This window comes from Fistularia commersonii, chromosome 11 (genome assembly GCF_037954325.1).
Source record: "Fistularia commersonii isolate RoL2024-O1a breed Wild chromosome 11, RoL_Fcom_v1.0, whole genome shotgun sequence".
Taxonomy (NCBI): Eukaryota; Metazoa; Chordata; class Actinopteri; order Syngnathiformes; family Fistulariidae; genus Fistularia; species Fistularia commersonii.
The window spans coordinates 12,146,648-12,391,766 of NC_141294.1; the positions used below are offsets into that span (position 1 = coordinate 12,146,648).

At 40.4% G+C, this 245,119-nt stretch overlaps 7 protein-coding genes across 9 annotated transcripts in view; 5 read left to right on the forward strand and 2 right to left on the reverse strand.

The window, feature by feature from the left end:
• Positions 1–9,173, reverse strand: part of nr1d1 (nuclear receptor subfamily 1, group d, member 1) — a 13,982-nt gene extending 4,809 nt beyond the window's left edge. Inside the window, exons 1-3 of the mRNA XM_086154970.1 lie at positions 8,926–9,173; positions 1,078–1,335; positions 37–125 (exon numbers count right to left, since the gene is read on the reverse strand). Coding sequence (XP_086011096.1) covers positions 37–125; positions 1,078–1,335; positions 8,926–8,980 — 402 coding nt within the window. The 5' untranslated portion in view covers positions 8,981–9,173. The remainder of the gene's footprint in view (positions 1–36; positions 126–1,077; positions 1,336–8,925) is intronic.
• Positions 9,174–20,242: 11,069 nt separating this feature from the next.
• med15 (mediator complex subunit 15) lies at positions 20,243–33,104 on the forward strand. Of its 2 annotated transcripts, XM_086154971.1 has the most exons (18): positions 20,243–20,387; positions 21,102–21,189; positions 21,270–21,321; positions 21,776–21,799; positions 21,901–22,065; positions 23,226–23,488; positions 23,820–24,359; positions 24,675–24,791; positions 25,395–25,538; positions 26,144–26,265; positions 26,357–26,484; positions 28,703–28,837; positions 31,267–31,330; positions 31,579–31,645; positions 31,716–31,873; positions 31,945–32,111; positions 32,460–32,558; positions 32,738–33,104. In XM_086154971.1, the coding sequence occupies exons 1-18, from the start codon at positions 20,320–20,322 to the stop codon at positions 32,872–32,874; spliced, it is 2,538 nt and encodes an 845-aa protein (XP_086011097.1). In that variant the 5' UTR covers positions 20,243–20,319; the 3' UTR covers positions 32,875–33,104. The 2 variants fall into 2 exon arrangements, with proteins under 2 accessions (XP_086011097.1, XP_086011098.1); XM_086154972.1 differs by lacking the exon at positions 21,901–22,065.
• A 13,884-nt stretch (positions 33,105–46,988) lies between these two features.
• Positions 46,989–59,598, forward strand: thoc6 (THO complex 6). The gene is made up of 13 exons (XM_086154973.1): positions 46,989–47,127; positions 47,891–47,982; positions 48,130–48,194; positions 48,335–48,438; positions 48,857–48,894; positions 49,617–49,665; positions 51,067–51,138; positions 51,726–51,828; positions 51,907–51,956; positions 52,675–52,737; positions 57,306–57,416; positions 58,674–58,802; positions 59,429–59,598. Exons 1-13 carry the CDS (start codon positions 47,113–47,115, stop codon positions 59,507–59,509), a joined length of 972 nt encoding a protein of 323 aa, XP_086011099.1. The 5' UTR covers positions 46,989–47,112; the 3' UTR covers positions 59,510–59,598.
• A 1,581-nt stretch (positions 59,599–61,179) lies between these two features.
• Positions 61,180–89,753, forward strand: LOC147229503 (zinc finger protein 646). Its single transcript, XM_086154974.1, has 5 exons — positions 61,180–61,354; positions 71,224–73,946; positions 77,963–79,072; positions 80,106–80,968; positions 88,494–89,753. Exons 2-5 carry the CDS (start codon positions 71,419–71,421, stop codon positions 88,919–88,921), a joined length of 4,929 nt encoding a protein of 1,642 aa, XP_086011100.1. The 5' UTR covers positions 61,180–61,354; positions 71,224–71,418; the 3' UTR covers positions 88,922–89,753.
• Positions 89,754–98,140: 8,387 nt separating this feature from the next.
• Positions 98,141–154,108, reverse strand: LOC147229504 (syntaxin-1B). Its single transcript, XM_086154979.1, has 10 exons — positions 153,612–154,108; positions 125,200–125,274; positions 124,039–124,138; positions 120,417–120,491; positions 114,834–114,907; positions 114,015–114,123; positions 108,963–109,036; positions 108,040–108,177; positions 107,852–107,962; positions 98,141–107,209 (listed from the first exon to the last, which is right to left on the reverse strand). Exons 1-10 carry the CDS (start codon positions 153,639–153,641, stop codon positions 107,129–107,131), a joined length of 867 nt encoding a protein of 288 aa, XP_086011105.1. The 5' UTR covers positions 153,642–154,108; the 3' UTR covers positions 98,141–107,128.
• Positions 154,109–170,074: 15,966 nt separating this feature from the next.
• On the forward strand, positions 170,075–198,858 carry LOC147229505 (uncharacterized). Its single transcript, XM_086154978.1, has 5 exons — positions 170,075–170,601; positions 184,179–184,457; positions 184,762–185,097; positions 191,216–191,466; positions 192,123–198,858. The coding sequence occupies exons 1-5, from the start codon at positions 170,196–170,198 to the stop codon at positions 192,345–192,347; spliced, it is 1,497 nt and encodes a 498-aa protein (XP_086011104.1). The 5' UTR covers positions 170,075–170,195; the 3' UTR covers positions 192,348–198,858.
• An 8,123-nt stretch (positions 198,859–206,981) lies between these two features.
• Positions 206,982–216,830, forward strand: LOC147229506 (uncharacterized). Of its 2 annotated transcripts, XM_086154976.1 has the most exons (4): positions 206,982–207,107; positions 208,595–209,198; positions 210,231–210,281; positions 211,749–216,830. In XM_086154976.1, exons 2-4 carry the CDS (start codon positions 208,755–208,757, stop codon positions 212,868–212,870), a joined length of 1,617 nt encoding a protein of 538 aa, XP_086011102.1. In that variant the 5' UTR covers positions 206,982–207,107; positions 208,595–208,754; the 3' UTR covers positions 212,871–216,830. The 2 variants fall into 2 exon arrangements, with proteins under 2 accessions (XP_086011102.1, XP_086011103.1); XM_086154977.1 differs by lacking the exon at positions 210,231–210,281.
• The last annotated feature ends 28,289 nt before the right edge of the window (positions 216,831–245,119 follow it).

Genomic DNA, 245,119 nt, shown 5'->3' on the forward strand with positions numbered 1-245,119 from the left:
ATGAAGAGTCATAATGATCATCTTAGCACGCCTCACCTTGCATCCCTCACAGGCATGTACACCATAGTGAAACCCGGAGGCCACATCACCACAAACCTTACATAGCAGGACCATACCATTCAGCTCTGCAACACACACATCAGCAAATGTCAAATTGTATGTAAATATGTGAGGCCATGACATACAAGGGAAATTTAAATATGATAAATTTGGATTTTGAGGCTTATCAATGCTCAGGGGCTCCAAATTTGATTGAAATTGGAGGACAAATCCAGGATAACTAATTTGACCTGAATTTTATTAATAGGAAGCAAGCACTTTCTTTTTCCAGTTTTTGGTTGTCCTCTCATGGAAAGATTGCATTTGTATATACTTTATAAAATGAAGTAGTTTGAGACAAACTGCATGCATAGACAGGGGAGTTATCCACGATGTGATCAGATAATGTACCAGAGGTTGAATAATTAATATGACTACAAGAATTGCATACTTTAGAACTAAGTTCCTCATGCTAGGATTGAGTGATGTATACTTTCCCCATCAGCTTACTGTAGCTTAAACTCCAACATCAGACCAACAATGATTTGAGACCTGACTGGCCATAATACATCTTCACTTGATTCACCTTGATTCTTTTATTGAATGGATTGAATGGATTCTACAAGACTTTAAGCCTGCAAATCAGACTTAACCTTCAACTGGATCAGCCTCAATGCAAATGGCCTCAAATAAACTTCATTTAAAACAACCTGGTTTGACTTGACTTTACACTACAGAAATGTCACTTAAGTGAGTTGTTTGACTTGAAATAAAGGTGTCTAAAATTAGGTTGGATCAACTTGAATCTGTTTGAGGCGATTTAATTGACTGGGATGATCTTGACTGAACTCACCTCCTTCTGATTTACGAATACAAACAACCGAACAGATGTGAGTCAGATGTAGTTCATTCAATTTAACTTTTCCATTCCAAAAACTCACTCACCAACCTAACATAACCTCTGTGGGTGTGAACTTGAGATGACTCAAGTAAGACTGCCAGATATGACAAAACTGGGGAGGTGTTCGATTCTCTTACTCGTCAGACTGGCTACAGACTTGCTGGGAGACGATCTTTGAGAGGCACCATCGTCTCGGCCTCGTGGTGAGCCGCCGGCTGGGGAGGAGGCCGATGACGACCCGTCCTCCGCCGCTGAACCTGAACTGGAGCCTCCGCAGCTTAGAAAGGAGGGGGGCAGCAGGGAGGACTGGGAGTCGGAGTTGTCGCTGTACATTGAGACTGGACTGGTGCGAGTTGGAGAACCTCCGCAGGAACCCACGTATGAGATCACCCCTCCTGCAAGAGAAGATTTTTGAACAACCTGTTATAACAGTGCCCGCTGCTTCAGTGGAGACCATGCTCTAACCAACAGAGGTTTAAATAGCCGACTGTGAAACATCTATTTGTCAGTCACTGCAACGTTTTTTGAAGTTTGTTGTTTGGTTCGAAAGGCGGCGCGGTGGCGCAGTTAGCACTTCTGCCTCACATGGTTCAACTACCACAGGGGGCCTTTTTGTGTGGAGTTTGCATGTTCTATGTGGGTTTCCTCTGGGCTCTCTGGTTTCCTCCCAGTCCAAAAAAATGAAGAATGTTAATTGGGAAAAAGTTGGGAAAATTGCCTTGGTGTGTGAATGAGTGAAGGGTTGTCTGTCTAAGCATGTGGCCCTTGCGTTCAACTGGCAATCAGTACAGGATAAACCCCATCTCACACCCAATGGGATATGCTCCCCCATGAGCCTAAGGGTAGGATAATGAATGAGCGAATGCTTGGTTTGGGGGGGGTTTACTTAAACACACAATCTCTTTCGCCATCAAGGACAGTCAACTTTCATTGCCGACTCATGTTTCAGGTACTTGGGGTCAACAGTCCAGAGCAACGGACGGGTTCAAGCAGGTTGGAATGGGTAGGGAAAAGTGTCAGGGGTACTATGCGGTAGAAGACTATCAGCCAGAGTGAAAGAAAAGATGTACAAGACAGTGGTGTGGCCAGAGATGCTGTATGGCCTAGAAACAGTTCCAATGACAAAAAGACAGGAGGCAGAGCTTGAGGTCGCAGAGATGAAGATGTTGAGGTTCTCTTTGGGAGTGACCAGGATGGATAGGATCAGGAATGAGTCTATCAGAGGAACAGCACATGTTAATGTTTTGGAGGGAAGGTCAGAGAAGCCAGACTGAGATGGTTCGGTCATGTACAGAGGAGGGAGAGTGATTATATTGGTAGACGAATGCTGGAATTGGAGCTGCCAGGCAGGAGGTCTGGAGGAAGACCAAAGAGAAGATTTATGGACAATGTGCAAGAGGATTAGAAGGTAGTTGGTGTGAGAGAGGAGGATACACAGAACAGGGTTAGATGGAGAAGGCTGATTCGCTGTGGTGACCCCTGAAGGAAAAAGCCGAAAGGGGAAGAAGAAGGTGATTGCTGGCCAAATCCAGCTCCTGTGAGAATAGAAACTGCTGTCATCCAGGGCCTGAACTAGCTTCTGATGTGACATGAATGTGGTTTGAACATCTCACTCACAACTAATTAACTCACAATAACTAAAATAAACAAATTAATATAAATTAATTTTTAAAATTCCCAGGCAATAACTTAGAATAACTAGAATCAACGATCATTCAAATAATTGAATTCACAAAGCAAATAATTGACAGGTAAAACTAGTAACACAGCAGCTACTTGCCTATATACATTAAGTTGCAAATACGTTGTTGTGTTGTGTGTGTTAGGAATCATGGTTTTAATCCTTTGTGGAGTAAACTTTAAATGTTAGTAGTGCACTCATAAACTTCTCTTTTCCAGCTGGCAAAGCAGTGATTTAATTAATGCAATTGTAAACATAATATACAGGTTTCGGATGTCTCTTTTGACTTGATATTTGTTAGGAGTGTGGTGTTCCATTGCTTTCCTGTAAGCAGTGGATGGTAGTTGAGAACTTTGTTACCCTTCCTCCTCACACTCCTTATCACCACATAAAGTGAATAAAGTCACTTGGTTTCAGTGCTGCGTATGGTTTTTAAACTTCTGGAATGAGTTTCATAGTTTATCTGAGCATTAATGTATTGTTGGTCTTTAAATTTATGTCACTGGTGTGGGAAATAAGCGGTTCAAAACCAAGTTATGTGTGGTGTTTGAATTTAAGTATGAATCCACAGTTGCCTTCAGTGCTAACCTTACCTTGGCAGGAAAATAATCTAGGCAGTTAAACTCACTCATACTAGGAAGGCCAAAAATCTCAATTCCATTGGCTTACTACGGTACATGTGCTAATGTAAAACTTCTGAATTCACAATGTTTGTCCTCTTGTAATCCTGCCATAGCCTCAGCAATGATGACTTCCAAGGAGCGTTTCTTCATGTAAGTATGTTTCATAAAAATGTGTTTTGTTTAACATGCTTGATATGAGGTATTGTTACTGCCCAGATTCCTGAGGCTAAAACTACTTTTATACAACTAAAATATTTGATTGTCTGTTTGCATGCTAATGTTGACACCTGTTTGAAATAGACTTTTGTACCAAATATAGATGGCATTAAATGTGAAATAATTTTGATTTGATATTAAGGAATAAATGTTTAAGTTGAGCAGAACATGTGAAAAAAACTGTCAACAGCCACTCGGTCCTTGGCAACATGATTCATTATAGTTTCAGTGGTCCCGGTATTATAATTTTACCAACATTAAATACACTTATACACATCAAGAGAAAAATTTTCAGCTCAAACTGCAGTAATCATAATGTGTTCCTGCTGCACATTCTGCACACGTATGCATATACAACATATACGTGTTTATCAGTCTGTGTTCTTTGAAGGACAAGACACTGGAATTGATTCCTGGAGATAATCATTTGCTATGTTTGCATGTTTGCTTTAACATATAGTCAGATTATGAGAACTTATCTTTTGGCAGCAGGGAAGCGAGTCAATGCAATGCAACTGTTTAAACGTGACTAATGCCTGGCATTAAGGCTATGCACTTACGCGCACGTGTGCGCGCACACACACACACACACACACACACACACACACACTCACACTTTGAATGAATCTGAAGCATGCGCATGGCCACCTGTTTGCACTTTCGGAAACCTGCTGTAGATTCTTGAACAGGCTCAGACAGCAAGACATTTTAACATTTCACACATTTTTCTGGTAAAACTGCCACCCATGTGCCATGATGCCTGAAGAGGATGGTTCATTTGAAGAAATATCTTTAAAGTCACATTCACTTATAAATACAGCACAAAATAATCAAAATTTGACCCGCCATGGATGAACCGTAAGCAGAAGGCAGCTAATGAGCAGCGCCAGGGGAGAAGTTAGAGGTTCAGTATCTTGCTCAGCATAACTTCAACTAGCCAGGAGGAGCGTGGGAATTGAACCAGAAATGCTGGGCCCCCCTGAAACCATGCAACAGCAAAATTTCAGTGTAATTTCAACAGAAGAATTACAGTGTTTACTCACAAATCTCATGTATATGAATCAACGATTTTCAATTTTGACTCCTGTGCTGTAACTTAAATACACAGCTTGTTTATTTGATTAAATTTCAATATTTATCACAAGACAGATTCATCGAACACAAATATGAAAACGTTTAGAAGTTAAAACAAAGGTTTGATTTCAACCATTGAAAAACATTAACATTATTACACCTGTGTATTTATGATAGTAAGATGTAATGTGATAAAGGCACACTCGATTCTATCCTAACTATAACGATAAAATTATGACAGTCTTTTCAACTTCTTGAACATGATGTACATCAGTAGATCACATTACCAGGTACATTTAGTTCCAATATAGAAGTGAAAGTACAAATAAAAAAATTATAGCTTTATGTTGTGAAAGCAGTTACTGCCATTTTTCACTAAACTTCTAAAGCAACTGTTACAGTTTGATTAAATGCCATCTCTAGCTGAGGGATGGGCAATCCCACGTGTCATAAAGCTGATTGAAATACAACCTTTTCACGGACTATAACTGAAGAAAAGCTGATTAAACTGCATTAAGAATGAACAGGAAGAATGGATCACTGCTGTTACATAACTGTCAGCCTCTCAGTCTGCAGAGCAGAAGGTCACAGGGTAATGGTGTCAGGTGCGCCCATGGTAACGCACCATGTGCTGCTGGAACCACCCCAGCCACTCCCTCTCACATGTCCACACCTCCAGGAGGTTTAGTGCCCCTACCCACCCTTTCCTACATTTCTGGCCTTGAACTTTTCCTTATTTTCATTTGAAGTTGAAGATTTGTACAATCAACCAAGACCAAAATTAGCTACTTTTTACATTTTATTAATAAAATATTTTTAGTGGAGATGATAAGGCGGGCAGTGTCGCTCAGGGGATTATTGTGGTTGTCTTTGGAACCGAACATACCTAAAATTAACAAAAACACTTGAAACAGAAATTAGGACAGCTATTTTCCATGATGCATGAAATGGTTCACGAATAGCAAAACTCTACAAAAACTTTTGTTCAGGTTTGAAGGAAAAAAAGCCAAAGTTACAGATTCACCAGCAAAAAAAAAAAGTTTATCTTTGTCAAATTTATCACAATGGTGATAAATTTACAATTGCAATTCATATTTATATTCATTGTGATAAATGTTTGATTCACCATAATATTCTTGATTTTTTGGTTGGTGTTGCTAGTGTTGTAAAAATATGAGATTTTCTCACTTTATGGTTGTAGTATGGTGCTTCTACAGGACATCAACTTTAACAGAAGGTACATGATTTTAGATAGCTGACACATGTTTAAAAATCAAGATGTTTCCTAACAACAGAAGAGACTCGAGAGGATGATGCCAGATACATTTGCAACAATGAAAAAGAAAAAAAAAAAACAATCAAAAGAAACTCAGCAAAGCCACCAGAGGACACAAATTCATAAAACTAAGTCGACTGGTGCTTCATCTAAAAACAGCACGTGTGTTCCCTCGCTCCCCCTTATTCCCCCTCCTCCCACATGGCTGCAGTCACGCCCAAGCGCCACGTGCCCCCTCCTTTCCGTGGGCTCGAAGACAAGACTGGCTCCAGCTGGGCCCACCCACACATATGCACTGCCAGTCCCGCCTCCACACGTTCTCACGTTCCCACCATTCATCAGCAACACATGAATTTGCACAGGTATCCTTTTCAGGACATTGTACTGACTACTATTTAGTACAGGCAGCCTGAATCTCACCTCAGCTGGGAACTAAGAGATGACATCATATATAAAACATTTTGGTGCAATGCACCCGCAGTATCCCACAAAGCATTATGAAAAGGAGCCTCAATCAGTTGCTTGCAATATACACTGTGCTAGTCCTAGACCAGTCTATGACCATCATGATAATTGCAGAAACTTGTTTTGTTTTGCCCTTAGGTCTCGCTAGTAAACCTCAAACACATTTCTCCTTAATTACCAAATCATTTTTTTCCCAGTTTTCCGACTGCATTTTCTGACTTTTTTGTGACTATTCTTTTTTATCCTCTTTCAGTTCTATAAGTTACTTGCAAACGATCAGGCTCTTTGTTTCAAATATTTGGGCAACTTCATGTTTATTTTGTTATAACTTGTTGCTAATTTAAGCAAAAATTATTGACTGATTTAAGGCAATGTTGGAAAAATTTAAGGAAATGTCAACAGCCACCAATAAAAACCAGAGAACAGACCTGCTTGCTATGCGGTGAGGCTTCAAAATTCAAACTAACTAACATCAGATGATCATCAGCTTAATCCTCTAATATCAATATCCAGTGTATTCACATTATCAAAACAAAAGATGTTTTCTTTCTTTTCTGCTTCAATTTGCTACAAGGGTACCAAGGAGTAACTGTCATGGCAATAAAAGGCGCATTCTGTTTTATACTATTCTAGAGCAGACGAATTCTATTCAATGCCACATTACTGGACTGAATCAAAATTGCTGATAGATAAAATTACATTAGGAGTCAATATTCAGTTCATGAAGTTTTGCTTTTCACAAGTTCAACTCTGTGAATAATGAGCTAAACAGTTTGATTTTTCAATGAGGTCTCTGATTGTATGGAATTGAGATGGCTCTAGCAGCTCAGCGAGTCACTGCATTTTGGAGGTGATGATGCTGCTGCTGCTGCCCTTTGTTTGATCATGTTTATCACGAAAATATACATGCATTCTAACACTAGAAAATTGCTGAAACGTGCCAGGTTAATTTTTCTACTAATATTTGGGAAATTCACAAATAGCTATATTTATACATGCGGATCAATAAAAATAAAAATAAAAACATGAAGCGAAAAATGGGCAACAAGCAAACCTGAAATTTTAAGGAAATTCCGAATTTGCAGAGGAATAATCACCATAAGAAATTTTCTGAGCGTTTAAGAAGACATCAGAATAACTGACATTAAAAGTGGAATATTGTGCAATTGGACAATCTGGTACTTGCGTACCCTTTTGTGAAAAAGTATAATTTATAAATGCGATTTTTCAGAGCTTATAAATAATAATGGAGGGTACTATTTTAACAATTATCACATCTACAATTATCTCACATCTCCTTTTTTTTTAAAAAAAAAAAAAAGGGTTGCCAATGCATTCTAACAGCAACACAAGAGGATGAACTGACTTTATTGACAGCAATTCAATGATGGGCTAAACTTTACTGATTTTTCTCTGAATTTCATGAAAGTCTAAATATTTGACTTATATAAAAAAAGGACAATTTAAAAGGTATATTTCTTTAACAATTATCAAACAAACTTTGTGAGCAATAACAGATGTGTGTTACATATATTCCCATTAAAACACTCAATAAATTAGCAGCTTAGACATAGGTTAAAAAACTGTCAATAAAAATTGAAACCACGAATAGAAATTATGATCATAAGTTTCTTTTATAACAATCACACATAAAAAATATCAAGCGCCGTCGTGAGTGGTTTTGAGATTTAGATTTAAGTGCATTACAATATCAGCAATGTCGACCCTGCAGCGCTATTTTTAAACTCATTCTTTTAACATTTTGGTGAAATCTGAATATTTTTAGTTTGAATTTAGCATCAACTAAACATGAGATTATCTTCGTTACATCACTAACACGCTCATCTTCCGTCTCCTTGATCACCGATCGAAGAATAAACATGAATCAATAAGCGGACGCCGACCGCCTCTATAGGTCCCGTCGTAGGCTTTGCAGTAAAAAAAAAAAGGGGGGGGGGAATTACGCAATCAGATGGAGTTGATCGGAAGCCAATCAGAGCGCGCGTTGCTCAGTGAAAACAATGCGCACATGGCTCGGTGCGCGGCGCCATGTGAACCGGGCGCGCTCAGACACACGCGTCCACCTGACACCGGACGCCCGCGCTCGCGCTCGCGCTGTCGTCGTGACCCAGTTCCCCGAAGCCGACCGGAATCACGGTGACAGTCCCCGTGATGACACGTGACGCCTCTCGGAAAGTTACCGCTCCACCGGTTGCTTTTATGCCAACCTCATAAAAAAAACGGCAAAACGCCGCTTTTGCAGGATGCTAACTAATGCTTAAAGGATAAATTGATGGCGTTCCAACAACCGACGAACCATCACATACAGTGCAGAGAATTTTTGCCAATGAGTTGCTGGTTCTGTCGGACATCATAAGAATAAATAGAAAGAGATTAATTATTTCCTTTTGAGTGTGTTTTTTCATGCCCGCCCACCACCTAAGAAGTGCTTCCATGCAGTGTCCCACCTGTAGAGACGCCAACACAAACCAACTCCGGACAACACCGTGGAACTGGAGTCAAGTCCCAAAATGCTGCAACGCATCACACCCGATTCGAACATTACACACACGCGTGGACCGCTTGGTCATCAACGCTACCTTGGAGTACTCTTGAGAGTGTGTGTGTTTGTGTGTGTGTGGAAAGATACCTGTATTGTTGTTGTTGTTGTTGTTGTTGCTACTATCCACGCCGGTAGTTGCCATCGTCTAAAGAGTCGCTCCCGGCCCGGGAAATCTGTTTTACAATCCCAGGTGTTTTCCGCTCCACTCACCGCATGCCGCAAAGAAGTGTGGAAGATTTAATGTCGCAAAAGAATTAGCATCTGAATCGTTTCTACTTTGTCTCTTGTTTGTCTTTTCTGTCTAAGTCTCCTTCATGGGCCCGAGTCACAGTGCCTGGTTATCCTGCGTGTGTCTGCCACGGGAGGCGCCTGTCATGGGCTGCACGCTTTCCTTGTTTCTTTTTTCAAACCTGGACGCGTGCGCCGTTCGCCCGCCAGCCGCCCAATGACGTGAACGCGCGCGGGGGCCTGCCGTGGCCGCACGCGGCAGACAACGAGACCATGTGACCGCGGGGAGAGCCTCGTGCCCCAGTGACACACTTTCACGCCCCTAGTCGCTCGCGCGCACAGTGGTGGAGGCTCGTTTAAATCCCCGAGCACGTGGAGCCCGCCTTGCCAAATCGTGGAGGGATTATGGGAAGTGTAGGCTGGAAATCATCTGCGAAAAGGTTCATCTATCAACAATTAGGCGGTGTGTTGTGAACGAAGATGTCATACGTGAGGGTTACTTATTATTTCAAATCGCTTTGTGAACCTTTTCTTTTAATATTATAAAATTTTCCCACCGATTTGACTTCTTTCTCGGGGAAAGTATGCGACGGATAATGTATTATCAATTGATTTAAATGTAGGCAGTGCATTGGAGCGGCGATGAGCTCTGTCTCCTCGCAGCAAGTAATTAGGGTCTCAAAAAAATAGGAATCGGGGTCTCTAGACCAAAAAATGACTTATGCACGGACAGAAAATAGAAATATTTTGTAAATTGCAGTTAGCTGGGTGAAGTGTCCGAGGAAAGGGAAGTCTTGGCTTCTGTGCTCAGGCAGATGCCCCCTAAGACCCAACTAGTACTATGGATGGATGAATGTTTCTTGCACTTTTCAATAAAAAAATCTATATTGTTCAATCAAATTTAAGATGGCAGTTGTTTTAAATTTTCATAACACTGATATCTTACAAATGTGTACGATTTTTTCGGAGGGGGGAGTCAGTTCTTGCTAGTTTACTTATGTTATTTTCTCATAATTGAAAAAAAGGAACAACAAAAACAAACATAATCAAAAGCAACTCAATCACTTGGGTAAAGCAAACGTAAATACAAATAAGTAATTAAAAAAATAAGCCTCGGGGAGGGACCAGGCGAATTCTTGCCTGCAGCTTCTTCCGTTTTCTTGACGAGTACTTGCTATCCAAGCTCCTTTCTGATGGCTGGTGATTTCTAGTGTCCTCTGCTGGTCAGATGGATAACTTTCAGATCCTGCTCTGTCGAATGTAAATAAACACAACACGATGCAGCTGTTTTCTACAAACTGCACTGTTGTACTGAATAACTGTTGACCCGGACAATATCATCCCATGCGATTACAGTTTAAGAGCATGTGTATGGCTCACCACCTCACAAATAAAACAAGAATATATGCCCCAAACAAGAAATTAAGTGCATGATCAGAAATCCTTGAACTCCTTGAAAGTGATCTTCTGAAAGTTAGTTATGTAAAGTCATTTACCAGCAGATAAAAACAAATGAAACCCCCATGGTTTAAAAAAACTACAAAGCCAGCATTCGACATTAAAATAGTTTGGTATCTAACTATCCAGACATCAAACATCAAATAGGAAAGACTCGATACAGCATTTGTATTCGCTAATATGTAGCTCACTGTTAGAATACACATATCTACATGTCCCTCAGTGTGGCCTATTTTAAGCTATACTGTATGTATAAGGTGGCACAACCAGCACTTCCACCTCACTGCAAGAAGGTCCCTGATTCAGGTCAAACAGGGGGGCTTTCTGTGTGACGGTAGCATGTTCTTCCTGTATCTGTGTGGGTTTCTTCTAGGTTCACTGGTTTCCACAGGAGGTTTACTCTTCTTTTCCTTTTTGCTTTCCCCTTCAGGGGTTGCCACAGTGAATCAACCAACTCCATCTAACCCTATTCTCTTTATCCTCTTCTCTCATATAAACTAACTTCATATCCTCTTTCAATCTATCCGTACATCTTCTCACTTCCTCTATGCCTCTTATCTGCCAGTTCTAGCACCAGAAACCTTCTACCAATATGTTCATCTTCCCTCCTCTGTGCATGACCAAATCATCTCAGCCTGGCCTCTTTGACCTTCTCTCCAAAAAATTGAACATGTACTATCCCTCTGGTAGACTCTTTCTAGATCTTATCCATCCCCATCACTCACCTCTCCTCACCTTTCTGCTCCCTCAAACTTTTCCTCAATGCCACTGTCTCTAAACCATACAAGATTGCTGGCCTCACCACTATCTTGTTCACGTTTCCTTTCATCCTGGCTGATAATGAGGTGGACATGAAGGGGCGTGGCCTGTCACCCCACAGGACTGGGGGCTCAGGGGCATGGTTAAGCCGAAGATATATTATTGGCCCCGGTTAGTTGTTGGTGTTTGATAAATAAAGTCACCTTTGTCTCCGCAGTCCTTCCTTCTCACATCACATTGGTGATTCCGTTCCGTTTTGGACATGTCTAACTCGGACCGCGTGTGCGACCGTACTTCAGCCACATAGCCCCAACTCCTGCAGCTGACCATTCTCACTGCAACTATGGCATTACCGGAGTTTTGGAAGACCGGCATGGCTTCCAGGTTCCAGCATGTCGAGGTGCTTTTCCACCTGTGCGGAAATGTCTTGGATGACGACAGGTACTTGACACAGTCAAGCCAGCAACTGCTAAAGAGAAGTCCGCAACCATGGAGTGTTGGGGTATCGTGAGGCAGTCCAACAGCCCGTGGGCCTTCTCATGGTGCTCAAGGCCGACGGGTTGTTGCCCCCTTGTGGCAACTTTTGCAGGTTGAACAATGTCACCACTACCCAATCCTCCACATTCAGGATTTCTCCATGTGGCTGTCGGACGGCACCATCTTTTCCAAGATGGACCTGGTGCACGGTTACCTCCAAGGTGCCTTTGCACGCGGAGAATGTGGCCAAGACCGCGGTGATTACCCTATTTGGGTTTCTTGAGTTTCCCCACATGCCTTTCAGTTTGAAAGGAGCCGCTCAAACCCTCTAGAGGCTCAGTGACTCAGTACCGCATGATCTTGTTTTTGTATTCATCTACCTCAACGACATTCTGGTGGCCAGCCCGTAGGCTGATGAGCACCTGTAGCACCTGACACAGTTTTTCCATCGCTGAGAACAGTGGTCCCCAACCTTTTTATTGCCACGGACCGGTCAATGTTTGCCAATTTTACCGCGCACCGGGAGTGCACACGGAGATTGTTTATATTGCGAATATAATAATAAACGTGAAACCACTGTGTACTCGTATGCAACTTTATTAGCGGTTTCCTCGTAACATTGCGTCAACAACATAACATGAGTATAACATCTGACTCTCTGTTAACATCCTCTTTGCCCCCCTACATAAATTATCAAAATATACATTTGGAAAAATAAATGAAGAACAAGAGCCAGAAAATCATTTGAGAGCTGGCTGCTGCATATTACGCAGACCAGGTTTGGTCTGTGGGAATCACCTGTTGTGATAAATCCTTATTTGAAGCAGAACTCGTGGTGTTGTCTGTTAAAAGCTTTCTTTTTCTTAGAAGTTGTAGGCTCTCATTTCTCACTGGGCCTTTTCCCCCACATGTTAAAGTGGCTGAGCCGCGGTTCGCCTGCCAGCAGCGACACCCCGTGGCCATTACAGAATTCAACATGAACATTAGGTATGTGGCTGAGAAATCCAACCCAGTTACGGATTATCTGTCGCAGGTATTTGTGTGCCCTGTGCATGTCAAGATGGACCAAGCCAGCAACACGGATGTCCTCACCCTGAAGTCGAGCTGTGGTTGTGCATGTAGGTGGCATAGAAGCATATACTGTATGTAGGTTCTCTGTACTTCTCTACTAGCATTCTTAAAGCAAATACCGCATCTGTAGTACTCTTTTTGGCATGAAATCATACTGCTGCTTACACGTGCTGACTCCTCTGTCTACCCTTACACCACTTTTTCTATAACTTCATTGTATAACCCATAAGCTTTATTCCTCTATAGGTACTGCAATTCTGCACATCTTCTGTATTCTTAAAAATGGGCACCATCACACTTCTTCTTCATTCCTCAGCATCCCCTCTCTCTCCAATATCGTGTTGAATAATCTAACCATAAACTCTTCATTCATTCACTAAAGACCCTTAATTTCCAAGATGTGCGAGTAGAAGAGTAATTGTTTGTTTGTCTCTATGGGTATATGTGTCTCTATGATCAAAGGGTGAAGAAGCCCCCTGAACTTCTTCTTCTTCTTCTTTCGGTTTTACCCGTCAGGGGTCGCCACAGCGAGTCAACTTTCTCCATCTAACCCTATTCTCTGTATCCTCCTCTCTCACACCAACTACCTTCATATCCTCTCTCACAAATCTTCTCTTTGGTCTTCCTCGAGACCTCTTGCCTGGCAGCTCCAATTCCAGCATCCGTCTACCAATATATTCACTATCTCTTCTCTGTACATGACCGAACCATCTCAGTCTGGCTTCTCTGACCTTCTCTCAAAACATCTAGCATGTGCTGTTCCTCTGATAGACTCATTCCTGATCCTATCCATCCTGGTCACTCCCAAAGAGAACCTCAACATCTTCATCTCTGCAACCTCTAGTTCTGCCTGCTGTCTTTTGGTCATTGTAATCTGTTGTGTAGGACTAGGTGTTGGTATCCCTTGATGAAATCATGCCTAAGGCACCGATGAGACTCTGTGGGGTTTCAAGTGAGCGCCCTCCTTCATAGATGTTTCGCTGATTGGCCCACGACATCTCCAGAGGGTTCAGCAGTGAATCCCACCGTCCCAGGTTCACTCCCTAGATGCCATCAGCTCATCTGAAGGCCCACGTTGGATCTCTTCTCTTCAGCCACAGCCACTGGCTCCCGTTCTCAGCAGCCCTGGAGAGGTCCTTGACTGCCTGTCTGTGGGCACGTCCTTTAACTCCCATCTCCCTGAGTAGCCTCGATGTTGACATGGCTATGAAACCTCTGCAGCCCACTTCCACTGGACGAACCTTTGCTTTCCAGCCTTGTCGCTGAGCATCTGTGACCAGTTCAGCATATCTCAGCTTCTTTCGTTCATAGGCCTCCTCCACTGCACCCTCCCAGGGCACCGTGAGCTCTATGATGTAGACAAGCCTGAGAGAGGATGACCACAGAACGAGGTCTGGTCGCAGGTTGGTGGATGCGATCTCAACTGGGAAGCAAAGTCTCTTGTCCAGGTCCGCTAGCAGCTTCCAGTCCCGTGCACTGGCCAGTGGCCCAAGGTCAGTTCTCGTGGGGGGGAGGTTGGCTTGCCCCTCCCGCACGAATGGAGTTGTGTGCCAACGGGATGACGGAGGAGGAAGGGCGTTTACGCTCGTCCGGCGAGTTTCCAGCACCGCTGCAAGACATTTTAGTACCTGGTTGTGTCGCCAGGTATAACAGCCTTGGGAGAGGCTGGTCTTGCATCCCACTAGGATGTGCTTCAGTGTTGCTGGGCTTGAGCATAGAGGGCATGTAGGGTCTTTGCCATACCACTGGTTTAGATTTGCAGGAGAAGGCAGAACATCATAGGCTGCCCTGATGGTAAAGCTCGCCCTGAAGGCCTCCATCTCCCACAGATCTTTCCAGGAGATCTTCCGCTTCTCGACTCCCTCCCATGTCATCCACTGCCCTTGCTTTGCCTGTGACACAGCTTGTGCACGCCTTCCTGCTTCCTCTTCCCGGCGAACTTCCTGGACCACCAGCTTGCGTCTCTGGGCTGGATCGGCCTTGCTCTAGGCTAGTGTACTGGCACCAAGCCCAAGTCCACTCCTCCCCTCCTGAACCCGGCCCACGATGTCCCTGTGTCTGAGGGCTGCCTTTGCCTGTTCAGCTGCAGCCAGCGGGGTCCACTTCCTCCCAGTTGCCAGGATGGGGGGTGCTTGGGCTATGAATGGGTTGCTTGAACCCAATAGCATCATCTCTAATCTGACTTTGGCACACTTGTACTCCTCTGCCAGACTGGAAATGGGCAGGTGTAGCATCCCTTTGCTGTAGAGCCCAATCCTGCTGAAGTACCTGGGAAGGCCAAGCCACTTCCTTGCATATGAGTTGACCATTCTCTCCAGCTTTTCTATCTTTGAGAGTGGAACCTCATGGAGGGTTAGTGGCCACAGGAGGCGTGGGAGTAAGCCATACTGCAAGCACCAGAGCTTTAGCTTGCCCGGAAGCAGGGTTCTGTCAATGTTCTCCAGGCCGCTGGCAACCTCCTTCCTGAGCTGCTCTATTTGTTCTTTGTTCTTGAGGGAGGCGTAATACCAGCGACCTAGGCTCTTAACAGGCTTCTCCGAAACCATTGGAATTGGTTCCTCACCAATGTAGAAGCGGTGGTCTAACAGTTTCCCCTTCACAATGGAAATGCTTCTGGACTTGCTCGGCTTGATCTTCATGCGAGCCAGCTTGATGTTGTCTTGGAGCTTGCCTATTAGCCGTACTGTGCAAGCCTTGGTTGTGGTGAGTGTTGTGAGGTCATCCATGTAGGCTCTGACTGGTGGCAGCCTCAGTCCGGGTCTTATTCGCTGACCGCCAACCACCCATTGTGAAGCCCGTATGATGACCTCCATGGCCAAGGTGAAGGCCAAGGGGGAGATGGTGCAGCCGGCCATGATCCCCACCTCTAGCTGCTGCCATGCTGTGGTGTACTCTGCAGTTGTTGCAGTTGTCAGAACTGAATGTCTTGGAAGTAGACCTTGATAAGGGTTGTGAGAGCTGGTGGGACGCTGAAGTAGTTGAAGGCTGTCCACAGGAGGTTGTGAGGGATTGAGCCAAAGGCGTTTGCAAGATCCAGGAACACCACATGAAGATCTGTTCCTTCTTTCTTGGCAGCCTGGATCTGATGCCAGATGACGCTAGCGTGTTCCACACAGCTGGAGAAGCCGGAGATGCCTGCTTTCTGAATTGATGTATCAATCAGGTTGTTTTCTTTCAGGAATCCTGCCAGTCTTTGAGCGACCACGCTGAAGAAGATTTTCACCTCCACATTTAGAAGGCTGATCTGACGAAACTGGCTGATTTTTGACGAATCCTTCTCCTTGGGGATAAGGATCCCTCCAGCTCTCCGCCAGGACGTCGGTATTTCCTTCTTTTGCCACACCACTCTCATCAGCCTCCAGAGAAATCGCAGGACATCTGGTGCGTTTTTATAGAGCCTGTATGGTATTCCGTTGGGGCCTGGGGCCGACGCGGCTCTTGCTCTACGCACAATTTTGTCCACCTCACTCCATCTGGGTGGGCTAATGTCTAGCTCGTGCTGTGGTAGGTTGACTGGTGGCATGTCAGTTGGGAGGGGAACCTCTTCATGGTGACGGTCATCTGTGCAGGTCTTTTCCAGATGTTTTTCCAGGTCAGCCTTTGACACTGAGAGACTTCCACTCTTCTCCTTTGTGAAGAGAGTCTTCACAAAGTGGAAGGGGTCTTTGTAGAGGCGTGATCTTGTTTGCTCCTTCCTCCTGCGCTTCTTGTGGAGGTTTTCAGCTCTCCTCAGTGTTGTAAGCCTACTCTGAATTTCTTCCTGCAGCAGGTTTATTCCCTCCTTCTCCTCCTCTGTGGCTTTCCGCCATTGCTTCTTCAGCTGCCTCCTCTCCTTGACTAGGTGGTCTATTTCTGGTTGCCTTCTGGACTTGGTAGGAACTGTTGTGTTCGGTCGCTTACTTTCGACCACACCAAACCGTTCTGCTCCATAGGCATAGATCAGCCCGCCCATTCTCTCCAACTTCTTCATGGTGGTGCTTTTGATCCCCTCTAGGATGTTGCAGAGATCAGTGTTGATTTCCTTCCACAGCGACTTGTCATAGGACTTTGGCCATTTGACTAATGGCCTTCGCCCCGGGAGTTTCTTCTCTGCTGATGGACGTGCTGTGTTGGATTCCGATTCCTCTCTTGTGCTTAGCTCTTCCTCCCCTGGGACAGGGGCATTGATGTCCTGCAGACTGTGGTGTGTGTCCTGCTGCTGGACTTCAGTCGACTGACTTGGCCTGCTTCTCAAAAAGTAGCTGTCGAAGCGACATCCCTGTTGACCCTTCTTTAGGCACCCTTTCTTGCCCTGGTGTATCTTCAGGCCGAGGGTGGAGGTAACCTTTGTCCAACCACATACACAGTTCTGGAGCCTGTGTCCTGCTGTAGCTGGCGGAGCCTCCAGCATGCTGATCATCAAACTCGTAGTCTGTTCCGTTCCTGTGTCCGTTACCGTGTTATCTGCCGATGAGCCATCTTCTGCCCCCGCTCTCGCAGGCTCAGGGGGTATTTTCTTCGTATTACTTTTCACAGCAAGTTATGGGTGGGACCCATACACCAGTTGTGCTGGGTCCCGCCAACCACGGGTAGCTAGCCCATGATGGCCCCGTTGGAGTCTGTTCCCTCCTGTCAGCTGTCTTTCCATGCTTCCATGCTTCTAGTCCATACATCATCGCTGGTCTCACCACTGTCTTGTACACCTTTCCTTTTATTCTGACTGAAAGTCTTCTGTCACATAGTACCCCTGACACTTTTCTCCACCCATTCCAACCTGCTTGGGCCCGTCTCTTCACCTCTTTTCCACACTCTCCGTTGCTCTGGACTGTTGACCCTAAGTACCTGAAATCCTCCAGCTTCTTGATCTCCACTCCCTGTAGCCTCACCGTTCCACCTGAGTTCCTCTCATTCACACACATATATTCTGTCTTGCTGCAACTAACTTTCATTCCTCTCCTTTCCAGAGCATACCTCCACCTCTCTAGATTTTCTTCTACCTGTTTTCTGCTCTCACTACAGATCACAATGTCATCCGCAAACATCATGGTCCATGGGGATTCCTGCCTAACCTCATCTGTCAGCAGATCCATCACCATTGCGAACAAGAAGGGGCTCAGAGCTGATCCCTGATGGAGTCCCACCTCCACCTTGAACTTCTCTGTTACCCCTACAGCACACCGTACCAGTGTCTCACAGCTAGCATACATGTCCTGCACCAGTCTAACATACTTCTCTGTCACTCCAGACTTCCTCATACAATACCAGAGCTCCTCTCTTGGCACCCTGTCATATGCCTTTTCTAGGTCTACAAAACACAATGCAGCGCCTTCTCTGTACTTTTCTATTAGCATTCTCAACGCAAATACTGCATCTGTAGTACTCTTCCTAGGCATGAAGCCATACTGCTGTTCACAAATGCTGACTTCTGCTCTCAGTCTGGTTTCCACTACCCTTTCCCATAGCTTCATTGTATGGCTCATCAACTTTATCCCTCTATAGTTGCCACAATTCTGCACATCCCCTTTATTCTTAAAAATAGGCTCTTCATCAGCTCTTCAAAGTACTCTTTCCATCTTCTCATCACTCCTCTAGCATCTGTCAATAAATTTCCCTCTCTGTCCTTAATCACCCGGACCTGTTCTACATCCTTTCCATCTTTATCTCTGTTTCGCCAAATAGTTTTCGCCATAGATCATTCTCACCTTCTTTACTATCCAACCGAGCATACAAGTCATCATAAGCCCTTTGTTTTGCCTTTGCTACCTCTATCTTTACCTTTCGCCACATCTCCCTGAACTCCTGTCTGTTCTCTTCAGTCCTCTCAGTATCCCACTTCTTCTTCACTAACCGCTTTCTCTGTATACACTCCTGCACTTCCTCATTCCACCACCAAGTCTCCTTATCTACTTTCCTTCCAGATGACACACCAAGTACTCTTCTACCTGTCTCTCTGATAACACTAGCTGTAGTTGTCCAATCATCTGGAAGCTCACCCTGACCACCCAGACCCTTTCTCAACTCCTCCCTGAAAACCATGCAAAACTCCTCACTACAGCCAATTCCATCCTTTTTGCAAAATCTACCACCATCTGTCCCTCTGCATTCCTATCCTGGATGCCAAATCTGCCCATCACTTCTTCATCCCCTCTATTGCCTTCACCAACATGTCCATTGAAGTCTGCACCAATTACCACTCTCTCATTTCTGGGAATATTCTGCATCACTTCGTCTAACTCATTCCAGAATTTCTCCTTCTCTTCAGATTCACATCCCACCTGCGGGGCATAGCCACTAACAACATTGAGCATCACACCTTCAATTTCCAGTTTCAGACTCATAAGTCTATCTGACATTCCTTCCACCTCTAGGACGTTCCTAACAAACTCCTCCTTCAAGATAACTCCTACTCCATTTCTCTTCTTGTCAGTACCATAATAGTACAACTTAAAGCCTGCTCCTAAGCTTCTAGCCTTACTACCTTTCCACTTGGTCTCCTGGACACAGAGTATATCCACCTTCCTTCTCTGCATCATGTCGACCAACTCTCTACCTTTTCCTGTCATGGTCCCAATATTCAAAGTCCCTACTCTCAGTCCCAGGCTCTTTCCTTTCCTCCTCTCTCTCTGCTTCTGAACACGCACTCCTCCTCTTCTTCTTGTTCTTGTTCTTCGACCCACAGTTGCCCAATTTCCATTAGTACCCTGTAGGTCATCAGTACCAATGGCGGTCGTTGTTAACCCGGTCCGCGACCGATCCGGTATGGTATAGTTTTGGTTGACTCGCATGTTTGGTTTTGGCAAAAGTTTTAAGCCGGATGCCCTTCCTGACGCAACCCTCTGCATTCATCCGGGCTTGGGACCGGTACAGGGAGACACTGCTCTGTGCCCCCCCAAGGCAGGCTTGGAGAGACATAGGCCAGTGCCGCCCTGTGGCTGCATTAAGAAGCCCCCTGAACTGTCACTGCAAAATGTCACTGTGCCTGCACAATGACAATTAAAAATCTGGAATCTTGAGTGCGTCAATGAATGGGTGTATATGTTTCCCTTTTCTCATCTATTCTTTCATGTAAAGCTTTTTTAGTATAAAGCGGGGTCAGCAAAGTGAAGATTGAAGCAAGCTTTGATTGGAAATGGCATGGTGTTGTATGGATTGCGTAGAATAAGAGGCTTTGCTTGTGAAGTGGCACTTTTGTACACCTCATATTTGTTATAACCTCAGTCTTTTCAGTTATTTCGTACAATCTATCCCCCTACACTTTAAAGGCCAGGGTTTATAGCAATCTATCTTTCATGAAACCGTTTCAGAAAAGGTAAGGGACCACGGTCAACCGAAGAAGAAACCCTTTCTGCATTTTCTGTAGTGTGACCTCCTGGCCAGTAGATGGCAGTAGCGGCCATTAAGCAAACCTGCAGATTTGCTGTTTTTACTCAAAGCGGAAAACGGAAAGGAAGACGGAAAACATTGCGCATTTCTAGTGAGAAGTCTCACATTAAAACGTAATATTTTGCAATGGAAGTTCCCGGACCGGACAGTGACTGGAGGAGCCCACAGTTCCGTCAAAAAGTTGTCGCTCAGATGTGAGACAATTCGTCCCCATTATATTTATAATGTTGTGTTTGTTTTGTTCGGTCAGTTTCTACCAGCCTTGTGGGCCAAAGCTAATGTTAGCTTAACCGAACGGCCCGTTAGGACCGAATAAACGGACTAAGTTGTAACTTTGATTTGTTAAAACAGTATATGCTCTCTGATCTTGGCAAATGGTCTGCTTAAACCATTCATGTCCAAATCTTATCTCCATGCTAAATTATGAAACGGAGAGTAATATGGTTATTCTATCTCTCCCTTGATTGCAACGACGGATAGGGTTGCATCAATAAATCACATCAATTAGCTAAAACTTAAATAGCATTCTCCTCTAGACAGTCAAATACTGGTTTGTTTAAACGTTCTACTGCTAATTTTCTTTGTGACATTTTCCGTTTGTATTTATTTTCCAATTCAGTTTAAAAGGCTAAATAATTTCACCATCAGAACTAACCTGGGTCAGGAAAACCATAGGTAATGTGTAATATCGTGATAATTAAATAGGACAGCTTTGCATTGATGAATTATACTTAAGATATCTTATGATACCTTTGAATTGATACCATATACATAGGCATATCCTCACATTGGGTCACATTTGTATGTTTTCACATGAATTTTGTTATTTTTATATCATATGATTCAAGGTTTCTCTGTAGAAATGTGGGAAAATGGGAAACAAAAGCAATCTCTCTCTTTCCCCTCAGTGAAGATGCAATGAGGAAGGCCGGAACTGGACATAACAAGTCCTGCAATGACATGGAAAATCACGTGTATGTCAAAGCCAAGTCCAGGGTTAGTAATGATGACAGTCTTGACCGTAGGAAACAATTGCATCCATTGTGGTGCCTTGAATGGGTCTGTCTGTCCTGCAGGAGGAGTATTTGTCTCTAGTGGCAAGACTGATCATCCACTTCAGAGATATTCGTGAGTAAACCTTTCTGCTTCTTTTCTGTCTGTTGTTGCTTTGATAATAAAGTGCCCTAAAATGATAATAAATCACAAGCACAAATGACCTGAAAAGTAACTGGAAATTACCTGACAATTTAAAATAAATTAGGTAAGTGCTGTCAAGTGATCTGAACAGCTGTAAATATGAAAATTGAAAGTTAATTTACTAACAAATGCAAAATGTTGATTATGTATTGACAACTTAAGAATAAAACAGCATGATGTTTTCCAAAAAATTCAAAGAATAACTTCGAAATTAGATTCTATGAATGTGTATGATATATCTGGAGTGTTGGCATTGACTGGCAAAATTAGTAACAAGACATTGCCTGTACATTAGTAACTAATTAGTTAAGGACTCTTTTAAATGCTTAAACGCGTGAACGACAGTTAAAAAGTTGACATTGTTTTCTCTATGTCTTGCTGATAGACAAAAAGACATTGGGTGGTCCAGGTAAGTGGACACTGCATCTTTCTGTGGTATTCTCTCCTTCTCTAGACGATTTCTTCTGCATGTTGGAGTTGCATAATATTGTCTGTTGTCCTTTCTGCTAGATCCCATGAATGCCCTGACTAACTTGACAGGGGTTGGAGGGGGCCCAGGCGCCATCGGCATGGGGCCTCGCCCCACCGGGGCTCCTGTAGGGGGCATGGGGGCCATGGGGCCGATGCAGATAGGCCAGCATGCCATGGCAGGGGTGGCTGGAAACCCGCAGGCCAGTGAGTGTTTCCTCTGTGCCTCTGTTTGCTATAACATGCACTCAGTGGATGCTGGCTGTACCTGAATATATCAAAGCTGCTTGGAGGGGCTCTTCATACCTGTAGTTTTATTTGTTGTAATACAAATTCATAATGACTTTGTGAACATCAAGGACTTTCACAGTACTTTGTGGGAAATATTTTGGAACTGACTGTGTGAGAGTACCAAACAATTACAGCCACTGCATTTTGTGAGAATTTGTTTGAAAATGTATCTCAGTGTTTCCCTTTTGGCAAAAAGGGAAACACAGCTAAATATGTCAAGGGTGTCACAGCATACTGTCAACTGGTATGACAGATATTGTAAGCCTGAGTCAAAGTACTTTAGAATAGGTTATCAAGACCACACGATGCCCTCGGTGTTAATACACAAATCCCCAAACTATCTGATTCTCCAAATCAAAATACTCAATATCTTACAGAAAATTTAAAAGAATATTCTGACGTGGTGAGCCATCAGCAGATACGTGGGTGGAATACCAGTGATGTAACATGGAAGAGGCGTTTTGCTTTATGAACTTTGTAAGCTGTCTAAGCGTCTCATCTTTCATCATAAAAGCTACAACATCATTCAGGAAGGAAAAAAAATGCTCTCAAAAATCATAATGGTGTATTTTATACTCTTCTTCTGAAATTAAAACCTTTAGGAGCAAATAGCATCTCTTTGAGATCATTTAAATTTTTTTCAAGGTTACATTGGCAGACAGAGGATGTAAAGACAAACATACATGAACAGCAGTGTGTCCAAGGTATCGAAGTAGCTTATCCTCATCCAGCCATCTGTAATTGTAGATGAAGGTAAGCCAAGGTAAGGGGGGGGGTCTGCGATTTGCCTTATTTTTCCTTCAGTTTATCTTGTATTGGAAGCTTGATGGCACCTGTTATTGGTGTTACTGAGCTGCTGTACAGTGGCTGTTTTTGTACAGACTTTGTGGAAGTTGTAAGGGTTTTTCTGATTTAATGAGACTAAACTGAAAATTGAGCTGAATTGTTTGATTTGACCGACAACCACAGGTGTTGAAACCTTCATACTCTTAGCCTGCACTCTGGCATGCTGTGTGTTTGAGACACAATTCAGACTGTGGCGTCTGGCGAACCCTTCATCTCTTTTCTCTCTGCAGTTGGTGGTCCGGGCCAGATGCCAATGCAGCAGATGGTGCCACAACAACAACAGCAGCAGTCTCACCAGTTCCAGCAGTTTCAACAAGCGCAGCAGCAAAATGCCATGCAACAGCAGCAACAACAGTTCCAGGTGCAGCAGCAGCTGAGGGTGCAACAGCAGCAGCAGCAGCTGCAGCAGCAGCAGCATCACCAAAACCAACAGCTGCAGCAACAGCACCAGAATCAGCAGCAACAGGCCCAAAGCCAGCAGCAGCAGAATCAGGTTCTGATTTGGATGACAACACTTGTATCCCACCTTAAAACAAGCGCTCATAATGATGATGAAATGAACTAGGAACACACAACCTGCAACATAATTTTACAAACCTGGCAAATGTAATTCATTTTCACCCCCTTATACAATAACCCATACAGTTAGTTATAGCAACTTGTCATAAAAGCCTGACTTTTTTGTTTTATTTTAATTAACAGACTTTTGAAGAGTTATTACAGTGTCATTGACAAACAACTCATAAGCCTTGTGTGGTAAAAAATCTGTAAAACATGAATAGATTAAAATCATATGTCTTTAATTTACTGTATTTGATCTGCAGATCCACCAGTCTAGGATGCAGCAACAACAGATTGTGCAAATGCAGCTCCAGCAACAGCATGCTCAGGCCCAGGCTCAGGCTCAGGCTCAGGCTCAGGCTCAGGCTCAGGCTCAGGCTCAAGCTCAGGCTCAGGCTCAGGCTCAGGCCCAGGCTCAGGCTCAGGCTCAGGCTCAGGCTCAGGCTCAGGCTCAGGCTCAAGCCCAGGCTCAGGCCCAAGCCCAGGCTCAAGCCCAGGCTCAGGCCCAGGCCCAGGCCCAGGCTCAGGCTCAGGCTCAGGCTCAGGCTCAGGCTCAGGCTCAGGCCCAGGCCCAAGCTCAGGCACAAGCACAAGCACAGGCCCAGGCTCAGTCCATCCAGCACATGGTACAGCAGCAACAGCAGGTTCAGGCACAGCCTGGTCAGATGCCCCCACAGTCCCAGCAGCAGCAGGTCGGGATGGTGCCTCAGTCTTTAGCCGGACAGATGGCGTCTGGTCAGCATGTCCCTATCAACTCGCTGAATCAGCAGCAGCAGCACCAGCTGAAGATCCAGGCCTTTCAGGTAAGACCTGGATAATTGCTAAATGGTCCCTTGGCTCTTTCCTTCTCAGCTACATAGGAACTCAGAGAAAAGCTTTGAGGTAAGTTAAGGCTTGTTTAAGTCACAAAAAAAACACATTCTTCTTGTTTGCTTGTCTGTTTGAAGATTTGTAATCCTATCTTAGCTTGCTTTAAAACTATTTTTCATCCAGAAAATACTACATAATTTATAAGGTGTGTTTTTAGGTTCAATTTGTTTCGAAATGTATGAACATATATTTTAGGTTCCTTTTGTCTGACTAACACACTAGTCACGTTTTGAACTCTGTGTGTGCAGGTGCAGGCCCGCGCTGCTTTACAGCAACAGCAGCAAATGCAGCAGGCTCAACAAGCAGCACAGCAAGCCCAACAAGCCCAGCAAGCAGCAGCGCAAGCTGCTGCTGTGCCTGGACAGGTGAGACCACAGATCCGATTTTAACCGCAAGACTCGTGACAAAGACAATAAGTCTTCAAGTTTTTAAAAAATCATTTAAGTTATTGTTCAAAGATGTCCTATTTTAAACATAAATGGATATTAATGTGGTTCATTCTATTAAAGTGTGAAGGAATTGACAATGCAATTATAAGAACTCTCAGTTGTGGTCCTATGTTGGAAAGAAATTCACTGATTGCCAATCCATTGCATTTGATTCATTTAAAAACTTTTAAGACGAAAGAGCAGGGTTATATTATTTTCCCTCTACTTTCATTAACCTTCAGTTTTCATTTGTTTAAGCTAAGCCCTTGACACCTAAGAAACTTAATAATTTGAATAGATCTATGAATAGAATAACAATCTCATTTTCTGGGACCAGGACTTTTTTGTCAGAGGCGGTTCAGACTCTAATGAGTAAAATTTTGAATCTAATGTCCAGACAACCATGGCATCTAATGTAATTTCAAAACTGAGATTAGGACCTTGACTGCAAATTATGAATACTGAAGCTTGGCTTCAAAATAGGATATTTTCTGATGTCATAGTAATCTGTTCTCTTCCCCCATTTTGTGTTTTGCTTAGTTGGTTCGTCCTGGAATGCCAATGCCGGCCCGATTACCCCGACCCCCCTTAAATTCCTCTATACCCCCAAACCAAGTGGCTGCTGCTGCTGCCCCGGCAGCGGCTACTGCCACAGTAGTAGGCGGGCAGCCTATGACCCAGCAGGTATGACCTTTGACATTTGAGTCATGTCCATTAAGCAAGACCACAGTATGACAGAAGGGACATTTGCTTCATGAAGGGCTAGATAGGTTTGTCATGGGAACATGGGCTGGCTGAATAAATGTTGAGCAGTGCTAATAAATGTGCCCTTAGTCAAAGGGTATTACCCAGAATTCATGTGATGCTTCATGCAGGAAAGCAATTTAAAATGGATACAGAACAGCTAATAGACTGAAAGTGACTCCTGGCATTTGAAAGAAATTATAGAAAAGTATCAAAAGTAAAAGGTCCAAACGTTTCTTAATTTGCTTTTGAAAGGATTATCATTTCATCTCAGTTTTGAATGAAGAGCAATTGGAATGATTATTTATGTCATAAGTGGGGAAAGTTATACTTGCCCCCACTACACTAAAAATGAGACGTTAACAATGCAAACAACTTTATTGACACACTGACGCTTAAAGATCAAGAACAAGGAGAAAGGGCTATATAAACCAAAAACACCTCTCTGTCTCTGTTTTACATTTCCTGTGAAATCCATTTGTCCACACTTAGATGATGGGATAAGTTCCAAGTTTTTCTTTAACTTTTTCCTTGTCTAATTGCAGGTACAACAGCAGCACACAATGATGTCATCACCCTCACCCGTGCAGGTCCAGACCCCACAGTCCATGCCTCCACCCCCACAACCATCTCCACAACCTCCTACCTCTCAGCCCAACTCCGCTAGGTATGGAAGGAATCTTAATATGTTTTCAGACTGGAGCTAGCAGTCCCAGACTTCCTCCCTGAGTTACCTATGTCCTGCCTCCTGTTGACAGCTCTGGACCCACACCATCTCCTGGGGGATTCCAGCCCAGCCCCTCCCCACAGTCATCTCAGAGCCCAGCCAATGCGAGAACTCCACAGAACTATGGAGTCCCCTCCCCAGGACCACTGAACACACCAGGTATATATAAGCAAAGCGAATGTCACCCTGAACAACTTGTGTGTATCTGACCAGTCAGCCTTAAGGGGTTTTGGTGAGTGCTTACATTTTGGTGAGTTTGCATTTGTAATACACCCAGTGTCCAAAGAGGATTTCCTTTCAACGATGTTGGCTGTAAAGATGGATCTCTCTTGCCAACTGGTTCAAAAGAGCATGTACTTTAAACTTATAAGCTGTCTGCTGGGGTCTACATGTATGGGTGCAATAATTCTAGGATGTAATTGTTAAGTGTCAGCAAGTACATAATTGAAAGGAGGTTTGCTGCTACTGTATTCACTGAATTGTCCGTGACAATTTTTGATCTTTATAGCTGGCTGTAACCCTAATGATGAAAACTATTCACGTGGACAAAAATTATTGTATGGAATTTTCAGAAGATCTTGGTAATCCATTTTTTGATGAAATATTACACTCACCGGCCACTTTATTAGGTACACCTGTCCAACTGCTCGTTAACACTTAATTTCTAATCAGCCAATCACATGGCGGCAACTCAGTGCATTTAGGCATGTAGACATGGTCAAGACAATCTCCTGCAGTTCAAACCGAGCATCAATATGGGGAAGAAAGGTGATTTGAGTGACTTTGAACGTGGCATGGTTGTTGGTGCCAGAAGGGCTGGTCTGAGTATTTCAGAAACTGCTGATCTACTGGGATTTTCACGCACAATCATGTCTCGGGTTTATAGAGAATGGTCCGAAAAAGAAAAAATATCCAGTGAGCGGCAGTCCTGTGGGCGGAAATGCCTTGTTGATGGCAGAGGTCAGAGGAGAATGGCCGGACTGGTTCGAGCTGATAGAAAGGCAACAGTGACTCAAATAACCACCTGTTACAACCAAGGTAGGCAGAAGAGCATCTCTGAACGCACAGTACATCGAACTTTGAGACAGATGGGCTACAGCAGCACAAGACCACGCCGGGTGCCACTCCTTTCAGCGAAGAACAGAAAACTGAGGCTACAATTTGCACAAGCTCATCGAAATTGGACAATAGAAGATTGGAAAAACGTTGCCTGGTCTGATGAGTCTCGATTTCTGCTGCGACATTCGGATGGTAGGGTCAGAATTTGGTGTCAACAATATGAAAGCATGGATCCATCCTGCCTTGTATCAACGGTTCAGGCTGGTGGTGGTGGTGTAATGGTGTGGGGAATATTTTCTTGGCACTCTTTGGGCCCCTTGGTACCAATTGAGCATCGTTGCAAAGCCACAGCCTACCTGAGTATTGTTGCTGACCATGTCCATCCCTTTATGACCACAATGTACCCAACTTCTGATGGTTACTTCCAGCAGGATAATGCGCCATGTCATAAAGCTGGAATCATCTCAGACTGGTTTCTTGAACATGACAATGAGTTCACTGTACTGAAATGGCCTCCATAGTCACCAGATATCAGTCCAATAGAGCATCTTTGGGATGTGGTGGAACGGGAGATTCGCATCATGGATGTGCAGCTTACAAATCTGCACCAGCTGTGTGATGCCATCATGTCATTATGGACCAAACTCTGAGGAATGCTTCCAGCACCTTGTTGAATCTATGCCACGAAGAATTGAGACAGTTCTGATGGCAAAAGGGGGTCCAACCCGTTACTAGCATGGTGTACCTAATAAAGTGGCCGGTGAGTGTATGTGAGGCAAATAGTATGACAGGAGTTCAAAAGTATAGATTAAAAGAAAGCAGAAAAATATACAGTATTACATTAGGTATCACTATTATGCAGTGTCCATTTGAACAGTGAAGTGTAATTTTTTCAATTTTAATGTTAAATAATCACTTCTGTAATGTAGTATGAAGATTCCAATTTTGATAATTGTTGAAGTTCCGATGAGAGGATTTTTTTGTAGCAATTTCGTAGGAACACATGAGCATCCAGTTCAACCGCAGAGCTGAATTTCCAAAAGGACTTCCCAAAGATCACCCACTGCTGGTCTGACATTTCCGTCTTGCATTGTAGCATCCAGACAGTACCCTCACTATCTAATAGTTTAAATTAAATGTATTTGTTAGTTAATTGCAGAAATAAGATGAACAATTACCCTAAATGTGATATATCAAGAGTTTTTGAAGAAGAACTTGACACACTCTCTTTTTTCCTGTTTTCTTTACCTCGTCTGTGGGCTCTGATAACATTGTGTATGTTCAATTTGGGTTAAAGCAACTGACTGATGTGCTACAGGTAACCCAAGCTCTGTGATGAGTCCAGCTGGAGCCACATCTCTGGAAGACCAACAGTACATGGAGAAGCTCAAACAGCTCTCCAAATACATTGAACCACTGCGCCGCATGATCAACAAGATTGACAAGAATGAAGGTGAGGCACATTTAAGAGCGCTGAAGTAAACAAAAGGATTTCACATTTTAGAAGCAACAATGGGGACAAAAACATTGAATGCACCAGTTCGAATCTTAATGCTTGACAACAATGGGAGCAACATAAAATTAACGAATAAAAAAATCAACAAAATGATTGTCTTACATTTAATCTTAATATTAATACTTCCGAGACCTCCTCAACCCTGTTGAAATGCCTCCCAATGAGGAAGCAGAGCCAGGGGACTCTGGAGCGGACACACCTATTTATAGCTGGGGGCTGAAGTTGCTGAAGCAGTCGAAAAGCTCTTCGGCAGCAGGGCCCTGGGGGTGGATGAGGTCCGCCCTGTGTCCCTTAAGGCTCTGGCTGCTGTAGGGCTGTACTGGCTGACACGCCTCTGCCGCGTTGCGTGGATGTTGGGGACAGTGCTGCTGGACTGGCAGACCACGGTGGTAATCTCCCTTTTTAAAAAGGGGGATCGGGGAGTGTGCTCCAGCTACAGGGGAATCGTACTCCTCAGCCTTCCTGGTAAGGTCTATTTGGTGGTGCTGGCGAAGAGGGTCTGCTGGGTCGTTGAGCTCCAGGAGGAGCAGTGTGGTTTTCGTCCTGGCCATGGAACAGTGGACCAGCTCTATACTCTTGGCAGAGTCCTCAAAGGGCCATGGGAGTTTGCCCAACCAGTCAACATGTATTTTGTGAATCTGAAGAAGGCATTGGACTTTGTCCCATGGGCAATTCTGTTGGGGCTGCTCCTGGAGTGTGGGGTACCGAACCCCGTTATACGGGCTGTCCGGCCCCTGTATGATCAGTGTCGGAGCTTGGTCCACATTGCCGGTTGTAAGTTGGGCCCATTTCCAGTGAGAGTTGGACTCTGCCAGGGCTGCCCTTTGTCACCGATTCTGTTCATGACTTTTATGGACAGAATTTCTAGGCACAACCAGGGCATTTACAGGATCCACTTTGGGTTAGGGTTAGGCCGCAGGATTGAATCTCTTCTTTTGCAGAAGATGCTGGTCTGTTGGCTTTATCAGGCCATGATCTCCAGCTCCCACTTGAGTGGCTGAGTATGAAGCGGCCGGGATGAGGATCAGCACCTCCAAATCTGAGACCATGATGCTCAACTGGAAATGGGGGGAGTGCCCACTCCGGGTCAGGGAAGAGGTCCTGCCCCAAGTGGAGAAGTTCGGGTATTTGGGGTCTTGTTAATGAGTGAGGGGAGGATAGAGCGGGAGCTCGACAGGCGGATCGGTGCGGTGTCTGCAGCGATTCGGACTCTGTACTGGTCTGTTGTGCTGTCAATTTACCAGTCGATCTATGTTTCCCACCCTCAAGGTCACAAGCTGTGGGTAGTGACCAAAAGAATGAGATTGCGTGTACAAGAGGCTGAAATTAGTTTTCTCCGTTGGGTGGCCAGGCTCTCACTTAAGAGATAGGGTGAGAAGTTCGGACATCGGGGAGGAGCTCAGAGTTGAGCTGCTGGGCCTCTGCATAGAGAGGAGTCAGATGAGGTGGCTCGGGCATCTGCTCAGGATGCCACCTGGACGCCTCCCGGGGGAGGTATTCTGGGCATGTCCATCTGGGAGGAGACTGTGGGTAAGGCCCACCACACGCTGGAGATACTGTGTCTCCAGGCTGGGTGGGGAACACCTTGGGGTCTACCCAGAAGAGCTTGAACATGTTGCGGGGGGAAAGGGATGTCTGGGCCTCACTGCATCATCCATCTGGGAGGGGGGCCTCTATGCAGAGGCGCAGCGGTTCTACTCTGAACTCCTCCCGGATGTCCTAACTTCTCACCCTATCTCTAAAGGAGTGTCCTGCCACCCTGCGGAGGAACTCATTTTGGTTGCTTATAACCGTGATCTTGTTCTTTCGGTCAATACCCAGAGCTCGTGACCATAGGTGAGGGTGGGAACCTAGATCAACCGGTCAATTAAGAACTTCGCCTTCTGGCTCAGCTCCCTTATCACCACGACAGACCGATACGGAGTCCACATGGCTGCAGACGCTGCACCGAACAGCATGTCGATCTCTTGCTCACTTGTGAGCAACACGCCGAGATAATTCCAACCCCTCCACTTGGAGCAGACTCGCTTCCCCGACCTGGACTGGGCATTCCACCCGGGTCTGGTTGAGCACTATGGTCTCGGATTTGGAGTTGCTGATTCTGATCCCAGCTGCTTCACACTCAGCTGCAAACCGTTCCAGTGAGAGCTGGGGATCATGGCCTGATGAAGCCAACAGACCCACATCATCAGTAAAAAGCAGCTGACAATGTCTTGGAAAATAATTTCAAGTGGAACCCTGATCCACTATTCATTTATTTCCTCACCCTGTATGCCTATTATAGATTTATAAGGGATCATTTAAGTCTTTGAAATATTAGCTTGCATTTAAGATTAACATGATTTTCTTTTGTGTGTTTGGAGCAGACAGAAAGAAGGATCTGAGTAAGATGAAGAGTTTGCTGAACATTCTGACAGACCCAAACACTAGGTAACAGTTCATCCTCTGTTGTTGCCAATTCTCCTTTTATTTTCCCCCTAAGGTGGTATTTTATCTTTCAGCTAGTATTTCAGAAATAATCTCTCTTAATAATTCAAATATCTGAATGATAAAGGTTGATTTTCACCTTTTTTAGATCCTGTGATAAAGAAATGCAACATGGAATCCATATAAAATCAACAACTCTTGGCCACAAGAAATGTTCTTGTTTTGTTTGTTAATGAGCTGTTTACATCCAGGTGTCCTCTGAAGACACTGCAGAAGTGTGAAATCGCTTTGGAGAAGCTGAAGAATGACATGGCTGTGGTAAGACTCTTCAGTTTTCTGTAATCTGCCCTTACTGCTCAAATTCTCTAACTTGCGTCTGTCTCCACAGCCGACTCCCCCACCACCTCCTGTGCCCACCAAGCAGCAATACTTGTGTCAACCATTGCTCGATGCCGTCATGGCCAACATCCGCTCGCCAGTCTTCAACCACTCACTGCACCGTACCTTTGCCCCTGCCATGACGGCTATTCATGGCCCACCCATTGCGTAGGTGACTTTCAGACCCTTAAGTTGAGCTTACAGGCACAGTGAGGTCACATCTCTTGTCTGTCCTCCAGCGGTCCTAATGTAACAGGGCGCAAGAGAAAGCATGAAGATGATGAGCGGCAAACCATTCCCAACATCCTGCAGGGAGAGGTTGCACGACTCGACATCAAGTTTCTGGTCAACCTGGATCCATCACACTGCAGCAACAATGGCATGGTGCACCTCGTTTGCAAACTGGGTGAGATGCCACAGTTCTATCCGGGGGTCCGCTTTAGACATTTTTGTGCTATAACCCCCCGCTCCCCTCCCCCATGTGGTACTTCTCAATTAATGGGCAACAGCCATCTTCCTTTCTTTCCTTTTGGCTACACCCATCAGGGGTAGCCCCAGCTCATCAACTTCCTCCATGTAACCCCATTCTCTGTTTTTTTCATCCATTTCAACTTCAACCTCCCTCCTTCACCATGTGGCACTGTAGGTGACTGCCTGTTTGGCCTATACTAAGAGTACAAGCAGTACTGTTACCAATGGGATGTTTGAATGTAAGAACACAGACAATTTAAGCTGTGTTCCCTTTCCTTCTTAGATGACAAGAATCTTCCCAGTGTTCCTCCCCTGCAGCTCAGTGTTCCAGCTGATTATCCAGATCAGAGTCCCTACTGGGCAAACGACGGGGAAGAGTATGGTGAGATAATGCATTCCTAAAATATTTTACTGAAAGATTGTGTCTAGTGACTAAGCAGACAATAGTATGTCTAGAAGCTAATGTCAATACATAAAATCTGATAAATCTGCCTTTTCTTTATCCTATGACTTTTTGGATATTTGTTTTTTTTTCACCTGATGTAATGTCCTTGCCACCAGGTGCCAACAGCTTTTTGCAGACAGTCCACAAGAACATGACATCCAAATTGCTGCAACTGCCAGACAAACACTCTGTGACAGAGCTGCTCAACACATGGGCTCAGAGCGTTCGCCAGGCATGCTTGTCTGCTGCCTGAAGCTAGACTTGCCTGCTGCAGCTGCAATAAAATTATTTAAAGCTCCATGTTTACTACAAACATCATGTATCCCAACCTGTGTTCTGCCCCTTGAATGAGTTATTTTTTCAGTTTAGTGGTTTTACTTTCATACAGCTTTCAAGTGATGGGTTGATACTCTAGAAAATGGTTCGGTTATGTAAATGTCTATTTTTTTCTATCATGAATTAAAAAAAGTTTAAAAAATGGAATTGGTTACTTCGCCTTCTTGACCACCCATTTTAAGTGTGTACATACATACAGTGGGGTAAAAAAGTATTTAGTCAGCCAACAACTGTGCAATTTCTCCCACTTAAAAAGATGAGAGAGGTCTGTAATTTCCATCATAGGTACACTTCAACTATGAGAGACAATATGCAAAAAAAAACAAAAGTTAATCTTGATACTTTCTTATATACCCTTTGTTGGCAATGACAGGTCCAATGTTTTCTGTTACTCTTCACAAGGTTTTCACACACTTGCTGGTATTTTGACCCATTCCACCATGTAGATCTCCTCTAGAGCAGTGATGTTTTGGGGATGTCGCCGGGTAACAGGGGTTTTCAGTTCCCTCCAAAGATTTTCTATGGGGTTCAGATCTGGAGACTGGCTCGGCCATTCCAGGACCTTGAAATGCCTCGAGTGAAGCCACTCCTTTGTTTCCCGGGTGATGTGTTTGGGATCATTGTCATGCTGAAAGACCCAGCGACGATTCATCTAAGCTGCCCTTGCTGATGGAAGGAGGTTTTCACTCAAAATCTCATGGTACACGGCCCCATTCATTCTTTCCTTTGCATGGATCAGTCATCTTGGTCTCAAAGCATGATGTTTCCACCCCCATGCTTCACAGTTGGTATAGTGGTATTTGAATGCAACTCCGCATTCTTTCTCCTCCAAACACAGCACGTTGAGTTTTTACCACAAAGTTCTACTTTGGTTTCATCTGACCACAGGACATTCTTCAAGTCTGCTTCTGAATCATCCGAATGGTCTCTAGCAAACTTCAGATGGGCCTGGACATGTCCTGTCTTAAGCAGTCTTCCCAGCCTGGTGCAGGTCTAGAATTTGGATGCCAACAGCATTTCCTGAATTCTTCTTGTTATAAATTCAACAAGGAGTTCAAAATCTTCCACACAAATCTTGGTCAAACCAGACATGATAGCTCTACAATGGCTAATTTCCATGGCTGCATGTCCATGATATGAAATGAACTAAAGAGAACATGACCGTCGTTGGTGTGAGAGAGGAGGATACAGAGAATAGGGTTAGATGGAGAAGGTTGATTCGCTGTGGCAACCCCTGAAGGGAAAAGCCGAAAGAAGAAGTCTGTCAATTTACCACTGACGCCGGGCATCAGCAAGGCATTCTCTGCCATAGACCTGCTGATCATTGGATATTGTTTCAAATGGTTGTAATTGAAAATCCCACATCTCTCTCTCTCTCTTGCACTCTTTCATCTTTTTATATACACTGCTCAAAAAAATAAAGGGAACACTTAAAAAACACATCCTAGATCTAAATGAATGAAATATTCTAATGAAATACTTTGCTCTTTACACAGTTGAATGTGCTGACAACAAAATCACACAAAAATGATCAATGGAAATAAATTGTATCAACCCTTGGAGGTCTGGATAAGAATCACACTCAAAATTAAAGTGTAAAAACAAACTCCAGGCTGATCCAACTTTGATGTAATGTCCTTAAAACAAGTCAAAATGAATCTGTATTGCTTCCTGAGTGGACACTATGATTTCACAGAAGTGTGATTGACTTGGAGTTACATTGTGTTGTTCAAGTGTTCCCTTTATTTTTTTGAGCAGTATATATATATATATATATATGTTTATATGTGTGAAATTAACATCAGCAAAGTATTTCATCTTAACTCAAAGTTGTATTTGACATGTAATCCAAAACGTGTTGGAAAAACATAAAAGATATAATATGACTGACCTTAAAAGACAAACACACACACACACACACACGGATAAAGTAGTCTTCAACATTAACGCAAACATTTTTACTCTGTTTTAAGTTTTCATCAATTTATACAGATGAACCTTCATTTTCATTCATTCAAGAAAACTTAAAATTTAACACTTGTCTAAGTAATTGAATAATTTTTATGACTTGATTTTTTGTCACTTTTGAGAAAAAAAAACTTTTTTAACCTTTATTGAATTAAAAATCTAACAAACAAAACATATAACAAACAAACATGGCTATATTCAATTGTACATAAGTGACATTTAACAAGCATGAGGAAACGTAAAGACACGCACTTATACAATCAGTCAATAGTAGGATTAAAAAAGAGAATAGAGAATGGAGAGTAACAATGTAGAAAAAAAAGGGAAAAAAATGTTGCAAGGGGAATACAATATGTATTTAGCCCAATGGCTTTAAGGGAATGTCATTCAGAAATGTGTATACTTTTTGGTTTTTCCAAAAGTTTTAAAGATTTTTTATATAATTCAAAATGGTTTTTAAAGAAGGTAAATTGGGGGACAGTTTTGCATTCTGTTTTTATCTAAGAAGAACTTGGCCAAACCTAAAATAACACTGACACAGGGTTCATCTCTTTCGTTTCCTAAAAGTAAACCAAATGTTATATCATCTCTTGAGAGAGAAATTCGAGATGATTTAATTTCTTTTTTTTCAATTATGAGTTGTAGCCCAAAAATGGTGTTTATTCACATGAGAAAAATGTATGGTCTGTGGTTTCAATATTGTCCTCACTAAATGTACAAATATTATCTCCAACATTAAAGTATAACCTCAATAATTCTTTATATTGGTAGATATTATTCATAATTTTAAAGCGCATCCTTTTGCCTTCGGGGGTATAGGTAAAGTGAGATACATAGTTCTCAGTTTGGCAATCGATTCCTTATCAAATATATTTAAATTGTCATTTTTGTTTTGATGTCCAGGGAATAGATTATGTGTCAAACACTTTCTAATAAAACAGTTGCTGGATTTTCTGTTCAGGATTGAAATACGCTGGAGAGATAGTGAAGGTAATTGTGGTTGTATGGTTTGGTGCCTCATTATGTTTCAGTAAGGAATACAAATTCTCAGGGGAAGCGCATTACGTAACCTTAAAAGCCCTAAAATATGAGAGGGTTAAAGGGTTAAAGCTGTGTTTAGTACAGAATTGTTCATAGTCTAAAAAAAACAAAAAACTGCCATTGTCATCCATCAAGTTTATTATTGACCACAGTATATACCTTTCTCAAGCCCTTCCATGTTGCACTGTCGTTGCCCACTTGAGCGTTGAAGTGTCCCTGTAGAACGAGGTAGTCCCCAGTAGGAGCTCTCTATAGCAGCCCCACTAGGGACCCCAAGAAGGGTGGGTAAACTGAACTGTTGTTGGGTATTTAGCCTCAAACAACAGTCAGAACCCGTCCACCCACCTGATGGCGGAGGGAGACTACCCTCTCGTCCACTGGGTTGAACCCCAACGTGCAGGCACAGAGACGGGTGCAGTCAATATGCCCACACCTGCCCGACACCTCTCACTGGGGGCAACTCCAGAATAGAAGAGCACAGCCACTCTCGAGAGGCCTGGTTCCAGACCACATGCTGTGCGTCGAGGTGAGTCCAACTATATCTAATCAGAATCTCTCAGTCTCGCGCACTAGCTCAGGCTCCTTCCCCGCCAGAGAGGTGACATTCCTTGTTCCAAGAGCCAGCTTCTATAGCCGGGGATCGAACCGCAAAGGTCCCCCGTTCCGGCTACTGCCCGGCTCACACTGAGCCCAACCCCCTTGGCCCTTCCGGTGGGTGACGCGCCCAGGGAAAGAGGGACCGATGACGTTCCCCGGCTGAGCCCCATGGGTAAAGATCCGGCTATTAGGATCTCGCTGATGAACTCTATCCCCGGGTCTGGCTCAAGTGGGGGGCCCCGGTGACCTGCATCCCGGCAAGCAAAAACTGGGTGCAATTACTTCTTCATGGGAGGCGTTCTGAGCCACATTTTGTCTGGTTCCTCACCTGGGACCTGTTTGCCTTGGGTGACCCTTCCAGGGGGATAAAGCTAATGACAACATCGCTCCCAGGATCACCCCCTCCACCACGGTGAGGTCGCAGGTTACGGAGGGACAAATATAAATAGATAGGGTGAAATAGGGCAACCTTGGGGGATTCACATATCAATATGACAGCTTGGAGTGGTACTGCTTGAGAGGCTAACACAGCTATTAATATTCTCATACATTTCCGTGGATCGTGTTTCTAAATTTTAATCCAAATCCAAAATGTTCGTTCGACAGAACGAAAGGCTTTATAGAAGCCCAAGAAGAATATGAAGCCATTATCCTCAATGAGGTCTCTGTATTCAATGATGTCCATGACAAGCCTTATATTATTGTATATTGACCTTTCTTTTAGAAAGCCTGATTGTATCTCTGCAATAATGTTGAGATTCCTGATTAGAGACGAGAAGCAAGGATGTAGGTCAACAATTTATAGTCTGAATTTCTGAGTGATGGGTCTTCTGTTTTCAATAGACAAGTGTCCTTATTAGGTTTTGGGATGGAAATTATAACCCCGTGTCTCAATGTTTTTGGGAGTGTACAAGTTTCAAAGATTTCTAAGAAAACCTGATAGAGTAGTTTTTATGCCATTACTTTTTCTGTGCCATACAGCATCGCTGGTCCCACCACTGTCTTGTGCACCTTTCCTTTCATTCTGGCTGATAGTCTTCTATACCCCTGACACTTCTCTCCAACCATTCCAACCCGCTTGAACCCGTATCTTCACCTCTTTTTCACACTCTCTGGTGCTCTGGACTGTTGAGCGCAAGTACCTGAAATCCTCCAACTTCTTGATCTCCACTCCCTGTCGCCTCAATGTTCCAACCAAGTTTCTTTCATTCACACATATATTCTGTCTTGCTGCGACTAACCTACATTCCTGTCCTTTCCAGCACATACCTCCACCTCTCTCGATTTTCCTCAACCTGTTCCCTGCTCGCACTACAGATCACAATGTCGTATGCAAACATCATGGTCCATGGAGATTCCTGTCTAACCTCATCTGTCAGCCTGTCCATCACCACTGCAAGCCAGAAGGGGCTCAGAGCCAGTCTCTGATGGAGTCCCACCTCCACCTTGAACTTCTTTGTCACACCAACAGCACACAGCACCACTGTCTCATAGCTAGCATACATGTCATGTCCTGCACCAGTCTAACATACTTCTCGGCCACTCCAGATTTCCTCATACAATACCAGAGTTCTTCTCTTGGCACCCTGTCATATGCTTTTTCTAGGTCTACAAAAACACAAAGCAGCTCCCTCTGGCCTTCTCTGTACTTTTCTACTAGCATTCTCAACGCAAATACTGCATCTGTAGTACTCTTCCTAGGCATGAAGCCATACTGCTGTTCACAAATGCTGACTTCTGCTCTCAGTCTAGTTTCCACTACTCTTTCCCATAACTTCATTGTATGGCTCATCAACTTTATCCCTCTATCTTCTTCTTCTTCTTCTTCTTCTTCTTCTTTCGGCTTTTCCCGTTAGGGGTCGCCACAGCGAGTCAACTTTCTCCATCTAACCCTATTCTCTGTATCTTCCTCTCTCACACCAACTACCTTCATATCCTCTCTCACTACATCCATAAATCTTCTCTTTGGTCTTCCTCGAGACCTCTTGCCTGGCAGCTCCAATTCCAGCATCCGTCTACCAATATATTCACTATCCCTCCTCTGTACATGACCGAACCATCTCAGTCTGGCTTCTCTGACCTTCTCTCCAAAGCATCGAACATGTGCCGTCCCTCTGATAGACTCATTCCTGATCCTATCCATCCTGGTCACTCCCAAAGAGAACCTCAACATCTTCATCTCTGCAACCTCTAGTTCTGCCTGCTGTCTTTTGGTCATTGTAACAGTTTCTAGTCCATACATCATCGCTGGTCTCACCACTGTCTTGTACACCTTTCCTTTTATTCTGGCCGATAGTCTTCTATCACATAGTACCCCTGACACTTTTCTCCACCCATTCCAACCTGCTTGGACCCGTCTCTTCACCTCTTTTCCGCACTCTCCGTTGCTCTGGACTGTTGACCCTAAGTACCTGAAATCCTCCAGCTTCTTGATCTCCACTCCCTGTAGCCTCACCGCTCCACCCGAGTTCCTCTCGTTCACACACATATATTCTGTCTTGCTGCGACTAACTTTCATTCCTCTCCTTTCCAGAGCATACCTCCACCTCTCTAGATTTTCCTCTACCTGTTGTCTGCTCTCACTACAGATCACAATGTCATCCGCAAACATCATGGTCCATGGGGATTCCTGTCTAACCTCATCTATCAGCCTATCCATCACCATTGCGAACAAGAAGGGGCTCAGAGCTGATCCCTGATGGAGTCCCACCTCCACCTTGAACTTCTCTGTTACCCCTACAGCACACCGTACCAGTGTCTCACAGCTAGCATACATGTCCTGCACCAGTCTAACATACTTCTCTGCCACTCCAGACTTCCTCATACAATACCAGAGCTCCTCTCTTGGCACCCTGTCATATGCTTTTTCTAGGTCTACAAAAACGCAATGTAACTCCCTCTGGCCTTCTCTGTACTTTTCTATTAGCATTCTCAACGCAAGTACTGCATCTGTAGTACTCTTCCTAGGCATGAAGCCATACTGCTGTTCACAAATGCTGACTTCTGCTCTCAGTCTAGTTTCCACTACTCTTTCCCATAACTTCATTGTATGGCTCATCAACTTTATCCCTCTGTAGTTGCCACAATTCTGCACATCCCCTTTATTCTTAAAAATAGGCACCATCACACCTGGTCTCTATTCTTCAGGCATCTTCTTGCTCTCAACGTCCTGCTGAATAATCTAGTCAGTAACTCTACCACTGCCTCTCCTCGACACTTCCACAACTCCAGAGGTATATCATCACGACCAACTGCCTTTCCACTCTTTATCTTCTTCAATTCCTTCCTCACTTCACTTTTACAAATCTCTGCTACTTTGTGGTCTACAATAGTCACCTCTTCTACCCTTGCCTCTCTTGCCTTGGTTTCTCTCTTCAAAGTACTCTTTCCATCTTCCCATCACTCTTCTAGCATCTGTCAATACATTTCCCTCTCCATCCTTAATCGCCCGGACCTGTTCTACATCCTTTCCATCTTTATCTCTCTGTCTCGCCAACCTGTATGGATCATTCTCTCTTTCTTATCTGTCCAACCAAGTATACAAGTAATTGTGTGCCCTTTGTTTTGCCTTTGCTACCTCTATCTTTACCCTACGTTGTATCTCCCTGTACTCCTGTCTGTTCTCTTCAGTCCTCTCAGTGTCCCATTTCTTCTTTGCTAACCACTTTCTCTGTATATACTCCTGCACTTCCTCATTCCACCACCAAGTCTCTTTATCTACTTTTCTTCCAGATGACACACCAAGTACTCTCCTACCTGTCTCCCTGATAACACTAGCTGTAGCAATCATCTGGAGGCTCTCTCTGACCACCCAGAGCCTTTCTCAACTCCTACCTGGAAGCCATACAACACTCCTCTCTTTTCGACTTCCACCCCTTTGTTCTCTTGATCTTCCTTGTCACCAGAGTCATCCTACAAACTACCATCCTATGTTGACTGGTCACACTCTCACAACAACTACTTTCATTGTCAACCCGGGCCTCGACTGATCCGGTTTGATTATGGCTGCACATATAAAAAAGGATCATTTAATGTCATAAGGGTGATAGGGAGAGAATTTAAGTTATCACAACGTGCAGATTTTTAGCAAATATGCATGAGGTTGGTAAGGCAGTCAAATGCTTTGAACCATTCTCAAAGGTATCCGGGGCAAAAATGAACTTATTCAAGTTGGTATTATTCCCACTGAAGGAATGCAACCTGTTGGAGATAATATTCCTGTTAAGGATACGGTCATATATCTGGGGATCGACATAAAGAAAAATGAAAAATCCCGTAATAATTTAATTCGGACCCTATAATTGACCATATTGAGAAAAAGTTTAATATGTGGTTGATGAGGGATCTCTCACTGAACGGTTGGGTACTACTGTCCATAGTGGAAGGAATATCGCGAGCTGTTTATATGTCCTTGACTTTAGGAATGTGGAGTGTAATATACAAAAAAACTGGATAAGGTCTTATTCAATTTCTAATGGAAGAATAAATGCCACTATCTTAGAACAGAGGTCTTATGTAATACGAGACAAAATAGGGGTGTGGAGGCTCTAAGCTTTGAAACATTGAATAATACCTTTAAAATTAAATGGTGAACAAAACTAATGAATGAAGAAGTTAATATTTGGAATGCTTTCCCGAATTTCGTTTTTAACTCACTTGGAGGACTCAAATTCCTGTTAAAATGTGACTATAATCCTGATAAAATTCCTGTGAAAATGGCAAATTTTCACAAGCAGGCATGTGCTGGCATGGAAGATGTTGTACAAACTTAATTTTTCACTGATGAATTGTTACCTCTGGAGTAACAGGAGTATTCAGTATAAAAAGAAATTGTTATTATAAAAGCTGGGTCGACAACAGTATTGTTTTGGTTGCACAACTTCTAAAGGTTTATGGTCAGTTTTTATTATATGAGGAACTTATTGCCAAATTTGGTTTTGCTGTTCCGCCAAAGGAACATGACACACTCTGCAAGGCTACCCCAAGAAGTGTTATGCAACTGGTTACTGCCTCCACGGCAGGGCGTCATGTTGATTCTGAACAAGATCTTTCTGGGAAGGGTGGATGTTACAAAGGACAAATGTCCAAATAAATATATTAGGACTCTTTTGGCGGGTAAAACTGTTCCTATGGCTACAGTTTTTTGGCCTTCTTTAAATAAGGGTTTAAATTGGAATAAAATATGGCTGACCAGTAATAGATTTTGTCTCAACAGTAAAGGAGGTTTCTTATAAAATTGCACAAAACATATAACCCGCAAAAAAAGTTGCAAAATTTAGGATTGATATTGATGACTCCTGTGATTTATGTGGTATACACGTAGAATCTATTTTACATTTTTTTACTATTGCTTGTATTCACAACTATTTTGGTTAGATGTAAAAGCCTTTATTGAGAGGAGAACTGGATTTTTACTGTAACTCCGGGATAAGGACATTTTTCTGTCCCATGAAGAAAAGGACTCTGTTTCTTTTGTACAACTTGTGTTGCTCTAGGGAAAATTTCATATTGATAAAAGGAAATGGATGAGCAGCAGACCAAACTTCATAGTCTTTCTTCAGAGAGTGGATCACTACAGCACCACCGCCGGAAGGCAGTACGAACGAATTTTATTTTGGAAACAATTGTTTGAATATTTGGGTGTATGTCTATCAGTATAGAAAGTATTTTAGTTACTCTTTATATGGGTGTCTGATTTTTGTATCTATGTATATTTTTCTGTTTCCCTGGCTAAACAGATTTGTTGTGTGTATAGATTTGTTAAAATAAATAAATAAATAAATTACGAAAAAAAAAAATCTGCCCCTTGGAAGTTTTTGCCTAACCCTGCTGACCTTGAAGTGCCAAGACTAAAGTAAGCATTGTCTCCCTATTGAGACCAAAAAAACAATGTCTTCTTCCTTAGGATGAGTTTCTTGCAAGAAAATAACCTCGGACATTTTCCCCTTTACAAAACAAAAAAAGGCATTTTACTTTTGTTAAGTTGCTCAGGCCCTTTGCATTAACAGACAAAAAAGACATGTCATTTTTAGGTTGAAATGTAGAACAAAAATCAAAACTAAGTAATGAGGAAAAAGCAGATTAACAGAGTTGTCCTGAATAAATTACCAATAAGAACATGTCATCGCAGAACCCTGAGTATGAAATAGATTTTAAACATGTGTTTGTAGAGCCAGTAGTATCATGGTGTGACTGACCATTGATGAAGATATAGGGACCTCTGAACATAGTTTTATAATCTTCTTCCCTAGCTTGATCCACCTTTCCTTGCCTCCCTGTCTTCCTTGGTGATGTCTTCAGCAAAACAGATAAGAATAAGAATAAGAATAAGAATAAGAACAACTTTATTAATCCCGAAAGAAATTGCTGTGCCAGAGTTACAGAAAATATAACAGTAATAAATAATAAAAGAAAGGCAGAATTAGAAATAAAAATAAACTATAAACTATAAAGTGTATCAGTGAAACTATAAAGTGTCTTAGTAAGCAGTGATAAAACTATAAGTGTCTTAGTAACAAGTGAGGTAAGGAGTGCACAATAGTATGATAGAAGGGAACATTGTAGTGTAGCTGTTATGAGATGAGATGAAATATTGCACAGTTTCTGAATATTGCACAGAAATGAGATATTGCACATTTTTGTTTGTTTTTAGGTTAAAGATAGGTTTTTATGGTTGCCGGCGGCTGAATGGAGAGGAATTAAAAAGTCTGATCGCCTCAGGAAGGAAAGACCTCCTGTGGCGTTCAGTGGAGCTCCTCGGTGGTATCAGTCTACGGCTGAAAGAGCTCTGACAGGACGTCAGTGTGGCATGCAGGGGGTGATGGATGTTGTCCATGATCCTGAGGAGCTTCTTCAGCATCCTCCTCTCTGCACCACAGACTCCAGCTCCACGCCCAGGACAGATCCAGCTCTCCTGATGAGCTTGTTGAGTCTGTTAGCGTCAGCTGTCTTGAGCCTGCTGCCCCAGCACACAACAGCGTAGAAGATGATGCTGGACACCACCGAGTGGTAGAACATCTGCAGCATGGTCCTGCAGACATTGAAAGATCTGAGCCTCCTGAGGAAGAACAGGCGGCTCTGACCCTTCTTGAAGATGGCGTTGGTGTTAATAGTCCAGTCCAGTTTATTGTCCAAGTGGACACCCAGGTACTTATAACTGTCCACAATGTCCACCTCTGTACCCCTGATGGTGACTGGGGTCGGATGGGTCCTCTGTTTCCTGAAATCCACCACCAGCTCCTTTGTCTTTGTGACATTGAGCTGGAGGTGGTTCAGTCCACACCACTCCACAAACCTGTCCACCACGCTCCTGTACTCCTCCTCCTGGCCTCTGTTGATGCAGCCCACGATGGCAGAGTCATCTGAGAATTTCTGCAGGTGGCAGGACTGCGAGGAGAACCTGAAGTCTGAGGTGTAGAGCGTGAACAGGAAGGGAGACAGGACCGTCCCCTGTGGAGCCCCCGTGCGGCTCACAATGGTGTCCGATGCGATGTTCCCCAGCCTCACGTACTGCGGCCGGCCTGTGAGGTAGTTGTTGATCCAGGCCGCGAGTGGAGCATCTACCTGCATGTCCAGAAGCTTCCTGTTCAGCAGGGCAGGTCGAATGGTGTTAAAAGCACTGGAGAAGTCAAAGAACATGACTCTCACAGTGCTTCCTGCCTCCTCCAGGTGTGTGTAGATTCTGTGCAGCAGGAAGATGATGGCGTCTGTAACGTGGCTGGTATGCGAACTGCAGGGGGTCCAGCGAAGGTCCGACGACTGTGCGAAGGTGCCTCAGGGCGACCCTCTCCAGCGACTTCATGACGTGTGATGTCAGGGCCACTGGTCTGTAGTCGCTGTGTGTCCTGGGATGCTTCCCCTTGGGCACTGGAACCAGGCATGAGGTTTTCCACCGGTCGGGAACAACCATCTGGATCAGGCTCAGGTTGAAGAGATGTGAGAAGATCCCACACAGCTGAGAGGCACATCCTTGATGTTTAAGATGTTGAGGTGACTGCAGCTGGCGTGATGTGTTAATGGTCTTGACAGTTCATCTCTGTAGATGTTTCCTATGAACTGCAGAACAACTTGTCGGGGATGGTCAGTGATGTTTGGTGCGATCTGATGTCCAGAATCTAAGATGAAGTCCATCTAGCTCGTCCATTGTGGAACAATTTATTTAATGATGTTAGCAATGAGCTCACAGATGTTTTCACCATTTTCCTCCTTAAGACCATTTTTTCTAAAATCCTGTCTTCTTAGGTACCATTCCGAATCAGCTACTTTGCTTTCCACTTCTGCTATTCTCCTACCCAGCTCTATGTTTGTTTCTGTGATGTGGCTCATGTCAACTTCCATTGCCTTAAAATGACTTTTGCATTCTCTTATAGCTGCAGAGTTGATCTCCATCGCTTTAGCGAGGTTAGTTATGGCAAGCGTGTTTTGTCCCGTTTCAGCTTTGAGGTGTAGAATTAGCTAATATTGTAGCATATGGGAAGATAGAAAGAGTACTTTGAAGAGCTGATGAATGTGGAAAATGAAAGAGAAGCAAGGGTAGAAGAGGTGACTATTGTGACCACAAAGTAGCAGAGATTTGTAGTGAAGTGAGGATGGCACTGAAGAAGATGAAGAGTGGAAAGGCAGTTGGTCCTGATGATATACAGGTACCTGTGGAGGTGTGGAAGTGTCTAGGAGATACAGCGTTAGAGTTTCTGACGAGGTTATTCAACAGGATCTTGAGGAGAGTGAGAAGATGCCTGAAGAATGGAGATGAAGTGTGATGGTGCCCATTTTTTAGAATAAAGGGGATGTGCAGAATTGCAGCAACTATAGAGGAGTAAAGTTGATGAGCCATACAATGAAGTTATGGGAAAGAGTAGTGGAAACTAGACTGAGAGCAGAAGTCAGCATTTGTGAACAGCAGTATGGCTTCTTGTCTAGAAAGAGCACTATACCTGTAGATGCAGTATTTGCGTTGAGAATGCTAGTAGAAAAGTACAGAGAAGGCCAGAGGGAGCTGCTTTGTGTTTTTGTAGACCTAGAAAAGCACATGACAGGGTGCCAAGAGAGGAACTCTGGTATTGTATGAGGTAATATGGAATGGCAGATGTATGTTATACTGGTGCAGGACGCGTATGCTCGCTGTGAGAAAGTGGTGCAGTGTGCTGTAGGGGTAACGGAGAAGTTCAAGGTGGAGGTGGGACTCCTTCAGGAATCAGCTCTGAGCCCCTTCTTGTTTGCAATGGTGATGGACAGGCTGACAGATGAGGTTAGACAGGAATCTCCATGGACCATGATGTTTGCATACGACATTGTTATCTGTAGTGCGAGCAGGGAACAGGTTGAGGAAAATCTAGAGGTGGAGGTATGTGCTGGAAAGGAGAGGAATGAAGGTTAGTCACAGCAAGACAGAATATATATGTGTGAATGAGAGAAACTTGGTTGGAACATTGAGGCTACAGGGAGTGGAGATCAAGAAGTTGGAGGATTTCAGATACTCAACAGTCCAGAGCACCAGTGTGAAAAAGAATTGAAGATACGGTTTCAAGTGGGTTGGAATGGGTGGAGAAAAGTGTCAGGGGTACTATGTGATAGAAGACTATCAGCCAGAATGAAAGGAAAGGTGTACATGACAGTGGTGAGACCAGGAGGCAGAGCTACAGGTCGCAGGGATGAAGATGCTAAAGTTCTCTTTGGGAGTGACCAGGATGGATAAGATCAGGAAAGAGTCTATCAGAGGAACAACACATGTTAGATGTTCTGGAGAGAAGGTCAGAGAAGCCAGACTGAGATGATTTGGTCATATACAAAGGCGGGATACTGAATATATTGGTAGACGGATGCTGGAATTGGAGCTGCCAGGCAGGAGGTCTCGAGGAAGACCAAAGAGAAGACTTACGGACGTAGTGAGAGAGGATATGAAGGTAGTTGGTGTCAGAGAGGAGGATAGAGAATAGGGTAAGATGGAGAAGAGTGATTCACTGTGGTGACCCCTGAGGGGAATATCCGAAAGAAGAGATTTCTTCTGTACCAATTGTGACATCTTTGCTTGCGTCTGGTGTGTTCTTTTTTAAGGGTGCTGGAGTTTTCATATGTGATGTTTGAATGTTTTAATGCCTCTGACGTTAGTTTCCGGGTTTTCTGGAGGACAATAATCATGAGAAGACTGCGCTTTAACTTTAGTATTAGCGGTAACTTTGATAGTAGCTTTGATGGGTGTTGGGACTATAACGAGGTCCCGCAGTTTGTGACCTGTTTTAATTAACTCAGCAACATTTATTTGTTATTGAGTTTGGTCCACACTGGATTCTATCTCAAGTTTGGCCGGACAGAGCGGTTGTACGACATTACCTGACTCCCCCACTTTTAAGAATGCAACTCCGAATCCCTGCTATCGTATAGTTATAGTCCCAGAATGCCTTGCGTCATGATGACGTAAAATTCCCTCGCCGTCACTTATCAATTTCCCTCCTCATCTTGAGCGAATGTCTCTATTGAACTAAAAGAAGAGTGTTTGAGGAGAAACATCCGCTGTTTGGTCACCAAGTCTTTCCGTTTTTGTTTGAGCACAATGGGTCCCATCGAGGTAAGCTCAGTGACGCATATTAAAAGTCAGAATTTGAGGAAAACACAGACATTTTATATTCAAATCTATTGCTAGTTCCTGTGTCAGGCTTTGTCTTGTTTGGAGCTGCAGCTAATGTTTCCTGTCGCAGGTTGCCATCATACGCATTTCAATGATTTCATCTACATTCTTTTATTAGATTGAGAAATATTTGAGTAAAGCATTTATTGTTTTTGCGTACACTGAGGAGCATCTCTTGTTTTCTTTGTACTGTCAGGACCGGAGTCAATTGAAAGGATTAACTATCTGACAAAAGTCCGTTGTTGTTTCAAAGAAACTACCCTCCCTTGACGTTGGTTTGTTTATTTAGATTTAGGATGACGATGTTTTTAGATAGTTGCCAGATTTGTTGTTTAAATATGACACCGTGAAATATGTCTCAGTGAAATCACTATGATACGAAAATATGTTTGCTGTGATTTTCTTGACGTACGGATGACTGCAGTTTTTACTGGTTCTCCTGGTAAAAATACCTGGGATTATCCCATCATCTCTTTAGAGATTCTCACAGCCATTAGTTGCATGGAGAAGTGCAAAATTGTATATTGGATCTGTTTCCATAACTTGCTTAAGTAGGCGATATTAAAATCTAAAAGAAGGCGATTTTTGTAAAAATACCTGTCTTTTTCTGATAAATATTTAATGTGACTGATCATTTCTGAAATTGTCAAGGCTATCACCAATACTTTCTTTTATAAGCAAGAATGGTGTGTTTGTGTTGCAGCTTCTCCACATGTCGATTTTCTCCCAGAGTTTCTCCCCGTGTGGTCGATTTCTTGCAGCTGGAAACAACTACGGAGAGATTGCCATCTTCAGGTAAAAAACGGTACTACACAGATCTCGCCTGCTGCGGTGCAAAATCCATAGTGGTCTCGGTGATGTCATCAGCCATGATGGCGTCAATGGGTAATACAGTATCATGAAATGGTTATGACAGTGATGTTGCAAACCATGTCACTTTAGCCTCTCAGCAGCTTTGAGTCCTGATGCATCCGGTCCAAGTCAGAAACCAGTTCTGACCTTTACAGGCAAGTTAATTTGCCCTTGCAACACATATGATGAAAACAAAAAAAAAAACAAAGACAAATAATTCTAAGATTTGAAACCCTAAAAGCGACATTTCAGACATGAAAAATGAAGTGTTTGCGACACATGTTCTCTGTTGCAGCCCATGAAGGTCCCGTGTTCTCTCTCCTGTCCAATGACTCTCAGCTGTTGAGTGCCGGGAATGGTGAGATTAGCGCTTGGAACTGGAATGAGCTCATCAAGAAGGTGCATCCCATATTCTAACGCTGAAAAGTCTAGATAAAATTTGACTTGACTAGACTGAACATATATGGGAAAAAGTCTATATGTTTTTATTTTTGTAGTATTTCAGAAAATTGTTTCAAATCAAGAGAAAAACAGTGTTGTTGTGTTATTAATTTTTGTTCATATTTTGATGACAACAATCCTAATATTTTGGCCAGAATGGGGAAAAGGCAGGCATACAATTAATAATAAATTGAAAAACTTTTGGGAAAGTGGTGGTGTTTTCATACAAACCTGCAATGTTCTGAAACAATGTGGAACTTTATTTCTGAAATGTATTTATTTATTTATTCATTTATTTTTTTTAATTTTTTTTTTTTTTACCTATGTCAACAGGTTGATTTTCTTTTTGTCTTATATTTCCTTTTAATTACCTCAGAATGTGAAACCTGTTTGGACCAAAAGGCCCAACTACAAGTGAGTAGTTGAAGAATTTGTTGAAAAATTTATCCTATTTTAAAAAAAATAATGGGGCCCTTAACTGTTCCTGTTCCCATGAGATCTCAATTGCAAAATAAGTGATATAGACAATAATTGAATGAGTAAAGTTGTGAGGCACATCTATGTCAGCAGTTAATGAATAATGAAAAATGATTCTATTGGACACAAAATAGCATACGGATTAAGTCGCGTCAGTATTAATGTTTGCATACAAAAAAAGCATCGGCTAAAAATGAAATGACCTGACTTCACATTCACAGTATCTAACATCAGAGCCAGAACTTGGAGGCCGAGCCCTTGCCATCTTGATTGCTTGTGAAGAATTCGACCTTGTCTGTGATTGTAACTTCATCCTCCAGTGCCAAAAAAGGAAGCAGCAACTCAATAGACTGGGAACATTACAGCCAAGTGTGAGGAGAGTCAGAGTGACAGTATTCTCTCAAAGTCTTAACATAAAGATGTAATTTCCTCCCACTTTCTTTTGGGAGGAGTAAAAGTGCAAGCATGTGTACAAATGGGCATATTCAATTTTACAATTGACCCATATTTATTTAGATGTTGGTGTTTTAGAGTTTGGGAATTCTAGCAAATGTAGTGGTTGGAAGTGTTAGTTTTTGCCTGTTTGTTTTAGATTTGCCTGGTGATTCATTGAAAACATCATCCTTATACACTTACACTTTTGGTGTGTTCATGTTCAGATCTAGCCTGGAGATCCCAGAGATCAACGCGATGATCATCAACCCCCGTGTGAGTCTACAAACACACATCGAATGACAACTTCCATTATGTCAAGTTGCGTGTTTTACCCACATTCCTCTTAGTCTGACAGAAAGCCACTGAAATCCATGGGCCTTATTTCATAAAGGAAAATTATCAAATTTTTGTTCTCTGAAAAACATCAAGTTTGACTAAAATAAACAACTAAAGTAGAGAAGCAGCGTCATGAAGGTGGCTCTCACCTAATTTTGTAAAGCTTTTTTTCGCAGGGGTTGCATTTGTTTTCTCATTTAATTCTTCTACATGGAGAAAAGTTGATATAGAAATCAAATACAGACTGACAGAACCAGCCTGTTGCAGCAAATCCCAGGAAGGTAAAATCCTGTGAAACGATTTTTGTAATTGGGTCTGCTGTCACATTTGACTGATAATACATCTTTATTAGTATCACATCTTGATTACTATAAAAGGAATTGGAGCTGACTATAAGCACAACCTAATTCAAGCATAAATGAGTTACTGGTAGTTTGTTTTAATATTTGAGCCTTTTTTTAATGTAAAAATATCATTGCAGGAAGTGAAGGGAAAACACTCAACAGTTCAAAATGTTTTTTTTTTTGTAATTGGTGTTAATTAAAAAAAAAGATTTAGTTTAATTCAATACTGCTTTAAAAGCCCTAAAATTGCATAAACGGTAATTTTCAGCCACAGAAAAAAAATTGTAATCCAAGAAGACAGGGAAGGATGGGGGATTTTCCCACCCTAAGATCTTCTAGGATTAGAATTTCCCAAGCTCTAGTTGTTGACAAGGCCATTGATTTCTTACATTTTTGTTGCGTCGATAGAACTCAACTTTATTCAGGGCACATTGGGACCCCAGCATCTGTTACAATGATGACATGTGCCATTGTAAATTGAACCACCCTATGAAGTAGAACATCTGTGGGTGAAAACTGATGTCAACCCACAAATACACCAATTTTGCTTTAGGCTACAGAGCCCAGAGCAGCAGAAACTAAATGGATGTTACAATCGAAATATGATACAATGAAAATGATGACACTTTAGAAAAATATGAGAAAACCTACATTTTAGAGTTTATGGCAAAGATAGCTACGTAAGAATTTTTTGGAAAAAAGAAAGTTGCAACATAGGAACTTAATCATAATTTTGTATATTTTTAGAACATGTAATACATTTTGAGTTGGCTGACTAGCTACAATGTCCTTGTTTGTTTTTTTAAAACACACTAATGACTGATTATTTGACGAGGATATGATCAGTTGATCATGATATGATTTTGTCCTGCATTTTGAGATTATATTAGGGATTTTTTGATTGTCACTTAGATCTGAATAATCCTGTTGCAATTTCAAAGGGTTAAACTTAAACAAATGTAATAATGTGTGTGTGTTTGTGTATGTGTAATAGGATAACAGTCTGGTAGTTGGTGGAGGAGACAATAACATCCACATCATGGATCTGGAACATGGAGTTTTCAAGGTCCGTTTAGAAATCCTATAAATTAGATTTTTGTAGGAAGAGGAACATTCTAATGTGGTAAAGTTGTCAGTGACACTCTGATTTACTTTGTGCAAAATCTCAAAATATTTCAAACTTGACTTGGCAGGATATATTTATGATAAAGTGATATTATTTAGATATAATTTCCCTCCTGTACTATTGCTTGACTTGCCCTCTTGATATCTTATTAAGATAAAATTCACCTTTGCATGAGATAGGTATTGTAAGATTTGTTGTCATGTATAATCCAGTACATACTCTCACACTGCCCTAGGAAATGTAATTTTTTAGGTATTAGTCTTAATGTTTTGAATAAAATATCAAGAGTAATACCTGATAACATTAAACTCATCTTCCATGATCTAAAGACTGATAGCATTTAAGTCTCAATGTCTTTCTTTAGATTTGCATAATTTTGAGTAAAAGTCACAATGTTTTGTAGAATACATATCACATTATTTTAAGGAGAATGTCTGAACACGGTCAGGTAACAGTAGCCGAGAATTTAAGTCATGAGAGATGGTCCTGTCCTCTGGTCTCCCAACTGTCACCTGCTGTGTCTGTAGTCTGTCCTCCAGGGACACACTGAGTATGTTCACTGCTTGAGTGTGAGGGAGCGGGAAGGGGAGATCCTATCAGGGGGGGAGGATGGCGCTGTAAGGATGTGGGGTGAGTCATGGCAGCCGTTTTGGTTTGAAAATTGGTGTGTTAATGTGAAGGGTGTTTGAAATGTAACATTGTCTTCAGACAGCAGGACGGGTCAGAGTGTTCATTGCATTGAGGTCTACAAGTATGAGGTAAGGCATTTACTAACATGGAAATAAAATACATAATGAAATTACATAAGACCGAAGGAAAGAACAAAATGATGATTTTCAAGATCATTTTTAACTGGAAACACCACCAACACCACCTACGTATCAAAAGAAAACTCCCAACTTTAAAAAAAAAGAATGAAAGTGAATAGAGATTATCCAGAAGTATCTACGGTTAACCTGCATCTTCCAGACCATCAAAGCGAAATATGCTGACATGTATCATATGCAATCCTATTGCATATCAACTCAAAAAGAAATCCAAAATTGTAAAATAAAATCTCTACTTTCAACCTCAATTATTTTCTGTTGCTTTTAGTGAGAATTCAGAGAGTATAGCAGAGTAATACCAATGTGTTTTAAATATATTCTCTGTTTTCCACCTCTGAGCTCAGGATCATGATTAGTAACAAAGTAAACAAAGAAGATTTGTTGGATCAAAGTTAGTAACTGATAACTGGTGTCAAAACATCATGGTATATGATGGTTATATGATACAGGAGATTTACTGTTTAGGAACATCGTTTTAAATAAAAGTTTGATCCTTCAATTCAATAAGGTGTTGCCCATAATTGAATGCAACAGGTAGTCTTTTCTGTTGATGTTAGCCATTAGCTCAGAGCGTGATAAAATATGCATTCTGGTATTCTGATGTCATCCGATATTCTCTCGTGGCTTATCATTTCTTTGTGCCTTTCAGAGTTGTGCCCGGCCACAATTTGGAAAGTGGATAAGCTGTTTGACCACTGATTCAGATTGGATGGTAAGACAACAGTTTTACTCAACACAGAGACGCCCCCTGTCAGAATTGAACAAGGGATCATCTTGCTGTAAGGTGGAAGTGTTAACCACCAGAATTTGCCAGGAAAATGTTGGGAAAGACAACCGTTTTGGGATATTGATAAAAAACAAATTGGAACTTTGAACAAATTGATCAGCATTTGACATGCAAAAGGCCAAGCTTATGACCAGAAAGTTACCATCCAAGCGTAAAGTTGTGTCACTGATGATGTGGAACTGTTTTTCTGCTGAAGTAATAGAAAATCTTGATTGTGGACCTTACATTATGGTTTCCCAGACATACCAGGTCATTTTAAAGAGGACCATAATATCTTCTGTTTACATATTAAAAGAAAATGACACTTTCCACCAAAGAAATGATCCCAACCACACCTCCAAGTCAAGCCAAGCTTGGTTGAGATTTACGCTCTGTAATGTCCCTGAGTTCCCTCCTGGTCACCACTTTGAAATCCAATTGAAAGTCTCTTGCGGGACTTAAAGAAAGCTGTTGCAGCATGGAAGCCCTCAAACATCACTGACCTACAGGCTTTTGTATGTGAAGAAGATTCTGATCGAGAAGAGCAAAAAATGTGGGAAATCGTGACGCAGAGGGTTAGAGTGATCGTCCTTGAAACCGAACATTCCTGGTTTGATTCCCGGCTCCTCCTAGCCTGTCAGTGTTATTGAGTATTGATTGAATCCCTAGCTGCTCCCTCGGTGCTGTTCAGTAGCTGGCTTCTGCTCATTGTTCATGGTCAACTTCTTTTTGCAAATTAAGTGGAATATTCATTAATTCATATCTTTGGAAGTGAGGGGTTATATATTGGATTTAAACTTTATGTGCATGTGTGTGTGTGTGTGTGTGTGTGTGTGGGGTGGGGGGGTGTGGGGGGGTCATCCCAAACATAGGTGTTCCAAAGCTAGTTGGGAGATGTAGTCCCTGTAGTGGGGTCTGAGGCCTACCCTGTGAATTTTGCTCAGTCAAATGGCCTGGGAAGATTTCCTTTGGCAGGCACCAAGGGCACACCCCAACAAGATGCAATAACTACCTCAGCTGGGTCCTACACAAAGGAGCAGCGTCTCTTCTCTAAGTTCCTCACCCCATCTCTTTGACTTAGCTTAGCCCCCACTATACAGAGGAAACCATCTTGTCTGCTTGTATACTTGGTAGTATCCTGCCAAGTCACTACCCAAAGCTCGTGACCGTAGGTGAGTGTTGGAACATAGATCAACTGGTAAATTGGGAGCTTTACCCTCTGGCTTCCTCTGTATAGCTGTCTCAGGTGCGCACGGACCCGTCTCACCTTGAGCCAGCCTTGGGGAGGCACAGGTCAGTGCCTCCCCGAGCCCAGATAAGTGCAGAGGGTTGCGTTAGCAAGGACATCTGGTGTAAAACTTGTGCCAAAACCAAACATGCGAATTGAACCTAAGAATCTTGGTCTAGGCAGGGGTAAACAATGACTATTGGTGCTGATAACCTACAGGGTACCAATGGAAATTAGGCTGCTATTGGTCGAAGGAGAGGAGGAAGACATGTTCGTATGCAGAGAGAAGAGGAAAGGCAGGAGTCTGAATCTGTGAGGAGGGACTTTGAATGTTGGGACTATGACAGGAAAAGGTGGAGAGTTGGTCGACATGATGCAGAGAAGGAAGGTGGATATATTGTGTGTCCAGGAGACCAGGTGGAAAGGTAGTAAGGCTAGAAGCTTATGAGCAGGTTCTAATTTGTACTATCATGGTACTGACAGCAAGAGAAATGGAGTAGGAGTTTTCTTGAAGGAGGAGTTAGTGAGGAATACTCTGGAGGTGAAAAGAATGTCAGACAGACTTATGAGTCTGAAATTGAAGGTGTGATGCTCAGTGCTGTTAGTGGCTATGTCCCGCAGGTGGAATATGAGTTAGGAGAAGTTCTGGAATGAGTGAGACAAAGTGATGCAGAATATCCCCAAAGATGATAGAGTCGTAATTGGTGCAGACTTCAATGGGCATGATGGTGCAGATAATAGAGGCAATGAAGAAGTGATGGGCAAGTTTAGCATCCAGGATAGGAATGCAGAGGGACAGATGGTGGTAGACTTTGCAAAAAGGATGGGACATAGAGTAACCTGTAAGAACAGAGGTAGTAGCATGTGGATAGACTACATTCTGTATAGATGAGGTAATCTGAAAGGATCAGTGAGTGCAAAGTAGTTGTAGGTGAGAGTGTAGCTGGACAGCAAAGGATGGTGGTTTGTAGGATGACTGGTGACAAGAAACATCAAGAAGACAAAGGCAGAAAAGAGAACAAAGTGGTAGAAGCTGAAAAGAGAGGAGTTGCAAAAGGCTCTGACAGACATACAATGAAGTTATGGGAAAGAGTAGTTGAAACTAAAATGAGAGCAGAAGTCAGTATTTGTGAGCAGCAGTATGGCTTCATGCCTAGAAAGAGTACTACAGATGCAGTATTTGCTTTGAGAATGTTAATAGTGAAGTACTGAAAAGGTCTGAGGGAGCTGCATTGTGTTTTTGTAGACCTAGAAAAAGCATATGACAGGGTGCCAAGAGAGAAACTCTGGTATTGAATCAGATTCAAGATTCAAAGCGTTTATTATTACATGTACAGTTTTTAAATGCTTTTCCTTGTACAGTGAAATTCCTATTTTGCTGTTCGCAGTGCATTGGTATACGTGTTGTTAGAAGAGTGTAAACATTGTTACAATGTGAATATTGCAATAGAACAGTGAGAATACAGTGTAATAAGATTTTTGAGTGCAGCTTGATGCGAGTGCAAATTAAGCAGCAGTAGACACTATATGTGCAAGGAGAAGAATGAATGTCAGCTGTTTAAGTGTCTAATGGAAGGAAGTCTGGAGTGACAGAGAAGTATGTAAGACTGCAGCAGGACATGTATGCTAGCTGTGAGACAGTGGTAAGTTGTGCTGTAGGTTAACAGAGAAGTTTAAGGTGGAGATGGGTTCATCAGGGATCAGCTGAGCCCCTTGTTTGCAGTGGTGATGGACAGGTCGACAGATGAGGTTAGAGAGGGATCTCCATGGACCATGATGTTTGCAGTATCATTGTGATCTGTTGTGAGAGCAGAGAACAGGTCCACCTCCAGAGACGTGGAGGGATGCGCTGGAAAGGAGAGGAATGAAGGTTAGTGGCCGTAAGACAGAATAAATGTGTGAATAAGAGGAACCTGGGTGAAACGGTGAGGCTACAAGGAGTGAAGAAGAAATTGGAGAATTTCAAGTACGTAGGTTCAACAATCCAGAGCAACAGAGAGAGTGGAAAAGAGGTAAAGAAATGGGTCCAAGGAGGTTGCAGTTGCTGGAAAAAAGTGTCAGGGATACAATGCAATAGAAGACCTGCCACCTGATCCAATACACCAGCCAGTTCAGTCATTGATTGATCCCACAACAGGGAAATTCAGTTGTCACAGCAGATCTGTTGTTTAGGACTAGGTGTTAAATATCCCTCGATAAGCATTACAGTTTAAAATGTGTGCAAATAGTAATAATAGAAAAAATATGCCAGTAAGGATATAGACACAAATGAACAAGACTACAATATAAAAAACTGGAAAAAAAAAAACAAAATTTGCAAGACAAACCAAAAAAAATGCCTTGTGCAGAGAAAGGTCAGAAATAGTACGCTCACAGTTGGGTATGTGGGTAGTAGAAAAGAATGGATAGTGAGTAAGGTGTCCTGGAGGGTATATAAATATAATATAAATATGAATATTGTATGGATAATAGTGGTAAGTAGAGGTAGTGCAAAAAGAGGAGCGTTTTGGGATGCTTGTGAACGTCATCGGCTCTGTGCTAGATGCAGAAGTGTTAATGTGCTTGTTTTGAACAGTCTGACAGCCAATGGAATGAAGGACCTGCAGTAGCGTTCTTTTTTGCAGCAAGGATGTAACAGTCTTTGGCTACATAAAATTTAAATATTTTACACTTTTCAATTCAGTATGTGATTACACCAATCAGAAAACCAAACAAATACTCAAATAAATCTAAAGTGATGGCTATGTGTTTTTTTAATTATGGGTGGCAGTGGCTCAGTCTGTTGGGACTAAATTCCAGCTTGAGCTGTTCTCTTTCCTTGAAGAGTTTCACCTCTTCAAGGAAAGAAATTAAGGTCCTGTTGCCACAAATAGATTTCAACAAGAAGCTAGTAATTTTTATCAGGCAACATCTGTTAAAAAAAACGACAAATTAACATTCACATAAGCCTCTGTGAAATTACTGAATACTTCTCAGCTTTAAGATTCAAAGTGTTTATTGTCATGTGTACAGTGTGGAAACATGTTTCCCTGTACAATGAAATTCTTTGCTGTTAAGTTAATGATGGTCCACTTCTGTGAAATTAATATTTTTTGTCTTGAGTATTCAAACCGACAAATATGTACTAATTGTAAATCTCTATTGTCATAGTGCAGTCATACTGAATATAATTATACAACAAGATTGAAGTCCCTCATTGGGAAAGACCATAACTCCCACAGTGAGCACTGCCAGAAATGTTATATTGTCGCTTCCTTTAAGAGTAAGAGTTGTTTGTTTTCCACAGCTCTGTGGCGGTGGTCCATCTCTGTCTCTGTGGCATCTTCGATCATTGTCACCCACCTCAATCTTCCCTCTGAGTGGCTGCCAAAGGCAAGCCAGCTTCTACCAGGATATGGTGAGAAGTGTCTCCTAAAACACCCTGTTTAACTGGACTATAAGGAAAATATGAATATCACAATGGTACAGATCAGCCTCTGTGACTGGTTACATATTTTTTACTGTGTATTTAGCGAAACTCAAGTTAAGGAAAATGCAATATTTTTAGGTTCCCCTGTTCAACTACTAGTTAATGAAAATATCTAATGAACCAACCCATTGGCAGCAACGCAGTGTGTATGGGCACGTAAACATGGTAACGATAACCAGTTGCAATTAAATTCAAATGTTATAATTGGGAAGGAAGGTGATTTGACTCATGAAAATGTGACATGGTCATTGGTTTCAGATGGGCTGGTCTCAGCAATTTGGGAAATGTTGATCATCTGGGTTGCACATGCACAAAAGACTAGAGGGGAACCATATTAATTGGAGATGGTGAAAAGGCAGCAGTCACTCAGTTAACCAAGGTATTCAAAAGACTTCTCTGAAATAAACAACTTTTGAAGATATAAAGCAAATGGGTCTATAAAGCAAATAGCTGTAGAGACCAGGCTGGTCACCACATCTGACAGCTTAGAACATGAAACTAAGGCTAAAATTCCCCATATTAACCACAATTAAACAAAGGAAGATTTGGAAAACAGTGTCTGGTCTGATTATTTATAGATTTATACTGTGTTATTAAGATCGTTTGCTTCGAGTTTTATGTAAATAATATGTAAGCACAACAGATTCTGCCTTTTACCTGCAATTCAGGCAAGTGGTGGTGGTGGTAGTGTAATGTAAAGTAGGGGATATTTTCTTGGTGCACTTTTAGCACCATCATTACAAAGAGCATAATTTAAACATGATAGTCTTCCTGAATATTGGTGGTGACCATGTCGATCCTTTTATGACCACAGTCTGCAATCTTGTGATGACTACTTCATCAAGAATAACTTGACATGTAGCAATAGACAAATGATCTGAAACTGGTTTCTTCAACAAGACAATGAGGTGACTGCAGTCAAACGTCCCTTAAAATAACCAGCCCAATTAAGTACCTTTGGAAAGGGGTGCATTTGGAGATCTACATTATAGTTTTACAGACAGTTATTCTGCAGCAACTAGGGGATACTGTCACATCAAGGTGGACCAACATCTGTGACACAGGCTTGCAATCCTTCATGGCATGAAAAGATTCTGTTTCATTCTATTTCAACAAAAAAAAAAAGCTTTTTTTTTATATCTCTACTCCATGTGTTTGTCTGTGTGTGTACATTTGTGGATGCAGATCCTTGCGGTTGGTGAGGGTCCCTTTGTGTCCCACTGTCTCCTGGGGGGATCTGTTAAGGCCCAGATCCCCTGCACCTCTCAGAGCCTCAACACTCTGCAGCTCAACATGAATAGCTCAGAGCACAGAGTAAGTACCCGAATGAACCATGGTCTGCTGCTTGCTGTCATGGCGTATCAACAACAAATTGAATCCACACTTAGCTTCCTGATTGGTCACAGTGGCTCCATTTACAATACAATTATTTTTAAGATGTTAACCTGTCATCTCTAGACAGATCTGACAAAGCATACAAATCACAACCATTTTGATCTATTTATTTAAGTTAATTTGCTTCCCTGCTTGCTGCTAAACTGCTTTCAAGAACTGAACATGAAGTCAGTTTTGTCACATGAGATGCGTAACACCAAGATGTGGCTAAAATGGTACAAAACCTAGTATTGTCATTACTTTCATATTACCCCTGTCAAAAAAAGATTACCCCAGTGGAAAAAATCATGTGGTGCTCATTCAAACTTCCTGTATCCAATGTGATTTACACTCCCTTAGGAAAACAAGCATGAGAACACTTGTTAGCTTGTCATCTTTTAAAAATGATTATTAGAGTACTTTTGGGATTGTGTAAGTCTCTTTATGTTAGATTGTTAAATCAGTGATTTGTAAGCACAGTGAATATAAAACCTTAAACCATGATATGACAGTATTATGACTATCTTGAAATGTTGTCATACCTAGATGTGTGTGTTTCTTTGCAGGTTTTGACAATTGGAGGAAGTAGTGACCACATTGATGTGTTCACCAACATGTCCTATAGAGCCTTTTCATTGCATTTCTGACACACATAAACACTCATCCCATCACCTTGACTTTTTTTTGTAAAATTTTGTATTGTAATAATAAATGTTTGTAATCATTTTATAGTCATTGTTTATTTTTTTCTGATGGTAAAGTCTTGTGTCAGGTAAAAATCCTGATAATTTTAAACAGTCTATTGTAGTAACAATATAGAAAAGACTATTACTACTTTCAAGTCTATTACATAGGACCCAGATAATCTTCTCAAAAAAACATCCACAGGAGAGAGATTCAATGAAATCTGTAAGTTATGCATTGACATAAGTTTCATACAGTAACCATACACAGAAAGATTGTAGCTTCTTATCCATCTCATCATATCAGTGAAGTCTGCCATGTAGACAAAATTCTGGAAGCCTTGCCATCAGAAATACAATTTTTTTTGGTCTAAAAAATTACATTCAATTTTGAAAATGCAAACTTTGTTATGGGGTCCATCCTGTGGGTGTTCATGCAGAGAAAACAATTTGGATGGACCTCTACTTCAGTGAATTTTTTACAAGCAGATAGCTGATGAAACCTTAGCTTACCATGGTAATATCCATATTATGAATTTGAAAAGGGCATTTATTCAACAATACAGATATTTCAGACCATACCCAAATTTTGTTGTTGCTGTATGCCAAATGCTGGTTTTCCCTATTTTCAAAATCGTATTTGCTGAGGAGCTGATGTTTCTATACCTTGTTAAAAAACTTTTTTCTTAATTGGATTTGGATTAAAGTTCCCTGGTACAGGAAAAGCAGTTAAAACCTCAATGAAATAAAATGGTCAGATTTAAAGAATTTGTTCTCGAATGTATCAAAAGTATACAGGAACACGGACAAGTTTACCTCCAGTGTTTAACCATCCCCCCTCCTCAGAGTTGCAAAATGCCATCCTGAAAATTTTTTTTTATCAATTGAAAGTGTTCTCAGGAATACTTGGATTTAATTTCAGGATGTGTAATATTTCTGAATTCATGGTCACTTAAGTAGATAAATTCCCTATAATCTACAGAAGTTTCTTGTCACTGAAGTGTTTTTTTCCACAAATTTACAGGTAATTACTAATTGGATGGGTAATTCTTTGGTTAGGTAATGCATTTTAAGGTGATTTCGGATCAGTTTACAAATGGCTGACCATTTTGATGAGGCAAAGCCAGAGAAGGAAAAAAGGATAGTGAAAGGTATAAATAAATAAAAGCAACACAAAACAAAAAAACGTTTAGAGCACTATAACAAGGTCTACTTACGTTGACTTCCAAACCTGTAAATGATACTGTGCCAGATAAGTGAGGCTGGATCAGAGTTTTGTGTTAAAATGGATTTTTTTTTTTATTGACCCTTTGCCATGCGTTTAGTGTTGCCTCCTACATCGATGCAAGCTGAGCATGTGGCGAATCCGAAAACAACAACAAAAGAATCAATAAATACTAATTGACAAAAACAAACAAGATATTTATGGAACAATTAGCGAAGACGAAACAAGCATTCAACCTTTCTTCAAATAAAAACAATCCTACGCCCACCTAACTAAAAAGGAAGTTGGGAGAATTACAGGGGAATAAATTGAGCAGCACGTGAAAAGTGTCTTTTTCAAGCGGATGGATTTCCATTGTGCGCATGATGACGCGCCGTGTGCACTGAGGCGCCGCGCGGGTCGCAGCGGCCGCGGCAGGAAGTATGTTGTCGAAGCGGCAGCGGGGTAGCCAACCGAGCGCCTGAAGTCGGTTGTTGAATAGGAAGGGGAAAGTCCTCTAATTATGTCGAACCCGTGAAATTAGCGCATCTTGCATCTTCACGAGACCATTGTTCGGCGTGCGGGAGGCGGAGGCCGATTGAGGGGTAAGTTTAACGTGAACATGGTCTGAAAAGCAGGGGCTTTCCTTCAATGGAGGCCGCGCTGTATTTGTCGAGATCTTTGTGTAGCTCGCGGCTAGCTCTGGGTTTGTGGCAGGCAAGTTAACAGCTGCAGGCCCACAGTCACATCCAGTGCTGCATGAACTCACCGTTAAATAATCGTGGGAAGTTTTCCGGCTTGTTGTCGATACGTTTTGTTTATCGTTTTGCTCTTTCCATCGTGCTCATTTACCATCATCGCAGGGGGTTGCTAACTGGGTGCTAATGCTAACGTTAGCTGCCTGCGCCCCCCCCCCCCCCCCCCGCATCAACACACTGCAATTTGGGAGAAAGTAACAATCGGCACGACTGTTTGTTCTGTTTGCTCGCATCGTGTTTCCTGCAATTAATTTAATCGGAACCTTGGTGTCAGTTGCTGCATTTGCAATTCAAGTGTTCGCGGCTTTATAAAAGCCAGGCTAGTCTACTAGCGGAGGCAAAATGGCTCGCTGCTCGAAAGCCATTTTCCGATGGAAATGGGGTCTCAGTGAAAGTGGGTTGATGGCTGAAGGTGTTGGCTACCCTGTTGGTTGCACCATATTCTTTTACACACCGATTTGATCGCGCCAATTATCTAACGCTCAGCTCCGCGCTTGCCTGTACGGTCGGTCTCGGGCATCAGACCCCCAAAACAAGCGGATAGCCTTTGCAGGAAATGTCGGCAGTGGAGATGCCCCGCTTTGTCGCGCATTGCTCCTGCTGGAGCTGAACCGACCGAGAGGAGACAGGCCAAGGTCAGGGAGCCTGCGGTGGCCGGCGAGGTTCGTTCTGGGCCAGACTCCTCTCCGTGTCCACATCGCGATCTGGAGATTTATGTCAACGGCGAAAGATGGTTTTAGGGATAATTGCTCAAATGGTCTGATTGACTCCGTTAATTTCTGACGACCGGCGGTGAAATGTCTAATCTCGTAGCATCTGACTCTAGCTATTATTTTTGAAACAGTGATTTGAAGAGCGGATCTTTCTCGTTACCTACATGTTGCTGGCTTCGGATTCGGGAGGAAAAAGTTGGAAGGAGTGAAACTGGAGTTTGATGCGATTGAAATGGATTAAAACATCAGGTCATTTTTGCCGACTTAGAAATGTGGAGGGAAAAGGTACAGAGATTATAATAGAAACAAGAGTATGAAAGCTGCCTTTTTTATGTCTGAACCTGTTGAACGCGTTTCGGGCAAATTACCATTGTATTGTCTGTCAATTTAATGCTTGGGGATATTAACTTTGCTTTGGCAAACGAGTGAATGCAGTATAAAAGTGTAATCTGTGAAAATCTCTTGTTACTTCAATCTAAATGAAAGACTAAAATAGAAGTTTAGTAAAATGGCTTGGAAAACCACTGTCGTTCGAAAGATACTCATTGTCAACTTGATCACAGTTTAATGATATTAATGAATTAATTTATTTATTAATCCTTGTGGGGAAATGCGTTCTCTGCAATTAAACCACCATGGATGAACCATGAGCAGTCGGCTGCTGTCTGCCAGCCCAGCAGTTAGGGGTTCAGTGCCTTGTTCGAATACACTTCCGACACACCAGGATGAGCATGGAATCCAACCAGTTGGGCTCCAAAGACCTCCTGCACCATGTTGCCCCCTAAATTAAAATTATCTCTTTGAAAATGTAACTTTGCACATCTGTGGATGTACAATGTTACTCATTGTAAACCTTTATCTTAATATTTAACTGTACCTATTTAACTGTATATAAGCGTTGATCTCCGTGTTCCCTCTAGTCACACATTACAAACAATGATACAAAAACACCATCATCAAAGGCTATTACAAACAAAACTGATCAAAAATAGACATTTTTAGAATGCTGTAGAAGCCTTGAATTTGTGATGTCAATATTATAGTTTTTAAGAGGATTTTCTATAAGATCAAGGATCTCGTTTTGCCAGTGCTTTTCATAGAAAAACCCTTACTTGAAACATTCTATTATTTTCTTTCCCCTGGGGACACTAAGAGCTTTTTTTTAAATGAGCACATTTAAAAAGGATGCAGTATAACTACTATTGTTTGGTTGGACATCAGTAGATAAAGTGACGTCCGCTGATAGTTGTTTTGAAATGTCAATTAGCACGTAGAATTCAATTTAATTTGAAAGAACATTATACCAGTGGAGTGATAACAATAATGGTTTCATAAAGGGTAATAAATAACCACAAGTCTGTAGTTATGGTCAGATTTTGACTATGTTGTGGTCTATTTGTCTCAGAAGGTGAGCAAACTTGCTTTTACATTTTTTGTGTTATACATGCCCTTTAGGAAGGTAGAATTGATTTGTCTATGAGTAGAGGTTTCACTCAGTTTATAAACAATCGTCAAAAATAGTAAATGATTTTTGTCTTCCCTCAAAGTAAAGAGTAGAAACTGAAAATGGTCATTTGATTGACTGAATATTAAAACTTGTTTGTAGTCCTGAGCATTGGTAGTTCCTCCTTGATGCATGTAACATGTGATACAGTTGATATTTAACAACATGTAAATTAATTCGCTAAATATTGTGGTAACTCAGCGCAGATACATATTTTTATAAACTTGTTTTTAGAATAAATATTGCTGTAATGAAATAGCATGAAAATAGAGATTCTCACAACAGCAGATTCTCTAACAAGAAAACAAATTTTTATCAGAAGACTTGTTTATCATGAGGCCAATGTAGTTCTTTTTCAAATGCTTAATGTGTCATGCATAGAACTTATTTGTATCTAATAATGAATATAAATGTATGATTTTCGTAGCATTCATCATACGCTACTGAAGGATCTTTTCAATGTATAAAAATGTATCGGTGTGCCTAATTACAGAAGTCTTAAAGCTGATACATATTATTTCTTATGTCTTTTTCTTGACCATTCATTCAAAATTATGAACTCTTGGGAAAACATAATATGTAATGTTGAAGAAACAGACAATAATCTTATGTTAAATAGATGCAAGAAACTTTGCAGTTTGACACCTTGTTGTTATGTATGTAGTCTATACTTATGAGCCACTTCATAATGTACACCTGCAACTGCAGGAAATATCAAATCAGACCATCAAATGAGAGCAACTCAATGCATTCAGACAGGTAGACATGGTCAAGGTAACCTGCTGAAGTTTCAATGAAGCATAAGAATTGGGGAAAAAATGGAATTTGACTTTGGATATGGCTTGGTTGTATGTTTCGGGCCTTATTTATGAGGTGGTACACATGCAACCATCTGGGGGTTTACAAAGAACAGTTCAGAAAGAAAGTATCCAGTGAGAGGCAGCTCTTTCAGTGAAATTCCATATTGATGTCAAATGAGAATGACCAGATTGGTTGGAGATGATAGAAAAGCAACAGTTACTCATTACCCCTGGTTTAAACAAAGGTATGTAGAGGACCATCTCGGAACGCACAACTCGCCAGGACTTAAGCAGATGGGCCACAGCCACAGATGACCACACTGGTTGCCACACCTGTCAGCTAGGAACAAAAAACAGTCTACCGTATTTTCACGACCACAAGGCGCACCATACTAAAAGGCGCAGTCTCAGTTAGGTGTGCCATATTTAACACACACATAAGGCGCACCTGATTAAAGGGCGTGGGTTTTATATACGATCCACGCCCACACTTCCCCCTTTAACATTCTCATTGTGTCTTCTATTACGTCCGCCTTACAACAACAATACACTCACATTTTTTACCAGTAATTGTCATCAGTCAAACCCATCAAAGTCCTCATCCTCTGTTTCTGATTTGAACAGCTGCGCTAAATCTCCATCAATCATGCCAGGTTCACTTTCTTCACTGTCAGTCACTTTCTATGCTGTGCTGCTCCTCGGAAATTATGCCGGCTTTTGCGAAAGCTTGAACGACAGTGCCAGCACACACGTTAGCCTAAGCATCTACAATCCATTCGCAAATTGTGGCGTAACTTGCCCGGCGCTGCCTTCCTCTCTTAAACTGTGGTCTCAGTCGGTCATCCATCACTCCTATGCTGCTCACAGCCTTACTTTGAACGGCCGGTTCACACCGTTCTTTGCTCGATGATCCACTGCTCGAGTCTTTCCTCCAATCCGGGCCACTTCGCCTTATGTCCGGAGAAACTCAGCTTCGTCTTCTTGACCTGTTGGAGCTCATTTTCCAGCTTCCTCCACTTGCGAACCATCGATTCATTAATCTTAAATTCTCTCGTGGCTGCTTGATTTCCATGTTCCTTCGCGTAGCTGATGGCCTTCAGTTTAAACTGTGCTTCATAAGCGTGTCTGCCTTTTTCAGGGTTGAAAATCTAAGACTTTTATGTGTGCCTTATAGCCTTGAAAATACGGTACTTTTTTGAGTTGATCAAAATTGAACAAAAGGAAGATTGAAAAAATTGTTACTTTGTGTGATAAATTTCAGTTGCTGCTTTGAAAGTCAAGGTGGTTTGGTCAGACTGGTTTCAATGATTTGAAAGCAAGGATACAACCTGTCGTCTGTCAACAGTTGAGGCAGGTGGTCGTATAACAATTTTGGATATATGTTCTTTGCACACTTTGAGCTCCTTTTTATCATCAATTAACAATGGTTAAACATCCTACAGTATTGTTGCTACCATATCTTTCTTTGAACATGGCATACCATCTACTGATGGCTATCTACACCCAGAAAATGTGCCATGCAACAAAGCTCAAATCATATCAGCTGTTTTTTTTTTGAACCCAACAGTGAGGCTGCTATGTTCAAGCAGCCTAAACAGTCATTAATCTACTAAACCAGTCCAGTAAACCCCCTTTCGAATTTGGTTTATTTGCAACTGTGTGACCCTATCATGACCAGTATCTCTGAGGACTGTTTCAATGACTTTTGTTGAATCTATCCAAGGATTAATGCTGGGCTTACATCTAAGGAATTTTACAGTAGCAGACTAAAAACTGAAAGTCAGGGGAAATTTGAGGAGTTTTACTGGAGCCATGTCTATCTCTTGTCATCTAGGTCGTTAAGTATAAATTGGTAATCGGAGCAGTTTTAGATCAGTCTTTTCTCAGTCTTGGGCTTACGACAGTATCAAACATTTGATCTTATTGCAGGTCTTTTATTCTTTACAGTGATGTTACACAATCAGCAACCAATAGGTTAGCCCTGACAAAAATCGGAAAGAGGAAACCTGGTGAAACAATCACCAGAGTGGAACTGGTGGTAGAGAAGATATTTTTTTGCAGTATGGATGAATGGTAACGGAGTTGGATGCCCCGATCAATATGTCCAGAAAGAGGAGCGGATGGTACGGCTGTGGGCAGAACAGCCCAGCTTGTACAGCCACAACTCTGATGTATCATGGCCTAGTGGGGAACGAAAAGAGATAGTCTAAAATAGCAGAGGCTCTGCAAATACCCAGTGAAAACATTGCAAAAAATTGCTGAAAGAATCTAGTTGTAGTCTTGTGAATAGTGACCCACAGTGTTTTATAAAATCTCAAACTAAAAATAGTCTTAAGATGGGAACAGGTGTGAGATAGTTTTTCACAAACCTTTTCTAAAGCTTTTCAGTCTTCTGATGTATGTCTAGGCCAGAGTTGGATCAACTGGTTAGAAGGAATGAGTACCTCACAAAATTGGCGAGTGAATGTATGCTCTGCTGTATGTATGCACACACATAAAAAACACATTTTGACAATTTTCTTTCTTAATTAGTTACTTTAATAACTCAAAGTGTCCACATTTTTTTTCCCCTGATGAGAAAAGGTTACTTAACCATGATATTTTGAACAAATGATTTCACTCCAAAAACAACACCAGATGTTAAGTTATTATGGGTGACAAAAAGTCTGCAGAGAAAGATAAAAACAGATTATAATGGCCAAGTGAAAAATCTGTTCTTTTTTTTTTCTCAATTTTTATCCATCAAATATATCAACATCAGTCTTGTTTTTTCAGCTTTGTCACCATTTCCCTCGCTCTGCATTTTAATACATATTCTGCTCTACTTAACATTTTATTGAGTATATACCTTTGATTTATTTTTTTGCGCAAACCTTTTTAACACTGCAATTAAATTTCAGCCATATGATTTGATGATAGCATCCAATTTAAATACATAAATAACCATTCATTTTTAGTGGCCATAACAGCTTTTGTCATGAGCAGTATCATAAGTGTATGGTTAAAATGAAATATTACAAAAAATTATTTAAAAAATTAAAAGGAACGTTTATAAAATCCTGCAAAAATGCACAAATTGAAATAACAAGTGAAGGAAATGTGACTGTTAATGACTTAACCTCAGTCTACTCAAAATACTGGAAAGTTATAACATCCTCCTTTTAAAATAACAAGAAATAGGTATTTTATTATTTAAATTATTACATATAATGTTCGTCAACAATTTGTGAGTCAAGCATAATGGTGAAACCCTCTGTGCTTCCGTAGGAGTTTGATCACGTTCATTCTCAAAATTGTGATTTTCAGATACTTGTGTGCTGCTATATTTTGTCACAGGTACTTGCCATCTTAACCCTTGTAGGATGTTACTTCTAATGTGTAATATAGCACATTCGTATTATTAATAGGATTAGTTAAAACATGCCAGATCTGCACATGGTGCCTTGCTTGATTGAAAATGAATAAATGCCTTGTCCGATAATTATTTTTAAGCCAGTTGTGCACTTGTCTTCAAGTTAATAGTGATCTGATTTGTTTTACTGCAGAAAACCCTTGAAGTTCATCAAACGGATTTCTTATTGACTTATTCTGATTTATTCAGAATATTCGACTAGTTATTCGACTAGTAAAAATGCACCCAACTTGAACATATTCCTACTGTTCCTTCAGTCCATGTTGTTTATATTCAGTAGATGTTTCATCCACCTTTAGAGGAATTTTATAACCCCTAAGAGTTTTTAACCAACGGCCATGTGCGCGTGCATGTGTGCAAGCATGTATTTTGACAGGCAATTTTTTTTCACATCCTTAAAAAACTATTAGTTTTTCATGTGGACACTATTGTATTGTAACTGTAGCAGCCAGGCTCACGGAATAAATACATTGAGGTCTCGGGTTTTTGTTATATAAAAAAATCAGTCTGTAAGTCTGAAATATCTCCATGAAAAGGATGAGCAACAAATCTGTAATGCAAAAATCTGTGATGCAAATCTGTAATGCAATGATCTAGCAAAAGTAATTCTGCAAACAGGTGTGTCCAATCAGATTAAGATAGTTTGATCTCACACAAAGAGATTATCTTGTTAAGTGTTACAAGCCTTGACTGAGTGTAATGACCGCTGATCTTTAAGTCGTGATTGATCCGATTATTGACCAGTGTGCTTGTTTTGGTTTTTCAGTTTTCACTCTTGATTAATCAACTCAACAATTTTTCCAGCAATATATTTCCCTATTGATGAAAATTTCCAAAAATGCCCTAAAGACCACACAAAAGCAACATATTTTTTGTTTCACTGTCAGTTTTTTGTTTTCATATGAAATAAACCATTATTGTTAAATAACTGATTCTCTTTTTTCTGACTTTGTTTTGTCACATTGCCATCTATCCACTCTCTTCAAGCCAGGGTTATTGTGTTTCATAGGGGAGTAGGACATAATTTTGACCTGAACAACATAATCTCTTGTTGACTTGTAATATGCCTTTGCCGTATTGGATTTCTCAAAGCTATCTTGCCCAATACGGCAAGTCTTTTACTAAAATGATATGAATGAATGTAATCAGTCTGTGTCTGTGTTAGCTAGTTGTAGTCTGGATCTGAGCTGATATTTAGGTTGTGTTGTCGCACTAGTTGATTGAGCTGGCTGTGCGACGTCAGATAGTCTGGGGGGTGGAGGGGGGGCTTGTTGACGCTGCAGTGGTTTTCAGTGTGGGATCAACAAAGGTGTGTCCTGCAAGCTGCAGCACCAGCAGCCCTGCATGCACCAAGATCATCTATACACAAGCGTACACTACAACAATGTGGATTCTTTAAATACTGCGCCTCTATTGTCTTATTTTAAATATATTATGGTATTAATCTGGCATGGTCAGCTCTTTAGAAGCATCACAGAAAGTGCTCTTTATCTCAAATAAATTCATACTTTGATAGCTTTAGCAATAAATATTTGGTAGTTGGTGCAGTAGATAATATTGTATAAAATAATTTAAGCAGCTAGGTATATTGTATATCTATAATGAATATACATATTATTTAAATTTATGTGGAAATAATTATTTTTGTATGAAAAAAAATATGCCAAAGGTGCAAGTGAGCAAAATATTTGTCCAGTTGGATAATATGATAAATGATACATTTGCAAACAAATTGAAATCATATTATGTACTCGGGTTCAAATTGTTATTCTCCTTCAAATTCATTCAGCTCATAAAGGCACACTCAAATTGTGCTTTCCTTCATTTTTTTTACCCATATATACTAATTGAGTAATACATTGAAAAATAGCTCAGAGAAAATTGCAATTTCATTATTTATGCTCACACTTTAACACACACCAAGAAATGTGTAACTTGTATTTCAACTGACTTTTGTATGTGATGTAACTTCATGCACTCAGTGGCAGGCTGTTTTTGTAGTATCTTTTACTTTGAAAGGGAAAATGGTCAATAATGCAATAATGTAACAGTACGTAAAAGATTTGCTTCTTTTTGATGACTTGTCGTCCAAGTTGCTGTTCTTATAGACAGTGAATGATCAGACAGTGAATGATCATTCAGTTTATATGTTTTTCAATGAAGAGCCATTGTGTCAGTCAAACCCAACTTTTAAATTTTTGCAGTTAAGGAAGATGTGATAACCTTTGTTGTGATTTTGTTATTATTGTAAAACCTCAGAATTGATGACCCCTGGGAGACTTAAGGATCCCTTTTCCAAATGTGATTACAACCCAGATAGGTACTGTTTCTGAGTTAAGGAGTAAAATTTCTTTGCCAGGTTACTTTTTCTTTTCTATTTTCCCTAGATCGTATTTTTTCCCAATTCCCTTTTCTAGTGTTTTGAGCCTGGAAATCAAATTTCTTTTCAAAAAGAACAATTTTGTTTGGCATCTTAGAATGTGCATAAATGTATTGTTACGATACAGAGATACCACGATACTTACTTTATAGAAGTGAACACACGTCTTTACGTCATTGTTTATTTTGAAAGATTGTGCAGATGAAACTAAATCAGAAAATTTAACTAAAATGGCAGCATATAATGTAAACATTTCAAAATAAACTTGGTTCTGTTAACAGACTACTGTAGAAAAGTTTTTGATAAACAAATACTCATGAATTTAGTTAGGGTGCAACAGTTGTGGTCTAAAACCTTTCAAACTTGTCAAGATTGTTCATACCTAAGTTAGAAACTATATCAGGATAATAATAAAAGATTAAACTAATTCTCATTCTTTGTCCTTTTCGTTTTTTTTTACTTAAGAATGAAACAGTGATCAATAGGCTTTTCTCTCAATGTAATGATGGACCACCTTAAGAAATACCTCTGCTATAGATTATTTGGATTCCATTTGAATCATAAATATCTGGTTTAAAAAATGCTTGACAATTGGCAAATCTACAAAATTGCTAGAATGCAGATGTCGCCTTTTTTATTTATACTCTTTTTGTACTGTAAATGGGCCTATATTTGCCCTCAAAAAAGTCTGTCTCCATATGAACTAATTTACAATTTTATACTGTCTTTGTTTACAGTGACTTTTCAATATGAAGCTGAAGACTAACCCAATACCAACTGATACACACTAGTTGTGATGATATAAATAAATTTTTAAATTACAAAACTATATGACATGCAGGTGGATTCATCTTGATTCATGCTCTGAAGACTCTTTGTCTTTTTGTTCTGCTCCTTGTCTCTGCAGTAAAACCTCATCGGCTCGTGTGACCCCTGCAGGCCCACCACCTGCAAGGGTGGGCCTTGATTGGCCGGACCTGAACTGAAAAATGGCCATGGCCAGCTGAAATACTAAGCCCCCCTTCCCTCCCTCCCCCAACATCACTGTTCATTGCTCTGTTGTGAACTGTGATTCCTCCCTAACAATTCACGCTGGAGTACTATGGCAATGCATGATATGAGCCGAGCCAAGGGTTTCCCCTGTAAAGAGTGTGATATGGTTTGCCCGAGTACTCCAAGTCTTCTAGAGCATATGAAAGCACATTACCAGCAAGAGGAAACTGGACGTTTTGAGTGTGAACAGTGTGGCCGAATTTACAAACACGCAACCAGCCTCGCTAATCATAAGAAGTCTCATGAAGTAGGTTCTTTCCAGTGTCCTGTTTGTACCCGCACCCTCCCCAATGCTGTATCTTTAAAGAACCACCTCAGAATTCATACGTTGTCTCCGAGTAGTGCTCACACAGAAGAAGAGAGTGAAGAAGTTACTGAAGAAGGGGGTCACGACGAGAGGGACTACGGTCTCGCCCAGGACCTCTCTGACGGGTTTGGGCGTTCTCATTTGAACAATAGTGGTATGGGACATAGTGTCCTGCAAAGCCACGAATCAGACGACCACGCAAAAAAAGGCTCTCCTGAATCCGACGACGCTTGGGACAGACCGTTTAAGTGTGACCAGTGTGACAGAACGTACCGCCACCACGGTAGCTTGGTAAATCACAAAAAGTGTCACCAGCAAGGGACTTTTAAGTGCTCTGTGTGTTTTAAACAATTCAGCAACCTGGCTGCCTTAAACAGCCACGAAAGAACTCATTCGAAGTTCAAAACCCCTGGCACCTCCATGGTGAGTAGCAGCAGCAGTAGCAGCAGCAGCAGTGGCGCCCAGTCGTCCCAGAGTGACGACACTGCCTCCTGCTTCTGCCACTTGTGCCAGGTGGCGCTGCCTAGTAAGTCAGATTTCCAGGAACACATTCTCCTACACAATACGGCGTCGCCTTCCCTTGGCCTACCAAGAAGTTTTCCTGGCATCATGCCTCACAATCTGAGTGCTGTCCGTTCCCCTGCATACACCCCAGCCCTTGGGGATCCTCTTCCCCTTCCGCCCCTTCCCAGCGAGAAGAGAGGGCCCTATGACCCCATTATGGGCCCCCCTGTCAACAACCCCATTTATACTTGTGCTTATTGTGGCGCTGGACACCCAGACTTGGAGACATTAAAGGTACACTATCTGACCCATGACCCCCACCCTGCATCGCATGGGCAGGACAACTCTATCCTCAACTCAGACACACTCAGCTCTGGATCACAGGGCTCTTCTGCCGGGGGCCGTGTGCCCCAGCCCAATTCTCCAGATGATGCCGAGCGGCGCTTCAAGTGTGGTGAGTGTGGCAAGAGCTACCGACATGCGGGCAGCCTGGTTAACCACAAACGCTGTCACCAGACAGGCCACTATCAGTGCACCATCTGCTGTAAGCAATATCCCCACCTGGCAGCACTGCACAGCCACCTCAGGAGTCACAAGGGTCGCCCCTCCAACCAGCCTATCAATGATACTAATGACTGGCTTTCCCCAGAGCCTCTGACTTTGGACTCTCAGCAGAGCTATGTCCAGGAGGGTAGTGGCACAACCACACCCATCTCACTGCCAGGAAATCTAGGTGATGCTGCCCACTTTGTGCCAGATGGAGGCCACAGTAGCGGCTTGGATTCTTTGGAGTTCCATGACCGTTTCGATGGGAGCTCACTCACCCAGAACAATTCAGCCCACCGGCAGGCTGATAGACATGTGTGTGCAGACTGTGGGGAGATGTATGGGGATGTATCTGGCATCAAGTCACACATGTGTCCGCGCCGTGGGCAGCCACAGGGCAGCATGTCCAATGGCTTTATTGGGAACATAAACTATCACAGCTCAAATACAACCTCACTGCCTGCTGGCAGTTCCAGCAGTTTGAAGGAGAGTGGCAGTCAGAGGCAGTACTCCCAGAGTGGAGGCAAAAGAATGGGCAACAATGACAAGGATGATGATGATGATGGGGAAGTATATCAATGCTCTGTATGTGGTAACCATTATGCCAGCCTACGAGCTCTCCGCAGTCACCTGCGGAGTCACGCCAACAACCCAACTGGGCCTGGACCATCCAGTCTGGAACAGGATTGGAGGATGATATGCTCAACATGTGGACAAAGTTTCTCCAGGAAGCAAGATCTTCTCAATCACCAGTTAGTCCATGGTCCGCAACGACCAGACGGACAGGGTATCGGAGGCACCTCTGCCAATGGGAACGACAAGATGGATGGGCGCAACCACATCTGTGTCGACTGCGGAATGTTCTTTGCTGACCGTCACCATCTGATCACACACCTGTGTCCTGGAAAGAACCGGGCTGGTTCACTTAGCAAACAGGGCCTGAATGGAGCCAAGGGGATGTCTGGAGGGGATGGACTTGCTGGTGGGGTTGCCGGGGGAAGCCGTGATGTTGGTGGTGACGGACGTAGACCAATGGTTGACCAAAGTGATAAGCCCCATAAGTGTGACCAATGTGGACGGGGATACAGACACCCCTGCTCCCTCTTGAACCACAAAAAGTCTCACAAGACTGGTGTTTTCCGCTGCTTGGTGTGTCAGAAACGCTACTACAATCTACTGGCTCTCAAGAATCACCAAAGGACTCACTTTGACCTCAAGAGGTAAGCCTGCTCCCTTTAATTTTTGTTTAAAAAAAAATCTTTGTAAAAATTTAAGCGAGAAACCTAGTTAAAAGTTTTGGTTCTTTGTGTTTTTTTTTTTTTTTTTTTTCTTCAAGCAATGTAACAATCTTATTCAACCAAAATATAAGTTGTTGAGTAATTCTGATGGCTATAGGACAATTTCTGTTTTCCAGAAATTAAATATAGTAATGAATAATACCAGTGCCTGAAGTGAAATTGCTACAATTTTGTACTTACATGGCCCGTTCAATCATAAAAACATTATTTTCTCTCAATTTGAGTGCAGTAATTGAAATAGAAAAAAAACATTATTTTATAAAACAATGAGAGAAGTGATAAGGAGTGAGGATGTATTTGATGTCTACGGTTGGAAACTGTTGTCTTTTGATATACACCATGTTAACATTTCTGCAATTAATTTTGAGGCTTTTGAAATATTATGTAAATATTAATATTTCATCAAACGTGTTGGTGGGCTAAATGTGAAGATTGTTTTACCATGTTATCGAGACAGCTAACACACTTTACTCCTCTAGTGTCACCTCACACACTCAGGGCTGATATAAACGAGTAGATATTGAGTAGTTGAATTTTCTAATTTTGTTTTTTTTTTTCTTTTGGCACTAATAACACTGAGATTCATGTGTGATATGATTCATATCAGTCTATAAGTGCAGAACATAACCAGCAAATCCTGGCCTGTAACTTAGCTCTACAAGGTAAATTAGTCAACCATACTAGACTTTTGCAAAAATGCCAGACCACATACTGAACTATTATAATACCTTTCCATGATTTAGTTTACTACTCAAACACATGCATATGCTTTGTATTTGTAATGTTTACAACTTAATGACAAATAGGAGTTCTTGTTGAATTCTTGTCTAGGCAACTGGACTTGAGTTTTTTCTCTTGAAGACTTTTCACCCATCTTCCAAGAGGCTGCTTTAGTTCTCATAGGTCATTAGAACAAAAGAAGCCTCAAGGATGATGGGTGAAACATCTTCAAGTGAAGAAACTCAAGTTAAGGTCCCAAGAAAAGAAGATTTTGACAAGAATTCACCATGACCTGGATGACTGAGAACCTCCTCGGACAAATGCGAGTCCGTACTCTTGCTATTGGAAAGCATAACTTGATTAGTGTACATTTCTTTCGTACCCAAATGCAAATTGTAAAATTGTTTCATTTACAGATTGCACATAAACTTGTCAGAAACTGCTGCGTAGTAAAGGTGTTTTAATGCGGGTGGTGATGATATTTCTCAGCAGCATGCATGGGTTTAGCTTTCAAACAGGATGCGTTTTTAGTGAGATCATTACATTTGATATGTTTGTTAAATAGCTTGCCAGTCAGCTGAAACATCCTCTTTATTTTCTGTTGAAAACTTCAAAATGAAATGTAGCTTTCAAAGCTAGCTTGAATCCTGCTGGAGGTTGATCTTTTTCCTTTGTACCAACATGTAGCAAGACTGAGCGCCACGGTGGTTAATACTTCTGTCTCACAGCAAGAACTGGTTCACTTCCCACAGGGGGCCTTTTTTGTGGAGTCTGCATGTTCTTTCTGCGCGTGTTCGGGTTTCCTCCGGGTTCTCCGTTTTCCTCCCAGGTTCCAGATATATTCAGAAGGTTAATCGGAGAACCCAAATTACCCAGATACGTTAATGGTTGTTTGTCTCTGTATTTGGCCCTTGGAGTGACTGGCAACTGGACCAGGGTGTACCATCCCCCTCAGCCAATGATAGCTGGGATAGGCTCCAGCACACCTGCACCCCTGGGTACTGAATAAGCGAAAATGATTGAACGAATGAATGAATGAATGTAGCAAGACTGAACTTTCTGTTTCTGGTCTATAAAACATCACATCTCTCCACTGAATTTTGCTGTTGGTGGAGCAGAAAAACCCAAATGATGCTCTTAGTGTCACTGTTATACATGTATGCAGTGATACACAGCAAAACACTTAGCAGCATTTGTTGATTCTTGTAAGCTTGCTGATTTGATCACTGATGCTGAAGAGATTAATTCCCTAAATGTAGAGCCTAAAGAATTGGCATCTGTAGTACCACAGTAATTTGCTGCAATAGATTAAATTAAGACAAGCTCTGTATAATTTCTCAATATTTTCCTTTTGTACGGTGAGAAATCTGCTTGAATTGTCCTCTGCTGTTTAAGATGCCACTTGAAAATGGGGCAAAATAAATCTTGTGGTATCAGCCTATACTCAGACCTGAATCAGCATCTTTGGCAATATTGCAGATATTTTCAAAATACTATGTACTGTAATCAGTTCAATTGCTGATATAGAGGTGAAGAGACTAGTTTATATGTGCCTGTGTCGACATACTTATTGTAGCTTTGTCTTTGCAAAATAACAATTGTGACTTAAAGTGTTACCAAAGTGGTTCTTACAGAGCTGTGTTCCTCACTTCATATTTTGCCGCTGTGATATAACGTCATTTATGAAACTACACTGTCCTGAATGTGAAATTGCAGCTCTAGAGATGGGGTGCAATGTATCACAAGTAACATTGAGTAAGATCATTTCATTTGTTGATAGTTACATAATTTTCTTCAGACTGATAGAAAGTGGTCAGAAATTGCCAAAGAATAGCTCTGGAAAAGGCCAGACAATGATAATGACAGATCGTATTTGAATAAAAGAAATTCCTAGTTACTGTTATGAGGATATTTAATACACAAGCCATTTTGTTTTATAGATTGATAAACATTTAAGTGTAAGAGGTTTCAGAGGGTCCGAGTAAAAAAAAAATACAATACAGGGCAACAGTGGTCCCTTAATATATGAATTTAATTCGTTTCAGAAGCAGGATCATATGTTTTCTTTTTTCCCATATCTTAAATTTAAATAACAGTATACAAATTAATTGCCCCTGCAACTCACAAAATGGTACATATTGTGGATGCATTGCGATCATAGTCACGTGCGATATCAGTAACACACCACGTTCGTGCTTCACTGTTATTTTGCATCTTCTTTCTGGGCTCACCACATGCCTTACCACTTGCTTTCTTAGGGCCCATGATGATTATAAAAAAAAATCAATACACCAAATAAGCTCAAAGATATAAAATTTATGCCACACGAGATAGGAACACGATGCTAGATATGCGTATTGTACGAACTGCACATGCGAAGTGGCCGAGGGATTCTGGCAGCCTTGAGGCATTCTTCAAGGTGAGAGCAGCGAGGAGTGCGAATTCAGAAGATGCGGCGGCGTCATGAAGCGTATTTGATTTGTGGGAGTTCGAAACTGAATTTTGATTTTCTTGTATTCGTATCGTGAATTATTATTTTTTATTTTTTTTTGTATTTCAAGGATAGCGCTTCATATCTTAAAAAAAATCATATAAAGTGATTGGTATCTTAAGGAGCTACCTTTATTTCAGTATTTTGGTATGTGTCTGTTGTGTGCTGTGTCTAAATTTTAAAAATACTATTGTGACCTCATGAAGCAGTCATTCAGTTTCAAACAAGACATGCATTGATTTTAAAGAACTGAAAGTTATTTTCCCCCACCTTATTTAAGTCCGTGTGTGTGTGTGTGTGTGTGTGTGTGTGTGTGTGTGTGTGTGTGTGTGTGTGTGTGTGTGTGTGTGTGTGTGTGTGTGTGTGTGTGTGTGTGTGTGTGTGTGTGTGTGTGTGTGTGTGTGTGTGTGTGTGTGTGTGTGTGTGTGTGTGTGTGTGTGTGTGTGTGTGTGTGCGCGCTGCATATTATATTAACCGGACTTAGTGCTGTAGTGTTAGCTTTAAGTGTCTGTCTTTTGGTGAAAGTTAAACAATTAGTCTTTGAAATTAGGCTGGGGCATGCTCTACTCAATTTCCTCGGGGGTCAAAAAATTAGGTATTTCCGATCCCAATTCTGTTGTTAGACCAGCATTCAAAAACTCATGTGTTGACATTCTGTAGCTGATCAAATTTTTGTTTTAAGGTCATTGTTTTGTGTTTTCTTCATCTCTGTTCATTCCTGCTGCAGGCACAAGTGTGAAGAATGTGGCAAGGCCTTCAAGATCCAAAAACAGCTGATTAACCACCTCCGGCTCCACGAAGAGCACCGGGCAAAAGGCTTGGTCCGGACTGGCCCAAACGGTTCCCGCTTTCAGCAGCCTGGCCCATCTCAGATGCAAACAATGAGAGGAGAGTCTTCGAAAGGCCCAATGATGGGTGTTAAATATGGCCATCAGGGGTTCAAAAAGCCCTATTCTTCAGCTGGAACCTCTCGGCCTCAGAAGTTTGACCCAGCAGAGAGTGGACGGCGACCATTTGCTTGTGAGGAATGTGGAAAGACATACCGGCATGCAGGCAGCCTTGCCAATCACAAGAATCTCCACAAGATCGGGGAGTATCATTGTAATGTTTGCAATTCTACCTACCCAAACAGACTGGCTATGAAAAATCACCTGCGCCTTCATTTTGCCCAAAAGAAGCACAACTGCCAGGAGTGCGGCAAAGGTTTTCGCACCCAGAGACAGCTTGCCACTCACACTACAGCTGGCCTCTGCAAAGGCCCACAGGGCCCTGGGGCTCAGATGGATTTCGAATGTGATGGTTGCTGTGAAGGCTTCGCCACAGCAGATGAGCTCGCGGCCCATGACTGTCCAGCACAACACCTGCCATCCTCTTCTTCCACCAACAGCTCCACCAACATCAGCATGGAGAGGAGCTCTGTGGACCTGGACTCAGATGAGCGGCCATATGCCTGCGACCTCTGCAGCTGTGCCTACAAGCATGCCAGTTCCCTGCTAAACCACAAGCACACCCATAAAACCGGTAACTTTCGGTGCAACTTCTGTGATAAGCCCTACACCAACTACATGGCACTGCGCAACCACATGCGCATCCACACGCAGCGCAAGAAGCACATCTGCCACACATGTGGGAAAGCTTTCCGATTGGCTAGGTTTCTCAGAAACCACCAGAAGGTCCATGAAGAGGGTGCCACTCCTTTTGGCTGCCCAACCTGTGGGAAGAGTTTCCAAGGGAGATCGGGTCTGGCCAGGCACCGCTGTGGGGACAACCAGGTAGGCATGGAGGTCAGGAGGAAGGCCACTGCACCCACGGGAGAGGGCGAAGAGTGTCGGTACACGTGAGTTCTCGTCAGTTGTTTGTGATTCTTCGAAGTTGTAAAATTTAGCAAAGATAAATTTAGGTGTCTACATGTCTATTACAGGTATATGATCTCCAATCCGGCTTCCTTGGGACCATACGCGTGCCGGAATTCGGATTTTTCTGAAGTTTGGACAAATTGAATTAGTGGAGAGACCAGATAAGTCAACCCCGTTTGCTTTCAGTTAGCACACACTTTAGCTGTAGGTTACCTACAGTCAAGCATTTCATGTTTAGATGTTTTGTTTTCATGCCTTGTGTTCCTAGCAACATTTTACACAAATTAGATTTTTAGTAGACTATTGTGTGTAGAAGTACAGCAAAAGTTAAAAACCTATTGATATTATGTGTTCTTTGATTTCATCATTTTAATAGTCTTTGTATACTTATTGATAGACTCGCTACATTCTGATGTATTGGCAGACTGTCAGGAAGAATAGGACGTATTTGTAGCTAGCTGCACTGCACATGCCCAGATGTAATTGAAGTAACGAATAGCAGATATTTATGCTAGCTGCTTGACCTACATTGTCGATTCTCTGAGGGTAAGGTTGGATATTTCATCACTCCATTCAGAATGCTGTTGTCACCCAAATAAGCGAAGTGAAAGATGGTCTTGGAAATAGTTTGGGCCAAGAAAGAAGTTACATACATGTTGTGCAGTGCAGGAAGCAGCAGATACCTCCCAGTTCCCACCATGTACATGCTACCATATTCCTACTCCCCCCCCCACCCCCCACCCCACCCACCCACCCAACAGCCCTCTACCCTCTGACTTTTCCAGAAGTAATAGCTGTAAATGGTTCACCACTTTGTAATAGTCCTTTTAAAAAAATTTGAGCCGGATTTCAGATCATATACCTGTATGTGCAACATATTAGAAGTTACATTTATTTACATAAATAAAAAGGTGGAAACCAGTTAGAACATTGACAGCTTGCTGCCTTCTTCAGTTTCTAATCTATTTCCCTCTTATCTGTCTCCCCTCCCATCCCTTCTTCATCTGTGCACAGGTGTAATCAGTGTGGTCGTTCCTACCGCCACGCCAGCTCCCTTCTCAACCACAAGAACACCCATACTGTTGGCATCTACCACTGTGCCGTGTGCCTCAAGACCTACTCCAACCTCCTTGCCCTGAAGAACCATCGACGCATCCACTCAGAGACACGCCGCCACCGCTGCCATGATTGTGGCAAGGCTTTCCGTGTCTCTTCCCAGCTCTACAACCATCGCCGTGTTCACCAGAAGCAGCAGGAGTTGACCTGCAGATCCTGCCAGCGCGCCTTCCCCACACAGGCCAGCTTCAGACTCCACATGGAGATTACCCATGGCCAGGCACCGCTGCCCCGCCAGCCCAGATCCCAGCAGCCCCGGCCAGGGGGCTCCCAGGAGTTGGGCTGGGGGTCAGGCCTGGACATAACTTTGATGCAGGAGCAAGGACTTGACACCAGCAGTGTCACCAGAGCCCGCATGAGGGGAGACAACAGTGCGGTCCTCAAGTCCCACGTGTGTGACCAATGCGGGCGCTCGTACCGTCACGCTAGCTCTCTGCTCAACCACAAGAACAGCCACAAGACAGGGACCTTCTTCTGCAACTCCTGCCAGAAGGAGTTCCCCAACCTGATGTCGCTTAAGAACCACCGGCGGATCCACACTGAGCCCAAACGGTACCAGTGCCCTGACTGCGGCAAGTCCTTCCGGGTCTCGACCCAACTCATCTGCCACCGCCGCATCCATACCAAGGAGAAGCCATTCTCCTGCCAGCAGTGTGACAAGCGCTTCTCGTCCAAGTCCAACCTGCGGCACCATATGAAGGTGCACTGGAGCGGCCCTACGGCGCCCCCTCACATGGCCATGGCCGCGCCCAACTTCCTGGGTATGCCCGGTGGCCCATTCATATAGGGGATGAGGGAGGGGGGTGGTTGGGTCACATGCTAGGGTGCCAAAATGTAGCTCTTCCTCCTGCTCACCCTCCTTTTCCTCATTTTCCATGTGTGGCTGTGGTGTGTGCATGACTCAACATACACTCACACCAGGAGGGAGAACACAAAATGGACGCCACTCATGAGACGAGGCTTCCTTCATGGACGACTGACAGACTGACTGACACGCAGGCAGACTTACAGACATAATGCTGCATGGTGCCTGAAATGCTTAGGGCTTAACCCCTGGAACTTTGAATTTCGGTTGCAGAGGCACTCACAGACAGTTAATGGACAGACAAGGTCCTGAGCACACAGACTGACAGACAGCTCGGAGGTCCTGACCTGCTGTGAGGGTCCCAGTGAAGGAAGTCTTGTTTAATTTCTCTGTCGTTGCTGTTCTGTTTCTGGCCTTCATCCCCTCTGACAACATTTGTAAGTTTCGACCGATTGTTTTTTTTTTTTTGTTTTTTTGTTTTCGTTTCGTTTTTTGGTGGCCTTTGTCACAATGTTTCTAAACCAGTGTTGACAGAGTCAGATGAAATTTAGACTGTTTTTCTCAATGTGACCAACCTGCAGGTGCTGCGATAATGCCTGCTAAGGTCAAAGGGTTCCTTTTTTAAGCTGGATGGTGTTCAGCAGAAATTTCTTTTGGCTTTTAGGACTGAAGACATGAGGTTTTAAATATGCGTAATTTTTCTTCCCGTCTCATCATTCGCACATACAGATTCAAAAACTGCTTCTAGGGATTTTCTCCCCCTTCCCAGATTGGACAGCTATCCCAGTCACCTCTAACCACTTCCCTACCATCATTCAGGCTTTCATTTATGGAAGATTTTTCAAGGAGAAACAGTCCCCCCCCCCAAAAAAAAAATCCACCTTTAAATAATGCCTGGGTGTTGAATTGGGAAAGGGTTGTTCTATTGCAATTGTAATGCATTTAAGGTAAACTATAATTCATTTCTCTTGACGTTTGTTCGCATTTGAATTTATAAGGTCTTGGCGATTGAAACTCGATTGTGTTATCTTGTTCATGTTGATTATTTTGGTCAAGTTGTCAATCTCGAAGTGCGCATTTAAACACTCGTCCGGATTAAGTAAACCTTTTGATTTGGTATTGATTGACACAGAGCCGACTAACAACTTTGAAACAGAGTAGTTCATCACTGAAATTCAGAAACAATTAAGTGAATGAAACAAAATTGTCAGAAAACCAGTTCACAAAATTCAAAGCTATGTTGAATAAAGTGTAATTGAGTGATGCTGTTTATAAACTATTAGAACAGAGGAAACATAGCTATGTGTCATTTTGCTAATGTCTCCCTTAAGATTTTCAACCTTTTGAGCAGTGGCGTGTCAGAGAGGTTCTGTCCTGCTCCGTTTTTCCCCACTCGCAAGTGAATCTGTGTGTGTGAATCTGTTTGGCGGCTTCTGGGGACATCGCTGGCCTCTGCTGTCTGCGCCAGAAGAAGGAGGGAAAAAAGCCAGCAAGGTGCAGAAGGTGTTTGTTGTTGTATTCTGACTGTAAATCTCCAGCGAGGACAACAGATCATTGTAATGATGCATTTATTTATAATCTCATACGATTATTAACACTTGTAATGGATGGCACTAGTCTTTAGGATGTGAGTTTAGAGTTGTGTTGACGTAAATCACCCTCCTTCCTTACCCACAATCCCCCTCTTTTGTGGGGATGATGGACTCAGAACAGGCACGAATCAAGAATGCACGAGTCCTCCCCTCTAGAATTTCAGCTCAAGAAATTCGATTCAGCATCAAGGATCTGACCCTGCCACTGATGTGTGGACATAGTTCTGGCTAAACCTTTTTTTTCTGATTAGCTTTCAAAAGTTGCCCAAAACCCACAATGAAACAATCTTGCTGTCCCCCCCTATCAAATGTACCCGAGCGAAAAATCCAGAATATATGTGGAAATTTAAAAGAAATTTCGTAACTGATTCAAGCAAGTCAACAGGATCTTAAGAATAATTTTCATGAAAACTTGTTTTTTTTTTAAAATTGAAATTATGTATTGAATGGGTCAGATCAGTGATTCCGTGTCAGATTTCTTTCATTTAAAGGTTTATCATTTAAAGGTTTAAATTAAAACAAAAGCACCCTTAGTGTTACAAAAGACAGATTCTTGTCAGCTAGTCTGTGAAAAACAAACTAAAAAAATGACAGATACAGGCCCCAGTGGGAAGGGTTTCGGAGGCCCCTAGAAGTCAGTGGTCACTGGCAGACTGGTTAGTTCGGTTGACTCCCAACTTTTGTCTTCCCCCAAAACTGTTTCTGGAACTTTTCACAACACAATGGAAAGCGGTTGACTGCATGGCAATGTCATGGCAGTCTCTCAGTTGAGCCTACCCATCATCCCTTTATTTCTTATTTATCTATTTAGAGTTTGACTGACCACCAGCCCCTCATTCCCCAAACTGAAAAGGGAATTCGAGTGCATTTATTATTTTTTATGTTCCACTTTTTATCGTAAAATCTTGTATTTATTGGTGTTCCTTTTCCGTTATATTTAAGTTTTGTTTTTTTCTTTTTTTGACTGTGTGTGTTAAAACACAGTTTGTCAAGCTTTTTTCAGGAGCACTGGTGCTAGTTTAAAAAAAATAAAACACAAATAAAAAAAAAGTCCAAGCCGTGCAGTGACCGTCAAGTGTTGTAGGAGTTGATGTGATCTTGATCTAGAACACAGAGATAATAACTGTACATCCTCCATGTTGATTTTACAACATTGTTTCAGTTCGTTCCTGCCTGCATTTCAAGTAGAGAAGAAAAGATTGGTTTGGATCAACTAGGACCCCCCTCCCCCTTTTTTTTAATGTCTAACGTTTTGTTTCCATGCATATATATGTAATGCTTACTATACACTTTTATAAACTATGTTTTGATAATTCATTTCTTAACAGAAAAAAATCTTGTCCATATATTATAACCCTTACTGCTGAGTACTGAAAATAAATAGCTGAAAAAACAAACAAACCATGGAGCTCCGTGTTTTCAATCACTTATATTGCCGCTGTTTTTTCTGGTGGTTGACCGATATTCAAGAAAGCAAGGAATCCGATTAGTATATGTACTATTCGATGAAAAGGTCTGTACAAAAGACACATAATGGGAAAACCTAAATATTCATTTACTGAAAAAAACACTTTACTTTTGTATGGCCTTAGTTCACTTTGTATATTCACAAAAAATTCATTGAAAGACAATTTCAATCTTATTCTTCCTTGCTCCTCAAACATTTGATTTATTTTTTTGGCTAATTTTTCCTTTACTGTTAGAATATTTCTTTTCTGCATGTTTGAAATTGTCTTTACATTCTGGTTTCCAAAACATTGAGACTCCTTCCTTGTCAATATGAACATTTTTGTTTGCATTTATATATTGGTACATTTGAACCTGTATATATTACATTTTTCATAAAATTTCAACTGCTATTTGTATAATGTGTTTCCCAATCATCTGTACTTCCAATTGTAGACATTTAATCTTGTCCTTTTACATTTAATAATCTTTTTTATAAAATACATGTTACCTCAATACTTTTTCCTATATTTAGATATTTTTCTGTACAATGAGTTTCCCAGAATGACCTACCCACTTCAAAGTGTGTATATATACTAAATGTATATATTCACAATTTTATGTATGCAATAGAATTTGTTGACTTTTTTTGGCACATTTTGACGTGTGTATATGTACATATTTATGTATTTATAGGTGTGTGTGTGTGTATGTATGTATGTATGTATGTATGTATATACACTGCTCAAAAAAATAAAGGGAACACTTAAAAAACACATCCTAGATCTAAATGAATGAAATATTGTTATGAAATACTTTGCTCTTTACACAGTTGAATGTGCTGACAACAAAATCACACAAAAATGATCAATGGAAATCAAATGTATCAACCCATGGAGGTCTGGATAAGGAATCACACTCAAAATTAAAGTGTAAAAACACACTCCAGACTGATCCAACTTTGATGTAATGTCCTTAAAACAAGTCAAAGTGAATCTGTGTTGCTTCCTGAGTGGACACTATGATTTCACAGAAGTGTGATTGACTTGGAGTTACATTGTGTTGTTCAAGTGTTCCCTTTATTTTTTTGAGCAGTATATATACATACATATATAAATACATGTGTGTGTGTGTATATATATACACACACACGAGTGTGTGTGTGTAAATATATACCTGTGTGTTTGTGTGTGTATGTGTATATATATATATAGAGAGAGTGAGAGATTCGCATATTTTTTATTTTTTTATAGATTTAGGCCTTTTTTATTTTTTGTTTTTCTGTGTATTTTGATTGTAGTCAAAATATCCGATTGCCTGGCTGTCTTAAAAAAAACGGTCGTTTTCCATCACAAATGTGAGCATAAACGACTAAGTTGACATGAGTCACAAATTGGTCAATCCCCAGTATTGCAGAGCTAGCAGTTACACCTGAATAATCTCATAAAATCATGCAACTTTGTCTGCCTTGCAGGAGACAGAAACATCACAGATTTTGATTTTATTCTGTCAGAAAACACAAGCTTAGTATGGATTGAAATATAAAATACTTTAAAAATATCATATGTAATACATCAGGGTTTTTTTATCTTCAACACTGATAAGTATATCTTGGCAATTTACTTAAAAATGTGCTTTGGGAGTTGTGTATCTCAACCTTAACTTGTAAGCATGCTTAAAAAGCTTGGTATGTACAATCAAATTTAATTGTACATACTTATTTTTTTTAGTGAAGTTCTGCAAGTTTGCTTTTAATCTTTTTTGTCATTTTGAAACTTTTTATTAAAATTGATGCAAAAGAATATCTTCAAATCTGTACATTACCAAGTGTGCCGACAATAATTTTGACAAAAGATGTCTTCAGTGGTCGACAAAATCTGGAAATAAGAGTAGTTACCCCAACCTACCCAAAACTAAGACGTGTTCAGAACCTTCAAACTTTTCCATAACCAGATGTATTCATGAAACTGCTCCGTTTTCAGCTGCTTCCTGGAACACAATCTAAATATTTAAGAGAAACTGCGTCTGAGTTGTACAATCTCTGTTGAGATTTTTCTCTCAGAATCTCTCCCCGATTCACATAATTGTCCTTCAAGAAGTGAACTTAAATATATCCATGTTTTCCTCCTACGGTTGGAACACTGCTGCTAGCTGACTTATTCTTTCGTCTATCTTTGGTGGTTGCGGCATAACCCTGCCATCCAGTTGGATTTCCTTAGAATTCATGACTGGTTGTGTGTTACTGTAGCTGCTATCACTAGCATTATTATGCCGTCCCTTCTGGAATTCTTTTTTTTTTAAATATATATTTAATTTACATACAACTCTGTTTAGGGGTTATAGAAGCCCCTATAAGCTATAAATGTGGATGTTTACCCTGAATGGTCCAGGTTTGGCTGTCAGGCCAAAATATTATGAATAATTGTTGATTTGCAACTGTATTTCAATATTTTATCTGAGTGTATTTTTGAGGAGGAAATTGATTTTGTTATTATTTCTTTTATATTTTATAAGTGCGGCTGCATGGTGCAAATTCAAGCATTAGTCAGCAATCTTTAGCAAGGAGGTTGCTGTTTTTGTTAGATAATTCTAAACTTTAAAAACAACACTGAAAACATACATTTTTTGCTCAATAATATACATTTTCAGCTTTATTGGTTGGTTAAGGACGACCTGTCAAGTTTCTTCACAAGAAGTTGAGAAAATTCTCAGTCAGGAGTCAAGTTTGAGCAAGCAATGGCAATTTTCCTTTCCAATCTAATAATTTCATTCAATATTGTAAGCAAGATGAAATGAATCAAAAGATCTTTTTGTCACAGAAGAATTGATCATGATCAGATTTCCTCTCTCAATTGTGGTATTCTCGTTTTCCTGAAGAAATTGTATAACGTGGAAATCAAAGTTCAATAAAAGGCTATGATTGGAGTAAAAGAAAGCGAAACAACAAAAAGCTAATATTGGCCATGCCCATTTGTTACTGGATTATACTGCCTTACAAAGTAGTAATGGAATTCTCATCGTGATACCCGATTGTTCTTTTGGAATAATGAATATAAATATAAACATTTTGCCTCAATATGTCACTGAATAATCACGCTGCTCTTAATTTCTCTTTGTTGACAACATGAAAAGTTGTGAATAATCAGTTGTTTAATTGTAATATCATGTTTTGGAAACAAAAAAAGATTGCTGACAGATGGGACACAGATTGGCGTTTTACTCTACAGGTGTTTTTGATTTATTTAAAGAAAAAAGTACATTTTATTTTTTTCTGGCTAAAATCTTGATCGACTTTTTAATGTTTTTTGTCTTTTTAAGGTAATATCTTTTTTTTCAAGTCAAATGGAAGCTTTTAGCTCTTTTTTTTGCAAAACATTAGATGATTTTGCGATTTTTTTTTTTTTATATCGTGATTATTTCAGTAGATTTTCTGTGAATTCCTTGATATCTATTTAAGAGATGCCAAAAAATAATCAATCAGCTAATATATTGCAGATAATTCTAACCCTGACACATCTATAATTTTGAGTAAAGTATTTCAGATTTAAAACATTTGAAGTTTGCAAAATTTGGATAGGTACATAAATAATAAATATATAAATATCTACAAAAGAGAATTTACAGTTTAAAGCAGATAGAATTGTAATAACTGGTGTTTGGATTTGTCCACCTTTAAGGACGTCAGTGTTCACATGTCTGGTCAGTGTAATTTTTTGCCGCAACTGGCGATCACTGAAAGCAGAATGTCAAAGAACGATCTACATTTATTTTAGTTAAATTTTTTTTATAGGCACTTTAACAAAACAGGCCAGAGTAGGTTGTGACATTTTGAAAAAGAATAAATTGGAAGTTAGGAGATCGAAGACCAGAGATTTATTTTTCCATTTACGATGTGGCTGCTCTTTGTGAGGTTTTCATCTCACCACATTCGTGTGTCATTTCCTCAACGTTTATGACTGTAATATCCTGCTCTGCCTCCATTTTTTAAAGACTTTTCAAACAATGGAACTGAAGGCTGATAGATTTTATTTTAGCTACATACCCTTAGTGCTTAGATTGTGTAACTACAGTGTGACACAGAGACGTGCATACCATCCGTGTCAGTGAAATAAGACTATGAACCTTGTTTACAGTCAGTTGCTTCAAAGATTTAAAGTGATGCTCTGATAAACATATACTGCAGATACTGTATCTGAGTTGAGAAAATAACTCCACATCAGCAGGCACTGGTTAACTGACTGATATCAGACTCCAGATAGAAAAAAGGCAGTAACATCCAGGGGATCCTCGGCTTGATTGCTGTTTTATTCAAACATGTAGATCTCTTGACCCTCTCTGCTGGACATAAAGGGAAAACAAAAACTTGTAGACATTCTCTGACATTTCTGTTTGTTCATCTTGCCTGTTGATCTGAACCGAAATTCTCCTGTTTGTCCTTTACAGAACGACAGCCAGTGGGTTTGACAGGCGGCCCCCGGAGCCACGTGTGCGACCAGTGCGGCCGCTCGTACCGCCACGCTAGTTCTCTGCTCAACCACAAGAACAGCCACAAGACGGGGACCTTCTTCTGCAACTCCTGCCACAAAGAGTTTCCCAACCTGATGTCGCTTAAGAACCACCGGCGGATCCACACCGAGCCCAAACGTTACCAGTGCCCAGACTGCAGGAAGTCCTTCAGGGTCTCCACCCAACTCATCTGCCACCGCCGCATGCACACCAAGGAGAAGCCTTTCTCCTGCCAGCAGTGTGAGCGGCGTTTCTCGTCCCGCTCCAACCTGCGCCACCACATGAAGGTGCATTGGAGGAGCCGACCGTTGCCGAGGACGACCTCCTCTGCTTTCCTCACTGTCCCCTCCAGAGCATTCCGCTAAATGGTTCTCCACGTCTCAGAGGGGAGGGGGGCCTGCAGTAGCAAGGCCGTCACCATGGCAACATCTGCTGGACTGGTGAAAAACCAAACCCAAAATGACTGGATCTGATGGTTCTGAGGGACAGCTAAGCCAAGTGTTGCTGATTTCTTATAAGAAAGACTGATTAATATTTCATGTAAGAATGAAATGCATCACTTATTAATAGTTAAATAAGTTAGTTTAATAATATGAGACTGATATTTTGATACTTTTGGAACACCCCTGGACCCTCAGTAAGGCCCTGATGCGGCTCACCTTTCCCCTCTTAAATGCAAGCGGAATAAATCTGAATACATGGGAGGCGGAGGTTCGATGTTTATTTTATAAGACAACTGATTCTTATCATTGTAAATATTGAATTTTCAAAGCTTAAATTCTATAGATGTTTTTCTTTGAAACCCAGTAATGTTAGAAAAACTGTGAGTTTGTCAAAGCAGCAATTGGTGTGATACGTTTTTGAAGCAGAGGAAGTGATGGGTGAGCATACGGCTTAAGAAAGATCATTTTTAAGCTTTTGAGGAATTGATTATTTGAAATGGTGGGAAATACTAACAATCAAGCAGCGGTTACGTGGACTTTTGTTATCCGCTTTCCTTTCCCCTTTTCCAGTGTGACAAAACTTTTCTCCCCCATTGATGATAAACTGTGTTATTCAGACCTGTTCTGATTTTGCCTCTTTAAACTTTTTTTTTCTTTATAATAATTTATTCCTGAGTTAGCGGAACCTTTTTTGGCTTTTTTTGGAAATGGATCCAAATGCCAGAAGACAGTTCAATGGGTTTCAGCCCTGCCACAGCTTAGCAGGTGTGTTCAAAATATTCCTACATTTTGAATACACCTTTGACTTTGAGACAACCGTCTAAACCATTGGAAGCAAAGGTGGATTATGGGACGCCTGATTTGTCATTTGATAGAGAAGCCTTTAGAACTCCACAAAGGGTCAAGGTTTGGAAATCATTTAATTCACTTTATAAACCTATTTCTATTCTTTTCCTTGAGGAATGAAGATGGATGTACAGCACTTTGGAATGTCAATGGACAGACCTGTGGGTTGGAGGCACAAGTGGTTCCCACCCCCTAAATGTTGTACTCTAGTTGGTGGAATATTTAAAGACTTGTTTTCACAGAGTATTGCAACTATTTGCTCTGAATACATGATGCTTGCTGTCAAAGCATGTATCTGCATTCTACAGCAGAGGTTCTCAACGTTCCTCATATTCTGGATCCCCAGGGTGATACTCGATATATCTTAGTCCACCTTCATTTAGACACAAGAAATCTGATCCAGCCTCACTGATCTGACTGTATGTTATTTATTTTATTTCTATAATATCTTGCTTATTTACATTTTGGTCATTTTTGAGCAATGTATCATGTTCCACATTCCAGTGGAAAATTGCCATTGTGAATTGCCCCAAAAAATTTCCCTCATATTACCAAGAAATAGCCCAACAACTAACAAGAAGTCCCCAGATAATGAATTATAAATCAATTAAGGATGTTGATATAACTTGGGAGAAGAATTACCAGAAAAAAAGTTAAAAACAGGAAAAAGAGACCTAAAATACTTAAAAATACTGCATTAGATTAAAGTTGTCTAAAAATTGGTTACAATAACTACATAAATACGAATGACAGGAAAATAACCAGAAAATTACAGAAAATTATCAGGTTATTTACAACATATTATATTTCACATTATGAAATGTATTCAATAAAAAAATATTAAGGTCAAATCAATGTTATGCTAGATTTCTGGTGTTTAAATGCCTATAAGTGTCTGAAGGCTGCATTTGTATTATACTATGTAACTCATTGTAGATTTTTTTTTTTCTAATGTTTTTTCACATCTTAAACTTATAACACAGACAAGGTTATTACAAAAAATATTGCAAGCAACAACTTTAGGTGGTTAATTTTCAGAGTGTTGTATTACGCTTCTGACAATATGTGATGTCAGAAGTTGTGGATTTTTTGTCCGTGAGAAAATTTCATGTGATTCAACTTGACCCTGTGTCTTGATTGTTTTTTTTGAGTGTGTTTTGAGTGTTTGAAACAAAACAGGAATGGAACTGAAAGCAAACAATTGGATGTCTTGTCACAAGAAAATCCCATCATAATTAACAAACACTAATTGTTTTACAAATTCAAAATTTATTCCTTTTTGTCAATAGTTACCCTAAGATGCAAAACTACCACGGAAAAAATTTGGCTACCGAAAGAAAAAATGTATTTAATTGTTTTAAATGTTAAATTCTACAAAAATTATCTACGGTATGTCAAAAGAAAATAATTAGGGATGCAAAATGGAAGGAGGGGGAAGTGCAAAAATATAGCAGAAGTTATTGGTGCTGTTTGGTTTAATGACGTCTTTGTACATCTTTATCAAGACTTCTGTTGGAGTTTATACAAAATGGCACTATGCTTTCTATCAGCATATATATAAAGAAATTATGTTACCACGTATGACTTTTTGATCTTTCACTTTCTCCTAAACTTAACATTAATAACCCAAATGAGGAAAAAAAAATCAGAACAAAAAATGAAACACAAAACGACTTAGATCACGCTGTAATAAGTCTTGACATGGATCAAATTTTTTTTTGTCAATCAAGTTATTTCTGGTGGGTGATAGATGGTTCTTGGTTGGATTAGCTTCTGTTTCACTCTTTTCTTAGTTACAGTTGCTGAACCGTCATCTTTACACAGAAAGCTTGACTGGATGACACTCTTGAATGCCCAAGAACTTCCATCAACACACCTTATATTAGAGACACACATATCACGTCAGCTGCAGCACACTTCATTTGCTGTCATAACAGTCTGTCAGTCAGGTTCATTTCATGTCTTTCATTATACTAATTTTTTATTTATCTGTATTCAGAAACAATCCACCACAGTCTACAGTTTGGAGGGACAATCAACCGATTCATGATAATAACAATAATAATAATAATACTTGATTTTTAATACAATTGATTCCCGGTGGGAAATTCGTTTATGCTGTACAACCGTTTTTCTGAAGCCATGTAATGTATAATTTGTCAGATTGATCTTCACACATTTATTTTAACATTTTCATTACAAATGCCAACATCTGGTCTCTTGGAAAATACCATTTTTTCTTATCATATCAAGTCAATATCACAAAATGATATTTACTGTAAACCTTCCTGAACATGCTATTGCAGGTGAGTTAGGTATTGATAGCAGCCAAGTAGGCGTCACTGTGTATTTGAAGATGGGAGTTTTTCATCATCATGTTCTCGATCTCTCTTCTACCAAATGTCAGTGCATGCATTAAAGTATTCTGCTGTCCCTTCCAGCTCATTCAAATAGAGACGGCTTCCTCAGAATAATGTTGTACAGGTGATCTGATAGTTCTAACGCTTCCAACAGCCTTGCTGTGTTTTCTGAAATAATTTTTCTATCATAATTGTGCTTGAGCTTTTGTTTGCAAGGTGTTGCTTTGAGTTCACCATCTTGCGTGCTGAAGTTTTTTCACCACATGTTCTATCTCCTTCCAAGGAGATCAGTCATTTAGCATGATCATCTGTTTTGTCAAAATCAATACCAGGAGAGGCTGTTCAGTCTTCTTTGTTAAACCTTGCTGTTGGATATTTCTTCACGGTCTTTCCATCTGTTTTTCATCATTAGCGGCAATGATCAATTGTCAGCTTAGATTATCTTGATCACTTTTTCGTTAGAACCCTGCACCGTAGTCTCACTCTCAGACATGGAGGTTTGGCTAAATGTGCCGTATATAATGTTATCATAGGAAATGCATTCCCGCATCCACTGCATTCAACATTTTTTTGTGGGTTTTTCATTTTTTCTGATTGTCACAAATAAATCTGGTAATATTCTACATTACTCAGTGCCTAATCCTCACTCTCCCTGTCACATATATAGTCACATAGAAATAGAGGGAAATTTCACTGTTTCCACAGTTTCTACCATAAATGTTTTGCCCTGAATTTGCTTTCCTGTACGGCCTCACCACTTGTTTTGGACACACTTAGAGAGTGTTCATTTTTACTGATTTCAATTTCTACATTTTTGAATGTTGTACTAAGATGAAACTGAGTTTTCATATTGGATACTGTTTCACTGAGTTTGCTCAGCATTCCCCCCCACAAAGAACTGTATTGTTTTATTGTCAGATATGATGCATTTCAATTTCCTCAAAGAGGTCATAAATTCCTATATACAGCCTCCGATTGCTTCTGAGCCCATAATATGTCAACAGAAGAGTTTGTTCAATTTGGCTCGTGCATCCAGAACTTCTGTCCACGGGACTGAGCACTCCAGACACAGGGACACCACATATCAACAGTAACACAGCTGTATCAATTTTGCTCAAATACAGGTGACACTTAAAGCTTATTTGATCTCTGATGTTTGCACCCATTTATATTCTGGCCTTCCCTCAAATTATACCTCAACCATCTCATAAAATGTATAACTCTGGACTTGAGGAATTTAGCCATCAGGTTTTAGTATTGTTTTAGTCTGTAGTACCAGAGGATTTTTAATTAATTCTGAAGAGTGGCAATCCTTTTCCTGGCCTTGAATAGCAAGAAGTGCATAATGCCCAGTGTCTTAGCTCCTTTCTTAGCTATTATGCAATCTGTTGACAGCCTTATAAACTACTTGAACTCTGTCCGCCTTACCTTTTTTTGATTCAGGAGAGCCCTTCTCTAAATCCAGATGCTCAAATAATGCTGCACAATTGTTTCAGAAGACGTGTTCTTGCAAAGGCCTGCGGAAGAATGTAACATCACGTACCGAAAAACTCAAAGATTACAACAACGTTTTGAGTTAATGTCTTTATTACAACCATTGTCATCCAAAAAAAAATCTCTCACGTTATAAATGATAGCTGACACAATCTGAGGTTCCTCTTTGAAACAGTATCTAAATTCATTCATGACCCATCTTCAATCATCAACGTAACTTCAGTGCATTTTTCACTCATGAAATAATAGGATCAGATACAAAACTGCCCGGTCAATGCCAGCCAACGCATTTGAAGTAATAGTACACAATTTGTGAATATCTGGTTAGTCTCATTTCACACAAATTTTGAGAATGCGCTCCCTTGTTTCCCTTGTTTATCCTTGTATGGAACTCTAGCTTTTACCGAGCCTTAATGTGGAAGATCTCAGATGAATCACGTTTGACTGGTATAAAGCGGTTTAAAAGCTGCTGCAGTGACAGTATCACTTGTTTTAAGAAACCACAGCCAGAGCCAAAGTGTCCTAATAACTATAGATAAGTCTTTTATTATAAATTCCTTACAAAACTATGAGAAAGTTTGGTGTGTCAGCAACTTTGCAAACCAAGTTAGGAAAGCTTATTCAGTCATTTCTATCCTTCACTGTTACAAGTTTTACAAAAATTATAAATTCTTCTCCAGTATATATACTGGATAAAAGCTTCTGCTATTGGGTCTTTTTGCAGTTAGAAGCTTAGTTCCTGTTGAAAGACAAAGTTGCCTTTCTAGTCCTCCCTCATTGGGGATTAGTCTTATTTGTCAGAATGAAAAGGTGATTTTGCAATAGTAATGTTCCAATATTCAATGACATGAAAATATTGTGCACCCAGGGGGTCTGCTATTGGCTCATGTGCATGTCACTGTCCGTCACCTCCAAAGGAATCATTTTTACTTATCAAAAAAAGCACTGAATTTTGTTATGCTGATAAAAATCAGCCGTAAGTAGGTACAAAAGCAGATGATCTGTCTCAAATCAGTTGTCAGCATTAAGAAAGCAAGATGTCGAACAACCTCCTCAGTTCTAAGACTCAACTGTTCACCACTGGCTAAGCTAGACCCAGGAATTCATTTTTGATTTTATTACAGTTTCTCTGGATGGTTGCACAACTTCTCAAGGTCACATAGTTGAAACCACAGTTAACATCACAATTAAGTCACACCATCACTGATATCAAGTATCTTTTACCCAATATAATATACCTGATCAAAAAAAAAAACTCTTCTCATCAGAATATTCTAAAATACTTTCTTGTGTAAATGGTAAATTGAAGTACTCTTATTTTCCACAATGCAATGTCTCACAAAATGAAAAAAAAAGTTTCATGGTTTGACCCCATAAAAATGATTGATTAACACCTTTGTTCCATTTAGGCCTAATTACTGCAGTATCGTAATTAATGATCTCCAGAAGACAAACAATTTTCCTTTTGTTCTGCCGCTTCCCCCATCAAGATCAGACTTGAAGGTGCTTACAAGACTCAATAAGCTATAAATGGGCTTACCATACATAAATGGGGTTGCCATTTATGTACTCTCAGGAGGCTGGAGGTTCTTCTGTCAGGCATTTAAAAGGCCATTTGCAGATTCCAGTGGCTTTTCCTTAGCAGTAACCTGCAAAATGACATCAGACATAAAGCTGAATCAGTCATGGGAGAGATGGTTTAGGCTGCTGAGTGGTACAAATTATTATTACCTGATCTCAGGTAGCACTATTTTAGTTGCTTAATTATATGCGGTTCTGTCATACTACACACCTATTTCCTTCTTTCTAAAAATCTCTTACATACGCTGAGCACCCATCCTACAAAACCATTAGTGGATGACCCCTGGAAAACACAGGTACTGGAAACATCATGATAACGTTGCTTGAAAATGTATTACTTTGCAAAATGTTAAACAGACCAAAATACGTATTTGATGGGTTTTTTGGAGCGTGAAGGCCAGTGCTGGAACTATAAACCGTATTCATTGCTTGGCTTTGAATAGTCTTGGCCCTTCATCAACTGGCCATTTCTTTTATAATGCATTATGGGTTTGTAATCCTCAAAATAAGTTCCTCTGATGGGAGCATCGGACATTACAAGCAAGTGTGTGTGTCTGTGTGTAACTTTGAGGCAATGTATCCTCCAGTTATACATCCATCTCACTCCTCTGGCTTTTGCTAACTTCAGTGAAGTGTTGTAGCTGTGGTTATCCAGGGAGTATCAAAGTGCGGTCATCATGTTTTCTGCCCTCCCTCGGTTCTCCACCATCGAGTCAAGTTGTCTTTGAAACTTTATGTACATATCATGCCTACAGCCCTGCTTCTTAAAAATAGTTCTGTTTCTTGTACTTACCATATTCTGCTTATCACTTCCATCATGGTCACAGTGTTTTAAAGAACAATTTCTGTTGTATCAGCATCACTGTATGATTGCCGTGTTCCGTTGGATTATAGGGTGTCCTTGGGCAAGAGACTGAACCCCAATATACACCCATTGGCCAGGTTGACGCATTGCATGGCGGCTCTGCTCCCATTGGTGTGTGAGTGTGTGTGAATCCTTTCTCCTGTAAAGCGCTTTCAAACCTTAAGTTGTAGGGATTTTAAAAGTGGAGACCATATACCATTCATTCCCTTTAATGAATAATGAGATACTGAGATCCCAATCCTCAGTCTGCTCCAAATTATTTGTTCTTTACGTTGCGTGCCACTGCCTTACAATTCAACTTTAATTTGTGTGCATCTCTATAACATCTCTTACTGCATCTGTACCACTACTGCTGCTGTTTATTTCAACTCTTAAAAATGTTTCGACTCTTTCATTTCATTAGTGGTACCAGACTTTGCTGGAATTCACTACCCCTGGGTGAAGTACTCTTGAGGGGGTAAATAGCTCATAGAGGAGTTCCTCGTATCCCCACGGTGTTCTTGTCTTAATGCTTTTAATTTGCCTAAATGGAGTCTCTCCTGATTCATATAATATTTCTGCCGCATATCAAATTCCATCAACATTGAAAAAATAAAAACAAAAGAAACCCTGGAGATCCCTTTATCCTGTGGAAAATATTAGTATGTTGTCTTTGTATTTACACAAAATAGCAAAATATGTAGATATATGGTTGGCATGGTGATGCAGTGTTTTGTACTTTTATCTTAGAGCAAGAAAAGTCCATAGTTAAATTCTGACAGGGAGCCTCGCTTAGTGGAGCTTGCATGTTCTCCCCCATGTCTGTATGGGTTCTCTGGTTTCCTTTTGCAGTCCAAAAACATCCAGTTTTGGAGACCCTAAATTGCACAGACAAGTGATTGAGAGGATAAATAGTTGTAAGTCTCTATACATGCCCCTTTGATCGACTGCCAACCAGGTCCATTGTGAGCCAGCCTCTTGCTCAATGGCAGCTGGGATAGGCTCAAGTCCTCTATTATCCTGATTGCAGGATAAGCAGTAAAAATGATGAATGAATGTAGATATGAGATCTACGGTCCTATTATTGGTTATGAAATTAGGGGGTTTGCAAGTCACTGTGCATTTTTCCAAATGTAAACTCTTAAACACATGCAAGTCTTTAGCCATTTGATCAGCTGTCCCATACAGATTTTCATAGCCTTTCTTTTTCCAACCCAATGCCGGAGCTCATGTAGCCTTTAGACAATACCCCCCGCCCCCCACTCTCTCTCTTTGTGATTTGTCTCCTTCAAGGTCACAATGGCCGAGAGGAGGTTTACGGAGTGGGTGAGCTCTAATAACCTGCAAGATCTTTTCATCTTGATTTCACTACATCTGATGCGTCACCACGTTTTTAATTTACTAAAGTTACATAAAAATAGATAGAAACAGATGATCTTTTGCGCTGATTCATAATTAGGGAGAAGCAGAAGAAAGTTACATGACAACCTTTTACCTTTCTGTTTTGATTGCTCTCTCTTGCCTTGATGACATGGAGCTGTAGATTTATAGTGTCCCTTGTTTCAGGCCTGTTTGCACTGCAAGGGCAGATTACATCTACCTGACCACTAAAGGTACCAAGGTTGAAGTGCTTGCTCAAGGAGGCAAATCACATTTGACACAGGACTCACCCTCTCCATATTTGTGGTTTAAATCATATTGGGTTTTTTTTCAAATCTATTTAGATTCCTATCAATTGCCTGTAACAAACACAACTTTCTTGTTTGATGGATGCCTCTGCACAAGTGTTGTAACTTTTGCTGCAACTAATTATTGGACCTAAACTTTGGCCAGATTATATAATTATAATTACGAGTATTGATCAATGACAAATATATATATATATATATACATGTATATAAATTATAAATATAATTTGTAATATATAATATAATTTTGCTTCAACCAGTGTAAGAACCATATAGAAAAAAATGATTGAGTGAAGGGATGAATAAGTGAAAAGGCACAAAGCGATAGTGCACTGAACAATCCTTTTCTTTATTCATTTTTTGTTATCATTTCAATATGTCTGTCAGGGTTTTTTTTAAAGTTTTATTTCAAATTAAAATTTCAACACACTTATAAAAGACAGCATCTGCATAGAGTTGTCATCTTAAAGATCCATGGGGGGGCAGAGAGAGAGAGAGAGAGAGAGAGAGAAAGAGAGAACGAGAGAGAGAGACAAAGAGCGCAATAGAGAGAGAAAGAGAAGGTGGTGGGACTGGGGAAGAGTGGAGGCTGATGGGTAAAGGGGGAGGGAGGATACTGGCACGTCACATGAACTAAACAGAACAGCCAACAGCAGTACGAGAGAGGGAGGTTGGGGTAGGGGATTCAAGGGGAGGAGGGGACAGATCGCTTTTACATTACGCTACGCACACATACACACACAAAAAAAACAGGACACAAGTTGCATTTCCAGTCAAAGTTGCGGCAGAAGAACAGCTGTCCTTTTTTCAGGTTTTTAATTTTTGGAAAAAAATGTTCACCTCAAATTCCTCGCCCGCCACTTCCCCAAAGTGCACCAGACTTTAAAGACCTAAAATATTCAAACTTCTAGTGGGACTCGTTGCCTCTGAAATGGATAGTTTGCAGAGTTTGTGTAGGAGGTCTGAGCTGGACGGTCCGGCAGTGAATGCCTCTGCATGATAAAGAAAGCCCTTGTTTCTCTTAATATTGCACTCTTTTTTTTCCATTTACCGTAGGCCTGTGTGAGGCGTAGGAGCCTCACAAACATTAAAGGTCTCAAGGCAAGAATAACAGACCCATGACACTGCCAGCAGCCTGACCAGGCAATCTCATCAGGTGAGATTATGTCCCCTGAGGACCGCTCTGACCATCCTTCGAGGTGAAACCTCGCTCTGAGGACATTTTAACCCTTTTGTGTCTTTTTTCAAAACTGCTGCTTAGACCTCCTACACAAACCCAGAGAGGGCGAACATAGAACAGCCATAAAGAAGGAAGACTGTGGCGGCAACTTGAGGTATGTCAGATAGCAGTTGAAAACTGGTTTGGGACTTGGTCGCCGAATAAAATCAAATCATGTGTTTCTGTGTGTGAGTGTGTATTTGTGAAAACGAACACAACACAAGCCTGACCCGGAGACATCCTGTCCAAATATACCATGGGCGCCTGCGGTCTGGATTTGGTTTCAGGAAGGGCCAGAGTTCATGATTGTTAGTTTACCGTTTAGCGGTAAAGATTTTTCAAAGTTTGTGTCACTGATAAGAGAATCAAGGATCATTCTAGGTATATTGATGACGCTGGGGTTTAAACCTACTGTGTGATCTGTCACTTGGCCGGCGCAATAAATTGTGCGCGGATAAATCTGGACACCCGAGGGCTTGATAGCCTTCAGTAGCCAAACTCTCTGTCTCTGTCAGGAATTATATGTTTAGTGGACATCCTTTGGCAAGCCACTTTTGGAAGTGACTGAGGGCCAAATCCAATATTTTTAACAAGAATTTCATTGTAGGAAGCATATGTGGCCAGGGAAGCCATAAAGAGTTAATTTTCCAAGATGGAGGGAAGCACTTTCAGGTGAGGCGCCAGTGGATGGTGCCTCTGCGAACCAGGGCGACAAACAGATTTGAAGGCATGAAGGCAAAAGGCAGGCAAGTACCCATCAAATCATTTTCATTTCTGTCTTTCTCTAGACTCACAATAACAGGCTCATTGGAAGGTAATTATAAGCGCCGTTTTTGACACTACATATGTAACTTGTAGTTACAAGCGAGAAGTTTGACATGGGTTAAAAGATGCTGGAAGTAATGGTTCCTTTTTATCTCTTCTAGGGCATGTGGAGGGACTCGACAATTGGTGGAGGTGTAGAGCTGTGGTGGCAGGGGACATGAAAGTGGGAAAATGGACAGAGCTCCATCTACTAAACAACTTTGACAGGAATAGATATCTCATTAGATTTATACATAGACATGCAAGTCATTTTTTCTCTGTTTGAAGTTATTTACAATAATTACATAACACAAAGAATCCAGTTTCAGTTTGACAAAATTGCGAGCATTCAATATTCAATATTACTACTATTATTTATGATAACATAACTCCTTTTTGTTTAAATCATTGCTATTAAAGAATTGTCAATACCTCCCCTTTTAAAAGTTTTTACGTTTGATCACGTGGTGTGATGCCTTTTGTTTTCTGGTTGGGTTTCTGCAAATGTTTCACTGCATTTTATTAATAATTTATGGTAATAATAATAATAACAATAGCAATAATAATAATAATAATAATAATAATAATAATAATAATAATAATAATAATAACAACAATGACATAAGTGTCTTTCCTACTGGCTGTGGCAGAGACTGCAGGGGCTTGATCTATCATTGTGCCCCCCCTCCTTTCCCACCCTCCCCCAACTCCTCCCAACCCTCCCACTAGGAAAAAACACTGACACAAACCAACTATCTTGTACAAAAGAAAAGTAGAGAGCTGAAAATCGTGGAAGTGGATATTAAGTAAATTATCATCAGAAATGGCAAATCATTTTTTTGTATTTTCTTACTACAGCAGATTCAAGCCACAACAATAAAATAAAAATAAAGGAATTAAAGAAAAACTCACAGAAAGAAAGAAAAAAAAAAACAACATCATCTTTGACCAGACCGGGGCAATAAACAGGTTTTGGTTTTTGAAAATGGTTTCAGGAAGACAAAAATCATCATGGAGAGGAGTTGTACCATCTAAGAAATTTAAAAACACATCTGTCCAGAATCCTGTTTGCCACTGTAACTGCTAAACGTCGAGCGCAGATACACAGACGAAGTGCTGCAGGAAAAAAAAAAAGACAGTTTGGTTTATAAAAACTCACCCCAAATACAGGAAGTCAGTTTTTGTACATCGCAAATTGGATGGATTAGCTGCATGCGATAACTCTTGAATTGCTTCTGGTCAGCCAAAAGTGTTACTGTTGAAAACAAACTTCCTCTAGATGATTTTTTTCCCTGCTTTTTGTACCCCGCTCTGTCAAAAACTGTAAAATGCCATAGAAGCAACAGAGCCACACTTATACAGTTTGTGTTGGTATAAGAGTTACATCTTATAACTTATATATGTGAAAGTAAACAAGGCCTCGGTCCATTTTTACATGCAGGAAATTGCTCACTGTAAGTTTGTGACATCGTGAAAGTAGCTAGTCAGAAAACTGGAGTTGGCTAGCAGCTTTTGTTTTGGTTTTGTAACTTCCCAATCGTTTTCCTATCTCGACCATTTGGATGATGTGCACATTCTCAGAAATAAATTTAATAGAAAGGATACTCAAACATGTTCTAGTTTTATTTTCCACATAATCATCGACTGCAAAGTCTCTTTATCTAAAGAATTTGCAGATCATTTACTTAAATTGAGGCAGGAATATCGATGTTAAATCTGAATTGAAACCATGTTTTTTTTAAAATTGGCCAGAATATATTTAGTCAACTGCTTGTTGAATCTGCAGTTTCTATTGCATAATGTCCAAATTACGTATTGAAATAATGAAGAAAAAAATTGGTCAAGATCCCGTTAAGGGGAAGTACTATCCACCGTCTGACCATTGCCTCTGTAGATTTTCTTTTCTTTTGCAAAGTTTAACAGTTTGAAATGATTAAATCACATGAATGGTACATATCTGCTATGAAAGGCAGCGTCTGTCCAACCAGCTATTGCCTCAAACCCTTAGTGAACAGTTGATCCTGCCATGCAACAAAGAGACTGGGAAATAAGTTGTAAAAAACCATAAGTTAAATAGCATTTAAACTGAATAAGAAAACACCACTGTGTCTTCGAATGCCTCTGGCAGAAGTTAAATGTTTCCAAGTTCTTCACAGACAATTATGTGTTATAGTTTTCCATTAATTGGAATACAAATTGACACCTAGAGGTGGAGAGCTGGTGGAGGCGGACGTTGTGGTGGTGTGAGTTTACGATTGGGCAGGTTTGACTGGTAGACAGACCAACATGGAGTGAGGGGAGGGAGGCTGCACTTTGATTTCATAGTAATGATCATGTTTTTCTGTTTTTTTTCTTTTGCCACTTGTGATTAACACCTCAGTGTGAACTCGACTCGCATTGTGCTCTTCATTATTGACGGCAAACATCTTGAGAGTATATGATGGGGAGGGCAAAAATGCTTTGGTTTGAACTTCAATAAATAGAATACAAGTAACAGTGATCATGGCATCTATCAATATCTTCTCATACATACAAAATAAATAATGTTCGTCTGCAAAGCGTGGATAGCGAATGCATTCATTGCAAAATGAAACACGCTTGTCGGGCTCAAATAAACACGTACATTCGCACATTACACACCAATCTTCACTGAAGAGGATGGCAGGCATGCTACACACACACACAAGGCCAGTTAGGGGTGCCATGGGTCCACCCAAAGGTTTTTAGACCTATAAAGAACCTTCACAAAAACACAACACGATGCAACCATGGAGGCAAACGAGCACAGAGGTCTGGCAATAACAGTGGCGAATAGCCTAGCGGGAGGTTTGAAGGTCAGGACATCAGGAGGTTGGGCTGGAAGCAAGTCAACAGAGGGGTATTCAGATTTTGCCTTCCACAGGTTCAAGTTTACATATCAACCTTTGCTACTGTTCTGACAAATATGTTACAAAGAAAGCATGTACTGAACATAATAACTATCAAAAGAAGTAATAATTATTTAGCAAATGTGCAAACCAAACACAAATCCAATGCAGTAAAGTACTCAGCATGGAGGGCAGGTTGGGGTACAAAAACACCATCATGCAAACTCCACAACGCTTTTGCATGCCTTTTTTATTATTATTATCATTATTACACACAACTGGATGGGAGAGGGGTGACTCCTTATCGTCAACGTCGTCTTTTGTTTAACCTAACACCAAAAACACAAACTCGATGACGACAAGACAGGGTCTAAATACTTGGACAAATTATCTTGTGTTTGTCCACTTTTCGGAGATGATAATGTTGGCGGAGCCAGATGAGCAGCTGAACTTTACAGATCACGCATACAAATAAAACATTGGCGTCAACAAGCAAGCTGGTGCTACAATAGCATCCTCACATCAAGGACTTCATATCCACTGCACTCACCGCCGCTGAACTATCACAATGACCATGATGTCACCTTAACAACCATTGACCACGAGAGTTAAACGAAAGATTGGTTAGAGGTATGATGTATTTACTTTCAAAGCTGTCAATAGACAAGCCAGTTTAATTTTAATCTATTCTCTGGACACCTCGGGGAATTCAGTCAGGACATGGGTTGTTTGGGAAATGTAGTTAAGGCAAGAATGTTATGGTGGAAAGCACTGGGGAAAATTTGATATTTTGCATTACAGTCCAAAAACCATTTACAACAACAACAACAGGGAAAAGAGGTGAAATAATTAAAATCTACTGACAAGTAAAGGGAACAAAATGCCATTGGGTTCTTGCTGCTAGAAGTGGGGTGAATACAGCTTTGGTGAATACAGTAATTAGTTTTGGTTTCTGCAAAATCCAAAAATAAATGTGAAACTCCCACCTTTACTTATCTCTACAGCTACAAATCCTTGCCGTGAATACAGAACATCACTGATATCTACAGCTAACAGCGCAAAGGACCACAACTTTGGTGCAAACACACAAATTCCACAAAGCTATGACTACATCTTCATGTCACCATATCCAGGCTGCCTGAAACTGTGACCGATTGGGAGTGGCAAGCATCCTGAAGGTCTGGTTGATTGATTATTGATTCTTGGTATCATTATAGTCTTATTGATTGTTGGTTAAATTACTCAGTAAAAATGCCATGCCTGCTTCCAATGAATGTGGACAACTATTAGAACAACATAGTTGTTAAGGGACTTTGACATTTCATCATATAACATGGCTCAGCATTATTTTCAAAATATTGATTCTACTGCATTTGACATACAAGTCTATTTGTCAAGAAAAACCCTCTGCCATGTGTGAAAAAACTCAAGAATAGCTAGCTGGCAAAACACTTGTTTTTCTGTCAAACAAATGGGAAATCAGAATTTTTATTGCTTCAAAACCAAGAGGGCTATCGGCTGATTGTGTAGCTCACCAGACCTCAACAGAGGTGAATGTACCACAGTATCATGTAGCCTGTAAAACCGTCATCCTGATTTTATGTTACTATACTGCCTGGTCATTTTCAAGACACATGTGCATCCAGTATGGGACAACACACGTGTTTTTATTGTTTCAACATACTAAAAAGAAAAAAATAACAACAACAAACAATCAAACAGACAGACAAAAAAGGAAATCCACAAAAAACACTAACTATAACACCTATGTTGTCTTATTCTGGAGCAATGTTGAGAGCATCATCCTCTTGCTGCTGTGTGGAAAGTGGAATAGTCCTGTACTCTTCAGTAGATATGCTTGTCACTGCTAATGCCAACGGAACTATACAGAATTACTTAAAAAAACAAACAAACTTAAATTTATGTTTGATAGGTGTCCAAAAATGCCTTTCTTAGCTAGAGTCGTTTCCAAAACGATGTAACTGCAAGTTAGACTGTAATGACACCTACAAGCTGAGCTAACTTTTAAAGGCCAGCTTACAGTACAAACACTAGATGGTAAAAAACAAAAAACAAAGAAACAAAACAAAACAAAACATTTTGTCAAGTTTTCAATTTCCAAGGTCAAGATTTATTCTTTACCCAACACTGGTCCGGACAATATGTTTTTAAAGTGAATCAGCATCTACATTTTCTACATTTGAAACATAAGCTAACACTATTTCAACATGCGAAGCAACATTATCTAACACTACCACTATTCAGATGTGGAAATGGTACAGATAAATTTTTATATGTTGAGTGGGAGAACGTATTTGTGTGAAATTAAATATGAAGGGTTGTGTGATGTGTTTGAATATGTGTGTCACATGTTTCCGTCATCCACAGAAAAAACTACTGTCAGGAAATGCCTCTCCCAATCCATAGCACCTGTGTGACTCAGGCATTTCAAAGGTAGAACATCACATTACCCAGACATGCACGCACACATGTACACACACACACACACACACACACACACACTCACACACACACACACACACACACACACACACACACACACACACACACACACACACACACACACACACACACACATGCAGGCAGGAGATAAGAGGCAGATCAAGACAATTTCTGACTTTTACATCATGGGACATGCTCACACTAAAACAGCAGCACCACAGAACATCAAATCAACAAATGTTCCCTAGTTCAAATAAATAGATAAATAAATAAATAAACAAACAAACAAATAAATAAACAAACAAAAATGAAAAAGCATCAATATCACTGCAACACTCAGGGTGAAATGTGCTAAATAGGGTACATTTTCTGTCTTGTTTGTTGTTTGTTATCAAGCTTTTTTGTTAGTTACATTAAATTAATGTTTTCTTTACTTTTTAAGGTGTTCTCTTCATTTTTTTTAGAATCTTCCGGAAGAACAGTTGTGACACCTGGGAGACAATGTCCCGCCATGTCTAAGATATAGTATTTGCAGCGTGATGAGCCTTTTGGCACGTTGACCCTCCATCCTTATTGGCTATCTCGGGTGTAGGAGGTGGGATGAATCGTCTTCCTCTTATTTAAGCTGCATAGATAGACTGTCCATCGCCTCACACCCTCCCTCTCCTCCCACTCCTCGCAAGCGGTCCATCCCACCTTTCACCTGTCAGTCAAATGTTACATTCTCTGCCACTGGCCAAACAAAATAAAGCAGGCAATTCTACGTCCCTGTGCTCTTTAATTGGAAAGATGCAACAAAAAGAGGAGGGTGTTGTCGTAGAAACCTGCCACTATACGATAGCATGCACCCTCACGTGTGTTTCCCCATCCGTTCAGCTTGGTCTAATTGTGCCGTGTTTCGCCTTTTGCAGTGTTTAGGTGGTGTGTGGGAGGTGGGGATTTGCCAGTTGAAGCTGAGTTAATAGGCTGACTGAGGTGAATAACAGGAGTGTAACCCATGAGATGTGGCCGAAAGAGGAGGCTCTGTCAAAGATAAGGCTGGTCCCTCCATCTCAAAAGGAGAGGATGAAGGTGGTTGTACCAGAACTGAGGGTGTTCATCTTGCAGGACTCCATTTTTGAAACATTTCTGAATAGCTGACAGCATTTAAGAATATTAAGGAACTACTGACAGCAGAAGTCCAGAAAATCATGGAATTACGTGCAGCATTCCTCAACTTTTTGTGGTAATTGAAGGCATTCCAGAATGTTTTGGAACCGTATCTCAAATATGTCATTCTCAAGAATTATTCTAGAATAGAATATTCTAGAGTGATTGGCATTAACACTCCAGAACATTCATGAAACACTGACAGCATCCTTCCAGAAGATTCTGGTACTCATTGCACTGTAGAACCATTTCACTTTCAAATGAATTGCCAGAGCTCAATAACGTTCTGACCATTCCTTGCTCATATTACATATGAAACTAGCGAACAAGTGAATATTATTATGCAGAACTCCCACCCAGCCATCACTGTCCTTGGAGACTCTTGAAAAAACAGAAGAAAACTGTTAAAAAATAAGAAAAAAAGACAAAAACAAACATGTCATGTTATAATTCATATTTTTTAAAGATAACTAATCCATGTATTTCTTCATATGTTCAATACATTTACATGTACATCTGTAATAAATAGGATTATTTGTACCCTCTTTTTTATATATGTTATGTATTTAAGTCAGCTATAATGTGATGGAATTTAATTTTTTTTTTTTTTAGTTTGTGGAACCTCACCCAACCCCCTGGTGTTTCCTCTATCTGTGATGGAAATGTGATTTCTTCCTAGCTGATTGGGTATCTGTCTTGCATTTGTATTTCAAGTTTTTGTGTTGTTGCTGTCATTGGTGTTTTTTTTCTCCGCTGGCTGTTGGTTGGATGGTCAGATGGTGTCAGTCCTCACAGCGGCAGGCGGTAGGGCGTCTTAGAAGCCCAGCGTGCCACCGATGGTTGATGCCAGGACGACACCCAGAATGACGCAACAAATGATAATCATGATCTTCTTCTGCAAGGGCGACAGGAAAGATACATGGTGATCAAGAAACAAATACAATTTCTGCTTATACAAATCTGAAATATCTTTCATTACGAAGTAGAGTAGTGATTGAAAACCTAGTGAAATCAAAATGACTTCCAAGTAAGCTTCTCTGATATTTATGGCTCGGGATCTCGGCTACTTGTTACATTTAGAAGACAAAACTACAGATTAGAAATAACTTGGCAGACGTATTTATTGGGTCCAAAAAATAGTCTGTCATTAAGATTTAGATGATTAATCTATTTTGATAACAAACTACTGGTAAGAGTTAAATGACAAAACAACAAGAAGGCAAAGAAGTCGTCGGGTTTACATGACAAAGGAATATGTTCATGCAACATAACTCCTTTGAGGCTCTGATGAAAAACTACTTCCACTGTATTTGTTCTTATCAACAGCAGAACTGCCAGACAAGTTTTGATGCAAACCTACTTTACATTTTGTCATCTAGACCCCTAGTTTTTTTGACAACTACATTTCACCCTGAACTAAAGGCAAAACTGCTTATTAGGTTTGTTACATAAAACAGCTTTTTAGATTTGCACGACTACACTTTAAAACAACAAAAAAACCCATTCGTTGGTTGAGACATTTACTCTTTGGGTTTACCTTACGAGCCTGGCTCTGGTATTTTACGGCCTTCTTGGTGTCAGAGACAGCTCTCTCCACGTAGTCAACAGAGTGCTCCACATTGTACTCAATTCTGTCTATCATCTCCCCCTGAACGGACAAAGGAGATCTTCAACATTCGAACTTTCCCAAATACTCCAAACCTATCAGCCATTTACTATACATACCTGGCTCTCTACCAGCATGGCCATATCAACAAACATGTCATGCAGCTCACGGATGCTGTTTTCAAGCTTGATGATCTCAGTATGTCGGGTCTCTATTTCATTGAGAGCCTGCTTGGTCATCTGAGAGTCCATTTTAATCTGTTGGAGTTGACATGTTCATTGATTCAAACTGTTTCAAATGAAAACTTTTCAAAAGAAAAAGGAAAAAAGCAAATCGACTGAAACCCTGCTCCAGTATGAATGCAATAAACTTTACAGAACTAAATCATTACTACATCATTAAGTTTACCTATATCCAATATAAGGGAGAAAGTACAACAATGCATCTACTTTGAGTACCAGAAGGATCTGCCTGAAGTAGCTCAATTATTTTAAATCAACAAATCATGATCTTGGAATTGCCAATGTCAGTACATACATTAGTCATGCATCATCTAGATATGGAATGTAAATAACAACACATTTTAAAGATGTAAAAGACTTACGAGATTTCTTTTACTTTACTTTTCTTTAATGGGTTAAGTTATGAACTCCGACCATTGTTTTATTGCATGTTTGGTGACACACTTACCTGGTAACAGTAAATTAACATATGTTCACTGTTACATATACAATCACATGGCTTGGCTTAAATCGCTTGTGACTGTTCGTTGAATGAAAGTTCTTCATTTTTCCAACTTCAGCTCCTTCATATGTATAAGCTTTTATTTTGAATGAAAAATTACAATATGAGATGTTCACTTAAAATAAAAGCTCATTCAGCACAGGATCGCCTCAACCCTCCATTGGTCATGTGACAAAGGCCATGTTCACTTGATGTCTCAGCGCACCTGGATGCCATTAAGCATCCCTAAGCTTCGGGGATGCAGAATGGCACAGGTTAATGGGACCCGCCATGGTGTCAGGTCAGGTGCGGTGCTTACATCATCGGTGAAGATGGCCAGCTTGCCACTCTCCAACATGTCCTCCAGCTCCTCATTGGTTGTAGTTCTTCCAGCTACGGACAGAAGACATGGAAAAATGTATTCACATCGCATCAAATGATCTTGGAGGTTATGCGATTAAATGGTGTTGTATGTATTTCTCATAATTATGCAAGTTGTTAAAAAACAATTCACCTAGATTTCACAACTGGGTTAACATTTGAATGTGAAAAAGGAGTTATAGCTCTGTATATTACTGATGATAATAGTTAAAGCCTTTTAACAAAATAAGTCTTTTTTTATACAAATACCACAATTATGATGTGATAACTCAAAACATCAATGTAGCAATTTCCTTCGGGATTAATAAAGTTGTTCTTATTCTTATTCTTATTCTTAGTCTCTAACAAACAAACAAGCTAACAAGAAAAAAATATAACTCAAAATAATGGTTTAGTATCATTAAACATGTAAACACTGGAATAGAGGGGTTGATATTTCAAGGTGCAACTTTGTGGAAGTCTTTTTTTTTTTTTTTTTTTCAAAAAATATCACAATTATGATGTGATGACTCAAAACATCCATGTATGTATTAACAAACAAACAAGCAAACAAGAAAAAACACAACTCAAAATAATGGCCTGATATCATGAAACATGTAAACACTGGAATAGAAGGGTTAAAATGTCCAAAAATAATTATCTATTCATCATCAAGACTATCTTTAAATATTATACAATATTTTGATATTGAGTTGAGATTCCGTAAGAATATCAAAACTTTTAATTCTTATTCTTTCCCTTTCCCTTTAGGCTGCTCCTTTCAGGGGTAGCCATGGTGAATCATTCATCACAGAGGTTTAGATAGCTCTCCTCTGTACCCTCTCACACCAACTATCTATTCATCTATTCCTCCTGCCTGGCACTTCCAACCCCATCATCTCTATCCATGTCCAAACTATTTCAGTCTGGCCTGTCTGACTTTATCTCCAAAACATCTAGTCCTTCTATTGGACTCATTTCCTGATCCTATCTGATCCTAATCCTTATCACTCCCAAAGAGAACCTCAACATTTTCATCTCTGCAACCTCAAGTTCTGCCTCCCGTCTTTTCCTCTATGCCTTTGTCACTAAACCATACAACATTGCTGGTCTCACCACTGTCTTGTACACCTCTGGTCACCTCTGTGGCTGATACTCTTATATCACACATCATATCTGGTGCTTTTCTCCACCTGTTCCAACTTGCTTGGATCCGTTTCTTCACTTAATTTCAACATTCTCTCTTGCTCTGGATTGTTGACCCTGAGTACTTAAAATTCTCCACCTTCTTTATCCCCACCCCCTGTAACCTCACAATTTCCACTTGGGACACTCTCTTTTACAAACATGTAATCTGCCTTGCTGCAGTAAACTGTTAGTCCTCTAATTTCCAGAGCATACCACTACCTATTTAGAATTTCCTCCATCTGCTCCCTGCTCTCAGTATAGATCAAAATATCAACTGCAAACATCATAATCCGTTGGGATTCCTATTGAACGTAATTTTTCAGCCTGTCCATCATAGTGTGCAAGAAGCCACTCCGAGCTAATCCCTGATGCAGTCCCATCTCTACTTTGAACTATTCTGTCATACCTACAGCATACCTCACCACTATTTAACAGCTCTTATACAATGGGGAGAACAAGTATTTGGTACACCGCTGAGTTTCACCTGTTCCCGCTTGCAAAGCATGTAGAGGACTACAGTTTTTATCATAGGCACTCTTCAACTGTGAGTGACAGAATCTAAAACTAAAATCCAGAGAAACACATTCTATGATTTTTAAGTAATTAATTTGCTATTTATTGCATGGCATAAGTACTTGATACATCAGAAAAAACAGAACTTCATATTTGGTACAGAAACCTTTGTTGGCAATTACAGTGATCAGACGTTTCCTGTAGTTCTTGACCAGGTTTGCACACACTGCAGCAGGGATTTTAGCCCAATCTTCCATACAGATCTTCTCCAGATTCTTCAGGTTTCGGGGCAGTTGCTGGGCAATATGGATTTTCAGCTCCCTTCAAATACTTTCTATTGGGTTCAAGTCTGGAGACTGGCTAGGCCACTCCAGGACCTTGAGATGCTTCTTACGGAGCCACTCCCTAGGTGTCCTGGCTGTGTGTTTGGGGTCATTGTCATGCAAGAAGACTCGGCCACCACCCATCTTCAAGGCTCTTACTGAGGGAAGGAGGTCATTGGCCAAGATCTTGTGATACATGTCTCCATCCATCCTCCCCTCAATACGGTGCAGTCATCCTGTCCCCTGTGCAGAAAAGCATCCCCAAAAAATGATGTTTCCACCACTGTGCTTCACGGTTGGGATGATGTTCTGGGGTCGCACTCATTCTTCGTCTTCCTCCAAACACAGAGTGAAATTTAGACCAAAACGCTCTAGTTTTGTCTCATCAGACCTAATGACCTTCTTGATGGTCATTGGCAAACTTCTGACAGGCCTGGACATGATCGGGCTTGTGCAGGGGGACCTTGTGTGCGCTGCAGGAGTTTAATCCATGACGGTGTAGTGTGTTACTATTGGTTTTCTTTGAGCCTGTGGTCCCAGCTCCTTCAGTTCATTTAACAGGTCCAGCCGTGTAGTTCTGGGCTTATCCCTCATCCTCCTCATGATCACTGACTGCAATCCAGGTGAGATCTTGAATGGAGCCCCAGACCGAGGGAGATTGGCTGTCATTTTGAACTTCTTCCATTTTCTAATAATTGTGCCAACAATTGTAGCCTTCTCACCAAGCTGCTTGCCTATTGTCCTGTAGCCCATCCCAGCCATGAGCAGGTCTACAATTGCATCCCTGATGTCCTTAATCAGCTCTCTGTTCTTGGCCATTGTGGAGAGGTTGGAATTTGTTTGATTGAGCATGTGGACAGGTGTCTTTTATACAGGTACCGAGTTCAAACTGGTGCAGTTTTATATAGGTAATGAGTGGAGAACAGGAGGGCTTCTTAAAGGAGAACTAATAGGTCTGTGAGAGCTGCAATTGTTACTGGTTGGTAGGTGATCAAATACTTTGCAATAAAAAGCAAGTTAATTACTTAAAAATAATACAATGTGTTTTCTGGATTTTTGTTTTAGATTCTGTCACTTACAGTTGAAGAGTACCTATGATAAAAATGACAGACCGCCACATGCTTTGCAAGTGGGAAAAGCTGAAAAATCAGGAGTGTATCAAATACTTGTTTCCCCCAATATACATGTCTTAGACCATTCCCACAAACTTTTCTGTCACTCCAGACTTTTTCATACAGCGACTTTCTCATACAGTGTCAGTCTCTCTGCACCCTGTCATATGCTTTTTGAGATCTGCAGTAAAGTTCAGCTCCCTCCACCCTTCTTTATTCTTCTCCATTAACATTCTCAAAGCAAATACTGCATCTGAAGTACTCTTTCTTGGCATGAAACCATACTGCTGCTCACTATTGCTCACTTCTGCCCTTTGTCTGGCTTCCACTACTCATTCCCATAACTTAATTGTATGGCTCAACAACTTTATTCCACTGTAATTAATGTAAAACTCAGCATTAGCACACTTCTCCATTCCTCAGATATCCTGTTGCTTACTAAGATCGTGTAGAATGATTTAATGAAAGCATCAAAACAATACGTTGTTATCTTAAACATGTGAGTATGAGGTATAAAGAAGTATTGAATATAGGTTTCAACGCAATGCTTTATTTTCACAAAATTATCTTTATGTCAAAATGATAAACCAGAATTTTAATTTAACGGTCTTGAAAGTCATTTATATTGATGTGGCAATGTATTTTAAAATACAAAAAACAAAAACCACTTTAAAATTATGATGCTGTATCTAAACTATATAAATATCACAAAATCCTGAATAGGTAACTCAGAAACTTATTTTGAGAAACAAATTGTTTTCGTGGTATGGTGAGTCACTGTTTAAAATTTGGGTTCATTGATAGGACCCTCTTTTCATTACATAGGTAGAAATGCGCTTCAACGTATAATTTTTATACCTTCTTACAAATTTGTCATTTCATTGCCTAAGATTTACTTTCTCTCCTCAAGATAGTAATCTGTGGATACAATTTTGCATTTGTGTGTGTGTGTGTGTGTGTGTGTGTATGTGTTTGAAAGTCACTGATATTGAGACATAAAGACTGAATTACCTCTTCATTCAATTTACCTGTCTGCATCAGTTTAATCTCTCTTGGTGTAATGTGATGTTTATCTTCAGACCTAGCCAACCTCATTCATTTATTATTCACAAAAACACATCAAGCAAGAAGATGGGAGTTCTCTGTGGAATCCTTCCTCCTTGAACTCATCTTTTGAAAATTAAGATAACATTTTGCACTTCATTAAAAGCATTCTATCCTGTGATTTGAGTCAAGGATGGATGGATAAATAGATTTTTCTGGAAATGAGAACAACTATACAGTGCTTTCCAAACCCAAAATAGAGTAATTTGAGAAAATATTTTAACAACAATGAATAATACATGTCTCCAAATGTTTTAGATTTGCCTTTAAATGTTCTTTTGTTTAAAAGTGTGGAAAATTGTTGCTCTTTGCCAGTGTTCTTGTGCACTCACTAGTGTTTGTGTATTTTTTTTTGTGTAACGTTAAGCTTCTGCATTGCTATATAACTAGTTCTGGGTATCTGTTGTGGTGTTCCCCCAGGCATTGATCTCCAACAGTCACCAACAAATGTCTTTTTTTTGCCGGTTATCTGTATGTTGTGTCTGTTGTGCTACTTTCCTGATGTCAAACTATCTCTGGATTTTTGCTGTCTATTTTGTCTATTGCACAGAATGTTTGTTGCTTAGTCTTTTATACGCACACACCTCCAGGTGTAAAAATTTTCATGTCTGTTGTGTTGTGCCTCTTGATGTTGTTTACTTGATTTCCACCCTGTCTCTAGAGTGAGTTGGGTCCATTTTAATGTCCACTCATCCTTAGCCATCTTTCAATATGTATCTTTTGTGTAATATCTGTCGTTTTTTTGTGATTTGAGTTGTGTTATGCTCTCACTGATCTCCAGCTGTCTCTGAATGCGGTCCTTGCAGCGGTCACGGTATTTAGACTGCGTGGTGTTGTATTCAGTCATCACCTCCACAAACTTGCGTGACAGCGTTGAGTGCTGCAGAAGGACAACATAAACAGCTTTTCTCAAACATTAAGAAAACAGAAGTGCAGAGTCAATGCCTATCATGTTTGACTTTCTCAAGCTGTTTTAAACTTTATGGATAAATCCTATCCTAATCTTCATACCAGCATTGGATTTCAATAATTTCATAATGGGAGGATTGCAAACAGATTGCAAACAGGTAATTGAAAGTTTGTAAACATTTTTTTTCCCAGAGGTTGGAAAATTTATATAAACTTAAACCAAAAATAAATATATAATTAAATAACATTTGATAAAACCCATAATGACATTTTTCAAATTGAATCAACTTCCTTTGTACCATGTTCAGTTCAACAAAGGTTGTAAAAGGATTTATATATAATTACATTCTTGTTTTATAAACCATTTAAAAGGCCCAGTTGTATAGCATGCATTTCACCCAACATACAGAGGGCAGAAAAAAGTCAAAGAGCTTTTTAAAAGCCAAATGTAAATTTTAAAAAACTAAATTAAAAAATGACAGGTAGGAGACTTCAAATATAAAATATTTACATATATATATATATGTAAATGATTTAAATTTGAAAACATATTTTTGTGTGAAAACACACATCAACTGTGGATGATGTAATCTTGTTCTACATTGAGCCTGAGGGAGCACACACATTTAAGCATACATTTGATATTGCGTAAAATATTCAACAGTGCTTCAGGTGCATCACCTGTGTCTTGCGGATCCTGAGGTCCGCCGATGATCTGTTGAGACCTTCCTCCTGCTCAATGCTCTGCTCAATGGCTGTAGGAAGACAAAAACAATCTTAAGACTTTTGCTGATACTTTTATTGTGAATGGTAATAGTGAAAACAATTGTGAATATAATACATGCAAAACCAAGTGCATTTGCCAGTGTTTTCCTTTTTTTGTTCTTTTATGAGATGCTCTAATATGATCTTCAAGGATAACATTCAAAATGTTTAGTTATTGCATAGGCAGAGCATTTTGATTCCACATTTTTAGTGTAAATGGGAAGGAGAGCTGAAGGACAACATAATAACCATTCCAAGCACTCAAGAATCCAAGTAATGACATGCGACAGCTACCTGTGATCTAAACTCATTTATTGCTTTTCACTTAAGATTCACTTAAGATTGTCAAGACCTATATGAATGTTTCTTAAAACACTAGGGCACCAGTCCTTTACCTCAAGGACTTTAATATTTTAGTTGGGACAGCTGAAATTCTGGTAATGTTCTCATATTATTTGCGAACTTTAGGCTGAGCTGCCTCAAAAACATTCCTTAAAAATCCTATGAACATTGCTCGCCAACATTTTGTTTGAGTATATATCAGAATCAGAATCATTTATTAAAGGCCACACAACAGCATACATATAATGGAACTTCACAGACATGAGAAATATTATTAAGGGGGCCTATAGGAAGCAGATTTTAATCATTTTCAAAGCACAGTTAAACATTTAGGACATGTTAGACAGTGCTGAGGATAACATGGTGATGCAGTGGGTTTTGTGCTTTGGCCTCAGAACATGAAGGACCCTTGTTGAATTCCGACAGAGGACCGTTCTGCATGGAGTTTGCATGTTCTCCTTGTGTCTGCATGGCTTTCCTCTGGTTTCCTCCCACGGTCCAAAAACATGCAGCGAGTTAATTGAAAAAAATTAGAAAAAATGCCCAGATGTGGGAATGAGAGAGTGAATGGTTGTCTCTCTGTTTACATGGCCCTGCGACTGACTGGCGACCAGTTCAGGGTGTACCCTGCCTCTCGCCCAATGGCAGCTGGGATAGGCTCCAGCATCTCCTTCGACCCTGAGTAGGATAAGGGTTAGGCAATGGATGGGTGGCTAGACAATGTTGAAATTATTTTTAGAATATGTCCTGTCAACACCAGCTTGTGATCCTGCCACTAAGTCTGTTTTTTTAAATTAATTTTTGGATACATTTTTGTAATGAATTTAGATAATTATTTGGTCAAACCTGTATACAAATGTGTGTTTATTGGTGTGTGAGTGTGTTAGTGTGTGTGTATATGTATATGTGTGTGTGCATAGAACCACTTGGCAACAAGTTGAAGGTTGCTGCCAGTGTGTCACGTTGTCATTTGTCCGTGATGTTGGTTTGTGTCCAGCTAGTGACGAGATGAAATGCTTATATAATGCTGTAATGTATGTGTGAGTGAGAGAAAAACTGAATGTTTATCCTGGCTGCCAGCCCCACTGCCTTCCTCTAGATAGATGATGATGAAGCAGAAACACGGACTATTTATATATGTGTATGTATGTGACTGAGCAACAGATTTAGTCATCTTCCCAGTGCCAATTGTTTTATTCTAAAAAGATCAAATATTGAAGTTTGTTTCATGTTTCCATATTTCTCTTTGTGAAGACTTAATAGCTTGCTTAAGTACTGTTAATGTTAATTGAACCATTGCTAGAATTATACGCTCTATGATCCCTGATCTCTGATTTTTTTTGGAGACGGTAAAAAGTCTTCGCTAAGAATCTCTTGACACTGGACCAGATGCTTAGCTCTTTGTGGTTCTCTTTCCAGAACAGTGGTGAGCATTGCGGAAAGGATTGGGGAGTTATGATACCAAAAGTACGTGACCTCAGGTTTGTAATAATGTCTCCAAATTACTGCAATAAAGGAGCATTTTGTTTATGCCTTGATGTAATTATTACAGGTTACACTGTTGCTGAAAGAACTAATTTAAAACAAATCAGCTGATTTTTCATGAACACTAATTTGACATTTAAAAATTAAGGCTTCTTTATTTGAGTTGACATTCACTTAACTGTGTAGGTGGAACATCTTTACTACTACAATGTGTGTATTTGTGTGTGTTTATGCTTTAATTTGAGTATGTGTGGCTGTGTGTGTGTGAGAAAGAGAGAGAGACAAAGAGGGAGGGCTAAAAAGAAAGAGAAAGTGTGAGACAACACCCAGACCTTGCGGGGATTCCAAAAATAATAATATCACCACAATTTCTTAACAGAGATATGGGCGAATAAGCGGCAGTGCCCGCAGGTCTGTACTTTTGCAGTAATAACATTTATTTTAGAAAACGTCTCATGAGAATGGTATATGTGCAGAAAAAACAAAATGTATATCAAACATACAATTTAGTGAAAATTTGTTTTCCTATGTAGATGATGTTGCCTTTAAAAATTTCAAGCAACCTGGAGCATTTCCCTCTCAAACTTATAACTAGAGACAGACAAAACACCTGAAAATGCTGATGGTACATTTTTGTAGTTGGTTGTTCTCTGTGACAAATGATTTATAATTTTTTGTACTTTTGAACCATGAGTCCTAGAGTAACGCTATTACAATGCTCTGTATGTGTGAATGTATGGCAGTATTGACAATAAAGTTGACTTTGACTTTTTGATCATTGGTAGGAATTGATTGATGGTTTCTAGCTCATGGATATTGGTAACATGAAATCTGGAATCATAGTTTTACAGCTAATGGATATTCACTTATCATGGATCCCCTAACCACTCATTTCGATCAAACACATCTTATAAATACAATCTAACTCTTATCTAACTCTTTTAGATCTTAAAAATAGTAACCTCTTTATTGATGGATTTGAGAAAAATTGTATTCAATGAACAGGAAGCAGTCAATGGAGATTCCACTCTTAATTTCTTACAAATATGAGGCTGCTTAATGATGTTTTCCAGCTGGTAAATGTAAATGAGATGAACCTGCTAGTCCATGTTTTTTTCAACCGAATCATTATTTCATAAACCCGAACCTGCTGGTTGATGGTCCAACCAATTAGTATTCAGTTAGCGTTACATTATATTCTAACGATTCAATTTGGTGAACTAGATCTTTACAGCATACCATACTGATACCATACTTTTCAGTTTAGTTATTTCATTCTTAGCTCTGTCTAGCTTGACTGTTTCCAACTTCTAATATGTGGAACTGCTGTTGTAGAAGATTATTGACCATCTATTGTCTCTCTGCCGCTCTAGAATTGATGTAGTTATCCCACAGCAGTGGATGACTACAAGCATTACATTTGTCTGTAAAGGAAAACAACATGCCAGAAAACATGATTTTTCTCATAATGGAAACGGTAGAACCTTACATTCTCTGCTTCTTTAGTTCGTTTTACATTCACATGCCCTTTCCTCCTTTTATGCCTACTTTTTGTAATTAAGTAAAAAGCAATAATTACATATTGCCAGCAATTGTGATGCTCAATAACACTCGAAATGGCACCTGCGTTCCGGCCAATAAATTTGCTAGGAGAGTTAAAAGGCTATGGCTTAACTCAGAGCAGGGGATTCAGGGTAACCAGGTTGAGACAAGCAGCTGTAATATCAGAGAAGGTCAGGCTCGGGAGAATGGGATAGATGTAATGAGGCAAGATGTAAATGTGTTGGTGTTTGCGCGTGTGTATACACGTGTGGGTGTCTTTGTGGGTTTGTTTGTGTGTTCAAACCTCTGGCTATATGCATTAAAGCAGTGATGTCCTTGAACCCTCAGCATGAATATGTGTGTAGCTTTCAGCACAACAGCTACTCTGTGTTTCAAGGTGTGTGTGTGTGTGTGTGTTTGTTTCACAGCTTGATAAATCACAGGGATTGTTTCTGAATAATTTACCTTTCTTTGAAGGGTGACTATTGTCTTATGAGTGGAAACAAAATAAAAACATGGAACTCTCTATAAATAAAGAAGTCAGTCACTTTTATTTTTCAGGAACAGTTTTCTTTAGTTGGAAACACTTCCTGGTGTTAACATTAAAAGCTTGTAAAACTGAACATCAGGATTTTGCTTTGTGTGTCATGAGATATAACACTAATAAGAAAAAAATACATAAATGGCTCTGCGATCATGCAAGGATTAAACAATTGGAACCATGATCTCTTCCTCATACAACTGAGATCTTATATGTTTTCTAAATTAATTATGAGGGATCTAAGTATGTTTTCTGGAGCATGAAATTATAGTTAGTTACACTATTTCATTTGAATTGAAATACTGTTTTACTTATGACAGAATCAAAACTATTCATTCCATCACAAATGATCCTTGACTAATTATGCCATTTCAATCATGACAGAAAAGTTGTTCTTGAAAAAGTCTTGCTCTAAATTTTCACAAACATTATTGCTTCTACTCTCTTGAAATATATGTACATAATGTCTTGTTAATTTTCAGGTAATATTTTGAATTTCCCCAAGTCCTTGGGGTCTCTCATTTCAAAGGTTTAGTAGCTTGAAATTCAAGCTTTTATTGTATCATTTCAGCTGTCATCCAAGTAGATGCATCTGCATTTGTGGTCATCCTTCCCAAACCTCTATCTCTATCACAATCTTGCTTTCAAGTGCTGCCCACACCAAGCTTGGATGCGTGAGGGATTTCTGCCTAAAAGGCAGTTTCCATTGTCACAGTTGCCAAGACCTTGCTCGCCTGGGGAATGTGGGTTTCTGTTGATTTTAAAAAGTGTGGTTTCTTGATCTATTCGATATTAAAATGCTATGATACTACTCATTTGTTAATTGGTGCTGTAAACATATGTAATAATATATATGTAAATAGACACAACACATTATTCATGAATCATTATGAACCAGAAAACAAATTTGCAGCATTCTGAAAATGTGGAACAAATACCATCACTAAACACATAAAAAAAAATTGAGACGGTTGGGATTAATTGCATAAATCCCCCCGTCACCAGCAGGTGAGTATCCTGCTCGTGGCAGTACATGTAGAGCATATTATAAATGAGATGAAAACACTTTTTTTACTTTCATGGTGACATTGTACTTTAATCGTTTCAAACGACAGAAACACTGTGTGTCGAATATGTTGTGTCTATTAACTGGTGTTTTCTTAAGATGTAATATGTTATATGTTGTAGGGTGTCAGGCCCTCTGTAATATTCGAATATTTAGGAAATATATCGCTTTTTTTTTGGTCGTGTTCCTGACAATAATTGTGTATAATTTACAGAAGGAATTTTTCAATCTTACAAAACATGCGGCAGGTTAATTGGAAAAAATTGGAAAAATTGGCCCGAATGAGTGAGTGAGTGTATGATTGTTTGTCTGTATATGTGGCCCTGCGATTGACGGGCGACCAGTCCAGGGTGTACCCCGCCTCTCATCCAATGAGAGCTGGGATAGGCTCCAGGATCCCCTGCGACCCTGAGTGCAGGATTAGCAGCAGACGATGGATGGATGGATAATGATGGGTCTGACCCTAGTAGTTATGAGTCAGAAGTTGTATATTTTAATTTTTAACTGTAAAATGTGTAGTTACCTTTTAATTTTGAGCGAACTTTGTTGGCTGTCTTCTTGATGTCAGCTGTGAGATCCTCCAACTCTTGTTTGGTCTCTGCAGAGAATAAAGCATTTTAATTTTTACCTTTACTTCAATTCCTAATTGTCCAAATCCTTTAAAGCAGGACAGCTGGGACTTTGGTTGGAACTTTAGAAAGCATGATAGAAACATTTGCCAGACATTCACAATAAAAGTTCTGTCAATTGAGGCATGTTGTCATGTCAACATCAAAGTACTACGTCCAGAACCAAGAGCTTTATCTTTTCTTCTTCTTTTTTTTTTTCATAGTTATAAATGTATCCTTATGTGTATGCTGAGCAGAAACATGTCAGCCATATTGGTGTGTGTGTGTGTATACGTGTGTGTGTGTGTGTGTGTGTGTGTGTGTGTGTCTGACTGTTCGCGCTAGCTGCAGCACCTCAGATTTACGACCACTGCAGTGCCATTCAGACGCTGCCATCAGCCTTTTCTACCTCTGACTCACCAGTCTGACTGCCTCCCTCTCCATGCCTCCCACTCCATTCTCCATCCTAACGCACTCTGCACCTTCATTAGTAATAGGTGCTTAAGCCCAAAACCTCATAAAATGCAGATGATCGCTTCCTGTTGCGTGATCCTTTTCATGAGACAACTTAAAATTTTATGTAATATCTACAGAATCCCTGAGAACAGTCCTTTATTTTCCAGGAAAAAATGCATTTCAAGATTTCTTTTCAAGAATTATACTAAACCTTGCTGTGATTGAAACAACATAAATTATGTAATGGTGGTTACATTACCTAATTTTTGTCTTTTCAGTGATTAAAAGTACAATGATCAATTATATTCAAGGATGGGCTTTATTTTTGCCCCCCCGCCCCCAACCCAACAGGTCTGCTGATGTGGGTATTAATTAGACCATCTTATGCCTTCCTTCGTATGTCAGCTGAACAAAGATTGAATGAGAATAGCTGATGTCATAGGTCCTGCTGGTGTTACACTGATGTTTAGGGTGAACTGATGAGTGAAATCAGTGAAAATAAGAATATTCATGAATGAAGCTGAGCTTCTCTTTTCACTACAACTCCAATCATGCATAATTCACGCTGAAACCCAAGATGCATTTTGTATGCTGTAAAGTGGACTGACCTTGAATGGAGCAGATGGAGAACACAGGTGACAGTAGAGAGGTGAGTAACACATTTTAGATAAAATATCAAACCATCATTAAACACATAAAGTTGTCTTGTATTGAAATATCTGATTATTCCTAATGTTTCCACATAGTTTGGAAATTGGATGTTCTTATGTGGTTAAATAATTACAACAGCTATTTGGGGATTAACAGAGCTTGAGAGGAGCAGCGTCACACAGACTCACGTGCCGTCAGCCGTTAAGAGGGCTTCATGCAGTTTAAATACTTCAAGTAGACGACTTCAGATTCAGCATGCAACACAATGACGATACGGGGAGAGGGAAAAGAAAAATGAAAAGAGAAGTGCAAGAAGAGAGGTAGAGGGAGAGTATAAACAGAAAAGGGAATCATCTAGATGGAAGGTAACAGAAACAGATAGGAGGGCACAAAGAAAGATAAAAAAGAACAAAATAAGCATAATTTGTTCAGGAAACATCAACATGCAGAAACAAATGAAAAGATGGGAGACAAACTGACAGTTTTGAATGTCTCTTTTTAAGCTCTAAATTATGTGCCTCCACCTGTAGTCATGAAGACTAGGATAATTACTAACAAGTTGATATTTCTTTAAAAATGCATAGTCCTTCTGCAGTCTGGAAAAAATCTTTTCACAGTCAGATAATGTCCTCAAATATAATGGTCTCTCAAGGAATTCAAACTCAAAATATAATCGTACTTGGATTCAATATTTAACAATATTCATTCAAATATGAGATATTTTTTGGTTTAATCATTACAGTTATAGTTAGATTTGTTCTGTCATACTTAACTCGTTAATCAAATATCTTTGATTGATGTTATTTTATTCTTAGTATTATACAATGACATTGTCTAATCCCGCATTATGTCCTTCCTCTTTGTAAAGTGATGATAATTTTAATAGTTTTTCCTTGTTGTATGAAAGTGAACAACACTGGAGTAGGTCCAGTGAACTTTCAGGGTTTTTACAACATGGTGTCCCAGACATGGCTTATGGCTCCAGCGGTGACTTTGACTCATTATTGCTGATTCATTGTGTGTAGGGTCATACTGACTGGCAGCAGTGCTAGGCAGATGCCAGCCATTGGTTTGGCAGATTTCAGAACAGCAAACCGTTGGTAGAATTAGATTTCACTTTGAGGGTCAGGCATAGCTCCTGGCAGAAGATTCAGTGCTTTCAATCTTTATAAGAAGTCAAAGGGTGTTCAACATAATGGAATGACGGAGCATTTTTCCACAATGAACCTCAGATGGCAGAATCTCCGATACTTGTTAGGATACATTAATATTTAGCGACCTGTCTAAATATACAGCCATATCAGATGGACCAGTTGTATTATAGCAAATATAAGCGCACATTTGTCACTTCGTCACACTCAAAACAAGGGTATAATGGGATACTAAGTTTGACTAAGTTTGTTATCAGTAATATGAAATCATTTAATTTTTCTAAAAGTGTTCAGTCTGTTTTCCCTCATTCAATTTGATTTAAAGAAAACTTAAGCTACATCTATTGTCACAGATTAATCATACGCTTAAAATAATAAACCGCTTTCTTGTTGTTTGAGGCCTATTATTTTTGAGGTCTTGAGTTCTTTTCTTTTCTTTTTTACATTAATTTAATTGATACCATTTCTTATTAACTTAACAAACTAAGCAATTTCTTTACTTTTTAGAAACTCACTGCTGGATAGTATGTAATTTATGACTGATTTCTACTTATCATTATAATAATCTTCTTCATAAAGTGACATTTCTGTCTCTGAAAACAAGTATATTTGCAAATTTGTGATGATTTGCTAAATGCGTGCAATCTTCAAATTCCAATAAATTATGTGTATGACTAATATATATATGATACTGATATTTTTCAGGGTCAGATCAGTATTCATAGTATATTATTATATCCCTAATATTGTCAAAATCTTCCTGTAATATTTTTATATACTGTCATCACAGACAATTAGCTACCATAGTACACTAGAGTGCAGGAGTAGTGCACAAATAAACACTTTTATCTCAACTCTTGAATCTAATGCTATCTCTGGTTCCTCGGAAATGCTTTGGGACTGTCTAGTACCTGAAATAATTAAGGTGAATGAGTAGACTTGGAGGTTTCTAAAGCAGAAATTACAACACATTAGTCCTTCATGCTAACACCAATTTGTTAACAAATAGAATGTGATCTCTATAATTTTTTTTTTGAGCAGTTATTGTCATTATTCATTTTAACAGATTTCCACCTGTAGAGAGACAAGTTTGACTACTTGCGTCCTTTGTAACTTTTGCCATACCTTGATACTTTAGCTTAAATCAGTATCACATACTCTTGTTTTGTTGATTTCTTTGTATTAACAAAAGTAACTGACAAGAACAGCAAATGATGTAAATGATACAAAATGTCACATCCTTAGGATGTAAATACTGGGGACACTTAAAGTTTCTTACTTTCGTCAGGGTTTGGGGCGGCCAGAATGGCGCTGTGCTGCTTCTTGACCTGCTCCACATCTTCTGACAGCTTCTCTATACAGCCTCTGATTTCCTCCACCTGTGAACACAGGCAATGCGTTACACTATGTCACAACATGCCCAGCTAGTTTTCACTACTTTTTTGTTTAAACTTGAACTAATTAAAATAAAAATGACAATTATCAATAAAACTCAGATCAATGATATGCCAGTAAATGCTGGACAAGCCTGTTGGCACGTTAGCTTGCTAATGCTGCTGCTAATCAGGCTAGGCCTCTGCCTTACCACACCTAGTTTTCATCATCTATCTTCTCTCTCCCACTTGATAGTAAGATTAATTGTTTTGATAACTGAACATGGAAAAAGAAGGATGTTAGCGGGATTTATTGTTAATTCATATTTTTATCTGCTTTTTGACATTTCCACATGTAAGTGTATGAACACTGTCCCCATGATTTTGGTGTGATGATGTAGACACACCTTTTGTATATGATGCATGAATGTCTATGCAACCAAAATAAAGACAAACCTACAAATATAAGCTTGAGCTCCTAATTAGTGTGAAAGTATATGTTTTCACAAGAAAACTTTAAGTAGAGAACAGCTCAATAAAGTTTATTTTTTAAGTTTAACTTCATTTTTTAAGGTTTAATTATTTTTATGTGATCATATCAAGGTGTTATTCTTCTTCTTATTATTATTAAAAATGACATTGAATCACTTCTCACATAAACTGAGCCTTTATTCTTTAACTTTACAATGCAGTGCGTTCAACATCCTTTCATTCTTTGAATTGAAAAAAATGGTGCTAGAAATTAGAATTGCATAGAGGCAAATAATCATTGTAGTATGACATACCTGCAGAACTTCAAATGTGGTTGTGTGCTCAAAGTTAAGATTTTTTAAAGATACAGAGGCTAACAGGGAACAAATTATTAAATCAATGCCCCTATAAAAACATATTTTCTCATGCTAATATTGTGGTCACAGTCCTCCGACACTATCATGCATGGAGGGTCAGTGCAACATAGAAAGATTTTTTGTTTCCTCCATTCTTAATCTTTTTCTTTAAATAATATTCTAATTCCTGGGTCTTTCATTTTTGTATGTTCCCATTCAAACCATACTTCTGCACCTCACCTGTTCAAAGAATTCATCCATGAAGTGGTCCCTGTCCACCTGCACCACCTCCTCGTCATCATCGCTGTCCTTAGCCTGCACGTAGACACACATAGAAAAGAAAGTGTCAGCTCCTTCCCCTCCACACGTTAATGTGAGTCAAGTCTTCCCTGACGCATACATAAATGCATGTTTTCATTTTAAAATCTGGAGTAAATAATCACATTACATTAATAAAGATATAACCTAAATAACCATTGGAACTCATGTATAAGCCTACATGTATTATAAAGGAATACTGTACTGGCACTTAGCATGAATGACAAGACACTCTCTAATTTCACCCTGGCATGATATACTTTTTACTATGTACACTGTAGACAATTTAGCAAATACAGTTGCACCTTTCTGTGTACTGCTGTGTATATCTAACTGAAAATTAGCTGTATTTAGTTTAGATTTCCACTGCAGGGCTAAGTTGGGCAGTCAGTGTTTAAAAAATAACAGCTGCAATGACCAGGTCAGAGTTGGTCTAAGCCTAAGGAGTCTGCAGCATATTTATGAATAATATTTAACAGGTTAATGATGAAACAACTTTTACTTTTACGCTGGATGTCATCCCTGACGCAACCCTCTGCATTTATCCAGGCTTGGGACTGGCTGAGAGAGACTCTCACTTGTGCCCCATGGAGGCTGTATTGTGCTCAGAGTTGATCAGCTGCCATAAATATCTGATTAGGAGACTGCAGACTTTTGCAGAATCACCAAGTAGTGGTTACATTGTAGGAAAATGATGAGTAATTGAATAGTTTAGTGTTTTTTTCTTTGCTATATTAGAGACATGCTCATGTCTGTTCACGTTCTGTACCTATTTCTGACGACCTGGGGTGACTGTAACTTCATCAAAGCTAAAGTAATCAAACTTTAAGATTTTTCCATATTCACAAGGCATTGTTCCAAATGGTGTGTGTCATTAAGTATTTCAGATGAACTCTAAATATTTAAACTGTGTAATTGGGGTGAGGGGTTTAAAGTAGAACACTGTGTAGATTTACAAGCTCCTTTATCTGTTATTCAGTATTCAAAAAAGACTGAACAACCCAGCATCTTATTGGACACATTCATGTCTTTGTCCTGGTTTAAGTATCATCATGGGAATTGACTTTCTGATTGCTGTATTAAAATTACACAGAAGACAGCAGTGACTATGAAGGAGCTTAGGACAATATATTTAAAAAACTGGGCCTTAAAAGTAATAGAGGTGCTCCGGCAATTGGCTCAATGAAAATACCCCACATTGTGCACTGTGGATTCTGTGCTGTAAATAAATGACTTGGATATAACAAATTTCAATATGTAGTATAAATTATCAACTGGGGTATGTATACGTATATAAGATTAATTTGTGTTTGTGTGATTCTGGAAATTTGTTTCCTCTAGTTTAAAAATCTTCACTTTTTCACTTTGCAGGTATGCTTTTTCAATGTTTTAAAAAAAACTCAAAAAATGTTGCTAAAATAGGAAATTCTAAAACCTAAGTTAATAGCATACAACAACTTGTTTAAATATATCAGTTCTGTTTTGTCACCTGAGCTCCAGCTTCAGGAATATATTTGTTTAGTATTCTATCGTCTAACGCATTTAAATGTCTGTAATCAATATTCAAATCTTTTTTTGTACAGACAAAAGAGACTTTCAACAGGTGGGTTTATTGAAGTTAGCAGTTGAATGAGACTAAATTAAAGGCTTGATTAGGGTCATCACTCTCCATATCCACACATTGGATTCAGGTTAATGAGACAGTGTGACTTGCACTGTGTGTGTTTATCATGACAGATGTGTTGCTTTAAAAACTCCTAAATATTGACATATACTAATGTTGGTTTTAACACACCATTTCAGCCATAGTGGAGAATGGACCATTGCACAGAGCATCAGAAACCAAGGGAGAGAATTCAAGAGGGAAAAGAGGTTAATATATAACTTGTAAAAAAAAAGAAAACCAAAACAGTTCCATTTCCTATTTTTTAACAGAAACATAACATGTTTTTGATTGAAAATTGGAGAGGACAGACTTAAAGCCCTGAACTGACAGGCAAAAAAATTTTGGTTTCTATTTTTCTATTTTCTATGTTGCTATTTTCATCATGCAATTGTCCCCTTAATCTAGAATGTCTGGTGAATTTGGGGAGAAAGGAAGCTAGCTCATCAGAGAAGCAAGCAAAAGATAAAAACAATAAAGAACACTGAAGATTTGTAAGTTTTTGCGGACATGAACTCTGTGACAGAAAGACAGGTCAACGGATACTGTTGAAACCATTCATGGTGTGTTTATATTGACTTTTTTTAAACATTTTTTACAAGTTTGTACATTTCATTTTTATGCAAATTAATTATTCTTTTGATATCAGCAATTTCTAGATTTTTGTGTGCTCTTGGTGTCATATCAATGTTGACTTTTTCATGAACAGTATAAACATAATATGAATAGGTTCTGCATTTTATTTGTGTATATATATATATATGGTGTATATATACATATATATATGTATATATACACAAACAAAATGCAGAACCTATTCCAAAAGAATAGAACCTATTCCAAAAGAATAGGTTCTGCATATATATATATATATATATATATATATATATATATATATATATATATATATATATATGAGATTTGTTCAGAGTCAGAAGCTGGATGATGTAATTTCATTTTTCCTTGTGGCTTTGTTTACTTTCTGTGTTTCCAGGACATTCAGATGTTTTGGACTGACATGGCTTTATATGCCTGCTTTTCCCAGACTGTGAAATCATTCATGCCATTTATGTCGCAGCAGGCAAAGGTGTTTAAAATGGATAACATGATTCTCGAGCAATGTTTACAGCTGAGAGCATAACAGACAATGACCGCATTTATCAGCTTGAAGCCAGGACAAAAATATCAGATGTTCAATTTTACAACAGTCCATGAGTGAAACATGAATAATGTTCACGTCATGAACATTTTTCATCTGAAAAAAAAAAGCCACCTGAAATCATGTACATGCAATGTATTTCATTAACCAAAATGTAATTTCTTCCCTCATTTACACAAACCAGAAAGACACAATGTTTTGCAGACAATTCTTTTGGAAAAATGGGATAAATTGCAAATCAAGTACCAGATGTACAGCCTGGTAGACAAAGATCAGCTGAATGTTGGACAGAAGCTGCAATAAAAAAAGAGTTAAAGGATTTAAACCCTGATGCTTATTGGTCAGAATATAAAGATAAAAATGAAGATTGGTTTGGCATCCTTCAACTTAGAGAGGGCATTTTTATTATCCCTGATTGGATGCAAAATTATTTGTAGTTTTTATAATGAGCCTTTTTTGATTGTATTAAGACTCAATCATTTATTTGTTATCTAAATCGCTTATCCTGCACTCAGGGTTGTGGGGTCGCTATCCACACTGTTATTGGGCGAGAGGCAGGGTACACTCTGGACTGGTTGTTAGTTCATTATGGCCACATACGATTACATAGGCAATGTAGTGGCACAGTGGTTAGTACTTCTACCTCCCAACAAGAATGTCCCTGGTTTGTTTCCGAAAAACCTTTCTGTTTCGAGTTTGCAGACGGAAGAAAATCTTGGCAGAGTGAGTTTTTCCCGTTAGTTTGGTTTCCTTCCACAGTCCAAAAACATGCAAGTAGATTAAGACCCTAAATTTCCCAGTTGATGGTGGTTTGGCTTTGCAATTGACTGGTGCCCAGTCATGGCTGAGATGAGTTCCAAGGTGACAGATTAAGTGATATAATTAGTGATAAAACTAGTAGTTAAATCAGAATATACAAAATTTTCTACTGCAGAAACTGTAAAATTTGTGACAGGAGTTATTATAACAATTTGAGTTTTCAGTCCTGATTCATTGTAGGAGGCTGAGAACAGTAGAGTTGACAAGTTCACACATCTTTGTTTCCCTATTTTAATCACTCAATGGAAATCTGAATATTTGTCAAGTTGTATTACTCTACCTGTGACATTTGGACCCTTGATACTGATGCATTAACAGTCACAGGCCTACACTGTCACATTCAGATACTGGAAGTGTATTCTCATTGCACAATAACCTCAAAGAAGGACCCCTGATGTCTAAGAGAAAAGAATTATGTATGCTTTGCAGTGATCGTTGTAATTCCAGATGTGACCATATTAATTAAGACAGTTAAAAATAGAATGCTTTGATGATTTGGTCAAGTAATTTGTTTTGTTCATTCCTCAGTGTGGCATCAAATTCTGTCCAGGGTTGTTTTCCTCAATGATAACACAATGGGGTTAGACTGACTTGGTCTGTGGTCAAAGGTGAGAAATGCTATTCTGGATGTTAGAAACAAAAAATCATATAATCACTGATGATAATATAATACAGTTTTATGCCATTAAAAATAACATTGAGTGGGTTCAACCAACTGCTGTAGTTTGCAGATGGGCATAATGCCATATTAATTTGTTTAAAACATGACAGTGACTTCAGTGAAATTACATCAAATAAAAAACTGGGGGATGTGAAATCATGCCTAAGTTTCAAGTAAGAATATCTTCTGTGGCACTGAATCAAGAGGGAGTTTACCGACATTTTTGACTGATTTAATAATTTTTTTTACAAGACCCCCATTTTCATTTTTCACAAATGTAAATATCTTCTGACAATCAATATCATGAATCGAACATATTGTAGCAAATGGTTCAATGGAATGTTGACAATGTTGATATTGGAAATGGTATCAGTAGACAAGGTATATTTTTAAATGGCACAGCACCCCCACATATGTTTAAAATAACGTGAATATGTGAGTTCCTGCTCAATCCCTACATCAGTTTTGGGGTTGTTGGCCTGAAAAACATCCAAGAACTCAATTTTACACTATTCCTAAGAGTAACTGACAATACTACTACACCATAGGCTAATTTTATCTACAACTTTTAATGATGTCTTCCTACACTACTAGATTTTACAACCCTTCAAAGGCTACAGGCATATTGACAAGCTAAATGCATTGTTGATATTTGAATAAAAAACCCAAATTGCAGCTTGCTGGATGACATATTTCCCTTGAGTTATATGAGGATTGTAGGGAGTTCAGCATAAAAATGCTCTTTTGTTTCTGCTGCAGCCGGGTGGCAGTTGCAGACAGTTTTAGGGTAATTTTTATGGTCCCAAGGGAGCAAATGGCTGAATCATGCTCATGATGGAAAAAAAACATAGCTTTCTTATAATGCTTGATTTTTGTATGACATCAAAACAAACAGATTTCTGTTGTAAACCTTGAGACTTTTGCTGTGAAAATGTTCCTTTTTAATAAATTCCAACAGCCAATGATTAAATCCAAAAAATATATGTCTTTTGTGCAGTCAATGCCAGCAGTGTGTGTGTGTGTGTGTGTGTGTGTGTGTGTGTGTGTGTGTGTGTGTGTGTGTGTGTGTGTGTGTGTGTGTGTGTGTGTATGTGTATATGTGTGTTCTGCTGATGTGAATGTGGAACTGGAGGACTCTGTGACCCTCAGAGAATGAACTGAAAAAAAGGATGTCACCTCCATCAACTCTCTGACTCTGTAACGCCCTGGCATGTCGCTGTCTGTCCTCAAAACTAAAAAACAGATACATGCACATTGGACACAAGAAATTTAAATTTAAATGTAATCATCAAAAAATATAAAACAAAAAAAAAAACATCGTCAACTCAATAAGAAATTCACCCAAATACAGTTTGATCTGTGTTCCTTATCCCAAAATACACAAAATTTGATCTAGCATTGATGATTTGCCTTGACAATTCATTGAATAAAATAGGAGAATTAAAAATCAAATTGGTTCCACAGTGGTCCACCGTGATTAGCCTCACAGCAGGAAGGGCTCTGGTTTGATTCCCTCAGGGGGCCTTTCTGTCTGGAGTTTGTATGTTCCCCAGTTGTGAGTGAATGAGTGAGTGAATGTTGTTTTGACTCTATACTGGTGACTGGCGACCGGCCCAGGGTGTACCCTGCCTCTTGCCCAATAACAGCTGGGATAGGCTCCAGCATCCCCATGACTCTGAGTGCAGGATAAAGATAGGATGGATAATGAATGAAAATCTTTTTTTTTAATTTACATTATTTTTCCCCATTTCTTTAAAAAAATCTTAGTTATACATAATGCACACAACAATTAAATTGATGACTTTCTAATGAAAAATAAACCATTCAGCAGGGTATTACCTTGAGATAAGCTCATCTGTGGCTGTTTATACATTAAGTTAAATCCCCGAGAAGTAAGATATTCATATAATCAATAAAGGAGTCTACACACACACACACACACACACACACACACACACACACACACACGCACACACACACACACACCACACACACACACACACACACGCACACACACACACACACCACACACACACACACACACACACACACACACACATATGTACACATACTGTATACTGTATATACATACATACAAATATTCAAACATATACAAACTCACATATGAATATTTATATGTATATTATAAATGTATATATATATTTGTGTATATTTGTCTGCGTATGTATAAACATTATATAAATACAATGTGTATGTGTGTGTGTATATATATATATATCAATATATATATATATACAGTCTATATATATTTCACAAATATTTTTTTATATTTGTATGCATGAACATATACAGTATAAATGTATATAATGCTCAGTTTTATTTTTTTCTAAAATTATATCAATTAATCACATAAATATATTTGGTTCCTCTTCGACAAAGTCAGCGAAATGAGATGTCTAAATGTACTGATCTACAGCAGAGTGAATTGACTTCCTTAAAGAGAGGAAGAGAAGGAGGTGGCTGAGACTCATAGCTGGACCAGGTTACATAACGAGACTCTGTGCCGCTTTGACCTCCTCGAATGATCTGAGGATGAGGAGGAGGAAGAGGAGGAGAGAGAGGTGGGAGAGATTAATAGGATAAAATGAAGAGAAGGGGGAAAGAAGAGAAGAGGGAGACAAGGAGGAGGATGAAAAGAAGCTAGAGAAGGAGATGTAGGAAACAAAAAGGAGAAAACAGTCCTCAAGGACAGAATATGAAATAAGATAAAATATTACTTTGTTGTATGACTAATTAAAATAAGCTTACATAATTTTGCTTTTATTTAATACTGTATCTGTACAGTATCTAGGTGCGTATGGTATGTAGAGTAAGTATGAGTAAAGTATGTGTTCAACTATGCAACATCTATGCAACTATCTGTATCTAGATCACCATATATTCTTAATTATCCTGAGGTTAATGTCTCATCTCTCCTTTTCTCATTTTCTCCTTCTCTATCTTTCTCAAACACACACATCAGTATACAAAGAAACAGACAAGCTGTCGCACTGAAAATAAACAAGCTGTAGTACTTTGATTGATGTCATTCTGACAACTGATTTGATCAATATCAGCTGGTGGGACACCATCTACCCTTTACAATAAAAAAACAACCTCTTGTTTTTTACCTCAGCTAAACTGTTGCAATGTTTAAAAAAAAGACAAATAAAATACTGGTTCAAAATTAACACAAATAGCTTGAGAAACCGTTTCACAATTCCTATAATTGAGAAATTTTCCAATACAATATAATATGACGATAAGATACGATACGATACGATACGATACGATACGGTACGGTACGATACGATACGATACGATACGATACGATACGATACGATACGATACGATACGATACGATACGATACAATAATACAATGTTGCATCCTACCCTAAATAAAGTAATAATATTCATATTTGAAATTTTAATAAATGTTTTCCCTCGGAGCACATGTGTGAACCTCAGATTTTACCACCAAAATTGTGAATAATTTGACTGGGTAAAAACATGGGCGAGATTGTGGACAGTGGGGGTTGGGAGGAGCTGGAGGACAGGTGGGGGAAGGGTGATGATGGAGCAGCACTGTTTACAGGGTGGGGGAGGGGAAAGAGAAAATCTGATCCTGGGACAACAGAGATAACGCAGAATCCTGCAGATTCATTCATTCACTTGGTTTCTAACAGAGACACTGATAACTAGTGAACTACTAGTTTACTAGTGAAATTTACAGGATCTTCTGTGCACAATATCTGGGTTTTTCATTTATAGGCTTTTTATTTTGGTCATTTCTAAGTATTTCAAATATTGTTCGATTTTCATCTTATTTCCAGCTAATTTGATACCTTGCTGACTTTGTTTATTTACTCGTTTCTTTGTTTCTTTTTTCCTCTGTACTGTTATGCATATTCAAATCAGAACACTGTCCTCAGGTGTCAATGTATTTTGGGAAAGAAACAAGTGGATGTGCAAACCATGCAAGCAAAAATCTCTGTGACATATTACAGCATTTAATGTTTTAGGGATATTCCATAGCTTTGGAAAATGTTGTGGAAAATTAAAAACAAAATGAAAAAAACAAACAAACAATAGTAGTACATTTGCCATAAATCAGTTCAAAAATTGGGGAAAAGACTGCAAAAAATGCAAGACGTTAGCCTAAAATTTTGCACCGATGTGCACAAAAAATTGAAAAAAAATGAATCAATTAAACTACCTGGGATATTAGTTATGTATAAAAATGACTTCTACATGACTCTAAATGTGCATGCTTTATGTGGATGCATTCACACACACAAAGCACACTCTTTCTTACTCTCTCTCTCTCTCTCCCTCTCTCTCACTCTCACTGCTTTATTCCCTTGGCTCTATAAATAAATGTCCAGACTGCTCGTGACTTGTTGTTGGATGCCAAAGGGAAAAGGGGAAAAAAAAGAAAGAAAGAAAGAAAGAAAGAAAGGAAGAAAGAAAGAAAGAAAGGAAGAAAGAAAGAAAGAAAGGAAGGAAGAAAAGAAAAAAAGAAAGGAAACATCTAGGGAGGATGGCTAGTTAATAGAAAGGGGGAGGAATTAGAAATAGCCAAAATATTTAAATATTGGAGAGGAAAATACTGAAAAGAAAAAAAAGGGATGACAAGATGGAGGAGAGGAGAGCAGATAGGGGGAAGATGGAGGGGGAAAAGAAGGGAAAGCAATCAGGTGGGAAAATAAGATCTACTTAGTAGGTGAACACAAGTGGTATGGCTATTATCTAAATGATAACTGTTAAAAATGATGATTTCAAAGCTTTTATAATACAATTATTTACTTTTCAACTTTAAGTTGAAAACACTGCAAGAAATTACCAAAAAATATCTGTTAAGAATTTATTATATTTATTTTATTGTATTTGTATATTATTATCCCAATGCAGCCTCAGGGTGGCACGAGCTGGTGTCTCCCTGAGCAAACCTCGAGAGTGCACAGGCCAGTGTCTTCCTGAGCTGGTCCCAAGGCTGGATAAATTTAGAGGGTTGTTTCAGGAAGAACATCCAGCGTGAAACTTTTGCCAAAACCAAACATAGGAATCAAACCACATCTTACAACCAGATCATACCGGATTGGTCAAGGCCCGGGCGTACAACGATCACCATTGGTACAACAGGGTACTGATGGAAACTGGGCTACTGTAGGCCAAAGAAGGAGAGGAGAAAGGTGTGTTCGGAAGCAGAGAGAGAAGAAGAAAGGCAAGAGTCTGGGACTGAGAGTAGGGACTTTAAATATTGGGACGATGACAGGAAAATGTAGAAAGTTGGTCGACATTATGCAGAGAAGGAACTGTGTGTCGTGGAGACCAGGTGGAAAGGTAGTAAGGCTAGATGCTTAGGAGCAGGCCTCAAGTTGTGCTATAATGGTACTGACAAAAAGAGAAATGGATTAGGAGTCATCTCAAAGGAGGAGTTTGTTAGGAATGTTCTGGGGGTGAAAAGAATGTCAGATAGACTAATGAGTCTGAAATTGGAATTGAAGGTGTGATGGTCATTGTTGTTAGTGGCTATACCTGCAGGTGGGATGCGAGTTTGAGGAGAAGGAGACATTCTGGAATGAGCTAGATGACGTGATGCAGAATATCCCCAAAGATGAGAGTGGTAATTGGTGCAGACTTCAATGGGCATATTGGTGCAAGCAATAGAGGGGGATGAAGAAATGATGGGCAGATTTAAGAATAAGAACAACTTTAGATTTGGAATACACGATAGAGGGACAGATAGTGGTAGATTTTGCAAAAAAAATGGAAATGGCTGTAGTGAATACTTTTTTCCAGAAAAGACAGTAACATAGGAAAGCTTGTAAGAGTGGAGGTGGGAGCATACAGGTAGACTACATCTTGTATAGAAGAGGTAACCTAGAAGTGATCAGTGACTGCAAAGTAGTTGTAGGTGAGAGCGTAGCCAGAAAGGCAGTTCGTCCTGATGATATACCTGTGGAGGTGTGGAAGTGTCTTGGAGAGGCAGTGCTTGAGTTTCTGACTAGATTATTAAACAGGATCTTAGAGAGTGAGAAGATGCCTGAAGAATGGAGATACATTTTTAAGAATAAGGGGGATGTGCAGAATTGCGGCAGCTATAGAGGGATAACGTTGAGGAGCCATACAATGAAGTTATGGGAATGAGTAGTGGAAACTAGACTGAGAGCAGAAGTCAATTTTGTGAACAGCAGAAAGAGTACTACAAATGTAGTATTTGCATTGATATTGCTAATAGAGAAGTACAGAGAAGGCCATATGGAGCTGCAATGTTTTTTAGACCAGAAAAAAAGCATATGACAGGGTGCCAAGAGAGGAACTATGCCATTGTATGAGGAAGTCTGGGGCTGTAGAGAAGTATGTTAAACTGGTGCAGGACATGTATGCTAGCTGTGAGACAGTGGTGCACTGTGCTGTAGGGGTAACAGAGAAGTTCAAGGTGGAGGTAGGACTCCATCAGGGATCAGCTCTGAGCCCCCTCTTGTTTGCAGTGGTGACGGACAGGCTGACAGATGAGGTTAGACAGGGATCCATGGACCATGACATTTGCAAATGACATTGTGATCTGTAGTTAGAGCAGAGAACGGGTTGAGGTAAATCTAGAGAGGTGGAAGCACGCGCTAGAAACGAGAGGAGTGCAGGTTAGTCGCAGCAAGACAGAGTATATGTGTGTGAATGAGAGGAACCCGGGTGGAACGGTGAGGCTACAGGGAGTGAAAATCAGGAAGTTGCAGGATTTCAGGTACTTGGGGTAAACAGCCCACAACAATGGAGTATGTGGAAAAGAGGTGAAGAGACAGGTTCAAGCAGGTTGGAATGGGTAAAGAAAAGTGTCAGTTGTACTATACTATGAAAGACTATCTGCCAGAATGACAGTAGTAGACAGTAGACAGTCGTGAGACCAGCGATGCTGTATAGCCTAGGAACATTTACAATGATGAAAAGACAGGATGCAGAGCTAGAGGTCCCAGAGATGAAGATGCTAAGGTTCTCTTTGGGAGTGGCCAGGATGGATGGGATCAGGAATGAGTCTATCAGAGGAACAGCACCTGCTAGATGTTTTGGAGAGAAGGTCAGAGAGGCCAGACCAAGATGCTTTGTTCATATACAGAGAAATGTGAATATGTTGATTGAGGGATGCTCGGATTGCAAAGCGTCAGATGCAGTGGTGTAAAGCACACTGTCACTGGACTCTAGAGCAGTAGAGATGCATTCTCTGGAGTAATGAATCGCGCTTCTCCATCTGGCAATCTGATGGATGAGTCTGGGTTTGGCGGTTGCCAGGAGAACGGTACTTCTTTGACTGCATCGTGCCAAGTATGAAGTTTGGTTGAGGGGGTATTATGGTGTGGGATTGTTTTTCAGGAGCTGGGCTTAACCCTTAGTGCCAGAGAAAGGAACTCTGAAAGCGTCAGCATATCAAGACATTTTTGACAATTCCATGTGGCCAACCTTGTGGGAACAGTTTGGAGCTCGCCTCTTCCTTTTCCAACATGACTTTGCAACAGTGCACAAAACATTGTCCATAAAGTCATAGATGACCGAGTCTGGTGTGGATGAACTTGACTGGCCTGCACAGAGTCCTGACCTCAACCCGATAGATCATCTTTGCCAGACCTTCAGCCAGACCTTCTTGTCCAACATCAGTGTGTGACCACACAAATGCCCCTCTGAAAGAATGGTCAAAAATTCCAATAAACACACTCCTGAACCTTGTGAACAGCCTTTCCAGAAGAGTTGAAGCTGTTATAGCTGTAAAGGGTGGGCCAAATACATATTGAACCCTATGGATTTGGAATAGGATGCCACTTAAGTTCAGATGCAATTCCAAGTGAATTATTTTGGCCATATAGTGTTTGTTACACAGCTGTTCAATTACCATTGCATCTTTGAACAGTCTTAAATCAAGTTAATGTGTCACTAAACATCTTTACAGTCATTTTTTTACTCAAGCAATTTTTATCCATTGACATTTATTGTCAATTTTTGCATGAAACATTAGTTTACTTTGTAAACTCTTAATTCACAGCAGGCCCCCAGATGGCCACAATTGTTGGTATTCAAAAATATTGCCTTGCTCCATTGTTTCCTACATATTTAATAAACATTTTCATCATTATTTTTAGAAAGAATGATCATAGTTAGGAATCATACATCAAAAATGTACAAAAAAACTCTGAGAAATGTGCAAATGCGCACAGACTGTGTCTCAACCACTGTGTGAGTAGTGTTTCTACCTATATGGCTCTGCAGCAGCGACAATTAATCAAACTATGTGAGTTTGTCAGGTTCTAATAAAGAACAAATGACTTGTTAGAAGGACACATGCACGCACACACTGACTGAAAAAGTTTCCATATTAACTACGTTTCAGTTATTTACGATAAACTAAAAGTTGGATGGAATAATTAATCACAGTATTATTGTAATTTTTCAGTGTTAGGGTTAGTTAATTGATTTTCAGACCTAGTTAATAATCCTTCGGTATGTCTCAATATTACTTCTTTCAATTGGTCACTTGATTCTATTCTTTCTTTACCCTTTGTGCTAGTTTTGAGACACAACTTAACACATTGTCTAACTTTCATTTTTAAACACAGCTGGTTTATGATGGAGCTGATAGAGCAGATAGGGTGGTTAGCACTTCCCCCTCACAGGAATAAGGTCCTTGATTCAATTCCACAGAGGGCTTTGAGTGGAGTTTCCATGTTCCCCTTGTGTCTGCTGTTTTTCCATTCGGTTTCTCCGGTTTCCTTCCAAAGCCCAAAACATGCAGTAAGGCAATTGGAGACCACAAATTGACCAATGTTTGAATGACAGAATGAAGGGTTCTAAGTCTCACTGTGTGGCAACCGGACCAATGTGTAAGCCACCTCTCGCCCAATGACACCTGGGATGGGGTCCCATACCCCATTTCTGAACTTAATAACACACAGGTCAGTATTAAGGGTTATGGTTTAAAGAAAATTAACTATAATTATGAACACAATCAGAATAGAGTCAGATTGAAGTATAAATAATTTTACTTTGATCAGAACAAAATTATTTTGAGTATTGACCCTACCTGTTGTTTGCTAATTACTAGGTGATTATGTTAGGTTATATCACAGCTATTATTAGATTGGATTCATAAATAAGCCTCTAAAATTAAGTGGTAACCAGATAAAGAGTTTGGAATAATTTCAACTGTAAAGACAGCAGGTAGTTTTTCTCAGATAATACTGCCACAGGCGATTGGGATTGGAAAATTGGATCAGGAAATAGTAGAAGTCAAACTCGTTTACTCAAAGAGAGCATATAGTCAGTAAATTGTACAAATAGTAAAAACGCTCATGTGAAAGAAAATTAAAATGTGTGATATATTCAACACAAATCATAAAAGAAAGATTATTATTGTGATGAATGATCATGATAATGTAGTAATTGCACCCAACACATATTTCGAAAATTCGTAGAAATTTCCACTATCTGTATCAAATGCGATATTCAAAGAGCTGAATATTCAATTTCTGTCAATAGAATACAGCAGATAAATACCAAAACTGTGTTTTGAAGTTTTCTATTGTTACATATCACTGATAACGGCTGCACATGTGAATATAAAAAATGCATCATCTTATTTTACCAAAGAATCGAATCGAACATAACAGAATAAAGTCAAACGGACTAGAATACGTTTTAGAATAAAATGAAAAAAGCAAAGGGTAGAAGAGGTGAAGATTGTAGACCATTTGTAAGGGTGAAGTGAGGAGGGCATTGAAGAGGGAAGAGGATGAAAAGCGTAAAGGCTGTTGGTCCTGATGATATACCTGTGGTGGCATGCAAGTGGCTAGGAGAGGCAGCAGTAGAGTGTCTGGTTAGATTATTCAACAGGATCTTAGAGAGTGAGAGGATGCTTGAGGAAAGGAGAAGTGTGATGCAGTATTTGCCTTAAGAATGATACTAGAGAAGTGCCAAGAATGTCAGAGGGAGCTGCATAGTGCTTTTGTAGGGCTAGAGAAAGCATGATAGGGTGCCTAGAGAGGAGCTATGGTACTTTATGAGGAATTATGGAGTGGCAGAGAAGAATGTTAGACTACTGCAGGACATGCAAAAGAGCTATGAGACAGGGGTGAGGTGTGCTATGGGAGTGACAGAGAAGATCGAGGTAGAGGTGGGACTATATCAGGGGTCAGCTCTGAGCCCCTTCTTGTTTGCGGTGGTGATGGACAAGCTAACAGATGAGGTCAGACAGGAATCTACATTGACCATGATGTTTGCCAATGTAACTGTGGGCTGTAGTGAGAGCAGGGAAGAAATGGAGGAAAACCTTGAAAGATAGAGGTATGCCCTGGAAAGGACAGGAATACATGTGTATGGATGTGAGGAAACAAAGTGGAGCAGTGAGGCTACAGGGAGATGAAGAAGGAAGATTGGAATGAAGTGGAGGATTTTAAGTACTTCAGGTCAACAGTCCAGAGCAATGGATAGCTTGGAAAAGAACTGAAGAAAGGGGTACAAGGTAGTTGTGAGACCAATGATATTATGTGGTTTATAGAGACAGTGGCATTGAAGAAAAGACAGAAAGCAGAGCAGGGGGTAGCAGAGATGAAGATCTTGAGGTTCACTTTGGGAGTGAGGAGGATGGAGGATCAGAAATGAGTCCATCAGAGGGACAATACCAGTTAGATGTTTTGGAAATCAGGTCAGAGAAGCCAGACTGAGATGCTTTTTTCATATACACAGAAATGTGAATATATTGATTGAGGGATGCTCGGATTGAAACTTCCAGGCATAGAGGAAGACCAAATAGAAGATTTATGGACATAGTGAGAGAAGATATGAAGGTTGTTGGTGTGAGAGAAGAGGATATAGAGAAGACGGTTAGATGGAGGAGGTTGATTCGCTGTGGTAGCCCCTGAAGGGAAAAGCCAAAAGGTGAAAAAGAAGAATAGAATAGAATAGAATAGAATAGAATAGAATAGAATAGAATAGAATAGAACAGAATAGAACAGAATAGAATAGAATAGAATAGAATAGAATAGAATAGAATAGAATAGAATAGAATAGAATAGACATTGCAGTGCACAAGTTGTACAGTGCAATGAGATTTATATGTATGTAAGTACATACAGTATGTTGAAAAACAGTAGGAGAGAATATAATATAAATCTAACCTGGAAATGAGGGTATGGGTCAAATGTATAAAGTATAAATATGAATATAAGTATCAGTCTGGGTTAGGGTAAGGGTTAGGGTTAGGGTTAGATACAGATATTTGGATACTGTGTAGTGTTTTGAGGTATCGATATAAATATGGATACCATAAACATGTACACATGACTGCGGGTGATGTTATTACTGTTGAATATTCTGATATTGAAAAGAGTGACGAGCAAATTTTGCATTTACAGATATTATGTACCTGTTGTGCAAAACTCCTACATATTGATGAAAAATTTAAATATAGATGCAGTGCTTTTGCTGATCATATTATGCTATTGAGGTTTAGGTTATCCAATTATTTTTCAATACTAAATCACTGTGGTGTAAGAATGTTCCAGCAATATTATGATTAAGACATCACTCTTCTTCTGACTGCACTGACATGGCTTTCTAAATATGTTTTTTTCAGAAGAGTCTCAGGGGCAATGTGCCATGTGTTGTCAGAAATATATCCAATACAAAGAGTCAAACTGATTGAGTAAAAAATGAACTTTTGCACGTTACTATATGTTCATCTTCTACTGTCTATATAAGATCCAGTGAGCTACTACAAATGTCCCTAAGAACCACCTGAGATACTTCATGTTACCTAGGGACTCAAGACAAGAAGGTTTACAGGCTGCAGGTGCGTCTAACCCAGATCGGCTTTTGCTCCTCCATTCTTTAATAAATGATACAAGTCCCAATTCTCTGCTTTCAACGCTATTTTTCAGTCATTTGTTTTGTTTGAAAAAATTCCATGTCAAAGGCAATTTTTACTCTTTATCATTCGTAAGGGATTTAGCTACTCTGAGGAAAGTCAAAATCATCTCTCAGTTCAAGCAAGGTTTAAGAAAGGTCCAAGCAGTGAGTCCAATTTCAAGGCACATTTAAAAAGTGTCAAGACAAGTCAGAGGATCAAAGGGAAACTTTAAATGCTGTCTTGACTTTTACAGCTAATTCTCACTGAAAGATGCCCATGTCTTTGTAAATGAGACAGGTTTAACTTCACCCATGTAAACCAAATTCAAATATGAGTCACTCATATGCAAGTGCCTTCAAAAAGAAGTTTAGTTCAGTCTTGGGAATTTCTAGATGTCCAAACGAAATGAGGTCTTTCACTAAGTGGTAATCAAATATCTTCTATATAAATTACTTTCACTTTGGTTTCCTCTATGGGAAGTGAAGTCATGTGGGCACCATTCGTCTTCATGTCAGACTTGATCAGTGGGAATCTATTTAAAGGACAGACGCTCGGACTATGGCGGTTTAGCGCTTCTTACTTCAGTCTTCAGTCCTACCAACCTCTTAATGCCTTCATTCAATTCAATAACAGTCTGTAATGGCTCCAGCCCAGATCTATTTATACAGCACTTCCTCCTGGGCCTAATGCAGGACCTAAAGACATACACAGATCCAGCTGTGGCCCAAGTGCCCTTGGGCAAGGTGTTCACCTCTAAACATTCAGGATGAGGATCTCCATATCAGAGATTGCTGACTTGAAAGTCATGTGGATTAATTAGGGGGAGAAATTTTTTGGTGTTTTGAGGTTGTGCATATAATGAGCTGTTAAGTCACAGATACAGAGAGGTTAAGAAGGCAAACACTTGAATTGGTGAAGCAAGATTAATGATTGAATTTGTGTCACAATTATGGTCCGCTTCATTGGTATTCAGCAGGATCATAGGTATGTCCACAGATTCCTGCCAAGAATGAATGGCAGGGAATTTGTACTTCTGATGACTAGTTAAAAAATAATGACCATGATATATTATAAGTTAAAAATGTCTTCTGCACAGGATTATATAATAACCTGATCTGGATCATTGAATCAATAGGATGAAATGTAGACATACTGTGATGTCTCAAAGAGTCCAACTCAGTCCATCTAAAATACAGCAGCTATTTCCATTCATCTGTTAAATCTAGACCTACTATGGCTAAACTAGTCAAAAATTGGGGTCATTAGCTCCAACACAGAAATATATTTTGTTAAGTTTGTTGGATCTTTGTATACATCAATCTCATGATTTGCTGAACGAGGAACTTTTGCAAAGATTGATATCAAACAATCTTCTATGTAAATATGGGCTACATGATGCTTGCTGTATTAACCTGAAAAGCAAAATGTTTGTCTTCAACTGGGAGGTTGAAGCAGTGAACTAAGTGACATGAACCAAAGGTCCTCGCTGTCCAAACAATGTTCAAAGTTAGTTAATGTGCATCTGAGGGGATCTGGGAAACAGCTTGGAAACTCAAGGGAGAGCACCTTTTAGCTCACGGTGAAAATAGCCTGAAGAAAATTGGGAATTACAGCTCACTTTCTTTGAACCACAGACACTCAGCTATTCCGTTTTATCTGGATTTTGGTTGTAAATGATATACACTTTGTTTGCAATCATGAATAAACATCAAGTCACCAAAAAGAACACACTTTTGTGACAATTAATCAATTTTTGGTCACGAGAAATTAGATATTTTAAAGAAAAAAAAAATGGTACTCATTTTGTCTTCGTTTTTTGGTTCAGATCAGTGGTGCTGGGTCATATTTTTCCTGTGTGTCTGTGGATAAATGGCTCCCTATTGAGAAAAATCATTTCTGATTTTTGCTGTGCATATGAGGACAAACCTTCAATGACACATGCAAGGCATAGAAAAATCAGTAGAGCTAATCCTTGCATGCTATCCAAGTCAGGCCCTCAAGCAAGTGTAAGAGCCCAGAGGTGTTGTCCTCTTTAGCCAATCCCGCCTTGTACGAAAAACACTGCACATCCTGCATCTTGCAGCCATGACTACATCACAGAGGATCTCATCATGACATCATCTTGCAGGACTTTCTTATCATTAAGGAAGAATCAACACTCTGGAGATGTCAGCTTCGCATCACTCTTTAGCCAGAATCTGACTAAGTAGGAGCAGAAAGTCAGATAGAGGAGCAGCAATCCAACTGGACCAGAGCAAAGACCAGGCCCAAGTGAGAAAGGACCAAGGAGGAGGATATTTTCTTCTTAATGGGATGAGGAGGGGGAAGGAATGATCTATAATATATGAAGAAAGACAAATGCACCTACATACACACACATGCATGTATGCGCCCACAAAGAGAAAAAGAGAGCTTATGCATCTATCTTGGTTAGCACATTGCATTGAGTTCCATGCAGTATGTACAGCCTGAGCTAAACCCAAATTAATTTGTGCTTAACTCGAACTTAACTGTAACTACATTTCTTCCTACCCACTCACCCTTAGTAAGGACCTCAGATATATTATTTTGATGCACTTTGAATCAAAATAAAATGTCTGTATATTTTTCAGAAGCAGCCACACACACACACACACACACACACACACACACACACACACACACACACACACACACACACACACGCACACACGTAAACAAATGCAAGCAACCATAAAACACACAAAAGACCATGAAATGGGGATGTTGTTGTAATTATTAATAATCATGATTTAATATATTTTTGGAACATGAAACAGAGTTTGAGAAGGAGGATTTGCTGTGATGCTCATGTTTGTTTTTTAAAATTTCCAATTGCACCTCAGGGACAAATAAAGTTTGTCTTATTCTGATTTAGTTTAAAACACTCTTATGACTGAGCAGCCAATCATGATGTTGGTTTGCTGGAAGCTTGTCCCTCTGTGTGTGTGGGTGTGTGTGTGTGTGTCTGTGCCCACACTCTTAAAATAACAGATTTACACATGCAATCTTGAAAGATTTCACCTTTATTTCACCTGGTCTGAATTCTATGTTGTTATGTCTAAAATGAGACGCACAAAATACAGCACTGTTCCAGGAATGTGACTTTTTGGCCCTTACTGCTAGGCCAACACACAAAAACACAGAGGGACAATTGGGAAATTTCATTAAGGATAAGACTTAAGATATTTGAAAAAAAAGGCAATGACACTTGGGTTTTGGTGATGTGCGACTGTTTGAAAATAGAGCTCTTTGTAACTGTAACTGAAAATCTGACGCCACAACATTCTAGACATTAAGATGATAAGTTACATATCTTCTCTTGAATGGTTACATAATTTCATTTCTTGATTTTTGCTACTTCTATAACTAATAACAAATCAGTTCTATTCATGGCAGGAAAAGTGTCCTGCAAATGTAATAATGACAATGATAAATGTTGTTACAATTATGCACAATACACTGCGCCTTGCCTCAGAAGCAAGGACACTATGTTTGTGTCTTGGAATCTCTGAGGCTAGGACTTTATGAACAAACAGTGCAAGGAACTCTGACCCCAGCCCTGGTCACGTGTCAGATGAAAACAGGGAATCCAAGCAAAGCTCCAGAACATAAAACAAAAACATAGACACTGTTTACATCCATGAACATGATACATCAGCTGAGGTAGAGCAAGTATCACATCAGACTCCTGCTAGCCGACTGTCATGGTGGCTCTGACCTTGACTTGGCTGGAGGTTGCCCACGGGCAACCACACTTGTGCGCACACACAAACACACACACACACACACACACACACACACACACACACACACACACACACACACACATACATACATCAACGCAGTCTATTCTATCATTAGCATGGACCAGTTTATTCTCCGAGACAATCTCAGTCAACCACATGGCTTTAAAGGCCAAAACCCACATGCCAACTGTATAGTCTGACAGCACATTATGAAAAGTTACAAAGGCGTCATTCAACACTGAAGTGATACCGGGGACGACGCCGATACCTGGAGGTCATGAAAAGAGGAGTTCAGTGAAATCTTAATAATCCGATGCAGCATTATGATGTGCTCTTTCTTCATTTGTGTTTGTGTCATTTCAGAGAGACCCTTATGAATTTTAAAAACAAATTTTTGGTCTTTTGGACGCCCCTCAAGTTTAAATTACTTGAAAGTAACTTGTATTCTGCTTATTGCCCTCAAATTATTTTCTTATATTGTCAATGTCATGTTCAATTCATTTTAATTATTATTACATTTCTGATTCTTTTTACGTTATTCAATTTTTTTTTCTTTATTCTAGTTTTTTTTGGTTGATCCATAAGAATATTTTATAGTAACTAGCTGATACTTTCAACTTTCTTCTAGGTTATAGGTAAAACCATCATTCAACTTTTAAACGACTATCATTTGCTTTGAACATTTTACCAGCAACAAGTGATTCGAAAGTCTCATCATTTTATTGTAATTTTAATTCATCAACATTATTACTATTTTCTTCCCCAATTACTGTAAACTTTATTTGTCAATAACAAGCCAAGTTAAGAAAACAATGAAAACAATGTTATTCAAATAATGAGCCATTTAACATTTAACTTCACAATATGAACTGAAACGGCTGGAAAATAAATACAAAAGTAACATTTAAAAGGCAATTCTAAAGATTATGTCACCAAAAACGTTGTTGTCGGGGAAAAAAAAAAACAAGAAAAAGCAATTAAGCAAAATATATGCTGATTGTCTTGAAATAAATTTTGACTGAAGGCCTTTGACTTTCACGTCAGACATTTCTATCAGAAAAACAAATAGAGAAACTTGGAAAAACAGCAATTCCCATCTGGCTGCCGTCTCAAAGAAATTGCACTTTAGGCATCACTAATAACAGTCATCAAACAAGCATAGTTACTGAAACCTGTCATTTCCAATAATGATACTATTTTCAGTCATCTTGGATGTCAATTTAAAGATAATCTTGTTGACCCTAAAAAGTTGGTCTGATGTCAAAATCTAATAGGACTGAATAGCAAATAGGAATCAACATATAAAGAAGTTAAATTGTCACGCTGTCTTTATTGAAACAAGCTAAAAAAAGGAATCTGCATGAATCCAAAGAATAAAAAGCAGGAATAAGAAAATTATCACACATGAATCGTTACAAAGAAAATGAGGACATTTACCAAAGAACTAATAAAGTAATGCGTAATGAAATATGCATTTTGGTGAAAAAGTCAAGTTCAAATATTTACCTGAATTATCGAAGAACCTATTATTTCACATGCATTAGAATAAAATCAATATAGCTGGATTTTGTTAAAAAACAACGACAACAACAAAAAAACAACATAAAAACACTGTGTTCCAGTTCAAATGGCTGTCATTAGATAGTCAGCCAAATTGCACTACCCATCCATTATCTACCGCTTATCCTGCAGTCAGGGTCGGAGGGATGTTGGAGCCTATCCCATCCCAGGTGTCACTGGGCAAGAAGCTGGATACACCCTGGACTGATCGTCAGATGATCAAAAAGCCACATATAGACAAAGAACCACTTACTCTCTCATTCACACCAAATTTCAACATGTACATGGAATTGGTCTTTAGACATTGTATTTCTGATTTTGTGTACTAACGTACTACCAAAGCAACAAATGTTTTGTCGTAAAACGATAAACTAAACTAAACAATAACTTACACCTTCTTACACCTTAGTCCAGGGGTTGGCAATTATTTTGACTGGCGGGCCACATTTCTTATTTAATTTTCATGCACGGGCCAACTATGTATCAGATAAATTGAACAAAATGAAAATTGAAATATCTAACATTTTTGGCATTTTATTTCAACTTTAAAATCATTCATGATCATATAAATGTACCAACATTATTTTGGATGTGATCCATACAAAATTAAACAAAGGGAAAAAATAAGGAGTTTCTAAATTCAATATTGATTGAAAATACTTATTGAAATATTCAAAGAAAATATTTTGGCGGGCCGGATAAAAAAGCAAAACAGGCCAGAAGTGGCCCGTGGCCCATTAAATGCCCAGGTCTGAGTTACTCTTATTAGCAGTATGACTGATTCAAAAACCGGGAATATAAAAAGCATTGGTTCCAAATACCAGAAACAAAAAAAGCACAACACATTTAACTAATTCTATTCAACAACAATAATTAAGTATATTCATTTCTTATCTACCACCTATCCAGCAACTAGGGTTGTTGGGATGCTTCCCCCTTCCACAGCTGTCATTGGGTGAGAGGTGGGGTACATCAGGACTGTTGCCAGTCAATTGCAGGGCCACTTAAACCGACAGACAACATTTCACTCTCGCATACACACATCAGGCAATTATCCGATTAACCTTCTGCATGTTTTTGGACTGGGGGAGGAAACAGCAGAACTCGAAAGAAACCCATGCAGACAAACTCCACACAAAAAGCCCCCCGTGGGAATTGAACAAGCGTCCTTCTTGCTTTGGGGTGGACATAATAAACCACTGCGCCACTATGTCCCCTAAAAGTATATTAATAGGATAATTATTTCCTGATTCTTAGTTTATTTAAGTCATTGCTTCCAGTTTGTTGGCCATTTTAAGTGTATTTGATAAGTAAGTAAGCAAATAACCTAAAGCAACTGTAAAATTAATAAAGCACACACAATTAAATTCAGATACGTATTCAACAAAATGGGTAGAATGAACAAATTAACTGCTTAAATAAGCAGATGTTAATGCCTGTGGAATTGAAACATTAAATTATGGGGAAAAACACAAAATTAATGAAAATCGCATTTATGATCAAACTCCAAAGTGACAAATCAAATTATTAAGAATTAAGAATGAATTAAGAATTAAGGTGCCACATGGTCTGGTCCACCACGGGTCGAGTCAGCATATTATCTGCTTTATTATCCAGGGCATTGTAAATTGTAAACAGGAAGGTGTGTAAGTTGTTATTTTTTCAGACAGAATGAGACAAATGTCTAACAAAGAGTTAAGATGGGGAAAAGTGTCTGCAACCACCCCGGCCATGATGCCATAAAAATTGTATCATCTTCCCTACACGAACCATGGGATACGTTCAAATTCACGACACAAAACTCCTCTGTTCTGTAAAAGCTGGGATGTTAGGCATCTAAAGACACTTGATGCGGGTGGAAGCACAGTTTATTTCTATAAAAGCTGCTAATAGATGCAGCACCTTGCTTGCATTAAGGCTGTGTATGTGTGTCACCTTTAATTCCATAGAATTCTATAGGAACCTCAAGATGAGAGAGGTGAGCTAATCACTAAGAGACAACAGGTTACAAAAGGGCTTGTTCAGACATAAGTTGTATGTTGGATGGCAAAATCATGTCTCACTTGACTTGGTTGACAAAAAAACTATACAAATTTAGCCTCCAAGTTGCATTTTCAATCTATTATATTGGAATAGAGACAATAAATAGGATATATTTGTTGACAGTGAGCATCAAAAGGTAGTTCACACCATTGTTAGGTGAAAATGTTTCGTAAACAAGAAAGAATCATCAATATGTTTGAATTGTGTTTCCATCAAACTCAGGATAGTGTACATATCGTGACAGACTGAGTATGTCTACATTGTTAAGGTTAACTACTCAATTCTACAGTAAGTGTAAAATATGTGAGATGTTAACACCAACAGCCAGCCCCATTCTATCGACACTAGTGGAAGGATTTCATTTAATGAAAACTGTACAGTGCTCGCTACACGTGTTGCCCTTGACTTGGGTATTGGACTACTTGTCACCTTGTTTTCTACAGTTTGGGGTGTTTCGTTTCTGCAATCTGCAATCAAACAAATAAAAACAATCCAACTAATGTTTTAAAAATCCGAGGGAAGTCAGTAATTCATAAACATTTGTTGATAATGTGAAGTGACGTAGTCATCTGCTATGTGTGATCCTGGGAAAAGAAACACTAAAGATTTCCAGTATTTGAACATGACTGTGATTTTAATGCCAGATATATTCTCACAGACCATATTTCATGCAGAGCAATTTATAGCCTTAATTGCTAAAACACATCATATACTAACTTTGTAGAGTTATTTATGTATTCTGTCATGCATTATTTATTTATATAGCTTATACTCCCGAGGCCAGAGGGGGCAAGAGGTGGGGTACACCTTGGGCCAGCCAGTAGTCAATCGCAATGTTTATCAATTCATATTTTTAAATGCATAAAGTCTTATGACCACAAAATATGCTTGAATTATTGCCACCTAAGGCTGAACATAGGCTGTGACTGAATATGGCGCTCACCTCTTGTCAATAAATTGTTTTGCTACACCAATCATCCACATCAACTCTTCGAAAAAACATTATTTGTTACATATTGTAATGACACATTTAGACAGCATGTTGCAACTCTGGGCTAACTCATACTGGTGTCTATGCCAATAAAATGGAGTGGCATTGCTCAGGGGGTTACAGTGGTCGTCCTTGAACACATTCCTGTTGCGATTCCCATGCTCCTCCTAGCCTGTCACGATGTTGAGAAAGACACTGATCCGCTGGTGCTGCTAAGCAGCTGCTCTCTGCTCATGATGGGTTAAATACATTGGTCGTATTTTGGTGTATGTATAACTAAATGTGACAATAAAGATCTTTCTTTGCTAAAAACACTTGTGCATAGGATTAATACATGAGGAAGCCGCTCTTACACAAGGACCCTGACAGGCAACCAACCAGTGTTCTGGCTTGCACCTGGCATGGTAGCTCTGTCACCATCAGTGTATGAATGTGAACCAGTGCAAAATGCTTTGTAATCAATGCAAGGTGATTAAAGAACACTATATAAGTGGTAACCACTTAGTTTTTTTACAAGATTTTGTATTGCAACTATGTATATTTCTAAGCTTGCAAATACCCTTTACCCTTCGCTTGGCACAACACTTGTCGATTTGTCCTCACAATTAAACTTTTAAGAGGCACTGTTGAAGATATTATGAAGAAATGGATCATCTGAACAATACAATTATAACTATGTAGCCTAGGACCCTAGTCAAAGTCAGACTTTCCTTGAGCTATTACAAATATATATATATTTTTTTATGATAATCAAGATGAAATATCTGATTTAAATTGTTTGAAATATCATTGTCATCAAAAATGACAAATATTTACACATTCAAAAAATACAGCTATCTACTTGTTCATTGCAAAATTGCATAACAGTTTGAGAAAAGTAAGAAAATTTTAGTCATTTCTTACAAAAAAATTGAATATATTTTTTGAGAATGTCATTATTTTATTTTATTACTAATTATCTCTAGACTACAATTCTGAAATCAGTAGATGCTTTTACTGTTGTTTCTAAAAACTGAAAATGTCGACCTACTTATAGTCAAGATAAATGAAGAACTGACAAAAATGTTAATCTGAATATTACAATGACACAGAAGAGGAGCCGGGTGCTCAAGTGGTTTGAACTATTGCTCCTTAGCAGGTTCCTGTTTTGATTCGGTAACCTATTGGGAAAAGAATCTGTAGGTGTGGATGAAGGTCTCTATATTTGGCCCTAAGATCCACTGGTAACCAATCCTAGTCGTACCCCGCCCTTCGCTTAATGCCCCCTGTGCCCCAATGATCACCTCCACCACAATGGTAAACAGAATAAAAGAATCTCTTTCGATGCTGGACTGGAAAATCCATATCATACACGATGTTCTGATCTAAAAAGGCTCAGGGCATTTTTATGAATTAAAATTAAGTAGTGGGTTAATTGGAGTCCTCAAATTGCCCTGATTTGTAAATGAGGGAGTGAATAGTCATAAGCCTCAATCTGTGGCACTGTGATGGACTGGCAACTGATACTGCGTGAACCACGCCCCTTGCCCAATGACAGCTGGGTAAAGTTACGCTTTCCTTGACCCTGACCCTATATGGCTAATCTTGCCAATATTGCAGGATTAGCCACTTTAATAATGCATGAATGGAAGACACCATTTGATACAAAACAGACAAAACATAAATCACATAAACGAAAATCTTTTTTTTGTTAATATTGTCTTCTTCAGGCCAAATGACTACAGACACTTGGTTTGGGAAATTTTCATGTAGAAGTCACTTTGATTTCATGAACCATGATTTCAGTAAATTTCTCTTGCAGAAATATGCATATCACTAATGAAATACAGTGCTTGCAATTGACATCACACATCCATTACATTGGCTATTTTGTCTACGCTGCAGAATTATTCAAATGGTAAAACCACTGAAAGACCGAATTAGGTATTGCTTGATCATTCGTTTTATCTTTATTTAAAGAACATTTAAATGGCCCAATACTATAAATTTGGATAGTTATAACTGCATGTGAATCAATTTCTTTAAAACAATTAAATTGATGACTTTCTAATGAAAAATAAACCATTCAGCAGGGTATTACCTTGAGATAAGTTCATCTGTGGCTGTACATACATTAAGTTAAATCCCCGTGAAGTAAGATATTCATATAATCAATAAAGGAGTCTACACACACACACACACACACACACACACACACACACACACACACTCACACCCACACCCACACCCACACACACACACACATACACACAGACTCCTATATTTATATGTAATATATGTATATTATATGTATATTTATATGTATGTATATATATATATATATATAATTCATTTATAGTTTTAATTTTCAGTATTTTAGTCCCAAACAGATATTGGTCAAACAATCAGCAAAATGTCAAAAGACATTGAGTGAACATGAATATTTGGAAGATTGAATTTATTTCAGTGAACATGAAATTCAACATTAATTAAAATGTTTTCAATATTCTTAAAAAATTGTTAACAATGATGACAACCTACACATGCCAGCTGCACAATGTGGTGTCCAGCTGCGAAGAGAGATTGAAGGAGGGTGAATCATGAAAAGAAAGTCACAAAAGGAGGATGGCAAAATCCCGTCGCTGAGCCTGTCACTTTCAACACACACACACACGACCACACACACTAGCTGCTCATCTATTGATCAGTTATTGATTTGTGAGCAACCCCCAAATATCATGCAAGTAGATATGGATAGATAGATAGATAGATAGATAGATAGATAGATAGATAGATGGATAGATGGATAGATGGATAGATAGATAGATAGATAGATAGATAGATAGATAGATAGATAGATAGATAGATAGATGAACCCGGTTGAACCCGGGCGGTGGCAGTGGAGGAGGCGCATGGAGCTGCTGCAGAGTTTGAGCAGCTAATTACCCCCACCCCCCACCCCCACCCCTCAATAAAAAAGAAAAGAATTTGTCCGAACCGCCGCATCGCAAATGCCGGAGGTGGGTATGCCACGAGCTTTGTATAAACCTCCAGGCTTGAACGGTGCACAGGCACAAAATGGGTGAGGCTACAATGAAAGGTACCCCCCCATGCCCCCCCCCCTCCCCAACCATCTCCAATGACTCCATTGACGCGGAAAAAGAAGCGGATATTAATGCTGCATCTGAATCATCGGCGCGTCAACCCCCTCACCCCCCCCCCCCCCCCCACCTCCCACCCGTTCCCCGAAAAGCACTGAGAGCTGCTCCCACTCTCACAGGGAGGCGGCGAGCGGCTGCGGGATGCGGCCTCCGAGGCGTAAAAAAAAAAACCCACTGCATCTTAGTCTCATCAGCTCTTCCTCCTCCTCTTCCTCCCCCTTGTCGCTCAAGTCATCCAGATGCGCGCAGGCGAACACACGAGCACGGATGGTAAATTTAATCCTGACTAATTTTACACCCGGTTTTCCTCTTTAGCGCGCAGCGCGGCCGAGTGGGGCCTCTGCGTCTAAAGAAAACTATCACGTACGTACAGGGGAAAATCAAAGATGCTCGGGCGACAGCCGTTACCCTGAGCCGCTCCGTGAGTCGAGCGTTGAGCCGAGCGTTACCGGAGGAGGAGGATGGAGAGACGCTGCTCCACTGCAGCATCACTCAGTATGCACAGCATGAAGACAAGCGGAGCCCCGCCGCAGCGGCGGCAAGAGGAAGAGGAGGCCGCTGAAGCGGGGAGGCAGAAGGACACATAATGGATGGATGGATGTGTGGATGGGAATAAAGAGGGTCAGAAACGAGAGCTTACACTTCGCAGTTCCGCCGTACGGTCTTTCATGGTGTCGCCGCGCCGAGCTGGCTGCTGCTAGAAGACGGAGAATCGGCTCTGGTCCGGTAGGGGAGGCGGTCTTCCAATGTCGCGTTCTTCGTGGTTTTGCGCACCGAGAATCCCAAACCAGCGCGTCTCCTCCACGTACGGCTGCTGAACCTCCTCTTTAATTTCCCGTCAAGCTGCGCGGTGATGGAGGGCGGAACAGCGCGGTATGACGCGTCTCCGCCTGCTGCTGCTGCTGCCTCGTCCTCGCGGTCTGTGAGTGTCCGTGCGGTGACTGCGATGGACCCGCCTCCACCGGTCGCTCTATCGGAAGAATATGCCTCTCCTGGTCGCCGGTGTGCTCAGCTGCCCCCCCCGGATCGTTCCTCTCGGTGCGGTCACGGTGTGGCCCCCGCAGCGCGACGCAGCAGCAGCCCGGAGGAACAGGACCAAGAGAGCGGGAGGGAGAGATAGAGGGGTGAGAGAAAGCCAGCGAGAGCGCCAGTGGGAGAGGGAGGGCTGGCTTTGGTACTGAAGCTGCAGAAAAAGAGAGAGGAGGGGGCGATGCGGTGGGGATGAAGGACCAGAGCGCAGGCGCTGTGAAGGCCCCCCCCTCCCCCCCCCAGCTGTCCCCATCCGCTCCATCCCGTTCGCAGCAGCAGGGAGGTGTGTTTGGTTCAGGTGGAAGGGCAGACAATCTGTTCATCCTGAGTCGGAGAGCATGTCACTGTAATACCATTTCAGGGAGTATTCATAAATCCTCCGAACTCTTATGTGTAAAATTTCCTCAAGTTTTTTATCGAGTTTGCTTGTATGTGTATGTGTGTGCATGTATCTGTGTCAATTGTCAGACATTTTTCTAGTTTACAGGAATTCTACTTGATATTTTTTGTCCTGATTTAGGATAAACATATCTTTCACCCTGCATTTTTGATGAAATAATAAGATTGATAACAATCTTTGTGATTGTTTGCAATCTTCCATGAACACATGGTCTTTCCGCAGAGGAAGAATCAATCTATTGGTGAGTTCAGTAGCTAAAAGAAAACATCATTGAGGTTAGACTCTATTAACTGTAAGGTCACAAGTGTAGTTGCAGAAACAGAAATCTGCTCAGACTGAATCTGAACCCGACCCCCAACAGGACTGGCAACCCCATGCCCTGGAGAAATGGAAGGCCCCACCTCCACTGTGGTGGAGATGGAATTATGAATTATTTATAGGAATACATTCATATGTATGTACACACACACACACACACACACACACACACACACACACACACACACACACGCGCGCGCACACACACACACACACACACACACACACATATATACATATCTATAAAAAGAATATAATATATAAAATATTATATTATATATATACACACACATACGCACAGTGTTTGTGTCCATATAGAATTTAATGAAACTCATCAAAACACTGTAATATGAGGTCAGTTGTTGCAGTGATATTGCAGTATATTGGCTGTGTGAGTCTTGAGAGATTGGGATGGAGTTTTAATGGTGTCCAGGAGCTACAGTCTGGCAGGATGCCCAGAGGAAACCCCTGCTGTCACTTCCTGTCTCTCCTCTCCAGAACAAGAACAAGTTGGGACGTAATCATAAAAGGAAAACTGAACACTTGGGCCTCCATCACCCCTCCAAGTGTGACATAATGTTGTAATTTCTGTTTTATTTAACTGACACAATTTCACTGACTGGGTTCCTGAACAGGATTGAACTGAATATTATTTAGATATTATTATCAGCAAAAGGAGTTTAAATTTGAATTTACTTACTGAATATTTAAACACAAGAAATCTGACACAGCATCTTCAGTTTGACCTGAATGTATCCTTACAATCATGAGAATTTTTTTTTTTTTTCACAATATTTCCTTCGGTGAAGATTTTTTTCAAATGTTAAAGTAGTTTGTCTTTTGCTGATTTGAGATACTGAAGCATGATTTTTTTGAATTCTTACAAGCTATTCTTAGTTTTGTAATTCCTTGTAGGTGAACTGGTATTTATTTGGCGATCATATCTGGATTTTGCTGATATATTGGTAATTTTTGAAGTTTTTCAGGGGTTCAGGTAATTTCTTGAATAGGCCTATACATTCTTGCCTTCTGGTCGAGATCTTTTTGTGCCAATTTGACTTGGATTCTTCCCTTAAACATTTCACCCCTCAGATGAGGGGTGAAATATTTAAGGTGGCCTCCTCAGTTTGCCTATGTAATTTAAAAAAAAAACCTGCTTTTCACTTTGTGGCTGCTTGGCAAAGGTTTCTAAACAATATATTGATTTACAATTTTTTATGTTTTGGAAAGTTTTTGTTTACTTAACATTTTAAAATCCTTTTTAAGGGATTTTGCTCAAATGCAGCCTCAGGGCGGCACTGGCCTGTGTCTCCCCAAGCCTGCCTGGGGGGGGGGGGGGGGGGGGGGGGGGGCACGTAGCAGTGTCTCCCTGTGCTGGTCCCAAGCCCGGATAAATGCAGAGGGTTGCGTCAGGATGGGCATCCGGCGTAAAACTCTTGCCAAAACCAAACATGCGAGTCAACCATAACCATATCATACCGGATCGGTCGTGGACTGGGTTAACAACGACCGCCATTGGTACTGATGACCGACAGGGTACTAATGGAAATTGGGCTACTGTGGATCGAAGAACAAGAACAAGAACAAGAACAAGAAGAAGAGGAGGAGTGTGTGTTCGGAAGCAGAGAGAGAGGAGGAAAGGAAAGAGCCTGGGACTGAGAGTAGGGACTTTGAATATCGGGACTATGACAGGAAAAGGTAGAGAATTGGTCGACATGATGCAGAGAGGGAAGGTGGATATACTGTGTGTCCAGGAGACCAAGTGGAAAGGTAGTAAGGCTAGAAGCTTAGGAGCAGGCTTAAGTTGTACTATTATGGTACTGACAAGAAGAGAAATGGAGTAGGAGTTATCTTGAAGGAGGAGTTTGTTAGGACCGTCCTAGAGGTGAAAAGAATGTCAGATAGACTTATGAGTCTGAAACTGGAAATTGAAGGTGTGATGCTCAATGTTGTTTGTGGCTATGGCCCCGCAGGTGGGATGTGAATCTGAAGAGAAAGAGAAGTGCTGGAATAAGTTAGATGAAGTGATGCAGAATATTACCAGAAATGAGAGAGTGGTAATTGGTGCAGACTTCAATGGACATGTTGGTGAAGGCAATAGAGGGGATGAAGAAGTGATGGGCAGATTTGGTATCCAGGATAGGAATGCAGAGGGACAGACGGTGGTAGACTTTGCAAAAAGGATGGAAATGGCTGTAGTGAACACCTTTTTCCAGAAAGAAACAGGAACATAGGGTAACTTATAAGAGCGGAGGTAAGAGCACGCAGGTAGACTACATCTTGTACAGACAAGGTCACCTGAAAGAGATCAGTGACTGCAAAGTAGTTGTAGGTGAGAGCGTAGCCAGACAGCATAGGATGGTGGATTGTAGGATGACTCTGGTGACAAGGAAGATGAAGAGGACAAAGGCAGAGCAGAGGACAAAGTGGTGGAAGCTGAAAAGGGAGGAGTGTTGCATGGTTTTCAGGGAGGAGTTGAGAAAGGGTCTGGGTGGTCAGGGTGAGCTTCCAGATGATTGGACAACAACACCTAGTGTTATCAGCTAGAAGAGTACTTGGTGTGTCATCTGGAAGGAAAGTAGATAAGGAGACTTGGTGGTGGAATGAGGAAGTGCAGGAGTATATACAGAGAAAGCGGTAAGCAATGAAGAAGTGGGACACTGAGAGGACTGAAGAGAACGGACAGGAGTTCAGGGAGATGCAGCGAAAGGTAAAGATAGAGGTAGTAAAGGCAAAACAAAGGGCGCATGATGACTTGTATGCTTGGTTGGATAGTAAGGAGGGTGAGAATGATCTATACAGGCTGGCGAAACAGAGAGATAAAGATGGAAAGGATATACAACAGGTCCGGGTGATTAAGGATAGAGAGGGAAATGTATTGACTGATGCTAGAAGAGTGATGGGAAGATGGAAAGAGTACTTTGAAGAGCTGATGAATGTGGAAAATGAAAGACAGGCAAGGGTAGAAGAGGTGACTATTGTAGACCACAAAGAAGCACAAATGAGTAAAAGTGAAGTGAGGAAGGCATTGAAGAGGATGAAGAGTGGAAAAGCAGTTGGTCCTGATGATATACCTGTGGAGGTGTTGAAGTGTCTAGGAGAGGCAGCGGTAGATTTTCTAACTAGATCATTCAACAGGATCTTAGAGAGTGAGAAGATACCTGAAGAATGGAGACAAAGTGTGATGGTGCCTATTTTTAAGAATAAAGGGGATGTGCAGAATTATGGCAACTATAGAGGCATAAAGTTGATGAGCCATACAATGAAGTTATGGGAAAGAGTAGTGAAAACTAGACTGAGAGCAGAAGTCAGCATTTGTGAACAGCAGTATGGCTTCATGCCTAGAAAGAGTACTACAGATGGTGTATTTGCTTTGAGAATGCTAAAAGAGAAGTACAGAGAAGGCAAGAGGGAGCTGCATTGTGTTTTTGTAGACCTAGAAAAAGCATATGACAGGGTGCCAAGAGAGGAGCTCTGGTATTGTATGAGGAAGTCTGGAGTGGCAGAGAAGTATGTTAGACTGGTGCAGGACATGTATGCTAGCTGTGAGACACTGGTACGGTGTGCTGTAGGGGTAACAGAGAAATTCAAGGTGGAGGTGGGACTCCATAAGGGATCAGCTCTGAGCTCCTTCTTGTTCACAATGGTGATGGACAGGCTGACAGATGAGGTTAGACAGGAATCCCCATGGACCATGATGTTTGCAGATGACATTGTGATCTGTAGTGAGAGCAGACAACAGGTAGAGGATAATCTAGAGAGGTGGAGGTATGCTCTGGAAAGGAGAGGAATGAAAGTTAGTCGCAGCAAGATAGAATATATGTGTGTGAATGAAAGGAACTCAGGTGGAACATTGAGGCTACAGGGAGTGGAGATCAAGAAGCTGGAGGATTTCAGGTACTTGGGGTAAACAGCCCAGAACAATGGAGTATGTGGAAAAGAGGTGAGGAGACGGGTCCAAGCAGGTTGGAATGGGTGGAGAAAAGTGTCAGGGGTACTCTGTGATAGAAGACTATCGGCCAGAATAAAAGGACAGGTGTACAAGACAGTGGTGAGACCAGCGATGCTGTATGGCCTAGAAACTGTGACAATAACCAAAAGACAGCAGGCAGAACTAGAGGTTGCAGAGATGAAGATGTTGAGGTTCTCTTTGGGAGTGACCTGGATGGATAGGATCAGGAATGAGTCTATCAGAGGAACAGCACATGTTAGATGTTTTTGAGAGAAGGTCAGAGAAGCCAGACTGAGATGGTTCGGTCATGTACAGAGGAGGGATAGAGAATATATTGGTAAACGGACGCTGGTATTGGAGCTGCCAGGCAAGAGGTCTCGAGGAAGACCAAAGACAAGATTTATGGACGTAGTGAGGGAGGATATGAGGTAGTTGGTGTGAGAGAGGAGGATACGGAGAATAGGGTTAGATGGAGAAAGTTGATTCGCTGTGGCGACCCCAGAAGGGAAAAGCCGAAAGAAGAAGAAGAAGAAGAAGAAGAAGAAGAAGAAGAAGAAGAAGAAGAAGAAGAAGAAGAAGAAGAAGAAGAAGTTCACAGTAGTTCTTTTTTTTACTTTGTCAATAAAATTAAAATAAAATGTATTGAGCGTGGCTCAGGGGGTTAGAGTGGTTGTCCTTTGGAACCAAATATTCCTAATTCAATTCTTGCACCCCTCCAAGCTTCTCAAAGTGTTGTTGAGCAAGACACTCAACCCCTAACCTCTCTCCTTACGTTGCTGAGTGGCTGCATACTGCCTCTTGTTCACCCATGATGGGTTAAATGCAGAAAAATACTTTTTGGAAAATGACAAAAAATAAAATGAAAAAAAATGCTTTTGAAGGTTACTTTACTAAAGAAAGTTTCATATACAAGTCTTTTCTTTTTTAAGTAAACATTCATGTTTTTTTTTGATAACTTATTTGCAGTTATTGTCTCAATAAATTAATGTGGAATTTCTGGCATTTTTTGGCCAAAAGTCCAGATTCTAATTTTGCCCTTTTTTCCCAGTTTCGCTATTTCTCCATTTATTAATGATATTTTGCAATCTTTTAAAAATAATCTGAAATAATCATTTTTCCTTTCCAAAATATTGTAGAGAGTCACAAATGTTGGGGTTTGTGTTTTCTGTGATTTTGGGGTTGCTGGGATTTTGTGGGTATGGTTTGGGGTTGCAATGAAGTCTGTTTTGTTTTTTTTTATCTGGAATTGAGCAGGAACAGTTCATTGCATTGCATGCAGGTATGGCGTGGCTGTGGCCAACAACAGCTATTTCTCATTAAAAAGACATTTTACCGTCACTCGGGTTTTTCCCTGACTAAAACGCTACAATACGTGTGGCCCTGTCATTTCAAATAGCGGTCCATGTCTAAATGAGAGGGGTCTAGAACATGAAGAAAAAATGAGACATCATTGGCTCTGTGAGACGTTTCCTGTCTGACCAGTGTCATTTCCGTTTCATGTGACTGGAATCATCCCTTAATCTCCTGCTGCCTCAGCATTGTCTCCAGCTCCTCCCTCAGGTTGACTGTTATACTGCAGCAGCTGGAGGGTTTCACCTTCAGCATGAGGTTGAAGGGCAAAGACTGGCAGACAAGCACACTTTGTTACTTTGAAATGTTTTAGGTTTAAATATTGAATGAAAGAAAGCAATAAAAATCTTTGGAATAAATGCTTAACATGAATCGAATCTATCACAAATTTTCATAGAATCTTAATAACAACCAAAGAAACAAGAAAAAAATGCATTTGTGTGTATCCAGGCAATTGACACTCAAATTTAAACAAAACTAACTACAAGACTAATTGAAATGAAATCCTATATGATCTCCAGTGTTATCCTCATTCCTGTCCTTCACCTCTATGTTCTGGAGTTTTGTCTCCCCCATCTGTTGAGCAGGTGGACATAGTCACTTTCAGGCAAACTTGTCAAGTGTTCTCCCAGCAGCAGTCATGTTTCACATGAAAACTTCTCATGGCTATTTGGCAAACTAAAATGAGAACAAGAGCATGGCCACCACTAATGTAAAATACAAAAGTCCACTATTGTACACAGATTTGTATGCTCAAGGTTGACTTTGCGTTTTTGTAGGAGATTATGTGAGGAAAGAGAATTTTGCAGGTGCTTTGGATGTAATGAAAATGATCTCAAGTGATGACTTCTTTCTGCTATGATTGTCTTCCCACATACTGATAGGACATGATGGCTGGAACACCGACAACTGCTCAGTATACATACATGCATTCACTTTACTTAGACGCCACACCAACCTAGGCTTGGAATGGCACGACCAGCTTTGAAATCTCTACTAATACTGTTTCACCCCCTTGTACAACCATAAGCATACCTTTTCAAGCTGTCTTATGACAAAACCAGACTTTGTCTAGCAGACTTTATTCTATGTAGCCTAAAAAGTACAGTTCTATCTGAAGGATGGTTGAGATTTTAAAGTGGTATAGAATCTTACTTAATGATTTGTTGTTTTCTTGACTTATGTCTTCTGTGCTTTGTGTCACAGCAGCCCCCTTTTAGTCCTTTACAGCTCCAAGTTCACTCTCTGGTCATTCACTGGCAGATTCATTTCACTAATCCCTGCCTCTTAATGACCATTGCTACTCTCCTCATTTCTCCAATGGCTTTCTGTAAAATTAGTATTGCAACCAATCTTGTTTATTTGAACTATTCAGTCTTAGGTTTGTTTGTTGTCTTGCTCATGGGTCTACTCACAGGAAGTACCTTATTGAAAACAAAATGAAACATTGTCCAATTGAATATCTTTTCCCCCTGAAATATTTCATTTTACTTATCTCCTTGTCACAAATTTTCAGACACCTTGTTTTCAATCAAGTTTAAATTCCACTCTATTTTTGTAGCCTATTTTACTACCTGATAATCCAATGCAGGTGTTACAATGCAGGGCAAAAGTACAACTGAAAATCAACTCAAACAATTACACAATAAGCAGCAATAAATCATGATAATAAATACATGAACATCAATAGACACAAATTGACTAGATGTCCACAAAGTGGAACAGAAGTTGAGCAGATGGTCAGGGGCTGAGATAACTTTTGAAAGCTGTTTAACTGCAGGCTCTTCTTCAAATGCCCTGACATAAAAAAGGAAATTGAAGGAGAAAAAAAAAAAGTAATTCTAGTTGACAAAGAGCTCCAGTAGTTGTAAGCTCCGTCTGTTTCTTGCAACATCTTCTTCATAATTCATGAGTTCCTGTTGTGGATGATCGGACCGTTTCCTGTCTGAAAACATTGAGCTGTGACAGATGTGAATGCAGCCACCTGAATTCCCTACTGAATCTTCTTTCTGTTTCAGCTCGTTGTTTGTGAGTATTCATTGTTTGGAGGGATGAGTTCACACCAACATCAGTGAAGTTTTTCAAATAACACTTGAGTAAAACCATCTATTGCCCTGGTGATAAACAATTTGCACTTTATCTTTTCTAGGAATTCTAATCACAGCAAAGTTATCAAAGGCTTGTAAAATCCATTACCTTTCATTGTCTAGTACTTCATTCACAACCTTAAGATGTGTTTCTTTTGGAAAAAATATCTGCTATTAAAATGTCACATTGTGAATCTATTTTGAATTTAATAAATAATGCTTTTGGGGTAATTTTTTCTCTTTATGTAAGTAGGCTATGGCTAACACACATACACTTTCGGATGAAGTCATATGTTCAAAACAGAATTCTGATAACAAAAGTGAAACCAAGACATAGAGTCACAAATTTATAATCACATAAATACGAAACTTTAAATATTTACAGAGTCAGAAATAGAAGGCCAAGTACATCAATTGAGGTTCAGTTTTATCAGGAAGGTGCACATTCACTACTTCCAAACATTGCCCCCAGAATTAGGGATTCAGAGATGGAGACACATGAAACACACTTATAATGTGGCCGATTCATTAACTGTGTAAACAAGAACCATTCACTGCTATCAAAAGTAAAAATTAAAAAATAATGAGAAGACAGAAGAAAACTGAATGAATGCCCATGTACTGAAAATTCTTTTAAATTTAGTAATTATGGCTCCAGGGAAACTTTCATGATCATTATTCGAGGAATTTATTGTTGCCAATAAAATAAGTAGTAGAGTTAATGATATGCAAGAAACTGTCCATGAAGATGAAATACACTAATAAATTAATTAGAGGAAATCGTATTGGACAGTGCAATTCTCCTTGGCAACATCTGGAACTGAGTGGTGGCTATAGTCAACCAGGACAAGTGAAAATCTCAGCTCAGTCTTGGTCAAGTACAATAACCCTCAATGACTCCTCACAGTAACAAGGCCTTTTTGTCATAAAACATACACCATGTTGGTTGCCTATAAACAGTATACATTTTACTTATGTTGTACTGTGTTATGTCATTTTACAAAGATCACACATTGCCGCCAAATGAATATATTGTGCTATGGTTTGTACAGGAAATAACTGAGGCAGAGTCAAAATACAAAGTTCTTTTGTTTTGTTCTCCGACATTTCTCTCTCTGTGTTCCCAAAAATGCTGTGTCTTCCCAGAAATATGTTTTTCAATATTTTGTCATGTTGATTACAAGGTTAGCGTGGCAGCCCTCTGGCAATGAAGAGATAGATTATGTTACCTGGTATTGTGTTGAACACTTCACGCTTTCCTTTTGTGTCTATGTTTTGAGTATGGAATTGGCTTTTTTATTATGCCATTAGTTCATACAATAAAGCTGCATATTTATACAAAACGTAATATTTTGACAATGACATCACACATTTGTGTTGGTTTGTTTTCTTCACTGTGTTTATTAATTTATTCATTATTCGGGATTAGCTATTTGTATTTTTTTTAAACTACTGATAAGCTTTTCCACTGTTTCACAGTTTTTGGTTTATGTTTACAACAAATAGTTGCTCATACCAGTGTAACTTTGGATTATGGAGTAAATGTTTTATCTTGCTGAATTTCAGAATGACTTTATTTATGCTGGACTTTATTTTATTTGGATTATGGAGTAAATGTTTTATCTTGCTGAATTTCAGAATGACTTTATTTATGCTGGACTTTATTTATTTGGTTATTATGTGCGACAATAATTTCATGAGGTAGAAGGACTTAACTTTTATAATGGAACTATTCTTTTCAACTGCCGTTGGTGTTTTTTAGGACAAAGTTACTCATTTATAATGAACACAGCTTGTGTATTCGAGCTAATTAGTTTTTCAGAATGAAATTGTTTACTATGACGTTGTTTGGGTTTAACAAAGACTTTAATTATGTATTGAACTTGATATATGGACTTGAGATAACATGATAATAACACTGTAATCCAAATTTGTAGAAATAATTATGGTACCTGTCCTTAGGTGTAAAAGCATTGCTGAGCAGCTAAAAAATTGGGAAAATTCCTTTTTAAAAATGTATTATTTGTTTGTTTTCCTGGAGTTTCTGCTTCTCCAATGCCTGCAGCTTAAGTCATTAGCTCACAGATGGAGTTTTAACACAGTACATAAAGCTTATTCTCCTTCTCATTATCACACTTGAAATTCAGTGAACTGGTCATTATTTAAGAGAATACCAAGTATCTAAGATTAAGTTGCAGGATTGTTTATTGCACTTTTCTTCACATAATCCCTTGATTATTTTACATTTCATGAAAAAAATGCAATCGCTAGATTGACTAAATATGACGTAAAAATGCAAAAGAGATTACTTGAAAGTAAAAACTTGAAAACTTGAAAGCAAAAGATAATATTCAAAATAGCTCATTACAAAACAGAAAAATGTTCAACTAAACCGGCCAAAAGTCATCTAATATAGCAGTGGAAAAAGGACCAAAAGGTGGGTAAAAAAACACCAAGAAAGTATTAATAATTAATTAATTGATTAGTTTATAATCTGATCCAAATTTAACTTTGTGTCATCCATCACTACTTAATCATCATTTTATTGTCATCCAACTTAGTAAATATAAGTGGGAAATCACAAAAGATTGTGGGAGAAATTGCCCGAAAGACTGATAAATAATATTTAAAGTAAAAATAAAAGCTACTTTGGAAATCTAAGCTGCATTGCCTCAAAATTTATTGACTTCACAATAAAAGTAAACCCAATGAAAACTCTTTTGATAACCCTATCATTTTGTAAGAGAGTAGAAGGTTTGTGTTGCTCCATCACTCTAAAAGAATTTTGGAAATATATGTACAGTATATGGTGTCAATAATATGGGAAATACATATAATAATACATTAATTTGTGCTCACTTTTTTGGTTTGGCAAAAACTGCATCTTACCAGGCCACAATTTACTGCATTTCGTTACTCCGTATCTTTAAATGTGTAATGAAAATAAAGTTTTATCTAAACTAATTTTATAAAAAAATAATATACGTCCTAAAAATCCACAGCAAATGACTAGTATCAAAGAAATGCATGAATACTGCATCCTACTCATCACAACAAAAATCTCATAGCTGATGCTACCAGTAAAAAACATTACCAGTAATCACACTGATGTCATTTCACTATCCACTAAGCCCCTGAAGTTTACCATAAGTGGGTATTAATTCTACCTCTGCTTGGTATCCTGCTGCTAATGGTGAATTTGACCCTTCCTTAAGATATACAGTAACAACATCAATGTCGTGATTTACTCTATCATTTTGAAAAAGAAAATCTAGATGTTTGGGGAACCACAGATCTTTCCAGAATCTTTCTATGAAGCAAATCGGCACAATTAAATAAAGAAAGGAATTCAGTCAAGCAGTTTCAGGACTCAAGTACATACATTTTAAATGTGTTCAAATATGTGTTTGATACAAAGTGCCTATAAGTCCAAGAACACATATGGATCTGTGGAAGCAAATGAAAGAGTTGACATTCTGCTAAGGTAATGCAATTACTTGAGTTTTAGCGACATTGATGCAGATTTAACATCATTATTCAAAACCCTTTGCAGTTTCTTTAAAACATAGTTACTGAGGGAGGAGTGGAATCCGGCAATGTAGAGACAATAAGGTCTGTGTATGGTAGCCAAACTCTTGCTCTCACTCTCGATGTCTTTTACACACACACACACACACACACACACACACACACACACACACACACACACACACACACACACACACACACACACACACACACACACACACGTGTATTCATACATAAACACATGTACACACACTGCATGCACCAGACCATGCCCTTCTCTGGGGAAATACACACAAGCCTGAGTGGGCGGGAACAGCAACAGCAGCAAAGAAACACATTAACATTTAAACAAGCTCAAACACACATGCCATATGAACGCACAAGTTAATCTCTGTTGAGGTTTATTCAAACAAAACTAATTTATTTCACTTCACTTACTCACACTAGAAGATAAATTTGAGTTGCGTGACTAAACAAATATGTCCTCATCTTACTGATGCCCAAAATTATTTTTGTTGCTCCTAAATGAGAGGATTACCTAGAATATGAGTACAGTCATTCCATCTGACTGAATCTGAATATCGATACAATCATTCCAACATCCTACCGGATGAACTGAATCAGACATTGAATCGGTTTAAAGCCTGCATAAATAAAAGTTGACCAACTATTTTGTTCCAAAGCGACTTACAAAACTTGTTGTTATTTTACAGTTATAGATGTGTCACTGTTCTTCAGAAGACCAAAGAGAAGATTTATCAGTGTAGTGAGAGATGATATGAAGGTAGGTGGTGTGAGAGGAGGATACAGAGAATAGGGTAAGATGGAGAAGTTTGATTCACTGTGGCGACCCCTGAAGGGAAAAGCCGAAAGGAAAAGAAGATGTGTAACTGGATCTCTTGAAACTGACACTTTATTTGACCTGGTTGAATGAAGATTGATGTTTCTGATTTGCTATTTTGTAAAAAAAAAAAGAATCATCCTTCACAACAAACCTATTAAGCTGGGGCTGCATGCAAAACAATAGTTCAAGCATCTTTGTGCATTCTTGATGTATGTGATCTAGCAACACCTCTTCAGTTGGAGAGTTTTACATTTACCTTAGTATTGATCAACCATACTAAGCAGAATACATCTATTCACTCATCCATTTTCATCTGCATTACCTGCAGTTGGGTAACAGTGGCAGCAGACTGTTGCAACAGTCTGTTCAGGCATTCTGTTCCCAGCCACATACTGGGGACCCTCTTTAATCTTTAAATCTGAGCTTTTTGTCCCTACTCAGACCTCTCTATAAGAGGTGATAGTAGGGGGAAGTGGTAAATGAATCAAATTTCATTGAAAATTAAAGTTGGATTGTAATTCCTGTTACGATTTGTACTTGGCAAGGACCATAATGATAACGCAGAGTAAAAGGATAACAAACTACTTTTTGCGCCCAAGAGAGCGCTCGACAGTGCTACAAAATACAAACTTTACTGTGTTTTTCCTAATTAGATAAATCTAACTAAGCTAAATTTATGTAGGTTAACTTTATGTAAATAGTCATGGATGGACATCGAACTACTATGAGGTTATGTGGATGCTATGACCTTAATTCAGCCAGTAGCCTCCAAAAATGTTCTTCTCCTTTGGGCTTTTCCTGTCAGGGGTCTTGGCAGTGAATCGACCTTCTCCATCAAGCCCTTTTCTCTGGATCCTCCTCTCTCACACCAACTACCTTCATATCCTCTCTCACTATTTCCATAAATCTTCTCTTTGGTTTAATCAAAAATATAAAATCTAGATAAAAAAACATACTTTATGGAGTAAAAAGTATATATTTCATTATTAAAAAAAACATTTTTTATGAGAAAGTCTCCTTAATGTTAATGAAATTTTCCAAACTGAGTGGCACAGGGGATCGAACCTCAAGTCATTGATAACGAAAATACAGGTAAACGTTCAGCAAGTCTGATGATCGCACAAAGGAACACGTTAGAAAATTATTCCTAGTAACAATAGAATACAGCTATTAAGTTTCTCGTTCCGAAAACGTCTACTCAGACCTTTGTTTTCTGCCGCTTTCACAACCTGAAGTGTAAGAGTGTTTCCTCCCTGGTTTCCCTGACTGTGCAAACTAAGAAGGAAACGACAGCAAGCCACTTCCTCACTGTCTGCACACATTGGTGACATAACATCTCTACAGTCACACTATCAGGATGAAAACGGAAGTGCCTTTTAAAAGCTATCAACAAGTCAAAAGACGTAGCACAGGGCCGCCAGCGAGTTCCCAAACATTCAATCGTAGAGGTCCAGGAGTCTGCCGAGTGGAGAAGGTGTGTGCACAGGCCAGGTGCCGCTTAGTTCGGCCTCCCTCTTCAAGCTCTCAACAAAGAGCGACCATGCTGCCGTCTCCGCCCTCATCTGACGTCATGGTCTGGGGCATTTTACCGTAAGTCGCTGCGGAAATGCGCAGCTTTTTTTAGGGGGAGTGTCTCGGTGCTGCGGCATGCGCTCAATCAGAGGGAGCGTTGCCTCTGCAGACACAAAGCGAGGCTTCGCTGCCCCTCCCCCCACACGCCCGCCGTCACGCTGTCACTCACAGAATGCTGAGTTGGGACCAAAACAGCCACCGCACCGCTGCGTTATGATATGATACAATGCAAACATCGGCGTTGATATCGAAATGTTTACGTCCGAAAGCAGAATTATAGATAAACTTTTAAGAAAAATAAAAACAAAAAATTAAAGGGAAAAAGGCGTAGTACAATCGAACAGTTGCAACAGAATGCAAAATAAAATTTAAAAAAAAAAAAAATAAAAAAAAAAATAAAAAACAGCAACTGCAAAATATGGAGCGGTAACAATATCCTCCGGGAGAGGCAAATGGCAAACCCGAAGGAGGCAGATCATATGAGTATATCACATCTCCCTTGAAGAATAGGATGATGTTATAGAGAAAACTTTCAGAATGATTTAGTAATGCCCATTTATTTTACATTATTATCCACTGCTGTTTTGCTATTTTGTTTGGGAGCTGGTGACTTAAATCTGAAATTAGTGTGCTGGTCACAGGATAAAAGATTATATTAAAGCAAATATACAAATGGATGGATTTGTATATGATACTGGTTTTGTCGTATGGTTGTTAAGCGTTGCACAAATGTGAACGGATGCTGGGTCACAGGGAGCTGATGGTGGTTGCTGTGGTTTCATTTTGTTATGCACGAGTCACTTACCGTGTTTGTAAGACTTAGGGCCAATGGAGTAAGTGACCACCTCATTTAAAATTCAAAGCTCTGTCACGCAGACATGTTTAGTCTCTAACGTCTGGTCTGAGTCTGAAACAATTACCACATTGAAGGACACGCAAAGGAAGTTGTTTGTGGTTTTCTTCATTCATTTATATGTTTATTTTAAGAGAGGGCCTCTTGATGCCAGCATGTGCCTTGAACATTAAAAAAAATCCAATAATAAAATAAGTTTATACACAACAATTATGCAGAAATGAAAAAAACTGAGGAAATTACATAAGACACAAGAAAATCCTTCATTAAACAGCAATGATTTAAATACTATCAAGATCTTGCTTTTCTCTTATTGATATTAATGTCTTTGCAGTTCAGTCTTGTGAATGTGCTTATCTTGGCAACACATTAACAGAAATCATCAGAATAGTTTGCGATATGATTTTGAACATTTTCAGACATTGCTTTATATTCAGCAATGATTTACATGGGTTAAATATCAGCAAATATTACAATATTGATTATTTTCAGAAGTAACAATGTTCATTGTATAAATTAAGATTAAACATTCATTTGTAGAGGACTCTTTTATGCATTAGTATTGCCGTTTGAAATAACATTCAGTGCATGATTAAATGTTGGTAATACTAATAATGTTCACTCCACTGTTTTTTAGCCTCGTGAAGGCTGGGATGGTGCTGATGCTCTCAAAAGAAATGGCAACTACACATTTTCTAAAGAGTGAAAGGCATGCTGCTCATGCAGCAGGAAAGAAAAAGCTCGGGGAAGTTTGTCAAAGAACTGTCAAGGAATAAATCAAAATGTCCAAAACAATCCAACAAATGTAGCCATAACATGAAATGCATACTCGTGAGGTGATGTTTATGACCAAGTGTGCTTTCAGAAGCCATTAACTTTACTTCCTGCTCCGGGGCAAGATGCCTCAGGGGAAAGTGCTGCGAATGTGTAATTCTTCAGGTGTTTTTTGTTAATAATCCGATTCTGACATTTGGGGACGTTATTTCCTAAAAAACCAAAATGGCGTGTGTGCCTGCGAAGAGCGCGAGCGTGCTCGAGGCGCGCGGACCAAGACATGTGGGCGGAAAAATTGGCGTGCGCGTCTACTCGATCATTTCCGGCAGCCTCGGATGGGCTGAACACGCGCTGTCCACCGAGGCAGAGAACAGCAACAGCCGGAGAGGACGAACCGAGCACCGGCCGGTTCAACCGAGCGACCCGCGGGGGCAATTTTCACCTAGTTTTCCGTCTGGGGAGCAGGGGCAGGGCAAGGCCTGGCCAGGGGGCCCGGGCTAACAATAATGAGCGAAACATGAACGGGGCCGTGTATATTTCGTTTTTCCAGGGCCAGCTGGAGTCAGTGTTGGAGCAAGTAGTTCAGCTCGCTGTTCAGGAAATAAGCAAGACCGTGGGCTCCAGTCTGAACACCCTACTCCTGGAGACGGCCGTGAAGGAGCAGGAAAACAGCCGCCTCCGACTCCAGCTGCAGTCGTGGGAAACCCGGGGCCAAGCTAATGGCAGCTCCTCCGCGGACGGCGGGAGCTCGGCGGCGGCCGGTAAGTCGAAATCTTGCAAGCCGGCGTACGAAGAGAGGGCGGACAACGGCAGGACAAAGCCCGAGTCGTCGCAGCTTCAGGCATACGCCCTCGGAGGGCAGGGGAACGAACCCGGCCTCCCCACTGACACACGCCGCCTGGAGCAACGAGGGCGACTTGTGGGTAGGCAGCCGTTATACAACACACACACGTTAACACACAACAGACACGCAAACAAACAGCCGCCCGGGCACTCCCCCCTCCGTCGTCTTCTGCTGCACGCAACGCTCTATTGCGTAACTCTTGAGGCCGATTTTCTGGGTTTACGAGCGAAAGCGGGCATTGGAGAAAGCAAAGGGTGCAGAGTAAAGCTGGATTTCCTGGCACGTCGAGCTGGTCCGAGAGCTCTCGGTCTGATGAGGCATATCTCGGCGAGAGGCGGAAAAAGGGGTCAACTTTCTCATCGTTCAATCGTAACAGAGACTGTCGGATCTTCGTGGGCCTTTTGGAGTGGGTGTCATGCCACAACGCGCCTTTCAAGTATTTTAACACCAACAGGTTTACGTGGAAGTGGCAGCACAGGTTAGTTGAGGAAGACTCAACAGAGGCACAACAATATAACCCAAAAGGTTATAAACAAGATGCTTTGATATATGGGCTTATTTGGCACATCTAAGTGATGATTTCACAGGAGATGAAAATCAGCTAGTCTTTATCTGCTCTTGACTCAAGAATATTATGAATGAAAGAGGATGCAATAGTATAGGTGGTTGAAACTCGTAAGGAGTTGAGTTCTTAACCATTAAAATTTGAAGTGTTTACCTGACACAAATGTAAGACTGGAGTGCATGCAAGGCAAATTGTATACTCCGTTGTGTAGTGGTGTCTTTCATTAGTACAAATTCACAGATTAAAATTCACAACACAGTTGAACAAAACATAAGAAATAATAGTTACAGCACATGTTGTTGCTCATGGAAATCACCCCAATAGCTATTAACAAATGTATCATTTGATATTTTGTTTTTTTTTTTTTGCTACTGATTCGGAAAATATTTTCATCACTAACTGAAGGTGAAAGTTATATAAGAATCCTTTTGATGAAGTCATTTGAAATTATTCTTATAGTTGATTAACACTGATAAAAACTTGTGAGATTTGTTTGCATCATAAATCCAATAGGCTTCACCAGCTATAATGGGGTTCCAGCTATTCACATGAACTAAGATTGATGAATTGCAAAGAAAGTGAATGAAGGCAATTTTTACCTTTGCTTTAAAAAATATTGAAATTCACTATTTAGCGTCAAATATATCAGGACCCCAAAAAATTTGGCCCAGGAACCTCAATATGCATCAGCCCCCTCAACCCAAACACCTTCAAAGCTCTTTTTTTCTTAATCATGGGAGCCATCTAGTTCCATCAAGCTAAAGGAACACTGTAATTTTTCCACTACAACTGCCCAAACTACAACCAATCAGACAGAATGTGTCATGTAATAGCCAGGCTAAAGTCATGTGTGATGTTGAAAACCAACAGAGAAAATGCTGCTTTCAAATCCCGTCACTAATACAACAAACACCCAGTGTAATGAAATGCATTCAGGGAAACCCCCAACAGATCAAATGTTGCCTCTAAATGCCATAAGCAATAAAGCAAAGAGATTTTTCTGCACAGTTAAATGCTTTTCTTTTACTTAAAAACTCTGTAAACTGTCTAGGTCACTCAAATGACTTGAGACCTGGCAGACGTCTTGTGTTTCTAACATGGGAAATATGTCTAGAAATACCAGATATAGCACTCTGAATTTTTAGAATTTGTGCGTTTGCAAATTACTGGTACCTGTGTTAAACCTACTCCATTTGATGTAATGAGTTGCGATTTATTCATCAGGTTGAAGCAACTGGAAATCAAACCGATCACTAGGCTACTGTTTTTAAAGAAAACAATTAAAATATTGCTTGGGATGTGAAGGGAATGGTTTTCCCTTCACGTTATGCTTCAACATGGATTGCCTTCCTCCCTGTAAAGTCATAATTGTGATTGCAAGTGTTGCATTGTGGCTTTATAGTGCCCTATAGTTATGATAATGATAATTAATACCTGACTTACTGTTTTTCTCTCCTTTTATCCTAATGATGCAGCTGGTTCACTTTTTAGTATCTGTAGTGTTTTTCAAACTTAGTACTTAATCTGTTTGTAATTATATATTAAACAATAATAAATGTCCCTTATGCTTGGCCAGACAATCAGTTAACATTAAGTACACTGGTAAAGTAATCTTCCTATTTTCAGGTCACATTATTTAGTCGTTGATACTTAGACTGACGTTAAATTTTCTTGTGAAAGGGATGGGAACCAATTGAGAGTGATCTACATCAACTTCTGCGTCTACTCCATTGACAACTTTGTCACATGGTGTGAGCTGAACAATCTACAGCTCAATATGGCAAAGACTAAGGGACATGTGGTGGAGCTTAAATTGACAAAGGAACTGGTGACCCCTGTTATAATCATGGGGGTCAGTGTGGACATTTTGGTTAAGTACAAGTATCTGGGGGTAGTCACTGATAACAAACTGGACTGCGGAAAAAACACTGGCGCCTTCCACAAGAAGGGCCAGAGCTGCCTCTATCTGCTGAGGCGACTTGAGGTCCTTCAACATCTGCAGGACCATACTAGAAATATTCTATGAGCCTGTGGTAGCCAGTGCTAGCTTCTTTGCTGTGGTGGAGCAGGCTGAGGATAGCTGCTGCCAGTAGACTGAACAGGCTGATGCACAAGGCCAGTGACGTTGTGGAAGTGAAGCTAGACCCTCTGATGGTGGTGTCAGATAGGTGGTGTCAGATAGAAAGCTTCACAAGGTGAAGGACTTCTTGGATACGGTGACCAACCCACCCCATGACGTACTGGTCAGGTACAGGATTTCTTTCATCACCACTGATCCCACCACGATGCACCACTGAGGATCATAGGAAATCATTTCTCCTGGCAGCCATCAGACTGTGTCATCCCTCACTCTGAGTGTCAGACACTCGGAATCAGTTGGTTGTCAGTGGAGTCATCATGTGCAGTAGTTCTCTGCTTGAATCCGAGCAAAATCAGAGACCTTGGCCAACAATGAACCGGCATGTGAGCTCTGCTTGTGTTTTGAGAAGAAATATCTCTCCATGTCAGCAGGTGGTGGTAAAAAGACACCAGACTGTGGATATATTCTAAGCAGTGACCTTTTACATACACTTCTCCTTGGTTTTTGTGTGTGATGATATATATACACCCACACAAACACACCCACACACACACACACACACATATATATATATATATATATATATATATATGGATATGGAATTAGAGTGTGTGTGTGTGTGTGTGTACTGTTATTTGACAGCACAAATTAAAAGGAATAGCATGCAAGTACAAATGAAAAGCATTAGGTGAGGCATTTTTCTGAACATCAAAATCTATACATGGCAACTGGACTGATTTCTTAAGTTTTTTAAAAAATTGATTTTTTAAATGATAGTAAAACGCTACTGTGTAAATCTCAGGTTTCTTTAATAATGAGTAAGAAACCATATAAAATGTAAAATATCAAGAACTTGTGAAAATCAGTTGTAAAATGATTTTAGAATGAAAAATGTTCATTTGAAATAAATTTTTAATGAAATTAAAAGCAGCTAATTTAAAAAATTGAATAAATCCTTTTTGATTTAAAATTTTGAACGTGGTGTAGACACTACTTTTAATTTATATGATTTGTATCTAGCCCCAGTTCTTCCTGCAGATATAATGATTTATAAGTATCAAAATAAAACAGGATATTGTGATTTCAGTGTTATCCATTAATACTAAGCATTTGGCCATGGCAACAAAAAAACAGGATGAAAATGACCCATCTGCCAGATCTGATACGTGTGTTGGAGCTGCAGCAGCACCACTTCTCTTCAGCCAGTGACATGTGAACATGGCTGATGTCAGGATGCCGTGGCTCTCACGCATGCATGCGCAAATCAGCACACTCCAATGCAAACACACATCTGACACGCAAAGCTTTCTCCTCCCTGCATCATCGTCAAGGCAAAAGTAGGCCATGATCCGGGCCTGATAGGGTCGAAGGACAGGTGATGACATCACTGCACCACATCTAGATGAAAGCCTTAGACAATAAGGCCTCAACCAGACAGAGTCAGGTCAAGGGTTATGGTGCTTTTGGGGCTCATTAAACAAGGCTACTGTCCCCCTAGTCTGTCAGTGTCTCTAGGAACAAAGGATGGTAAGCAGCAGCAGAAGGACTGGGGTTTGTTAGTATTTGTGATTAAATGAAGCTTGTGAGTGTAGTCTTTAAATTTGTTAACTGATGTGTTTGCCACTCATGTTAATTGTCATAGCCCAAGATATCCAGCCAGTCTATTCCTCACAGTATTAATAGAAATGCTAATAATGTTTGAATTAGGTGCCTATCAAAGTCACTTTTTCAGAAATGATATACATTACCCTTGATCAAACCCACAGAAATGTAGGTATAGTTGCTCTCTCATGTTTAGTTTTACAAAAGAACCTGTATTGATTAAATTTTAAGACACTGATGTTCAAAGGCTAGAACATGTTTTGTGCCCTAACAAAACTAACATTTAGGACACCTTCAATAAATAGTTCATTTTCCCAAAATATCTTGAGAGACTTTGCCCTCAATTTCACTAAGATATTTTCTTCAATGATGAGCACAAAGGTTAGAAGGGAGTCTTAAAGATTAAATCGCCCTCTCTTGGAGCTCTAGAGTTCTAGGCCCATATAAATGAGGTCCTAGACCTCATTTATCCTTGATACCATCAAGTCATTGATGGAATGCCTGTCATTTGTTCAATCTAGTTATCTTCTGGGCAGATCCTATATTTCCAGCAGAGAAGAATAATTTTAACTCTTACCCAAAAGTATTTTTGCCTGGGTGGGTAATTTCTGTGAGTCAGAGACAAGGTTTCAATTGGTGTAAATAGGGAAAGGATTTTGTTTGTTTCCTTCTGAGGTGTAGTGCTACACCATAGTTGGTCCAATTTTGGCTATAAAAGTTCTCTGCTAAGTTTCTTAGATTGTAAAGGCTTTTACTGGTTTGTGGTTTCTCTACATTGCAGAAATAGTCCTATTATTGTACCCACTGAAAAGTTCTGCAGCAATTGTCCCTGATTCAAATGATTGATACAGATGTGGTGGAAAATAGAGTACTGGTTAGTCAATTGTGATATTCACTTAAGTTGTAAGAAGTGTTGAGTAGTAATAAAAGTTCACATCAAACTGTTGCATTATTTGAAGAAGAATAAGACTCTTGCATAGGAAATTATTTTCATTTTTTGATTTGTTATGATCTCAGAACCCCGTTTGCTCATTAGAAATAAACACTGGATTCACAGAAACAGTAGATATCGTCTTGAGTGGCATCAAATGCATTTAAGTAGCAAGACCATAGCCTACTTATGAAATATAAAGAAAGTGCTGAAAAACTTACCAAATTGAAGCTTAAATTGAAAAGAAAATACATTGGTATAAAGATTGCCAGATTCAGTGCTTCAATAATTGCTCTTTGACTTTGGAATTTGCCTTAAATTTGACCTTAATGAGATCCACAACAAAAAGGTTAAAAATGTTTTTTTTAAGATAAAACCAGCTTTAACATTTGGAAATTTCAGGCAAATTATTGCCCAGATGAACAAAACAAGAAAAAAACTCTTTCACTCATGTTATGGACATTAATTTGGTAGTAATACTAATACTAAGGCTATATCAGTGGAGTACTGCAAAAATTACTTTGATGCATGTAAGTCTATTTTGTCCAGGGCATGGCGGCTCTGGCTTAGACCAGTCGGCTTGGAACCCATCACTCCTGGTCCGTTTCCCAGGATTCTTGTTCTTCTCCTAGCCTGTTGAAGTGTTGCTGAGACACTCCAAGACACGGAACCCCTAACTGCTCCCCTGGCGCTGCTTATGCTGTGGCCCACTGCTTATGGTTTATCCATGGTGGATTAAATGCAGTGGTTGAATTTCACTGATGTTGTGCTGTATGTGTAACTGAATGTTAACAATAAAGTGCTTTCTTCTTCTAGACTTGATCTTGACAGGTCAGCTTCTAAATAAATTCAGTGAGGCCTTAATTTAATTGATTCTTTGAAAGCTGGATCAAGTTGGCTTCCAGCTCTGTCAATTAAGTCAAAGGAGACTGTAAAATATTGACTAATATCCTTGGAATAAGACTTGCAAATACAAGTAAGGACCAAGTGGTTGTTGTGAAAGGAAAGTTGCCCTCAGACAACAGTGGGTTTTGGCTACACCTTATTTTTCTGCCAGCTACCAGCAAAGTAAGAAAGCATACCCATCCATCCATCATCTGCCGCTTATCCTGCACTCAGGGTCGACGGGGATGCTGGAGCCTATCCTAGCTGTCATCGGGCGAGAGGCTGGGTACACTTTGGACTGGTCGCTAGTTAATCACAGGGCCACATATATAGACAAACAACAGCACTCGTTGCAATTTTCCAATTTTTTAAAAGTGAACCTGCTGAATGTTTTTGGACTGTGTGAGGAGAACCTGGAGGAGATCAACGCAGACAAGGGGAGAACATGCAAACTCCACAGAAAGGTCCCCTTGGTGGAACCAAAACCAAGGTCCTTCTTGCTTTGAGGCCACCTAAGTGGCAAAGCATATATTCATCATTGATTCAAATTAAAATGCATTAGCAGATGCTAAGAATCTCCTTGGGAGTGAGCAGGAGGGATAGGATCAGGAATGAGTCTTTCAGAGGAACAGCACATATTCGATGTTTTGGAGAGAAAGGCCATAGAAGCCTGACTGAGATGGTTCGGTCATGTACAGAGGAGGGGTAGTTAATATACTGTGGATGGATGTTGGAACTGCCAGGCAGGAGGTCTTGAGGAAGACCAAAGAGAAGGCTTATGGGCGTAGTGAGAGAGGATGTGAAGTTAGTTAGCATGAGAGAGGAGGATACAGAGAATAGGGTTAGATGGAGAAGTTTGATTCACTGTGGCGACCCCTGATGGGAAAAGCCGAAAGGAGAACAAGAAAATGCAATAGCAGAAATGCTTTTTCATTTTCAGAATGTGGCTGCATATTTTGACTCTTAAATAAAATGAGCAATAAGTAATCTGAACTGCATTTTATGACGCAGTTAAAAATAAAATGAATAGAACACTAGTTTTTCATTTTTATGTCTTTCCCTGCAAAAAGGTGCCAAAAATTGAGTATTAATTAGTAATCCCAAGTGACACAGGAGAGTGACGTCATTGGCCAATCTTCTCGTTGGCTTGTTTGCTACTCAGCTGTTTACCTGATAGCTGATCTCTGATACTTGTTAGCATTGCACTCCTTAACACTGTCACACAACGCTTACAGATAGAATTGGAACTAGATAGAATTGCACACAGTTTCTGAATCGGATGCATGTGACAGAATTGAACAGATTTTAGAAGGCTTGGCTTATTACGCTGCTCCAACAGATACTGTTATTAGCGACGGAGCTGTAGCAAGCCTCTTCTACAACTCAATGGAGTCGTGACTGAAAGGGGATGCCTGGCCATCATCATTTATTGGATGTCCATTTATTGGACGAAACTAACGGTATCAATTAGGGCAGAGTATTCAGCCAAGAACTGATAATGCAGTATGGGTTACTTATTGCATTTTAATTTAAATTAAGATCGTTATATGCTTCCATAGCAAAGCCTGTTTGTAGCAGCAGTTTCTCCCTTGAGTCTAAATGTTTTGGATTGGTGGATGGGGGATTTTTTTTTAAATAAATGTCCTTGAGGCATTTGGTTTTCAGTAAGAATTTATCAACTGATCAGACACATGTGCACAAGACCAACTACTCCTTCTGTCACCACTGTAGTTAATTTTATATCTATTACCTCTCGCAACAACAGCTGTTAAAGACAGGACAGAGAACATATCACATATTGGGCCCGACCACTTGATTAATACAAATAACAATTAGTTTGTGTATTTCAATTTGTCTTAATTCAAAGAAATACCAGTAAATCAGGAAAATCTTTATATTTCATTAACTATCTTACAAAACAGTAAGAACATCAGATTTCTGAAGAAAAAATGGTCAATCTGCTTCAGTTATCACCTACATAGGTATATTATATGCACAAAACTTGACTGGTATTTGGAACTGAAATACTGTATACACTATTGCACTTCTAAAGTTAAATCAATTTATCAAGATTCAGGAGTTATTAGAACTCAATTTTCAATGTGCAAACTTCTCAAAGCCCAAGTTTACTCACAAACTGTACAAACTAAAGTTAGAACCATTTAAATGCATTAAAAAGGAAGCGATCATCTGCTCTGTATCATCTGCATAAATATCAGATTAAATATACAGTGGGTGAAACGAGTATCTGATACACTGCTGATTTTTCAGCTTTTCCCACTTGCAAGCATGTAGGGGTCTGTCTTTTTTATCATAGGTACTCGTCAATTGTGAGTGATGGAATCTAAAATGAAAATTTAGAAAAACACATGTTCACCCACTGTACAAAAAAATACATACATATATTTTTATGCTGTTGCATGAACAATAGGACTGTCTCAATTTCACCAAAGGCCTTAAGACGTTTTTCAAATTCTTTGAACTGTTTCATATCCGTATTGACGATGGTTGCATGTATATCTCGCTCATACAGGGGAACTAAGCACCCCTTTTCAGCTGTGTCTCTCACAACGTCAATCTTGACTTCAATGCACATATGCTGTCATAGTACGGTGTACAGTACAGTTTTTTGCTATGTTGTAATATTTGTTTATATTAAAGTGCTCTGTAATATCCACCAAAAATACACAGTCCTGTGGCATTTCTGGAAATTGCAATTTCATCACTGCTTTTTCTTTTTCTCAATCAATTGTCAGATTTCCTTTTGTAGATCAAAGAAAATGCTTCAGCATAGTGCCTCAGCTTAACCACTTCACTCAATGTAATATCGCAGGCCATTGGTAATGTTGTCACTGAGAAGGCAGTCAAACTTATCATGACTCAGACATCTGGCTTGAATGAAATTAGTAATTTGGACAACCACCCCCATAACGTGACCCATTTTTAACGACTTTCAACACAATGCCTGCTTGTGCAAAATACAGTAAAAAATCTCAAAAATCATCTCTATTTGTGGCTTGTCGTTTCTTTCTTAATTTGGTCACAACACCAGTTCTTTATCCAATCCTCATAGCATTCCATCTGGAGCAAGAATGACAGCACAAGACCAGTCAACTCCAACTTTGTTTGTGTACAAACAAGAGAACAGAGCAAATGTCGTCAGCCGTTGTGGTGGCCTCGGTAGGCACCAACTCAAGGAACCCTGTGGCGGTCAATGTCTGGAGTATCGACTCCACAACTAAATATGGCCAATTGCGCAACATCTGTAATGTCAATGCTCTCATCAGCTGCAACAGACAATGCAAGAAAGGACCTGACCTTGTGTTTTAATTGGCTCTCATAATCTGCCAATAGTTTTGAAATCCACTCTACAATAGTATTCTTGTCAGGCTAATATCTGCCTCATAGCAAGAAAGTCCCTGTGTGGGTTGTCTTCCCACAATCTGAAACAAGAAGTAGGTTAATTGGAGACCCTAAGCTGTCCAGAATCGTAACAGAGGGAGTGAATTGTTGTATGCCTCTGTCACCCTGTGATTGACTGGGAAGCAGTCCATGGTGTACTCCTCCTCTGGCCAGATGACACATAGGATAGTCAGGAGAAGTGGTATCGATAATGAATGAGCAAATGAATATGAATATATGAATTTTTTTGGTTTGCCCAACAATAGTACTTCTTCATTACTGTTTTTGTGGGAGTTGCCATTTTAATTTCTAGCAGAAAGGTAAATACAGGGGAACGCTTGACTTTGGTTACGTTGGGTTAAAGGTTGATTCTTGTGGCTTGGAAGGTCATCAAATTGTGAGGACGGGAGCAAGATCTGGGACAAAGGTGGACAACTACGCTCTAGCTATAGCAGGACTCTCATCCCTTAAGTGTCTGTTCAAGAAGAAGGATTTCTCTAGAGTCACCAAAAATGAAAGAGAGCCTTTGGAAAATCATTAAAGGGCCATTATGTCCCATCCTATTAATCATCTCGTCTCATGACCATAAGCTCATGACCTGACCAGGTTTACCTGCTGCTATATCATTTTCTAGGTCTTGTTATTTCATTTACTATTTATAAGAAGTTCAGCTGAATGGATAATTAAAAAAAAAAAAAATTAAAGATGAAATCTGGAGACTTTTTCCACTGGTATGTATGTCTTTTTCCATTGGTTTGCTGCTTTCACTTATTAACCCTAGACAACTTATGAATGCTCTCGCCTGGGCAGCCTTCGACATAGAGAAAGCCTTTCACATGTAGCATACAGAATATGCTCTTGTCTGTGTCAGACATGTTCTCACATGTGGACACACTGCTTTATTTACGGCAACCAGACTAATGTGGCTATGAACAAGTCCAAAAAAGCCAGTCAAAAAACAGTCCCCTGTTGATCAAATTTAATGTTGATCTTAACCAACCACAAGTTCCCAAAGCCTCATTGCACTTTGTTGGCATTTCCATTATAACTTTCTGTATTTAAACAGAGGTGCCTTGTATGTCACTCCAGTTGCATGATATGCCATCAGCACATATTGCCTCAAGTCTACCAGATAAAGCACGGCTCTCACATGTGGGGGCTTGGTCTCAGATTACACTGCTTTTGCATGAGTGAGGTGTTTTTTTGTGACTAACATTTGGCCTTTACTACTAAAAGTTGTCTTTAAGCAGATAATATTGTGGTCCTGTTTTCCTTTGACCAGTTTTAAACCCCAGGGCATCACCATCATGGGGTTTAAGACTTTTTATCTCCCATAATTTTGATAAATTTGACAAATCTATGTCACTGTCTGTGTACACATGGACTCTTTCAGTGAAATAATGGGTCCATTTATGTATGTCTATCATTAAAAGAGAGAATTAGGTCATTGTGCATCTGCAAATCACATGATTCTATGTCAGAGGGTTTAAGTATTTACTGTGGTGATGTAATCATCCCGCCTGGTTGTTTGAAATCCAGAACATTTGCGTGTCAGAGATTTTAGAAAACTGAGTGTGTGTAGTAGTCTTGGTTTTGACAGGTAAATTGATTTGGTTTCCTTATGATAATTTTGCTAGCGTTAGAAATGAGGGATTTTTTTACCACCCGTTTTTTACTAGCCAAGTGAGAAAACACATATTTGGAGACAGTAGAGATATGATAAAATAGAAAGTAAATAACAGGTGACTGCCCCAGGTTTTAGCCTGTCACTCAGCTTTCACTTGGGGCTTGCCTCAAACACCACCACTAAGTTGAATGAATAAATGTTAAATCAAACTAATGACAATTTTAAAAGTTTGTGGAAAGAAAAGATCACCAAATGTAAAAAAAAAAATCAGAATTACATATTCCTGTGTTCACATCTTGTATAGACGAGGTAACCTGAAAGAGATCAGTGACTACAAAGTAGTTGTAGGCGAGAGTGTAGCCAGACAGCATAGGATGGTGGTTTGTAGGATGACTCTGGTGACAAGGAAGATAAAGAGGGCAAGGTAAGAGCAGAGGACAAAGTGGTGGAAGCTGCGTGTTGCATGGTTTTCAGGAGGAGTTGAGAAAGGTTCTGGGTGGTCAGGGGGAGCTTCCAGATGATTGGACAACAACAGCTAGTGTTATCAGGGAGACAGCTAGAAGAGTACTTGGTGTGCCATCTGGAAGGAAAGTAGATAAGGAGACTTGGTGGTGGAATGAGGAAGTGCAGGAGTATATACAGAGAAAGTGGTTAGCAAAGAAGAAGTGGGACACTGAGAGGACTGAAGAGAACAGACAGGAGTACAGGGAGATACAACGTAAGGTAAAGATAGAGGTAGCAAAGGCAAAACAAAGGGCGTACAATGACTTGTATGCTCGGTTAGATAGTAAGGAGGGTGAGAATGATCTATACAGGTTGGCGAAACAGAGAGATAATGATGGAAAGGATGTAGAACAGGTCCGGGTGATTAAGGATAGAGAGAGAAATGTATTGACAGATGCTAGAAGAGTGATGGGAAGATGGAAAGAGTACTTTGAAGAGCTGAGGAATGGGGAAAATGAAAGAGAGGAAAGGGTAGAAGAGGTGACTATTGTAGACCACAAAGTAGCACAAATGAGTAGAAGTGAAGTGAGGAAGGCATTGAAGAGGATGAAGAGTGGAAAAGCAGTTGGTTCTAATGATATACCCATGGAGGTGTGGAAGTGTCTAGGAGAGGCAGTGGTAGATTTTCTGACTAGATCATTCAACAGGATCCAACAGAGTGAGAAGATGCCTGAAGAATGGAGACGAAGTGTGATGGTGCCTATTTTTAAGAATAAAGGGGATGTGCAGAATTGCGGCAACTATAGAGGGATAAAGTTAATGAGCCATACAATGAAGTTATAGGAAAGAGTAGTGTAAACTAGACTGAGAGCAGAAGTCAGCATTTGTGAACAGCAGTATGGCTTCATGCCTAGAAAGAGTAGTACAGATGCAGTATTTGCTTTGAGAATGCTAAAAGAGAAGTACAGAGAAGGTCAGAAGGAGCTGCATTGTGTTTTTGTAGACCTAGAAAAAGCATATGACAGGGTGTCAAGAGAGGAGCTCTGGTATTGTATGAGGAAGTCTGGAGTGGCAGAGAAGTATGTTAAACTGGTGCAGGACATGTATGCTAGCTGTGAGACACTGGTACGGTGTGCTGTAGGGGTAACAGAGAAGTTCAAGGTGGAGGTGGGACTCTATCAGGGATCAGCTCTGAGCCCCTTCTTGATCGCAATGGTGATGGACAGGCTGACAGATGAGGTTAGACAGGAATCCTCATGGACCATGATGTTTGCAGATGACATTGTGATCTGTAGTGAGAGCAGACAACAGGTAGAGGAAAATCTAGAGAGGTGGAGGTATGCTCTGAAAAGGAGAGGAATGAAAGTTAATTGCAGCAAGACAGAGTATATGTGTGTGAATGAGAAGAACTCGGGTGGAACGGTGAGGCTACAGGGAGTGGAGATCAAGGAGCCGTAGGATTTCAGGTACTTGGGGCCAACAGTCCAGAGCAACGGAGAGTGTGGAAAAGAGGTTAAGAGACCTGTCCAAGCAGGTTGGAATGGGTGGAGAAAAGTGTCGGGTACTATGTGATAGAAGACTATCGGCCAGAATGAAAGGACAGGTGTACAAGACAGTGGTGAGACCAGAGATGCTGTATGGACTAAATACTGTTACAATGACCAAAAGACCGCAGGCAGTACTAGAGGTTGCAGAGATGAAGATGTTGAGGTTCTCTTTGGGAGTGACCTGGATGGATAGGATCAGGAATGAGTCTATCAGAGGAACAGCACATGTTAGATGTTTTTGAGAGAAGGTCAGAGAAGCCAGACTGAGATGGTTGGGTCATGTACAGAGGAGGGATAGTGAATATATTGGTAGATGGATGCTGGAATTGGAGCTACCAGGCAAGAGGTCTCGAGGAAGACCAAAGAGAAGATTTCTGGACGTAGTGAGAGAGGATATGAAGGCAGTTGGTGTGAGAGAGGAGGATACGGAGAATAGGGTTAGATGGAGAAAGTTGACTCGCTGTGGCGACCCCTGAAGGGAAAAGCTGAAAGAAGAAGACATATTCCTGTGTTCACAGTGACTGTAGTACTTGAATTCCTTTAGTAATGAGCATGTGTCTTTCCCTCCTGCAGACCAGTTGAAGTCCGTGATGGAGCAGGTCCTGGACTTTGCTGTGTGTGAGCTATCAAAAATTGTGGAGGCCTCTTTTGATGACCTGCTACTGGAAATCACAAAGATGGAGCGAGAGCGTCAGCTGTTAGAAGAGAAGCTGAACAAGAGCTCTGAAAGAGGGATTGGTGGGGCAAGGCGTAGAGGTTCTGAGAATGACTCTGTATCACCCAGTGGGTCTGAGGATACCCGGGAGGACATCACTGATATCACTGTGTGTAAAGAGGTGGCTGTCCCCAATGGTGAGTGTTCAATATGTCACTTGATATCACATGATGTTGTATTAAATTTTCACTCTGTGTTGTCCATTTGAATTTTCTTCGTTGAATTGTTCATAGATTTTTGGTTTGTTTTGAGTTAATGCCTTCCAGTTACAATCCAGTTTTTTATGGCCCATGCTAAAATGTGGGTATTTTTTTCCAGATCTGTCAGGGGTTTTTCGCAAATGTTCATGTGATGTAATTTTTGTTTTGTGTATACTTCATAATATTTCAAGATTCTTTTTTTCCTTTGCTGAGTAATCGATAATAATCTTGCTCCTCTTAGATCCGGCTCGCCCAGCAGTCCTGTCTGTTTCTCAGAACTGGGTCCCGATCCTGGGCAAGGTCTTTGGTCAGAAGTGGTGCAGTGATGTGTGGCAGATCAAGGAACTTGGGGAAGGTGGACAGAGCAGGAGTGAGGGAGGGGGACAGCAGGAGCCACCTCTCTCTGTTCCCTTGGAGGCCCTAGAGCCCACCCCATCCTCTCCCCAGCAGGACCCCCGATGGACACCTCTAGAGGATATGGATGTATTCTCCCCTGATGATGATGATGATAATGGTGAAGTCAGGGTCTCTGCTACCCCGGATGTACCACCATCTGGACCATCACTAAGCCCAACAGGTAATGACCTTGACATCAGGTAATTGAGAATAAGTTTTTTTTTTTAAGTAGGGAAAAAGAACAATTGACCTATGCACTGTAACGATTGTAAAATATTTTTCACATCCTAGACAAGAGTTTGTAGCTTAAGTAACAGGTTCACCATAAATATGAATTATATTTGAATTTAATATAAGGAGGCAATTTTTTCGTTATGGTTTTGCCTGTTCAGTTTTAAGTTTTCAAACTGCTGAACATGCATGCTGCCCTCTGCTGGACAGAATTGCTTGACATCAGTCTGTTAAGCTTCATCTAACCTTAATATCTATATCCACTTCTTCCACATCAGCTTACTTCATGTCCTCTTTCGCTGCATCCATAAATGTTGTCTTTTCTCTTCCCATAAATACCATGATATTACAACTTAAAACCTGCTCTGAAGCATCTAGACCAGCGGTGTAAAACTAATTTCACAACGCGGGCCACATACAGCTCAGGTAGATGTCAAGTGGGCCGGACCATTAAAATTATAGCATACTTAGCAATAAATAACCAAAATATCATGTCTTTCCTTTGTTTTGGTGTAAAGAAGCACAAGAGCATTAGGAAAATCTTGAAATTTAATGAACAATCCTTTTACAAAACATTTCATGAAACACCTCATATTTCCATAGACAAAAGTGCAAATTACTTTTCTCATTCACATGGATGCATTGCAACCCATCCCAATGATCGTACAAAGGCACAAAACTTTAACAAGTAATTAGTATTGAAAAATATAGTAATGCACTTTAAGATTAAATGAGACTTATTAAGAAAGGTATTTTTAAACCATTTACACATGTGCATATAAAATCTAGATTGAATCCCCGTCTACACCTTACAAACTAAAGAGAGTGCTATTAAATGTGTAGGGAAGAAGATTTTCCCCTGTCCTGTAAATATGTAAACATCATACATGGAACATACATACACATACAATACATACTGAAAATTTTTATGGAATTGCATGAACAGTAGAATTCCACCATGCTCTTTTGTTGTGAAGCTGCTGACTAATATTAAATTGCACATTTTCGCGAGCAATTAGGGAGCTGGCTTTTATCGCTGCTTCACTGACTTCTCGGCTATGGGTGAAAGTGGACTGCTGTTTCCTCAGACCCGCCAGCAATTCGTTGATCCTTTCTCCTTTCATTTGTCCTTGCAAGCTGTCATATTTTTCGCTGTGATGAGTCTTGTAGTGGCGGCAAATATTGTATTCCTTAAATGGTGAAACTTGTTGCAAACACACCAAGCACAAAGGTTTCCCATGCGTCTCGATAAAGAAGTAGGACGTGGTCCATTTTTCTTTGAAAATTCTACACTCTTTATCTACTTTTCTCCGTTTTGATAATGACATTTTGGCTAATGAGGGTGTAGCGGGGAGGTAGAGAACAGGGTAGAAACAACGTCGTAACAAGCAGCTGGTGGTGCATTGATACCGTCTGCTGTTTGGTCTGTCTCAATGATGCGGCTTGTCTTCTACTCTGATCAAAACAGTGCACCCCCTGGGATAATTCTTGAATTGCATTTAATTAGAAAATTTAATTCATGTCTTTTATGCATTTTTCACTTTTAAATTATCCTGCGGGCCTGATCAAACCTCCTTGCGGGCTGGCTTTGGCCCGCGGGCCATATGTTTGACACTCCTGGTCTAGACTTACTGCCTTTCCACATGGTCTCCTTGATCACGTCATCCAATTCTGTTTTTTTCCTGTAGTAGTCCCCGTATTCTAAGTCCCTACTCTCAAACCCAGAGGCTCGTCTTCCCTCAAACCATCTGGCTCCTCTCCTTCGAACCACAGTAGCCCAAATTCCACTAGTGCCTTCTAGGGTATCTGTACCGATGGTGGCCTTTGTTAACCCTGATGTGGCATGAATATCATATTAGGTTCAATTTGCAAATTTAGTTTTGGCACAACTTTTGTAGCCTGGGGGGAGGTGGGGGCACAAGGCAATGTCTCTCTGAACTGGTCTCAAGCCTGGATAAATGCAGAGGGTTACGTCAGGAAGGGCATACAGTGTAAAACCTGTACCAAAACAAATATTCAAATTAAACCTAGGAATCTCATTCCGGATCAGTGGAGGGCTAGGTTAACAGATAACCTACAGATAGAAGATGTGAGGAGGAAGGCATGTTTCCAAGCAGAGAGAGAAGAAAAGCAAGAGTCTGTGAGTAAGAGTTGGTTGGCAAGATGCAGAGAAAGAAGGTGGATATACTGTGTGTCTGGGCGACCAGGTGGAAATGTGGCAAGGCTAGAAGCTTAGGTGCAGGCTTTAAGTTGTACTCTCATGGTACTGACAGGAAGAGAAATTGAGTAGGAGTTATAATGAAGGAGTTTGTCAGAAATGTTCTGGAGGGGGAAAGAGTGTCAGATAGACTTATGAGTCTAAAATTGGAAATTGAGGATGTGATCCTCTGTGGCTCCACAGGCCCCACAGGTGAGATGTGAGTTAGAGGAGAAGGAGAATTTCTGGAGTGAGTTAGAGGAAGTGATGCATACCGGTAATATCCTCAGAGCTGAGAGAGTGGTAATGGACATGTTAATGCAGGCAATACAGTCATGGCCAAAAGTTTTGAGAATGACAGTTTCACAAAGTCTGTTCCTTCAGGGTTTTTAAGTGTTTGACAGATGTTTCTATGGTTGTGTCTTTCTCAAAACTTTTGGCCATGACTGTAGAGGTGATGAAGAAGTGATAGGCAGGCTTGGTATCCAGGATAGGAACACAGAGAGACAGATGGCGGTAGACTTTGCAAAAAGGATGGAAATGGTTGTAGTAACCACTTTTTTCCCAAAAAGACAGGAACATAGGGTAACTTATAAGAGCGATGGTAGGAACACACAGGTAGACTACATCTTGTATAGACGACGTAACCTGAATGAGATCAGTGACTGCAAAGTAGAGAGTGTAATCAGACAGCATAGAATGGTGGTTTGTAAAATTACTCTGATGACAAAAAAAAAGATAATGAGGACAAAGACTGAGCAAAGGACAAAGTGGTGGAAGCTCAAAAGGGAAGAGTGTTGTCTGATTTTCAGAGAGGAGTTGAGAAAGGCTCTGGGTGGTCAGGAAGTGCTGGAGAGGTGGTCAGACAGAACAAAGGGCATACGATGACTTGTATGCTCGGTTGGACAGTAAGGATGGAGAGTGATATATACAGGTTGGCAAATAGGTGGAAAGGATGTACAGCAGGTTTGGTTGATTAAGGATAGATGAAAATGTATTGAAAAATGCAAGAAGAGTGATAGGAAGATGGAAAGAGTACTTTGAAGAGCTAATGCACATGGAAATGAAAGAGAGGGAAGGATAGAAGACATGACTATTGCACACCACAAAGTAGCAAAGATTCGTAAACGTCAAGTGAGGAAGGCACTGAAGATGATGAAGACTGGAATAGCAGGTGGTCCTGATGATATATTTGTGGTGGTATGCAAGTGTCTAGGAGAGGCAGCAGTAGAGTTTCTGGTTATATTAATTAACAGGGTCTTAGAGAGTAAGAAGATGCCTATGGAATGGAGAAGAAGTGTGATGTGCCCATTTTTAAGAATAGAGGGGATGTGGCGAATTGCAGTAATTTTAGAGGGATAAAGTTGATGAGCCATACAATGAAGTTAATGGAAAGAGAAGTGGAAACTAGACTTAGAGTAGAAGTCAGCATTTGTGAGCAGCTGTATGGTTTAATGTCTAGAAAGTACTACAGGTGCAGTAATTGCTTTGAGAATACTGGATGAGAAGTACCGAGAAGTACAGAGAAGGCATTGTGCCTTTGAAGACCTAGAAAAGGTAAACAACAGGGTGCTGAGAGAGGAACTATGGTATTGTCTGAAGAGGCAGAGAAGTATGTTAGACTGGTGCAGGACATGTGTGCTAGCTGTGAAACAGTGGTACGGTGTGCTGTAGGGGTAACCGAGAAGTTCATGGTGGAGGTGGGACTCCATCAGGGATCAGCTCTGAGCCCCTTCTTGATTGCAATGGTGATGGACAGGCTGACGGATGAGGTCAGACAGGAATCCCCATGGACCACGATGTTTGCAGATGACATTGTGATCTGTAGTGAGAGCAGAAAACAGGTAGAGGAAAATCTAGAGAGGTGGAGGTATGCTCTGAAAAGGAGAGGAATGAAAGTTAGTTGCAGCAAGACAGAGTATATGTGTGTGAATGAGAAGAACTCGGGTGGAACGGTGAGGCTACAGGGAGTGGAGATCAAGGAGCTGTAGGATTTCAGGTACTTGGGGTCAACAGTCCAGAGCAATGGAGAGTGTGGAAAAGAGGTAAAGAGACCTGTCCAAGCAGGTTGGAATGGGTGGAGAAAAGTGTCAGGGGTACTATGTACTATGAGGGATCAGCTCTGAGCCCCTTCTTGATCGCAATGGTGATGGACAGCCTGACAGATGAGGTTTGACAGGAATCTCCATGGTGCATGATGTTTGGAGATGACATTGTGATCTGTAGATCAAGATGGTGGAGGATGTGAAGTACTTAATGTCAACAAAGATCTAAGAAGCCAGACTGAGATGGTATGGTCATGCACAAAAGAGAGATAGTGAATATATTGGTAGAAGGATGCTGGGATAGGCACTGCGGGGCAGGATGTCAAGAGGAAGTATTACATGATGTTTGATCTATCCATTCATCAATCGTCTTCTGCTTATCCTGCACTCAGGGTCACAGGGGATGCTTTAACACCCAGGTCGACATACAAAGACAGACAGCATTCACTCACTCAGTCATTCGGGGCAGTTTTCTCCAATTAACCTGCTGCATGTTTTTTCAAATGTGGGAGGAAACCGGAAGCCATCTAGACACATGGAAAACATGCAAACTCCACACAGATAGGGTACCCTTGTTGGAATCAAACCAGAGTCCTTTGTGCAGTGAGACTGAAGCACTAACCGCTGCAATATAACCACCATGATATTTGATATTTTGGATGATCTACTCACTAGCTAAGTTAAGGTGCCAGGGTTTACGTTTCCATCGCAATACAGTGTCAAGGGAGGGGTGGTGCCCCAAGCAACTGCAAACTTGTGGGCTACAAATTTAACATCTTAATTTTTGTATAAGAAACACATGTTTCCATAAACATGTTTTTCTTTTGTATTTATGATTATTACATAATTATAGATAATGATTATTTAAATGCCAAGTGAATAGATCATCCTCTGAATGCCAGAGGTCATTTCAGTCATTCACAGTTTAATGAAACATCACTTTCCAAATGGTTTTCTACTTTGAGTGAAGTTCCAGTAATTTAATGCATTTAATCAGAGAATTGCTTGGTAAAAAAGGTGATTAATTTTTTGACAAATTACCTTTAAAAGAGTACAGATGCCTTTTTGAACACACGCTTTCATACGTCCCTGGCAGCCTAACTGGATATAAACTTGGGTCTACTTTGCACTGGTGTTTGATCCTAGGAGGGAGTAGAGAGCTCCAAGTATACTGGATTTAGATATGCCATGGCTTCTCTTGGTCTGTTATGGAGTGAAGTTGCCATGGCAGGACCCTATGCTATGTGGCAAAGTCCTAGTATGATTGACTGCTGGTCAAGCCAGCTGCAAGATCTATCTGCTGTAGAACTTGGAGCTCCAATTACAGCAAAATCTGATAAGTCGAATGTTATATGTTGTACGCTGTTGCTGGTCATAAAAGCATGTTTTTTATTCCCTAGCTGACCTTTAAACAAATCCCAAAGGGAATTAAATAAAACAGAGTATACCTAAAGTGCACTTTGCCATAATGCACAGTTAGCATTTATGCAACTTGTGCTTTAGCCAGAAATTTCTTGAATATTGCTAAATTAATAGAAAATAGAAATTGATATATAGCCCTTAATATATAATTTTTTTTCTATTTTGGAAATGTCTTTTTCCCTCTGAAACTGTCCAGTTGAGATTTATAAAATTGTAAATTTGAATTAAAAATCACATTTGTTAACTTAAGATAAATATGTGTCAAAATAATTGATTTATAAACATCAGATTTTTTGCAGATAATTGTGTCGCCCAGTGTTAATTTTTCCAAAGGTCTAATTTTGTTTGATTAATTACAAACTCTAATGTTTTGACTCTAAAATGAAATTTTCCTGTCCTTGCAGAGGGATGTGGGCGGCGTCCATCAGCCTCCATGTTGCAGCGCCTCCTGACGCTACCATCACAGCTGCTGGAGGACGACAATGAGGCCAGTGCCACCGCTGCAGAACCGCTGGCCAACCTGTCCACTGAAGGGGCCGTTGAACATAGTAACCGCCTCAATCAGCTGGGCCCAACCTCCCCATCCTCTTTGGCAACCAAGGACGAAGAGGAAGAGGAGGAAGAAGAGGGGGAGGAGGAAGAGAAAGGGAGAAAGGTAACACACACTAGAAAAAGATAGTTCTAATCAAGTTCATATGTAACTTTGAATATTTTAATTTGGACATTTTTTTTTCCCTCTATGATAACTTAGGGGCAATTGCATTTCGGGGGAAAGTTGTTTTGACTGGTTTTCTACATTTTGGTTCTGTTTTGATGATTTTGAAATCATGCCATTCAATGTGCCTTGTGCTGTATAGTCTATTGGTGTCAGGTCTCTGTGCAGCTGCAGCAGCAATGTCAAGAATTTTGTTGCTGTTTCATAAACATGATCAAAAACTAGTCTGCATATAGCCCACTGATAACAACCCAATCCTGGACATACTCTCAACTTAATATATCTAAGAGGGGAAAACTGACTTTGTGTTACTATTGTACAAGTACTTGTTTTTAAATCACTTTTGCTCAGTTCTTTTAAGTACAGCTTAAACTCACCTCCCCAAAACTATTATGCCACCAACAATGCAGAAGTATACGTCAAATGCAGGGGAAACTCTGCTGTCATATTTTCCCACTCTTAGTCCCTAAATTCATAGTTTAGTGTATTTAGGATTTTATTGTATATAATTTGAATAATTTGAACATATTTAAAATGTTCGTGATTCATGCAGGTCACTTGATCAATTAGTTGATTTTAAATGTTTTCTCCTGCAGAAGAAGAGGAGGAGGGTTTGGTCAGAGTGTGATGAATGTGGTCGCCGCTTCAGCCGCGTCTTGCTGCTTAAAGCTCACCGTCTGAGTCATGCCACTACCGAAACAAACTCCTCTTCGACTGACAGGACCTCACCACTTCACTGTTTGGAGTGCGGCAAGAGGTTCTCCTCATCGACTCGCCTTCACAGCCACATCCGGACCCAGCACCCTGGGAGCCAGTCCTGAGCCGTTGGACCAAAAAGGCCAAAATTCAGACGCCAGATCAGAATAGAGCGGAAAGGAATCCAAAATAAACTCTTTGTAATCGGTTTGGATGTTTTCATCTCCTGAGGCAACATAACATGTAACCCACCATTGAGCTTCCTGCCCTGAGCGCTTGGATAGACCAATCAACTCATGCTCTTTCTCTGGAGTCGTCAGAAAATCAAAGCTCTCAATATGAAGTCCGTAGGTGACATCTTTAATTCTGTTTTTTTTCTTATACAAATTTATTTTTAATCTGTAATTTTCTTTAATTGCCAGCAAAAATTATCTTTTCTTTACTTTCAGCAACTTCCTCAAACAATTCAAGTAGTACTATAGCACATCAAAAGTGGAAAAAAACACACTTAGTGATACTATATCAATGTACAAACAAAAGTTTGAGACCCAGATTTCTTCATTAGTATGATGTTGTAAAATTATTCACCATCAGAAGTTGGCTGTTTTTATAATATTGCATCCCATGGGGAAAAAAAACACCAGAATTTAAGACAATTCACCCTTTTCTAAAAATCTATTCAAAGTTTAGTATTTGACCATTCTTTTGTAATTTGGTAATTATGTTTAATTATTTCCTAATAACTTCTGAATCAAATTCATGTGTCTGTTTTCAAAATCGGAAATTATCTATGGAAATAATTCTTAAAAGTTGCAATAAATTTTAGAATCTCCAAAGAATTGCTATCAGTATTTCCAAAAGTTTGCCAAAAAGGCATTTATAGTTAGTATACTAGAATTCACCATACAATTTGAAGAAGCCACCTAAAAATGTCAAATTGGTGTTAACACAGCAAGCAATAGTTTTAAACTTGCATATTTTACAAGAAAATTGACTGCTTTTGTTATATTTTATTGCTGATGAGATCCAGGCCTTAAATAAGTCTTTTTTTATTCTCGTGTGAGGCCACACTTTTCTTACTGAAAAAGATTCACATAGGATTTTCAGGCCTATTTTTAGACTTAGGATTTTAGACTTTACTTTTTGGGTGTAATCAGTGGTGCAAACAAACAAATGAAAGACACAAGAAGCACTTGGTTATGCTTCTGCTACTGTTCAAAATCTCTCAGCCTCTTGTTTGCAATAAGCTGGTCAACCAAGAGGTGCTCTTTGAATTTCTGGGTTTAGGCTTTGTCTTTTTTTCCTCCTTCGGTATTTGTGGTTTTGTTTCCTGGCTGGTAATTGTGGATTTTTATTGCACGGACAGACGGATTTCTCCAATTCTTTTCTTTTTTCTAAGTGCCCTTCGTTTCGTCAACATACATGACTTTTTCTCTTAATGTTTGGTTTTTACTTTTTTTATCTTTTGTCAAGTGCAGTTAAACATTTTTCCGAAGACTTTTGGATTCTACTGTTTGGGCTGAAGCGAAGAGGGACCTGGTGTGTATTGCTAGTCAATTTGGACTTATTGAATGTGAATCCCCACAATCTACCGTATTTGCTATTTGTGTGTATTTTTTTCCCCAAACACTAGTAATGATGGAAGGAAACTTGGAGAAAGAAGTTTAAATACCAGACTGTTTACTTCTTCATTGCACCTTGAAATTTGAGCTCTCGCTATCAACTCGCATTGCGCCTCTGCTGGAAACGTTCCTTTTAAATTTACAAGCATTTCTTTGACTTTCATTCTTTGTTTTGAATGAATCACAAAAATGTAAGCTCATTTCTGCCAGCCAAAGACCAGAACAGAAGAAACTTTCCTTATAGAATCTTTGAGACTCTGAGCCAACATGTTTAAATTCATAATTTTGAGACATAAGCAGTTTTAAGACATTTTTCAATTAATATATGTATAAAACATGACTATTTCATTTGCATTTTCAGAAAATATGTCTTACAATTGTGACTGACGCTAGAAGTTAATTGTGCTGGTAAGTGGGTCATTGCATTATGCTTGCTGTGGCCAAAACAGTTGGGAGATAACTCATCCTTAACAATATATCTCAACCATGATCTGTTTTTTCTTTGATTGATGCAGAGAAATGTTTGGCAAGATGACTTTTCATTTATATGAAGTTAAAAACTGCTTAAGTTTTTGCCAAACTGCTAACTGCTACTTTCACATATGAATCTTTTGGTATAAGGTATGCTTTATTTTTAATTTCTATTTTTGTGTAATATTGGTGGAAATGAGTTTTCACACAATACAATGTCAAATATCTTTAGTCCCAAACACAACAAAGGAAAGCAGATTAAACAAATGAGGTTCAATAACATGAGGAAAAAAATGCTATAATGGACATGTTAATTGGTTCATAGTAGCTTTGATTTTCTTTTTGGATATCTGAAAGAATCAGTTTCCAAGGAGCAACTAGAATAATACAGATATCCAACTTCCTCCTTTTAACTTTACATAGCTGCATTTTCTCAAGATTAGACCTCTTCAGTTGCTCTAGGAACATGCAAATGCTCGCAAGAGGTATTTATCTATAAATAATGGTTATATGATTCGTTTCCTGCCGTTGCCTCAGTCTGGCAGGTTAAAAATTTAATTCAAGCATTGACCCAGATCTCTTTGTTGTGATTTTTTTTTTTACCATGAAAGATATTATGATTTAGAGGTCCTTTTAATGAATCATTTAATAACATTTTTTAGCACAAAATCTTAAGCAACAAGAACAAGGAAATTGTGAAAAATAAATGAAAGAAATATCACTAAAATTTGTAAAAGAAAATCAAAAATGAATATAAAACATTGTTAGTTGGAATAACAAATTGTGCCATCAAAAATTTTGACTTGTTCTAAAGGGATTTTCGCTTTTATTTCATCTTGACGTTTAGATGTAATTTACTTTTCTGTGCAGGATTGAATAGCTTAAGAGGTTGTTTTTTTGCCATGTTTGTTCTCTATTTTATTTTAACTGTATGACAAAATATTTCTTATCATGACCGAAACCAATTTTTTACAGCTTTTTAAATTTCAGCTTCTTGAATCTGAATCAGAGAATCTTTATTAGAGTGATCAGTGAAACTCCCAAGCCATCGCAAACTGCAGTTGAGACCAGGGAATCCGCAGATAGAAATTCTCATTTACCCTGGTCTCTAATAAAATAAGTAGCTCAAGCTTGTTTTCACCCCACCGTTAATCTGAATTACGCACCGCTTTTTGCAAATGACCAGCATTTGTGTTATTCTGTTGCACTTTCCATCTCCACACACCTTCACATACCTCAGTTTTCTTGTAAAAACATTTCAAGAGTTTTTTTCTTTGTTACCTCAGTGGGTGAGCAGACTTAATGATTGACTACACAATTTTTCTTGTGGGTTTGTTCCTTTTGGATATGTCTCTCTCCCTTTTTTAGGAAAACCACATAACTGCAGTATCTTCTCAGGTTCGAGGAAACCAGGTTCCTGATGATGTGATTTGTGTAGCTTTAGTTCAGTGATCAAAACTCACAAAACCTTGAGAATTCTGCTGCTACCATGAGAGAAACTCTGATTAAAAAAATAATAATTTAAAAGGTCTGAGGATAAAAATACTCCTCCTCACCTACAATAATTATCGTGAAACCAATATGGTAATCATGACTCACAAGTCAACTTAAGAGTTAATATTAACCATTTGCCAGAGCAACAAGATGTACATCATCATTTCAAATTATTAATTTTTCACAATCTTACTCACAATCTTGTGTGTTCTCTTCATAATGAAACAAAATTATTGATGAGGATGTATTTTTTTCAAACCATAACAAACACTAGAGAATAAAAGGCTTCACAAATTAATTCATAGGCCAGACTGTTTGAAAACTGTCTGGTTCCTGTTTCTTAAATCGACATTTTAACCTCTTAAGGATGCCTAAGCAGATTTCACCTTCTATCATTGGCTCTTGAGCTTTTATTGTGTTTTTTTTTTTTTTTTTTTATTGTTGTTTATTTAAGTAATACGCACAAAATACCAACATTCACCTCCAGAACTGCAGTAATGTGGTTTTCACAGGACGTATTAGCTCATGGTCACTCTGCAAAGACAACTTGTAACTCCATGTGTCCACTCCAGTAAACTGTTGAAATGATGTCCTTTGGCGACAATTTTATTTATTTTAATTTAATCTTTTTTTTTGCAATGGGGTCATCATGTGACATCACTGACAGAAGGTTATAGATGGTTATTACAACTCCTCATTGTTTAGAAAGCCATAATAGAGGGGAAAAAACCTGAAGAAACTTGTGAAAGAGCCGAAGATTAAAGACATTCTGAAATCTAGAACAACCTAGGATTTTGTTTATCATGGGAAAATACTTAACATTTATGAGAAAACCTCTGTATTTCTTTCCCCTATAACTTATTTTACTGTTTGAATATTTAGTTGACAGAGTTTACATCCGTAATACCCAATCAGTCACGATTGGCTATTGATTGAACACCAAATACAGTGAATTGATTCAATCATCTGTGGTTTCTTAATCAGCTTACTAAATCTTTTTAAACGTGACTTTCAGAATGTCCTTAAATTCTGAAATACAATGTGCCTCCTCCTTTGTCCGGGAGGAACAGATAAGGCTAGCTCAGCGCTTGTATGCCATATTGTCCTCTGTGAAATATTTGAAAAATCCCAAATGCGGCTTAACATTCTGTTGGAAATTGGCAATACATGTAAGTTATTACTGTTGTATTATCAACTCAAACTGAAGATAGAACGATTCAACATTGAGATCAATTAAAATGCTCCATATTGTAACACTAAAATTCTGATTCAATCTAAATATACTGATCAAATGGACACTTAAAATATCATCTTGATTCGGTTTGTACTTTGAGTGTGACAAACACAGTATTCTGAATGGATGTCAGTTTTAACACAGTTGAGTTTAACATTTTTCAGCTAATACAAATAACTCATTTTTAGTTGTCTCCATTTACGTCAGCCAGTACAAGTCCAAATTTCCACAATCTCCACAGATTTTACATTAAATTACCTTAATGTCTTGAAAATGATTGATACCAGGATAAAAACCTGTATAACAACAAAGCCAATGATGAAGGACACTAGGGATTTCTAGTGAACAGAATGTCATTTTAACTTAATAGGCTCTATACACAATTAATGCCATTGAGTTCTTTATCCAGTGACTTTGAAATAAGATCCTCCAAATGTTTTCAAGAAATCAGATTTTAAAATGAATGTATTTATTGGACTTGTTCTACTTTGATAACTGGGCATTGGTTATCAAATTTTGAAAATACAGAGAAACAGTTTCCTTAATAATTTGTACCCGAAAGTGTAGGAAGAGTTATTGTAATTCTTTTTGTTTTCTTTGTCAGGCAACATCTGGCTTAGCTGGGATATATTCACCTATAATAAAACTTTGAAAAGTAAAAGTAAAATACAATATACAGATGAAAGAATTGTAATTTACTGAACTTCAAGTCCTTTTGAATGACCCTTTGAAACAGTCATTTTTTAAGTCATAAAACTGTTAAGAAAGACAACATGGAAAAAAAAAAAAAGGAATCAAATCTATATGTAAATGTGTGCGCACATTGTCCTGATTCTGTTATTATGACTATTTTTTTCCCCTAATCCTTATTGGTAGGCAGTTCAAACTGTAAGTAGTCTTTCAGTTGTGATTTTAAATTTTAGTGAGACTTATTCAGAGAGTTCTTAACCTGATTCCTGTTACTTTTCTTTTGTTGGATAATAGTTTTCTGAAAAATTGATGTGCGGCTCCCATGTTGAGAGAATTTAAGAAGGGAATTGAACTTGTAGTAAGTGTTGCTGGGAGCCAGAGGATGTTTTACTTTTATAAAAAAAAATTGAGCCTGAGCGAAAGGTAAACTTGTTGACATGTAACTGGAGTATAATTAAGCTTAAAAAGCTTAATGCAGGAGTTCTTCAGGGAACAATCAGAGGTCCCCTCGATCTTTGATCCTAAAATGGGAAACTAGGGGATGAAAGGGACATCTTATTTGTGTTTTGAAGTGTTTTAACATTTTAAGTACATTTTTTATGCAGACTGTTTTTGAACTGACACAGGGAAAAATGAATGGTGTTAAAATCTTTGTTATTAGAGGTATTTTTACTCCCTGTACAATGTTGTCATTTGAAAGCTCATCTCAGTCTGTATGTGATGCAATACTTTTGATAACATGCCATTTTTTGTATTTTAAAAGTTTGGAAAAAAAGTAAAAGTGACTGAGGGCATCAGATTGACTGTGGGTGTGAAAAACTGATTAAATGTATAACATTTTGACTGCTTGTGACCACTGTCGGTTTTGATGTTCGACTGCCAACTATTTACCTCTATAAATTGGAGGCTGTTGGCAACTTCATCTTGTGCCTGCATGTGGATCACAATTACACCATCTAAATGTCATGTATACCAAGTCCTGTCAGCCATTATGATGATTATAAAGGTAATGATGATGGTGTTATGTTTTGTTTTTCATCATTTTGTTATAATACCTGTTTAAGTCACTGAGACCAGGTACTTTTAGTGTTTAAAGAAAATCAATAAATTCTCACATAGACATTGCTGGATTTCCGTATTGTGTCTCACTTAACCAATTTGTTCAAGATGATATGGTATTTTAGAGGTCAGATATCAGAAAAGCAGCTATTACTTCTCAGTTCATCTGCAACAAAAGTTGAAGTTTCAAAATAAGATGTACTTAATCTTTTACCATAAACAGGAAAAACTAGAAATTACTACAAATTACTAATAATGATCTGCTCATGCATAGGTGGGTGTTGTTTTTTCATGTACGCTTCATTCTTTTCCTCAGCTAAAGACACTGGGGCAAAAAGGTATTAAGTCAGCCACCAATTCTGCAGGTTCACCCACTTAAAAAGATGAGAGGCCTATAATTTTCATCATAGGTACACTGCAACTATGATATAGAATGAGGAAAAGAAATCCAGGAAGTCATAGTCTGATTTTTAAATAATTTATTTTCAAATGATGGAAAATAAGTATTTGGTCAAGAACAAAAATTCATCACAATTCTTTGTTATATACCCTTTGTTGTCAATGACAGAGGTCAAACATTGCTCTTAAGTTTTCACAAGGTTTTCACATACTGTTGCTGGTATTTTGGCCCATTCATCCATGCAGATCTCCTCTAGAGCACTGATGTTTTGGGGCTGTCGCTGGACAACATAGACTTTCAACTCCCTCCAAAGATTTTCTATGGGGTTGAGATCTGGAGACTGGCTCGACCACTCCAGGACCTTGCTATGGTTCTTAAGGTGTGTTTGGGATCATTGTCATACTGAAAGACCCAGACAAATTTTATCTCCAATGCCCTTGCTGATTGAACGTTTTAACTCAAAATCTCATGATACATGTCCCCATTCTTTCCTTTACCCAGATCAGTCATCCTGGTCCCTTTGCAGAAAAAAAGCCCCAAAGCATGATGTTTCCACCCCCATTCTTCACAGTAGGTATGGTGTTATTTGGATGCAACTCAGCACTCTTTCTCATCCAAAAATGACAAGTTGAGTTTGTGCCAAAAGTTCCATTTTGGTTTCATCTGACCATAGGACATTCTCCCAATCCTCTTCCGGATCATCAAAATGCTGCTTCTGGGTTTTTTGCTCACCCGTCTGGTGCTCATTTTGACCCCACAGGTCTTGTGTGGAGCCCCAGATCGAGGGAGATTATCAGTGGTCTTATATGTCTTCCATTTTCTAAGAAGTGCTCCCACAGGTGATTTCTTCACACCAAGCTGCTTACCTATTGCAGATCCAGTCTTCCCAGCTGGGTGTAGGTCTACAATTTTGTTTCTGGTGTCCTTTGACAGCTCTTTGGTCTTGGCCATAGTGGAGTTTGGAGTGTTACTGAGATTGTGGACACGTGTGTTTTATACTGATAACCAGTTCAAGCAAATGCCATTAATACAGGTAACGTGTGGAGGACTAAGGAGCCTCTTAAAGAAGTTACATGGTCTGTGAGACAGAAATCTTGCTTGTACGTGACCAAATGCTTATTTTACCAAGGAAATTACCAATTAATTCATTAAAAATCTTAACAATGTGACTTCCTGGATTCTTTCCCCTACAGTCTGTCTCTCATAGTTGGAGTGTACCTACTATGAAAATTACAGGCCTCTCATCTTTTTAAGTGGGAGAACTTGCACAATTGGTGGCTGACTAAATCCTTTTTTCTCCATTACAAAAGTTTGACTTTCAACCTTAAATAAATCTATATAAACTTTCATGTAAAATTAACAAGAAAAAAGGGCAACATCTCTGTGGAGGCTCTCGGTCATCCAGGTCATGGTGAATTCTTGTCAAAATCTTGTCTTGGCTACTGAACTTGAGTTTCTTTACTTGATGTTTCAAACATCATCTGTCTTCAGTAAGAACTGAAGAAGCCTCTGAGGTGTGAAATGTTTTTAAGTGCAGAAACTCAAGTCCAGTTGCCAAGACAAGCAGAGCAACATCACATTTTACTGCTAAAGGTACCCCCCTTACTAAAATGCTATTGTCCTATTTGATCAATATTTGTACCAGATACATAAAAACAAGATCTCTCAATATATCTTAGTTTTCGATAAAATTGTGAAAAAAAACAATCATAGGCTGCGGTTGTGTAAATCACAATTGTGTTGGTAATGTTGTCATGTGGTTGCAGTGGGCTAAGTCCCATTCATTTTATCCTATGGTGCAAAGACATGTCATCTGTGGTGTTTCTTTGAGCGAGCTTCACTTATTTCCTGAGGACCTTTTATCTGCTTGTGAAAAGCAAACTGTAGGCATGGTGTTTGGCTTTAGTGTCGGTTTTCTAGCCACACCTGTGAGCTCCTTCTGCAGCTTAGGTTGGCTAAATGCATCCAGAGAGAAGTGGCAAGAAGATCCTGCAGATCCTTTGGAACTTTTGCAATTTCCCAAGCCTTTCTTCTCTTCTTGTCCCCTGGAAAGAAGTGATTTTAGTCTTGAAAGATTACCACTCACTTTTTCCCTTGAACTGGATTTTGCATCCAAAAGCAACACAACGTGGCAATATTACCAAACTGAGCAAAAGTCAACAAGAGCAGACAGCCATTCATTAATTCACAGGACAAGATGTTACCATCCCTTATGCAAAAATCCTAGGTAAACACACATATGGAAGCCCAATCCAGGCTGTAGGGAAGCTATCTAAAACAAACAACTAGCCAGCTACCAACAGGCTACCACCCCACCAGCCAGACACCATTTACCTACACTAGCCAACAGTAGCCTGAAACATATCATTGGGGTTTTCAAGTGGGCACCTTCCATCATCAGTGTTAGGTTGAGTTAAGCCCAAGACACCTCAAGAAGGCTTGACAGTGAAATCTAGCATCCTGGAAACACTTGCCTCCATGCTACATAGCTGTTCCAAAAGCTAACTATCTTTCCTCAGCAACCTCCACAGTTACCATGCTTCCTCCTTAGTCACAACCATTCACTAGCTCGTTCTGCTGCATGAGACACGTTACTGACCACAAGTTTCAGGCTCTGTCCGCAAATCCCCAATTTGATCCGTAATTCAACAGACTTCGTCACAACCCCATGACAACCCACCTCTACAGGCCACACCCGGAGCTATCCATCCTCACTGCTCTGCTGCCATCTCAGAATACCTATCTTTTTTACGCTCACTAGCCTCATCAACTCGATCTTCCAAGGGGACCCCAGACCCCACCAACACATTTCGGCTGTAGCCGGGTGCAAACAATATATGCTGGTACCACAAGCTGCTAGTTAAGATCAATCATCAGGTCCCAGGCCCCGCCTACACTTAGCTGCCCTGTGTGGTGCCTGGTCCGAAATTATCTAAACTTTTCTCCCTTGTATACAAATTTATTTGCCTAACCTCCCTATTACCAACTACAGACTTTAATGCTAAAACGTTTTTCTTCCACTGGTGCTACCAAACATTTCAAGACCTGGTTATGACACCATGTGTACCACCCCTGGGAAAAACTAACCCTACACCCTGTCAAAATGTCTAAGCGTGCCCACCCCAGAACATAATAGGCAGGCAGTGTTCTCCCCCAACCATTGCTTTAGTTCTTGGGAGATGGCAACACATCATACATAGCCTCTCTGATAAACGGAATTGTATTAGCTTCCGTGCCCCACAACTCTCTCCACTTCAGGGTTCTTCTTTCCACATTCTCCCAATTCACCTACTGTCCTTGCTTTGCTGGCGACAGTGCTCTAATATGGCTTTCTACCGCCTCTTGCCGATGTATCTCATCAACTATCAACTTCCTCTTTTCTGCAACTGGTGCCTTACTCCACACCAGTTTTCCTGACCCCAACCTTAAGCCGCCACACCAATGCTGCACCCGGCCTATGATATCCCTATAACTAAGGGCTGCCTGTGCTTGTTGCACTGCCTCTTTTGGGTTCCACTTCCTCCCTGTTTTAACTATGGTTGCCACACTCCTAACCACTGAGTCTTTTGACTGAGTGAGAATCATTTTCAGTCTAACATTTGCCCACTTTTACTCTTCTGACAAGCTAGAAACTGGCGATGCCAATATGCCTTCCCATACAATGTTGTGCTGATTAGGCACCATGGGACTCCGAGCCATTTCCTAATAACTGAAATTATCACCCTGTCAAGCTTCTCTACCTTTGACAGGGTAACCTCATACACTGTTAGCGGCCACATCAGCCGAGGCAACAGCCAAAACTGCAAACATCACAATTTCAACTTCCCTGGGAGCCCTGACTTATCTGTACTTAAAATGCCTTGAATCATTTCCTGCCCCAATTGCCCCTTATCACTAAGTCTTGCATCAAACCATCTACCCAGACTCTCCACCGGTTCTCTAATACTGTAGGCACCACCTCACCACTTATAAACCTCTTGTCTACTGCCTTCCCTTTAATGACTGAAATACTCCTAGACTTACTTGGCTTAACTTTCAGTCTAACCCACTGCAGATTACTATCTAACGTCTCTGACGACCTACTAGTACATGGAATAGTTGACATCACTGTCATCATGTCATCCATGTAATCCCTCACTGGAGGGAGACGCAGCCCTCCCTGAGGCCTTTCTCCACCTACTACCCATTTCGAAACCCTAATAATTTCTGCCATCGCCATAATAAAGGTTAATGGAAAAATTGTGCACTCCGCCATAATGCCTATCTCCAGCTGCTGCCATGCAGTAAAGCAGAGCTCAATATCAGCAAAGTACGCTTTCACTAAATTCTTTACACTGCCTTGCACTCTAAAGAAATCAAAAGCCTCCCATAGCAGCCTATGTGACACTCACCTAAAAGCATGAGCCAGGTCTAAAAACATTACATGAAAATCCCTCTTCTCACGGCAAGCTGACTGGATTTGGTGACAAATCATGCTGGTGTGCTCTAAGCACCGGGAGAAGCCGGGAATTCCAGCCTTTTGCAAAGTATCAATTGTCTATTCTTTCCTTGGTAAGTAGGCACAGTGGTAAGTGGCTCACTTCACTACTTCCTGAACCTCCTTCAACCTGGGTGGACTATCATCACACAAACTACTATCTACTTCCACAATAGGTGGAATATCAGAGGGGAGTGCCATCTCTGTCTTTCCCTATCTTTATGCAACACCTGCAAATACATCTCAAGCTTCTGCTTCCCCACCATAAGAGTACCACTCTTTACTAAGTAACACGATAAATCTAAACGGGTCCGGTAAAAACACTATTCTCGCTCACTCTTTCCTTTTCCTATTTTTCCAAACATTCTCTGCTCTTCTTAGCACTACCAAATAACCCCCACAATTCTACCTACAGGCAATCTATTCCTACCTTCTCAACCTCCGCCGCTTTCCTCCACTGGCTCTTAAGCGATCTTCTCTCTTGAACTAGTCTACCAATCTCTTGTTGACACCTAGATCTAAATCCTCAACCCTGGGGTTTCTTCCTCTCCTCAACATCCAAAACAAATTGCTATTAACACCCTCCCACTTCCTACTTTCTGCTGCGCCTGGCCACCTAACCCTGGGCTTCTGAACCCTAATCTTCTCCCTCTTTGGCTGGCTGGCTTCTCCTCCTGCCTCAGTGCTCGGACCTGCCTCAACCTCAGGTGTACTGATGTCCTGTGGGTTACTGGACTTGACTGACTTGATATACTTTAAGAAATACCTATCAATGCGGGGTCCCTGTGTTCCCTCTACCAAACACCTCTTCCTCCCTTGATGAATTCTAAGGCCCTTTAAAATCCTTTCTGCCAGCCACACAAACAAACCTGCTGCATCTTCCCATCTACACCTGAACTACTAGATCTCAATGACATGTTTTCCTTACTTGTCAAATCCGTTCCTGGGTCAATAGCCATGTCATTCGAAGGGGAGTTATCTTCCACCCCCGCTCTCGCAGACTCCAGGGGTATTTCTGTTTTCTTCAGCTTTGTAGCTCAGTAGGGTGTAACCAGCTGTCTATTGGCCCAGGTTACTGGCACAGTGAGGTGCTAACCCATTGCAGCCATGGTGGGGTCTATTCGCTCCTGTCAGCTGTCTTCATGCTGTCGCTAGGTCTTTCCCTAGTTGTCATCTGCACTATTCATAACAGTCACTAGCCTAAGCTAGCTGTAACATTTATTAATACATAGGAAAAGGTGTTACTGTGCTTTGTACCAAAATCCAAGGTGGCTAAATGCATCAAATGCATCCAAAGAAGTGGCAAGAACACTGCTGCAGATCCTTTGGAAGTTTTGTATGTTCAAAAGCAATTTCCCACGCCTTTCTTCTCTTCTTGTCATTTTAGTCTTGGAAAGATGACTTGGAAGCTATCTAAAACAAACAACTACCGAGCTACCAGCAGGCTACCACTCCACCAGCCAGACACCACTTACCGACACTTGCCAACAGCAGCCTGAAACATATCATTGGAGTTTTCAAGTGGGCACCTTCCATCGTCAGTGTTTCATCGAGTTAGGCCCCTGACACCTCAAGAAAGCTTTACAGGGAAATCCAGCGTCCTGGAAACACCCGCCTCCATGCTACATAGCTGTTCCAAAAGCAACTATCTTTCTTCAGCAACCGCCACAGTTACCATGCTTCCTCCTGAGCCACAACCATTCACTAGCTCGTTTTGCTGCGCAAGACATGTTACTGACCACAAGTTTCAGGCTCCATCTGTGAATGCCCAACTTGGGCAGTAATGCAACAGACTTTGCCACAACCCACCTCTACAGGCCACACCCGGAGCCATCCAACCTCACTGCTCTGCCACCATCTCAGCATACCTATCTTTTACACTCGTCAACTCCATCCTCCCATGGGACTGAAAGTTCAATAAAATATGCTATCCTCTCTACCCCAGATCACAGCAACAAATCCAGCCGTAGCCAGGTGCTACCTAGATATGCTGGTACCTCCAGCTGCATTAAGATCAGTCATCAGGCCCCGCCTAAATTTAGCTGCCCTGCGTGGTGCCTGGTCCTAAAGTATCTAACCTTTTGTCCCTCATGTACAAATTGCATGCAACCTATACACGTCATCAATCCAGCATGCATTGCTTGAGTAAAACAGTGGCTGTGGCCGTAAGTTAAAATATGAGATATCAATTGGGATTTTTAAAGAAATTACGACTTTTTGTGCTTTTTAACTACACAGTCTAGTTAGAGACAAACATTAAAGCATATTTATGGCAATTAGTCCTATTATGTGGGGTTCCCTGGAACAGGAGGAAAGGATTTATCCCTAAAATATCACTGATTAAGAACTAAACGAAACTGAATACTGTGCATAATATGTGCTTCAAATGTAGGATGACAAGACCGCATCCATTGCTAACTCTGGAAATAATAACATTGAGTCCAGAAATGCATATTGTGATGTAAGGTTAGTGGAGAAGAATAAATAAATACAAGATATTGAAAACAAATTTTCCTTGAAATTCAGAGGGTAGTTATTCAAAAACAGCCAAAAATGTTAAAGTAATGTGAAAAATGTTTCTGGAAAATAGATTATATAATGTATTATCATCATTATAACAATAAACTTATATTGGAAAGTTCTTAATCATGTGGAACACCCAATCAAATCTGTTTCAGTCTTAATTTTCAAGGCAACTCGAAACATGTTCAAGTCTACCCAATTTGTACCAGGCTTCCCTACATGATTTAAAAACTGATGAACACAAACATATAGAACATATACTCGTTTTCCCCAGAAATCGTCAACAGATAAGTTGTGTTCAACAAAGGCCACACGATATATAGACAATGGCGAAATCATGCACCAATGTAAATTAATAGGACGGAACAGTGATCTAATAACACAATTAATTCAGAAAACTAATGTATTCATTTTACTAATTCGAGAATAAACTGATTTTAACAGAATTTCATCTTTAGTTTTCGGGTAAATTACTTTTATTTTACTTCATTAGACTATTTGTTTGCAAAATCTGAATGATTTATGGGGGGTTACTTCTTAAAAACAAACAAAACATAAAAGTAACAAGGGGGGATTCAAGGAAAATGTCATACCAATGCTTGTGCCGTTGCACGGCACTTAACGGAGTCCACCGAAATCCGTTGCCGTGGTAACATACAAACCAAGCCGGACGGCTGAGCAGGGGCAGGCGGAAAGGAGGGAAAGAACCGATGGAGGAAGGAAGGAGGGATGGAAGGAAGGTGCGGGGGAGGGAGGGACGGTGGGAGCGGAATTAGTCAGTGATAGAGGGGAGGAGAGGAGAGGAGAGGAGAGGCGGCGGGGTGTTCTGCCGAGGTGGACGTGGCGGGTCCGCGGAGTTAAGCTACAAGTATCGGGCAGCGGAGCCGAACCTGCCATGAACCGGACCGCCCGCAGGTAAGGTACTCCTGTCGCTGCAGCGTTCCGCGGCCTCCTTTTCTACTCTCCGGCCCGGTGCCGCTCCGCCTCGCTCCTTTTCACATCCGCCAAGCATTGCTTTATGACAGATAAAGACGAGAGTCGCCGTCGGCCGCCGCACTGATATTATCATTTGACGCAGTAGGTGTCCTTAGTGACGCAGCTGTCAGTCGCTCCCAGCTGCGATTCCACGGGGTTTTAAAATGACAAAAGTGCCCACGTTAGCGGGCGAAGCGAAGCAAGCGTTCCTCTTGCGCTGTCCTCTTCTGCTCGCTCCACTCTCACTTTCTCACCATGCTAACACCAGCTAGCGCTGCTATTTAGCTTTAGCAGCCTGCAAAGGAGGCGAAAGCGATAAACAAGATGGCCCCTTGCTAGCTCCGTTCGCTAGCGAGCCGTGGCACCTTGCCGCGTCTTTGTATTATGGAAAAAAAGCTCGCACGAGTTTTTATTTGACATTACAGGTTTTCCCGCGGGGAACCTCTGATAGTGAACAGTCGAGTGTATGATGTTTTAGGGTTCGCGTGGGTACAATTCGCTGAGTCTTCCCAGGCAAAAATCAACGCCAGATTCCGGCAGTTAAGTGTGTAGAGGTTTCGTGGCGAGGTGAAGATGCACCTGAGTGTTTCAGGAGGCAGGTAACTTGAATTCTCAGTGGGTCATAAGTGACTGAGGATGGAAGACTAGAAGATGCTTCCTCGTTGAGCTCCTGTAAAAGTGCCTACTTTGAAATTAGCGATTGATAGCGGTTTCTAACTTCCCTGCCTGTGTTGAGGATGCAGGGGCGGTCCGAGAAGCCACGAGTCGACCCGGCCCCATGATATGATCTTTCCAATGAATTACATGACAATTGGTGAGATGTGTAAAGACAGTCATGTTTGCAACTGAGATTGTATCTGTAAATGTTCAGACAACTGTTGTATATTTCTTTGGTCAAAGTTTGACTAAATGTAGCCATTTTGATGATCAACGCAAGCGTTTAACACAGACATCTCAACCACCTTTTCTGATAAAATTCTTACCTCTTTTTTCCCCACATAAGGCTGCTGTCTTGATCAGTTTCTTGCAGAAGCTAAGTAATTTGTTATAATATTGAAGTTATTTCAAGATCATAGATTTATAATGTTATTATGAAATGTTGTTTCCTTTCCTTCCTTTCCTTCCTGTGGATTTCAGATATCAAGTGAATTACCTGCTAATGAACAATAAAGAAACAAGAACTTTGATTGAAAGAAATAAAGAAAAAAACAAACCTCGGGAACAGATTATGAGGATTACAGACAACCTCTGAAAGAAAGTTGATAGAATATTTAATTGCTTATCCTCTCAAAGCAAATAACACATTTCCTTGTTTGTCTCCTTTGCTGCTTCCCTTCTCTGCTGCTCCTTGTTCATGCAATTCGCTGTTCCCCCTCCTCTTGCCGTGATGTCCAGCTACCACTAAGTGTGTGTGAATGTCTCCGCAGGGTGGACACGGGCAGGTGTAGCTGGTGACATCAGCTAGAGTCTTGTGTTTGGAGACACCCCATTCCCTGGCTCTGCCTGTCCTTGGACAGGTGGCTTTCTTCAGTGGAGGACCGAGTTGGTGATTCAGAGTGGCAAGGCAGCATAGCTCTGCCCCTCACCATGACAGACTTAGAGGCAGAGTGTCTAAGTCTCGTCCTGCCCCCTGAGTGCAGCTCTCCTCCCCCGCCTCTGGACCCCTCCCTGCAGGGGGAGTCTGCACCGACGCTGGCCCTCCTCTCCTCGGACTGCCCGACGCCCACACTCAGCTCCTTGGCTGCAGAAATTGCTGAGCCTCTCGTGATGCTGCCTTGTGTGAAGAGTGAGCCAGAGGACGGTGATCTGGAGCCTATCCGCACAGTGGACCTATCAGAGATCCAGCCACTGTCAACTGCAGAGTTGGGCCATGACCAGATCAAGATGGAAATAAGTGGGCTAGACTACATCAAGTCGGAGCATCACAGTCATCACAGGAACCATAACCTGCCCTTCCAGCATGCTGATATCACAGAGCTGGACTACAAGTCACACTACGAGCCTAGCTCGGTGTTTGACTATATATCCCAGGTAACACCCATTCTTGTTACCATCCAACAATCCAACTGTTACTTTATGAGATAGGGGAGAATAAATTAATCAAATGTCTTGTGAACATTTAAATCAAACAAAATTATCTCTTTGTCCAGTTTGCATTTCTCAAAGTTCCTGTCCAATAATAAGACTTGAGGAAATTTCTTTTTTCTTTTTGCAGGGACTTTGAGTTATGACCCTAACACTTCGGTATCACTTGCGCAACAATACTTTCATCTGTCTTGATTTCTTAAAAATCCATTTTAACAAAAAACATAACCTTAGACCTTAGAGTACAAATCTTTTGTGATAATAGTCTTCACCGTTTTATAACTTGATGTTGAATTTGCAGGTAAAGTGATGCTCTCTGTCTCAGTGTGCCCAGCTTTTCATGTTAAACAGAAGCAGATTGACAACTAAGCTGCTTTTCTGCCACAGATGTTGAAATGTCTCACTTTCTCTTTTGAAACATTTACTATTTTGCAGCAAACATTTCCCACATTAGGACTTTTCCAGGTTTTAGCTTAATTCATGACTTGTTTTATTGCTCTTGATAGCCAGGAACCTAAGAGTGATCCAGGCAAGATTTCAGAAATTTTATATAAAAGTTGCAGTTCATTGCCTGTGTAAATTTAAATTTTAATGCTTGGAATAGCCTGCCAATAAACCCAGAACAATGATATTTAGGTGCGATAGAAAAATAAAAGACCTCCCCCTCTTGAATGTTGCATTGAGTAATGCACAAAACTCCTAAGATCTCATTAATACATAGGTCAATGTACTCTGTGCCATGTATTGAACCAGACAACGCGTCAACTAGATGATTACACTAATAGTGTACTTGTATACTTCCTCCTAATATTAAATCCTACATATCTTGCATCCTAATTATTTGGGATCCAGCGCTGAAAAGTTTGCTAATCCTGTCAGTTTGTTGAGGGACATAAAATTAATCATGACTACTGGCTTTTGTCTAAATGAATTAAAAGTTTTACTCTGTACTGAAATTATTCTGAACTGTAATTTCAGGACCAAGGTGCAGATATAACCAAGACACTGATCCATTACTTTAAGGCTGGGGTATGTTATTTGCCAGCATTTTTGTCTACCAGAAACCCATAATGATGTATTATATCAAAATTATGAGAAAATGGTTTGGGAATATTTAAATCTGAGGTATCACTCAGAGGAAGTTCCATAGGCTATATTTGTAAAAATAGATTTTCCTGATTAGTTTGTATGTATTTATTTGTTTGTGTGCAACAGCTGCCGTTTAAAAATGTTGTTTGCCAGGTGTTACAACTTTAACAATATTTTGTTATAGATTCCTCAAAAATAGTAATCCAGACCCAACAGATAAACTGAACTTTTTTTCCTCATCACTGTTCAGATATTACCATTCTGTCCCAAGTAGCATGATGAATGGCATAATCAGTTAAGCTCCCATGTTGCTTTTGGAGCTGACAGGTCTAAGGTTTGGTTGATTTCATACCTCAAACTCTGTGACAGCTGAGGGTCCACCATGTGGTGTTCTGATGAAATAAGTTGAAAAGACTCAGATGTACATATTTGTACATCATGTTAACATTTGAAAAAATGTTAACATGATGTAACTAAATATAGCGTAGCAAGCAACCCAGTGATCAAATCAGATTTATGACTGTAAATCTTTTAAATCTACTCTCAAAACTCTTCCCATGTATCAAAAGCAAATGATGCGTGAAGTTACTCTAAGAAGTAGTACAAACATTGAAAGTCAGTCTCTTGGATATTGATGTAACAGCTTAGGTATAGAAAAAAGTTTATAGCCTTCCTTAATCATGTCAACAACATAATTGATATTTAACTTTCTGTTTTGCATGTTGCATTGCTCCTATTTATTGTGCTTAAACATTGCAGGTCAACTTGCCTTCACGGAATTCTTTCTAACAGCTAGCATGTGTTGATTCAACTAAATTAAGGCCAAGTTTATTTGAAAAGCCCATCCTGTCACAATAGCACAATGTGTTGATTTGCTATTTCATTAAGTTTATCAGTCATCCAGGTCATGGTTAACCGTTGTCAAATCTTATCATGGCAACTGGACTTGATTATCCATCCATCCATCCATCCATCCATCCATCCATCCATCCATCCATCCATCCATCCATCCGAAAGATGTTTCATCATAGAAACGTTATATCTTATACATAACCTTTCACCCACATACATGCCATTATTGAGAGCTTGGTGATATGGCAGGAATTGCGTATATACACTTTTGGATTAGCTTAGCCTTGATCTAACTTTTTGAAAGGTGTCACAAATAAATGTGACCTGATGTGTGGACTGAAACCATACTGACAAATATTGTATCTTTTGCTTGTTGACAATTTGATAATTATCCTCAGGTGTGTGCCAGGTTTGATAGTGCCACAAACTTTGATTAAAAACAAGTTTAAAAAAAAAACAAAACAGCTTTTTAAGAATCTAACAGAACATTATAGAGGTTTTTTGTATAATTTGACGATGACTTGGTCAGAGTCATGTGTATTTTTGTTGTTGCAGGTGACCGACACACTGGAGTACATCAAGTCAGACCATCATGTGGACCTACAGTGTTACTACACAACTGAGCTCACTTCCCTCAAGTCAGAGTATGCAGAATGCAATACAGTGTCTAGCCACCTGCCGCACAACGGGCTGGAATCTATCCACATGGCGGAGCTTCGCACAGAGCTCAACAAGCTCCGCCCTGATGGCCTACTGATGGATGGCATGGGCAAACTGGACCTTGAGTTTGGAAGTGGCAGCCTGTATGAGTTGCAGGCCTCTGAGGAGGGGAAAGTTGTGGCTGTTACAACAGCCGATGGGCAGGGAAGTGATAGTCTGGCTGTCACAACTAAAAGTCAAAACCCTACAGTGCGGAAACCTCGCAACATGCAAGGGGAGAAGCCATTTTCCTGCACCCAGTGTGGCAAGAACTTTAGTACGCTGGGGAATCTGAAAACCCACCAGCGCATCCACACAGGTGAGCGGCCTTACACTTGCTCACAGTGTGGAAAGAGCTTTGGTCAGGCTGGCAACCTCAAACGTCACCAGCTGATCCACACAGGCCAGAAGCCTTATGTGTGTGCACACTGCCCCAAAGGTTTCACCAAGGCTGATGACCTGCGCTCCCACCAACGCCTGCACACAGGTGAGCGACCCTTTATATGTGCTGCCTGTGGCAAGAGTTTTGGCCAGTCCAAGGAGCTGAAAGCACATCAGCTAAGCCACACAGGTGAGCGGCCATACTGCTGTCCACACTGTGGCAAGAGCTTCACCAAGGAAACCAGTTACCGGAACCATGTGCAGATCCACACGGGTGAGAAGCCCTTTACATGCTCGCAGTGTGGCAAGACATTCAGCAACTCTGGTGTGCTAAAGACCCATGAGAAGATCCATTCAGGTGAGCGGCCTTTCGGCTGCACGCAGTGTGGCAAGAGCTTTGGCCGACTTGGCCACCTGAAGGCACACCAGCAAATCCACACAGGCGAGCGACCATATGCCTGCCCGCAGTGTGGCAAGACTTTCAGCCAGTCTGGCCACCTCAAAGCACATGAGCAGATCCACAAGCGTGAGCGAGCTGACACTGCCAGCACCAGCAGTAATGGCAGCAGTGGCACAGTGGGCTGTGACAGTAGCTAAAGAAAACTCCATAACCTTTAACCTCTTGGAAAAACAAAGTATTATTCCTCTTTTTTATAAAAACAACATAAGAATTTTTTCCTTTTGAATTTTCTTACAGTTTCATACCTTTTGTGCTTTTTGCATTTATATGTATGTCAGAGAGATACATATCTCATGAGAGTATGTTTACATGTCTGTGTGTGTGTGTGTCTGTGTGTGTGTGTGTGTGTGTGTGTGTGTGTGTGTGTGTGTGGAGGGGCTTGTAGATAATCTAAGCTTACCTTTGTCACTGAGCACAAACTCCTTATCCTATGAATAAACCTGGACAGACTCACTTCATGCTGAAGATTGTTAAACTGTCCAGTTGTTTCCTAAAGTAGCAAGAACAAATGACATAAAGATGCATGCTATTTTATGCAATTCTATCCATTAGGAGAAAATCAAATCCGAGGTAGAGATCTAGCTTGAAAGCAATGGATCCATATGATTTGTACTGAAGCGCATTGATTCAAAATAACACTACACATATCTACGCTGGTACAAACTCAACAAAGACATTAAATATGGGAAGAGAAATTTATCACTGAAAATCCATAAAGAAAATTGCATATATTAAATATGTCAATATTTTATATAAAAGCTAAACCCCTCTGATTACAGCCTGAAATTGAATTGTTGTTGGTTTTTTTTTTTTTTTGTTTTTTTAAGCAAATAATGATTTTAAGGTGCTATATCCTACTCCTCTTCAACAGTTCTATTCTGATGTTGCTAATAATTTTTGAGGGCTCTATATCCCTCTGAGTCCTATGTTGGACAACCTGATTTGTACACCTAGCATTTTAAAACCAAAAGGGCTACTGCTCAGCTGGCCTACTCAGGAAGTATAGTTGGATTTCAGCCAGGCCTACTTGTAGTTCTTTTAGTTCTATATGTAGTTCTATACTCCAACCACTTTGGTTTCAGGGCTATGACAATAATTTTCATATCTTACCGTGATAAATCCCAGCTTGCAAACCATAGGTTTAGCAACACAATGACAGCAGGCCAAGAGAAAGAAATCAAGCAAATGGACAAGTCAAGTATCGCATATGTCACATAGAGTGTGCAGTCACTTTGATGTGATTTAAAGATAGAATTCAAGACCAAACTGTAGATTCACAACACAAGAGTGGAGATTAAAAAAAAAGGAAATATAAGTGGACAGATTGATGAAAACAACAGGTTATGCGAATTAAAACCATTTGTTGCTGGACAACACTAAAAGTTTTACTGTACTTTTTCAGCACAACAGGAGTTCAGCTGAATTATCTGACTGCCTGCTAAGCAATGACATGTCAGAAATATTACGTTAATGAGTAACCAGTAACACATCTTTCTAGTATGCCATTCTATCACACAGTTGGTATTGATGCTGATTTTAGGAAACTGTTCACCACTACTTGTATCACCTGGATGGTGCAAATTGGTAAGAGCTAACAACCTTTGACAGCTGCAGCTGGAATGTTTACTTCAACATGTAAAATGAATGCTGGTAGTGTTTCATCTGAAGCTGTTCATTTTTATGCTGTCTACTGTGCAGCTACAGAACCTTTAGAATGCTATGCTAGTATCCTTGACATAATGACTTGGCCCTGGTGCTGTTGAGACAAGTTGTTCAAGATGTAAATGGTTTTGTGGATTACGTTGAAGGAAAATTGAAAGGATCTTAATTCACATATTTTTGAGATCTCGCTCTGAAAATGAAGCGAATGGATTGTTGTTGTCCAATTTATTTGACAGTAGTGCTACCTATAAAGATTTCACTAGACCCCAACTGAAGTGTAAAAACTTTGAAAAATTTGTTCTTACATGATACGAGGCCTTTTAATCATACTAGCAGTCTTCAGATTGTTTTTTAAAAAAAGAAATATAAATGATAGAAATGACAGTGAAGTTAAATAACATTGAAAAATGAACAAAAGGAGAGTGAAATAAATAACAAATTACATAACACGGAAACAAGCTTTTCAGAAGTTATGGCCCATTAATGACATAGATGTTCAAATCTTTTAATAGTGAATACATGCACTTTAACTGCCTCTTGAAAATGTTGTGATTGAGTATCCGAAATTAAAAATTGAACTGACTCATATATTACCCCTACGTTTCAAAATTCACTGCAAACTTTTCTAGAATCTTTTCTAGAAAGTATAGTAGAAATAGGTCATCTATAATATTTTATGAATTTTGTTTGCTATGCGGAAACATTTCCCATGTGGGAACATCCCTCACATACCTAAACTGCATTATCGCCGTAAAAGAAATATGACTGAGTTGTATGTAAATGAAGCTGTGAACAAGTTATTAAATTTTGCTAGTGTTCACAGACTAACATTGACATCTCACTCAGCCAACAGAGTGCCTTATACATTTCATGTTTGCCCAAGTTTACCTAGTCGTTACCTGGTACCAATATTCAGTGTGCAAATTTATAGGTCAATTTCCTTTCCTATGCCTAAATTTACACATGTTGACTCATCTCTTTGATCTCTACTTACATTGTAAGAGTTCAACAGTTACCACTACTTTTTTACCCCTGGCTAATGTTCTAGAAGTGACTTTCCTCATGACATTGGAAAATGAATCAGGACAGCAAACCCACTACTACTGTTGCTGTAACAAGTGCCAAACGTTTAAGGTAAATGTCAAAAAAAAGGAAAGCTAAGACTTTGATTATCAGACCAATCTTTAAAACAAATTGCATAAATGTGAAAATGTTAGCTGCAGTAGTTTTTTCCTGGCCACAATCTTATCTGGGAAAGTTCTCAACTCCATATTTCTTGCATTTAATTGATTATCAGACCTCAGTCTGTGAAACAGGTACAAAACCCTGGTATTTTTTGTTTATACAATCATATTAGTATTGTAAAAGAAATAATGCTGAAATAGGTTGCCAAATGTATCAGGGTAGCTCATGTTGAAAATGTGGGGAAACCCTGAAGGTTTGCCTTAAAATGCACTCAGAAGTGCTACTTTGTTTGGATATTTCAGCCTAAAATATTCAATAAATTATATCTGATAATGAAAAGTTCTGCTTTGGGAAACAACTGATGACAAATCTCATCCTCATATTTTGCCAGAGGTGCTTTTGGAGATCCAACCTGGTCTAGTCTTCATCTAACAAGGGATGCACAATATTTATTTCTTTTTTTCTGTATCAAAAACATCTTTTATGTAACAATTTGTTTGGTCAATTATCAATACAGTTATAACCACAGTTTAATTTAATTTAAATCAATTTATGAAGATGCCATAAAGTATGTTCTATTGTTGATGTCTTTTAAAATATTCACATTGACTTCAAAATAAGAAAACCACTTCACTTAAGTAACACATTGAATATGCTGTTTCTCCTTATTTTCTTTCAATTTAGTGCAGCTGAAATATTGACCTTTTGAATGAATTTTTAATACATTCAGAAAATATTGTGCATTCCTACCTTTAACATTTCAAACATATCAATGTCATGTTGAGCAAGTGTACTCATGTCTTTCTCAGAGAATTAGTTCATTGCAGGTCCATTGTTATGACTAACTATAGACTGTATGTGTCATTTTGATACTAGGTTGGTCACTACTGCTCAGTGGAGTCAATTAAAATTGGGATATTCATGATCGATCACTTGGACCCTGCCGATCTGTCAGGCTCATTTATTGATTTACCCTCCGAGGTCTATTTACCTTTTGTTATGATAATCAGCTGAGACATTCCTTGAATTGTTGTTTTGCACCTCAAGCTTAGTTGCATTGTTGGTTATTGCCAACAGGACCAAACCCATTATCATCATCATCCCCTACCTGACCAGATCTTTCACTGTGTACAAATCTTTTATTGATTTTTAAAAGGACGAATTGAAAATAAATGACAAACAGCAGCAAAAAAGCCCAGGTGTTGGCAGCATCTTGTACTGGAAAAAGATTATTAAAGAAACTAATTTCACCCCTGGTTTCTTTTCTGTTGTTGATTCAAGTTTCTTTCCTGTTTTACCTTCAAATTTCAGCTCCTATTAATTTGCAGCAGCAGAACTGTGTTCATTTTGCAGGACCCGGGAAGATACAAGTTTTACAAGAGCACTTCAACAACGATCCCTACTGTCAAATTATAAATTTTTGTCCCGTTTTTTTCTTATTTGTTAAATTGATGCAAATCTCAATATTAATATTAGCCAACCATATTTGTGAAGTTAAAATCTGTTTTCCTTACATTAAACTATTCTGAGCTGTCAGTAACTCCTCCATCGACAGTGATGAAATTACTCTATGCAGGCTTTTTGAAGCTATTATAAACATTTGTTTCTTAGCCTTGCAATTAATTTCAGTCTCAGAAGAGTAAATTGTGAGGCTGTTTGAAGCTCTTGCATTGCCTGTAGTCTTAGGGGAAAAATCAATTACATGGCATGGTGATTCTCTTCAAAATCATCTTCACATAGCAACTGGGCTTGATTTTCTTCCTTTGAAATCTTTTCACCTCATTCAAGATGTTTCTTCAGTTCATGATGTAAAGGGTGATATGAATGTAATTTGCTTTGATATTCTTACCCTACAAGTAAATGCCAGCAACAAAATAGACTCCAAATGTGAAAACCTGTGGACGCCTTCTGCGACCCTAAGACGGTCTTCAATGAAACACATTTCATAACAGCACCATAATAACATTAAACCAGCATGAAACCTTTCAGCATTTTCATTATGTTCTGACGGTTTTTCCAGCTTAACTGTCCAAATTATTTTCTAAGAAAACTAACCCACTGTGATGTGTTAATAGTATTCCTTTGATTTCACCAGTAACATTGAAAAATGGAAATTTTAGCCCTTGGCCCGGATATCAATCAGTTAGATTTTCAATCTAAATCTTGGGTAATTCTTGGAAATCATTCAATTTTGCATGGCAAGGGCTAGTAAAGACTAAGTCTTACATGGAAACATGTAAATTGAAACCCATTGTGAACTGCATATATATATGATGGTCTTCCTGTATCTAATCTGATCAGACTTTCATTCAAAAACAAGTATTATATTGTGATAATATCAAAGCAAAAAGCTGATAGCTTTGTTTTGTTTGGATTAATATACAGAGAGATGAGACACAGAGGATGAAAAATTCTAAATGCATTTAACCTAATTTGTCAAAATGTTGAACTACACCCATTCGACTAGGATTTCAAAAATTGCTTCAGTGAAGAATAAAAGTAATCACCACGGAAGTAAGTACCAACTCCTATGAATATTGACTCACTGACAAACCTTGGTTACAATCAGAGCAAAACCGCTCTGATTGCACATCAAAATTATTTTTCCAGTAAAACCATTAGAAATAGTTGCACTAATTTTTTTGTACTAACGATTTTTGGCTGCAGCGACAGAGTGAAATTTTTTGACCAATGAATTCACTGAGTGCTGAGTCAACTAAACTTGTCCAGATATGGTAGATAGGCAAAAGATAGGGATGAAGATATTTCCAGCAGGGGGTCAATTGATTTCCAGACCCACCCTCTACAATCAGGCTGCTGGTTTGTCTCATTTGGTCAGCTTAGCCACCTTAGCGATGATGGTGGCCATTGAAGATGACCCTGAGGGTCTGAAAAGAAAAGTTTTGTTGTCATGCAAATATTACCCTCTAAAGATGTGAGGTCATGCCCCACATAGTTTTTGACGTGATATCAAACAAACATCCAAAAATAAAAAGTATTCAATTTGAAAGTGAAACAAAAAATGATTTCAATGGAACTTCTTTTGTCAGCTTCACCCTATATAGGGATCACAACAGCGGATCATCTGTTTTCAGGATTTCAGGTACTTGGGGTCAACAGTCAAGAGCAGTGGAGAGTGTGGAAAAGAGGTGAAGAGACGGGTCCAAGCAGGTTGGAATGGGTGGAGGAAAGTTTCAGGGGTACTATGCGATAGAAGACTACCAGCCAGAATGAAAGGAAAGGTGTACAAGACAGTGGTGAGACCAGCAATGCTGTATGGCCTAGAAACAGTTAGAATTACAAAAAGACAGGAGGCAGAGCTCGAGGTCGCAGAGATGAAGATGCTAAGGTTCTCTTTGGGAGGGACCCGGATGGACAGGATCAGGAATGAGTCTATCAGAGGAACAGCACATTTTAGATGTTTTGGAGAGGGCAGAGAAGCAAGACTGAGATAGATGGTTTGGTCATGTATGCACTGAGGAGGGATAGTGGATATATTGGCAGACGGATACTGTAATTGGAGCTGCCAGGCAGGAGGTCTAGAGGAAGACCAAAGAGAAGATTTATGGATGTAGTGAGAGAGGATATGACGGTAGTTGGTGTGAGAGAGGAGGATACAGAGAATAGGGTTATATGGTTGATTCGCTGCGGCAACCCTTGAAGGGAAAAGCTGAAAGGAGAAGAAGAACAACAACAGCGGATATGTTTCCTCTCAGTGGCGGGCAGTGAGGACCATGGCTGGTTAGGCTCTTTTTGAGTCAGGAACTCAAAAGAATATTACTTTCTCCATTCAATTGGCAGCATGCATATTGACTACTGGTAGTGTTTCATATCTCATTGGCATCTCTCTCTCACACACTCACACACACACACACACACACACACACACACACACACACACACACACACACACACACACACACACACACAGGACCATATTGGGCACAGAAAGAATGTAGCCACAGGAGACAACAGACATCACAAATTTGCACCCCTACGTGCTATAACAATTCATTCTCATTCTGAACAAATAAGAGTGGCGCACAACACAATTTCAATTTTGACCATCAGTTCAACTTAAAGTTCTTTTTAAAGCTTTAAATTTTGTTTTGTTTTTTTAAATTAATTTTAAAACAGGTTGCTCATCGGGAGGATTCTCCGAATGAGAAATCAGAAATATTTTATTGATCGCAGAGGAAATTGATTTGTTTATAATGTTCATGTCCTTGTCTTTCTCCACAAAAGACTGTTACTTTGTTGTAAACATCCTCCTTATCTTATTTATTTATTCAGTATTGCTTCCAGTTTGTGAGGGACCGTGTATTATACAATACTAGTATTATAATATTAGTATTATTTTGTTTTATCATTATCATTATCATATCAGTTTTTTTCATGATAATTGGTGAGGCTCTGCCTCATCGGTCTCCCATGCCTGCATACAACTGCCTCTTCTCCTCTTCATGTACCCAAACTATCTTGATGTGGCCGCTCTGATTTTGTCTCTATGAAATCTAACCCGTGCCATTTCTGATCCTGGTCATCCTCATCATTCCCAAAGTATATCCTAACATCTTCAGCTCTGCCACCTCCAGCTCTTCCTCGTGTATTTTGGTCAGAGAAAAGTTTTACTTTGCCAAATAAAAGGCATTTTCATGCAAAATTGAACATCTCTAAATATATACTAGGAATTTTCAACTTTTTTGTAACAGGTTCCCAAGGGATCTACTGGAAGAATGTGAACCTGCTGCTCATTCAAATTAAGTGTTTTTGTGTTTTCATATGTCAAAAATCTTTTGGCTTTTACACCAAGCAATTGATTATGCACAACCTACTGAAACATTGACTTAAATGGTATACCTTACGATGGCAGAAGGCATCTTACCCAGTTCCCTCTCCATCCAGCGGTTGCCGGTACTCCGCAATCCCCATCTCCAGCCTGGTCTCAATATCCAGCAGGATCTGGTACTCTTGTCCCTGTCACTCCAGGTCAGCTCTCAGCTGCACCAACTGTTCCTCCATGCTGCTCACCTGCATCTGGAAGCACCCAAACTGCTGGACATAGCGACTCTGGTTGTCACCTAGGCTGGCTTCATGTGCTGCTTCCTGTAGGAGACAGACCAGCAACACAGCTATTAGTGTGACAACACCAAACTACTAAAAATGATGGTTTGAGATGAAGTTGAGAGTTTTACAACCTTGTACATGTGAAACACCTTCTTCAAAATGTTATCACTTTTTTTTTCTGGTCACGGAGGCCTTGGAGTAGTGTCTCTTTTTTCAAAAACCAGGAAGGATTCATATACATATCCAGATAAGTTTGTCAATGACAACAGGAAGGTCCCTCATTTTCTCAAAGGTACACCCAGTGTTAATCAATAGTTTCAGTAAATTTTGAACTTGGTAATAAAATAGATTCAAGCTGAAAGAGATATATAAATATTCAAAGGATCCTCAAATGTTATCACCATGCCATTCTGCGACTGGAGCTCAATCTCTAGAGCTTAGAGCTGACTCTTCACCTCTGAGGTTGTGGACTTCAGCGTGGTTTCTGTGGTCACAATCTGTTTTGACAGGATTTTCGACTGAGAGACAGAGAAACTATTCCAATCTAAAATATGCAACCACACAAGAGGATCCTAACGTTATACATTTCTCCCACTGACCTTAGCTTGGAACCAGACTTCCAGGTCTCAGTGGTTCTTGGCAGAGACAGCCCCATAGTATTCCCAGATCTCTGCCATGACCTTGGTCAGGTCCTTTTGAGGTACAGCGTCAAATCACGACTTGTACTTGTCCACTCATCTGAGTATGTATAGCAATGAGGTCCTGCAGGATAAGGACAACATTACAACAATTATAAGTAATTTGTCATTCAATATTCAGTTTATTTGTTTATTGACATTATTAATTCATTATTAGTATCCAAGCAACACATACTACTAGACAGCTGTAATAAGTGCTGTATGACCACCGCAGCTCCTCATGGTTCTTCTTCACACGTTCTTCTTTCAGGCTGTCAATCTGCATTCTCAGGTATGTTTTGGACACTCTCGGGTCTCCAAGCAACATCTTCAGTCCACTTCCACGGATTGACGCATCGCCAGCTCAGTCTCTTACCTACAAATCAGACCTAGATGTCTGGTAATGGAAAATATATGCATCTGTCTTAACACACTGCATAATAAGTCTGTGTGTGATTGTTGGATTCAAAATGAATGCTTCATGATGATCTCACCCACAACAACCCTAAGCGGGACATTATTCATAGATTGTGTTTTGAGACACAAACATCAACAAATTTATTCTAGTTTCAAATGATTCTGTGGGTCATTAAAAGAAATAAAAAAAAACTTCCCCCTCAACCTGTGATTTTAGTTTTTGGAGATTCAATGAGTGCCACTTACGACCACAACTTATGACCACAACACTGAAATATGAAATATAGTAAATCTATTATATATTTATTCATGTTGAAAAATGATAATAGTAAAATGTTTCAATTTTTTCCATCATTTGATTCTTTTGCATTGCCGCTTTCCCTTCAATAGTTGTCTTCTGGTGTTTCCGTTATGGACAGCAGAGGGCGCAAGGCAGCAAACAATATCCTCCCACAAGCACAATTACAAAAATTGTATGCTGTGTGTGCGTGTGTGCGCGCGTGTGTGTGGGTGGGGCACCTCGATGGGATTCAGGTGCTCTCCGCCGTGTACAGCTGTGATAGAACATCCAGAAATATTTTAGTATTTTGATGACATATTTTGTCGCTTCATGTTTCTTGTACATGAACTAAAGCTATAGTGACAATACAATTTTACGGTCTCAAAGCAAACAATAGCTGCAACATACTTTTACCAAAATGGGATGAAAAGCAATTTAGTTTAGCTATTTTTAAACTAACTGACTAATTTTCCTTTAATATTTTGCCTGCTTCAATGACTCTTCATCTCTGCAATCCGCAAATTCATAGGAACACGGTGTAGGGATCTGCCTGCGAAGCCCCTGTAGTCCACCTCAACAGGCTCAGAGCGGGCATTCCAACAGTTTCTCCGGCACTCAGCAACAAGCTCAACGCAGCTGCCTCCCCAGATCAACCAAGAGTTGCCAGTCCCTTGCTGTTGAAAGCAGGCCCCCTTTTGTCTTCTTGGAGGGTTGAGGTTTCTCCCCTGCTCAGACAAAGGCAATGGCTCTTTTGGTTGGCTGTTGTCCCTTCCTGATGTTGATGCCGGTGCAAATGGTATCTGCTATTGCCCACAGGACCTGGTCGTGGCACCAGCAGTACCTCCCATCTCCCAAGGCCTTTGAGCAACAGCTGAGGATGTGTTCTAGTGATCTCTTCCTCTGACAGAGCTGGCACTGGGGTGCGATCTGTCACCTTTCCCTTCCTCAAAAACAGGGACCTGGACTTTTTGGGCTAGAAGCTCATTCTTGCCCAAGTGATGAGTCCATCCAGACCTTGCAGGAGCCATCTGCATCTGGGCACAGATGTTGTGGTTGCTGTGAAATCATCCATGAACGCTCTGACGGTGGCTGTCGGGTACCAGATCTAGACAGTGGGCTTCGGCACTCTACTTCTGCAGACTTCACCAGCATTTTCATGGCCTGGGCAAACAGGGTCACTGAGATTGTGCAGCCGGTGATAATGCCTTTCTCCAGACGGGGCCAATCGGATGTAGATGCCCCAGAGGACACCCTCAGACTAAAATTGTTGTAATAGTCAAGGATGAGGATGCGCACCTTTTCTGGGACATGATATTTGCTCAGGGGCTAATTCCACCAGCTTATGTGGAATCGACCCGTACACATCGGCAAGGTCCAGCCAAAGTACTGCCAGATCACCCCTGCTCTCTCTCGCTTCACAAATCCGCTGGGTCACTACTCCAGAGTGCTCGATACACCCTGGAATTCCTGGGACTCCTACCTTCACAGAGGTGTTGATGTAGGTGTTCTTCAGCAGAAATCTCATGAGGCGGTTGGAAACTATCTTGAAGAAGCCTTGAACTCTTTGCTGAGAAGAGAGATTGATCTGATTTGTTCGATGTCCTTTGTGTTCTCCTTGGGAATCCATACTCCCTTAAATACACATTTATTTTCTTTTAATTTTAATTAATGGAGCGCCATGGCTCAGTTGGAACCATAAGGTTCCTGTTTGGATTCTGAGCCCCTCCTTTCCCTTCAAAGATTTTTGGAGCAAGACACTTAATTTCCTAACTGCTCAACAGGTATCTCTCAAGCAATGTTCCGTCTAAGTTGCGCAACTGCGCACTGCTCACACACTCAGAGCACAAGAAAACCGATCTAGCGCAGTGAGTGCACTGCAAATGAATTTAATATATAACAATTTTTTTCTGTATCATTTTCCTATGTAACTGATGGTGAGACGATCAATTGCCACTACGCTATGCAGCCAATCACGGCATTGACAGTACTTGCGCACATGTTCTGCCCATACACGTTATTTGACAATAATAACAGTGTGGCAGAGTTAAGTAACGCCAATGCTAACCCCTTATCATGGCAAAATGAGCAGGCAGTGAATGTGATATGTCCACTCACCAAACCAAAGTAAAAAAGAAATGCAGTTCTTTTAAGTTGGAATGGCTGTCAAAGAATGTGCAAAAAGAAGATCGAGCGGTGAAACTGGGTGAGATTTTTTCTTTTTCGAGTGAAAAAGGTCTGCTCTGCAGAACATACAGCGAAGCTAAAGATGTAAACTAATTTTCTGATGGAAAAAATATGGACTAAATGGAAGCTATGACCCCAGGTGTGACACTGGTGTGTGGCCACAGCGTGCACATCTAATGTTCCTCACAGTGGTCCCCAGTGTGCTCAGGGCCATTGTCTGTATGCCCAGACATATGAAAAATTAGAGGGAACATTGCTCTCAAGTGGCTGCCCATTTCTCATTGTACATCCGTAATTGGTGAAATGAGGCAAATAATTTCCTGCAAGGTTTTATTAAAGGTTAAATAAAAATGAAATATGATGATCCACAGTAATTTGTAGCTGTAGCTTTGTCATTGCCCTTTGTACAAGTTCTGTCAGTTCCCATTTGTGAGGACAGGTAATTAACCTCAACCTTTCCTTTTTTAAGTTTTCCTCTCAAGTGAATTTTCATGACTGAGAAGAAAGTGAACAGCAACCTGAGGTGCAAGACGAAAGAATACTTAAGATTAAAAGAGGACTGAGCAAAAGGACTGAGAGATTTCAACTGATGATAGAGCTACAGAACCTTATGATTATTGTTTAACGAAAAAAACACGTCCTGATTTTATATTACAATTTGATGTCCAAAGTGGAACAAAAAATACTATCTTGCATTTGTCTGGTCTGAACCCCAGTTTTAAGCCTGAATGTTCTTTACCTATGGAATGAGATGCTGTACCTGCTGCAGCATGCTGTGTCTTCAAGCCTGCAGCAAAAGGAACTCAGTAAGTCTCGGCGGGTGTTTCAGGATGGATTTAAACCATCTGAACTCTTCTGGAAAACAATAAGGTATTCATGTCAATATGGTATATTCCATCCAACCAGCACTGCAAACTGTTACATGAATGTTTTTGAGGTCACGTTATGTAAAAACTTTTACCCCTGTCTTCTCTCTTATCTTCATGGCTGATTGGCTGAGTTAATAAGTGCAAATTACTGCAAAAATTAGATTCCATTTTAATTTCCCCCCTAATTTTCTGATTTTCTTGTCATTTTCAGTTGGATGTCACAGTAATTTTGTTTGTAATTTCCTGCTCAGGTTTTGTAACTACATGTCTCATGCATTATGTATTTTACTGCTTTGATTTCTGAATCCTGTCTGAACCCCCAGTTTGTATCAACTCAGAAGAACATTAGTGCTGGTAATTTTGACATTAATGTAGACACTGACTGCGACAGTATTCTGCTGCATTCACCCAGATGTTGGACTCAGCTTCCATCAGTGTGCATAAACCCACCCAATCCTTGAATCACACTGTCAATATTGTCCTTAAATATGGCATAGAGGTTACAGTTATTTGTGATCAAACCACAGAATCCCGTTTTATTAGGCCATTTTTCAATAAATTTGGATTTCTTATCACAGGATTGCAGACTGGCAAAACACACTGTATTTATCTACATTAGACATCTATTAGACGACGCTGTGGCTAAATTAAAGGACACCATGCCTTGTGTAGATCAGAGGAATTACTAACTTTAGGTCCCCTGTATGGATCGCTAGGTTAAGAGTGTGACAAGCACACCTCATACTTCCTTGGACTCTATTGACCCTCTAAAAAGATTATGAAACCAATTCTATGGGCTCCATGGTAAAACCTAGAAACCCCCAAACTGAAAGAAAAAACCTCAAAACTTGAAAGGAAATAGCAATCCTCCATATTGGAATTCCCTGGTAAAAAAAAAACAACTAATAAAATGTACAGTGAGGCCTATACAATGTTCAATCATCCTCTTACATAGCATCAATAGAGGAGAATAAGAAATGCAGCCTCAGGGCGGCACTGGCCTGTGTCTCCCCAAGCCTGCCTTGGGGGGGCACGGAGCAGTGACTCCCTTTGCTGGTCCCAAGCCCAGATAAATGCAGATGGTTGCGTCAGGAAGGGCATCCGGCACACAAATTTTGCCAAAACCAAACATGCGAGTCAACCATAATCATATCATACCGGATCAGTCGTGGACCAGGTTAACAACGACTGCCATTGGTACTGATGACCTACAGGGTACTAATGGAAATTGGGCCACTGTAGGTCGAAGAACAAGAACAAGAAGAGGAGGAGGGCGTGTTCGGAAGCAGAGAGAGAGGAGGAAAGGACAGAACCTGAGACTGAGAGTAGGGACTTTGAATATCGGGACTATGACAGGAGAAGGTAGAGAGTTCGTCGACATGATGCAGAGAAGGAAGGTGGATATACTATGTGTCCAGGAAACCAGGTGGAAAGGTAGTAAGGCTAGAAGCTGAGGAGCAGGCTTTAAGTTGTGCTATTATGGTACTGACAAGAGGAGAAATGGAGTAGGAGTTATCTTGAAGGAGGAGTTTGGTAGGAACGTTCTAGAGGTGAAAAGAATGTCAGATAGACTTATGAGTCTGAAACTGGAAATTGAAGGTGTGATGCTCAATGTTGTTAGTGGCTATGCCCCGCAGGTGGGATGTGAATTTGAAGAAAAGGAGAAGTTCTGGAATTAATTAAGAATAAGAACAACTTTATTTATCCCGAAGGAAATTGTTGTGCCACAGTTTCAAGTAAAACATAATAATAAATAATAGTAGGAAATTGTATAAACAGTATGAAAAAAGGGGGAGAATAAGAAATACAAATAAAACTATAGTGTCAAAGTAACAAGTCATGCAGAATATTCCCAGAAATGAGAGAGTGGTAATTGGTGCAGACTTCAATGGACATTACATTACATTGCATTTGGCAGACGCTTTTATCCAAAGCGACTTACAATAGAGGACATAGGGACTGCAAATACACGATGCACAGGAAGACATGTAGATAAAGGCAATAGAGGGGATGAAGAAGTGATGGGTAGATTTGGTATACGGGATAGGAATGCAGAGGGACCGATCGTGGTAGATTTTGCAAAAAGGATGAACATGGCTGTAGTGAACACCTTCTTCCAGAATAAACAGGAACATAGGGTAACTTATAAGAGCGGAGGTAGGAGCACGCAGGTAGACTGCATATTGTATAGACGAGGTAACCAGAAAGAGATCAGTGACTGCAAAGTAGTTGTAGGTGAGAGTGTAGCCAGACAGCATAGGATGGTGGTTTGTAGGATGACTCTGGTGACAAGGAAGATGAAGAAGACAAAGGCAGAGCAGAGGATCAAGTGGTGGAAGGTGAAAAGGGAGGAGTGCTTTATGGCTTTCAGGGAGGAGTTGAGAAAGGGTCTGGGTGGTCAGGTTGAGCTTCCAGATGATTGGACAACAGCTAGTGTTATCGGGGAGACAGGTAGAAGAGTACTTGGTGTGTCATCTGGAAGGAAAGTAGATAAGGAGACTTGGTGGATGAATGAGGAAGTGCAGGAGTATATACGGAGAAAGCGGTTAGCAAAGAAGAAGTGGGACACTGAGAGGACTGAAGAGAACAGACAGGAGTACAGGGAGATACAACGTAAAGTAAAGTTAGAGGTACTAAAGGCAAAACAAAGGGCATACGATGACTTGTATGCTCGGTTGGATAGTAAGGAGGGTGAGAATGATCTATACAGGTTGGCGAAACAGAGAGATAATGATTGAAAGGATGACGGGTGTCCGGGTGATTAAGGATAGAGAGGGAAATGTATTGACTGATGCTAGAAGAGTGATGGGAAGATGGAAAGAGTACTTTGAAGAGCTGATGAATGGGGAAAATGAATAAGAGGCAAGGGTAGAAGAGGTGACTAATGTAGACCACAAAGTAGCACAAATTAGTAAAAGTGAAGTAGGGAGAGCATTGAAGAGGATGAGGAGTCGAAAAGCTGTTGGTCCTGATGATATACCCATGGAGGTGTGGAAGTGTGTAGGAGAGGCAGTGGTAGATTTTCTGACTAGATTATTCAACAGGATCTTAAAGAGTGAGAAAATGCCTGAAGAATGGAGACTATAAAGGTCAGCATTTGTGAACAGCAGTATGGCTCATGACTAGGAAGAGTACTATAGATGCAGTATTTGCGTTGAGAATGCTAATACAAAAGTACAGAGAAGGCCAGAAGGAGCTGCATTGTGTTTTTGTAGACCAAGAAAAAGTATATGACAGGGTGCCAAGAAGGAGCTCTGGTATTGTATGAGGAAGTCTGGAGTGGCAGAGAAGTATGTTAAACTGGTGCAGGACATGTATGCTAGCTGTGAGACATTGGTACGGTGTGCTGTTGGGGTAAAAGAGAAGTTCAAGGTAGGACTCAATCAGGGATCAGGTCTGAGCCCCTTCTTGTTCGCAATGGTGATGGACAGGCTGACAGATGAGGCTAGACAGGAATCCCCATGGACCATGGGTTAGGGTTAGGGTTAACCCAAGACAGAATATATGTGTGTGAATGAGAGGAGCTCGGGTGGAACGGTGATGCTACAAGGAGTGGAGATCAAGAAGCTGGAGGATTTCATGTGCTTGGGGTCAACAGTCCAGAGTAACGGAGAGTGTGGAAAAGAGGTGAAGAGACGGGTCCAAGCAGGTTGGAATGGGTGGAGAAAAGAAGACTATCGGCCAGAATAAAAGGAAAGGTGACCAAGACAGTGGTGAGACCAGCGATGGTGTATGGCCTAGAAACTGTTAGAATGACCAAAAGTCAGGAGGCAGAACTCGAGGTTGCAGAGATGAAGATGTTGAGGTTCTCTTTGGGAGTAACCAGGATGGATAGGATCAGGAATGAGTCTATCAGAGGAACAGCACATGTTAGATGTTTTGGAGAGAAGGTCAGAGAAGCCAGACTGAAATGGTTTGGTCATGTACAGAGGAGGGATAGTGAATATATGGGTCGACGGATGGGGGGAAAAGCTGAAAGAAGTAGAAGTCATTGTTCAAATAAAGGAAGGAGAGAAAACAAAACATGAGCTAAGTGTGTTATGAACACAGGTCTACATGCACTATGCAATTAAACAATTCATTAAAATTTCCAGTATGCTCCTGCCGTCAGAGTGAAAATTTGCAGATTTGTATTCCCAGTTCTAATAGACTTCATCAGGAAAATGGGTTTTCCCCCTATCCCTCTCTCAGTTTTATCTGAGTCTGAACAATGGAATATCTTGCTGAGTTTCCACTCAGCAAAGTATCATATATTTTTATCACATGTATAAACAGAGGCTCATATATTTAGCTTATCAGATCTAAATCCTCTATAAGACTCATTTGTTTTACTCATCCACAACCTACATATGCTTTCAATATAAAGTCTATCTATATGTGAGAAGCCGGTGAAGAGCTTGGGGAAGAGCTTGGGGATGATCTTTGACGCTACTCTGACAGACCCAGGAGCAATCCAAGCCTGATCCAAGTCAGGCCTGCAAGTTAAGTACAAGGTGTGGATATATCAAAATGGCTTCCTGCCAAGACTTCTGTGGCTATTGTTGATGTATCAAGTCCAAATAACAACAGTGGAGACCCTAGAGCGTAACGTCACCCAATTCCTCCACAGGTTGGTCTGCCAAAGAGCCTGAGCTGCTTTGCCCTGTATGGGCACACCAACAAACTGCAGGTTCTTTTCTCTGGCCTGACAGAGGAATTTAAAGTCTCAAGAGCCAGGGAGATGCTTCTATATATAGACTGGTCTCATACCAGAGTCTCCTCTGCAGGCATAGAGGTCAGGAATGGAAGGTAGTGGCAGGCATAGGAGAAGCAAAGTTGAGTCATGGCGCTTTGGTGGGTTCAGTGGCCATGCACCAGCAAGGAGCGAGGCTCAAGTTCCTGATTCAGTCAGAGTATGATGTCCTCCCAAGTCCATCAAACCTACAGTCATAGCCAAAGTTTTGAGAATGACACTTTCACAAAGTCTGTTCCTTCAGGGTTTTTAGGTGTTTGCCAGATGTTTCTATGGTTGTGTCATTCTCAAAACTTTTGGCCATGACTGTACATCGCTTGGGGCTAGCAAAACACCAGCATGTCCACTGTGTCCTGCAAGAGGATCTTTGGAGCACACTCTGAGCTGCTGCCCGAAGGCACTTGGAGAGAGGAGGTACAGATGGCGCCACAACCAGGTGCTGAAGGCAGTAGCTGATACCATCTGTGCTGGAATCCAGCAAAGTAGGCACCAGCCCTCAGGAGGGCCGAACATCGCATTCTTCACTGCTGGAGAGAACCCTCCATCTCAGCCAAAGGTCCCATCTGGGCTGTTATCCTCAGCATATGATGCGTAGCCAAAGGTGGACCTGGGGAGGCAGTTGAAGTTCCCAGAGGACATCACCAGTACAACAATCAGGCCAGACATGGTCCGAACATCTAAAAGTACAAAGCATGTTGTGCTACTGGAACAAACAGTCCCCTGGGAAGGCTGGATTGAGGAGGCTCATGAGCAGAAGGCGGCAAAATACCTTTGGCTGGCACAGGAATGCAGGCTGAATGGCCAGCTGTGAGCCAATCAAGATCGGCCGTAGAGGATTTCCAGAGCATAGCCTGCACCGAAAACTCAGGCTCCTTGGAGTCAGAGGGTTACAAGGGAGGAAGGCCCCAAAGAACATCAGTGAGGCCGCAGAGAAAGCCTCCAGGTGGCTGTGGATCAAAAGGGAATGAGGTATGGTGTAGTGTGATGCTTGGACAAAAGATGGGGTCTGATCAGCCCGGCTGGGTCGCCCAGGCGTGGGTGTCTGATGATCCAAGACCCTTTGGAGATGAAACGGCCCACAGGATGGAGGTGGCCAGTCTTGTGAGGTGGTGTGAGAACAACCTCACCCAGAGAGAGACCTCATCAGCCAGATGATTTATGGACGTAGTGAGAGAGGATAGGAAGGTAGTTGGTGTGAGAGAGGAGGATACAGAGAATAGGGTTAGATGGAGAAAGTTGATTCGCTGTGGCGACTCCTGAAGGGAAAAGCCGAAAAAAGAAGAAGAATAGAGGAGAATAAGAACCACCCCAGGTCCCTTCACCTCTTTTCCACACTCTCCATTGCTCTGGCCTGTTGACCCCAAGTACCTGAAATCCTCCGGCTTCTTGATCTCCACTCCCTGTAGCATCGCCGTTCCACCCGAGTTCCTCTCATTCACACACATATATTCTGTCTTGCTGCAACTAACTTTCATTCCTCTCCTTTTCAGAGCATACCTCCACCTCTCTAGATTTTCCTCTACCTGTTGTCTGCTCTCACTACAGATCACAATGTCATCTGCAAACATCATGGTCCATGGGGATTCCTGTCTAACCTCATCTGTCAGCCTGTCCATCACCATTGTGAACAAGAAGGGGCTCAGACCTGATCCCTGATTGAGTCCCACCTTGAACTTCTCTTTTACCCCAACAGCACACCGTACCACTGTTTCACAGCTAGCATACATGTCCTGCACCAGTTTAACATACTTCTCTGCCACTCCAGACTTCCTCATACAATACCAGAGCTCCTTCTTGGCACCCTGTCATATACTTTTTCTTGGTCTACAAAAACACAATGCAGCTCCCTCTGGCCTTCTCTGTACTTTTGTATTAGCATTCTCAACGCAAATACTGCATCTGTAGTACTCTTTCTAGGCATTAAGCCATACTGCTGTTCACAAATGATGACTTCTGCTCTCAGTCTAGTTTCCACAACTCTTTTCCATAACTTCATTGTATGGCTCATCAACTTTATCCCTCTATAGTTGCCACAATTCTGCACATCACCTTTATTCTTAAAAATAGGCACCATCACGCTTTGTCTCCATTCTTCAGGCATTTTCTCACTCTCTAAGATCCTGTTGAATAATCTAGTCAGAAAATCTACCACTGCCTCTCCTACACACTTCCACACCTCCACTGGTATATCATCAGGACCAACAGCTTTTCTATTCTTCACCCTCTTCAATGCCTTCTTCACTTCACTTTTACTAATTTTTGCTACTTTGTGGTCTACAATAGTCACCTCTTCTACCCTTGCCTCTCTTTCATTTTCCACATTCATCAGCTCTTCAAAGTACTCTTTCCATCTTCCCATCACTCTTCTAGCATCTGTCAATACATTTCCCTCTCCATCCTTAATCACCCGGACCCAGACACCCGTCATCCTTTCAATCATTATCTCTCTGTTTCGCCAACCTGTATAGATCATTCTCACCCTCCTTACTATCCAACCGAGCATACAAGTCATCGTATGCACTTTGTTTTGCCTTTAGTACCTATATCTTTACCTTACCCCTTTGGGGTACTTGTATCTCCCTGTACTCCTGTTGGTTCTCTTCAGTCCTCTCAGTATCCCACTTCTTCTTTGCTAACCGCTTTCTCTGTATATACTCCTGCACTTCCTCATTCCACCACCAAGTCTCCTTATCTACTTTCCTTCCAGATGACACACCAAGTACTTTTCTACCTATCTCCCTGATAACACTAGCTGTTGTTGTCCAATCATCTGGATGCTCAACCTGACCACCCAGACCCTTTCTCAACTCCTCCCTGAAAGCCATAAAACACTCCTCCCTTTTCAGCTTCCACCACTTGATCCTCTGCTCTGCCTTTGTCTTCTTCATCTTCCTTGTCACCAGAGTCATCCTACAAACCACCATCCTATGCTGTCTGTCTACACTCTCACCTACAACTACTTTGCAGTCACTGATCTCTTTCTGGTTACCTCGTCTATACAATATGCAGTCTACCTGCGTGCTCCTACCTCCGCTCTTATAAGTTACCCTATGTTCCTGTTTATTCTGGAAGAAGGTGTTCACTACAGCCATGTTCATCCTTTTTGCAAAATCTACCACTATCGGTCCCTCTGCATTCCTATCCTGTATACCAAATCTGCCCATCACTTCTTCATCCCCTCTATTGCCTTCACCAACATGTCCATTGAAGTCTGCACCAATTATCACTCTCTCATTTCTGATATTCTCTCTGACATTCTCTCTGATATTCTGCATCAGTTCAGCGACTTAGAAAAAGTGCATTTCAGTCACCGAAGATCCAAAGTACCAGTAGTCGGAGGTCAGAAGTGATCACTCTACCAAAAAGCCATCTCAAAACCATATACATACAGACATACATTAATGTCTTCATTTTCTGTTTGTTTGGTTTTTTTTGATGGGGTGAAGTGCGATTAGTGGGGTAGTGCTTGGGGAACCTGACAAGATGTGGCCAGTTGTCATACAAGGACAGAATCTGGAGAACAGGCCCTGGAAATATACAGACATGTCAGATGTGTGTTAGTTACGCATGCTTCTAGATGAGGCACGTCCTTGGATTTTGAAATTGGAAGAGATTCGGCTGGGAGTGCATCTTGGCTTTTGGCCAAACTCCCTGGCGTCCCACCTAAGGAAGAGATCTTACAAAAAGATGGACTCAATGCGGGGACAGCTGTGAATGATCCGAAGTTGTTTGCTACCGAGATGCCGAGGGTGGAAAGCATTGAGGGAGACATTCCCAACCAATGTCCATCCTGACAATATTCTCATTTAGCCAGACAGGATTAAAACCAAGGGCCTATCAAGTGTGGAGAAATGTCACAGGAAAAGATACAGAATTGAACCAAATAGATATATCAAATTGTGAGTTAAAATATAGAGGGGGCTTCCCCTACCAGTGAGGAGCAAACTAACAGAGGTGATTGGTCTTGGAAGCGTGGCAGATGGTGTTTATACAGATTTCATAGCACACCACGTAGAACTATATAGGAAGAAGGAGCATAGCAAAAGAGAACGGAAACACCAGATAATCAGAAAACTACCAAATTCAGTTGGTGGATAACAAGAAAAAGAGAAGAAACAGGCTTTTATTATGCTGAGTCAGACTCAGCCAAATGAAACTCCATTTCTTGCCTCCAGTTTTTGAGTGACCACAGGTATGGCAAGGAAGATGCCAGGGAAACTTTGGAAGAGGAGAAAATTTTAATCCAACCTCAAAAAGTATGCAACAACTGTGAACGGAGTGGCCATTTTGCTCATGAATGTGTCAGGCAAGTAGGAAGTCAACTTCAAGGGAAGATTCAGGGGACAACCAAGGACATCCTTAGGACTTGTAAACCCATACAGGGATCCAGAGCCAGTGTTCGTACAGTACCCAGAAGATCCAAAAGGGTAGTGTCAGCCGGTGGTATCAGGGCTAGAACAAAAACCTACAATCACAATGAAAGTCAATGATCAACAATTGAAGGTAAGGGCAGATAAGGGAGACGCTTTCACCTGTGTTTGGCCTGAAGATGCTATACATCTGTCTATGTACAATTGGGTTTGAGGGATTGAAATAGCTGACTCTAGTCACTGAACCACTTGATCTCTGCTGTAAAAATTGGATGACTACAATATCTGCATTGGTATTGCAGCACACACCCATAACACTTTTGGGATGAGATGCTTTTAGATTGCACTATACAATGATGTACTCCCTGGATGGTTGTCTGGCGCCAAATGATATTGTCAGTCACAGTGGTCAACGATTTTAAACCTCACACATGACACAATAACTAATTTATTAGACAATTTGATTCATTAGTGTAACAGACTATAAAAGACAGCTTTGACAGGACAGCCTGAAAAGAATTTGAAATGCATTTGTAATACTCATATTGCACTAATAGGGTATTTGGAGAACTGTGAGAATGAGAATTGTTGTCATTGGGACAATTTCCCCAATGACAACAACATTTTCTGAAGTATTTCAAGAAGGTTACCTTAACATACAGTATCTGGCGGAGTGGTTGACACATTAACTGAAGCAAGTTTAACTGCACTAGCTATGAAAATAAATGCTAATGACTATCTGACCAGAGAGTGCAACATTGAGAAGAGAGTGCCATACATAACTTTGATGGTGGCTGAAGAATATGAACAGAAGCACATAGGAACAAAGATGGCAGAATAAGAGGAGACTATTTTTGCACAAAGGTGAACCTTGCCGTCTGGAAAAGCAAGGATCTGCGATTGAAAATTATGATCTCTGCACAAGGACTAGAAGAGCAACAAACTGTACAGCTGACTCAAGAGTCCATTTTCAGTGCAAATTTGGATATGAATCACATGAGAGAATATTCTGGAACAAGTTCCAGAATGTTAATGGTTACAACATAGTACTGACATTGGACGAGCGAAGTCAGACCATTGGTGGTTCTCTGAACATTTAATTTCGACTGGGAGCCATACCTCCATGGAAGAATCTGTATCCACTGAAAGAGTAAGCAATTCGACTGATTGAGTAATAAACCGAATGACTTTTAAAAGCAGATCTCTTGAGGATGTCAGAATTCTCAAAGCAACACTCCTCTGTCACCAGTGAGGAATCCAGATGACTCTTATCATCTCATAAATGATTTAAGGGCAGTAAATGAGATGGTGTTTGATTTTCCAGCAGATGTACCAGATCCACATATTTTATAAGGCCAAATTCCTCCCAGTAATCCTAGAAGCTATGTTGTCAGGGGCTTTATGCCTCTGGAGGGGCCACCCAAGGCAAACAGTTCCCAGGCTGAGGGACCAGACTAAGTGTGGCTGAGAAGACCACTCATGATTACTAAAAAAATTTGGACCAAGTTTTTTCCCCACCACTGGAGCCAGGCCGAGGGGTGGGGCTTGATGGCGAGTGCCTGGTGGCCCGGCCTGCACACATGGGGCCTGAAGGGATGAGATGCGTCCCTCTTCCCCTGGGCTCATCACCCATAGGAAGGACCAGGGGGTCCTGGTCCAGTGTGAGCTGGGTAGTAGACAGAGCAGGAGACCGTGATGGTCTGACCCTTGGCTACAGAAGCTGGCTCCAAGGACATGGACTGTCACCTCTCTGGTGGGGAAGGAACCCGAGCTAGTGCACGAGGCTGAGAGATTCTGATTTGATATAGTCGGAGTCACCTTGACACACAGCATAGGGTCGGGAACCAGGCCTCTTGAAAGAAGATGGACTCTCTTACTCTGGAGTTGCCCCTGGTGAGAGGGACCAGGCAGGTCTGGGCATATTGATTGCCCCCGGCCTTGGCGCCTCCATGTTGGGTTTCAACACAGTGGATGAGAGGGTAGCCTCCCTCCGCCTTCATGTGGGGGAATGGGTTCTGACTGTTGTTTGTGGCTATGGACCCAACAGCACTTAAGTTTACTCACCCTTCTTGGGGTTCCTAGAGGGGCTGCTAGAGGGCGCTCTTACTGGGGACTCCCTCATTCTACTGGGAGACTTTCTACTGGGTGATTTGTTACTTCTGCGGACTTCTGAGCTTGTTACAGATTGTCCATCACAAAAACCATGCTCAGGCACAAATGTGGCCATTCATGCACTAGGCACAAACGCAGTTTAGGCCACAGTTCTTTGATCGATCTTGTGGTCGTGTTGTCTGACCTGGACACTTGGGTGAAGAGAGGGGTGGAGCTGTCAACTGACCACCACCTGGTGGTGAGCTTGCTCCAATAGTGCGAGAGGATACCGGTCAACCTGGCACCCAAATATAATGTGAGGGTCTGCTGGGAACGTTTGGCCCCCTGGTCTGGTCCCCTGTCAGAAGGGGAGAACTACAACCATGTCCAGAGGGGACATTGAGTGAATAGGCCATGTTCCGTGCTTCCACGTTGAAGTGGTAGACTGTAGCTGCGGCCGTAAGGTTGTTAGTGCCTGTCAGGGTACCAACCCTTTATTGACCCTGGAACCTGCTGGTGGACCCCAGAGGTGAGCGATGCCGTCAAACTGATGAAGCTGTCTTATCAGGCCTTTCTGACCTGTGGAGCTCCAGAGGCCGCTGACAGGTAAAGGCAGACCAAGCGACATACGGCTTTGGTGATCGCTGAGGCAAAAACTGGAGTGTGGTAGGAGTTCCGGGAGACCAGGGAGAACGACTTCCAGTGGGCTTCGAGGAGATTCTGGTCCACCATTCAGCGGCTTAGGAGGGGGAGGGAGTGCTCCGTCAACACTGAGTATAGTAGGAGCGGGGCACTGCTGACCTCAACTTGAGATGTTGTAGAGTGAACGTTTCAAAGACCTCCTCTATCTTGTCAAAATGCCTTCCAATGAGGAAGCTGAGCCGAAGGACTCAGGAGCGGACACACCTTTTTCTGGTGCTGAAGTTGCTGAAGCAGTCAAAAAGCTGGATGAGGTCTGCCCTGAGTTCCTTAAGGCTCTAGATGTTGTAGGGCTGTCCTGGCCTCTGCAGCATTGCATGGATGTCGGCGACAGTGCTGCTGGACTGGCAGACCTGGGTAGTGATTTTTTTAAAAAGGGGGTTCAGAGGGTGTGCTCCAACTATAGGGGGATCACAGTCTTAGCCACCCTTATAAGGTCTACTCAGTGGTGCTGAAGAGGAGGTTCCTCTGGGTTGTTGAACCTCGGATCCAGGAGGCGCACTTCATAGTTGAAGTGTACCTATTCTGAAAATTACAGGCCTCTATCATCTTTTTAAGTGGGAGAACTTGCAAAATTGGTGGCTGACTAAATACTTTTTTGTCCCACTGTAAATTCTCTCCTTTTATATTCAGTAATCTGATCTGGCAGAATTGGTTGAGGGATTCTTCTCTTTCGGAGTCAAGTTATGGCAAAGGGCAGGACAGATCCTGATCTGTCCTGCCCTGACAGTCGAAGAACAGCTTGGCCGATCATTTACGAAAAGACTGAAGAGCAGTGAACCTAGCACTGACCCCTGTGGTACCCTGAGATTCTTATTCTGTAGAGTTGATTTTGTGTTCTGTATCCTAACAACACTGTCCTCTTCTAGATATGCATGATTCAATCCAGGTAGACTACATCTTGAATGGACAAGGTAACCTGAAAGAGATCAGTGACTGCAAAGTAGTTGTAGGTGAGAGTGTAGCCAGACAGCATAGGATGGTGGTTTGTAGGATGACTCGTGACAAGGAAGATGAAGAGGACTAAAGCAGAGCAGAGGACAAAGTGGTGGAAGCTGAAAAGGGAGGAGTGTTTGATGGCTTTCAGGGAGGAGTTGAGAAAGGGTCTGGGTGAGCGTCCAGATGATTGGACAACAGCTAGTGTTATCAGGGAGATAGGTAGAAAAGTACTTGGTGTGTCATCTGGAAGGAAAGTAGATAAGGAGACTTGGTGGTGGAATGAGGAAGTGCAGGACTATATACACAGAGAAAGCGGTTAGCAAAGAAGAAGTGGGATACTGAGGACTGAAGAGAACCAACAGGAGTACAGGGAGATGCGTCGAAAGGTAAAGAGAGAGAGCAAAGGCAAAAAAAAAAAAAAAAAAAAAAAAAAAAGGGCATACGATGACGTGTATGCTCGGTTGGACAGTAAGAATGATCTATACAGGTTGGCGAAACAGAGAGATAATGATGGAAAGGTTGACAGGTGATTAAGGATAGAGAGGGAAATGTATTGATAGATGCTAGAAGAGAGATGTGAAGATGGAAAGAGTACTTTGAAGAGCTGATGAATGTGGAAAATGAAGGAGAGGCAAGGGTAGAATAGGTGACTATTGTAGACCAAAGTAGTAAAAGAGAGGAAGGCATTGAAGATGATGAAGAGTGGAAAAGCTGTTGGTCTGATGATATACCTGTGGACGTGTCGGGGAGAGGCAGATTTTCTGACTAGATTAATCAGCAGGATCTTAAAGAGTGAGAAGATGCCTGAAGAATGGAGACAAAGTGTGATGAAGAATAAAGGTGTGCAGAATTGTGGCAACTATAGAAGGTGATGAGCCATACAATGAAGTTATGGGAAAGAGTAGTGGAAACCAGACTGAGAGCAGAAGTCATCATTTGTGAACAGCAGTATGGCTTCATGCCTAGGAAGAGTACTACAGATGCAGTATTTGCATTGAGAATGCTAATAGAAAAGTACAGAGAAGGCCAGAGGGAGCTGCATTGTGTTTTCATAGACCTAGAAAAAGCATATGACAGGGTGCCAAGAGAGGAGCTCTGGTATTGTATGAGGAAGTCTGGAGTGGTAGAGAAGTATATTAAACTGGTGCAGGACATGTAGCTGTGAGACAGTGGTACGGTGTGCTGTTGGTGTAAAAGAGAAGTTCAAGGAGGGACTCCATCAGGGCTCAGCTCTGAGCCCCTTCTTGTTCGCAATGGTGATGGACAGGCTGACAGATGAGGCTAGACAGGAATCCCCATGGACCATGATGTTTGCGGATGACATCGTGATCTGTAGTGAGAGCAGACAACAGGTAGAGGAAAATCTAGAGAGGTGGAGGTATGCTCTGGGAAGGAGAGGAATGAATGTTAGTTGCACCAAGACAGAATATACGTTTGTGAATGAGAGGAACTCAGGTGGAGTGGTGATGCTACAGGGAGTGGAGATCAAGAGGATTTCAGGTACTTGGGGTCAACAGTCCAGAGCAACGGAGAGTGTGGAAAAGAGGTGAAGAGATGGGTCCAAGCAGGTTGGAATGGGTGGAGAAAAGTGTTAGGGGTACTATGTGATAGAAGACTGCCAGAATAAAAGGAAAGGTGTCCAAGACAGTTCAGACTTCACTGGGCATGTTGGTGTAGGCAATAGAGGTAATGAAAAAGAGATGGGCAGGTTTGGTATACAGGATAGGAACGCAGAGGGACAGATGGTGGTAAACTTTGCAAAAGGGAAATGGCTGTAGTGAATCCTTTTTTTTTTATTCAAGAAAGGACAGTAGCATAGGGTAACGTATAAGAGCGGAGGTAGGAGCATTACAGATCACAATAGATGCAGCATTTGCTTTGAGAATGCTAATAAAGAAGTACAGAGAAGGTCAGAGGTGGAGGTAGAACTTCATCAGGGATCAGCTCTGGGCCCCCTCTTGTTTGCAGTGTTGATGGACAGGCTGACAGATGAGGTTAGACAGGATTCTCCATGGACCACAAAGTTTACAGGTGACATTGTGATCTGTATTGAAGGTTAGTCGCAGCAAGACAAAGTATATGTTTGTGAATGAGAGGAACTTGGTATTTCAAAGTGACCCCAAGTATTTCAAATACTTGGGGTCAACATTCCAGAGCAGCGGAGAGTGTGGAAAAGAGGTGAAGAGACGGGTTCAAGCAGGTTGGAATGGGTGGAGAAAAGTGTGAGGGGTTCTATGCGATCGAAGACTATCAGCCAGAATGAAAGGAAAGGTGTACAAGACAGCGGTGAGACCAGCGATGCTGTATGGCCTAGAAACTGTTAGTGACCAAAAGACAGGAGGCAGAACTAGAGGTTGCAGAGATGAAGATGTTGAGATTCTCTTTGGGAGTAACCAGGAATGAGTCAGAGGAACAGCACATGTTAGATGTTTTGGAGAGAAGGTCAGAGAAGCCAGACTGAGATGGTTTGGTCATGTGCAGAGGAGGGATAGTGAATGTATTGGTAGACGGATGCTTGAATTGGAGCTGCCAGGCAAGAGGTCTCCAGGAAGACCAAAGAGAAGATTTATGGACGTAGTGAGGGAGGATATGAAGGTAGTTGGTGTGAAAGAGGAGGATACGGAGAAAGTTGATTCGCTGTGGCAACGCCTGAAGGGAAAAGCCAAAAGAAGTCTATAAAATCATTTATCAAACTCAATATCAAATCACTCCAACTGTAATTCCCTCATTTCTCTGTGTATTAAAGTATCTCCTGTCAGCTTTTTAATATTTGACCAGATCTGTTTAGTGTTTCCTTTTGCAGTACTAATTATGTTGATAAAAAAATTGCCTTTGCAGATTGAAGTTCCTTTATTACTTTGTTTCTTAGAAGTAAATTTCTGTCTGTCATTGACCCTTTTTGTTTTAAGTGATATTTTAAGGGCATGATCTCATTTTTTTCATTAATGTCTATATGGCGTCATTTAACCATGACAGATTATTCTTTTTTGATGGTTTTATTTTAACTTTTCTTGTAAATGCAGACAGTGTCTTGGATAACAGTCATGAAAATATTACAGCTGTCATTAACATGATTATGGGAGATACAATGGTTCCAATTGATATTGTTTAGCGCCTGTGTCAAACTTGGAATCTCCCTTTTTGGTACTCTCATCGGCTCTGATTTTTGTCAGCAAGAAAGAAGTCTCTCTCCACTTTCGTCGTCTACGAAGGACTAAACCAAGTCACGATCAGAAAAAAAAAAAAAGTATCCTTTACCTCATAACTTCAGCCAAATCTGCTCAAAGAACCAGTCTTCTCCAAATTTGACCTCTAATGCCTACCCTCTCATTTGGATCCACCAAGGAGATGAACAGAAGACAGCCTTTCAGACCTGCATTGGACATTTCAAATATTTAGTCATGCCTTTTGAGCTTTGCAACACCCCAGCTGTGTTTCACGCCCTGCTTAACTATGAACTCTGACTTCCTGAACCTCTTGTTCATCTGGATGATGTTCTTATTTGTTCCAAGAACCTAGCGGGCCATCAGAAACATGCCCGCCTTATCCTCAACTCTTAGACTCATCTCTATATCAAATCCAAAAAGTGAGTTCCACACGTAATCTGTTTCATTCCTCAGTTGCATTCTAGAGGGCGGACCACTTTATATGGATCTAAGATCCATATAAAGTCCTTGATTGGCCAGTCCTGCAAACAGCTCTAGAGGTTCCCTAGGGTTTGCAAACTTCTGTTTCCTAAGGAGTTACAATGAGACTGCTCTTACCTCAACAAAGGCCGCACCACTGTGACTGTTGATTCAGTGTTGACCAAGGCCGTACATGGAACACCTATGCAGATGGGAAGGCCAATATGGAAGTCCTTTGTACCACTACCAAGTCCCACCCTCTGTCCCCGCAGTCATATGGGACACGGCTGTGCTGGCAGTATGCTACCAATTGGTAGTGCACGGGACCTTGTGGGTTCATGCAGCATCCCGCGTGCTGTGACCCCCTCCCCGTTTCTTGCAGCCTTAGCAGGGCAGTTCCTTTTCAGGTGTCCGACCCAACCACAGCCCCAGCAGAGTCGTGCCTGGCCTTCTGGCTGCTGGACTACTTCCTGAGTTCGCTGGCGATGCGTCACAGCCACTGTGAGGCCCTTGATCATTTCAGCCACCTTATCCACCCTGGTGGTCACTAGACCATCTTATCACACTCCTCAGCTGCTCTGACCAGGGGAGTAGCACCCTGTAGTGCAGTGCCCAGCACAATTTCTCTCCAGCTCATATTCCAGGGCTTCCATCAAGGTGGGTTTGCTGGGTGTGAACGTACAAATCAGGAGGGGAAAGTGCTCTGATAAACTGGTCCCGTGCCATTCGATTTGCATGTTTTTGGGCATGTGCGCATATGCCCACCGTGTCATCCCCTCAACATCATTTGCCAGGGCCCTCAGTAACTCCCCTCGTGTCTCTGACGTCTGCGTAGCTCCGATCTCCCAAGAGCGCCACAATTAGCTCTTTCACTCGGGTCCAAAAGAAGCAGACAAGACCAAGCATCATCCGTCAGACAAAGGGCGAGCTGGAGGGCTTTTTGTTCATCAGCCCAGCCCTTTGTATGAGCTAACAATTTGAATGCATCCCAGTCTGACTTTCCAGCGTAGCTAGGAGCCTATCTCCCTCGGGGAAAGTGCTCTTTGTTAACCCTTCCTACCCCCCAGGCAGGGCTCATCATAGAGCGGGGATTTACTTTGGTGTATTTCTGATGACGAGTGTCAAACTGTCCACAGCGCCCCGGTGTAGAGCAAGCATACCCTTCATGATACACACAGCACAATCCATCACAACGTCAGAACACTGTGCCAGCGAGGATAGCTTTTCTTCCACCACAAGAACTGAGAACAGTGTTTACTTCTGACACCAGTTGGAGCGTTTTAGTAAGGTAACACACCTAATTGAAAGTAAAACATCAGTTTAAAAAGCAATAGCTGTTTGCCACAGCCACGCAAACCTGCAATACAACTAACCGTTCCTGCTCAAGTCCAGATTAAAAAAAAAAAAAAAAATCCTTGCACCCAAAACCACACCTACAAAATTCCCAGCAACCTCAAAAAAAAAAAAAAAAAAAAAAAAAAAAAAAAAAATCACACAGAAAACAAGCATCGACTTAAACCCCAACATTCACGACTCGCTACGATATGTTTAGAACAGTGGTGGTGTAATTATCCAAAGAGAAGAGGGTCTTTGCCTTGCTCTCTAAATGCATCTCAATCGGTTTGGTGGAAACAGTCCTTGAGCATAGGGATAGCATTCTCTGGCCGTATTGTCACTCTTCTAACAGTGGTCTCAGCGCTCCTGATCATGGGTGTATACCGTGGATGCAGCAGAAAGGAAAGGTGGTCTGACAGACACAAAAGTCTCTCGCCTCCAAATCTGTTGTGGAGGACGAGGTGTTGATATTCCTCGATAGAAGCATACTTAGGGCACCGATGAGACTCTGTGGGGTCCAAGTGAGCGATGGCTTCCTTGGGGTTGTCAAGTGGGAGCCCTCCTTCATGGATGTTTCACTGATTAGCCCCCGGCACCTCCAGAGGGTTCAGCAGTTAATCCCAGTGTCTCCTGCTCCCGTCTATTCGCCGAGGCGGAAGGTCTGGCTCTCATCTCATAATATCCCCTTGAAATCCACCTCCAGGAAAATGTCCCCTAGGGTCATCAGCCCATTTGAAGAAGAGTCTGTAATCAGCCCGTCAGAGGTCTACCCACCGCCTAGCCTCCGTGCTCACCTGGCCTTTCATGGGTCCCAGGCCAAGCCTGTCCTTGCTAGTACTCCACCCACCTGGACATTGGGGCACCCTGTGTACTGTTACAGTATCCCAAGGAGGGCAGACACAGGTACTTGGAACTGCAGGCTGGTTTATTTCAAGCTTCTCGAACGAGACCAGACGCCGACTGAACCCATGGGTCAGCCTTAAATACTCTCAGGCCTGATTAGTGGGATTGTTCCCTGGTGAGGTGTGATCACCAGGTGCGGAGGATAATTGCCGTGATTGCTGTGCAGCTTGCCCAGGGACCCGATGAGTCGTGACATGTGCACAGTCTGGATTCCCGATTCCGGTCAGGCATTCGTTTATGGTGCTACCGTTTTTGTATTTTTTATAGAAATAAGAAAAGTTGTTTTAACGATGTCACTAGATTTTTTGTCATAAAAAAAACATTTTGTTTTCAAATATTGAAGCAAAAAATACATAGTAGCAAAGTTACTTCTTCATTTTTTCATTGCCCGTTTTTTTTTTTTTTGAAACCCACTGTATAAAACCCCCAAATGCATGTGAGAAAAACACGTGGGCCACACTAACACAACGATGATTTCAGGCAGGGGGCCTGGAAATTTGAAAATCAAGAATGGATTGTGGAAAGAAATTGGGTCAATTTGCCTGTAATGTCTCAGATGATATATCAGACTTGAAAAATGAGCTTTTTGATTTAGAATGGGCATCAATGGGCATAGCTGAAAATGATCATGTAATACAGGCCTGGCCAACCTGTGGCTCCCAAGCCACAGGCGGCTCTTACGTTCATGTCGATTTTTGTATTTGTGTGTTTTTTTTTGTCGCTGTGCACGGAGATCACTGGAGCGGCACGTGATTGCACAAGTAAAAAACACACCAACACAAAAGTCGACATGAACGTAAGAGCCCCATGCGGCTCAGGAGCCACAGGTTGGCCAGGCCTGATGTAATACAAAAAGAGAAACTAAGTGTAAGACATATGGATTTCATTCCTGCAAATTGCAGACCATTGGGCAAGTAAGAATATGGGTTTTCAGCACTAAACACATTCTGTAAGGTTGGCAGCAGGTATAGACAGAGCATTTATAGCATAAAATTCCAACGCCAGGCACATGGACTTCCATTTTATAGACTGTTCCTGAACCACTACTTCTCCTGTGTCAACCCTATACATGTTCATGTTTTTATGTCAAAAATTCCCAACTGATAAACTGGCTTTGTCTGATAGAAGTTAGACCCCTGTCTAATTGTTCTTGGTTAGGGGAACAGCCATATGTAAATTGACTGGATAAGCATGAGGATATTACAACAGAAGTCCTAGGTCCACTGGAAGTGGAACCTAAGAGGGCCAAAATGTGTGTTTGCACAAATAAGGGGCCTGGGATGTTTATGGGGATATTTTCACTTGGAAAGCAATATTATGCGATTTGATAAAGATACTCTAGGGGTGACT

Coding starts and splice junctions, on each gene's coding strand:
- med15 (XM_086154971.1), top strand. CDS start 20,320: ATGGAAGTTCCCGGACCGGACAGTGACTGGAGGAGCCCACAGTTCCGT. Junction 22,066..23,225: donor GGCTGGAAACCCGCAGGCCA/GTGAGTGTTTCC, acceptor TTCTCTCTGCAG/TTGGTGGTCCGGGCCAGATG. Junction 26,266..26,356: donor TCTCAGCCCAACTCCGCTAG/GTATGGAAGGAA, acceptor TCCTGTTGACAG/CTCTGGACCCACACCATCTC.
- thoc6 (XM_086154973.1), top strand. Junction 47,983..48,129: donor GGAGAGATTGCCATCTTCAG/GTAAAAAACGGT, acceptor ATGTCACTTTAG/CCTCTCAGCAGCTTTGAGTC. Junction 51,829..51,906: donor TGGCGCTGTAAGGATGTGGG/GTGAGTCATGGC, acceptor CATTGTCTTCAG/ACAGCAGGACGGGTCAGAGT.
- LOC147229503 (XM_086154974.1), top strand. CDS start 71,419: ATGGCAATGCATGATATGAGCCGAGCCAAGGGTTTCCCCTGTAAAGAG. Junction 73,947..77,962: donor ACTCACTTTGACCTCAAGAG/GTAAGCCTGCTC, acceptor TTCCTGCTGCAG/GCACAAGTGTGAAGAATGTG. Junction 80,969..88,493: donor GGCCGCGCCCAACTTCCTGG/GTATGCCCGGTG, acceptor TGTCCTTTACAG/AACGACAGCCAGTGGGTTTG.
- LOC147229504 (XM_086154979.1), bottom strand. CDS start 153,641: ATGAAAGACCGTACGGCGGAACTGCGAAGT. Junction 114,908..120,416: donor AGTTCGCTCAAAATTAAAAG/GTAACTACACAT, acceptor GTCTTCCTACAG/CCATTGAGCAGAGCATTGAG. Junction 114,124..114,833: donor TCAGGATCCGCAAGACACAG/GTGATGCACCTG, acceptor GTCCTTCTGCAG/CACTCAACGCTGTCACGCAA.
- LOC147229505 (XM_086154978.1), top strand. CDS start 170,196: ATGAACGGGGCCGTGTATATTTCGTTTTTCCAGGGCCAGCTGGAGTCA. Junction 170,602..184,178: donor GCAACGAGGGCGACTTGTGG/GTAGGCAGCCGT, acceptor TCCCTCCTGCAG/ACCAGTTGAAGTCCGTGATG. Junction 184,458..184,761: donor AGAGGTGGCTGTCCCCAATG/GTGAGTGTTCAA, acceptor TGCTCCTCTTAG/ATCCGGCTCGCCCAGCAGTC.
- LOC147229506 (XM_086154976.1), top strand. CDS start 208,755: ATGACAGACTTAGAGGCAGAGTGTCTAAGTCTCGTCCTGCCCCCTGAG. Junction 209,199..210,230: donor TGTTTGACTATATATCCCAG/GTAACACCCATT, acceptor CTGTAATTTCAG/GACCAAGGTGCAGATATAAC. Junction 210,282..211,748: donor TCCATTACTTTAAGGCTGGG/GTATGTTATTTG, acceptor TTGTTGTTGCAG/GTGACCGACACACTGGAGTA.